This window comes from Tamandua tetradactyla, chromosome 19 (assembly GCF_023851605.1).
Source record: "Tamandua tetradactyla isolate mTamTet1 chromosome 19, mTamTet1.pri, whole genome shotgun sequence".
Classification (NCBI taxonomy): Eukaryota; Metazoa; Chordata; class Mammalia; order Pilosa; family Myrmecophagidae; genus Tamandua; species Tamandua tetradactyla.
This window is the reverse complement of record NC_135345.1, coordinates 32691631-32979988: the sequence shown is the minus strand read 5'-3', so window position 1 is coordinate 32979988 and position 288358 is coordinate 32691631. Positions and strand designations below refer to the sequence as shown.

Genomic DNA, 288358 nt, shown 5'->3' with positions numbered 1-288358 from the left:
GAAGAGAGGAGAGAAAGGAGGGTGGAGGGAGGGGAAGAGATTTTGTAGCTTAAAAGAATGTAAGCAAATGGTTCCAGTCTCTTCACTGTTCTCTTCCTCCAACAAATCTCATTATTTTTCTTACTTTTTCAAATGGGAAGGAAATTAGGAGATGGGGCACTGAAGGCTCAATTTTGGTGATCTGAAATAAGGAAGAAATCCTCTCTCTTCCTGGCCCTTCATTCTCTTTTCATAGCCACCAAGTCTCACCTGCTGTAAGATCGCATCCTGAAGATCATTTGTTAGGTTTACTTGGGGACTGCTTTGTCCATATGCAACATTGTTTTCACACAAGTCTTTTTTAAAAGAAAACAGCACAGGTTGTCTCTCCTGGGTGACGAAATGCAGTTTTTTTTTTTTATTTAACTTCTTTTAGTTTTTTTAAGAACAGAGTAGGTTTAACTAGACTGGGCATAATGTTTGCCTGACTTTCTTAAACGTATTGCAATTCTGCCACCCTGAATCTCACAGGCCTAATGTGAATATTAGAAAATATTACCTACCTGTTTCAGTTTCCTGGCTCATAAATCAAATCTCATGTAATAGGTTGGCTAAAACAATGAGAATTTATTGGCTGACGGTTATGAAGCTAGGAGAAGTCCAAAATCAACAAGGTAATCTTTTTCCTAAAAGACTACAGCCTTCTGGGGCAAGCATTAGCAATCTGTGATTGTTGTCTTTTCTGTCACATGGCAATACATATTGTGGCCTCTCCTGTTTCTCTCTTCTCTTCTGTGTTCCACCGACATTTGGCATCCTCTTGATGTTCCTCTTGATTTCTCTCTCTCTGACTTTCTCTTTAAAGCCTTCAATGATAGGATTAAGACACATTTTGATTGGGTTGGACCACACCTTAACTGAAGTAACCTCATCAAAAAGTCCTAGTTAAAATGGATTCCCAGGCACAAATTGGATTAAATTTAAGAATATGTTTTGTTTTGTTTTGTTTTTCTGGGATACATCACTCTAAGCCACCAGCCTACCTCAAAAGACCACAGGGAAAATTAACTGATATAGATAAACAAGGACACAATAGATACTTTATGTATACTAATTAGTCTCTGCTGATTGCCTCCTAGAGGATATTCTACCCACAATCAAAATTAAGGTGTATATTTCAGCCAATGTCTTTAGAATACTATTTCATATCATGAAAGAGGGACAGTAATAAGAAAAAAGATAAAATGGATGACAGCTAACCTTAATAGGCTTGCAATTCTCCTGTTTCTTTACAGCTACATCTTTCAAGCAGTTTTTCCTTTCTTTTTCTTTTAGATCTGCCTTAGCAGCTTAAATTTCCAAAACAATATAAGTTTTGGATGCACTCTTTTCATTCCTCCTAAAAGATAATATCTGAGGCTTTACCTCAAGAGAAAAAGTCAGGAGGTCAGATGTTTTTAGATATGCATTTATATGTAACTGGAGATTAACAGAAGGTAATTAGATATATAATTACCTAGAAGACAAGAGTGAATCCGAACACCAAGAGATATGATACCTTAAGCCAAATTTAGGAATTCTGATGGAGAAAGTTCCATCATGATGACTAATCAATAGAGAAATAACCCTGAGGTATATGTTACCCTTGCAACAAAAGATCCATCATATAAATGAAAAGGTGTTCAAATAATTCCTATGATTATCGTGACTTATAAGGAGACATAACAGTAACATACAGCACACAGAACAATTCAGTGAATTTCAGTGCAATGAATACTAACAAAAGTTATGCAGACATTCATCTTTGCAAGTGATCAACTGATAATTACTTAAGCTCACCAAATAAGCATCAGACTTAAGGTTAAAAGCAGATATCTTTACCCTTAGTACGTAATGGAAATATTTATTGATTTACTTGCTAGAGCTTATGGTGCATTGGCAAGTTGTTCACTGATTCCCAAAAAGGGTGGTGGAAAAAATCATGATCCTGGTTAGTGCTTATCACTGCTTATTTAACTCATGATCGTTTATTTAAACTTAAAATAAGTATTAATAGACTGAGAACTGATCAGAAAACAAAAGACTATTCCTTGAGTACTCTGGGCAAATGACTCATACTTCTGAAGACATGTCTTTATATTTAACTAAAGCCCATTTGCTAAAACTATGTAGCAGATTGAAAGGAAAAAGAAAAAAGATCTAGACATTTGTCACTAAGTTGCCTCAAAAGAAACCAAGCTCCTGGATTTTATCATTCTTGTTGGCCAACGATCCAAGCTATGCTTTTTTTATAAGAACAAATATATATATATATATTTATTTATTTATTTATTTAAAATTGTCACTTATTTAGAAAATGAACTTTATTTAGGAAAATTCCTTGATAACCACTATCCTTCACAAGTGAAATTTTAGTTTGCCATGCTTTTTGTTATTGTTTGCTTTCTTTTATGACTAACCCCATTGGATCAGTTAAGTGTATGTCACTTGCAAATCAAATCAAACAGAATAAACAAGAGAAAAGAGTTACATTACAGTCTTAAATTAGTATAGTTGAACTCAATTACTCAAAAATTACCATCACATTTTGATCTTTTGGCTCTTCTGTCCTTTGTGTTGGTTTTAGATGGCAGTATCCCATAGATTTAGGCTCCAAATTCACACTCAGGAGGAATGCCTGAATTCCAAGAATCCCAGCAAAATTCTTACTATGCATTCCTAACACTTTTTAGATCATATGTCTATCCTTGAAGCAATGACACTTGCCAGATTACTACAATACTAAGTGGTCAGATTTGAGTTATTCAATAAAGGGCAAAAGGTTGATGAATAGTCTACAAAAATGTTTATTGCAAATAAATTATAGCAATGAATAGTTGCATACCTATGATTTTTACATGTTAAATGAAAAAAACATATTAATAAAAATACAAATGGTTTGTATTTTTCTGATTAGGACAGACGCATGTAAAACTGTTCTGCCCCTAAATACGCATGTATTGTAACACTTGTTTCAAACACTGAGTTTTTTTTCACTATATATCAATAAAACTTTGATAAAAATTTGAGGGGTCTTTTTTACAGCCCAAATAAATTGTGGATGGAAGCAGTAACACAAAAAAAACCCTCAGAGACATTGGTAAACATGACAGTCCTATTGACAACTTATTTTACCCAAACATATTTGATAATGATCTTCTATTCAAAAATTACTAGAAGAAAATAAAATAACTTGAATATGCATGGAAATTTAGGGTTTATTTTCTACCAGAATGTGCATTTTACAAGTAGGGCTAATTTAGGCTTTAATTTTTTCAAATCTACTTGAATGTGAAGATAGATTTATGTTTCCAAATGTCTGGTTAATGATGACTTCTGAAAGATAACTAAAAAATCGTTCATGTATATCAGAATGCTTAAAATATTTTGTATGGGACCCATTCATAAAATATATTGAAATGTTATTTTGGAATATTATCTGTGTTAAGTAAGAATATGCATCTCATATGTAAAAAAATTGCCAGGTGTCTGTTCATTCCAGTTTTGCTCAGGTGTAGTTGTTTATTTTTTATGAGCCTACATTTGGCACACAAATACAAAGTTCCCCCTATATCTTTGTAATAGATTTTCCAGGATAGATTGTCAGATAGGCATAAAGTCAAAGTTTTAACAGAAACAAGAAAATAAAGATCAAACATTTTTTATAGATGAAAAGAAATATTGCAAAGTTTATATGGCTTTATAATTAAAACGTCATTACTTACTGAAAGGTTATGAAATAGAATATTCAAACAAGAAACAAAAAGAGTAAGATGGTTAAATAAATGAACAAATTAATAAACCTTACTTTAAGAATACATGAAATGCACTGATAAGAATGACATCATCTTCACATAGGGAGACTATTCAAGTAAATGACTACATATGGATTTGAGTAAGATTATGTATTTTCATTAGCTTAGTTATTGTGAAAATGATAAGGAGACATGACAGTAACACACAGCACACAGAACAATTCAGTGGATTTCAGTGCAATGAATACTAACAAAAGTTATGCAGACATTCATCTTTGCAAGTGATCAACTGATAATTACTTAAGCTCACCCAATAAGCATCAGACTTAAGGTTAAAAGCAGATGTCTTTACCTTTATAGTCCATAATGGAAATATTTATTTATCTCCTTGCTAAAGTTTATGGTGCATTGGCAAGTTGTTTACTGATTCCCAAACAGGGTGGTGGGAAAAATCATGATCTTGGTCAGTGTTTATCATTATTTATTTAATTCATGATAGTTTATTTAAACTTAAAATAAGTATTAACAATGGGAATAATGTTCTGTATCTTTCTTTCCACAAATGTCAGAATGCCTAAAATATATTTTCATAAAACAAAAGATAGGCCCGAGAGAAGATATTTTTTAAAAGTTGTATTTTTAAAATTTGGCAGTATATGCACAATAATTGCAAATTTTTTAAATCAAAAGAATGCTTCGTTTGTCAAACAAAATAAAGGACAGCTGATGCAATCAGCAGCTGTTAGCTGATCATCTGGAAGAATAAAAGAACATATTTATAGAAGAAAAAAATAGTGTTATTTTCCCAACCCATCACAGAGTCTCATTTTCTTGGAATTGATTTATTTAACCTGCTGAGCAATTTTGAAAATGGCTATGGTTGCAAATTAAATGACATTTAAAAATAGATTTATATGCACTTAATTGTTTTTCATGCATATGAGAGTAGTATGATGTCTTTAATATGGCTAGGATTATAACTATTAGGTCAATTAATCTTAAAAAACTAGTTGATATTTTAAAATTTTAATACCTCAAAACACGTTATTTGAATATTTATAACTAAAATACAAAATCTAATCTAAAGGTGTAGGTACCATGAATCATGTTTATATATTTTTCTAGCCCCATACCTCTACTCAATGAGCAAAAGTTAAACTAATCAATATAATCATACATGAGAAAAGAAGAAATAACCTTTGAATATAATATATATCTTAATAGGCATGTGTTTATAAAAATTAGTTTTATGTCATTGATTTTCAGAATGATGACACCTGAATCTTTTATTTCTTATAAAATATGTTGATTGAGATTAAAGTCATATTTCAGGGCCCAGATAATGAAATTCCTACAAAAACCAGTGAGAAGGATAAGAGGAAAAACTTAAAATTTATGGTAACATTGTCCCCAGAACTAAAATTGCATCATTTTTAAAATGTTTAGGAAAATGCCTCAACAAATACCCTGTGTTTCAGTTTCCTATAGTGCTTAAGCAAATACTATGAAATGGTCCACTTCAAACATGAGACTTTATTCACTCACAGTTTGGAGGCTTGGAAAATGTCCAAACCAAGGCATCATCAGGGTCATGCTTTCTCCCCAGACACCACATTTTGGGGCTAGCTGCTGGTGGTTTTTGACTCCTCTGTGCAGGGCACCACTCCTGGTCTCTCCCTTCTCTTCCAGGTTCCATTGATTTCAGTTTCTTATTTCCTGTGTCTCTTTGTCTGAATTTCATTCTCTTATAATGGATTCCAGTAATAGTATTAAGACCTATCCTGACTGAGTTGGGACACACCTTAAATAAGTAAACTAATCAAAAAGTCTTAATTGCAATAAGTTTACAACCAATGGAATGGATTAAACATAAGAACATGTTGTTCTGGAGTACATACAAGTTCAAACTGCCAATGCCTTGGGACCAAAAGAAGCTGGTTGGTTATAGCTAAAAGAAAAAAAAAAATAAATAGAAATTAAGGAACCATAAGCAATGATACAAATATACCTTACAATTATTATTTTAACTTTGCATAGTTAAATGTAATTATGTTCACTAAATTTATAGTATAAAGGTCAAAAATTTGTCTTTGAATATAGGCAATAACTTGAATTTATAACTGATCTGTAGACTCTTTTAAACCTTTTATCTTTCCTTTCCAATTGTACTCAGTTGTTTTTCCCAAACCTAACTCTAGAGTATTTTTAAGACATGTCTTTACCAAGTCTCTCCAAGTTTCTACATGATGGACATGAGTACCAGACATTAGCTCCAGTCAGATAGAATTACTTTCTCTACACAGCACACATCTTCACATCTAATATGCCAATCCTTTTTCCTAGACTTTCAAACAAACATCTGGGCCAGGTGTGGTCAGTAGTACCAATTTGCTGGCTTAATAAACATGACCTTTTATTTTCTTCAGTTACTGCCATGAACTATGTAAAATTACTCATTGCCACAGATAGAATCTTAGAAGGATTCCACTTTCACTGATTTGGTAACATATGGCATTTCCCATGATCATGAATTTTTAATTTAACTCTTTAATATCTAATTTTTAAATCATTGACTCCTTGTCATTTTAATTGGACTAAAGGGCTCATATCAACAAAAAGATAACTGTGTGTTATACCACTTACCAAACATTCACCAAATTCACCACATTTTTTTCAGTTTATTGACATTATGCAATTAGAAAACATTTTAAAATATATGAACATTTTAATTCATGTTTTCTTTTATATTTGCTATTTCCATATTTAAAATTGTTGTTCATTGAATAAATGTATAATAAATATACAACAAATAAACACTTTTACTCCTTTAATTCATTTTTCGTGGAATGAAAATGGAAGTCACACATTTATTCTTAGAAATGCAATAAAATAGAGTAGGGGCTTAAAATACTTTCTCTTCAGAATTTTTTTCACATGCACTGAAAACAAATTTACCCTTATTTAAAAATGTTGATCAGTAAATTTGAAAGAAAACAATGTGATAAAAGTTAGCCTTTGAAGTAAATGGGAATAAATGATTAAAATGAAACTCTCAATAACACAACCATGAGGTAAATAAAACCTATTGGTATGACTGCAAAGTTTAAGAAAGTAGAGAAAAAGAGGCAAAATAATAGCAGTCATGCAACAAAGTAGCTAAAAATGCAAGATGAACAAAAGGAAAAGAGAAATAGAGGTATTTCATAATCCTTTTATCAGATCAACCTATCCCTAAATAGCACTTTTTTTAATACATATTATTTAATGCCTATATTTGAGTTTGAAACCTATATACAGACTTTTTTCCCCAACATATAACCTATTACATTCTGTAAATGATTTTAAGAATATAAAACAAATAAAACTAAGTAGACTGGCTAAGTAAGTAAACTGGTAAAGTTTGGGTGGTTTTTATAGCAATGTCCTTTCTATGTTTTTCAAATATTCTAACTCAAATTTCTCTAAATACACACAAATGTTAATAAGTACGCATCTATTATTGGATACCTTTTTTATTATTTTATTTTAGAACCTTCATTTTGTTCTAAAAAATACCTATAAATATGTTTACATATTTGCATATTAAATATTACATATTTAAATAACATGTGAAATAAAATATGCAAATAATCACATGTTTAATATGCAAATTTATATGATGCTATGCATATTAGTAGGCTGGTTTATCTTCTTCTTGGCCACAGAAAAATCAAAATCACTACAAGTTTCAGATTCAGAGATCTGAACTGGAAGAAATATTCCAATCTGTACTGAGAATAAGCATAAAAAGAAAACAAAAATAAAAAAAAACAAGAAGCAAAATAATTTAAACACAAAATAAAATAGATTAGTTTTACAAACACCTCATATCTAGTATTTGATAATAAATTTAAAAAGAGCTTTAAAAGAAGACTAAGAGTATAACGAATCTCTTCAAATTCAACCATGTGTACAGGCCATCCAACCAAAGTACTTTCAGACCTACTAAATCTGTGATATATTATTGTTGTTATTATTAGTAGTAGTATTTAAAATTATTCTTGGGTGTGCCACAGTGTCTCAGTGCAGTTCTCGCGTGCCATGCCAGAGACACAGATTCACTTCTCGGTGCCTGCTCATGCAAATATATATATTTATATTTACACTCTTAAGACTATATATTCAAACTTATGTAAAGAAAACTACAATGCCTGAAAAAAAAAGAACAAGTCTTCTACTCCATTTATATGCACCTGAGAAAATTGGCACTCATGTTGTTACCTATATTAGTCAAAGAAAGATTAGAACATTTTTGAAGACTCCTGGTGATAAATGCATGTGCTTGATACTGTTTTTGCCATACAATGATTGTCAATATTGTCATGATGGTCCATTGATCTAGAGTCCATTTCACATCTCAGCTGGAGAAAATCAAAATTAAAGAGAATAAAACATTTTCTCATTTCTTGACAGAGGAAAACCTCTATTCCCAGAAGATAAAAAAAAGAAGCAACATATCACAATTTCCCATAATGTTTCTCTGTATTACTACATTTGAATTAAGATCAATGTATATTTCAATAATATTTTAGAGCACTAACATCAATGATAGTTCAATAAGGGCTATGATTCATTATATGTTATATGGATATTTCTATGGAGGATATAGAAATGGATATATAATATTTTAAGTGGAAATTAGAGTAAGCACTTCTAGAAATAATTCCTTTTGAGAAAGGACACAGTTCAAAATTCCTATATCACTTCCCTTTTGTTGCCAAATGAGTATAACACTGTTATTAATTTATATATGATAATAATAAACCTGAATACAGTAATACATAAATACAATCCAGTAAAATAAAATAATGGGGACCATAAATCAGGAAAAGTTTCAAGCAGGTTTTGAACTTATGGCAACATGGTGGTAAATATTTTCTAAAAGACTTCTGTCTTAGTTCATCTGAGCTGCCTTCACAAATATCATAAATTGGGCTGGCTTAAATAGAAATTTATTCTCTCATGGTTTGAGACTAGAAGAAGTCCAAAATAAAGATATGAATAAGACACTTTCCTCCTGAGGACAGCAGTGTTCTGGTGCTGGCTACTTGGGGCTTCTTGGCTTCTAGTTCTGCCTCTCATCACATGGCATCGTTGTGTCCTTCCTGGCTTCTTCCCTTCTGGGTTCTCTTATTACGGCCTCACCTTAAATTAAAATAACATGTTCAAAAGTCCTATTTACAATGAGTTCACACCCACACACACACAGGGACATGGATTAAGAGTAAAAGCACATGTTTATTGGTGTACATAATTCAACCTACCACTGACCACCCTCTGACCACATCATGACATGTTTTTCCCATGTGCAAAATATTATTCACCCATTCCAATATCCCAAAGGATATAATTCATTTTAGCAGCAATACTAAGTACAAAGTTTCATGAAGATAATCCGTTTGTATGGTCCATCCTGGGGCAAAATTCCTCCCCATCTGTGGATCAGTGAAACCTAGAAATTTATTTTTCTTCCAAAATAGGATGATGGTCCAGGGATAGGATAGATATTCCCATTTCAGAAAGAAGAAATTGTAAGGAAAATAGAGTCAAGAATCCCAAGTGAGTTTGAAACCCAGCAGGACATCTCCCCTAGATTTTTTTTTTATGGGGGAGTCTTAGTATCTTATTTTATTATCAATATATGCATTTGATGTCAAATAAATTAAGTTAATCTTCCAAACTCAAAACTTTTCCAGCTACCATAAATTTTAATTTTACGGTAAGGTTTATGTAATAATAGTTCAGCTATGTTTCTCTAAAAATACTCTAGCACTGCTCCTTTGGAAGAATTTTAGTCATCCCTAACATGTGACTTTACCAAAGAGCTTGAATCTAACAGCTGATAATGGGGGCTGTTAATTCTCAATAAGACATTTTGTTGAAATGTGTTTCCCAAGACAGCAGTTATTAAAAGTTAGAACCTTCTAAAAACAAAGGCAGGTCAAGAGTAGAATACAGAAGCTTCTGCAGCTTAAGCATTCCTTAGCCCTATGCCTCTGACAGAGCGAGGCAAAGCAAATTTCTTACAAATTAAATGGTCTCCTGTATTTCCATCTAGATGAACTTCATTATTACATATACACCATTTTGACTCTTGTTGCATTAATCATGTCTGAAGAGTTTAATACCTATACAAATCCGAATTGGAAGAATACATAAACTGGTTCAACAGAGACTGAATAGAACAGTCCTGCTAAAGAGAACAATGGAATAAGGGCAGTCAACTTAGGAAAAGAAAGACGTACTCTTCATCCCCACTTATTATTCCCCACCCTGACTTCTTAAAAAGTAAATAGCATTAACAGAATTTAATTGTTGTGTGTATTTTCTTTAAATAATGAACTAGTGCTTCTCTCTTCTTGCTTCTCATTTTGCTGTGTCTTTCCTAACTGCCTGTGGTGTCAAATTAGGAATGCCACCAATGATTGGATATGTTATCCCCAATGCTTCATTAGTCAATTCATTTGTAGGTGCTTCAGATCTGAGCAGCTTCTCAGAGATAGGGTACACCAGGAACTCAGCAGCCCTGGTTAAACGTGTCAGGTGGTTCCTCTCCTGTCCTGTTCCACTCCCCTCCTACGCCTGCAGCCACCTATGGGAGATTGTGGGAAGCGAGGTGAATTTGCCCCACAGCACTGAGGCTAGCCTGCAGCTCGTTCTGCTCAGCATAGTCCAGCAGTCAGTGACAGCACCCAGCCAGCCACAGCTGCCCTCTCTGCCCTCAGCCAGGCTGAGCCCTATAGGTCAGACCTCACCCTGCCTCCACTAGATCCTTAGCCTGAGAGTCATCTGTGGATTTACGCTTGGGTCTCCAGCCCTGGAACTGCAGCCCCATCCTTTCCAAATTCTGGGACATTGGCAAGGCTTTCTTCAAATGCTGGGGCCTTGGCCCTACCATCTCCAAGCACTGGAGGGTGGCCTTACTTTGCCCAAAACTGGGGTGTAGGCCCCACCCCAATGGAAACAATCAGACCAGAGCTTGGTTGAGCACCTGACACCATAACCTAGTCAGGCTGACAACTGAAATTAGCCATCATAACCTCCATTAGAAAATTCATCAAAGTATATTATCACATAGTACATTATAAATTAATATTTTCATTAGATTCAGAAAAAATAATGTTTAAATTTAACACTCAATATTTATAAAACTATTATTAACCCCAACTGGAAGGGAACATTTACCCAAATAAAGGAGATCTGTCTACAAAAAAAATTTTATGCAAAAATCGCAAATATCATACTGAAGGGCAGTGCATCAGTGGCTCAGTGGCAGAATTCTCACCTTCCATGCTGGAGTCCAGGGTTCCCCGGAGCTTGCCCATGTCAAAAAAAAAAAAAAAAAAAAAAACCACAGTAACACTGAGTTTAAAAATATTCTTTTTCAAATCTTGAAAAAGACAATCTACTTTTATTGAATATTTTGATAAAGTTTCTATTTAATGCAATAAAAAAAACAAAGAAAATAAAGGGGTAAAAGGCTTAAGGATTAGAAAGGAATATGCAAAACTGTGACAAGTTATATGAATATTTATATAATCTGATACCAAAATAATTACTAGATATTCTATTAGTATTAATACAAGTTTATTAGTGTGACTGGACACTATAGAAATGAAATAAATTGTACTGTATTTCTAGATAACAAATAGAGTTAAAATGTGAAACAAACAAAAATCTAATATCCTTAACTATGTGAAAAACAAACTATGTAAGATTTAATTTCACAAAAGATATATAAATCTTTCTATGTAGAAAATCATAAGTCTGTATTGAAATGCATTCACAATGCCCAAAATAAATTTAAAAATATACCATATACATAACTATAGGAAGATTCAAAACTATTAAGATGTAATTTCTCCTAAAATTGATCTACATTTTTAATACAACTCTACTCAACATCATAGTAGTGTTCTTCATGAAAACCAAAACAAGTATATATTTTATATAGAAGAGATTGTGATGAAAATATCCCCAATACTGCAGGAAAAAAGTGTATAAGTAAATTTTCCCTATGTAAAATCATAACATAAAAGAATTGTAGCAACTAAGAAAATGATAAGTATGTTTAGATAGAAAATACAAACCAAAGGCAACATAATTTTGTTTACATGGAAACTATATGTGATAAATTCACTGATGCAGATCAGTGCAAATAAAAAATTGACAAACAGGGAAATAATCAATTTTAGCTCAATTAAAGATTTTATTATGAAAGGCAAAATTTTAAAATAGTTAACTAGCTGTTGCGTATGATGATAAACTTGAACCCTTGGCAATTCTTGATGGAGTGTAAAAAAATGCAACAATGTCTGAAACATTTGGCATAAATCTCAGCAATTCTCATCCTTACTATAAGCTAGGAAAACTCTTGCCTCTATCCAAAGAATGAAGAAAATGCCAGGAAAAGATGCTAGAAAAATTACACTTTTTAATAAATTACTTTATATAAAACTTTGAAACTTATATTTCACTTATCATATTTAATCTTTGTCATAGTATATGTGGTAGGAATAATTCTTTATTTTACTATTCAGGTAATGGAGACATAGAGATTTTAATATTTATCTCAAATTCACATGGCTACTAACAATGTAGGAGTTTAGATTCTGCTTATCCTGAATCTGAAGCTCAGAATACATCTTCCAAAATTGATTGTTACCATGCACATTGACTGAACTTTATATTCTTAGATATCCTGTCCAGAGATCATGATCAATTAACAGTAGAATAAATGAACGGACATGAACCCTGTCCTTAGAAGGTTTATAGTCCAAGAAGAGAGATTATGCTTAAATGGCTATTTATCTGTTGCCTTAAATAACTGTGGGTCAAAATAAATGAGATACACCAGAGGTTTGTGAATTACAAAGCACTTTCTTCAAATAAGCCTTTAATATCACATAAAAGTGTAAGATTGGAGGTGGGAACCCAAATCCCTCACATTAAACAGGCTACCAACCTACATCCTGAAGATTTTCTAAGATCCCCTTTACAGAACCCTATGGCTCTACATTTGAGTATAAATTTATGAAGGCAAGGATAAGAGAATGGAAAAGAAAGAGAGAGAAGGAATGGGAAAGATATCCATAGAGAAGCGAGTCATTACTGGAGAGTCACAGTGTCATGGAAAATATGAGACTGGAGATGTGGCTTCGAAATTAAATAGACTCTAATACAAAAGAGAAAATTCTGGGAAAGAGAGCATGAAAAAAGTCACAGAGGCAAGTAGGATATAATCATACAACACACCAGAGAGAATAGATACTTAATTTGTGCTATTCAGAAAGTAATTTCCAGTTTTAAGCCATTTCTAAAAGTCTATGGCCAATAAGCAAGTAAATTTTAGCTTTATATTACCATGCATTCTAGATGCTATTGTTTTCCTAAAGTGATACTATTTCGAGTATGATAATGTTCGTTTGCTAGCTGCCAGAATGCAACACACCAGAGACGGATTGGCTTTTAATAAAAGGGGATTTTTTGTTAGTTTTTCAGAGGAAAGGCAGCTAACTTTCCACTGAGGTTCTTTCTTACGTGGGAAGGCACAGGATGGTCTCTGCTGGCCTTCTCTCCAAGCCTCTAAATTCCAACAACTTTCCCCAGGGTGACTTCTTTCTGCATCTCCAAAGGCCTGGACTGAGCTGCAAGTGCTGAGATGAGGAATGCTGAGCTGCTTGGGCTGTGCTACCTTGAGCTCTCTCATTTAAGCACCAGCCAATTAAGTCAAACATCACTCATTGCAGCAGACACGCCTCCTAGCTGACTGCAGATGCAATTAGCAACAGATGAGGTTCAGGTACCATTGGCGTATGTCCGCAGCAACTAAACTAGGTATACTCACCTGGCCAAGATGACAGCTGAATCTAACTAACACAGATAATATACATGATAATATTCAAATTTTGGTATGATTTAGAGCATAATAATAATAGCAGTTGTCAAGAATAAAGGCCTGGATTTAACATGTATTTTTTAACCTGAACACTTCATTATCAATGAAAGCTTGCTAAAGTGATTTTTTTTAATTTCTGCTAAAAATGTTAGTTCAGTAATTCTCCTGCATCAATCTTCTTACACATTTTAAGAGTTATTTTTTCATACCATTAATTTCTGTTGATGGGAATTGCTGTCCCATCCCCTTCCATCTGTTCCTAAATAGGTCATTTTTTCAAATAAATTAATATCATAGGACCATAAAAATCACCTCTTTAAAAAGTAAATTTTATATTTTCAGGTGATGTAATAAATCCAGATTAAATATGAATCGATCAGGGTAATTGATTATTTTTCTGACATACAGCATGGAGAACAATAACACCTGAAATAAACTCATCCAAAGCTTTTATTCAATCACATGCAAATTAAGACATAGTTACAAATAATGACCTTAATGCATGCTCCACAAATTACCCAGCTGTGTATATTTAGAATAAGCACATTGAAAATCTGGTTGGGTCTCATGCTTTGCACTTGCTGTGGTTTCCAACAAGGCCTCCCTTCATTCTTCAAGCTAATTTGGACATCTACATAGTGTGATAATATTTATTTTGAAAAAACTCTGTTCTGTTAAAAAAGAGCCATAGCACAATATTGCCCAATTCAAGGTTAAAGTAAAGAGAGACTCAAGGAATCATAATCACATTTTTATACGAGTAAATCCTAGGGGAGCTGATTATAACAGTAATTTGATGTCACATGTTGATCATAGACTACTCTAAAAGACCTCACTGAAGAATTCTACTTTCCTGCTCTGTTAAAAATGTTTCCCTTAATTGTTTATTGAGGTATTGAGAGAAAACTACCATTTTAGAAAGACATAGCCAGAGATTCAAATAGTTTTTTCTGCCAAGTAATATGAGAGTTATACTTCTACGTTTAGCCAAAATGACTGAGAGATATTTATGTATAATGGTCCACTTTGATTTGATTTGATGTTTCCTATCTTATTTCCTACTTTTCATCTCTAGCACTGCCTTGCTGAATTCACTACAGATCTTTATACAGAACCTGAGCATTCATTCATATTCCTCATCTTTACCTTTGTTCCATATTTTCATGATGAAATTCTACCTAAGCTTCCACTAGCAAGACATCAAGTACTCTATGAAGTTGTACTTCTCTCTTTCTTTATATATAATTGTGCTTCATCTATGTAAATTTTATAATGCAAATATTTCCCCTTTAACTTTGTCATGATGAATGCTTGCACTTGTATATCTTCTCCTATAAATTACGTGAAGGATATAATTCATTGGTTTCTTCTTTGGAAGAACAAATTGGCTTTCAAAATATTCTGGGTAGCACAACAGTGGCTCAGTGACAGAATTCTTGCCTACCATGCCAGAGACCTGGGTTTGATTCCCAGAGCCTGCAAATGCCAGGAAAAAATATATATTTTTCTCCCAGTAGGTCATTGCTTAATCGCTCAAATTAATATTATCAACATGTGTGAATGCTTAAGTGTTAATTTACATACCACATGTTTTAGTTTCCTAGCTGTTAAATCAAATACCATTGATCTGGCTCACTGAACCAGCAGCAGGACTCACCCTGAAAGAAGAAACAGGGGGAGTCTAGCCAAGGTCTGTCCCAAGCTTCCCCATGATTTGGCCTCTTGAGATTCCAAAGAGGCACTGAATGCCAGGATGATCGGTCTTTAATTATTTTACGGGGAAACATACTTACAGAAAGTTTAAGCTACATTTTTACAGACAGCAAGATGACAAGAAGTTCACTCAAGTATGTCAGTACCTAAGGCAACGGCCCTTTAGATTATATAAGGTGGAGGAACAAAGGTGACTGAATATCAGAAGCTTGCATATTGGATTTGGGAGTACATCTGGATCTATGCTCTTTACCCCAAAGAAAATGCACTCAGGACTGGCAGCATTCAAGCTTAAAGCAGCTAAAGGACAGTGTACAGCCATGCAGTTATGGGGAGCATTGCCTGAAGTGGGGAGCAGGGTGAGGTTAATCCAAGCTCAAGAAGGAGACGCTATGGGTGTCATAAAGCCATACAACTAGTTGACATAAACAATGGGAATTTATTGGCCAATGACTCTGAGGGTAGGAGAAGTCCAAAATCGAGGTATCAACAAGGCTAAGCTTTATCCCAGAAGACTGTGCCACTTTCTATCTAGCATCAGAACATAATTTTTCCAAGTTCGTTGCAACTTTATAACGAAGATCACTATCCTGGTTTGAAACTGTATATATTCTAGAAAAACATCTTCTTAAATTTAATCCATTTCTGTAGATGTGAACTCATTTTAAGTTGGATCTTTTGATGAGGCTACTTCAGTTAAGGTACAACCCACCTCAATCTGGATGGACCTTAATCCTATTGCTGGAGTCCTTTGTAAATGGAGTGAAATTCAGACAGGAGAGAAAGCCACAGGAAGTAAGAAACTGCAGGCAATGAAACTCAAAAGAGAAAGGAGAGACCAGGAGATGCCATCAAGTATCTTGCCACGTGACAAAGGTGCAAAGGATTGCTCATATCCAGCCCCAGAGCACCATAGGTTTGTGGATCTGTGAAACCTAGAGAGCAACCATCTTCTCGCAATTTCCAATAATTTCATCATTTCCTTTTAAGGCCTTGGCTTTGGTTTGCTAAAGCTGTTAAAACGCAATATACCAGAAGTAGGTTGGCTTTTACAATGGGGATGTATTAACTTACAATTTACAGTTCTTAGGTCATGAAAATATCAAACTCAAGGCATCAGTGGATAATACCTGGACTCTGAAGACAGGCTGCCAGCATCTGGGACTCCTCTGTCACATGGCAAAATACATAATGGTATCTGCTGGCCTGGCTCTACCCGGTTCCATTGCTTTCAGCTTCTGGCTGCTTTTCTCAGCTTCTCTGGTCCTCTTTTCTGTGAGCCTTTCTTAATTTTCTCTCTTAGCTTCTGTGTATTGTATCCTCTTCTAAAGAACTCCAGTATGAAGATTAAGACGATCCCTGAATGAGGAGAGTCACATCTCAGTTGAAATAACCTAAACAAAAGTTACCACCCACAGGAATGGACTAAAAGAACACGGCCTTTTCTTCAAACTACACAGGTCTCATTAGAATTATGATTAACATCCATATTTCTACCAACAGTTTCTTCAACACAATTGATGCTTTTTCTGTTTAATACCTCACCATTCTTCCAACGTCTACCAATTACCCCATCTTAAAGCCATTTTCACATTTTTAGGTGTTTGTAAGAGCACCACTTCATTGCTGGTACCAAAAATGTTTTAGTTTCCTAGCTGCTAAAACAAAAGTGCACAATTGGTTGGTGTAGCAGGAATTTATTGGCTCAGAGTTTCAGAAGCTAGAAATGTTGCTTTCTCCTGGGGTCATTATATTCTGGCTGGCTGACAATCTTTGGGGTTACTTGGTGTTTTACATTCCTGGGCTGCTCAAACAAATACCTTGAAATGGTTCAGCTGAAAACAATAGGAATTTATTTTATAGCAGTTTGAGGTGGAAGAAAGTTCAAATTAAGGCACCATCAAGGTCATGCTTTCTCCCCCAAAACTGTGGCATTTTGAGTGAGGCTAGTTGCCAATGAACCTGGCACCATGCCAAATGCAAGGCACATAGTATGTCCAATCTCTCCCTTCTCTTCCAGGTACAGTCTATTTCTTTCTGTGGCTCTGTGTCTGTCTGAATTTCATAGTCTTATAAAGGACTCTAGTAACAGGACTTAGACCAATCTTGATTGAAGTATTTCATACTTCACCTGAAGTTGCCTCATCAAAAAGTCCTATTTAGAATGACTTCACACCCACAAGAATGGATTAAATTTAAGAACAGGTTTTTTCCTGGTGTACATACAACTTCAAATACCATCCTCTACCCTCTTGGCCCCAAAAAGACATGTTCCTTCTTGTGCAAAATGCATATGGATCATTCCATTATAATATTCTAAAAGCCTTAAGTCATCTCAGAAATAACACTTAATTCAAAGTCCCATCAATATCAGTTATAGGTGTAGCCTATCCTGCAGCATAATTCTTCTTTGTCTGTGGACCTGTGAAACCTAGAGAAAAAATGATCTGATTTTGTTAAATAATGAAGTAACAGACATAGGATATGCATTTCTATTCCTGAAAGGAGAAACTGGAAGGAAAACAGGTCATGGGTCCCAAACAATTATGAAACCCTGCAGGGCATACTTCATTAGATTTCAAGGTTTAAGAATCATTTGTGGAATGATGTTTTGGAAGATGCAATAATGACAAATTCATGGTCTTTGAAGTTGAAATCCAGCTGCCCTGCATATGAAGTACATAATTTTGAGCAACTTACTAAAGCTTTCTGACTTTCAGATTCCTCACTAGGAAGCTGACAAATATTTCAAGAAGTTGTTTGAATATTAGTTTGAAAAAAAAATACATAACACATCACTGCCACATGTTATGTGTTTGACAACTAATAGGACATTTTCCCAATTTCCTCTTTCACCTTCATTTTATATAGCTGAAATATCCGTATACCTACCTAATTATATTATGCTTAAGGAGCACACTGTGGCTAATTTTCATTGGGAGAGAAGAAAACATTCCAAATATATGTGCTGTTCTATATAAATAAAAACTTCTGGCTTGATTAAATGTCAATAGATAGAAATGCATTTGCTTAGCTGAGTTCCCTGGTAATATATTCAGACATGTAAGATTCAAGGACATTCTTTGTATAGCTAATGAAATTTTTTAGCATTAGACAAGTCCCATAGCAACCTAATAGTTAATTTGCTAATTGCTTTACTCCCTATGAGCATTAGCTAGACATAATTCAGTTATTTTTGGAATACATATATATAGTCAATTAATATAGCCTATACCACTCATAACATATCCAATATTTATAGCATGCTATGTATATTTAAATATTGCATATAAAATATCACTATTTCAATTTAATTTAGCTATAATTCCATTTCAAAAAAATGCCTAAAACTACTCCATTTAAAAAAAATCTATAAAGTTTTATTTTTAATACAATTGAAATACAATTAGCTTATGCTATGGCAAATTGAATTATAAAATAGCACATCTTTAGCCTGTCTGAGCGGTTATATAATCTTTGGAAAAATGCAGAATTTTTCATACAGTTACTTATCCTTATCTGAACCCACTCAAAATGTACTGCATTTATTCTGGCTACCAACTTGTGAATCTATGAATGGCTCAGTCAGGATTCATCACAGCAAAATCAGGTTGAGCCAGCTATTAGAGCAAGAGAAACCTAAATATTGAAACAGACTGTTTAATGTAGGAACCCTGGCAAAGGTCTAGCATTTTAACTGCCACTATTATTGAGCAATGTTCAGATATTTTAAAGGTAAAAGTAATTGCAGTGGCAAATATACATCATACTTCTGTTTGAAGTGAAAGATGTACTTTCATAAAAAGGAAGAATGTTTATCCTATATGATCTCTTGTTAGATCATAGAAAGTTAACCACATCATTAAATAAATCACAACTATTTGAGACCACCCTAAAATTAAAAGTGGTGAGTGAAATCATCTTGACACCATCTATAGAATTAAAAAGAAAGAAAAAGAAAAATCAATATCCCTGTCTCAACTTCAAGGAGGTTATGCATATGCTGATATAAAGAAAATATTGTTATTCTTTATAAATACATATTTAATATGCTATAATGTTTCCTTATTTTATGATAAACCTATCTAGTCTCTTATGTATATGAGTTTGCATTTTTTTAAAAAAACATTGATTTATAGCCTTTTTGGATTGTGTCCAATGCAAATATCTTCTCCTAGCCTGTGTTTTGCCTGTTGACTTTTTAAATTGTCTTCTGATAGTTATATTTCTAAGATTAATGGAAACCAATTTACAATCCTTTAATTTGTGGTTCGTGCTTTATGTAGACTAAGAAACATTCTTAACCTCACATATTTTCATGGAGGTGTTCATTGTTTTACTTTACACTCTTCTGGAAGAAGTTTACTGTTTTACTTTATATATTTAGATCTAAAACCTGCCTGGAATTAACATTTTTCATATCATGTGCAATAGGAAATAAGATTTTAACTACATAATAAGATTCTAACTATATGTTAGAACATTGAGCATCATGTTGAATACAGTGGTAATAAAATACATCCTTGGTTAATTGATCATTCAGAGAAAAGCATTTAATATTGGATATAAAGTATGAATATTGAATATAAAGTACTAATGGTATAGATTTTTAAATATTCTTTTTCAGATTACTAAAGCTCTTTTCTCTCCCTAGTTTGCTTAGAGTGATTTAGCATAAATAGATGCTAGATTAACACATATATAAAACTGTTTCATCTTCCTGATGGATTGGTGAATTTTAAAATTATTCTAAAAGTTAATTCTTTGCTGCTAGTAGTGTTTTGACTTTAAAATCTATGTTGATAAAAATAAATTTACATCACCTTTCTTTTAGTGTTTACCTGGTGTTCCAGTTTGCAAGCTGCCAGAATGCAACACACCAGAGACAGATTGGCTTTTAAGAAAAGGGGATTTATTTCATTAGTTCTTCAGAGGAAAGGCAGCTAACTTTCAACTGAGGTTCTTTTTTATGTGGAAGACACAGGGTGATCTCTGCTGGCTGTCTCTCCAGGCCTCTGGGTTCCAACAACTTTCCCCAGGGTGATTTCCTTCTGCATCTCCAAAGGCCTGGGCTGAGCTGCAAGTGCTGAGAAGGCATGCTGAGCTATTTGGGCTGTGCTACGTTGAGCTCTCTCATTTAAGCACCAGCCAATTAAATCAAACATCATTCATTACAGCAGGCATACCTCTTAGCTGACTGCAGATGTAATCAGCAACAGATGAGCTTCAGGTACCATTGGCTCATGTCCACAGCAACAGAACTAGGTACCTTCACATGGCCAAGTTGACAACTGAATCTAACTACCACACCTGACATATGTTTTTTTCCCTTGGATAAATTTCAACTTTTCCATATTCTTATTTGGGTATATCTCTTCTTGGTAGCACATATTGTTTTTTCATTCCCTAGTCCCCAGCTCTGATTTTATTGTTCAATTTAAGACCTAAGTTCAATTTTTTCTCATGCAATTATTGTTATATGTGTGTTTTAATTTACTCTCAACTTTATACATACTAATTTTCAAGCTTGTTTTATTTCTCTGTTTAGCCTATTTCATGACTTCTTTTGGATTAAATTAAATAATTTATATTTAAAACTCCATTTTTAAACTGTATTAGTTTGCTAGATATGCCCATTTTAAATCATTCTACTTGTGGTTATCCTATAGCTTCCACCATACTCTCTTGATTAATTGAAGTGCAATTTTTATTCTTTTTAACAACTTCCAAGACAATGCAAGGAACATGGACCACTAAAACTCCATTGACTCTCTTCCTATCTTTTATGCTATTGTTCTCATCTCTTCAAATTATAAACTTTAAATTCTACCAATTATTATTATGTCAATATTCATTAAGATTTATGCACATATTGCATCTGGCACTGCTCTGCATTCTCCCCTGCATTTTCATATTTCCACCAAAATCCTTAAAACCTGTGTAAGACTTACTTTGTTATCATATTAAATATGCATTTGCTAATAATATTTCTTTACATGTTTGTTTCTATGAAAAAGTATTCATTTTCCTTCAATTTGGAGGGATAAATTTTCTGGCTATAGAATTCTAATTAGCAGATATTTTGCTTCCAGAACTGCAAAAAGTTCATTCCATTTGTCTTTTCTTTTCATCAATTCTGTCTGGAAAGTGAACCACCAGGCTTATGGTGTGTCCATTGAAGGGAGTGTGTCTTATTTTGTCTTCTGCTTTCTTTTAAAGAGTTATCTTTGCCTCTGTTTGTCATGGTTAGGGACAGGTGTCAACTTGACCAAGTTGTGGTACCTGTTCATCTGATTGGGCAAGTGTTGGCCTGTCTGTTGCAATGAGGACATTTCATAGGATTAGGTCATGATCACGTCAGCTACATCCACAGCTGATTCCATTTGTAATCAGCCAAAGGGGAGTGTCTTCTGCAATTAGTGATGCTAAATGCAATCATGGGAAGCCTTTTGAGGAGGACTCAGAGGAGACAGGTTCCATTCCTGCTTTGGCTGGTGAGCCTCTCCTGTGGAGTTCATCCAGGCCATCCATTGGAGTCATCGGCTTCGCAGCCTGCCCTGTGGATTTTGGACTCTGCGTTCCTACGGTCACGTGAGACACTTTCATAAATTTTATATTTGCAAGTGTTCCCTGTTGATTCTGTTTCTCTAGAGAACCCTAACTAATACATCTTGGTACCAGGAGTAGTTCTTAAGGAACAGAATCTTAAAAATGGGTTTTTATGAATGGTTTTCTACTCTGACTGGGCTCAGAGACACTAAGGACTCTGATTCCCATAATCAGAATGACACTCCCAATCCATGGACTGAGCTGGCAAAGGAGATAGTCAAAATATCATCATTCGATTCTCCTAATGCTTCACTTGTACAAAGCCAGACTCTGGGGGATAATGTTTTTGACACCTTTACAGAGCTTTGTAGAAATAAGAGTTATAGAGATGTTGGTTGGTTGTTGTTAGATACACTGCCTACATTAAAGGGTGAAAGGGATGGGTTTAAGGCTTCAAACAAGAAGCTTAAGTGCCGTCTGAAAGATATAGAGGTTTCTATGAGTATCCTGAAGGAAAATTTTATTTCCTGTAGCCATAGACTTGAGATCTCTGAAAATCAGACTCAGAATTTTATTGTTAGAGTAGCAACTTTACAGCGTAAACTGAAATCTCAGTCTTGCATGGTGTCTGCTGTTAAAGTGAGGAAAGGAGTGGGACCCTGAAAAATGGGATGGTGACATATGGATTGATAATGATGTTGGGGGTGAGGTTGAAACCCTAGACCATGCTGAGCCTTCTTTAGATAACCCTGTAATAGTCTTCCCTGAGGACATAGCCGCCCCACCTCCAGCCTGCCTTGAGGAATTGGCCACCCAACCTCCTCCTGAAGGGATTAGCCCTAGAGTGATTAATCCTGTTTCACCAGATGAAACTGCAAATGAAGGCCCTGAAGCAAGTGGCTTGGAAGATATTTCTAATTCTTTTCATGACCCACCCCCACCACTCCTCATTTCTTCTAGACCTATAACTAGACTAAAGTCCCAACAGGCCCCTAAAGGTGAGGTACAAAGTATCACACATGAGGAGGTACGTTATACTCCAAAAGAACTGTGTGAGTTTTCCAATTTATACAGACAGAAATCAGGGGAATATGTGTGGCAATGGATTTTAAGAGTGTGGGATAATGATGGGAGGAATATAAGGCTGGATCAGGCTGAATTTATTGATATGGGCCCACTAAGCAGAGATTCTGCATTCAATGTTATAGCTAGAGCAGTTAGAAAAGGTGTTAACACCTTGTTTGGGTGGTTGGTTGAAACATGGATCAAAAGGTGGCCAACATTACCTGAGGTTGAAATGCCAGAACTGCCCTGGTATAATGTAGATGAGGGGATCCAGAGGCTTAGAGAGATTGGGATGTTAGAGTGGATTTATCATGCAAAGCCTGCTCTTACACCCCAGGAATGTCCAGAGGATTCACCTTTTACCAGAACAGTGAGAAATAAGTTTGTGAGACTAGCACCATAATCCCTCAAGAGTTCTGTGGTTGCACTTCTCTGTAGGTCAGATATTACTGTAGGAACTGCTGTCACTGAGCTGGAATCCTTAAGCACAATGGGGATGACAGGATCCCGAGTTGGCAGAAGCCAGGTGGCAGCACTTAATCACCAAAGACAGGGTAGACGTGGGTATTATAATAGGCAACAAACTCAAAGGAGGCATCAAAATTATATGACATGCAGAGATTTGTGGCATTGGCTAGTAAATCATGGGGTGCCTAGAAATACAACAGAAGGGCAGTCTACTAAATTCTTGTTGGAGCTGTATAAACAAAGAGTTCTAGGTCAAGGGAACAGAAGTCTAACCTGAATTACAAAAACACAGAGTCATGGCCCCTTAATCAATTTCCAGACTTGAAACAGTTTACAGACCCTGAGCCCTTTGAATGAAGAGAAGGCCAGGTCCGTATGGGGGAGAAACCTGTTACACTGCCACAAATTTATACTGTTAACCTTCCTCTAAGCCTTCCCCAAGGAGACCGACGGCCTTTTACCAGGGTAACTGTGCATTGGGGAAAAGGAAATGATCAGATATTTCGGGGATTATTAGACACTGGTTCAGAAATGACATTAATTCCAGGGGACCCAAAACGTCACTCTGGACCACCAGTCAGAGTGGGGGCTTATGGAGGCCAGGTGATCAATGGAGTTTTAGCTCAGGTCCGTCTCACAGTGGGTCCAGTGGGCCCCCGGACCCATCCTGTAGTTATTTTCCAAGTTCCGGAATGTATAATTGGCATAGGCATACTCAGCAACTGGCAGAATCCCCACGTTGGTTCTCTAACTCGTGCAATGAGGGCTATTATGTTGGGAAAGGCCAAGTGGAAGCCACTAGAACTGCCCCTACCAAGCAAAATAGTACATCAAAAGCAATACCGTATTCCTGGAGGGATTGCAGAGATTACTGCCACTCTTAAGGACTTGAAAGATGCAGGGGTGGTGATTCCCACCACATCCCCGTTCAACTCTCCTATTTGGCCTGTGCAGAAAACAGATGGGTCTTGGAGAATGACAGTGGATTATCGTAAACTCAACCAGGTGGTAACTCCAATTGCAGCTGCTGTTCCAGATGTAGTATCATTGCTTGAGCAAATCAATACATCCCCTGGTACCTGGTATGCAGCTATTGATCTGGCAAATGCTTTTTTTCTCAATAGCTATTAGTAAGGACCACCAGAAACAGTTTGCTTTCAGCTGGCAAGGTCAGCAATATACTTTCACTGTCCTACCTCAGGGGTATATCAACTCTCCAGCCCTATGTCATAATCTTGTTCGCAGAGACCTTGATCGTTTCTCCCTCCCACAAGACATCACACTGGTCCACTATATTGATGATATCATGTTGATTGGACCTAGTGAGCAAGAAGTAGCAACTACTCTAGATTTACTGGTAAGGCATTTGCGTGTCAGAGGATGGGAGATAAATCCAACAAAAATACAGGGGCCTTCCACCTCAGTAAAATTTCTAGGTGTCCAGTGGTGTGGGGCATGTCGAGATATCCCTTCTAAGGTGAAGGATAAATTGCTGCATCTGGCCCCTCCCACAACCAAAAAAGAGGCACAACACCTAGTTGGTCTTTTTGGACTTTGGCGACAACATATTCCTCATTTGGGTGTACTACTCAGGCCCATTTATCGAGTGACCAGAAAAGCTGCTAATTTTGAGTGGGGACTTGAACAAGAGGAGGCTCTGCGACAGGTCCAGGCTGCTTGTGCAAGCTGCTCTGCCACTTGGGCCATATGATCCAGCAGATCCAATGGTTCTGGAAGTGTCAGTGGCAAATAGAGTTGCTGTCTGGAGCCTTTGGCAGGCCCCTGTAGGAGAATCACAGCGTAGACCCTTAGGATTTTGGAGCAAAGCCTTACCATCTGCTGCGGATAACTACTCTCCTTTTGAGAAACAGCTTTTGGCCTGCTACTGGGCCTTAGTAGAGACTGAACGCTTAACCATGGGCCACCAAGTTACCATGAGACCTGAGTTGCCTATCATGAGTTGGGTGTTGTCTGACCCACCAAGCCATAAAGTTGGGCGTGCACAGCAGCACTCTATTGTAAAGTGGAAATGGTATATATGAGATAGAGCCAGAGCAGGTCCTGAAGGCACAAGTAAGTTACATGAAGAAGTGGCACAAATGCCCATGGTTTCCACTCCTGCTGCCACATTACCTTCTCTTTCCCAGACCAGAGCTATGGCCTCTTGGGGAGTTCCTTACAGTGAATTGACTGAGGAAGAGAAAACTCGGGCCTGGTTTACAGATGGTTCAGCACGATATGCAGGTACCACCTGAAAGTGGACAGCTGCAGCATTACAACCCCATTCTGGGGTGTCCTTGAAGGACAGTGGTGAGGGGAAATCCTCCCAGTGGGCAGAACTTCAAGCAGTGCACCTGGTTGTTCATTTTGCTTGGAAGGAAAACTGGCCAGAGGTGCGTTTGTATACTGACTCATGGGCTGTTGTTAATGGTTTGGCTGGATGGTCAGGGACTTGGAAAGACCATAATTGGAAAATTGGTGACAAAGAGGTCTGGGGAAGAAGTATGTGGATAGACCTTTCTGAGTGGGCTAAAAATATGAAGATATTTGTGTCCCATGTGAATGCACACCAGAGGGTGACTTCAGCAGAGGAAGATTTTAATAATCAAGTGGATAAGATGACCCGTTCTATGGATACCAGTCAGCCTGTTTCCCCAGCAACTCCTGTTATTGCCCAATGGGGTCATGAAGAAAGTGGTCATGGTGGTAGGGATGGAGGTTATGCATGGGCTCAGCAACATGGACTTCCACTCACCAAGGCTGACCTGGCTACAGCCACTGCTGAGTGCCCAATCTGCCAGCAGCAGAGACCCACACTCAGCCCCCGATATGGCACCATTCCCCGAGGTGACCAGCCAGCTACATGGTGGCAGGTTGATTACATTGGACCACTCCCTTCATGGAAGGGGCAGCGATTTGTTCTAACTGGAATAGACACATACTCTGGTTTTGGGTTTGCTTTCCCTGCACGCAATGCTTCTGCCAAAACTACTATCCATGGGCTTACAGAATGCCTTATCCATCGTCATGGTATTCCACATAGCATTGCTTCGGATCAAGGAACACACTTCACAGCAAATGAAGTGCGGGAATGGGCACATGCTCATGGAATTCTCTGGTCTTACCATGTTCCCCATCATCCAGAAGCAGCTGGATTGATAGAACGGTGGAATGGCCTTTTGAAAACTGAATTACGGTGCCAACTAGGTGGCAAAAACTTGAAAGGCTGGGGTAATGTTCTCCAGGAAGCTGTGCATGCTCTGAATCAGCATCTGCTGTATGGTGCTGTTTCTCCCATAGCCAGGATCCATGGGTCCAGGAACCAAGGGGTGGAAATGGGTGTGGTGCCACTCACTATTACTCCAAGTGATCCACTAGGAAAATTTTTGCTTCCTGTCCCTGCTACCCTGAGTTCTGCTGGTCTACAGGTTTTAGTTCCAAAACGGGGTGTGCTTCCTCCAGGAGAAACAACAGTGATACCACTGAACTGGAAGTTAAGATTGCCACCTGGACACTTTGGGCTACTTATGCCTCTGGATCAACACACCAAGAAGGGGATTACATTATTGTCTGGGGTAATTGACCCTGACTATCAGAAGGAAGTAGGACTGTAACTACATAATGGAGGTAAAGAAGAGTTTTCTTGGAATATAGGAGATCCCCTGGGGCATCTATTAGTACTACCATGACCTGTGATTAAAATCAATGGAAAACTGCAACAACACAATCCAGGCAGGACTACTAATGGCTCTGAGACTTCAGGAATGAAGGTTTGGGTCACCCCACCAGGCAAAGAACCACGTCCAGCTGAAGTGCTTGCTGAGGGTAAAGGGAACATGGAATGGGTAGTGTAAGAAGGTAGTGATAAATATGAACTTCGACCATGTGGTCAGTTACAGAAACGAGGACTGTAATGCTGTTTTGTTTGTGTTATACTATATAAATTGCAAGATATCAAGTTTAAGAATGAATGTTGCCCAAGGATTTGCACCCTATTCTGGAGAGATTTAATGTGTTTCCAGTTATATGCAGGACAGTTGAGTATTGTCAGGTAAAAGAAAAAATGTGTGCTTATTTGTTTTCATTTGGAAATTAAGTATGGTCTAAGGTGATATATATATATATGTATATATATATATATGTATATATATATATATATGTATATATATACATATATATATATGTATATACACATATATATATATGTATATATATGTGCCAAGTTGACAAGGGGTGGACTGTCATGGTTAGGGACAGGTGTCAACTTGACCAAGTTGTGGTACCTGTTCATCTGATTGGGCAAGCGCTGGCCTGTCTGTTGCTATGAGGACATTTCATAGGATTAGGTCATGATCACGTCAGCTACATCCACAGCTGATTCCATTTGTAATCAGCCAAAGGGGAGTGTCTTCTGCAATTAGTGATGCTAAATGCAATCATGGGAAGCCTTTTGAGGAGGACTCAGAGGAGACAGGTTCCTCCTGCTTTGGCTGGTGAGCCTCTCCTGTGGAGTTCATCCAGGCCATCCATTTGGAGTCATCGGCTTCGCAGCCTGCCCTGTGGATTTTGGACTCTGTGTTCCTATGGTCACGTGAGACACTTTCACAAATTTTATATTTGCAAGTGTTCCCTGTTGATTCTGTTTCTCTAGAGAACCCTAACTAATACACTGTTCATCATCAGTATGACTAGGGTTTTATTGGAATGCATCTTGAATTTTCATTCTTGGGGTTTGTAGCATTTCCTTGATCCATAGCTTGATCTATGTGACCAATTTCAATATTCTCATCCATCTGCTTTTAAAATTTCTTCTGCTTAATTTTCTCTCTTCCTCTTTCTCTCTCTCCACCCCTACCCTCTCTCTCTGTCCCATATGTTATGTAGTATCCTAACTTATTTTCTCAACATGTTTCCATCTTCATGGCTTTTTTCACATTTTTTTAAAACTATCATCCAGTTTAATCATCATCTTTTCAGCAATTACTAAACTATTAAATCCATTTATTAAGTTCTCACTCTGTTAAGGTATTTTTTCATTACAATGATGATCATTTGTTTTCTTTGTTTATGTTCTAGCTTGCTAGCTGCTGGAATGCAATATACAGAAATGGAATGGCTTTTAAAAAAGGGGATTTAATAGGTTGCTAGTTTATAATTCTAAGGCTGAGAAAATGTCCCAATTAAAGCAAGTCTATAGAAATGTTCAATCAAAGGCATCCAGGGAAAGATACCTTGGTTCAAGAAGGCCAGTAAAGTTCAGGATTTCTCTCTCACGTGAGAAGGCACATGGTGAACACAGTCAGGGTTTCTCTCTCAGCTGGAAGGGCACATGGTGAACACAGCGTCATCTGCTAGCTTTCTCTCCTGGCTTCCGGTTTCATGAAGCTTCCCAGGAAGCATTTTCATTCTTCATCTCCAAAGCATTGGCTAATGTACTCTCTGCTTCTTGGTGCTGCAGTCTTCCCTGCTCTCTCTGAATCTCTTTCATTGTCCAAAATGTTTCCTTATTCATAGGAGTGCAGAAACTAATCAAGACCCACCCAAATGGGTGGAGGTGTGCCTCCACTTAACCCAGTTTAACAACCGCTCTTGATTAAATCACATCTCCAAGGAGATGATCTAATTACGGTTTCAAACATATAACGCCAAACAGGGATTAGAAGAAATGCTGCTTTTGCAAAATGGGATTAGGATTAAAACATGGCTTTTCTAGAGTACATACATCATTTCAAACCAACACAGTTTATAAAGTTTTTTCTCTTATACTCTATTTTTTATACCTATCAATTATGTGGCAAATTTCCAGCCACTACTGTTTGTCTTTATTGTGTTTTACTCTCTTGGTTTTCAATCATGAATTTATTTTTCCTTTACATGCTTCATCCTTTTAAAAATAAATGTCATATTACTAATGAAAATTTTAGAGAAGATTTAAAGATCTGGATGAAATTGTTCCTTCAGAGAGGATTTGCTTTTTCTTCAAATCAACATATATAGTAGAGGCTGATGACCTTAAACCAATTAGAAATTTATCTGATTCAAAGTTGAGCTTCAGTCTTTGCAAGCCTTTCCTTCCCAACACTATGATACTACAAACCTGCTGCTCAGCTTCTCAATCTCTCAGCCACTGAATAAAATTCAGTAAATGCCTTGAGGATAAAAGACTCATTTATGCTAGCTTTATCTTCTCTATACTTGCCTTTTGTTTGGTATTTTGGCCCTTTAAATCCTTGATTCCTTGATTTTCTCTATTTGTGGTCTCTTTTTTTTTTCTAACTTTTCCTCTAATTATGCCCCTGAATTCACTGAAACTTTGTTTTCCTTCCTTTTGAAAGTCTACTTATGACAATTCTTTTCATTGTTACATTTATATTATTATTTTAGACAGAAGTTTGAGTACCATGCTCAGTGGCAGAAAAAAAGTTCAAAACTACAATCAATGGGATTCACAGTGCACTTAAGTATGTCCACAGTTGACTATATGCTGTGTCTCAAACACGGCTATACCAATAATAGAGATGGCTATTTTGAGTACTTTAATAACCAATACCTATTGTTTCATGTAATATGTTCAATTGCACTTGTGCCATTGAAAGATAATGAACTTATAATCAAGAAATCTGAATTCTACTCTGTATACTGCCAAGTAAAGGGTTTATGGTTTGGGGCAAGTCAATTAACTTGCATGTTTCTTAGTTTTTTTTGTTTTGTTTTTTGCGAATCAAATGAGATACTGGGTTCTTTGTAACATCCATCCTTAACTTTTAGCTGGGCTTTTCTTTTGACAACCAAAAATATAATAATTAAGTATAATGAATAAAATGACATTTACAGGTATGGTCTATATAGATGACTTTATATATTCTATGTGTAAAGAAGACAATAGGAAGTATGAAGTTCAGGTAAAGTAACAAATGAAATGAAATAACTGAATTGTCAGAAATTATAATCCTTTCAATTTTACTAATAGTAGCAATGGTCTGAGTGCATAAGAATTTATTTGGATCATCTTCTAATAATCACATCACAAAATTAGAACTAATTACTTGAAAGCCTTACAACTGACTTATGTCAAAGCATCAATTTGCGAAAAAAAGTCATACATATTTTCTCTTAATTTAGAGTCTTTTTTCTTAGCTGGAGTCATAGGTTATTTTAAGTTCTTTGACTGTTAAATTTGTAAAACTACTTGATAAGATAAAAAATCATAAACCTAGAGATATACTATAGAAATAGACATGAACAAACAAGTGGATTCTGTAAACTTTTTAGAGGCATGAAGGCTTAAAATATATCCTTGGATTCTTATGTTCTTAAAGATTTGGCACATGGAAGGCATATGGATATTCAGAACTAATTAGTGGTTCTATTGAAACATAGGTCCCAAAGCCCTAAGAACTAACCACTTATTAACTCTGTGCCCAGAATACTGATTCATGAAAAATTGTAGCACCTCATGGGTCAAAAGACAACTCTAAGTGCACTCTTACAATAATAAAATCACCTCTGGAGGACTATTGCAACAGTTAAACAGATTTTGAACCAAAATATCTTGTGCACATAGCAACATATAAGCAATGACATTGCCAAGAAGCTGTCTGAGCCATGGACATTTTATGGAACTGTATTTTTTATTTTAAAAGAAATAAAAAGTAAAACTTTATAAATATTTCATTCTTTTTAGTGAAAAATAAACAATATCTGGTGTATTACAGAAACTACAGGCATGTTAGAAAAGAACTAAACATCATGATAATGCTGTAATTAAAAAAAAAAGTTATTTACCATAGAAAAGAAACCAGTTCTATTCTCTAAAATATGATTATTCCCCCAAAATAAATATTTTCTCATACATTTAAAGAGCAGTATTTAGCTGAAACCTTTGGAAATCACAAAAACTTTGAAAAATAGAGAAAAAATTTTATTGTTCATGTGTCCAAAATCATAATATATTCTCATACAAGGAGATAGCATCAGAATTATATAACTGGAAGTAATGGGTAATTATAGATTGAAAAAAATAATTAAATATTAAAATTTTCAAATGCAATGTCATTGCTTATATGTTTTATATATGTTCTAGTTGGGGAATCTTTGCTCTGATTAGAAAATATAAATTGCCCAGGTTCATGGGGCAAGAATGGAATCCAGGGCTTTATACACCTATTTTATGACTCTAGTACATGTCCCTCCCCATATCTAAAGCTAATCTTTAGACTTTGAGTTAAACAAAGTTTCTTATTGCTGCTCCAATTCTTATTAGAAGGATAAGCTTGAAGGAAATCCAATATCCCTTGACCTCACTATCAACGTTTCTTTAATGAGGATAATTCTACTGTCCAATACACAGGGTTTTTTTTTATTATACTAATTAATTTAACCAACATTAGCTTATACTATCATCATAGTTGGTGTCAAAACAATTTCATAGAGAGTATGTATGTATATATGTAATAATAACTAGCTTCAGTGTTAGAATGGTAAATTTTGAACAGCTGATACTCCAGGAGAAATAAAAATCCTTGATTTGCTCTTTCACATTGTGTAAAGACCTCCTTCCCCTAACTTATTTAAATCTACCAATGTGATATCACCAAATGTAGAGTTAGGAAGACATCTAAGTCATGTGGGTAAGCTGGTTTCAGCAGACTTCTGTCTGCAAAGTAAATGCCTGCATTAAGCAAAACTAAAGTAAATGTCTGCATATTACCATCTGCAAAGTAAATGTCTGCATTAAGCAAAGGAATTTTCTTAGTTGTAAAATTTTTGTTATAACTTACTTTCCTCCTCTCTTTGTTCTCTTATCCACAGAGGTGGTACCTTCTATTACCTAGTTATCTTTATAACTTAATCAATGTTTTTATTAAGTTCTTTTTGAATAATTGCTATAGATTCTGTCTCCTGAAGGAAACCTGACATATATTACACCCACTGATTGTAGCTTTGGTCCTGTGATTTTGCTGGTGGCAAACCTAAAACAAAGGTAGAATTGGGCTTTTATCTTGAGTCTCTGCCAATGCCTCCAAGAAGAGTGTCCTCCAGGTAGCTGATGTTTTAGCCTGGGCCTGAGAATGAGGATTCGTAGAACAGAGTCACCCCATTGATTCTGCAGCTCAAAAAATTACTGTCTTTAGTAGGTCAAACTAGACCCAGGAGAATAAATGACTGCTGTTTTAAATCACTGAGATTTGAGGTGGTTGTTAACATTATTAGGGACTGATCTACTGAGAAAATACATTCATACATGTTCTTCTCTGTTATTTCCACCTTGTAATTCTTCTCTGCCATAGCTGGTAAACTCACCTAACAAATAACAACTGAAGTTAAATTAGTGTCTCTGAAACTGTGATCTGTAGACCACAGAGGTACAGGTTATGAGTTAACAATTATTATTGTTATTTTATTATGATTAGTCACTATAGTACCTATTAGACATGCAGATTAGTGGGTTCCTTTTAAACTTTCAAAATCCCTGGGGTTGGGTGGCCCATGGTTGCTCAGTGGCAGAGTTCTCCTGGCCTGCCATGCAGGAGACCTGGTTTTGATTACTGGTGACTGTCCATGCAAAAAAACAAAAAAACAAAAAAATCCTGGGGTTGATACCCAGACGTTTGCTTTTAAACAAGTTTCATTGCTTCATAGTTGATTCCAAATGATCCTTATAACTGACCTCTCTCCATGAATAATTTCTGATTCTTACACACCATTTTGGCTAATTCCATTATTCCCTTTTATATTGTCCCAAAGCATTTAGTGCTTAAAAATTGACAATGGATTTTTCATTTTGAATAGTGACTATATATATTAGCCTCAGTTTTTCTAAGCAGGGGTTGTGTTTTATTCATCATTTTTATATGTAGACATAACTTCTAGTGAGTTTTCAATAAAAGTCTGAAGATAAACATGGATACAGAAAAAGGAGGAATAGAAATAGAAAAAAAAAGATTATTTGAACCTGTCTTGGGGACCAGGAAGAGGGGATATCCTGTCTGAGAAACTCGTAAAAGGTGAGAGTTAGAAAAGGATAAATCTAACTAACTTGGTGATTTTTTCTAAGACTACAGCTACCTAATTAGCCTTTATATCAAGACCTCTGACAAGCATGCCATGAGTTTGCACTGCTTATTCTTAAGAAATCTGAACTGAATTACCCAAGAGAACAACTGAAAATTTAGAAAAGGACCTTGAATGTAACATATCCATTGACATTATCAAACATTTTCTCTAGAAAGATTTTGGTTAAACTGTCTCATAGCTTCTCTAAAAGAAGTGGATAAATCCTTTAAGAATTCTGGATTACGACTCAATGTTAAAACAGATTTATATTTAGGGAGATATTATTTAGATATAAATATATAATTTTATATAATTTGAGCATATATGCTTTAAAAAGCTGAACAAAATGCATGCACAGTTTTTCCACTGAATTCCCAAAATGCTGCTAAATCTTTCTATCCTGCTCCAGGATTTGTACCTAGATTAATGATATTATATCTTTCAACATTTACACAATGTCTTACTGTGCTCTGCCCTCATATGGCAGCTGTGAAGCATTATTCAATGTGTAAAGATATTATTAAGTCACATTTCAGTTGTATGAAGGTGCAAGGTAGATGTGAAAGCAGAGAGCTTGACCTAAGACTTCAGTATACAGCCTTCCTTTTTGATAAATAAGCTTAAACCTAAAGAGATTAATTCAATCTATTCCACTGAGGCCTGCAGCCTTGGCAATATAAAGAGATGCCAAAAGCTTCACAATCAGATAAAAACATGCTCTTGTTATTTTCTATAGTGGAGCAATAGAGTGGGGATGCTCTGCTTGGAAGGAAATCCCTGACCTACTTGAATGCTTACCTTTTTATCCCACTGAGAGCATTATTCAACCTGGAGAAATGGATAAACAGAGGCCAGCAGTAAATTATGTGGTTTTACACTTTTATGTCATGTAACAGAATTTGAAGGCTTTACAAATCAGGGGAGCTTTGTTAGACTAGTATAATTAATTCCACAATAAAAGCACTAAGAAGAGAGAAAGGAAATGGGAGGATTTACAGCACCAAGAAAAAAGTATGCCAAGAATGTAGGATAATGAGGGAATTTCTTGGCTGAGAAATAAGGCTTGGAATTTCATTGACTGGACGAAATTCACAAAGTAGGAATTGAAGATGAGGAAGCTAAATATTTAAAGAGAAATGAATACATGATGTTGATGAAGAAAAGAGTTTAATTAAATTAACACAAAAGATACCCTGGGTATTTTAAATTGAAAGTTTAAGAGTCATTTTATATTGTAAATACCTATCAAATGTTTTGTTCTGAATTTAATCAAAATTACCATTTACAGTTGCTCTATGCTATAATTTCAGTATCAACAATCAGCTGTGATTATTTTTGGCCTTAAATTTTTATCAGAGTAGTTCATTTATTTTCAGTTCTTGTCGATTTTAGAGGTTTTCTTTTTGTATTGTTTCTCTTTTCTCCTCTTGTTCTCTCTCTTTTTTTTTTTTAATTAGAAAGTTGTTTTGACTGATGATATTTAAAATTGAATATCCTTACCACCTGACAAATAAAAGCTGCTACTTTCAAAACTAATAAGCTGAAATGACAGTATCCTTTAATATGTGTTTAAATATGTTACAATATACCATAGAAGCCAAAATATTTTCGAGCAGAATTTCAAAACTTACAAACCAACATGTCCATTTTATGTCCTATTCAAATAGGTATGTATGATAATACTTTTCCTGATTAACGTCAATCCCTTGATTTAGCCTCATCTATTATTGTGGCAATTACTAATTTTTCACCAGATAAGACCCTATGAAGCTTCACTAAACTCGGGCTGTTTCTACCTGTAAAAGAATTAATTGCTAATTTGATCTCTTCTAATGGTAATGAAGCATCCACACCCTACCAATCTTCTGAAGTAAACACGGGATGAATACCTTTTTTCAGAAATCAAGAGCGCATATCCTCCTCCCATATTTTTGATTAGGGATGTAAGATTCTATAATAAAATTGGAAAGCTTGGTTACTTGCTATTGCTTGCATAAGTGAGTGCCCTCAAATATCTGCTTAGTAGGACAAAGCTATTGCGGTACATTTACAAATAATGTTCAAGAGTTTGTGTGTGTTTCCTAATTTGCATTAATTATAATTATATTGATACAATACTAAGCGTAGTAAGTATTTATTAAGGAATTAACTGTGTGTTAGATTCTTCGTCTTTGTATTGCTACAGCACTCACCCAATTTTCTTTTCTTCAGGAAAGAAAGTGAAGCATTAGAAAGGTCACAGCTTGGGCAAAGTCCAGCAAGGACAAAACTAGACATGACACCATGCAGTCTACCTGAATCCTACCTTAAGCGCTTCAAATTGTTCTATGGTGAGTTCTGTATCCTACTCTAAAACAACAGTGACTCCTTTCATATTTCAGAGAACTGGAAATCTGCATTGTCACCCTCTTTTTTATTAAACACAAGTTGAGACAAGAATTTCTAACTACTTATTTCTTTCCTGCTTTTACAAGTCATTGTATTTTGTAGTCAATTGATTGTAAATAAATGACATGCTTGGGAGAATGTTGAATTAGAAGCATCATTTACTAAAACGAATAAATAAGACACCTTTGTTGTCAATGCAAATTGCTGAATTTCAATTAAACAAAGGTAAATACCCTCTTAGAAATACAAATAATCATGGACATTTATTGAGAGCTAAGCTTTTTGCTTTTCTCACTAAAGTCTCACTTAAACCTACAAAATATGGTGTTCACACTGGATGAAAAAAACATAAAACATGTTGACCTGAACTTATTCTAATAGCATTTTTCCACTATACAGAGCTTGTTCTTACTGGCATTTGCATTTACAGATACCGAGGGGTTATCTGAAAAGGAGGAAATAGGAAGAAATAAAACCAAGGCACAAACTGTACAACACAAAGCATGAACCCTAATGTAAATTATGGACTATCATTAATAATATTGCTTCATCAATTGTAAAAATTACCACACAAATGCTAAATGTTAATGATGGGAAAACTGTGCGGGGGGTATATGGGAATCTGTACTTTCTCCATGATTTTTCTATAAAATAAAAAATAATTTTAAAACTAAAAACATAAGCATTGGGTTTTATATTTTCTGTTCTCTATAAAGATGTTTGCAGTTTTTTAGATAATCAAAACTTTTTGTTGCACTAAAGTTCAAATTTTCCATTTAGTGTCTTGGTAAAATGCCAGCCTGAATATTTTTTTTAATTAATAAACAAACCCATAATGACATGTTCTAGGACATATGAAAACATGGAGGAGTAAAGAGCATGTTCTCTGCCCTCAGGAACATTTAGTCTAATCAAAGACATTTTCTGAATTATACACCAAAAAACAACACACTTACAACACACAAATATAGCGTTTGTGGTAAGTATGAAAGCCACAGTAAGAATAGTGTGGTGTGTAATGTATTTAACCAGCCAATGTCTGTTTTGATTCCTTTTACTCTGCCTCTTTCATGACAAATGTCCATAGGTTATCGCAGTCCCCATTGGCAGGCAAACAACTGAGGATGCTGGCCATTGACACGTGGCAAAAAGTTTGGAGGAAAATCTGCATACTGGGCTTTCATCTGCCAAGATGTGACACCATCACAAAGGCTTTCATCTCTCCACAAAATCATTGCTGCCCAGGGGTTGTGGGAATGGAGGGAGAAGGGATGCATTCAGGTTCTTGGAAGCCATTGTGGGCTAACTGTTGGAGAAATGGAGGCTGTCCCCCAGCAGTGCCCAGGGGTGACCTCCTGGGACTGCTGGAGAAATCAGAGTCTGGAATCCCAGCCTCCTAGAATCCCTTCTCCTGTGCTAGGATTTAACCCCCTAATTGCTGAATACTAAGGAGATTAAAAAGTTCCAGTAAAAGGCAAAGACCTTAGGCAGTAGCTATGAATAAATATTTAAACCTCTTAACAACTGACATGATTTTTAAGATGCTTTCCAGTTGATTATCAGCTAAGGGTAGAGAGGATCAATCTTGATTGAATTGGTAGGAAACAAACAAACAAACAAACAAAATGCCAGGAATGCAAAAAGGATTGGTTGAAGAGATAAGATTTGAGTAGAATCTGGAGATAATTAAAATAAGTGAGACTAGAGAATACAAAACTGTAAAGAAAAAGGATGATACATAATCCCTTGTGTTCAATTTATAGTAATAGACCAGACTGTAGTATTTATAGAATTCCTTTAGATGTTAGCAGGATATAAGCAATGAAGATGATCAGGAGATTAAACAAGGTAAAAGCCTCAAAAGTCAAATAAAAATGTGATTAAATTATTCTAGAAGCAATACATAGCCTTTGAAAAGCATTATAATTGAGACCTACTTCTTTAGAGGTTTATAGTTTATGGTGATAGTGAAAAACAGTCCTCAGATAATAATCAAAGTATCACAATATATTGATTTGAAATGTATGCTGCTATTGGTACCTGCTTGTCTTCCATAGGTGGTTATATAAAAACAGTGGATAACTTTTAATATTTTCCCAGATCATTGATATTTATTAATATTGATGAGATAAATGAGATAACACTGTCACCAGAAACAGTTCATGATATCAGTGGTGATGTTATTTTAAGTTTGTGCAACTTTGGGAAATATGAGGCCATAAGGTAAATGTGTCTCATCTACCCATGGCCATGATATGAACGGACTATTAGCTGAAATAAAATAATAATAACTAATAATAATTCAGTTGGCTATATAGTAAAGTTTTCCCTGTTGTTCTGGAGTTGAGACTAAGGCACAAAACTCAGGAAAAAAATGTTCCTCATGTACCTCAAATTTAGAAAGAACCTACCAGCACTAGAATCTGGACACATCTTAGGGATTTCCATGACGTGCTCCATGCAGCTCTAACAAAACTCTGCTTCCCCACCACCTTCTGTATTTAGTTTAGATAAAAGAAGAATTGAGAGAAGAGGTATCTTCAGATTTGGGGAAGAAGAGTTTTTGTGTAAGAAACTATTTTTTATTTTTCCAAAGATAAAAGGGAAGGATAGTAGGATCATTTCCCTAAAGCCCAATGGGAACAGATACTGAAAAGAAGGAATATTGGCTTGTTGTTCAGGAAATGGATGCACTGGATACACACCAGGAACAGATTTAAAGTTATCTCCTCCATATGGCTGACTTGGAAGTGCAGAATCGTGGGAAACGTCCAGGAAGAATTTTGTGGCTCCTAAGAATATACAATTAATATCTTTTTCAGGGAAGTTTTGGATAGCCTACCCTGTCCCATCAGGTTTAAGATAAATACATAAACAACACATCATAAAATGACTTTCATAAATGAGAAGTATATTAGGGACTACTATTATCTGTTTTTCCATTCTTATCCATCAATAAATTCCTTGGTATTTTAGCTTAACACATGCTGAACAAAAATGAAAAGTATGTTTCCCAACTCCTCTTAAATCTACCCATGGCCATGATATGAATGGAGTATTAGCTGAAATAAGATAATAATAACTAATAATAATTCAGTTGGCTATATAGTAAAGTTTTCCCTGTTGTTCTGGGAAATTGAGGCAAAGCAACTCAACTTGACCTAATTTGGCTAAATACTTGGCCAATGAAATACCAGCTAAGATCTTGTTTTTAATTTCCAGGAAGTACTGTTAAAGAAGAGAGAACATGCCATTTTTCTACTTCTCTTCTTATAGAATTTGGAAGTGATAACAGGAGCTTGAGCTTCTGTTATAGGGAGAAGGATCATATAATTAATCGTCTGAACTGGAACCTCATTAGAGGATGAAAGGAAGTGATTTCAATAATCAATCCAGAGCAACAGGTATAACATAAGAATATCCTAGGAAAATCAAAATATCTTGTTGTTATAAACTTGTCTCTGTAGGACAAATCTTAGTAATGAGGACAGAGAAGGCACAAAATACATAAAAAGCCAAAAAAAAACCTGATAACTTATGGGCTCAAAACTGCAACTTCCTTCTAGCCATCTCTAATCTGAAAGCATAATGCATTTCTGTCATTTTAGTACTATATATTTTTAAGTTTTAAAAGAAAAATAAGTAAGAAAAGAAAAAGGAAAATATAAGAGAAGAATAAAGACAGAACCTAATGTTAACCCAATGTCCAAAATGGGACATTCAGAAGGTATTGCTTTTACACTCAAGCTTTCATTGCATTGTGACTGGGAGGGTGGGGAGCATGTTTTAAGATAGATAGTAAGTAACAGACTTGAACTTTCATGCTTGTGGCCATGATAAGGAAAGAGAATAGGTTGTAGTTAAATTTATGCATGAAACTGATCAAAACCTGACAGACTAGAAGCCCATTAGACAAGGACCTCTGACTTCTTAGAGTTGTAACTTTCATGGGGGATAAACACAATAAACTATAAATACAAATACATCACATATTTTAGAAGGTGATAAGTGCTTTGGAAAAAAGTAGAAAATACAATCAATGAAAATGGACATTAGGGGCACTGGGAGGTAGTTTAACTTTTAAATGGAGTGAAAATATTAGACATCGATAGTAAGTGGACATTTGAGAAAAGGCTTAAAGGAGTTAGCCTTCTGGACATCAGAAAGAAGGGTGTCTTTGGCAACGTAAAGGAGCTAAAGTAAGGGGAGACACATCGTGTTCACGAAACATTACAAAAAGAAATAGAGTGTGACTGTAGCATTATGAGTAGCTTATGACATCTGAGAGCAAATAAAGGAGCACATCATCTAACAACATATTGGTCTTTGTAAAGACTTTAATTTTACCCTAAATGCAATGGGGAGTCAATGGAAGATTTTGAGCAGAGGAAGATATGATGTGATTTGTCTTTCAAAACAATCACTTCAGTTGTCATCCTGAGAGATTAGACTATATGTGATCAAAGTACCTTGTTATTACCCAAGGAGAGGAATGATGGGTTGGTAGCAGTGAAAGTAGGGAGAAACCATTAGATACTTAATAATTCTTATGGTATTGCAAAATTTCCCTGAAAGTTTTTTTTTTAGAAGAGTTGAGTACACTCCCAAGATTTCTGGCCTGAGTAACTCAAAGTTTGAATTATCATCCATTCCGATGAAGAGCTCATTAGGTAACCAGTTTGGCAATAAGGGTTAGGATGGCGAAGAAGGAAATTGGTATTCATATGGATTTGTTAGGTTCCCGAATGTCTAGGTGGACGTGTTCATTAGGCCAATGAACAATGCTCTAGGTGTAAGGAGAAAGGACAGACTGGTGATATAAATTTGGCATTATTAGTATAGGGACTTCATTAAGTCCTTGAAACTGAATGAGATCAAATAGGATAGAAAGGAGAGAGAGAGAGAGGGAAAAAAATGACTAAGCCCTGTTATGAGTTGAATTAAGTTCCCCAAGATGATACATTGTGAGGTTCTAATATCCATTGCCTCAAGATGTGTCTTTATTTGGAAATAGGTTTCTTACAGATTGAATTAGGCAAGTTAAAATGAGCTCACAGTGGCGTAGGATGGACACTCAAACCAATGTAACTGGTGTAAATTATAAGAAGGTAAGAGTAGACAGAGAAAGGAAACAAGATGATCATGTGACAATAAAGGAAGAGATTGAGTTATGTCACAACCAAAGGAACGCCAAAGATCGCTGGGCACCACCAGAAGCCAGGAAAGAGGCAATGGAAAAGACTGAAGATGTCAGAGGAAGCATGGCCCTTCTGACAATTTGATTTGGACTTCTAGTTTCCAGAACTGAAAGGCAATAACTTTCTCTTGTTTTAAACTACGTAGTTTGTGGTACTTTATTAGAACAGACCTAAAAATGCAAAGACAGTTGTGGATAATTAGAATATTAAAAAGTTAGGGAAGGGAGAAGAAACCAGAAATGGAGACTGAGAGGGAGTAACAAATGAAGTAGGAGGAAACCAGGAAAGTGTGTCCTGGATTTGAAGTAAAGAGAGTTTTGCCAAAGAGGAGTGAGTGATTAATTGTGTCACATGCTTTGGAAAGGTCAGATAGTTATTGAAAAAAGAATATCATTATCATGCTGATGGTAATGATCCATTCAGGAATAAATGCTGGGGATGTACAGAGGAGAAGGGGTAATTCCTGAAGCAAAAGTCTTGCATAGGTAAGATTGAGTGGGAGGGAATCTTCCTAGTGTTATCAGGATTGGGCTAGAAGAAACGAAAGAAACTGGGCTCCCCTTAGGGGGAAATGTCCTGGGAAAGGCCAGTTAAAGAATAAAATGTGGCTTAGAAAACTTCTCAGGCAATCCACAGGGTCTGGGTATGGGCAGATTATAGGACAGGGCCAGGAGTGAGGCTTCCTCTGTCCGTTGCAGTGCAGACTTTAGAAAGAAAAAGCAAACAACACTAGCAGCTTCTCCAAGAGAAAAGCCTGCTAAGTCAACTACACTGGACAGAAATATTAGGCTCAATTAAGACAAACAGAGTGGGGGTGGGGCAGGCTGACCTATTCTCACAAGTTTAGCTCACTTCAATCAGGATAGCTGGTACTTTTCCTTATCCTGCAAACCTCACTTCTGGCTTTCAGGGGAAGACATTCCCATTGAAATGTATTCAATTCCCTTGGGCCTAAAACAGAGGTGATTTCTTAGAATGTAAAAGACAATACCTTGTTTGGTACAAGAATTCTTAGCCCAGAATTCTGTGTTGTAAAAGATGGAATGTCTTAGAAGGTGTGTGTGGTAGTTAGAGTCAGTTGTCAACTTGGCCAAGTGAAGATGCCTAGTTAAATTGCTGTGGACATGAACCAATGGCATGTGAACCTCCTCTGTTGCTGATTACATCTGCAGTCAGCTAGGAGGTGTGCCTACTGCAATGAATGATGTTTGAGTTAATTGGCTGGTGCTAAATGAGAGAGCTCAACGTAGCACAGCTCAAGCAGCTCAGCATACCTCATCTCAGCACTCGCAGCTCAGCCCAGGCCTTTGAAGGTGCAGAAAGAAATCACCCTGGGGAAAGTTGCTGGAACCCAGAGACCTGCAGAGAAGGCCAGCAGAGACCACCTTGTGCCTTCACACGTAAGAAAGAACCTCAGTTGAAAGTTAATTGCTTTCCTCTGAAGAACCAATGAAATAAATCCCCTTTTATTAAAAGCCAATCTGTCTCTGGTGTGTTGCATTCTGGCAGCTTGCAAACTAGAACAGCGTGGATAGCCAGAGGAGAAAGAGGGAGTTTCTCATGAAGACAGGGAAGAGGACCTCTGACAAAGAGATAAAAAGAGGAACAGATTCAGCAGGAGCAAAGGTCTGGGCCCTCAGAGGGGAGGAAAAATAGAAAGTGTGCGGAAGTCTTAGAGAGCCAAAGAGAGAGAGACAAGGATTTGATTTGGCTCCCAGTGGACTCTTGCTCAATCAGGCCCCAATCAGACCCAAAAAGGAGGGATCACCCACCACCCTGAGCATCCTTGGATCTATACTCTTTCGAGATGGTACTCCTCCCACCTCTGAGGACAGAGATGAAGGCTCAAGGTGAACCAAGGCTATGTCCTGGAGCAGCTGCATCAGAGCCCCTGGATTAAGCCAAGTGAGTGGGGGAGTTTCAGAGAGCTGAGAAAAGAGCGAAATGAGAAGAAAATGTGGAAGCATGCAGCCAAGCTTCTCAGTACTCACCAGTTCAGATGGCTGGAGAAGAGAAGTGGTTTCTGGCTGCCTTGCCAAAATACATTGCCAGATTTTGGCTTCCAGGTTCTTGGCCATACCATGAAACAATTCAAGAGCACAGCATAGAGTAAGCAGGTAGAAAATTCATTAGATATACACATGGCATAAGAGGACGTGTTGGCAGTCTTGCAAAGATTTATAAGGAAGGTCCCTCATAGACAGTGGGACCACTTGTTTTAATAGATTATCTTTTTCATTCCCCTCCTCTTACTTGTTCAGGGCTCTCTCTTCTGCCCTTCCTTCTCTCTAGGGCAGTGCCTGGTGGTAGATAGTGCATTTGTATTGGTCAGTTGGTTCCACCCTTCTCCTTAGATGACCTTCTCAGGTGAGGATTGTTTGGCTCCAGATGCATTGGCTGCCGCCGGTGTTTCCTGTAAGTGGGTAGCTTCCATCCCCACCCCCATCATGGATAATCTTCATTTGTAACCTCTACTATGCATCCAGGGGAGCTGATTTCTGAGAATGGCATCAGCTGGGGGCCCATGTAGCTGACGTCAGATTGATGTTCAACCAATGGAAGCTCTGATAATATTTTGCGGGGAGTAGGAGCAGAAAGATTACATGATATTTCTTTCCAACCCTTCTCTGCCCAGGAAAGTATTCAGCAGTGGCTCTGTAATGGTTCTAGTTCTTAGTGGAGTATGGATGCTTTTTTAGCCTTTCTGCAGTGGCTAGCTTCTAGATGCCTCCACATCCTCTGTTGATACACTTAATCCTGCCCAGACCTCAGGAAATACTCCCTCTGTGAAAGATTCTTTATCATATAAATTGGAATCTGTTCCTCCAAGTACCATGACTTCTATTCCATGTGAGAATAACACAGAAAGGATCTCCAGTGCATATTCAAGAGATTATGACAAATGGCCATGGAGCCTATTAAATGCATATTTGGTGTATTTCTATAAATGACTACAGACTTTAAACTGAATGACATTTTTGAGGTAAGGTATTCATGCTCCATTATTTGGCACATGAAAACAATAAGGCCCATTCTGTTTTATTTCCTTGTTTTTGTTTTTGTTGTTGTTTTGATAAAGGTCTGAGACCATGTTAATGACAGAACTAAGGTTAGTATTAGTGTCTTCTGATCCTTAGAACAAGGTGTGTGTGTGTGTGTGTGTGTGTGTGTGTGTGTGTGTGCACGTGCGCGCATGTACCCAGCTTCCTCATCAAAGGACTCAGATATATTACATTAGCTTTATAGGTAGAATAATCAAATATCCATGTCAAGAAACCATCAGATAATAAAAATAACTTTAGAATTAATTCCATTTATTTTTGTCCCTTTTAAAATAGTAAATTCACTCTCAATATTTTCAGTTTTCCATGTGTTTTTTGGTTTTAGTCCTGTGCAAATAGGTCACTACCTATTCCCATGGTTGCTAAATTAATACCTCAGTCCTAGAGATAAGAAAATGAATGGCATGTAAGAAGTCAGAAGCTGATGAATCATTTCTGGTCTTGACTAACTACTCAAGACTGCCTCAAAAATGCAATTTGTCTTTCTCCATTTGTTCATCAAACATTGTCTTGCCTAGTATTATGAACCTAAGGACAACAACAGCAACAAAACAAATCTACAATATTTACCACAACCATAAAAACATATATTAAACAGGTTTACTATTTTATAGATGCAGGGCTTTTTACTTACAAACCTGAGACTGAACTATATTAAAGCTTATTTTCATGAATATTTATTTTTCTTTCTCTGCAGTTTCCAGCTGTTCAATTGCATCAACAGAGATAGGGAATTTTATATGCAGAGTATTACTTATCCCAGATAAAGGAAAGTGTTACAGCAGACAACAGGAATAAATATTACCTGGTGAAGTCTTAACTACTAATTACTTCTCATTAAGTGGTCATGCTATGTCCTACAAAAATAAAAATGTTTGTAAAGATTAATTCATATATTACTATATTGCTTCCATCCATTGCTGTTGAACTATGGAAAGAGCTGAATTGAAAGCACATTAGTGGAACACAAATGTAAATGAACCTAATTTGAAATCAGGAGAAACTAAACAGGAGAAATTAAATGTTTTGTTTTTGTGGGGTGCTTTCTTACTGGAAGGCACAAAATATCCCAGAACTTTTATATGCTTTGAATATCTATACACTGAAATTTTAATAGGAGTAGAGGAATTTAGAGTGCTACAAGAAATAAAAGAAAATAGAGTTATTTAGTCAAGAGATTTAAAATGGAGTTCAGAAGTCATTCTGGAGGTTACTTTTATGCAATTCTCAGTCAGGTATCACAAAGTGCCAAAATAAACATAACCACAAGCAATAATGTTCTTCAAAATCCTGAACTCCCCCCCCCCAACAACATAAACAAACCACAGGATAAAAAACTCAATACATTATGTAACTTGAAGGACATTTGGAGCACCCTGAATATCCACCAATCAAAACCCAACTTATGTAATCTTTTTATTTTTCTTTAAAATCCCTTGCCTGGAGACCCCAAGACAGGACATAGTTTGATTTGCCACATGGATCTGTGCAATTCTAAGATCCCATATAAAGAACTTCATCACCTTACAGTTTAGCTTGTTGACAGTGCTTTTAGGTAGAACTATGGCCTGTTCACTACCATGGACTCAGAATTTATTTATTGTCCTGGCGAATTTACCATAGTCCAAAGTTTTGGACTTCAACCTTTCAGTCACCATGTTGTATATTTCTTATTAATTTAGAGGTAGTGTTACCAGACAAAGGCAGTAGATTCTTTTGCTTGTGTGTTTAAATGACCAATTCCTGAGACAACAAGGTTTCAAAAAGAGAGAAAGTTTACTACTATGTGGGTAACTGGAAATCAGTTGGCCCATCAGTTCAAAAATCTGTCTCCTCTAATTGCAGTAATTCTGATGGTTTTATAGCAGCTAAAGATGGGCAGATTTTAGGATAAGAAGCACAATTGCCCCAGAGGACATAATTAGAGGTGATTTTATTATTGCACATGCACAGATTGATTACATGCTTAATTACAGACATATGTAAGAAAATGATGGATAGGTGTGATTTTTAACATTATAATGAGGTATAGATGACTTATTCGTTGAACTCTAAGCTACTGCACATGTTAGGCAGGCCCATTTTGTTTAGATCCAGTTCCCGTTATCAAGATAACTTTGGAAGTGGGGTTATTTAGTTCTGGGCTGACCCAGAAGCTTTCATTAATAAACATTAGGGGCTGTCTTTAGTGATCACAAGACTCTAAAGTGGAAAAACTGCATGAATTGTTAGTCACAAGGTCTTTATAATCATGGGGCACAAGGTAAAGATTATACAATCATTACAGTGATCAGGTAGCTGGATTGCAATTCAAAGATCGCAGATGTTTCCTGCTGTCTACTCTAATACACCAGAAAGTAAAAAACAATATCCATGTAATTATTCTGTAATCATAATCATTCCTTAAATCCTAACTTCTTGGTTACCTAAGACCTAAGGAAAATGAAATAAAAAGTGATCACTAAAAGAGTTGTAATTGACATTTTATAAATATATATTAATTAATACAAAATGAGATATCTATATAATTGTCCAGAACCTTGAATCATCTGTCATATTTTCCCTACAAAAGCATACTGGCACAAGACAGTAAGCATGACACAGGCTCTTAGTTTTATAGCTAAATTAAGACTTTCACACCACAATAGCCTAATTTGGGGTTCACAAATCCAGGTCCAGGAGATGAGGCAAGTCAGCAGTGAAATATTGCTTGATCCTTAGAGAAATGAAAATAGTTAGAAGAGTTAGAAGAGCTCTTCTCAATAAATGCACTAAAATTAAACTAAAGGAATAAGCTATCATCTTAGTATTTATTTCTGCTTTCTATTTAGTGTATTCGTTTCTGTGAGTATGAACATGGATGTGAAAAACAGGCTGTGGTGGATTTCCTAATACTTCTAATAGGCAAAATATAAGGTTGCAGCATCTATTGACTTCCTCATTTCTTAGTTTATGATTTTTATGAATCAGGAATTCCTTTGTATCATGCAACAGTATTTCCAAAGTGACAAAATCATAGTTTTAATTTTCTTATATAATAGATGCTGCAGGGAAAATTCAGTGGTTTATGCCTTTTCCATTTTCCAGTTATTTTATAATAAACATTTTAATTTATCCTCAAATGATCATAAAAGGATTCCTTTACTTTTTGTAGGCACAGATATCAGGGAATTTTAATAACAAAAGGCTTCTTAATGAGACACATTCATTTTTACAATGAAAGGCTCCCTTCCCAAGTAACTCTGTCTACATCTCCCTTGTCCTGAATTGTATCAGGTTACAGCTGGTTGCAAAATTTCCAGTCTTTTTAGAAGAAAGAAGTAAGAGGAAGATGGTTGTTGAGGGCCTTGCGTAGCCAGTGAACAGCCTGACTCAGCTAAATTCATGAAATAATCTGTCAAATTCTGTCTTAAAGCATCTAATCTACCCAGGAGAGATAATCATGCCTATGAGAACAGTTGAGATTTATCCCAGGGTAAACTCTCCCACTGACATTGTCTGTGCATGCAACTCACTTGACATCCAAAATTGTCTTTCTTCTATTCTTTTCATCTCTGATAAGCTTGCCCCCCTTCCCTTCAGATTTATATTTTCTGTCTTAAATATGCAAATGCATTTAATTTAGTTAAAGTCAAAAATTACTTTTTAAAATAAAGTAGGATTCCATTATCTCTGCAGCAATTCATTGTGCACTGAGTTCACTTACCTGTCATAAAAACCACTTATCAAAGAATTGGGAGAGTGCCTTATTGTTTTTATTTATATAGAGATTGTAATCCACATTTTCAGCAAGTCTATGGTTTGAGACACACATTCCTGTGAAAGTCCTGGGTTTTGGCACCAGAAATGAAAATTCTGGGCTAGGCGGAGGTCAGAGATGCAAAATAGAGACAGAGACATGACAGCAGCAGTGGGTGAGGGAGGGTTTAATAGCAGAGGAACAGCATGAAGAGTTGACTCAAGAAATCAACTCCCACCTGCCTTGAATTGGATAGGAGTTTTAAAGAGAGTTAGGAGTAAAGTTAAGTGGGTTTTTCACAGGTGGGTCCTTGGGAGTTTGGCAGCTTTCCATTGGTGAAAACACTGCTTTAGCTGTGCAAGGTTGTAACTGCCAGAGGGCAAATATCAAGTGAGGGAGTTTTATCCCAATAATGCAATTGTGAAGGTTGAATAAAGGGAGTTTATCACAAGAAGGCTGCTGTTGGAGGGTGGGAAATGTCAGTTTGGAGATTTCCCAGAGGAGTGCTGAAAAGTCCATCCTGCTTGTTCCTCTGGCTCAGCTCTGCAAGAAACTGAGTCTATCTGCAATGACTCTTCTGATTTCATCATTCATGGTGAAAATGCACCTGAGAAATCAAGATTTAAGGGATGATTTTGATGACTGAATTGTTATACAAATATTCCTTTTTCCTTTCTGGCTATTAGTGTATATAGGGAAATACCTAAAATCTCTGAATTGTAATCAGCTGCCTTGATTTTTGATAATGGTTGTATAGTTCTTATCCTCTGTCCCTATGATTGTAAAAACCTTATGACTAAACTTTGTCTGTACCTAGTTATCCAGTTTTTCAACTTTAGAATCTTATAATCACTAAAGATAACCTCTAATGGCTGTTAATGAAGGTTCTTGGGTCTACCCGGAACCAACTCACCTCAAGTTCAAATTACCTTAATGACCAAAACTGGATTTAACCTAAGTGGGCCCACATGATATGCACAGAAACTTAGACTTTAACCTACACATCACCTATGCCCTAATCTGCCATTTTCTTTCATACATTCCATGACTAAGCATGTCATCAAACTGTGCATGCTCGATAATTAGATCACCTATAATTATATCATCTGAGATGCTGCTGCTGATTATCCTAAATCCTGCCTGCCTTTCTCTAATAAAACTACCTGAAATTCTGCAGTTCAGGAAGACAGATTTTGGGCTGCTAGGTCATCTGCTCTCATACTATGCACGTAGTAATAAACTCTTTCTTTCATTGAAATCCCCATGTCTCAGGAATTAGTTACAGAGTGCTTTGGGCAGAAGAATTCACAGCCTTTTTCTGGCAACAATTATACATAGAAACTCTATGAAGAATAAGTGAAACTCTTAATGAAAAAAATAGCTCATATCTTTATTGAAAAAACTGCAGAGCACCAAAGAAATATAACTTTAAAAATCATACAGCACATTTTTTCATCAAATTGTTAAACCAATCTTCAAGGAAAAAAAGAGATATTTTTCTCTTAAACTCTACTTACTCTTCTCCACATCTATTATTAGGAAGGTCAGGCAGAATAGAAGGGAGAGAAAATGGAAAGAAAAGAAAAGAGAAAACATTTAAAATTATTAGAAATTGTTCAAACCTCATACATTCTGAATAGCTTTAGAAGTAGGGTTCTTAGTGAATGTAATATAATTTTAATATAATAGCTATTAAAAAAATAAGAGCAAGTTCAAATGGAATCAAATATCCCTTACTATGAGAATGCTAGCATTATTGTTCTGCAACAAGTAGGGTCAATAGAATACTGAGAGGTATTATTTTATTCATGAGAAACAACTTGTTTTCTTTGAAAGAAAGATTAATCTTCCCTAGCCAAAACACCTGTGCTTATTCTTAAGAAAATCTGTGCAGTAACAATACCATTATTGACTGAACTAGAATCTTCACATGCACTAATAGTCCAAAAGAGCCTCCCAATTCAAGGTACTAGAATCTAATCCATTTTCAGGCCCAATTAGGTAAGAAATACAAGCTGGGCTAATTAAACTACCCATTAATATAAGGACACGAAGTACAGTAGCTCTAAGAGATAAGAAATTTCAAAGGGTTAAATCATCTGTCTTTGTAGGGAAGTTTGGTAATCCCAAGAGAGTCAAACCTGTATCCTTCAAGGTCACTGAAGAGAGGTTTTGTGTGGAATCTTAAAAAGACAAAATTTTAAAGATTGATTAAAAAGAGAGATTATGCAATATGGCAATATATATCGGGGAAATGTGAAGCCTCATGCTGACTACCCAAGATCCTGAAGGCTCACCTTTGAGTTAGTGATACAAACTCACAAGCTGTGGACTAGTAGTCCTAATAGTGTTTTGGTCTGAATAGCCCAATATGGAAAAATCGGGGATTGTAATCACATTTTTGGGCTTTGTCTTAAGGATTGCAATCACATCATCAGATATTTTCCCTCTTACTGGGTGGAACCCTAAGTGGTTTGCAAAAAGCCCTGAAGTAAGTGAAGTTATGGGGTAAAATGTCAAGAACTGTGATGAATGTAAGATTTTACCTACTTTCAAGCTAACAAGTTAATCAGTCAGCCTATTTATTTATATTTTTTATTTAGAGAAGTTTGCAAATTTATAGAAAAATCATGTAAAAAAATAAGATATTCCCATATAACCCCTTATTATAAACACTTTGAATTAGAGTGGTATCATTGTTACAATTGATGAAAGAATACTATAATTGTGTTATTAACTGTAGCCCATAGTTTACATTCAGGTGTATTTTTCCCATATACTATCCTATTATTAGCACTTTGCATTTCTGTAGTACATTTGTTATAATTCATGAAAGAACATTTTTTGTAATTGTAATATTTAATCCATCATTTACAGTAGGGTTTACTTGGTTACACAGTCCTATGTTTCACCTTTTAATTTTTATCCTATTAACATGTATATCACCTAAAGTTTCCTCTTTTAACCACATTCACGTATATAATCCAGTGCTAAGTACACTCACAAACTGTGCTACCATCACCACCGTGAATTTCCAAAACTTAACAGGCAACCTAAATAGAAAATCTGCACAAATTAAGCATTAGCTCTCCATTCACTACCCCCACCCCAGCCCCTGGTAACCTATGTTCTAGATTCTAACTCTATGAGTTTAGCCTGGCCAAGTTTTAAAATTGCTGCAGAATGTAAAACTCCTGGATGAGAGACTGAGGACTTCATTACTCACAAGAAAATCAGTAGCGAGGGTATCAGCATTTTTTTCTCTTGCACTGGTTCCCCAATATGCCAGTTGCCATAGAGCAACACGAAGAGGGTCAGGACACCTGCACCATTAGCGGATTTTGTTTTAGGAGAACTGTGAACTTAGATGTCTGGAATCTTTAATAATGGACATAAGTATGTCTGCCCTTTGTTCCAGAGGGGGATGTAATCTCGGTCTTTTAATGTTACTTACTACACATATATGTGAAAAGACAGTACGAAAAAAGGGCAGTTAGTGTCTTCCTCGAAACATGCAGAAAGCCAAAGGACGTATGGATAAATATTTCCCAAAGTAAGAGACAATCCCCCTCTGAGCAAGACATCGTAAAAGGCTTGCTAAACTGTGTGAATCAGGGAAGAGAAGACACTTCTACAATGCAGGGGACCCAATTAAATTAAATACACCTTTTTCTAAAACTCATGAGTATGTGTTTAATCCCTTAAGAACAGAAAGAAAGTATGCTTCAGGAAAGAAAAGGGAAATGAAAAAATTACAAAATGTCTGAAGAGAACTCCCTATTTTCCAAAGCCGCTCTCCTTCCATACATTAAAAGAGTTCTTTAAGAGCAAGATTATCTCTGCCTTCTTTTGTTTTTCCACATAAATATTGTAACACATTTTATTTGCAAAATGCTATGGTCGATGGTAAATGATATGAAAATTAATCAGAAGTGGATAATGACTTAAAAAGTTAAAGTCCGGTAGCAGAGGTAAAACACTGTCTTGTAATTCATCTGTCACATTATTTGTTGGGAAGCAGTCTCAACCCCACCCATTGATAAATGTCCCCACCCCACATATAATTGTATAATGCATCTAATTCATGTTTTTCAGAAAATGTCGTGTATTGCCTAGAATTAAAGAGAAAACTCACATTTATGTTAGTATCAAAGTTTCCAACTACTTTCACCCCATCCCCATAACAAAAGGTTACCCTGGAGGTGAGACCACCCTGCAGACACTTAGGGTACAATGCTTAATCACTTGACAGCTTTCCCAGAATCCTCAGTTATGCCAGTAAATATACTGCTTTGTTTTGCTAAGAGGCATTTGCAAACTGAAAGATAGCATTGAATTATTTAGGGAGAAGCAATTTTAGATGCTATTTGTGGACAGTAGAAAGGGAAAGGGAAAGGTAGAAGGTAATGTAATGATGCAGCTTGTGGCCAGAAAAGATCTCTTGAGGAATGACAGGAGATTACATTTCTATCTCTATATCTATCTCAACATCTATCATCCATAATGCTCTGTCATATGGTGTCCGAGGTAAATAATTTTCCCTGTATTCCTTGACATTTCAATAGAATCTATAATTCTCGCTATGATTTCTAAAAAGAATGAGATGAAGTGTTAAGGGATTCCTTTCTCAAGGTCAGTGCAGAGTGAGTAAACCAAGTGCTCCCTTGGGAGCTCAGTTACATCTGAATTACAATTTTAATGTGCTTTTAAATTCGCATGCCCTCCTCTCTCTAAGCAAACCATGAACTGTTTTGAACTTCTATAGAATAATGTGTGCATGTTCTTCATATTCATATTTGGATGTCACCATGCATAGCAGCAGGCATATAACAAGCCCTCTGATTTTCTTTATAATTAAATATATAGGTGAGGAATCTATAGTCAACTTCCAACAGAAATATTGTGGCCATGAGCTAATTGAGAGATAAGGCTAGTAGTTAGTACATGGATTTTCTTGAATCTTTCTTAAATCTTGCTTATGGGTATTTAATTAATTTGAATGATTTAGTCATCTTATTTTATTAAGAATAACTGATTTCCCAGTGGACAAGACAAATCAAATGCCTGATATCTTGCCAGACCACGTAATGTCTTCTTTCCTTCTAAACAAGCATATGATTATGTGGGGAAAGTAAGATAATTAGTAGCATGATGAAGTCTGATTGGTATAAGCACTAAAATACATGAGAGTCTCTGAAAAGGTATTTGAGAAATCAAATCACCTGTAAGTGATTACATTGAATTAATTTTAAAATTTTGAGAACAATGCTAACATGAAATATTTTTTCAAAATATGGTAATAAGTTTAGAACTTTGCTTTGTATTTACAGCAAAAATAGAATCACACTCTCAAAATTTAGTTGAGGAGTATACACACTCTGAAAAAAGATAGATTATATTATGCTCACTGATGGGAATGCAAAATCTCAATTCTTTATTATAGTCATGACCCAAATCAACAGGATTTATTTTAATTAGGAATTTCTGAGTTAACATTTTATTAAAATATTAATATATTAGGCATTTTTAGTTTGACTGCAGTTTTAAAAAAGTATTTGAACATCACACAAACATTACATGTTTGAATTATATACTATATAATAAATTATGGAAAAGTATATGTTATGCAATAAATTATATATTAGATTGTACACTGTACTATAAATTATACATAACATTATACAAATATGAATTATATATGTATTTCTCCTTGTTAATGATGAATACCGATCACAGAAGAATGTCATTTCTATACTACATAAAACATAGACGAGATCTGCAACAGGATTTCAAGCAATAAGACATATACTCTACTTTTAGAAACAACATTTTAACACAATGATTTCATATAATATAAACATGTCACAATAAAGCAGACACAGAAACTGGAAAACAATATCTATAAAAGCAAAGCACATGCAGGATTATTAACCCTTGTATTGGTTACAATTCTTTGTTGCAAGTTACAAAAACCCACTAAAGCCATCTTGAATAAACATGGACATTTATGGAAAGGAGCTGGAATTTCTGACTCACCGAGTCAACTCAGGGGCACTAGACTTGGATTAGAAAAGCATCAGGGAACAGCAGCAGAAAGATACCTTTTCTGGTCCTCAAATTTCAAGCCTGGTGAGGGGTCCACAGAAAAAACAGCTGCAGAAGAAGCAACAAAGATAAATGATAAAAAAAGGTATTGAGATTATTCCACTTGGTACACCTTTTATTTTTTGTTTTTATTTTTAATATGTCTACTAATTTTGCTACCCATATACAAAACAAAAAAAAAAATTACAGATTTTTTTTTTTACTGCTGGAATAATAAGAAATGATAGAGGAAATGTAGTCAGTAAAGAGGAAAGTAAAATCTCTTTTGAGAACACAAAAGTGGGAGTTGAGTGTTCATAGCTAGTTATCTAAAATGCTTTGATAAATTTCAATAAGAACTACAATATCTTAGCCATGAAATTTTATGACAAAGATGGTTAAAATCTCTTTTCATTTAGCCAGTTTTCCTTTAGAAGTCATTCTACACAATTGTTATAATTTCAAGGCTCTTGAAAAGTAAAGTCAATTAGACAAATCCCCTAAGTGAATTTGTAAAGGGAAGAAGCTGAAACTTTAGAAATAATATGGTGTGATATGATCATCCAGCTATTTCATAAGAGAAAAAAATCAACAAAAGATATATGCCTTTGGAATATGTATATACACATACACATATAAATATCTCTATCAGTTTCCTTGACATTTCAATATCTATACATATAAATAATCTACACAGGAATAATAATTTGTTCAGATGTTCAATTTGATGAGTGTTTCGATATGTTTACCTTTTACTATCTCTCTTACATTTATTACATTATTTGTCGGTCTAGCTTACTCTATCTTTCTATCTATCACCTATTCACCTATCTACCTACCTATTAATCTATGCGTGCTGGTTTGAAAAGATGTATGTCCCCTAGAAAAGCCATGTTTTAATCAAAATCCCATTTCATAAAGGCAAAATAATCCCTATTCAATATTGTATGTTTGAAACTGTAATCAGATCATCTCCCTGGAGATGTGATTTAATCAAGAGTGGTTGTTAAACTGGATTAGCTGGAGGAGTGTCTCCACCCATTTCGGTGGGTCTTGATTAGTTTCTGAAATCCTATAAAAGAAGAAACATTTTGGAGAATGAGAGATTCTGAGAGAGCAGAACAATGCAGCCATGAGAAGCAGAGTCCACCAGCCAGAGACCTTTGGAGATGAAGAAGGAAATTTCCTCCCAAGGAGCTTCATGAAATAAGAAGCCAGGAGAAGAAGCTAATAGATGATGCCGTGTTCACCATGTGCCCTTCCAGATGAGAGAGAAACCATGACTGTGTTCGCCATATACCTTCTCACTTGACAGAGAAACCCTGAACTTCATTGGCCTTCTTGAACCAAGGTGTCTTTTTCTGGATGCCTTAGATTGAACATTTCTATAGACTTGGTTTAATGGGGACATTTTCTCAGCCTTAGAACTATCAACTAGCAACTTATTAAACTTGCTTTTTTAAAAGTCATTCCATTTCTAGTATATTGCATTTTGGTAGCTAGCAAACTAGAACATCTCTTCACCTTATTAGGCAAATAATAAGAGAAGAATGAAATAATACACATGAAAAATAGAAAATGTATAAAGGGTGTTCTAGTTTGCTAGCTGCCGGAATGCAACACACCAGAGACAGATTGGCTTTTAATAAAAGGGGATTTATTTTGTTGGTTCTTCAGAGGAAAGGCAGCTAACTTTCCACTGAGGTTCTTTCTTATGTGGAAAGCACAGGATGGTCTCTGCTGGTCTTTTCTCCAGGCCCCTGGGTTCCAACAACTTTCCCCGGGGTGACTTCTTTCTGCATCTCCAAAGGCCTGGGCTGAGCTGCAAGTGCTGAGATGAGGAATGCCGAGCTGCTTAGCTGTGCTACCTTGCGATCTCTCATTTAAGCACCAGCCAATTAAGTCAAACGTCACTCATTGCAGCAGACACGCCTCCTAGCTGACTGCAGATGTAATAGCAACAGATGAGGGTCACATACCATTGGCTTATGTCCCCAGTAACAAGACTAGGTATGCTCACCTGGCCAAGTTGACAACTGAATCTAACTAACACAAAGGGGAATACAAGAATTGAGTGACTGATTAATTTATCTCATTCAATTACTTTTGTTGTTGTCACTTTGTTTTGTACTTTAAAAAAGTATTATGAAATAATGTATAAAACATAAAATATCCCATTATAATCACTTTCATAAATACAATTCAGTGATATCATTTACATTCAAAATACTGATTATAGTTACCATCTCCATCCATTACCTAAAAGTTTCACACTCCCAAATATAAATTCTTTGCTCAGTACATAATAACTCTCCATTTTTCCCATCCCTTGGCCCTGGGTAACCTGTAATCTATTTTCTGTCTCTATGAATTTGCATATTCTAGGTATTTCATATAAGTGGAATCATACAATATTTATTCTTTTTTTGTCTGGCTTATTTCACTCAGCATAATGTTTCAAAGATCATCCATGCTGTAGCATGTATCACAACTTCGTTCCATTTTACAGCTGAATAATGTTCCATTATGTAAATATGCTGCATTTTGTTTATCCATTCATTCTTTTTTTTTTTTTTTTTTTTTTTAGAGAAAGGGAGGAAAGGAAGGAAAGACAGAGAAGGAAGGAAGGATGGAAGGAAGGGAAACATTTTTAAACATTTTCTTGTTTTATTATATTTTGTTTGTTTGTTTGTTTTTTACATGGGCTGGGGCCGGGAATCGAACCGGGGTCCTCCGGCACGGCAGGCAAGCACTCTTGCCCGCTGAGCCACCGCGGCCCGCCCTCCATTCATTCTTTGATAGACACTTAGGGTGCTTCATTTTCTGAAAATTGTGAATAATGCTTCTGTGAACATTGGTGCACAAATATCTGCTTGAGAACCTGTATTCAATTCTTTTGGCTATATACCTAGAATTGTATCTGCTGGGCCATATGGTAATTATATATTTATTTTTCTGGGGAACTTCCGAACTGTTTTCCAAAGTTGTTGCACTGTTTTATATTTCCGCCAATGATGTACAGGTGTTCCTATCTCTTCTCATCCTCACCAGTACTTGTTATTTTCTGTTTTTGTTGTTGTTGATGTTGGTAATAGTAGCCATCCTAGTGAGTGTAGAGTGGTATCTCAATTTGGTTTTGCTTTTCATTTTTCTAATGTCTAATAATGTGGATTATTTTTTCATTTGATTATTGGTTATTTGTATAACTTCAGTGGAAAAATATCTATTTAAGTCATTCTACCATTTTTAATTGGTTTGTCTTTCTGTTAAGTTATAGGAGTTCATTGTATATTCCATATATTAAGCAATATCATATATAAGATTCCCAACTATTTTTCCCATTCTGTCAGTTATCTATTCACTTTACTGAGTGTCCTTTACATACTTAAAAAAAAATTGAGGTACAATTTATAAGTTTTTTCTTTTGCTACATATACTTTTTGCTTTTAGTAACATCTAAGAATCCATTGACTAATAAAAACTCTTGAATATTTTCCCTATATTTTCTTCTCAAAGTGTTATGATTTTAGATCTTATATTCATATATTTGTTGATGAGACTGTCTTTTCTCCAATGAGTGGACTTGTCACCCTTTATAAAAGTCAACTGGCCATAGAACACGTGGACATTCAATTATATTTTTACTTGTAAGAACATAATTGGGGAAGGGCACTACAACTGGAGCTGTGGAGCCTGTGTTGCCCCTCCCAACATGGCTTCTGGAACTGCCCCTTCTGGACACCTGACTTCCGGAGCTGATGAACCTCCCCTTCCGGACACCTGACTTCTGGAGAACCGCCCCTTCCGGACGTCAGCTGACTCCTTGCTTAAAAACTGCCTATACCATCGCCCGGGCGCTGACTCATCTCCCTCCGTCTTGGATTTGGTGAGCTTAGCCCAGGAGCCCAGAAATACCCCACACACACACTTTCAATTTCCTTGTCTATGTTTTTTCTTTCTCACCCTTTCGCCTCCTAAACTTTTCAGATAATTTGTTTAAAATATCTTTATATGTATCCACATACTCATGTTTTATTAATATATGGATGTCTGTTGCATGTCTTTTTAAATATATTTTTTTCATTTTTTTGGCTTATCTCATTCCTACTTCACCAAAATCATCCTCATTCTCTAAGATTTTTTTTTTTTCTTTGTTTGCATGGACAAGCATCGGGAATCAAATCCAGGTCTCTGGCATGGCAGGCGAGAATTATGTCTGCTGAGTCACTGTGGCCCACTCTCTCTAAGATGACTTTTGATAACAGAGGTAAGTGTAGTCTAACAACAAACTTTGTATTCCTTATTTTTATCAATATTCATATTATTCTATGCAGATAAGCAGTTGTGGTCTGTATGTGTGTGTGTATATATATATATATATATATATATATATATAGCATATTCTTGGTTAAACATGTGTTTAATATGTGTAATTCTGTATAGAATTTATTGCCTTTTTTAGAATGTAATAGATACCATGAACTTTGCTATCAAAGCTAAGAACTCTGCCTACTCTTAGCTCTTGAAGATTTTCTCCTATGTTTTTCTCTAAAAGTTTTGTTGTCTTGCAAATTATATTTAGGTGATATGTACCATGCCAGGATCAACATACGGATTCTAAGTAACTGAGCATCTACATCCCATTCAGCAAAAGCATAAGAGGGAAAGTTTTGGAGGTGTTGTGGACAATGCTAGGAAGTAGCACACATCACTTTTACTCATATTTCATTTGCTAGAGTACCATCACATGGCCAGATTAACTGTAGGGGAGATTGGGAAATGTTGTCTACTGGTGTGTCTAAAAAAGAAGAGATTATTCTCTGAAATCTGTTCTACAACTAAATGCGGTCTGTGCCCTGAAACTTGTTATTTTTTGTATATGTTATTTTTCACAAAAAAGAAAAAAAATGTTGATTGTGATGTTAAAAATATATATATATATATATTTATTCCTTATAGCCTCCAATGTTCTGGAGCAGTTAGAAGGAAAAATCTGAGATGATGGTATGGTAGCCTGTGACAAACTCTGGGATCTGTCATAACTACTTGTTGAAGAGTGCTTTGAAAACTATTGCATTTTTCTTTCTTTGCTTTATATATATGTTACATTATACAATTTAAAATGTTAAAAAAACAAAAGAAGAGGTTATTTTCTTGCTTCCACAAGAAGTGCTGCTGTTGTATCTATGTGTGTTCAGAAAAATGCTAAGTTTTTTCATACTAGGTTTGCATTTTAAATATGGTTTCAAATTTGATACTTTTAGCTTTACCTAGTATCCCTGTTTATAATCCTTTACATTGTAATTGTTGGGTCTTAGAAAAATACTGCCATTTTTTCTTTTAAATTGCCATTTCCTGCTTTTAATTTCCCTTCAGTTTTAATTTTCCATTAAGAATTCTATCTGGTATTGCAAGTTTTTTTAATCCATTCTTCAGATTTTTTTTTTTTTTTCATGGGCAGGGTCCAGGAAATGAACCTGGGTCTCCAGCATGGCAGGCAAGAATTCTGCCACTGAATCACCATCACACCGCTCTTAATCCATTTTTTAAAAAATACTGATCAGCTCTGATTTTAAAGGATTGCATTCCATTTACTCAATTTTAGTATAATGAAATATATTTTATTTTTATTTTTCCATTATATTAAAAATGTATTAGTTATCTCTTTTTGTCTTACTTTTCTTTTTGAGTTGCTTGTCATTTTAGTTCAGACTTGTAGTTTGGAAATTCTACTGGAATTTCCTTTGTAGTAATGGATTTTTCTCCTTTTTCTAGTTTCATTATTTAAAGCAGATGACTTACGATTTAAAAATAATATATGAAATATTTTCCTCAATAAGATACACTATTTGTCTAAAAAAATCCTTTTCTTTCTCCCTACTACCACATCTAACATAAATAAAATGAGATCTTTAAAATACTTTTATTTTCATCCATGTTTTTCTATCCTTCTCTCTTTCTTGCCATTTAAATTTTGAGATGCTTTTCATTCATCATTCGTAACCTCCATTCTAGATTTTTTTGTCTAGAATGTAATTTCCTATATATCCTGGTTAGCATTAACATTACCCATTTCAAAGATTCCTCATCTTATTCACTTAGAAGTGGTAAGATAGCCATCATGCTTTATAACCTTAGCTATCAATACCTGTGGTCCAAGACCCTCCCCTTAAGAATTAATGGGACCTGTAATTTGCTTTTAACTAGTAGAATATGGACAAAATTAAGGACATTTCTTCCCCTGATTGTGTTATATGACAATTCTATATGTTCATATATAATCACCTAAGCAGTTAATTTAAAATTAATCAAAATGGAGATTATATCAGACAGATGTGATCTAATCAGACAAGTCCTTTAAAAGGGGGTCTAGAGGTAAAAAATTATCTTCTCTGCTGCTCTTGAAAAGACCTGATTCTATTAGTTTTACAGCTGCAAATAAATAAATTCTGCTGACAGATCTAAGACTTGCATAATGACATTGAGCCCCAGATGAAAATACAGATGAGATGCAGCCTTGTAATACCCTGAGCAGAGGATCCATCCAACCTATGCCTGGACTTCTTATTGTTTAGAAACTGAGATTTAAAAACAAAAGAAAGTGTGCTGTTTTAAGCCTTTATGCTTGTGGTAACTTGTAATGGAGCAACTGACAACTAGTACAACAGAGATTGAGTTATTATTCACTACTTTGTTTACATTTTTCTCTTAACCTGAATTCCCCTTGGCTTATTGTAACATTGCTTCATATATCTAAAGTGTTTTCCTGAGAGAGTTTAAATGGGAGATGAACTCTCTGCATAGATTGTTACATATCCTCAAGTCCCTTACTTTCACCCTGACAGGTGATAAATGTCTTGACTCGAAAATGGATTCTTAGGTTTAGGGTCATTTCTTTAAGAAATCTGACGTGCTTGGCCTATGCTTTCCAAAGTTTTAGAAGCATTCAATCATCTGGTTGCTTAACAAATATTTATAATGTTTACTATTTCCAAGGACATTTTTATTTTAATTATTTATTTAATTGGTACCTCTCTTCCATTAGCTGATTTCTATCTTTCTGGAATGCCTGTTATTTGCTTCAGCAGTTCAAGTAAGGATATTGTGTCCCACCCAAGTCGATTGTTCAGCCACTTTCCAAATAACACTCTCAATTTGAGAATAAGGAAATTCAGGCCAAGAGAATAAAGAATTAGAACAGAACTAAGAACAATATTTAGACATGTGTAAAAGATAGAAAATAATTTAGAACTATTCTCAGTTTTATTGGAATATGTATTTGCCAAATAAAGCATGAGTTTGGACTGAAAAAGTTTTTGAGTGTGACTCTGACTCATAAAAGTCATCAGACAACCAAGAAGTAGACTCTAAAACTTGGTCAGCCCCCAGAGAAGGCATATTCCCAAATATAATTTAAAGTCTCAATTTGAAATAAATAGGCAAAGAAGTATCTCTCATGGAGACTGGAGCCATGGAAGCAAGGGCAGTCCAGTTCCTTCCATCTGGTAGGCCCAGTAGCTAATAAAGACATTTTCAATAATCCCTACTGCTGTATGCTTCCATTTTAGTTTTTTATCTTTTATCTGAGTGGGAGTTATTATTTTTGATATAATGTCCCTGTTCTAACATTATATATTGTGTATCCGTGTATGTATGAAAACTAAGAATCAAAAATAATAGAAGTGGGCGGTGCAAAGGTGGCTCAGTGGCAGAATTCTCGCCTGCCATGCCAGAGACCCGGGTTCAATTCCCGGAAACTGCCCATGCCAAAAATTAAAAATAATAATAATAGTAATAATCAGAGCATAGATGCATTTGTTTTAGGGTGGCTAAAGGAGGAAAAGACTCATATGGCAATATAATGGAACAACGAAAGTATTTTGTTCGTTTTCTATGACCAGTGAAGAATCATGGAAGATTTTTGAGCAATACTGTGACATAATCAGAAACAACCTTTAGTAAGATTTACTTAGATGCTATATGCACTAAGTACATGAGCAGTGTGTAGGCTCAGAAGTAATTGATTTTCAAGGAAGAATGTCAGTTATGTATTTTAATTTCCAGCCTTGGTCTAGTAAATAGTTAACAATTAACTTAATATCTGCCTTCCATGAGACAGCTCTAAACAGTAATATGTATTTAAAGCTGTGTTGAAATCTCTTAGGAGCATCCAGTAGTTTTCCTATACAAAATTGACTGTGTCACTTTGTGTTTGACAGCTGAAGACTGTACTTTCTAAAATAGCTTCACACACATTGCCAGTGCCTGGCAGAGATGGCAGAAAAGCTGTGATCAGTTAGGTGACTCTCCTTCTTTGGTCTTAGAGTCTCTAGATGTTTCCCTAACAGGGTAATTGGAAATCTTACACAGCAGCTCAGATCTCCAAGAGCAAGTGTTCCAAGAGCAAGAAGTGGAAATCACTTCTATCTTAAGGTACAGACCCACAAACTGGCAAAGCATCATTTCTACTGATCAAGAAGTCACAGATTCAAGGAAAAGAAACATGAACCTCACTTCTCAAGAGGACCCATAGAACAATAATTTGTGGCATCTGTAAAGCACCAGTGTCAGAATTTAGTGTCAATTAGCATCTGCAATAGCTAAATAGTTTTTGATATTGAACATCCAATTTAATTTCTCTGATTTTTAGTTCCTTTGTCCATATAAAACAATAAAATTTACCCACTGTGTAGAGTTTTTGTGAGCGTGAATTAAAAATATTTCTATAAAACAAAGAACCTTACATTGCCCATTGTCAGTACTTGCCACATGTGGCTTTTGTTTCTATTTCTTAGGAAGAAATTTTGTTACCCTGATTCATTTTTTTGTCTTTTCTGTGCATCTAAAAGTACATAAAATATTCACATTATTAATAAAAATCCTTTCCCTTTGATTCCTATGTTAATGTACATTTATATCGTAAGCAAACATTTTCCTAGAGGTGATGGGAATATGAAAATCTGCTATGAAGAATATGACCTAAAATAAAATAAATTAAAATACAAATGCGATTCTCTATGCTGAGATTAAAAAGTAGCTGTAGTGCTTTAGGTTGTTCTCCGCTTACAGTAAACCTACTTACACAAAAGACAATTTCTTTAAGTAACGAGAAATTGAATTTTCTATTATGGCTTCTGGAATGCAAATATTAATGTCAATCAAACAGTTTCTGAGCACAACTTAATAAAAAAATTGTTTAGTGCAGTCAATTTAAATAGGTCTATGGCAGACATAAACCACACAAAAGTGTCTTAAATCAAAGCAAAATACGTAGCATGCATCTTCTTCTAAAATATGCCTTGAGTCTTCGTATGTATTAGTACTAGTTGACATAGGAATTGAAAGGTTCATGTAATACAATGACCTGAGATGAGAGCACTTATATTCCCTGGTATATTCTTCCTAACGAGCCTAGAGGAAATTAAATTTAGAAGACAAGCTTTCTGTCTGTGAGTTTATCATCCTGCTATACAATTAAGATTGCAGATAGCGTCTCTTTTCTTATTACATCCTGAAAATGTGCCCAGAGGCTACTGCAAAGGAAATGTCCACAAAATGAGATCAAGAAATACATAAATAAGAAGTACGAGTTTAGTATTCACTACTCATGATATCCAAAGTGTACATGGAGAATGAGCAGAGCATTTCTGTTTGTTGTTTTACTTATACTGTATACAAGTGTTTTACTGCAATATTGTGGTGTCATGAAATGTGATAAAACGTATTAGAGAAATCACTAACCTATGTCTTTCATTTTACAACAAAAAATGAAGAGAACTGAGGCCCAGAAAGAATAATAACTTTTCAAAAATTCACAGATCTAGTAAATGAGAAAGCTGAAACTTGAATCTGGGTATAGAGTGTAAACTACATTTAATCAATTCTGATGACATAGTTTATAATCTGACCAACTGTTTTGTCATCTGATCCAAAATGTCTATAAAGATTAAACATATTGAATACATATACACATGCAAATATTTTCTCTCCCAAGTAACAATGTAGGTCTTGCATTGCTCCATTAACAATTTTTCTTCAGGCCTTAAAGAACACAATTAAAATTGAACATTCAAATAATTTAATGCAAACAATAATCCCAAAATGTCCACAGTCGTGATGTGTAATCAGCAGGATGTTTTTAGAGAATTTTTTTTATAGAAGATTTTTACATGATATTTTAATATGTTGTGATTAAGCTGGGTTATGAATAAAAGAGAGTTGAATTGGAATTTAACTTCTCCCCTACAAACAATGTAAGAATGAACAGTTATCTGGCCTAGTTAAATCTCTCTTTCATCACCTGTGCTGATGTTTAGCCCTACCTCCATAAAATTATGGGTGTGTAGTGTGTGTGTGTATGTATGTGTGTGTGATGAGAGAGAGAGGGGAAGAGAGAGATTCATTGCTCAGTGATCACTGAGAAAGGTCCAAGATTGTTCTAAATACTCATTAGTTTTTGTTTTTTATTTAGGTGCATGGTCCGTGGATCAAACCCAGGTCTCCTGCATGGAAGGTGAACATTCTACCACTGAAACATCTGTGCATCCCTAGATACTCAGTAAGTTTTAAGCAGGTAGCTCAAACATGTCATAATAGTTTAGAGGTGGAAAACTTGTATTTGAATCTTTTCTTCATCACAATGAACTAAGATACAATCTTAAGGGAGAAAATAATTCCCTGAGTCTGTTTACTAGTGGGAAAAATAGAAATAATTGTAATACCTACCATATTAGTTTCTTAGGATATTCAAAGGGAATACCAAGAAATGAATCTGGTTAAACAATGGGAATTTATTCTCTCATGCTTTTGGGGCCTAGAAAATGTCCAAATCAAGACATCATCAAGTTGATGCTCTCTTCCTAAAGACTGGTGACAGGCAATCACTGGCTCCTCTGTCCCATGACAAGGCACACAGGGGTATCTCTAGGTCTCTTCTTTCTCTTATTAGTTTGCTGATTTTAGCTTCTTGCTTTCATGGCTTACTCTCTGTCTGAAATTCATTCTCTTATAAACGATTAAGACCAATCCTGGGCCATACCTTACTACTTACAATGGGTATACACCTACAGGAATGAATTAAATTTAAGGATATGTTTTCCTGGGGTATACACAACTTCAAACCACTATACCCCACCCTTTGGTCTTAAAAAAGACGTAATCTTTATATATGCAAAATACATTCATTCTAGCACAATATTTCTAAAGCCTTAAATCATTTCATGAATAATGCTTAGTATAAAGTCTTGTCAAAATCAGTTAAGGGTGGGGTCAATCCTGGAGCATAACTTCCCACTACTTGTGGAACTATGAAACCTAGAGAATAAGTTATCTTCTTCCAAAATATAATGGAGGGACAGGCATAGGATATAGTATATACACTTTCATTTCCATATGTACAAATTGGAAGGAAAACAGGGGCCATGGGTCCCACACAGTTCTGAAGCACAGCAGAGTATACTCCGTTAGATCACAGCCTCACACCTTACAAGCACTTTGCCAGTGACCTTGTTTGCCTCAAATCCTTAAGTGAAAGCTGCACACTCTCCAAACGTTTGGTGATGGCCAGGCTCTCTATGAATGCCAGGACATAGGCTCCACCCTCTCCTAGCATTGGGGTATCTACCATACTTCCCACAATCCCTGTGACTCAAGCTCCACCCTCTCACCACAGTGGAGGAGGGTGTTAGTTCTCTTACTGAACATTGGGTTTGAAGATTCTCCAAGGGCCAAGGCAGGCTTACTCTTCCCATGCACAGGCATAGGCTTGCTCTCTTGGCCAGAGAAGAAGTCTTTGCTCCAGATCTCAGTTCCCATGCTCTCACCTTAAGGTGATTTTTCCTTCAATCTGTTCTCTCCCTTTTGGTATAGGTTGGCAATGGTTCCATTCACCCAGAGCTTACACACACACACACACAAATTATTGGTTTTGCATATAGTACACGCTAGTTCTAACCATCAGACAAAAGAACTTTCGACAGAGCCTTCAATCCTCAGTTGTAAGGAAATTGCAGACTGGTTCCACATTCAGTTAAACTCTCAAATAGAAATCTGTTCTCCAGGGACTTATTTTCTGGAACCTCAGAATTTTCTAAATCACATGTTTCAGTTTGCTCAAGATGGTTGAATGCAGTATACCAGAAATGGGTTGGCTTTTACAGTGAGGATTTATTAGTTTACACATTTGCAATTCTGTGGCCATGAAAATGTTCCAATTAAGGCATCAACAGAAAGATTCTCTTTTAATCTGTAAGCTGCTAGAGTTCAGTATCCCAGAAACAAAACAGCTTTTAAAAAGACAGTTATTAAGTTGCAAGTTTACTGTTCTAAGGCCATGAAAATGTCCAAATTAAGGCTTCCAGTGAAAGATACCTTAACTCCAAAGAAAGGGCTAATGTGGGGTTTCTTTCTCAACAGGGAGGACAACATGGAAATGTCCACTAGCTTTCTCTCCTAATTCCCTAAGGCTTCCCTGGGGGCTTTATCCTTCTGTATTTCCAAAGTCCCTGGTTGTGTGGGCTCTGTTGGCACTGTGGACTCAAGTTTTTTCCAAAATGGTTCTCTCTTAAAGGGCTCCAGTAAGCAACCCCACCTTGAATGAGTGGAGATATATCTCCATGAATACCGGCTAAGCAAAAGGTAACACCCACAGTTGGGTGGGTCACATCTGCGTGGAAACAATAAGAAAATGCTACCCAGCAATATTGAATGAGGATTAAAGAGCACAGTTTTTCTGGAATACACAACAGTTTCAAAACAGCGGATATCTTCCCTGAAGAAAGACTGATGACACTTGTGGTTCCTCTGTCACATGAGAAGCTGCATGTCCAGCAAATGTTGTCCCTTGTCTCCTAGTTTCTGTTCTCTCTAAGCTCTTTCCAAAATGTCCCCAAAGGTTTCTCTCTCTCTGCTGTCATAAAGGGCTCCAGTACAGGATTAAGACCACCTCCAATGGGCTGGATCACATCTCAGTTGGACCAAAAGTCCCCACCCACAATCGGTCTGCTCCCACAGGGATGGATTAAAACAACATGGCCTTTTCCGGGGTATATAACTGCTCCAAACCAGGGCACGATGAGTTTCTGGTTTCTTTGTGTATAGGAATTCAGATCTCAGTTTATCGCTTTCCTCTTTCATTTCACAATAAATTACAAGGAGAAACTAGGCTGTGCTCACCACAAAGCTTAAAATCTGCTCAGCTAAATATCTAGATTTATGATTTTCAAGGTCTGCCTTACATTTTCAAGGTCTACCTTACATGGGATAGAAGAATTCAATTTTGACAAGTTCTCTGCCAATGTAAAACAAGGGTTGATTTTCTTCTGGTTTCTGATAACACAGTTATCGTTTATCTAAGGCCTCATCAGAAGTACCTTAGCATCCATATTTCTACCATCTGTCTATTCAAAGCAATCTAGGCCTTTGCTATCACACACAGCTCAAACTTCTTCCAGCTTCTACCCATTTCCCAATTCAAAAGCTCTTTCTATACTTTTGTTATTCACACTAGTAGCACCCAACTTTCCTGGTACCAGGATCTATTTTAAATTCTTAGGGTGCTCAAAGCAAATACCATGAAATGCGTTGGTGTAAACAGAAATTTCAGTCATTTTTTGTTTTTTGAGGATTAGAAAATGTCCAAATCACAGCATTATCATGGTGGTGCTTTCTTCCTGAAAACCAGCTCCCAGCAATCCTTGGCTCCTCTGCCACATGGAAAAGATTATTGGTCTTTCCCTTCTCTTCCAGGTTTCATTAATTTCAGCTTCATACTTCCATGGCTTTCTCCCTCTATGTATGGAATTTGTTTTCTTATAAAGGACTCCGGTAGCATTAAGAGCCTTCTGGGCCTAAACTGAAGTAATCTAATCAAAGTATCCTACTTACAATGGGTTCACATCCCCAAGAATGAGTTACATTTTAAAACATGTTTTTTCTGGGTACATACAGTTTCAAACCACCACAATCACAATAACCCTTTGAGTTTTCACCAGGATTAAGAACAAGCTTCTCAATAAGGATGGACTAAAATAATAATAATAATGGTAATAATTAATGTTTACAAGAATTATTCAGCAAACAGGGAACAACCCAGAAACAAAACTCTCAATATGATTATAGATATTCAGGATTTTGTTTAATTATTCTTGCTGAACAATACTACCTTTTCAATAAGGAACTAATCATTTGTCTTATCAAAAAAATATAACTTTCTCTGTTACTCCTTATAATTATTATCTGGATATACAAATGTGTAGAATTTGTAGCCATTTTCAAAAATAGTATTACATTTACATTCATTCTAAACAAGAAGATTAATGCTTTATCTTGTTCAAATACTATACTTGTACTTACTACTACTTATTATAATTAGTTTTTAGAAAGAACATTATGATGTTTATAATATTATTTTTTTTGCTTTATATACAGTAGCTACTGCAATTTATAGAAGGAAAGAAATAGGAACTTGGATATATCATGGAATTTTGAAGCAATACAAGAATTATAGGATATGGTATGTGAGTGAGTATTTAGTTCTATTTGCTTCCTGGAATTGTGATAAGCTCTGTTCACATGTAAGGAATGCATAAATATCCATTCACAAACAAGGATCAGTGTCTGTTTATCCAGGCAGTGTTTAATACAGAAAAGCAAGACATAATAAGGTGCAGCCTCTGTTATGAAATATCTGTCATATTTGTGAAGGAAACTGATATGGAGGCAGATGTAATGGGAGTAAGGATAAGGGACACATGTCATGTGAAAGGCTCTTCTGAGTCTGCTTTGCCAACTTTGTTTAAGGAAGTATGACGAAGATCTGATTTTACAAACTTAAGACACTTTACAATGTAGCAATTGGCAGTTAAATTTTCTCTTAGTGCATCATTTGAATGCAGAAAAATATGTTAATCATAGAAAAATGGGGCCAGGAAAGCTCTCCACCGATACAGTAAAGAGGGGTAATTCAATCTTTGCCATGGGCTCCCCTTGCCTCTCGTGGGAAAAGGTAGCTAAGAAGGTAACCAAGGGGCCCCCTTTGAGGATACCAGTAAGTATTCCAGTACTGATATATCACTACTTAATACTGGAAATTTATATGCTCTCTAAGTTAAAGATGAAGGGCACCACACCACTTCTCTGTGTGGTTATAGCAACAACTATAATTTATGTGTCAGTTTGTTTCAGTTATGGTGTTCAGTTGTTTTGTCAAACAATTATTTGGTTCTCACTATAGAAGTATTTAGTAGATGAGATTAGAGTCTATAATTGGTTGACTTTAAGTAAAGGAGATTACCCTCAATAATGTGGGTGGCTTCATCCAATCAATTGGAGGTCTTTAAAAGGAGAATTGAGAGTTCCAGAGATCAGGAGGAATTTTGCATCAAAACTAACTGATGCTATTTGCAACGACCAAATTTCCAGTTAAGGTTAAATTCACAGTTATTGGAGGTTAGGGCATCGATAGATCTTTTTGGGAAAAACATTTCAATCTGTAACAAAGGGCAAGAGATGAAACAAGAAGTCGGTTTGGAGTCCAATGCAAGAATCCAGGCAAGAAATGATGATGATATGAATCAAAATCTGTTTGCAATTTGAAATTAAAGCAAAACTAGTTTTGATGGATTAGATGGAGGAAGGGTTGTGAGAGAAAAACATGGAAGCTAGGACTGCCTTCATGTTTTGGGTCCTGATCTCTGTAAGAATGACATTGCTATTTACTAAGATAGAGGAACAATTTTGAAGACAAAGATGAGGATCTCAGCTTTAATTTATTTATTATTAAATTTGTTTAATATTTTAAATTATTTATTAATAAATTTGAGGTGATATTAGACACTTAAGTAAAATGTTAAATAAGGAGATTGTTGGGAATTGAGTCATGTTTCCCATAAAAGACATTTTGGAATGTTAATACATAATCCTGTAGGTGTGAAACCATTTGTACTGTCATGATGAGGTTCATGTGTCAACTTGGCTAGGTGGTGGTACCTGTTTGTCTGGTTGGAAAAGCGCTGGCCTGTCTGCTGCTATGAGGACATTTCATATAATTAAATCATGATCATATTGGCTGCATCCACATCTGATTCTATTTGTAATCACCCCAGGGGAGTGTCTTCTGCAAGGAGTGATGCTTAATCTAATCACTGGAAGCCATTTAAGGAGAATTCAGAAGAGACAGGCTCTCTTCCTGCTTCAGCCGGGGAGCCTTTCCTGTGGAGTTCATCCAGACCTCCATCAGAGTCATCAGCTTTACAGCCTGCTCTACAGATTTTGGACTGTACATTCCCATGGTTATGTGAGACACTTTTAAAATTTTGTATTTACGGATATTTCCTGTTAACTCTTTCTCTAGAGAGCCCTAACTAATACAACTTGGTACCAGTAGTGGTTCTTAAAAAATGGAATAATAAAAATGGGTTTTTATGATTGATTTTCTACTCTGACTAGACTTACAGGCACTAAGGACTCTGATTCCTGTAATCAGAATGATACTGTCAATCCATGGAGTGAGTTGGCAAAACAGATAGTAAAAATATCACCATTTGATTCTTCTAATACTTCACTGTATGAAACCAGGTTTTGGGGGATGTTTTTGACACTTTTATGGAGTTTTGTAGTAACAGGAGGTATAGAGACATTGTCTGGTTGTTGTTAAGATACACTGTATACATTAATGAGTGAGAGGGATGGGCTTAAGCCTTCAAATGAGAAGCTTATAATCTGACAGATGCAAACTTTTCCATGGGTGTACTGGAGGATAATCTTATTTCATGTAGCCATAGACTTGAGATCTTCAAAAATCAAACTCAGAAACTTATTGTTATAGTAGCAATTTTACAGTGTAAACTGAAACCTCAATCTTGCATGGTGCCTGCTGTTTAAGTGAGGGCATTGATTAGAAAGGAGTAGGACCCTGAAAAATGGGATGGTGACATATGGATCGATAATGATGTTGATGGAGAGGTTGAAACCTTAGATCGTGATGGATCTTCTCTAGATAACCCTGTAATAATCTGCCCTGAGGACATAGCTGCCACACTTCCAGCCTGCCTTGAGGAGTTGGCCACCCAAACTCTACTTGAAGGGATTAGCCCTAGAGTGATTAATCCTGTTTCACCAGATGAAACTAAAATTGAATGCGCTGAAGCAAATGGCTTGGAAGATACTTCTAATTCTTTTCATGACCCACCCCCACCAGCACTCATTTCTTGCAGACCTATAACTAAAGTACCAACAGGCCCTTAAAGGTGAGGTACAAAGTATCACACATGAGGAGGTACATTATACTCCAAAAGAACTCTGTGAGTTCTCCAATTTTTATAGAAAGAAATCAGGGGAATATGTGTGGCAATGGATTTTAAGAGTGCGGCATAATGGTAGGAGTAATATAAGGTTGGATCAGACTGAATTCATTGATATGGGTCCACAAAGCAGACATTCTGCATTCATTGATACAGCTCTAGGGATTAGAAAAGGCAGTAACAGTTTGTTTGGATGGTTGGCTGAAACATGGGCCAAATGGTGGTGGACATGGCCTGAGGTTGAAATGCCAGAACTGCCCTGGTATAATATAGATGAGCAGATCCAGAGGCTTAGAGTGATTGGAATGTTAGGGTAGATTTATCATGCAAAGCCTGCTCTTACATCCCAGGAGTGTCTGGAAGATGCACCTTTTACCAGAACTGTGAGAAATAAATTTGCAAGACTAGTGCTGTCATCTGTGAAGAGCTCTGTACTTGCACTTCTCTGTAGGTCAGATATTATTGTGGGAACTGCTGTCACTAAGCTGGAGTCCTTAAACATAATGGAAATGACTGGATCCTGAGTTGGCAGAAGCCAGGTGGCAGCACCTAATCGTCAAAGACAGGGTGGAGGTGCTATTATAATAGACAGCAAACCTAAGGCAGGAGTCAAAATAATCTGACTCGCAGAGATTTGTGGCATTGCTAGTAAATCAGGGGGTACCTAGAAGTACAATAGATGGGCATCTACTGAATTATTGTTTGAGCTGTATAAACAAAAGAGTTCCAGGTCAAGTGAACAGAAGTCTAATTTGAATTATAAAAATGCAGAGTCAGGGCCTCTTAATTTTCAGACTTGAGACAGTTTACAGACCCACAGTTCCTTGAATGAAGGGGAGACCAGGTCCATTTGAGGGAGAACCCTGTTCCACTGACTCAAATTCATATTGTTAATCTTCTTCCAAGTCTTCCCCAAGGAGACTGATGGCATTTTATAGGGTAACTGTTGCCTGGGGGGGGGGGGGGAATCAGATATTTATGAGATTATTAGACACTGGTTCAGAAGTGACATTAATTCCAGGGGACCCAAAACATCACTCTGGTCCACCAGTGAGAGTGGGGGCTTATGGAGGTCAGAAGATCGATGGAGTTTCAGCTCAGGTCCATCTCACAGAGAGGCCCCAGATCCATTATGTTGTTATTTCCCCAGTTCCAGAATGTATAATTGGCAAAGACATGCTGAGCAACTGGCAGAATCCCCACATTGGCTCTCTAACTCGTGGAGTGAGGGCTATTATGGTGGGGAAGGCTAAGAGAATGCCACTAGAAATGCCCTTAACTAGAAAAATAGTAAGTCAGAAGCAATACCTTAAATTACTGCCATTCTTAAGGACTTGAAGGATGCAGGGATGGCGATTCCCACCACATCCCCATTCAACTTTCCTAATGGCCTGTGCAGAAAACAGATGGGTCTTGGAGGATGACAGTGGATTATTGTAAGCTCAATCAGGTGGTAACTCCAATTGCAGCTGCTGTTCCAGATGTGGTATCATTGCTTGAGCAAATAAGTACATCCCCTGGTAATTGGTATGCAGCTTCAGATCTGGCAAATGCTTTTTTCTCAATAGCTCTTAGAAAGGACCACCAGAAACAGTTTCTTCCAGCTGGCAAGGTCAGCAATATACTTTCACTGTCCTACATCAGGGGTGTATCAGCTCTCCAGTCCTACATTATAATCTTGTCTACAGAGATCTTGATTGTTTCTCCCTCCCATAAGACATCACACTGGTCCATTATATTTGTAATATGTTGATTGGACCTAGTGAGCAAGAAGTAGCAACTACTCTAGACTTCTTGGTAAGGCATTTGCGTGTCAGAGGATGGGAGATAAATCCAACAAAAATACAGGGGCCTTCCACCTCAGTGGAATTCCAAGGTGTCCAGTGGTGTGGGGCATGTCGAGATATCCCTTCTAAGGTGAAGGATAAGTTGCTGCATCTGGCCCCTCCTACAACTAAAGAAGAGGCACAATATCTAGTTGGTCTGTTTGGATTTTGGCAACAACATATTCCTCATTTGGGTGTGCTACTCCAGCTCATTTATCGAGTGACCAGAAAAGCTGCCACTTTTGTGTGAGGACCTGAGCAAGAAGAGGCTCTGCGATAGGTCCAGGCTGCTCTACAAGCTGCTCTGCCACTTGGACCGTATGATCCAGCAGATAAAACAGTGCTGGAAGTGTCCGTGGCAAATAGAGATGCTGTTCGGAGCCTTTGGCAGGCCCCGATAGGAGAATTGCAAGGCAGACCCTTAGGATTTTGGAGCAAAGCCTTACCATCTGCTGCAGATAACTTCTCTCCTTTTGAGAAACAGCTATTGGCCTGCTACTGGGCTTTAGTTGAGACTCAACGTTTAACCTTGGGCCACCAAGGTACCATGAGACCTCTGAGTTGCCTATCATGAGCTTGGTGTTCTCTGACCCACCAAGCTATAAAGCTGGGCATATGCAGCAACACTTCCTCATAAAATGGAAATGCTATATATGAGATAGGGCCAGAACAGGTCTTGAAGGCACAAGTATATGAGGAAGTTACATGAGGAAGTGGTCCAAATGCCCATGGTCTCCACTCCTGTCACATTACCTTCTCTTTCCCAGACCAGAGCTATGGCCTCTTGGGGAGTTCCTTGCAGTAACTGACTGAGGAAGAGAAAACTCAGGCCTGGTTTACAGATAGTTCAGCATGATATGTAGGTACCACCTGAAAGCAGACAGCTGTAGCACTACAATCCCTTCCTGGGGTCTCCTTGAAGGAGAGTGGTGAGGGAAAATTCTTCCAATGGGCATAACTTTGAGCAGTGCACCTGGTTGTTCATTTTGCTTGGAAGGAGAACTAGCAAGATGTGCATTTGTATACTGACTCATGAGATGTTGCTAATGGTTTGGCTGGATGGTCAGGGACTTGGAAAGACCATAAATGGAAAATTGCAGACAAAGAGGTCTGAGGAAGAGGTATGTGGATAGACCTTTCTGAATGGGCTAAAAACATGAAGATATTTCTGTTCCTTGTGAATGTGCACCATAGAGTGACTCTAGCATAGGAATGTTTTAATAATCAAGTGGATAAGATGACCCATTCTGTGGATAACAGTCAGCCTCTTTCCCCAGCAACTCCTGTCATTACCAAATGAGCTCATGAACAAAGTGGTCATGGTGGTAGGGATGAAGGTTATGAATGGGATCAGCAACATGGACTTTCACTCACCAAGGCTAACCTGGCTACAGCCACTGCTAAGTGCTCAATCTGCCAGCAGCAGAGACCCACACTCAGCCCCCGATATGGCACCATTCCCTGAGGTGACCAGCTGGATAAATGGTGGCAGGTTGATTACATTGGACTACTGTCTTTATGGAAGGGGCAGAAATTTGTTCTAATTGTAATAGACACATACTCTGGATATGGGTTTGCTTTTCCTGCATGTAATACTTCTGCCAAACTACCATCTGTGGGCTTACAGAATGCTTTATTCATCATCATTGTATTCTACACAGAATTGCTTCTGATCACAGAATAGACTTCACAGCAAATAAAGTGTGGGGAATGGATCACGAAATAGACTTCACAGCAAATAAAGTGTGGGGAATGGGCACATGTTCATGGAATTCTCTGATCTTACCATGTTCCCCATCATCCAGAAGCAGCTGGATTGACAGAATGGTGGAACAGTCTTTTGAAAACTTAATTATGGTGCCAACAAGGTGATGACAATACCTTGAAAGGCTGGGGTAATGTTCTCCAGTAAGCTGTGTATGCTCTGAATCAGCATCCACTGTATGGTGCTATTTCTCCCAGAGCCAGGATCCATGGGTCCAAGAACCAAGGGATGGAAATAGGAGTGGCACCACTCAGTATTTCCCCTAGTGATCCACTAAGAAAACTTTTGCTTCCTGTCCCTGTGACCCTGAGCTTACTGATCTACAGGTTTTAGTTACAAAAGGGTGAGTGCTTCCACCAGGAGAAACAACAATGATTCCATTGAACTGGAACCTAAGGCTGCCACCTGGTCACTTTGGGCTACTCGTGCCCCTGGATCAACAAGCCAAGAAGGGGATTACATTACTGGCTGGGGTGATTGACCCTGACTAATAGGACTGCAACTACACAATGGAGATAAAGAAGAGTTTCCCTGGAATATAGGAGATCCCCTAGGGCATCATTTAGTACTACCATGCTCTGTGATTAAAATCGATGGAAACCTGCAACAACCCAATCCAGGCAGTACTACCAATGGCTCTCAAACTTCAGGAATGAGGGCTTGGGTCACCCCGCCAGGCAAAGAACCATGGCCAGTTGAAGTGCTTGCTGAAGGTAAAGGCAACACGGAATGGGTAGTGCAAGAAGGTAGTGATGAATATGAACTACAACCACATGATCAGTTACAGAAATGAGGATTGTAATTCTGTTTCGTTCATGTTGTACTATTTAAGTTGTAAGATATCAAGTTTAAGAATGCATATTACCCAAGGACTTGTACTCTATTCTGGGGAGATTTAATGTGTTTCCAGTTATATGCAGCACAGGTGAGTACAGTTAGGTGAGGGAAAAAATGCATCTTTTATTGTTTTCTATTTAGAAATTAGGTATGGTTTAAGGTGATAAGTATAGCTGCCAAGTTGACAAGGGATGGGCTGTCATGGTCAGGTTCATGTGTCAACTTGGCTAGTGGCGGTACCAGTTTGTCTGGTTGGGCAAGTGCTGGCCTGTCTGTTGCTCTGAGGACATTTCATAGAATTTGATCATGATCACGTTGGCTACGTCCACAGCTGATTCCATTTGTAATCAGCTAATAAAAGTGTCTTCTGCAATGAGTGATGCTTAATCTAATCACCGAAAGCCTTTTAAGGAGGATTTAGAAGAGACAGGCTCTGTTCCTGCTTCAGCTGGCGAGCCTCTCCTGTGGAGTTCATCCAGACCCTCCATCAGAGTCATCAGCTTCACAGCCTGCCCTACGGATTTGGAACTGTACATTCCCATGGTTATGTGAGACACTTTTATAAATTTTGTATTTACAGATATTTTCTGTTGACTCTGTTTCTCTAGAGAACCCTAACTAATACATGTACATAAGACCATTTGAAGATGCTACAATTAGTTAAGGTATGGTCAGTTTGAAACAGGGTAGGTTGTAGTCCATAATTGCTAGAGACCTTATGAAGAGAGGAAATTCAGATACACTAAGTCAGTGAAAGGCTAGAGTTAGAAGAAGCTGGGGAGGAAAGAGAAAGATTGTCATGTGACAAAGGACTGCCATCACCGGAACCCTACTGACTCTTGCATTCCCTTATCAACATCTTGATTTTGGACTTCTAGCTTCTAAACGATAAGCCAATAAATTCCTGTTTTTTAAGCCAACCCAATATGTGGTGTTTATCAGAGAAGCACTGGAAAATTAATATATACATTATTCTAAAAAAAGAAAATCAATGATATAGGATAAAGGTGGAGAGATTGAGAGAATAGTTGGGGCAATATCCTTGGAGAACTGAGAGATGATGGGCTTTAGTGTACAATTGGAGAATTTGACCTTGACTAGGTCTCCTCCATAAGAATAGAGAGGCACTATGAATGTACATGGATTCAGGGGCAGGTAAATTGAAGTTATTGTATATTTGGTTTAATATTTTCACTGGAATTGTATGCAGTTATCTGCTGAGAGTGAGGATGGAGTGTGAGATGTTGAGTGGTTGAAGAAAGTAGAGAAATTAAGAAATAGATGTATGTGTATCTTGGAGAGAAATTGCACTAGGACAAATAATATGTCTACTAGGCAATGGAATAGATTTTTTTTGAGATAAATGAGCATGGATAGAAAGTGACACAGTGAACATGGGTAGAAAGTGAAATCAATTGAATCAATGTGGACATGAAGGTCGGTGAAGAGTTAGAACAATAGACGTTGGGTCTAATGAGGACAGAAAGAACTAAGAGGGTGTTCTAGTTTGCTAGCTGCTAGAATGCTACATACCAGAGACGGACTGACTTTCAATAAAAGGGGCTTTATTTAGTTAAAAATGTATACTTCTTCAGAGGAAAGACAGTTAGCTTTCAACTGAGGTTCTTTCTTACACAGGAAGGCACAGGGCAATCTCTGCTGGCCTTCTTTCCAGGCCTCTGGGTCCCAACAACTTTCCCCAGGGTGATTCCTTTCTGCATTTCCAAAGGCCTGGGCTGAGCTGCAAGTGCTGAGATGAGGTATGCTGAGCTGCTTGGGCTCTGCTACATTGAGCTCTCTCATTTAAGCTTCCAGCCGATTAAATCAAAAATCATTCATTGCAGCAGGCATGCCGACTAGTTGACTGCAGATAGAATCAGCAACAGATGAGGTTCACATGCCATTGGCTCATGTCCACAGCATTAAAACCAGGCACCTTCAGCTGGCCAAGTTGACACCTGAACCTAACGACCACAAGGGGCCAAGGAATTAATTTCATATACAAAGAAGCAATTAAAATGACTGACTATGTATATTTTTGCCTGTTTTACAAACTTCAATCGTTAATCATATAATAACAATTAGAGACATCATCATATTTATACATGGACTATTTTTTCTTTTTTTCTGCAAAGATTTTTTTTATTGAAATATAATCATTTAAAGTGTACAATCAGTGGCTCACAATATCATCATAAAGCTGTGCATTCATCATTATAATCAATTTTTGAACAATTTATTTTCTCCAAAAACAATAAAAATAAGAATAAAAGTAAAAATAGGGATGTGAGCATAATCCAGTGGTAGAATTCTTGCCTGCCATTCAAGAGACCCAGGTTCATTCCCAGCCCATGCACTTCCCAAACAAACAAAACAAAGAAACCAACAAAAACAAACAAAATTCAACAAATGGTGCTGCAATAACAGGCTACTCACATGGAAAAGAATGAAAGGTGACCCTGTCATACAGCATACAAAATAAATAAATAAATAAATAAAATAAAAAGAACACCCAAAACATCCCATACCCCATTCCTCCCTATTAGCTTTTTATTTGGTGTGTGAAAGATTTCAAATAGAGTCCATTCCAGGGGTTATTCTTATGCTATGTATATCTCTTTTCAGTTTTTGGTGTATTGGAGTAGCTAGAGGGAAATACCTGTAACTGTTGAACTGAAAGCAGACAGCTGTAGCACTACAATCCCTTCCTGGGGTCTCCTTGAAGGAGAGTGGTGAGGGAAAATTCTTCCAATGGGCATAACTTTGAGCAGTGCACCTGGTTGTTCATTTTGCTTGGAAGGAGAACTAGCAAGATGTGCATTTGTATACTGACTCATGAGATGTTGCTAATGGTTTGGCTGGATGGTCAGGGACTTGGAAAGACCATAAATGGAAAATTGCAGACAAAGAGGTCTGAGGAAGAGGTATGTGGATAGACCTTTCTGAATGGGCTAAAAACATGAAGATATTTCTGTTCCTTGTGAATGTGCACCATAGAGTGACTCTAGCATAGGAATGTTTTAATAATCAAGTGGATAAGATGACCCATTCTGTGGATAACAGTCAGCCTCTTTCCCCAGCAACTCCTGTCATTACCAAATGAGCTCATGAACAAAGTGGTCATGGTGGTAGGGATGAAGGTTATGATACAGGCTGTATCATCAGGGAGCCTGGTTTATGCAAGTGTAGAATTCGTATGTGAGATAGTGCTTCTGTTCCAACAGCCTTGATTCTTGAAGGTGATTGAATAACTATAGAGCTTTTAAGATGTGAATGTGTGAGTGTGAAAACTCTGTGACTGTTGCTCCCTTTATCCAGTGGACAGATGAGTAAGAAAAAAAATGACTATGGAATTTACATGTAATTTTAATCACTTTTTCAATAAGGGATTCAATAATAGGGATTCCCTTTGATGTGCCCAGTATTGTTTTCTAGCAGAAACATAAAAATATGTTTCCAAATACTCATAGAAGATTAGGCCCATGATGGGGGAACTAATTTCTAATAGTCAAGCTAACATCTAATAGAATTTTGAGTGAAGAATGTAAGAGAAAATATATTAAATCTATTATATGATTGCAAATTAGATAAACACAATTCATAAAATACATTAGATAATTGCAATAAAAATTATTCTAGTACCCTAGAAATCAGATTGTTTTATAATGCTATGGAATTCTACATAGTTGTGTGATAGTCATTCATTTCATGTTTCCCACTTTGTCCTAGATAATTAGTAAGTATTCACAACTGCTGTAACAAATGTCACAAATTTAGTCACTTAAAAAATTTAAATTTATTGTCTAATAGTTCTGTAGGCCAGAAGTCCAACATGGATCTCAAGGAATCTGCAGGGCTACATTTCTTTTGGGAGGCTCTGGGAAGAATTCACACACACGTGCCCCACATTTCTTTCTCTTTTTTTGCACCTTACAAGTCAGCACCATGATACCTCTCTGACTTTTTTTTTGTAGTCACATCTCTTTTGCTTTGACCACAGCTTCTAAAGGTTCTCTGCTCTGAATAATTCAGGATTGGGCCCACTAGGATAATCCAGTAAAATTTAAGTCTCAATTTACATTTCAGTATCTTTAACTTTAACCCAATCTGTGTTGACCCTTTTTCCATGTAAGGTAGCACGTTGGCAAGTTTTGAGGAGTAGGAAATGCACATGATGGGGGTGTATTTTTCTATCTACTGAAGCAATAGAAATGCTCTGTCTTGATGGAGAATACATTTTAACAGAATACATGTCCACGTAGTGCACAATTTTCATTAATGTAGCTATGACCTAATCATGTGGCAAAAAATTTGTGCACTAATAACACTGTCTTAAAATTTTTAAATATGGTGAAAATCGCCTGTGGTGCTATACTAAATGAGCAGAAACCATGGCTTATTGTTATGTATTTGGGAAAAATTGTGGTATCTGGAACATTAGAAACTGTGTAAGGGGACAAAGTCATAATAGTCAAATTTACCAAGTCATACCTAATGAAGGCTGAGCCATTTCTCTCTGTAGACAGAACTTTCAGTTCCTACTGGAAGGAATTGAAAAATTCTTAAGCAGTCCAGCCAAAACCCAACATGCTGAGGAGTGTGATACTGAGGGAGCCGTGTCTTGGAGATGGGTTAATTAAAGTCAAGGGAAGGATGCCAGTACATGACAGTACAGGCTGTATCATCAGGGAGCCTGGTTTATGCAAGTGTAGAATTCGTATGTGAGACAGTGCTTCCTTAGGCAAACATGACAATTTATTCTGAAAAGATCCCCTCCTGCCAGGAGTTGAAAGGGAGGGTTAATTCATTATTTTAGTCTCTAATTCCACTTCCTTATCCGGGGTCCTCCCAAAGACCAAATAGTTTCTGGCCTGGAGGAGTTTAAATCTCATGGGAGAATAAGAGTTAAAGCATCAGAATAAATAATTTTATTTTACAGGCTTTAAATGAGTTAAAATTAGAGAGAAATTAAGAAAGGGAAATATGTAGACCAGGAATAAATAATTTTTGGAGGCTCAAGCCTGTGTTTATTTAAGTGGTTTTTCTTTATGGTCTGCTAAAAGAAAGGAAAGGATATAGAGCTTCAACAGATAGAAGAGATTCATTCTCATTATGTTGAAGGGTTTTCTATCTTGCCTAACCTTATGAAAGTTTTGTTTGTCTGCTATGAAACACCTCAGCACATTTGTAAAAGAGTTTTGGCAAGCACACTTGTCTTCATCAACAGAGGCAGCGACAGTCAAGCACTTTATCTCCAAACCTGTCATCGTTTTCTGCTTTTCCTGCACCATATCATATAGAGCTGCTGCTGAGGAACTTTCAGGCAGGCCCAGTGTTTCAGGCTGACTCAATCCAATTTGATATTGATAACTCTTAATAAGAGTAGCTGCCAAAGTGAGAATTTCATGTGTTAGTCACTTTCCCTAAAACTCATCATCAACTAAATTTTGCAACATATAAAGCATTTATTAAACAAATATTTTCCAGGAAGAATTTTATCACAGCTTGTCCAATTAAGATGATGAATTCCAATTTTCTGTTGACTCATATTCTCCCACCACAAACCATGAAACGTTAACTTATGTCAGAAACAATATTTAGAAAGCAGAGTTCAGTTACTGAATGAAACATCAGAATCCTATGAATCAATACGTGGACATAGAACCATTTGGAATCAATCCTTATGCACTATTCCCAGGAATCCAGACAATCTGGTTTGCCATAATGCAAGAGTAGGGAGCGACTCTGAAAAAATTTAGTCAATCCACAAATGCTGAACACTAATAATTTTACCAATAATATCTCATTTTTAAAATTTGTCCTGCTAACTAACAGACCGTTGTTATCACAAATCAAAATCTGTTTTCTGAAATGTACTGTAAAAATTAGCAAAGACTGCAATGTTGCTTGTAGAGATAGTCACAGTAATTACTAAATCAACTTCTGAAGGGTAGGCTTCTTGACTAAATGCCAGCTGACTCCCCAAAGTATAAATCTTAGGGCAAATGACAGTCTCTAGAGTACAGGTTGTCATTATATATAAGTATATATAAGTAATTGAAGTATATTAAAAAACAATCTAACATCCTAGTCATCCAATGTCCAATAATAAGAGAAGGAAAATATAAAAATACACATTGCAGATACAGAGCTAGTGAATTTTATGAAATCACAAATTCCATTGTTTAAATCAAATAAATTAAAAGCACTCATGGAGAATTTCCCCTTCTTGCTGCACAATTCACCTCTCCACCTATTTCCTTCCTTTCTCAAGATGTATTTAGTCCTTAATATGTACCTAGTATGGTAACTTTAACTTGGAATTTGAAGGTGAAAATGGCATTTTCTCTACCCTCAAGGAACTCAAGTTGAGGAAGTTGATGCAATTTTAATAACCATAAAAAATATCTCAATAGGAATACAGAGGATTGGGAGAGAACCTAACTTTGTGAATTTCAAGGAATTCTTCATAAGTTGGTTGATATTTCAAATAAATCTTTAAACAATGAGTAGGCAGAGAAAGTCAGTCTATATAATAGGAATTTCATGTGCAAAAGCATGTAAATTAGAAACAGCATAGTCCATTTAAGAAGCCACTTAACTGCACAATATTTGTTATATATATATATATAGTGTGAAGAATTTAATCTTCCAGAAACGTGAACCCGGGCCAGAAATAAAAAGACTGTGAAAGCCCAACTAAAGTTGGTATTTAACTTGAAAATAATGAGAGCCCATTGAAGGGGAGAACCATGAGTAGCTTTCAAAGAGGAGACAATGCAGAGGGCAGAAACCAGGAAGAGATTACAGGAGGGACAGCTGTAAATCATGATGTCCAATAATCCTGCCTTCAAGAGTTAGATATGAACAAAGATTTGAGTGACTTTAGATATGATAAACTTTTTAATTCATTTTCCTCATGCCAACTTATTTAATGCTGTGTACAGAAAATGTAGGGGGAAATATCGATTTAATGTAAGTAAGAACTAGTAACTTACCCTATTAATACAGTAATGTGATAAAGATAAAAGAGTGATTTTTCATAAGTTAGAAGCTTATAACCCATCAATTTTAACTGAGAAATTTAGAAGACAGAGTATAGGAAGATTCTCAGATTTCTGACTGGAATAGCTGGGGAGATATGGTGACATTCACTAAAATAGAAAATGCATGCTTTTGCAATAAAATAGTTTTCAACATTTGGGACATCTGTGTAGTTTCCAGAAAGATTGTGCTAGTCAGCAGTAGGTTTGTTTTTCAATCTGAAAGATATCTATGGAGTTCAAGGTGACCAGCCCTTTTCCATGAAACGTCATACTTGTTTCACCATAAAACTTCGGCTACTCTTTTCTAGTTCCTTTGCCGATTTCTCATTTCCCCAGTCTGTAAATATGGGCTCGGTTCTGGGTCCCTTCCTCCTCTCCATATGCTCTCACTCCCTGGGAAATTTGATCACACACCGCCCTCCGCCGATCATGAGTTAAAAATAACAAAAAACAAAACAAAAACATCCTCTATAGGCTGGTGATTCTCAAACATTGATTACTAGCCTGGCCTTCTGAATTTAAGACTCATATCCTCTGTCTCTCGATAGCTCTTTTGGATATCTAATAGGCTTCTCAAACTTGCAGTGTTCAAACCTGAGCTCTTCACATAGCATTTTCACACTCAGTAAATGATAACTTTGGCCATTTGAGTGCTGGGACTCAAAATTGAAGCTATCCCCGGCTCCCTCTATCTTTCACAATCCACATTAGATTAGTCAGCCAAAAACACTGTCAATTTTCTCTGCTGACTAGCCTCACAGCTTTTACCTAGAAGGGCACATAATAAATGCTCAGTAAATATGTTTTGCAAGAATGATTAAATGATTATCACATAGAATAAAAATTGAATTACCAATCTTTTTAAAGAAAATATGCATATTTTCAAACTGATGAAAGAATATTGAGACTACCATTAATAGTAAAGCTGGATAAACATGATTTTATTTTAAAAATGCAACACACATGCAGTGTCCTCCATTCAACATGTTAAACAAAAACATCTGGATGACTTACCTGTGAACAGCAGGTGCAACTTTCACCTGATTAACTCCTCAATATATAAAATAAGCTCAGATGAAATATATCAGCCAGATTGGTATTTTTTACATATTAAGAGATAGCCTTGCTCTTTAGAAGGTAAAAAAGAAGAGGGAGGGAAATATATCTATGCACCTTATAACAGAAGTGTAACCTTTTTTTCTTTCTCTGATTAAGTATATGCTTATTCATACCCAGCTTTCATCATGAAATCACCTCCCTTACAATTATTGCTTTTCTGGTTAATTATGAATATCTTTCCGTTATCTCATGAAACAGAAGATATTGCCTAAATTACACTATAAATCTATTATATTAGGGACCTTCCAGAAAGTCCAAACATTTTTTAGGATGAAAAAGCTCTTCACATTTGATTAGACCCTGGAAAAACCTCAAATTCCAACTTGGATATTGTCACTATTAAGAAGTAAGATTTAATTAACTTTATTGAATTCCTGGTGACAGATGTAAATGTCACCTTTGTAACAGTGAAAGTTCACAATATTTTCCCACAAATTTTTAGAAAAAAACCTTCTGGAATTCATAGTGCCAGATGTATTCGAAGAACTTTAAGTTGAATTATATGGTCATGTGTTATTTTTTACAGAAAGAAAAAAGGAATTTTCTAAGCAAATATTATTTTCTATTAAAATCGGTCAAAATAATTAAGGGATAATTATCATGGACTTATGGCAATCATAAATTTTAATACACTCCAAGATATTTCTCCCTCTTTCTTTTAAGGTATCATTAAGTTAAAGGAGTATGCTAACAACGCATTTTAATTCTGTACACTTTATTTCTTCATTGTTTCTATCTTTGATTTATTTTGCTCTTAGGGCATTTACTTTTAAATATCTCTTTTTTAGTGCAGCATTGTCTACCACCTTTAAAAAAAAATGGTGACAACTTTTGTGTTGCTGGAGTTTTCAAATTGTTGGTTAGATTTAGTATCAACTTGTAACATTTTAATTGGAAGCTAAGCTTATTTTATACTTGGGTGGTTTGTTTCAAGGGCATTTAAATATTGGTTATGCACTTGGAATTTCCATTTACAATACAACTGGATCTTCTCTGGAAGAAATCTTGATATTCAGAAATTCAGATTAACAAACAAAATGGAGGCAATTAAAGATAATTATTTGTACTAACGAGTATTCATGAGAGGATTGTATTGAATTGTACTCTTTTCTCATGCATTTAAAATGTCTGATTTTCAAATAGTTAATCTATATTTTTAGTAAAACATCTATTCCATAAAATGAAATTATCTTGCAGAATATTTTTACTTTTGATTGTTTTATTTTTACATCAAAATGTCCAAGTAATTTCTGGGATTTAGGGAAATATCCTTCCATCTTGTTAATAAATGGATATCAGAGTACAATACAAAGGAATCATGTATACATGCTTCATGCTTTAATAGCTTTTGAATTTAACCAGTGTTGAGTTTGTATCCTTAACTTGATTTAATTATTACTCAAAAGTTTCCATCTGGGACTAATCAAGTAAGTTATTTATTTTACCTTGCCAAAAATAAAAACAAAAATGTTACAAATCCATTACCTAGTCTCAGTTATAATATCTGGAAACAAATTTGGATGCTATCATAAAAATGATTGTATTTGTAGACACTATTTTTTACAACCTTGAGTTTTTCTCTGGTCTCTGGTATATTATCAAATATTTTTAATTATTTACATTCCTCGTGATGTTTTCTTCTGCCACTTTTCATTATAATTTCAAAGTAACACACTCTGCCAGAATTAGAGGGTGGAACAACATGGCCTGGAAGTTAAAGATGTGGTTTCTGGGATATCATACTCCTGCATAAAAGTGGTGGCTACTGGGTGGGCAATGGTGGCACAGTGGCAGAATTCTCACCTGCCATGCCAAAGACCTGGGTTCGATTCCTGTTGCCTGCCCATGCAAAAAAAAAAAGAAGTGGTGGCTACAACTATTTGCCAGAAGGATGGTGGTCATAGGTGAGTTTCTTAACATATATAAGACCTACCTACACTGTATTGGAAAATAGACATCATAAAAATATCTAACCTCAAAGGAACTTTATTATGATTAAATGCAATAGTGCATGCCAATATCTTTGTACAGGCTGAGAACAAAATAAATCTTTCTTAGTGCATTAGGGACCTCTTACAAATTCAGAACAAATGCAAGAAATCATCTAGGTAAAAGGTCTTAGTTGTGAGTCTTTTTTTTTCCTTAATGAATTATTTTTCACTTGATGCATTTAAAAAATAGACCAATCCTATCACTTTTTGCTAAAATCTGCTTCAAGGGAGAGAACACATTTGATAAGACCCTGCATTAGTAAACTATACAGTAAATCCAAGTTTATTTTGATCTTTCTGCAATTTGATATTTCTTATTTCTGAGCCTCTTCTGATATGACTTCTACCAATGCCCATTATTATTTTTATATTTTAGGGAATCAACTCTAAAAAAACTGAAACTTGCTATGTTATACATTTTTGGGAGGTTAAGGGGGGTGTTGTGCATGGGCCGGAAAAACATCCAGAAAAACATCTAGATGACTCACCTATCTCACCTATGAACAGCAGGTGCAACTTTCACCGTGGTTAACTTCTCAATATATAAAATAAGCTCAGAAAAAATATACCAGCCAGATTGGTATTTTTTACGTATTAAGAGAACCCAGGTCTCCCACATGGCAAGCAGGCATTGTATGACTGAACCACCCATACATTCTAAATTATACTTTTTTAAAGTGGCTATGAAAAGTGATGAGCTGATCAAGGAAAATAGCAATAACTGCACTTGAAAGCTAAACTATATTGTAGAAGGAAAAAAAATCTTAGGACTTTATTTAGTTTAAATTTGGACTGAATGATGCAACTTGAAATAAATCTTTGCCAAGTGTTTTTATTTCTTGGGAACCAATGTGTGTTAATAATCAGTCATAGGTCAAAAGACACTTCGTATTGGATTATAGCACAAAAGTGGGTTTCTGAAGGCTTATGTTAGGTAATTCAGAGTTATTTGAACAAATCCTTCTATGTGGCTGCACTTTTCGTGGATGAGTAAATTTTATGCTTATGAGTTATATTCTTGAGTGTAAAAGCCTGCTCTGGATATTTTTAAAGCGATGAAATTACTACTTTAGAAATTTCAGGAATGATAAAGAGTGAAACAAATTTCCTCAATAGTGTCAATAAATAGAGGTGGTGAACAGAGTTTGTAATTGGAAAGAATATATTGTGGTTTTGCTTTGGAGGTCATTGTTTTTGGTAAAGTAAAATGTCTGACCCATCAAGCTCAAAAGTTATTCCATCAAAGCCTTATATTTTGTGATGTGATTACATATTTATGATTAGAGATACTTGACAGAATCGAATTAGCTTATTGTGAATTCTTTCCCATAAAATATAAGAATTGTTATCACAACCAGTTTGGACTATATGAAGGAATATGGATCACAATTGTTGAAAAATGGGGTCTATTTTGTTTAATAAATGTGCTCCTGTTAGGGATTAAATTATGCCCTGCCCAATAAAAATTCATTTGAATGGGATCTGACTGTAAATAGGTATTTAAAGATGTTGTTAGTTGAGATGTGTTCACACTAAATTAAGATGAGTTACTGGTATGTATCAAAAACTGGACACACAGAGACATAGAGGAGAACACCATGTGACAATTAAAGCAGAGAACACGATGGATTGTCAGCAAACCATTGAAAAGAAGCCAGAAAAATAGAATGGAACAGATTATTTCCTAAAGACTTCAGAGGAAACATAGCCCTGTCGACATCTTGATATCAGACTTCTAGTCTCTAACACCGTGTGATGCTATTGTTTTAAGCCAATACTATTTTCATTTATGAACATAATTAAATGTTCAGAAAATAACTCCTGAGATACAACAGCATCCTGAGTGTAAAAAAGCATTATCACTTAAATGATAAAGGGACTAGTTTCAATGATATAACACTAGTTAAATAGACGTGAGTAAGGATGATATTATAAAGTCTGAATGAAGTATAAAATAATAGAGATGTGTTAATTCTCTAAGATGGATCTTGGACATTTCAACTAGAAGTTTCCTGAGTTTAAATTGGGCTAAATCTTACCTTTCTTATTTTCCATAACATCCTGTCTGTCTAACCATCTCTATCTATCTATCTATCTATCTATCTATCTATCTATCTATCTATCTATCTATCTATCTAAATCTTTCTATCGCATTAAATTCAACTTATCACTTTCTATGTTTGACATCTACTCCAGTCTATATACATACAACTTGAGAATGGGGCCCACATCTTATTTTTTATTATTTTTTTTGACATGGGCAGGCTCCGGGAATTGAACCTGGGTCTCTGGCATGACAGGTGAGAATTCTGCCACTGAGCACCATTGCCCACCCTCACGTCTTATATTTGATATTCCTCAATCAGGATATGGCACAAAAATGTATTCAATAAAAATGATTGAGTTGACTACTTATTCTTTCTCCCTATTTACTCAAGTTTGTTCAAATTCTTACCAAATTGCTGTGTATATTTATGTTGTATCCCAGACAAAGAAATAACTTGAAGAATCACAAAACAAATATTAACATAAAACACAAGGGAATAGATAATATGGAAGAAAAATCTAACAGTTAAGGAGTTCTTCTTAAGAAACAAAACAAACGGGGGCGGGCCGCGGTGGCTCAGCGGGCAAGAGTGCTTGCCTGCCATGCCGGAGGACCCCGGTTCGATTCCCGGCCCCAGCCCATGTAAAAAACAAACAAACAAACAAAATATAATAAAACAAGAAAATGTTTAAAGATGTTTCCCTTCCTTCCTTCCATCCTTCCTTCCTTCTCTGTCTTTCCTTCCTTTCCTCCCTCTCTCTTTAAAAAAAAAAAAAAAAAAAAAGAAACAAAACAAACGGACAAACAATAAAAGCAAGAAGCAAAAACCTAAAGGCAGGACTGGAGAGATAAGACAGTGACTGTGAGGATAAAGGACTGTGGCCAGGCACAGGATGGTAGAAAGACATCTCTATGGGGGCAGTCTATTGGTAAGAAGGCCATGCAAGGAGTCTAAAAATATCTTTTTAAATATTTGGATGACTTTTTAATTTGAAAGGATGGAGTCATTTTACAATGGAGGAGATTTCAAGAAGACCCCACTAAACCAAGAGATTAAAGTTAACATTACCAATACTAGGGGAAATCAAAACTGTAGGTACCTGCTGGGATGCAAAGAAAAACAAACTATTTTTTCTCTGAAGGTTTCGTTTGACTAAAGATGCATAACTTAATCATGCTAAAACACAAGGCAGACCCAACTAAGTGGCATTCTTCAAATAATTGGCCTGTATTATTCTAAATTGTCAACATCATAAAATTCAAGGAAGACTGAGGAACCCTCTCCATTGAAGACAAATAGTGATGTTCCAGTTAAATGCAAAATAGATGTTTGGCAGGGTACTTGGGATGGTTAATGTTATTTAGCAACTTGGTTGGTGCAATTACTGTCCTAGATGCTGCTGTGGAATTATTTTGTAGAGGTGATTAGCATCCAAATTAGTCGATTTTAAGTAAAAGATATTTACGCTTCATAATGTGAGTGGGCCTCATCTGACCAGTCGTAGTCTTAAGAGAAAAGAAAGAAAGAAAAAAAAAAAAAAAAAACTAAACTGAGCACTCCAAAATGGAAAAAAATTCAGCCCTAAGAATATATGACCTACTCCTCTTTGAGTTTCCTGCTTGATGACTTCCCCTATGGATTTTGGTTTCAAGTCTTCAACATCAATTCTTACTGGAATTTCCAGTCTTCCTGCCTACCCTGTACATTTTTGACTTTTGAGCTCCCACAATTATGTGAGCCAATCTCTTAAATTGAATCTCTTGGCAGGACATACATATTTCATGATGGTTGTTTCTCTGTAGAACACTGACTAATACAGTACTTTTTCTACAGAAGACATTAGGAAAGTTTAAATTTGAAAGGAGTCTGAAATTGTGATGGATGATTATAATATATCAGTGTTCATATCTTGATTTTGATGATTGAATTGAAGTTATGTAAGAACTTATAATAAATCATAATAATTATTCAGGATATAGGGATATCATAGCAGCTTATTCTGAACTGGTTCAGGGTAAAAACACCTTTGTATTGTTCTTTCAAGTTTTCTTTTAGTGTAAGATTGTTTCAAATTAAGAAGTTGTAAAAATTAGGTCTTACATAAATATTGATTATGGATATTCCGTATCTATGGGAGACCAATCTAAGAATTTAAGTTTCAAGTCATATTAACAGAAATTGCATTAGAACAAGTATGGAAGTTGAAAACATATTCTCAGCTTGGGGTGAATTGAAATTTCAATTTCAGTTAGTCTGTGTGAGCTATTGTTTCATGGCAAATAATTATTAAGTTATCCAATCATATGAGTTTATACAGCTTTACAGCTTTCATTTCTTTCTACCTCTAAAGATAAAGAAATGTTTAAAGCATTTCGAAAATGAGTGCACTGTAGGAAGTTTCTATACAGGCTAATGAGCATGTGGATTCTATAGAGACTCTTCAAAAATAAATACAATCATTTGTTTGTGACTCCTGGATGTATGTGTGTGTGGCCATGAATATATAACTGAAAGCTGGGGAGCAGTGGCACCTGACTAGCATTATACCACTATGAAAACAATCATGAAAAAATAACTGATATTGAATCTGGACTAAATAAAAAAACATTTTGGGCTAGAAACATTTTGTTGAGTGAAAAAGAAAGGAAGTGTTCCGGGACTGTGAGGATGTGTCCAAAGGTCACGGCATGAGTGAAAAGGATCCAATGGCAAATGCTGTATAATTTGAGCTTCCAAAGTAATAATGATGGCAATAACTATGTAGTAATTAAGTCCAGGTGTCAACTTGGCCAGATAATAGTGCCCAGTTTTCATGTTGTTAGGGACTTAATTATCAGCATGTGAAATTCATCCATGGCTGATTACATCTGAGGTTGGTTAAGGCGATGACTTTTGCAATGAGTGATGTTTTAATTTAATTAGCTGGAGGTTTAAAAGAGTGAGATCAGAAGAGAGTGAGCTCAGATCCAGAGGTTTGGAGATGAGGAAAGGAACGGCTCTGTGCAAAGCCATTTTAACCCAGAAGCTGGGAGAGTGTACCTTAACAAATTAGTAAATAGGAAATAAGTTCTAAATTAATGTATGGGAAAGTTTGAGGGAACAATGTATTTACATTGCTTTAAATTATCACCTCTTAGAATACTTATTATTTATGAAGGGAAAAAATGTTTATCTTAGAATGGAGAAATCTGGAAGCTGCTTCCTTGAGCAAGAGATAAACTTAGTATTGCCAATTCTAGAAAAAATTAACTTTCAATTCTCTGGGTGCTATGAAATGAGGAGCACACCAAATCAGATACAATATCACTTTTTTTATCAGTTATGCCATATATTATTATTATTATTGCTATTTTAGTTCTTTTTTCATTTATTTTATATCTGCCTTTATTTGACTTTTTCTTCTTTTTTTCTATACATACTCAAATTGTTAATCATTTTCATCTTCGGTACATATGCACAAGCCAATAACAATAAATTGATGACTATCCAAGATCCAGAGCAAAATTAAAAAAAAAAATAAGTGTAAGAATTCAGTGATAAAATGATAATAAGTGAAGACATTTCATTTTTCATTTCTCAAAAAAGCAAAATTGGTGTCATGGTTATAACATCCATTGTGGTCCAGTCACCTTTGCCATCACTTTGTTTTCTGGATTTTGTCCCATGTTTTGTAAAGGTAAATGATGATACCATATAACAATCAAGTGGGCATGTACTTTGAGTTATTTTATAGCTTTTAAGAGTGGACCCACACTGTTCCATACAGTCCTCATTCGGTTCCTTTTTGTAATAAACACTTTTATCCATATACCACACGATCTGTCCTAAGTGTACAGAGGCTCTTGATATAATCATACAGTTGTAGATTCAACACCACAATCAGTGAGAACATTCTCCTTTCTCAGAAAAATAACCATACTGCTTTTACATCCCCCATTATTAAGATTTAGCTTTGGTATAATACCTTTGTTACAATTGATGTAAGAATATTATAATGCTATTGTTAACTACAGTCTAAAGTTTGCATTAGCTGTTTTCTTCCCCATAAATCACCTTATTATCACCACCTGATAATAGTGGCATACATTTTGATTTAATTTATCAAAGAAAATTCTCATATTTGTACAATTAAATACAGTTACAATGTTATAGTCCAAAGCTTTATCCTCTAGCTTTCCTTCTAGTAACTCACACAACTCTGAACTTTCCCTTTCAAGCATAATCACACTCATACTTTACTTGCCCTTACAACAATGTGCTGCGATTATTTCTATCCATTTCCAAATACATAAGATCAACCTTATTAAAATTTTTTTGCAAATTAAACACATGTTTCCCATTCTTTGCCCTCTTTCTATTTCCTGGTAAGCTATACTCTAGATTTTAGCTACCTCGTCATGGAGTATAATTCTTTTAATGTGCTGCTGTTTTTTTTATATCTATATTCATTAAAGAAATTGGTCTGTAATTTTCTTTTCTTGTAGTATCTTAGTCTGGCTTTGGTATTAGGGTGATGTTAGCTTCTTAGAATGAGTTAGGTAGCTTTCCTTCCTCTTCAGTTTTTCTAAAGAAGTTGAGCAGTATTGGTACTAATTATGTCTTGAACATTTGCTAGAATTCACATGAGAAGCCATCTGATCATGGAGTTTTCTATTTTTGGAACTTCTTGAAGACTGAGTCACTCACCTTACTTTTTTTTTTTTTTTTTTTTTTTTTTTTTTTAAAGAAAGACAGACAGAGAAGGAAGGAAGGATGGAAGGAAGGAAGGGAGGAAGAAAGGGAAACATCTTTAAACATTTTCTTATTTTATTATATTTTGTTTGTTTGTTTTTTACATGGGCTGGGGCCGGGAATCGAACCGGGGTCCTCCGGCATGGCAGGCAAGCACTCTTGCCCGCTGAGCCACCGCGGCCCGCCCTCACCTTACTTTTGATTGGTTTGCTGAGAATGTCTATTTCTTTGCTAGTCAATGTTGATTGCTCATGCCTGTTTTAGTTTGCAAGTTGCAGAATGTGATATACCAGAAATGGAATGGCTTTAAAAAAGGGAAATTTATTAAGTTGCAAGTCTATAATTCTAAGGCCATGAAAATATCCAAATTTAAGAAAGGCTATAAAAATGCCCGTCTAAGACATCAAGGGATAGATACTTAGGTTCAAGAAGGCTGATGAGGTTCAGGTTTTCTCTCTCATGTGGAAAGGTGCATGACAACAAGATCAGCTAGCTTTCTCTTCATTGGCTTCTCCTGGGCTCTGTCCATTCTATTGGCTCTGTCAGTTCTGATGGCTCTTGTGTCTCTAACACTTTTTCCCAAATGGTTCCCTCTTAATGGGCTCCAGCAAACAACCCTACCTTGAATGGATGAAGACACATCTCCATAGGAATCATTTACTCAAAAGTTACCACCCACAATTGGGTGGGTCACATCTCCATGGAAACATTTTAAAAAGATACCACCCAACAATACTGAATGAAGTTTAAAGGGCATGGCTTTTCAAGGGGTACATAATAGATTCAAACTGGCACAATGCCTTTCTAGGAAGTTGCCCATTTCATCTAGGTTGTTAGTTTATTAGCACACAGTTGCTCATAGTATCCTCTTATTAACTCCTTTATTTCTGTGGGGTCAGTGGTTATGTCCCATCTTCCATTAATGATTTTATTTATTTGCATCCTCTCTCTCTCTCTCTCTCTTTTTTTGTCAGCCTAGCTAAAGGTCTACTGATTTTACTGATTTCCTCAAAGAACCAACTTCTGCTTTGTTGATTTTTTCTATTTTCATATTCTCAATTTCACTTATTTCTCCTCTAATCTTCATTATTTCTTTCTTTTGCTTGCTTTGGGGTGTGCTTGCTCTTGCTTCTCTAATTCTTCCAGGTGAACAGGTAATTCCTTGATTTTTGCCCTTTTTTTAATATAAATATTTAGGATAATAAATTTCTCTCTCAGCACTGCCTTTGCTGCATCCCATAAATTTTGATATATTGTGCTTTCATTTTCATTTGCCTGTTGATATTTATTGTTTTCTAACTTCTTCCTTGACTTGTTGGTTGTTTAAGAGTATATTGTTTAGTCTCCATATATTTGTGAATTTCTGGTCCTCTGTCTGTTGTTGATTTTAAACTTCATTCCATTATGAGCCAAGAAAGTGTTTTGTATTATTTTAATTTTTTAAAAATTTATTGAAATTTGCTTTGTGACCTATCCTATGGTCTATCCTTGAGAATGACCCATGAGCATTTGTGAAAAATGTGTATCCTGCTATTGTAGGGTGTAATGTTCTATCAATGCCTGTTAAGACTAGTTTATTTATCATATTATTCAAAATCTCTGTTTCCTTATTGATCTTCTGTCTAGATGTTCTGTCCATTCATAAGAGTGGGGAATTGAAATCTCCAACTATTATGGGTAGAAGTGTCTACTTCTCCCCTTGGTATTGTCAGTGTTCGCCTCATGTATTTTTGAGCACTCTGGCTTGGTGCATTAATATTTATGATTGCTATGTCTTCTAGTTGAATTGTTCCTTTTATTATTAAATAGTGTCATTCTTCATCTTTTAAAATTGTTTTCCATTTGAAGACTACTTTGTCAGCTATTAGTATAGATACCCCTGATCTTTTCTTGTTGTTGTTTACATGAAATATCTTTTTCCAATATTTCACTTCCATTCTCTTTTTGTCCTTAAGTCTAAAGCAAGTCTCTGGTAGGCAGCATACAGATGGGTCTGGTTTGTAAATCTAATCTGTCAATCTACGTATTTTGATTGAGGAGTTTAAGCCATTAAAATTTATTTTTATACTGTAAATGCAATCTTTTTTTCTACAATTTTGTCTTTTGGATTTTATAAGTCATAACTAATTTTTTTTCTGTTTTTACTTTTACAGATAGTCTTCATTTCTACACTCTTCTCCAGACCTCTCTGTCTTGTCTTTTCCTAACTGCCTGTAGTGCTCCTTTTAGTATTTCTTGTAGGTCACTTAGTCACAAATTTATCAGTGACTGTTTGTCTGAAAATATGTCTTTCTCGTATTTGAAAGACAATTTTGCTGAGTATAGAATTCTTGACTGGCAGTTTTTCTCTTTCAGAATCTTTAATATGTCATACCACTGTGTTCTCGCCTCCGTGGTTTCTGCTGAGAAATTCACATGTAGTCTTAATCGAGTCTCCCTTTCATGTGATGGATTGCTTTTCTCTTGTTGCTTTCAAAATTATCTCTTTATCTTTGATATTTGACAATCTGATTAGTAATTGTCATGGATTAGGTTTATTCAGATCTATTTTGTTTGGGGTATGCTGCACTTCTTAGATCTATAATCTTATGTCTTTCATAAGAGATTGGAAATTTTCAGTGATTATTTCCTCCCTTTGCCTTTAGGCTCCTTATGCCTTCTCTTCTCCTTCTGTGACACCCATAATATGTATATTCATATGCTTCATGTTTTCATTCAATTCACTGGACTTTGCTCATATTTTTCCATTTTTTTCCCTATATTTTATTTTTTGTGTCAGATTTCAGATGTTTTTATGCCTTCTCTTCTCCTTCTGTGACACCCATAATATGTATATTCATATGCTTCATGTTTTCATTCAATTCACTGGACTTTGCTCATATTTTTCCATTTTTTCCCTATATTTTATTTTTTTGTGTCAGATTTCAGATGTTTTGTCCTCTAGTTAACTAATTCTTTTGTCTGCTTCAAATCTATTGTCATACATCTCCATGTTTGTTTTTTTCATTTCTTCTATTATACCTTTCATTCCCATATGTGCTGCAATTTGGTTTTTCAAATGCTTGAGGTCTTTATGTTCACCCAGTGCCTTCTTAATATCGTCACTCAACTCATTGATTTTATTTTGATGAGGTATTTGCATTTATGTTCAAACATCCTGTATTAGTTGTTTCATCTCCTGTATCTCATTAAAACTGTTGATTTGTTCATGTGAGTGGGCCACATCTTTAATTTTCCTTGTATGACTTGCTATTTTGTGCTGGTGATTAAGCATTTGAGTTACTTAATTAGTTTATTATGAAGGTTGTTTTTTACTCTTTCACCAAGTGTTTTCTTGTTGGATGGATTTTTTCTCTATATGTTCTTTGGAATTCAGTTCAACTTATTCTAGATCTCTAGGATAGATTCTGTTTAACTGATCACAATTTTTCAGTTCTTGTTTTTCTCTTTCTTGCCTTGCCTATATGGGGCCTCCCCCCCCCCCCTTTTTTTTTTTTTGTTGAGGAGTGTCTCCTCAGATATTATCAACCCCAAATAGTTTTCCCAGACCCGATAGGCCCATGTCTCAGGAAGAGAGATTAGTCAGTGTCAATTTTTCTTTAGGGTGAGACCAAGCAAATTGTCACACTTTTCTACAAAGCTTCTAGACTCTGTGCTTTTCCTAACCTGCCAGCATGTGGTGCTGGTCTGCCCTCAGCTTCCTACCAATAGTGATGTAGTGCCTTTAATTTCAGGAACCTTTCCTGCCAGGGGCATAGTTGTGATCAAGGCTGAAGTCGTGGGGCTTTGATGCTTCTGTTTCCCAGCCCCTGAGGCCTGAATTCTCTGAAGGAGGGGCTTCACTTTAACTGGGACCCATTCCCCTTTTCTTGGAGAAGATACCTCCATTAAGGGCCAAACAAGAGCTGGAGTTGGTACATGGCTCTATGTGTTCCCAGGCTCTATGTGTCCTCTTTTCTGGGGTCCAGTCCTTTCCCAGTATTTTGTGCTATGCAACTCAAAAAAAAAAAAAACAAAAAAACAAAAAACCCTCTGTCTTTTTTTTTTTTCTATCAGCTCCATCCCCTCCCTACCAGAGTGAAAACTCCTGCTTCTTTTAGTGCCAATTCCTTGTTTATCTATACTTGGGACTGTTTTCAGTAGCCAGAATTAGTTAATTAATTCTTCAATTGCAACTTGGTTTAGCTAACTCCTTACTACTAATAAAGTCTGTTTCCTTTCTGCTAGGGGAACCAGCCTGCTGTGCCCATGGAGAGGGGCACTGGCCTCCATAGCTTGGGAGATTTATGGTTCTGTGTGGGATATCAGCCATCCACCCCTTCCAGATGGTGTATGCTGTGAGTCCATATCTAATATCCCCCCAGAAGTTCTATAGAGTTTCTGGCTATTTCTAGTTGCTCTGGAGGACAAATTAAATTCCACACCTCACTATGCTGCCATCTTGCCCCTTGTGCCATATATTTTTAACCTTTATCTATTTCATCATGCTAGTCAAGCATAGCCTAATTGATGGAAATTTTAGATACCAAGTAGTCTGACCTGGTTAGGTAGGTTATTTTCCTTTCTTTTAGTCTTTACCTACTGAAAAGTTTCAAATGTTTAAGGAAAAAAATAATAGGGAGAGGGAAGGCAGAGAGAAAAGAAAGGAAAAGGAGGGAGAAAAAAGTGGAAAAGGTAAAGCAAGGGGGAAATACATTAACAATTGTTGTGTCTTAGTTTAATAGTATACTGGTGTTAATTACTTAGTGGAGTGGTTTGAAGCTGTATATACCCCAAGAATAACATGTTCTTAGATTTAATCCATTCCTATATTGTGGATTCATGTAAGTAGGACCTTTTGATGAGGCTATTTCAGCTAACGGTGTGCCTCATTCAGGATGGATCTTATGTTTATTACTGAAGTTCTTTATAAGAGAATGGAATTTAAACAGAGAGAAAGCAGAGGAAGCAGGAAGCTAAAATCGATGTCAGGAAGAGAAGGGAGAGACCAGCAGATGCAACCAAGTGCCTTGTCATGTAACAGGGGATATAGGATTGTCAGCCTCAGAACAATCTTTGGAAAGAAAGTGTTGCCTTGATGATGGCTTAATTTTGACATTTTACAGGCCTTGAAACTCTGATGAAATAAATTCCCATTTGTGCCAGTTTGAATCTATGTTGGATCCCAGAAAAGCCATGTCCTTTAATCCTCATTTAATATTGTTGGCTGGGAGCTTTCTGATTGTTCCCATGGAGATGTGACCCACCTAATTATGGGTGGTAACTTGATTATATGGCTTCCATGGAGCTGTGGCTCCACCCATCCTAGGTAGGTCTTGATTAGTTTACTGGAGTCCTTTAAAAGAGGAAACATTTTGAAGAGAGTCCCTTTTCAGAGAATGATGAGAGCCGCAAGAACTACCAGAGCCCACACAGCCAGAGACCTTTGGAGATGAAGAAGGGAAACACCTTTGGGGGAGCTTCATGAAACAACAAGACAGGAGAAAAAGCTAGCAGACTGGCCATATTCACTATGTGCCTTTCCAGTTGAGAGAGAATCCCTGAACTTCACTGATCTTTCTTGAGTGAAGGTGACCTCTTGTTCATGCCTTAATTTGGATATTTTTAGAGACTTGCTATAATTGGGACATTTTCTCAGTCTTAGAACTGTAAACCTGCAGCTTATTAAATTCCCCTTTTTAGAAGCCATTCTGTTTCTAGTATATTGCATCCCAGCAGCTAGCAAACTAGAACACCATTGTTTAAGCCAAACCAGTTTATGATATTTGCTAAACAGCCTAGGAAAATGAAGACACCTCTTAGTTTGTTCTGCTAGTATGACAAATTCCACATAATGGGTTGGTTTAAATAATAGGAATTTATTGTCTCATGGCTTTAAAGGCTAGAAGACTTGATTTCTCCTGGGGTGGGTAGTATTCTGTGCTGCCTACAGTAATCTTGTTGTTCCTTGGATTGTATCTCCTGCTACCTGTCACATGGTGATAACCTTTTCTTCCTCTCCTAGTTATTGCTGATTTCCTGCTTCTTAGTCTTCCCCGTAGCTTTCTCCTATAAGGCCTCCAGTAATCTAGATTAAGACCCACCCCCATCCAGTTAAGAGCCACACATTAACTAAAAATAACACCTCAAGAGTTTATATACAATGAATTCACACCTGTAGAGATGCAGATTAAGAAAAGGGCAATTTATAATCCAATCTAACACACCTATACCTTCACATTCTCTGTAGGATTTGTATTTATCATAATAAAAATTTTGGAAAATATGTGAACATGCAAATCATGTATCCATATCAATTCAGAATGTAATAAATTCAGAATGCATTAGTTTTGTCCACTTCAAAAATATTTTAAAATTCATGTTCATATGCATCAATTAAAAATGTGTTTACTGTCTATACCAGGGATATTTATATATACTCATAATTTTTGTGAACAGGAATTTTTTATTGGTCTAGCACAGATCATTGTAATGTCATGTACATTTATGATGCTATTTAGAAAATAAAATAATGCTCAATTTGTTATTCATTTTACTGCATTCTACTAAAATAAGCACTTAAATTGATGTTTCACATTAATATTGAACTTGTATTTATTTATTGCTTTTGTCATACATTCATAAAAGATAAAATATTTTATTCCTTATTTCATGACATTTACTGTTATAATCTGAAAAAATCACTTCAATTAATCTATGAAATATTTACATCTGCTATATTGCGGTAAAATCTATACTTTAGAAGTATTTCACTATCATAAAATGTTCCTGTTAGAAAAATTGATAGGATTAATTTTGAGAGTCTCTTTATCTATAAATATAAACATTTCATGCAGTTCTCTGAAACTTTTTTCTGGAGTTTGACTTTAGAGAATATTCCTTTGCTGTTTTATGAAAGGAAATACCAGGGAGACTTAATCTTCTGTGGCAGATTGCAGAAATGGCTACAAGTCTTCACTCCCTTTTGTATCCACAGCCTTTGCATGTGACTGCTTTTATTCTTACCCGAAATTGTAAAACCAATTTCCCTATCATTAAATCTGGCCTGGCTTTGTGACATGCTTTGGCCAATAAAACATGGCAGATGAACCCGTGTGCTAGTTCAGAATCCAGGCCTTTAAGTTCCTTGTGTATTTCTTTGACTATCTAACATTGAGAGTTGTATCACTAGAGGAAATCAGAATGGCGTGAATGTTGCAATGTTTTCACAGAGTAACACTATAATGGTCAGCTATTAATATGCACAAGCTGTCATCAATTTTTTTACTTAATGGCATTTTTGTTCCTTTTATAGTTTTCAGTAGCATCTTTTTGCATCTAAATGTTATGATTTCTTTTTACACACTGCATAACAAATCATAGGTTCATTTTAGAAAAATCTAATTTAATGCTACTATCTTAAACTACTTAAATTCTGATTTTTTCTGTAATTCTCTATTACACATATGTATATATATGTGTGCTAAGATGAAGAATACATCTATATTTAACAAATTCAAATAAACAGACTAGTAAATTCAGAGCCACTAGGATAAGTGCATCATATTTCACTAATTGCATTTAGCTCTCTTAACAATAAAGCTCAAAACCCTAAAGGAATTTATTACCCTCACTTAAGAAGATAATGATGACTAAGAAATATGCTTTCCTGGTTAGCTAATACTGTATTATCATTTCCTGCCTCATTTTAGTGTTTCCCTTTACAACTCCCTTGTTCTTTTTAATTAAAGAGATAGAAGGAAAAAATGCTGAAGTAGATGTAAAAGTAGCAATAATCTCATTTACCAGGTTGAAATCTCTTCCACCTTGGCTCTAATATATTATAAAAGCCCACAACAGCCATGCCTCTTCATAAATTAATGTGGCCCCTTTGCAAAGTAGAAGAGAAATTCGGTCCAATAAAATCAAACCACTCAGCAAAAACAAGTAAAGAAATATTTACTTTTAAACATATCTATATAGAAGAAGGCAGACAACATAAGCCTTAAACCACAATTTATTTGAAAATTAAAAAAGATATAAATAAATTCAATATGTCATGGTAATTATAGTTAATTTGTGTTTGCTGAAAGGGTCTGAGAAGGGACATAGTTGAAGTTTCGCTATTTAAGACATTTAAAATAAGGCTTTGTTACATGTGTTGAGGGGGCTGATATAAAAAAGCAAAGCTAATGGTGCAGGAATTAATGAGAAATTATAGTTAGTTTTTCTCAGCTCCTTCCTCCCTTCTAGTTTGTAATTTTTAGATTGCTTGAAATTGCTTCTGATTAATGATGATTGGAATTAATGAAAGCAATTTAATGAAGCTTATTTATGAATGATTTTCACAAACTAATACTTTTATTGGGAAAATTTCTGCTTGACATTTTGTGTTTTCACTGGCATTTTCTAGTTGCCAGCTGTCATCAAAAGGACTGCAACACATGCCGTTAGCAGCATATGCCTTTTTGAGTGCTGAATAGCGTTTTCATACAAAAAAATCAAATGATCCATAACATATTATGCTGTCATTTGAAAATAGCATCAGAAATGAAACATTTTTCATGCCTGTAATATATTTTAGTCCTCAGGTCTCAATCTAGCATTTCCTTATTACTTGTGAAAATATAATATGGTAAATGTTTATTCTCTTAATTGACACCACTGTAGTTCTCAGAATATTAATGCATTTTCTGAAAGTAGATACTGTAAAAATACATGTGAAAGGTTTAGTACTTTCTATTTATTTTAGTATTGCCTACCTAGCCCTTTGTTCCTTAGAAATATCTTTTCAAATACTTATTACTCAGCAGTAACTAGGTGTACTTATCTCCATGGAAAATGACATCTACAGGATATTTATTAGCACTTTGGGTTGGAGCTTATTTATTTATTTATTTATTTTCTTTTTTTAGGAATAAGTAATAAAGTTTATTAACAAATGAAAGAGTACGTGTTAAAGAGTTTAATGTGGATGTGGTCAAGGCAGAGCCATTCTTCGAGTGGCAGTGGGTTAGTTTGTTATACAGGGACAATTTTTTCCTGATTTTCCTTCTCAACCTTTGAACACCAGTTGTCTTTTTTCAGGAAGAGATAGTTATTTGAGCTTATGACCTGTAAATATAGCCAAAATTTGTCTTTGGGTAGATGTTTAACAATCCTTATGACCCCATGTTTTCTGTCATTAAGAGTCTGCTTCAGGTTGATGATTTTACAAGCTTTTATGGTTTGGGGAAGTTTCAATGATTTAGGGTGGTGTTCTAGTTTACTAGTTGCTGGAATGCAACACACCAGAGAGGAATTGGCTTTTAATAAAAGGGGATTTATTTTGTTACTTCTTCAGAGGAAAGGCAGCTAATTTTCCTCTGAGGTTCTTTCTTACGTGGGAAGGCACAGGATGGTCTCTGCTGGCCTTCTCTCTAGGCCTCTGGGTTCCAACAACTTTCCCCGGGGTGATTCCTTTCCGCACATCCAAAGGCCTGGGTTGAGCTGCAAGTGCTGACATTAGGAATGCCAAGATGCTTAGGCTGTGCTACGCTGTGCTCTCTCATTTAAGCACCAGCCAATTAAGTCAAACATCATTCATTGCAGCAGGCCTGCCTTCTAGCTGACTGCAGATATAATTAGCAACAGATGAAGTTCATGTACCATTGGCTCAAGTCCACAGCAACAGAACTAGGGGCCTTCACCTGGCCAAGTTGACAACTGAATTTAACTACCACAGGTGCTTTCAGGGCTTAGGGGATATTTTTATCCCATGAAGTTTGCAGCTGTGCATTAACTCTTTTTATTATTATTAATTAATTAAAAAAATTAACAACATTTAGAAATCATTCCATTCTACATATACAATCAGTAATTCTTAATATCATCACATAGATGCATAGTCATCATTTCTTAGTACATTTGCATCGATTTAGAAAAAGAAATAGACAACAGAAAAAGAAATTAGACAATAATAGAGAGAAAAAAATTAAAAAAAAGAAAAAAAGAAAAAAAAACTCTATCTCAGATGCAGCTTCATTCAGTGTTTTAACATAATTACATTACAATTAGGTAGTATTGTGCTGTCCATTTCTGAGTTTTTGTATCCAGTCTTGTTGCACAGTCTGTATCCCTTCAGCTCCAATTACCCATTACCTTACCCTATTTCTATCTCCTGATGATCTCTGTTACCAATGACATATTCCAGGTTTATTCTCTAATGTTGGTTCACATCAGTGGGACCATACAGTATTTGTCCTTTAGTTTTTGGCTAGTCTAACTCAGCATAATGTTCCACTATGTCCATCCATGTTATTACATGCTTCATAAGTTTATTCTGTCTTAAAGCTGCATAATATTCCATTGTATGTATATACCACAGTTTGTTTAGCCACTTGTCTGTTGATGGACATTTTGGCTGTTTCCATCTCTTTGCAATTGTAAATAATGCTGCTATAAACATTGGTGTGCAAATGTATGTTTGTGTCTTTGCCCTTAAGTCCTTTGAGTAGATACCTAGCAATGGTATTGCTGTGTCTTATGGCAATTCTATATTCAGCTTTTTGAGGAACCGCCAAACTGCCTTCCACAGTGGTTGCACCATGTGACATTCCCACCAACAGTGAATGTGTGTGCCTCTTTCCCACATCCTCTCCAGCACTTGTCATTTTCTGTTTTGTTGATAATGACCATTCTGGTGAGTGTGAGATGATATCTCCTTGTGGTTTTGATTTGCATTTCTCTAATGGCCAGGGACATTGAGCATCTCTTCATGTGCCTTTTGGCCATTTGTATCTCTTCTTCTGAGAGGTGTCTGTTCAAGTCTTTTTCCCATTTTGCAATTGGGTTGGCTGTCTTTTTGTTGCTGAGTTGAACAATCTCTTTATAAATTCTGGATACTAGGCCTTTATCTGATATGTCCTTTCCAAATATTGTCTCCCATTGTGTAGGCTGTCTTTCTACTTTCCTGATGAAGTTCTTTGATGCACAAAAGTGTTTAATTTTGAGGAGCTCCCATTTATTTATTTATTTATTCAGTGCTCTTGCTTTAGGTGTAAGGTCCATAAAACCGCCTCCAATTGTAAGATTCATAAGATATCTCCCTACATTTTCCTCTAACTGTTTTATGGTCTTAGACCTAATGTTTAGATCTTTGATCCATTTTGAGTTAACTTTTGTATAGGGTGTGAGATACAGGTCCTCTTTCATTCTTTTGCATATGGATATCCAGTTCTCTAGGCACCATTTATTGAAGAGACTGTTCTGTCCCAGGTGAGTTGGCTTGATGGCCTTATCAAAGATCAAATGTCCATAGATGAGAGGGTCTATATCTGAGCACTCTATTCAATTTCATTGGTCTATATATCTATCTTTATGCCAGTACCATGCTGTTTTGACCACTGTGGCTTCATAATATGCCTTAAAGTCCGGCAGCGTGAGACCTCCAGCTTCGTTTTTTTTCCTCAAGATACTTTTAGCAATTCTGGGCACCCTGTCCTTCCAGATAAATTTGATTATTGGTTTTTCTATTTCTAAAAAATAAGTTGTTGGATTTTGATTGGTATTGCATTGAATCTGTAAATCAATTTAGGTAGAATTGACATCTTAACTATATTTAGTCTTCCAGTCCATGAACACAGTATGCCCTTCCATCTATTTAGGTCTTCTGTGATTTCTTTTAACAATTTTTTGCAGTTTTCTTTGTATAGGTCTTTTGTCTCTTTAGTGAAATTTATTCCTAAGTATTTTATTCTTTTAGTTGCAATTGTAAATGGAATTTGTTTCTTGATTTCCCCCTCAGGTTGTTCATTGCTAGTGTATAGAAACACTACAGATTTTTGAATGTTGATCTTGTAACCTGCTACTTTGCTGTACTCATTTATTAGCTCTAGTAGTTTTGCTGTGGATTTTTCAGGGTTTTCGACATATAGTATCATATCATCTGCAAACAGTGATAGTTTTACTTCTTCCTTTCCAATTTTGATGCCTTGTATTTCTTTTTCTTGTCTAATTGCTCTGGCTAGAACCTCCAACACGATGTTGAATAACAGTGGTGATCATGGACATCCTTGTCTTGTTCCTGATCTTAGGAAAAGTTTTCAATTTTTCCCCATTGAGGATGATATTAGCTGTGGGTTTTTCATATATTCCCTCTATCATTTTAAGGAGATTCCCTTGTATCCCTATTTTTTGAAGTGTTTTCAACAGGAAAGGGTGTTGAATCTTGTCAGATGCCTTCTCTGCATCAATTGAGATGATCATGTGATTTTTCTGCTTTGATTTGTTGATATGGTGTATTACATTAATTGATTTTCTTATGTTGAACCATCCTTGCATACCTGGGACGAATCCTACTTGGTCATGATGTATAATTCTTTTAATGTGTTGCTGGATTCGATTTGTTAGAATTTTGTTGAGGATTTTTGCATCTATATTCATTAGAGAGATTGATCTGTAGTTTTCTTTTTTTATAATATCTTTGCCTGGTTTTGGCATGAGGTGATGTTAGCTTCATAGAATGAATTAGGTAGCTTTCCCTCCACTTCAATTTTTTTGAATAGTTTGAGCAGGGTTGGTACTAATTCTTTCTGAAATGTTTGGTAGAATTCACATGTGAAACCGTCTGGTCCTGGACTTTTCTTTTTGGGAAGCTTTTGAATGGCTGATTCAATTTATTTACTTGTGATTGGTTTGTTGAGGTCATCTATTTCTTCTTGAGTCAAAGTTGGTTGTTCATGCCTTTCTAGGAACTTGTCCATTTCATCTGCATTTTTGTATTTATTAGTGTAAAGTTGTTCATAGTATCCTGTTATTACCTCCTTTATTTCTGTGAGGTCAGTGGTTATGTCTCCTCTACCATTTCTGATCTTATTTATTTGTGTCCTCTCTCTTCTTCTCTTTGTCAATCTTGCTAAGGGCCCATCAATCTTGTTGATTTTCTCATAGAACCAACTTCTGGTCTTATTGATTTTCTCTATTGTTTTCATGTTCTCAATTTCATTTATTTCTGCTCTAATCTCTGTTATTTCTTTCCTTTTGCTTGCTTTGGGGTTAGTTTGCTGTTCTTTCTCCAGTTCTTCCAAGTGGACAGTTAATTCCCAAGTTTTTGCCCTTTCTTCTTTTTTGATATAGGCTTTTAGGGCAATACATTTCCCTCTTAGCACTGCCTTTGCTGCGTCCCATAGGTTTTGATATGTTGTGTTTTCATTTTCATTCGCCTCGAGATATTTACTAATTTCTCTTGTAATTTCTTCCTTGACCCACTGGTTGTTTAAGAGTGTGTTGTTGAGCCTCCACGTATTTGTGAATTTTCTGGCACTCTGCCTATTATTGATTTCCAACTTCACTGCTTTATGATCTGAGAAAGTATTGTGTAGATTTCAATCTTTTAAAATTTGTTGAGACTTGCTTTGTGACTCAGTATATGGTCTATCTTTGAGAATGATCCATGAGCACTTGAGAAAAAGGTGTATCCTGCTGTTGTGGGATTTAATGTCCTATAAATGTCTGTTAAGTCTAGCTCATTTATCGTAATATTCAAATTCTCTGTTTCTTTATTGATCCTCTGTCTAGATGTTCTGTCCATTGATGAGAGTGGGGAATTGAAGTCTCCAACTATTATGGTATTTGTGTCTATTTCCCTTTTCAGTATTTGCAGTGTATTCCTCATGTATTTTGGGGCATTCTGATTCAGTGCGTAAATATTTATGATTGTTATGTTTTCTTGTTTAATTGTTTCTTTTATTAGTAGATAGTATCCTTATTTGTCTCTTTTAACTGTTTTACATTTGAAGTCTAATTTGTTGGATATTACTATAGCTACTCCTGCTCTTTTGTGGTTGTTATTTGCATGCAATATCTTTTCCCAACCTTTCACTTTCAACCTATGTTTATCTTTGTGTCTAAGATGTGTTTCCTGTAGACAGCATATAGAAGGATCCTGTTTTTTAATCCATTCTGCCAATCTATGTCTTTTGATTGGGGAATTCAGTTCATTAACATTTAGTGTTATTACTGTTTGGGTAATACTTTCCTCTACCATTTTGCCTTTTGTATTATATATATATATATATATATATATATATATATATATATATATATATATCATATCTAATTTTCCTTCTTTCTACACTCTTCTCCACACCTCTCTCTTCTGTCTTTTCGTATCTGACTCTAGTGCTCCCTTTAGTATTTCTTGCAGAGCTTGTATCTTGGTCACAAATTCTCTCAGTGACTTTTTGTCTGAAAATGTTTTAATTTCTCCCTCATTTTTGAAGGATAATTTTGCTGGATATAGAAGTCTTGGTTCGCAATTTTTCTCTTTTAGTAATTTAAATATATCATCCCACTTTCTTCTTACTTCCATGGTTTCTGCTGAGAAATCTACACATATTCTTATTGGGTTTCCCTTGTATGTGATGGATTGTTTTTCTCTTGCTGCTTTCAAGATCCTCTCTTTCTCTTTGACCTCTGACATTCTAACTAGTAAGTGTCTTGGAGAACACCTATTTCAATCTGTTCTCTTTGGGGTGCACTGTACTTCTTGGATCTGTAATTTTAGGTCTTTCATAAGAGTTGGAAAATTTTCAGTGATAATTTCTTCCATTAGTTTTTCCCCTCCTTTTCCCTTCTCTTCTCCTTCTGGGACACCCACAATACGTATATTTGTGTGCTTCATACTGTCATTCAATTCCCTGAGCCCCTGCTCAAATTTTTCCATTTTTTCCCTATAGTTTCTGTTTCTTTTTGGATTTCAGATGTTCCATCCTCCAGTTCACTAATTCTAACCTCTGTCTCTTGAAATCTACCATTGTAGATTTCCATTGTTATTTTCATCTCTTCTACTGTATCTTTCATTCCCATAAGTTCTGTGATTTGTTTTTTCAGACTTTCCATTTCTTCTTTTTGTTCATCCCTTGCCTTCTTCATGTCCTCCCTCAATTTATTGATTTGGTTTTTGAAGAGGTTTTCCATTTCTGTTCGTATATTCAGAATTAGTTGTCTCAGCTCCTGTATCTCATTTGAACTATTGGTTTGTTCCTTTGACTGGGCCATATCTTCAATTTTCCTGGTGTCATTTGTTATTTTTTGCTGGCGTCTGGACATTTAATCAGATTTCCCTGAGTGTGAGACCCAGCAGGTTGAAATATTTTCCTGTGAAGTCTCTGGGCTCTGTTTTTTTTATCCTGCCCAGTATGTGATGCTTGTCTGTCTGCAGGTCCCACCAGCAAAAGATGTTGTGGCTCCTTTATTAATGCCACTATTTGTGTTTGGTTAGACCCAGTCCCTGCCACTGTCGGAAACTCCCTCCTCTCTCTCCGGGCAGACACCTGTGGGGAAGTGGCGCTGGTTGCCGGCCGCCGCGGCCCAGGGAACTCACCGATCTGAGACCCGCCGCTGGACCGGGAAGCCGCCCACAGGGGAGGGGCGCTGGTTGCCGACCGCCACGGCTTGGGGAGCCCGCTGATCTGAGACTCGTAGCCAGTTCGGGTGGCCGCCTGCGAAAGAGGGGCTCCGGCTGCTGTGGCTTGGGAAACTTGCCTCTCCGAGACTCTCAGCCAGTCCAGGAAGGAGGGAGGGAGGGGCGCCGGCCGCCAACCACCGTGGCCGGGGAAGCGCGCGCCGCTCGGGGAGCTCACCACAGCAGAGTCTTGCAGATGGTCCAGCCAGTCCAGACTGTGGTACACTTTGTGTCCGGTCCCTGCCGTGGCCCCGGGAGCTGTTCTGCATTGTTTCTGGTCACCTAGTAGTTGCTCTGGAGGAGGAACTAAGAAGCACGCACCTTACTCAGCTGCCATCTTGGCCCCTGGAACTTATTTAATAGAATATATGCACATTAATGCAAAATATGTAGCAATTGATTACAGCTACATGGTTTAAATGTATTATTAATTTTACTTAACTTGTTTTAGGAATATTGTGAAATTTTTTTCTTAATGGTTTAAAGTTAGTAAAAGTCCTTTTGTACTTATATCAAATTGACTTCCAAACTTTGATGTTCACTTAAATGTGTCTTATTTTGATTTCCTCTTGCTCCTTTTCTTAATTGTGTCTCTAGAAAAGAATCATTCTTTTTTTTCCCAAAGAATAGAGTTTATACTTGTGTTCATCAAACAAAAATATAGATGGGCATAGGATTTATCTTTGTTCTATATTTCTAAGTTCTGAAATCAGAAAAAGGCATTAAGCTGTACAAAAATGTCAGTTTTGGGTGCTTTAATTTCTTTAGTTAAAACAGAGGATTTGACTCACAATTAATATCATACTAATCTCTTTGTTCTTCTCAATGCCTGCCCTGGGCCTTGGCACATATGTGCTGATTGTTGTTTTTGTATGCACATATGCACATGTGGCACATATGTGCTAATTGTTGTTGTAATATGTGTAAATAATAGCGTGAAAAATATATGAGTATGTTAGATAAATTTAACTTTAGAAAATTAAAAAGCTCATCTTTATTACCATGTGAAAATGACAAATGTAGAGACACCATTTTAAAGAAATAGCAATATGACAAGCTAACTAAGACCTCAGAGAATCCTATGGCTCCAACAGACTAGCCCAACAAACATGGCTTTAGAGTGAGGGCTTCAAACCCAATTAAATTAAGTTAGAGGTTGCTAGTTACCTAATTTGAATAGGTTTTGATTGAGCAGTTATGCTCCGTCAACATTGGAGTCTTTGAGATTTTTACATCCTCAATAGGTCAACAGCAGTTTTATAAGGTTGGTCTCAAATGTGACATTAAGCTAACATATAACAAACTCCCTGTTTTAAACCTTGAGAACAAACATGTTTAAAGCTGGCAGATCTACTACTGAAAATAGCTTTTAACATGTGCAGACAGATTAGCTAGAAGTGTCTCATGAATTAGTATCCATCCAGATATGGCCAAGACTTGTGGTTCTCACTCACTTAAGAGATCTGCAGTGAGGAAATGGCTCAGAAGAAATACATTTAGTAAGTCTTAAACTTAATGTATGGTTGAGCAAACATTTGCTTAAAGATCAAAATTGCTTATATTTCATGAGAAGAATTGTGTTTCCCTTAAAGCAAAGCTGATTTATGCCCACATATTTCATTCAAAGCACACTAATCCAAACCATTTTGGATCATGGCCCCCCAGAGGTTTTGACAAATAACCCAAGAGGAGAACAATGATAAGATTATATCGATAAAATGGCAAAAGTGCTTTTGAGTGAAATAGACAATGTCAGACAGAAGCACTTTTAGAGATTAATAATCTTCAAGATTTAAATTTGGTGCATATGGAATTATGCCATTAATACTCTATGCTGGAAAATGCAACCTAGAACCACTGAAAAAATAGATAATGTTAGAAATTAAACTCTGTGTTTAGTTAAGGCATATTTTGAATATACAAATTAATTGAAACTAAAAAAATTAGATTAAATTAAAATGTATTAGACTAGAAGGGATTTTTAATATAATTATTCAAAAGCCATTGCCTCTGTGCACATGGTATATATCATTGAATATAAAGAAACGATTCTCCTTCCTGTTCTTGAGGATGTGTATTAAAACAAAGGAGGAAAAGAAATGTCAAATGAATTAAGGTTATCATCTACCACTATATTTGGAAAGGAAAGATGCCATATATCTTTCAAATCATGACATTCATCAACCTGCATCTCGTTATGTGCCAGAGAACATGTGTCCCCTAAGGATTAAAGGAGAAGATCATTTTTTGGCTAAACATATTTCAAAGAGAATTTGGCATAGGTAATATGGTTAAAGTTGATGAAAGTATCAAAATTTTAGTGAGAAAATGAAGCAAAAACCCATAAAAGCATTTGACTTAATTGGGAAAAGAAAATGTCAAGTATAGTTTGCTCATTTACTTTTTTCTTAAGCTTTCAGTTAATTTTTCCACAATAACAGCTTTGGAGAAGTAATGTGAATTTAGTGGCAAAAGCAAAAGAAAACCAATAATGAAAGTATTTGACAGTGTAGTGCTATGAGTAAATTGTCCAGAATGAGATATAATGGAAACAAAAAAAACAAAAAAAAGAAAAGTAAATGGATATTTAAACTGAAGGAGTCTTTTTAACCCTTATCTGAAGTTCTAATGAAAAACATTTAAGCTAAGGAGAGGTATCCAACAGAATCTAAAATAAAAGTAAAATCCTTATCTACGTATTTCATTAGTAACATTTCCCTATGAGAGACTGAATATAAAAATGGACAACAGCCAGACCACATATTACAGTAGAACACTGACTCACAATATCCATAGCAACCAGCCTGGGAAGCCAAACTACAACTTTTAAAACAATTTGCAGTCACAAAACAATCAGGACTTGGTTAATAACTGCCAGCTTCCCTAATTTTTGTCTGCACTTTCAACTCAGAACCAGCCAGAGAAAGCCAAATATGTTCCCCAATTCAATCACAATGTCTGCTAGTTAGCTTCCAGCTTCCCCATGCCAACTACATCTAATCAGTGGATATCTGAAGCTTTCCCTTTCTGTGCTATAAAGATTTCCCATCCTCCTCCTTGCTTTTGAGTCGCTGACCCAAAGTGGCTGACTCCTTTGCACTAGCAAGTTCCAGATAAGTGACCTATGCTTGTTCTCATTTGGGTGGTCTTCATCTTTTCCACAAGAGAAACCTACAAGAAATTTGTATTCATTTTTACTAGATAACACATCCACAGAACAATTCCAACATCTTTAACATCTACATATCTTCATTTTGTACTCGGTGATAGAGTCCTAAAATAATTAAAATTAATTCACTTTTAGGTGGAGATCTGTATTAGTCAGGATTCTTCAGAGAAACAGGACAGACACGATATATATTAGGGACATGTTACATATATTATAGGAATAGACTCACATGATCATGGAGATTGTAGAGTCTAAATTCCACAGAACAGGCTATAAGCTGGAAACTTCAAAAAAGGGTGATTCTGAAATCTGGTATGTCCAAACTCTGCAGGGCAATCCACAAGCTGGATGCATTGATTAAGCTATATTCTCCACTAGATGGCTGAAAAGATTCAGAAAATCTTCTTTGCTGGCTGTCAAAATCCTCTATTATGCTTTAAGACTTATAAGTGACTGGTTGAGGGTAATAATCTCTGTTGATTGTAAATGCAATCAGCCATAGATGCAATTAAACAAAGACAGAAACAAGTCCATTTACAAAATACCCTGGCAGTAACAATCAGGTCATTGCTTCCCTGACCAAACCACTGGACACCATAACCTAGCCAAGTTGACACTTGAAATTAATCATCATAAGACCCATAATTACAGGTGATGATTACATTGAGTCTCAAGAGTGACTTATGAGAAGTAGTCACTCTATTTGAATTTAAATCTTGTCTTAACCACAACCTAGGTCTTTTATAATTTGTATTATTTTATCCTTATGGGACTCACCTAAAAAAATAAAGACAATGACCTATATATGTCAGAATATTTTTTTACAACTCAGAAGTTACATTCCAGCCAAAAAAAAAATTATCTTTCATTTTAATATTCAAATAAATACCCTAAATTTCTAAGAAAAAAAATAATTTTCGAGTGAAACTGTCCCATTTCTCAGATAACTCAAAATCTCTAACATAAGGAAATTTCCAAATGATCACTTTCTATTAAATTTTACTCCAATTTGTCCTGGCAAAGAATCATTCCTCCAATTAACCATACTTTCCTTAACAGTATCGTCTTCATATACAGGTATCATTTAAAATTTCACCTATTCTAAAACCTTTATGAAATACTTTTTTGAAGGATAGTTTTAAAACTCTATTTCTATTTTATAACAATTTAGCAATTGTTTTTAAATATTTACCTTGAAAACCAGGTTAGAAAGTTCTTGAGGGCAGGAGTCACAAAACGCTCATCTTTGCATTCCAAAGACATAGCTCAGAATCAAAAATTAACTACAGACTCAAGAATTGTTGAAGGAATGAAAAAGCAGAAGTTAGATATATTTGAGTTCTAACAAGATTTGGGCAATCTCTGCAATGAGTAACATTGACTTAGATTTCTCTTACTAATGGTCCACTTATGTGTGAGGTTATTGGCCCATTAGGAAACTTCCAAATAACTCTTCAAGATCAAGAGACAGGCTGAAAATCAACACTCAATTGCTATTTTAATATTCAAAGGACACTGAATGTTCTTGTCTTTGTTAGTTCACTTCATAATGTTAAAAATCCCCTGAAATAAGCAAATCAAGCTAGTACTTACATTTTGAAGTGTCATTGCAAACATTCTCCCCAAAACATTTTTTATTTGTTTAATTCAGTGGTTTTTAACAAGAACTATTTTAGATAAAACATACAAGTTATTATTTGCCTAATTACTCATGATATTGATATAACCAAACATCTAGCTAAGTAATGTCATGGGAATAGAGAGATATTTTTAGTTTGAGTTTCTCCCACAATATATTTACAAAATTTTAGGTGAGAAAATTAAAGCAGCTAGCCGTGAAAGTGTTTTTGAGAAAATCCATAAAGTAATATAAAATAAGTTATGAGTACCTACAAATAAGACAACACACATATAAATAATAATTCTAATATTTCAGTATTCTAAATCAAATGAAAATATAATGGATCCTAAATTATTCACATGTTTAAATAACATTGAATATTTGCAACGGCAGATGACATGTAATGATTGGCTATTTTCTTAAACATAGCTGATCACCTGAAGTTCTTTATTATAACAATAGATATTTGGGTAGACTGTGTGAAAATGGCCAAGTAGAAAAATATACTAATCAGTCTCTCCACCAGAGCAACTATTAGACAGGAAGTGTCTGCATCGACTATTTTGAAATTACAGAAGCTAGTAGAACACTGCAACATCCAGGGAAGAGCAAGAGGAAGAGGCTAGTAAATTGCAGTAAATACCAGTGAACTGCACTCTCTACACAGCAGGTAGTACCACCAATCCCAAAACCTTGCATCAGGCAGCAGTGAGATCCTCAACTCTGGTCACTGGCATAGCTTGCTGGTGCCAGAATAGCATACAATGAACTGGTCCTCCAAGATCCAGGAATGTCTGGTTAGATTGCTGATTATTACTTTTGATTAGCTATTTCAGATCACTAGGAACAAGGCTCTGAGGGCAGCTATTATTCCAATCTGCTCTGGGTAAAAGTGGTAGAGGGGACTTAAAGACAACATGCTTCCTCAAAACTGTGGAAAAAATTAAAGGGCTGCATTTACTGAACAAATCAAGAAAATGTATCTTCAAAGAGACATAGGAGAGCACCTTGTACTTTTCCTGGCCCCTCTCTTATCCCCTCCCCAAGGCAGTGTGGAGCTAGCTAGTTCTGATGAGAAATTGCCACCTCAGTGCTCTGAATACTGGATGTCCTAATGCAAAAGAATGAAAGTGGACCCCTCCCTCACAGCATATGAAAAATCAATTCAAAAGGAATCAAAGATCTAAATAGAAGAACCAGGACTATAAAATTCCTAGAAAAAAATATAGGGAAGCATGTTCAAGGCATTTTACTAGACCATGGTTTCTTAGACTTTACACCTAAAGTACAAGCAACAAAAGCCAAAATAGAGAAATGTGGCTACATCAAAATTAAAATCCTTTGGCATCAAAGGACTTCATCATGAAAATAAAATGACAACCTTCATAATGGGAAAAAAAATATTTAGAAACTACATGCCTAATAAGGGTTTAATATCTAGATTTAAGAAAGAAGTGTTATTACTCAACCACACAAAGACAAACAACCCAATTAAAACATGGGCAAAAGACTTGAACAGATATTTCTCCAAATAAGATATGCAAATGGTCAAAAATCAAATTAAAAAAGTTCAAGATCTTTAGCCATTAGGGAAATGCAAGTCAAATCCAAGAGATACATTTCACTCCCCTAGAAAAGCTACTATTTAAAGAAAAAAAAAAAAAAACAGAAAATTACAAGTGTTGGAGAGTATGTGGAGAAATGGGACACTCATTTGTTTTTTGTGGGAATGTCAAATGGACATGACACTGCAATCTCACTGCTGGATATGTACCTGCAAGGAATTGAAAGCAGAGGCTTGAACCAATATTTGCATCCTGATATTCATAGTGGTTTTATTTACATTTCTGAAAGATGGAAGCAACCCAAGTGTTCATTAACTGATGAATGAATAAACAAAATATGGATATACACACAATGGAACGTTATTTAGCCATAAAAACAAGTGAAGCCCTGGCATATGCAACAACATAAATGAACCTTGAAGACATCATATTGACTGACATAATTCAGACACAACGTATATTGTATGATCTCATTAATATGAAATAATTAGAAAAACAAATTAATATAGAGGTTACCAGGGGCTAGAGAGGAGATAAAGAATGAGAAGTTAATGCTTAAATAGTAGATTTTCTATTTGGGGTGATGGAAACTTTTTGGTAATGGATAATGGTGATGGGGTTGCTTCATTGTGAACATAAATAACAGCACTGGAATACATATTTGAATGCCATCAGAGGGAAATTCTGGGTTGTACATATGTTACTAGAATAGATTTAAGAAAAAAAAATCATAAGACTGTACAACACAAACAGTAAACCCTAAGGTGAACCATGGGCTATAATTAAAAGTACAATTATATATATATATATGTTCTTTTATTAGTTTTAATAAATGTACCATACTGATTTTAAGATTTTAATAATAAGCTGGTATATGGACACTGCATCTTATGTGTGAGTCTTCTGTAAACCAACAACTTCTCTAATATAAAATATTCACTTGTCTGAAATGGTTGAAGTACTGTTTTTTTTAATTAACTAAAAGAAGGATTAAATATTATTTTTCATTGATATTGATGTGACTTTTTTCAATTTTTGTGAGTTTATGACCTCTTACAGTAATACAATTAAGCAGAAACCATGTGCAGGTAATAGGTAGAAATTAAGTTCTTGTGCAAGAAAAATTTCTTATATGAATCTCCCAGTATGTACTACTGATATGCTATCAAGGGTAAAAGGGAAAAAAAAAAGAAAATAAATGAAGAAAGCGATGATTAGTGGAAGAGAGAAGTAAGGTGTTGCTTCTCTTCTGACATGTCTTTTTATCTCAGTTTAACTCAGTTTCTGCATTCATAAAATGAGAGTTTGGGAGCTAAACATATGAAAAGATACTAATATTAAAAGGTTCAAAATAAATTTGTCTTACCTTTTCTTGCTTTAGAAGGTATCCCAAAACCTTGTTAGTTTTCTTGTGTTAAGTTTTCATTCTTTAATTCTGACAATATGACATTTCTTCAATGTCTGATATTTGTGTGTGTGAGTGTGTGTGTGAGAGAGAGGGGTGAGGAAATAAACTATAAGATACAGAAATGAAAGTCATTCAGTGAACTATTTGTTTCACCAGAGACATACCATCAGTCAGTGTACCTGGCTATGTACACATGACCATAAATTAAAACACTTTTTTGTGCTGAGTATTTTCTATCTTTTGGCACGCCAGCATCAACAGGTGTCACTAAACGTACAGAGACATGTTCAGTGAGCATGGCAAGGTTGTCAGAAAAGATAGACTTCCCTGCAATCCTCCAACAAATGTCATAAGGAAAATTCTGCAATGTAGCTTTCTTAAACTCAGTATTACTTGGCACTTCAGGCTGCTGCCAAGGGTCTTATCCACACTTGAGTAGGCAGTATGCTGTTGCAACAGATGGACACAAATATGAGACACCACAATATAATTCCAAAAATGCAAATATATGTTTCTAAGGATTGGCGTCTGAGATGGGAACATTAAAATGACTGCTACAGTATGGCCTAAATATCTATAGCAGTGGCAGAAGCAGGTTACCTTTAAAAGGATAAAGAGTTCAGAGAAGAAAATTTGAGTTATAGAGCCATTATCTGTATGATACAAACTGATAGCTATTAGTTTATTCAGTTTTTCTCAGTGTACTGACAGCATCCATCCTTCTTCCACATTTCTACCTGATTTTTTTTTTTTTTTTGCTGAGGAACTCCCAGTTGCTAATTAAATAGTGCCTTAGCATTGCCTCTTTCTTCCATCCTTCTTCACACATATAACTTGTACTGTTGCCCAATTTGACTTCACAAATCACAATCACAGCAATGTCAATGTCAATGTCAATGATTTTTCTATATCGTCTGTAGTCTCTAAGATAAATCCAAAATGATAATACTATCCAGCTCCAACAAGTGGCACAGCACCATAGGTATTACCTACCAAGCTCTTGATACAATCTGTTTTTTTTTGCTCATTGCACCCCTAGGAATCTTCTTTTTAATCATTTCTTGTGGATATTGCTCTTGAAGTCTTTTCCATTCTTTAGGTCTAACTCAGGGGCTATTTTTTTGTTTTTTTTGGCCAAAATAATCCATCCCTTTTTTCTATTTCTATCATATTTTTGTTACTCTGTCAAAGATAGTTCTTATTTCATTTTAGCTGATATCGTAAGCACTTATCTGGTACATATCTTTATTTGAAGGCAAAGTGCAATCATTCCCAAGTAAGGGCATTGTTTGCTTCAATTACAAATTCCTAAAGTTAGAAGGCAGATTATTGGTATATAGTCGAAGCTTAATGAATATTTTCTTATTTGACGTGGATTGTTTGTTGGTTGATTTCTTTGTTTATTTTCTTTAGGGAGAAGCGCATGGGCGGGAATAGAACCTGGGTCTCCCACATCGCAGCTAAGAATTCTACCAATCGCACCCCCAGCCATGATTTGAATAAATTATGCTTATTGGACTTCAGTATTTTCATTACTCCATGAGGGAAATCTTATAAGATTTTCAAATATTGAATTTGATATTTGATGATTTTAAAAATTTCTCTGAAGATTTTCCAAGCATGCCCATATTTTTTTGTCACTTTTTAGCATTCAAATTAACTGAGGATGGCGTGGGCCACGGTGGCTCAGCAGGCAGACTTCTTGCCTGCCATGCGGGAGACCCAGGTTCGAGACCCGGGTTCAACTGAGGAATAAAATTCAACAAAATGCATCGATTAAGATAATGCAGTTTATCTTGACCAGTAAATATCTGCTTGATTATAGCATGGAATAGAAAACATCCAATTGTGCAAGAAAAAATATCTATGAAATAAAAAGTAAATAACAACACTTCCTGTAGAGCATAGCAATTCAGTTAAAAGGGAAAGATAGGGAGTGCCAGGGTAGTTCAGGAAGTAGAATTTTCACCTGCCACAAGGGAGACCCAGATTGGATTCAATTTCTGACCCACGCACTTCCCCAAAATAACAAACAAGCAAATAAAAACAGCCAAAAATTTCAACAAATGGTGCTGCAATAACGGGGTACTCATGTGGGAAAAGAATGAAATGTGACTCCTGCATGCAGCATACAAAAAAAAAAAAGAGTAGGTAGTTTATCAGATAAAAGTAATTCATGAAGTCAATAAAATTTTAAGCCAATGATATATTTGGCAGCTGAAATTTTTCAATATTAAACAAAATGTGTTATATTTATTGTTTTTATGCATATTTTCTATATTTTCTCTCAAGAATTTTGACAATAAATGAAAAGGCAGGCATTGTTATCTCCTTACTATAGAGGAGGAGATAGAATCAGAAACAAAGACAAGTTTGACAAATTTATTCTCAAGTATATCTGTATTAGGGTTCTCCAGAGAAATAGAACCAAAAGTTCATACATGATATATACACACATAGACACATGCACACTTATTTAAAGGATTTATTATAGGGAATTTGCTCACATGACTGTGGAAGCTGACAAGTACAGGCTGGAAACTAGAAAATCTGATAAAAATGATATTGAAGACCTAAGTCCAAATTCCCAGGGAAATTTTGTTAAGAGCCGGGTGATGTAGTTGAGTCCAAATAACCCTTCAGACAGTTGAACTCCTCAGTTTTGGCTTTTAAGGCCTCCATTTGATTGGACCAGGAAACTCCTCAGATTAGTGAAGCAATCTACTTTGTTGATCATAGCTATAATCAACTGTGTATAGATGTGAATCCATCTTGAAATACACCTTACATTGGTGTGGTACATTTGTTAAAATTGGTGAAAACACATTTTTATAATTGTATTATTAACTACAGTCCATGGTTTAATTTAGGACGCACTGCCTGTATAGTGCAGCTTCATGGATTAAACAAAAAATTATCCTATTATCATATATACAATATAGCATTTCCTTTTTAACCATATTCAGATATATATTTCAGTGCTATAAATTATGTTTACAGTGTAGTGCTACCATCACCACTGTTCTAGTTTGCTAGCTGCCAGAATGCAATATACCAGAAATGGAATGGCTTTTAAAAAGGGGAATTTAATAAGTTGCTAGTTTACAATTCTAAAGCCGAGAAATGTCCCAATTACAACAAGTCTATAGAAATGTCCAATCAAAGGCATCCAGGGAAAGATACCTGGTCCAAGAAGGCTGATGGAATTCAGGGTTTCTCTCTCAAGTGAGAAGGCACATGGTGAACACAGTCAGGGCTTCTCTCTCGGCTGGAAGGGCACGTGGCGAACAGGGCGTCATCTGCTATGAATTCCAGTTTCATAAAGCTCCCCAGGAGGTGTTTTCCTTCTTTATCTCCAAAGGTGGCTGGCTCCTGGACTCTTTACTTCGTGGTGCTGCAGCATTCTCTGCTCTCTCTGAATTCTCCAAAATGTTTCCTCTTTTATAGGACTCCAATAAACCAATCAAGACCCACCCAAATGGGTGGAGACATGTTGTCACCTAATCCAGTTTAACAACCACTCTTGATTAAATCACATCATCCAAGGAGATGATCGGATTAGTTTCAAACATACAGTATTGAATAGGGATTATTCTACATTTATGAAATGGGATTTTGATTAAAACATGGCTTTTCTAGTGGGCATGCTTCCTTTCAAACCAGCACAACCACCATCCATTACTAAAACAATTCCATCTCTCTACATATATTTTTTAAGAAAATAAAATTAAATTAAAATGAACACCACAAGTGAACCCACTGCTCTCTCTCCTTTGTGAGACATGACACACCAGGGTTTAAATCTCCCTGGCAACATGGGGCATGACTCCCAGGGATGAATCTGGCCCTGGCAACATGAGAGTGAGAAAGTCTTTTAGACCAAAAATGGGAAAAGGAGTGAAATAAAGTTTCAGTGGCTGAGAGATCATGTGGTTTTGTCCTTTTTTTAAATATGGTACATAATATGATTTTCTTATGTTGAATAATCCTTGTGTACATGGGATAAATATCACTTTATTATAGTGTAAAGTTGTTTTAATGTGCTGTTTGATTTAATTTGCTAGTATTTTGTTAAGAATTTTTGCATCTGTATTCATAAGAGAAATTAGTCTTTAATTTTCTTTGCTTATAGTTCTATATTCTTTGCTTGTAGTTCTCTGTTGGCTTTATACAATGAGTTAGGTAGTGTTCCTTCTGTTGAAGTTTTTGAAAAATCTTTTTCAGGATTTGTAATAATTCCTGGAACGTCTGGTAGAATTCACCTCTAAAATCATCAAGTCCTGACTTTTATTTGTTGGGAGATTTTTGATGACTGAGTCAGTCTTTTTACTTGTAATTGGTCTGTTGCTATCTTCTATGTCTTCTAGAGTCAATGTAGGCTGTTTTTGTGTTTCTAGGAATTTGTACATTTCATGTAAGTTCTCTGATTTGTTGACATCCACTTGTTCATAGTACAGTCTTATGATCTGTTTTATTTCTGTGGGATCAGTAGTAATGTCCCTCTTCTCATTTCTGATTTTATTTCCATCTCCTTTCCTTTTCTCTTCGTCAGTTTAGCTAAATGTTTGCCAATTTTATTAATCTTTATAAAGAATCAAATTTTGGTTTTTTGATTCTCTATTGATTGCTTTTTTTTTTTTTTTTTTTTTTTTTTTTTTGCCTGGGCAGGCTCCAGGAACCCAGGTCTCTGGCACAGCAGGTGGAAACTCTGCCTGCTGAGCCACCATGGCCCTCTATTGATTTTTTTTTTTATTCTCACTTTCACTTATTTATGCTCTAATCTTTCTTATTTCTTTCCTTCTTCTTGCTGTGGAATTAGTTTGCTGTTCTTATTCTTGCTCCTCCAAGAGCGCAGTTAGGCCTTTGATATTAATTAGCTCTTTCTTCTTTTATAATGTGAACTTTCCTAGCTATAAATTTACTTCTCAGCACTGCCTTCATTGAATTCCATAAGTTTTGCTAGATTGTGTTCTAATACTCATTCATTTAAAAATATCTACTGATTTCCCTTGTCATTTCTCCATTAGCCCACTGATTGTTTAAGAGGGTTGCTTCAGTTTGCTTAAGTGGCGCAAAAGGCAATAGAACAGAAACAGTTTGGCTTTTGCAATAGGTGTTTATTAACTTACGATTTATAGATCTTAGGCTGTGAAAATGTCCCAATTAATGTATCTACAGGATGATACCTGCATTTTGAAGACAGGTAGCCAAGACATCTCTGTCATATGGGAAGGCGCATGACCAGCATCTTCTGGTCCTCTCTCAGGTTTCATTGCTTTCAGCTTCTGGCTTCAGTGGCTTCTTCAGCTTCTTTGGGTCCTTGCTTGCTTCTCCAGGCCTTTTCTCTCAGCTCTCTGGGCTTTTCTGTGTTTTATTCTCTCATAAAGGACTCCAGTAAAAGGATTAAGACCCGCCTTAAATAGGCTGGGTCACATTTCAATTGAAATGACCTAGTCAAAAGTTCCTACCCACAATAAACCTGCACCCACAGGAATGCATTAAAAGATTTTCTGGGAGTACACAGAAGTTTCAAACCAGCAAAGTGTGTTATTTAAGTTCCATGTATTTGTAGATTTTCCTGTTCTTGGCTTTTATTTATTTCCAGGTTCATTCCATTGTGTTCAGAGTAGATGCTTTGTATAATTTCAGTCTTTTAAAATGTACTTAAATTTGTTTTGTTAGCCAATATATGGTGCATCCTGAAGAATGATTCATTTCTACTTGCAAAGAATACTTATCCTGCTTTTTGTCGGTACAATATTCTGTATATATCTCTTAGGTCTAGTTCATTTATCATATTATTCAAGTTTTTTGTTTCCTTATTGATCTTCTGTCTAGATGTTCTATGTATTGATGAGAGTGATGTACTGAAATCAACTATTGTAGAGTTATTTATTTCTCACTTCTGTTTGGCAGTGTTTGCCTAATGTATTTTGGGGCACCATTGTAACATGATTACATATTTATAATTGTTATTTTTTCTTCGTGGATTGACCAGTAATTAATATGTATTGTCCTTCTTTGTCTCTTTTAACAGCTTTTGACTTAATGGCTATTTTATCCAATATTAGTATTGTTACCCAAGATCGTTTTCTGTTACTATTTATATGGATTATCTTTCTTTATCTTTTCACTTTCAATTTATTTCTATCTTAGTGTTTAAGGTGAGTTTCTCATAAACAACCTATAGTTAGGTCACACTTCTGTCTATTCTGCCAGTTTGTGCCTTCTGATCTGTGACTTTAACCCCTAATATAAGTGTCATTATCGTAAGGACAGTACTTACTGTAACAATTATGTCCTTTGGTTTTTACATGTGTATTTGCTGTCTCTCGTCTTCTCTTGCAGCTGGGTTTTCTATATAGTTGATCTTTTGTGACATATGTGACCGATTCCTCTCTCATTTCTATTTCTGTATGTTTTTAAAATAATTTTTTTGTGGTTACCCTGGGGTTTGACCATTGTAAAAACTATGTCTATAACCTACCACTCTGAAAAGATGCGAATTTAACATCAATAGCATACATGTTCTCCGCTCACATACCTCTCCATTATGCCTCTTTATGTTATTTTGGTCACATATTACTTCCTTAAATTTTGTATGTTAATTATCAGAAATATGTCTTTTTCTTGTTCACTTGTATTCTGACTTTTATAGGAATTAAAGAATAGAGTTGTATATTAAGAATTCACTACTTTTGGGGTTTTCATGTATCCTCTTAGTTAAATTACTTCTTCACACTACTTCAAGCCAGTCTCTCTGGTCCTTTCTTTTCAACCTGAAGGATTCCCTTTCATAATTTTTGAAGGGCAGGTCTTTCATTGATAAACTCTCTCAGGTTCTGATTTCTGGCGAATATTTTTTTTTTCTTTGTGTGCTGTATGGCGGGGGTCACATTTCATACTTTTTCATGTGAGTATCCCCTTATTTACAGCACTATTTGCTGAATTTTTGTTTTGATTTGGTTTTTCATGTTTGTTTCTTTTGGGAAAGTGCATGGGTGATTTTTGGTGAATATTTTAACTCTCCCTCATTTTTTAAAAAATAGTCTTGCTAGATAAAAAATTCTTGGCTGGCAGTTTTTCCTTTCAGTACTTTAAATACGTCATACTGCTGTCATCTCACTTCCATTGCTTCTGAGGAGAAACTGGCACTTCGACTTACTGAGAATCCCTTATATATGGTGAATCACTTTTCTCTTCCTGATTTCAGAATCCTCTCTTCATCTGATTTTTTTACATTCTGATTAGCGTTTATCTTGGAGTAGGTCCATTAGGGTTCTTTCTGTTTGAAATATGTTGTACTTCTTGGACATGCATATTCATGTCCTTCACTGCCCCGACCAACGCGGTTCAGTGTCAGGACTGAAGAGAGGGAATGGGGAATTAAGAAAGAAAGAGAAGAGACAAAGATACAGTTAAAGCTGGGACCAGGTGGGACTCTTGAGCTCTGATGGAAACTCAAAGATCCCAAGAGATTCAGCACTGTTTATTTTATAGGGCTGTGAGGTAAAGAAAGTAACAAAAGTGAACTAAAGAATGGGAGAAAATTCAGGCTGAACCATCTGCTTCCTTGTGCCTAGATGAGTCAAAAGTTACACGTTTCCCAAGGCCTCCTTCCCCCCAGACTCAAGCAGCTATGCAACAATTCAGTCTTTTCAGGACATCAGGTGTCTTTTCCCACAGAGACAGCTTTGCTTTGTCTCTGCAGTAAGCATGTGACCGCTGTCTCGTCCACACCCAACACTTCACTAGAGTTGGGAAATTTTTGGCCATTATTTCCTCAAATATTATTTCTGCCCATTTCCTTTTATCCTCCTTCTGGGACACCCATGATGTGCATGTTTGTATGCTTCATACTGTCACCCAGATCTCTAAGACACTACTATATTTTTCTATTTTCTCTCTCTTCTGATTGTATGATATTGATTTTTGTGTCTTCTAACTCATTAATTCTTTCCTCTGCTTATTCAAATCTGTTTCCATATATGTTTTTCTAGTATATGTTTTTAATCTCCATTATTGTGCCTTCCATCACAATAATTTGTTTTGTTAAACTTTCAAATACTTTTTTATACATATGCAAGCCTTTTAATATCTTTTAGCTTTATATCCACCATTATTTTATTTCTATCTATATTTTCCTTAATCTTTTTCATTTGGTTGAGGTATGTTTGAACTTAGAACATGAGTTTTGCAAATTCAATCTTCTCTCAAATTTTAATTTGTTTTTCTTGACTGAGCCAAAACTTCTTGTTACTTAGTACGGGTTACAATTTTTTGCTGATGTCTGTGCATTTGGTTACTTTGATGTATTAACTTTGAAGGTCAATTTCTCTCTTGGTCTAGTCTTTTATTGTTCATTGGCTGTCATTTATTGTTAAGGCTCTATGATGCTTGGTCCAATTTATTGTGGACCTTTAGAGTAGCCTGTGTTTACCTGTTCACATTTTCTCAGCTGGTCTCCATCTGATTCTTGCCCTGGATATGCAGTGTAATTTTTTAAGATTTTCCTTTTTTTGCAGGAAATTATTTCTCCTCTAAGAGATAGCTACCTTTCCTCTGATCCTTTTATGGATTTTTTTTATTTATTTCTATTTGTCTTGTGCCAGATTTTATCTCTAGCTCCAATGATTTGCTTAAATTCTCTCCCTCGCCTACTGTTTCTTTTTCATTATGCTTTTCAGTTCTGTGACTCATCCTGTCTTATATTCAGTAATCTCCTTTTTCAAGAGGATTTTCTGTCTCCAGTTTCATACCTGTTAGATTATCTTGCCCTGGGGAGCCAATGAACTTAATCCAGAGAGGTTCATTTTGCATTTAGTTGGTCCAAAAAACAAAGACTGGATCAAGTACGTTTACCTTTTGCAGTCTCCTTTTTACCTGGGGGTGCTTTCATATATGGAAAAAATATTTTTCAATATTGTAATTTCAGACTGAATGATCAAAACATACATTCTAGAATCCACATCTCTGCTGGCATGAAAAAATGACTTTTACATTAAAACAGTGCCTATTATTTAAAAACAGAAGTATGAAGGTTGCTGTTTGCCCTAGTGTATGGTTAAATGAAGTGATACAACCTCAAAGAGTGAGCTGAGGGAAAACGAAGTATTAGAATAAGACATTAAAAAAGTTAAGTTCTATGGTGGAGGCAACATTATAATACACAAAAGAATAACATTAGTTATTTTCTGACTGGCAGACAATGAAAGCCAGTTTAAACACTACTATAAAAAATCACTGTGAAAACGTGCATTATTTTTCTTTTCAAGTTGTGAGTTTATAAATAAATAAGAAAGGAAGGCAACATCCTCTAAGTTTAAAACAGCAGTGTCTTACATAGTGGATAAACAAGCAAAACAATGAATGAAAATAAGTACTAGTATTTCCCATTTATTGACTTCTTATTAAGTGGAAGACACATATTAAGGACATAAATTTCTTTCAGCCATCTAACGCTCATAATTGGCCTAAAATAGTGTCACATACATACTCCCTCACAAACATTTTACGTAGAAAGATACATACTCAAAGATGAACTTACTGTAATTATTTCCCCAAGAAACTATGACTAGTAAGCTGGAGAATCAAAATTTAATGCAAATTATTGATTCCAAGCCTTTCCATCATAAACCTTAAAGGTATATTCTAAGAATTACATTTTTATGTGGATAATTTTTCATTTTCATGGGTGGAATTGGAGGAGTAACACATTGGCAAGGATTTGAAGATGCTGTTTAGGTAGAGAGAATCAAATGGATGGAGCTAGCTATGTGTTAACTATGTTTAATTTGTTTTTCTTTTACTGAAACTCAGAATCATAAATGATAATAGTAATTGCAATTGCCAGACTAACCATTTCTAATCTTAAAAATAAATACCATAAGCCACCACAGACAACAACTCATCAAACCTATATAAAGAGATAAAAGACAATGTTAACAAGGTATATACTTAAGTCAAAACAAGTTGAAGATTTCCAGTTCTAAATCTTAAATCCCATTGTAAAGTCCCAGAGAAGACAGAACTCAGTCTTCGATATCTGTTGATTAAAAATAATGGAAAAAAATAAAGGGATAATCATCTTGTCTGGCATCTAGGAAGACTATATTATTTTGTATTCAATAAATGTATATGTTAAAGGATACATTAAAATTTACATATTTCATTTCTCTCATAGATTTAGAAAGTTGTAATTAAGAGTGAAACTTCTTGCAGCAGCATAATGGAGTGTAAGTATTATTTTGTGACTTATATATGTGCCCCAGTCTCTTTATCTAAAAAAATATTATAAAACAGTTAATCTTAATTATATAATTATTTTTATGAAATTCAAGTGAAAATATAATAAATCTATATACAACAGTGCTTGAAAAAGAGTGAGAATTCAAAAAAATAATTTTTATTGATACATTGGAAAACACTTGAAGTTGAAAGATTAAAAGAAAGAAAATTTGATCAGGTCATACAGTTTTAAAATGATGGACAGGGTGCTGTGACAGTGGTTCAGTGGCAGAATTCTCGCCTGCCATGCTGCAGACCTGGGTTTGATTCCTGGTGCCTGCCCATGGCATTCATTTAAGTTGGGTAGATGACCAAAATGAAGCAAATAATGGCCAATATATTGGGATGTATTTAAACACAAATTATCATTTTAAAGTGATACTGAGCTATAAAATATGTTAGTGTGACCTATATTTAGCTCCAAAAAAGAGACTGATGATGGGAGGAAATCAGTGGTTAGCCTTAATTTCATTGGGCAGGCAAAGTCAGTCACTTGGCTAAAGTCTTACGTTTCTTTAAGTTTGACGGTGGTTGCTTAAACCTGCAATTTGGAGGAATATACCTCTACTAAATCTATGCATTGGAGGAATATACCTCTACTAAATCTATTCAGTAATTGATTTTTAAAAGTTTTATGGATAGAATCTCATGAAGATTAAGATTTTTCATTCTTATCTATGTATAAAATGATTAAGTATTTCTACTAGAAAAGTCAGTTAACCTCTTTATTTACCAAAACATTGTTGTAAACATTACATTTTATTATAATCTGTAGTATGGTCTTTCTCTAGAACATGAGTGTTTCTGTTCTTCCATGACTCTAAAACCAAGTATGGACACAAAGAATCAAAGTTAGAAACAGGGCTGTTAGAATTGCTTTGAAGAAGGTGAAAAGATCAATGTTTGCTACCATAGCAGTGAAGTAAAATAAGAGGTTATCCACTATGGGAGTAGGGAGGTTTTAAAGTGAAACATTGAAAAAGATCTTTTTCAATACATTCATTGTACTTTTGATCCTTTCTGGGGAATACAAAAGCATAGGAAAACAAATATTGTGCTATACTGAATACAGCAAGATTTCTAGAAATAACTGGAATTGCATTCCATTAAATATATTGCATTAAAACATGTAAATAATGCGCAACTAATGGTTTGGCAGCAGTTGACTGGGTAGTCAAGTGTAAAACATGCTTTGCTATTTTTTTGGACAATTTCTAAGACAAGCTGTGTGCGTCATTCAGTGTATCAGTTGTATTGTAAACCGATATTTGTGAATTCATTTTACATGTGAAATAACCTTAACGTAAGATATACTCTGGTAGCCGTCCTCTGATTTGTCATGCCTTCTATATGGCATTCAAATGGCAGTTATTATTTTTTTCACTGTTGCTATTATATTTTCTATAGTTGTAGCAATGTAGCATATCTGATATACTCTTGTTGGTACTGAAAATAAAAATACATGATCAGACCACCATAGTTCAATTTTATTTTCAATCTGTAAGCAAAGGAAACAGATTTACTTCACTTTTAGCAAATCTGAGCTATGGTGTTTCTCTCCCTCGCTGTCTCTGTCTGTCTATCTGTCTCTCTCTTCTCAATCTCTCTCAAACATGCAATGAGAGAATACTGTTTCACAGGATAACTGGGGTTCCCTTTTCACTTGAAAACCATGAAAGTTATAGGCTTCTAAATTTCTATCCAACTGAATAGGCTATTTCAATAAAAAAAAATCCATTTGTAAAGAGAACTGTTTCAGGCCTTGCTATAAGGTGTCATGAGTATCTAGGAAGATTAGTCTCATCAGCTCTCACAGGAATTACCCTTCTACAAGAATCAGCTCTTTTCCATATTCCAAAATTGTTCTTTTCCTTCTATATGAAAAGGAAAAAAATTGTAATAGATGTATAGATCATGAAAAACATTTTCTTAGACACTGACTGACAGACCTGTTGATGAGTCCTATAAAAAGATAAGAGGAAAATACATTGACAGGAAAAGGGGAGAAACTGTATTGGTTATATCTAGTCAGGAACATCACTGATTGAGATAAAACCATTGTAGGAAACACCCTACGTTGACACCAGTATTTTCTAGCCCAAACCTTGCAGTGAGGCCAAGGGTATCCCTAAACTGGGAAAAAAACAGCGAGAGTTTCACATTACCATCAATTTGCCATCTGAAGCAAAATAGCTATGATAGAGTGTGCTTATAAGATAGAATGTGTGTGCAGCTTATTCAAATTTAAATCGGACACCAAGCCATTATGGAATAAACCTTTTTATAACCTTTTCAGATGGCTTTCAGTATATGAGAATATAGGGTGCCTCTTATTCACAGCTATTCTAGCAAACAGTTCTCAACAGATTTTGTCCAGCTGCATGTAGTTGAGACCTGACTTTGACTCTTTTCAGGTCTGTACCCACTACTGTCACTGGACTTCTCAGCTGTTGTTGTCTGAAATATTTGCAGGCACCATCAGGCCCAGCAGTGACAATATCTAAGGGACCACGCTTGACTATTAGGGAATGAAGTCGATGGATAAATTACTTTTCCTATCATTCCTTGGTAAATAGCTTCAAAATACCTTCTGAAGACCTTTCTGTGAAATTGAGCATTGGGCACCTGCAGTGAAGGCTGGTTCAGTAACATCTTGACTACCATATTTTATTTCATTCATAGACTTTGATTTAGGATCTGCTTTCAGGGGACCCCAGCAAAGTTAATGTATGTATTTAAAAGTACTTGGGATTGCTTATCTATAGGTAATTCCTTTTTCTTAACACTCTATCTGGAGTACTTTCCATATCTGAAAACCTTTGGGTAGCAATACTTTTTTTGTATTTTAATTCATTACTAAATGTTAAGTTACCTTCAGCTGACCATGCTCGAAATAGGTCTATGAGTCTATACCTTGCCATCTTCTATGGAATAAAGTTCAAGATCTTTAACATGACTTACAAGCCAATCAGGCTCTGTCTCCAGAATATCTTTCCAGTAGTATTTCCTGCCACCAATAATCACCACTTCAACACACGCAGCATAGAAACACACACTCACAGAGACACAGAATGTACACAGACTTTTATCAACTCATGCAAAGCCTACACTTTACCAAAACAATACCAAAATTAATCAGAGTTCTCAGAGACTCATATGAATTATCATGCTTCTTGGCCATTGTACATCCTCTTTCTTCTCTACAGAGAACCTTTCTCCATTTGCCCATCAGATATACCTAACATTTCCTTGTAATAGCCTTCATTGAACTTTTTCACCTAAGTTAACTAGACAAATTTGTATGACTCCAGATGGGCTTATATATAATTTTTCATGTGTCAACTATATGATGCATTATTTAAATGTGCTTACTTTCATTAGTTCCATATTAAACTGAGAACAGGGACTTTGTTCTGTTTATAGTTCTACCTCCAGAACCTCAGAATAGATATACGATATTTGAGAATAAATCAATAATTGAATTGTCAGGATTTAACCTTCTCTTAAATATCTAATCCCTCTGCCATATTTCTTACACTGGGAATATTTTCTGAACTCTTCTTAAAAACAATCACATGGCATATGTCTATATTGTTGCCCAGGTAAAGAAATTTATTTTACACTCTACAGCATCAACCCATTTAGATTATTTCCCCACAGTCATAAACTCACTGGAGTCATATTGATTTGTGTGCCTGCTATGGGTCACACACTATGAAAAGCACTTGGCAACAATTATATAGATGCAATGTTTTCATTCTTGAAGCTCAGATTCCAATCCAATGGGGAAACCAGGAACTAGCATCTGAATAACTAAATGCAATTTATACAATTAAAAGTTGAGATATATTATATAAAGGTAGTGAAGAGCTCATAAAGAGAAAGACCTGTTTTAAAGAGTCCAAGAAATGGTGATTTTTAAGCTATATGAGGAGTAAGGGGAAGAGAATTCAAGGTAAAGGATAATGCATAAAGAAATAAATCTGACATGGAAAGGAACTGGCTGTCCTCAAAGAACTAAAGAAGACCTGTACAGATAAACATGTTGAAGGAGAGGGGATGAAAACTTATGAATTCAGAGAGAAAAGCAAAAGCTACAACATGATCATATAGGCCACCTTCAAAGCTGAGTTTTATTTGGCCTGCACTGAGAAGTTACTGCAGGCTTTCAAGTAGAGGAGCTATAAGATTTGATTAATATTTTATAAATAATCAAACATGTTTTGTGGTTAGTTGTTGTTTTGTGGGAAAGGTTAGGTGTGGAATGAAGAGGGCAGGTAGATACCTGCTTAACAGAGAAGTTGCACATGGGATATGAGTATGAGTCAATAGTTAAATCATATTCAAAACAAAGGAAACAGATTAGATCACTGAAGGAGAGAATGAGTGAAAGAAGAGAAGTGAAAACTCTCCTGACTGGAATGAGGAAATTCCGGGTTGTCAAAGAAAAGTTCTAGAACATGTGTTATCCCTGTAAACACAAAAGATTGAGGTGCATTAACTTTGTTATATGCTTCTGAGAATTATCGAAAGATTGTTATCTAAGTATATTATTTGAAATCGGCAAATTGTAGGTCTTTGTCAGCCTTAGAAGAAAAATATTTTACTGACTTGGTAGGGCAGATAAGAATGACAAGATAGATCAGAATGAGATATGAATGGGTGGAATATATTGTAATATGAGTGAATAATTATATATACATATTTTTGTTGTAAGTTTGTTGGATGATTGCCTATGGATAGGCAAACACTTGGTGCTTGAGCAGAACTGAAGCAAGGATGTGAAGATCAAAGAGAGGAAGTCAAAGAGACAGAGATGGCTTTTTTGAAAAGCTGAGTGTTTAGCTAAGCCTGGAGGAATGAATGGAAGTTAGTGAACCACTCCTGAGAGATGAAACAACAGTGGAACAAGGTAGAAACAAGAGGAAAAATCATATTTTATTGGGGAATTTTCACACAAACGTCATCCATCAAGGTATTAAAATGGAGAGCTCACCACTTCCTCAGAGCAGCATCCGTATTTTAAAATTCAGTAAGTCTGATGTAACTCCACATTCTTCTTCATATACTGTCCTTATAATACATGGAGTATTAGAGAGAAATTGAATCTCTGCAGGAGTAGTAGACCACAAGGCTAATTTGCAAATTAAATTTCATTCAATATCCTTGTTGCAAGTATTTTAACTATGGTTAAGCTGCAACTTTTTGCACTTTCTTTGTGATTTGTAAAAGTACTTGTTTTCCAACTTTAAATAAAAACACCTATTTTTTTTGCATGTTATAATTTGACAGCTTAGTTCAATTTTCAGTCTAACTATGCATATTTAAAATATGCAATCATTTTAACTCCATAACCCAAATCTCCTATTAATTTCCTCTTTAACTTTTTAGTCCTTAATTTTATAAAGACATTCTTACTCTATGGACAGGTTGTTTCTATTACTGGTTCTTAAAGGATGAGTGAAAAGATGCTCAGACACTGAAGAATGAATGATGCACTGAATGTTTTGAAGAGAATATAGCTTAAGTGTGGTGTCTAAGGAAAAACGATACTTTGGGGAAAAGGTTTTATTGGGTATCCTGTTGAAAATTTTACAGTTGTCTTCAGTAAGAGAAAATATTTTCTAAGAAACTAAGAAAATATTTTCTTGATTATAAATTCCAGATACAAAAGGATTATTTTATTGTCCTGATTCGGAACGCTTTGAACTGAAAAGAGAATGAATCATTTTCATGTCAGTATTCCGAAGAATAAGGTACTTGCACAGAAATTTCACATAGCGCTGTGGCCTTAAGTTAGGAAAGTAATATTAATAAGGAATCTTGCCAGCAATCATATGAATTGGGATACAGCATCTCTCTAGTCTTTGACATAATACTGAAATGCACCTTATTAAATTAATTGTTGTTAATGAAATAGCCTATGGAGAATCATTACTAACATTATCTTAATTAATTGCTTCTCTGTCTTTGTAAAGAATGTTTAATAGGACACAAGGAAAAAAAAAACACACTCAAAAAGAAAAATCCTTACCTTAATCACTGTAGAGAGATTTGTATTTGAGTCACGTCAAACAGATTTCCTCCATTTTGCAAAAGCAGGGATTCTTACCCAGATAGTTTACACATACTATATCATAATAACTAATAATTAAAAATACACAACAAACTATGGCCTTATAACGTTTCTTTTTCACTTTTAGAAATGCTATCTATTTAGTTTATATAGTTATTTAATGCAGTTATATTAAAAGGCAATAAACTAATTTTAGAAGCAGGTGCTTGTTTTAACGACCTAGGGCAAAAGCCATTACTTTTAACTGATAGATATAAAACTTGGGTAAAATATATTTTGCGTAGGTAAAGTATACATACAATTTTAAAACACAAACTGAATATACTTGAAGCTAGCTGTGGAGTCACATAAAGTGAGTAATCTGAAGAGTCAAGGAGCCATTTGTAAGTTCCTACCTATTTCTCCAAGGAGTAAAATAACTGAATTTTTAAGTTTTTCTTTTTTCACCATATTCCAGATAAGTGCCTACAGCAGTGCTGTCTTCATTGTCCAACGAGGACACGTTAAATGGACACACTGTAGGCCTAAAAAGCAAACTGATCATTATATTCGCCTGCTACTTCAACACCTTTAACTTATCTTGGCTTCAGTCTTTTTTTTTTTTTTTTGGAGGAGGGGGGATGTGATATTAAAAGAGCTTTTATTAGAATGCTGCAATCAGTAGGTTTAAAGCGCACCCTATAATAAACATTTTAAATTCAGCCTCTAATTGCAGTCAGGAGGAAGCCAGGGGACATACTTGGGGCTAGACGCCGGGGTGGGGCTAGACGCCAGGGGTGGGGCCAGAGGTCAGGGGTGGGGCCAGACGCCGGAAGTGGAGCTAGATTCCGGGGGTGGGGCTAGATGCCGGGGGTGGGGCTAGATGCCAGGGGTGGGGCTAGATGCCGGGGGTGGGGCTAGATGCCAGGGTGGGGCCAGACATCGGGGGTGGGGCCAGATGCCAGGGGTGGGGCCAGATGCCGGGGGTGGGGCCAGATGCCGGGGGTGGGGCTAGACGCCAGGGGTGGGGCTAGCCTGTGCAAGGCAGCTGTAGTGCAGGGCAACACCTGGGCATGCAGTACCAACCAAATGGTTTCTATCGCTTCCTCGGGGAACCAATGTTTAGAGAGAGGAAAAGAAAAACAAAACAAACAAAAATAAACCAGCAGACCTGACGTTTTAAAAAAACATTTCTGGAAATTCTAAGCGGTTAAAAAAAAAAATCTGAGAACGAACCATGACAGCACTCCCCAGTTGTAGGGAAAAGGTTTCTAAACTAGACCCTAACTGAATATGGAAGTCTCGGAGGTCATTGGATCCTCAGAAGTGCCCTGCATCCTGATGGTTTACAGAGTCTTCAAACTAAAAATATTATAATTCTTCCTTTCATACAGAGTGGTAATTGATGTTACTTAAATCTAGATTGAAATGGTGTTTAGGGCTCTATTTCCCTTCCAAATTTATTTTAAATGAATATATATATTATATATACATATAAATATTATATATTATATAGTAATTGTTGGAAGAAAAAATTAGAAAACACATTTATGTCAATATGCCTCTGTTAACACTTGCATATCTAGGCTCCCATATCAGATAAGGAAATACATCCAGACCTTAGTTTTAATGAATTACAAATTTTAAACCAGTTGTAGCTATAAATTGTTCCTCCTTCATCTTTCTAAGTGTCTCAATGATTTAGTCGATGTGATATAGATGTATAGGTCATGTTTTAAAATTTATATATGGAATATTTTGTACATGGTTAGGTATTTCAGTATTACTGCCTAAAAGAATATTCAGGATAATAGGGGAAGATATAAAAAAAAAATGATTATGATCAGAGAGCCATGAAATATGTCAGTGTTTAAAAGTCCCAATAAATTTTTTTATTAATAAAAAAAAAATAACTAACACAACATTTAGAAATCATTCTATTCTACATATACAATCAGTAATTCTTAATATCATCAAATAGATGTATGATCATCATTTCTTAGTACATTTGCATTGATTTGGAAAAAGAAATAGCAAGACAACAGAAAAAGAAGTAAAATGATAATAGAGAGAAAAAAATGAAAATAATAAATAAAAAATATAAAAAAACAAAAAAAAACTATAGCTCAGATGCAGCTTCATTCAATGTTTTAACATAACTACATTACAATTAGGTAGTATTGTGCTGTCCATTTTTGAGTTTTTGTATCCAGTACTGTTGCACAGTCTCTATCCCTTCAGCTCCAATTACCTATTATCTTACCCTATTTCTAACTCCTGATGGTCCCTGTTACCAATGACATATTCCAAGTTTATTCTCTAATGTCAGTTCACATCCGTGGGACCATACAGTATTTGTCCTTTAGTTTTTGGCTAGTCTCACTCAGCATAATGTTCTCTAGGTCCATCCATGTTATTACATGCTTCATAAATTTATTCTGTCTTAAAGCTGCATAATATTCCATCGTATGTATATACCACAGTTTGTTTAGCCACTCATCTGTTGATGGATATTTTGGCTGTTTCCATCTCTTTGCAATTGTAAATAACGCTGCTATAAACATTGGTGTGCAAATGTCCGTTTGTATCTTTGCCCTTAAGTCCTTTGAGTAGATACCTAGCAATGGTATTGCTGGGTCATATGGCAATTCTATATTCAGCTTTTTGAGGAACCGCCAAACTGCCTTCCACAGTGGTTGCACCATTTGACATTCCCACCAACAGTGGATAAGTGTGCCTCTTTCTCTGCATCCTCTGCAGCACTTGTCATTTTCTGTTTTGTTGATAATGGCCATTCTGGTGGGTGTGAGATGATATCTCATTGTGGTTTTGATTTGCATTTCTCTAATGGCTAGGGACATTGAGCATCTCTTCATGTGCCTCTTGGCCATCTGTATTTCCTCTTCTGGTAGGTGTCTGTTCAAGTCTTTTTCCCATTTTGTAATTGGGTTGGCTGTCTTTTTGTTGTTGAGTTGAACAATCTCTTTATAAATTCTGGATACTGGACCTTTATCTGATATGTCATTTCCAAATATTGTCTCCCATTGTGTAGGTTGTTTTTTTTTTTACTTTCTTGATGAAGTTCTTTGATGCACAAAAGTGTTTAATTTTAAAAATCGAAGCAGAGGGAAAACTACCTAATTCATTCTATGACGCCAACATCACCCTCATACCAAAACTGGGCAAAGATATTACAAAAAAAGAAAATTACAGACCAATCTCTCTAATGAATATACATGCAAAAGTCCTCAATAAAATTCTAGCAAATCGTATCCAACAACACATTAAAAGAATTATACATCATGACCAAGTAGGATTCATCCCAGGTATGCAAGAATGGTTCAACATAAGAAAATCAATTAATGTAATACACCATATCAACAAATCAAAGCAGAAAAATCACATGATCATCTCAATTGATGCAGAGAAGGCATTTGACAAGATTCAACATCCTTTCCTGTTGAAAACACTTCAAAGGATAGGAATACAAGGGAATTTCCTTAAAATGATAGAGGGAATATATGAAAAACCCACAGCTAATATCATCCTCAATGGGGAAAAATTGAAAACTTTCCCCCTAAGATCAGGAACAAGACAAGGATGTCCACTATCACCACTATTATTCAACATTGTGTTGGAGGTTCTAGCCAGAGCAATTAGACAAGAAAAAGATATACAAGGCACCAAAATTGGAAAGGAAGAAGTAAAACTATCACTGTTTGCAGACGATATGATACTATACATCGAAAACCCGAAAATTCCACAACAAAACTACTAGAGCTAATAAATGAGTATAGCAAAGTAGCAGGTTACAAGATCAGCATTCAAAATCTGTAGTGTTTCTATACACTAGCAATGAACAAGCTGAGGGGGAAATCAAGAAACGAATCCCATTTACAATTGCAACTAAAAGAATAAAATACCTAGGAATAAATTTAACTAAAGAGACAAAAAACCTATATAAAGAAAACTACAAAAAACTGCTAAAATAAATCACAGAAGACCTAAATAGATGGAAGGGTATACCGTGTTCATGGATTGGAAGACCAAATATAGTTAAGATGTCAATCCTACCTAAATTGATTTATATATTCAATGCAATACCAATCAAAATCCCAACAACTTATTTTTCAGAAATAGAAAAACCAATAATCAAATTTATCTGAAAGAGCAGGGTGCCCCGAATTGCTAAAAACATCTTGAGGAAAAAAAACGAAGCTGGAGGTCTTGCACTGCCTGACTTTAAGGCATATTATGAAGCCACAGTGGTCAAAACAACATGGTATTGGCATAAAGATAGATATATCGACCAATGGAATCGAATAGAGTGCTCAGATATAGACCCTCTCATCTGTGGACATTTGATCTTTGATAAGGCAGTCAAGCCAACTCACCTGGGACAGAACAGTCTCTTCAATAAATGGTGCCTAGAGAACTGGATATCCATATGCAAAAGAATGAAAGAAGACCCATATCTCACTTTTGTGCATCAAAGAACTTCATCAAGAAAGTAAAAAAAAAAACAACCTACACAATGGGAGACAATATTTGGAAATGACATATCAGATAAAGGTCCAGTATCCAGAATTTATAAAGAGATTGTTCAACTCAACAACAAAAAGACAGCCAACCCAATTACAAAATGGGAAAAAGACTTGAACAGACACCTACCAGAAGAGGAAATACAGATGGCCAAGAGGCACATGAAGAGATGCTCAATGTCCCTAGCCATTAGAGAAATGCAAATCAAAACCACAATGAGATATCATCTCACACCCACCAGAATGGCCATTATCAACAAAACAGAAAATGACAAGTGCTGGAGAGGATGCGGAGAAAGAGGCACACTTATCCACTGTTGGTGGGAATGTCAAATGGTGCAACCACTGTGGAAGGCAGTTTGGCGGTTCCTCAAAAAGCTGAATATAGAATTGCCATACGACCCAGCAATACCATTGCTGGGAATCTACTCAAAGGAATTAAGGGCAAAAACTCAAACGGACATTTGCACACCAATGTTTATAGCAGCGTTATTTACAATTGCAAAGAGATGGAAACAGCCAAAATGTCCATCAACAGACAAGTGGCTAAACAAACTGTTGTATATACATACAATGGAATATTATGCAGCTTTAAGGCAGGATAAACTTATGAAGCATGTAATAACATGGATGGACCTAGAGAACATTATGCTGAGTGAGTCTAGCCAAAAACTAAAGACAAATACTGTATGGTCCCAATGATGTGAATCGACACTCGAGAATAAACTTGGAATATGTCATTGGTAACAGAGTTCAACAGGAGTTAGAAACAGGGTAAGATAATGGGTAATTGGAGCTGAAGGGATACAGACTGTGCAATAGGACTAGATACAAAAACTCAAAAATGGACAGCACAATAATACCTAATTGTAAAGTAATCATGTTAAAACACTGAATGAAGCTGCATCTGAGCTACAGGTTTTTGTTTTGTTTTGTTTTGTTCTGTTTTGTTCTTACTATTATTACTTTTATTTTTTTCCCTATAATAACATTCTATATCTTTTTCGATTGTATTGCTAGTTCTTCTAAACTGATGCAAATGTACTAAGAAACGATGATCATGCATCTATGTGATGATGTTAAGAATTACTGATTGCATATGTAGAATGATATGATTTCTAAAAAAAAAAAACAAAAACAAAAATGGACAGCACAATACTACCTAATTGTAATGTAATTATGTTAAAACACTGAATGAAGCTGCATCTGAGCTATAGTTTTTTTTTTATTTTTTTCTTATATATTTTTGTATTTTTTATTTTTATTTTTTCTCTATATTATCATTTTATTTCTTTTTCTGTTGTCTTGCTATTTCTTTTTCTAAATCGATGCATATGTACTAAGAAATGATGATCATACATCTATGTGATGATATTAAGAATTACTGATTGCATATGTAGAATGGAATGATTTCTAAATGTTGTGTTAGCTAATTTTTTTTAATTAATAAAAAAATGTAAAAAAAAAGTATTTAATTTTGAGGAGCTCCTATTTATTTATTTATTTCTTCAGTGCTCTTGCTTTAGGTGTAAGGTCCATAAAATCGCCTCCAATTGTAAGTTTCATAAGATATCTCCCTACATTTTCCTCTAACTGTTTTATGGTCTTAGACCTAATGTTTAGATCTTTGATCCATTTTGAGTTAACTTTTGTATAGGCTGTGAGATACGGGTCCTCTTTCATTCTTTTGCATATGGATATCCAGTTCTCTAGGCACCATTTTTTGAAGAGACTGTTCTGTCCCAGGTGAGTTGGCTTGACTGCCTTATCAAAGATCAAATGTCCATAGATGAGAGGGTCTATATCTGAACACTCTATTTGATTCCATTGGTCGATATATCTATCTTTATGCCAGTACCATGCTGTTTTGACCACTGTGGCTTCATAATATGCCTTAAAGTCAGGCAGCATGAGACCTCCAGCTTCATTTTTTTTCCTCAAGATGTTTTTAGCAATTCGGGGCACCCTGCCTTTCCAGATAAATTTGATTATTGGTTTTTCTATTTCTGAAAAATAAGTTGTTAGGATTTTGATTGGTACTGCATTGAATCCAGAAATCAATTTAGGTAGAATTGACATCTTAACTATATTTAGTCTTCCAATCCATGAACACGGTATGCCCTTCCATCTATTTAGGTCTTCTGTGATTTCTTTTAACAGTTTTTTACAGTTTTCTTTGTATAGGTCTTTTGTCTCTTTAGTTAAATTTATTCCTAAGTATTTTATTCTTTTAGTTGTAATTGTAAATGGAATTTGTTTCTTGATTTCCCCCTCAGCTTGTTCATTGCTAGTGTATAGAAACACTACAGATTTTGAATGTTGATCTTGTAACCTGCTACTTTGCTATACTCATTTATTAGCTCTAGTAGTTTTGTTGTGGATTTTTCCGGGTTTTCAACGTATAGTATTATATCATCTGCAAACAGTGATAGTTTTACTTCTTCCTTTCCAATTTTGATGCCTTGTATTTCTTTTTCTTGTCTAATTGCTCTGGCTAGAACCTCCAACATGATGTTGAATAATAGTGGTGATAATGGACATCCTTGTCTTGTTCCTGATCTTAGGGGGAAAGTTTTCAATTTTTCCCCATTGGGGATGATATTAGCTGTGGGTTTTTCATATATTCCCTCTATCATTTTAAGGAGGTTCCCTTGTATTCCTATCCTTTGAAGTGTTTTCAACAAAAAGGATGTTTAATCTTGTCAAATGCCTTCTCTGCATCAATTGAGATGATCATGTGATTTTTCTACTTTGATTTGTTGATATGGTGTATTACATTAATTGATTTTCTTATGTTGAACCATCCTTGCATACCTGGGATGAATCCTACTTGGTCATGATGTATAATTCTTTTAATGTGTTACTGGATTGGATTTGCTAGAATTTTGTTGAGGATTTTTGCATCTGTATTCATTAGAGAGATTGGTCTGTAGTTTTCTTTGTTTGTAATATCTTTGCCTGGTTTTGGTATGAGGGTGATGTTGGCTTCATAGAATGAATTAGGTAGCTTTCCCTCCACTTCAATTTTTTTGAAGAATTTGAGCAAAGTTGGTACTAATTCTTTCTGGAATGTTTGGTAGAATTCACATGTGAAGCCATCTGGTCCTGGACTTTTCTTTTTGGGAAGCTTTTGAATGACTGATTCAATTTCTTTACTTGTGACTGATTTGTTGTGGTCATCTATTTCTTCTTGAGTCAAAGTTGGTTGGCCATGCCTTTCTAAGAATTTGTCCATTTCATCTACATTGTTGTATTTATTAGCATAAAGTTGTTCATAGTATCCTGTTATTACCTCCTTTATTTCTGTGAGGTCAGTGGTTATGTCTCCTCTTCCATTTCTGATCCTATTTATTTGCGTCCTCTCTCTTCTTCTTTTTGTCAATCTTGCTAAGGGCCCATCAATCTTGTTGATTTTCTCATAGAACCAACTTCTGGTCTCATTGATTTTCTCTATTGTTTTCATGTTCTCAATTTCATTTATTTCTGCTCTGATCTCTGTTATTTCTTTCCTTTTGCTTGCTTTGGGGTTAGTTTGCTGTTCTTTCTCCAGTTCTTCCAAGTGAACAGCTAATTCCCGAATTTTTGCCATTTCTTCTTTTCTGATATAGGCATTTAGGGCAATAAATTTCTCTCTTAGCATTGCCTTTGCTGCATCCCATAGGTTTTGATATGTTGTGTTTTTACTTTCATTTCCCTTGAGATATTTACTAATTTCTCTTGTAATTTCTTCCTTGACCCACTGGTTGTTTAAGAGTGTGTTGTTGAGCCTGCGCGTATTTGTGAATTTTCTGGAACTCTGCCTATTATTGATTTCCAACTTAATTCCTTTATGATCTGAGTAAGTGTTGTGTATGATTTCAATCTTTTTAAATTTTTTGAGACTTGCTTTGTGACCCAGCTTATGGTCTAACTTTGAGAATGATCCATGAGCACTTGAGAAAAAGGTGTATGCTGCTGTTGTGGGATGTAATGTCCTATAAATGTATGTTAAGTCTAGCTCATTTATTGTGATATTCAAATCTCTGTTTCTTTATTGATCCTCTGTCTAGTTCTGTCCATTGATGAGAGTGGAGAATTGAAGTCTCCAACTATTATGGTAGATGTGTCTATTTCCCTTTTCATTAATTGCAGTGTATTCCTCATGTATTTTGGGGCATTCTGATTCGGTGCGTAAATATTTATGATTGTTATGTCTTCTTGTTTGATTGTTCCTTTTATTAGTAGATAGTATCCTTCTTTGTCTCTTTTAACTGTTTTACTTTTGTTGGATGTTATTATAGCTACTCCTGCTCTTTTCTGGTTGTTATTTGCATGCAATATCTTTTCCCAACCTTTCACTTTCAACCTATGTTTATCTTTGGGTCTAAGATGTGTTTCCTGTAGACAGCATATAGAAGGATCCTGTTTTTTAATCCATTCTGCCAATCTATGTCTTTTGATTGGGGAATTCAGTCCATTAACATTTAGTGTTATTACTGTTTGGGTAATACTTTCCTCTACCATTTTGCCCATTGTATTATATATATCATATCTGATTTTCCTTCTTTCTACACTCTTCTCCATACCTCTGTCTTCTGTCTTTTCGTATCTGACTCTAGTGCTCCCTTTAGTATTTTTTGCAGAGCTGGTCTCTTGGTCACAAATTCTCTCAGTGACTTTTTGTCTGAAAATGTTTTAATTTCTCCCTCATTTTTGAAGGATAATTTTGCTGGATATAGAAGTCTTGGTTGGCAGTTTTTCTCTTTTAGTAATTTAAATATATCATGCCACTGTCTTCTAGCTTCCATGGTTTCTGCTGAGAAATCTACACATAGTCTTATTGGGTTTCCCTTGTATGTGATGGATTGTTTTTCTCTTGCTGCTTTCAAGATCTTCTCTTTCTCTTTGACCTCTGACATTCTAACTAGTAAGTGTCTTGGAGAATGCCTATTTAGATCTATTCTCTTTGGTGTGCGCTGCACTTCTTCGTTCTGTAATTTTAGGTCTTTCATAAGAGTTGGGAAATTTTCAGTGATAATTTCTTCCATTAGTTTTTCTGCTCCTTTTCTCTTCTCTTCTCCTTCTGGGACACCCACAACATGTATATTTGTGCGTTTCATATTATCATTCAATTCCCTAAGCCCCTGCTCAAATCTTTCCATTCTTTTCCCTATAGTTTCTGTTTCTTTTTGGATTTCAGATGTTCCATCCTCCAGTTCACTAATTCTAACCTCTGTCTTTTGAAATCTACCATTGTAGGTTTCAATTGTTTTTTTCATCTCTTCTACTGTATCTTTCATTCCTATATGTTCTGTGATTTGTTTTTTCAGACTTTCCATTTCTTCTTTTTGTTCATCCCTTGACTTCTTCATGTCCTCCCTCAATTTATTGATTTGGTTTTTGAAGAGATTTTCCATTTCTGTTCATATATTCAGAATTATTTGTCTCAGTTCCTGTTATCTCATTTGAGCTATTGGTTTGTTTCTTTGACTGGACCATATCTTCAATTTTCCTGCTGTGATTTGTTATTTTTTGCTGGTGTCTGGGCATTTAATCAGATTTCCCTGAGTGTGGGACCCAACAGGTTGAAAGACTTTCCTGTGAAGTCTCTGGGTTCTGTTTTTCTTATCCTGCCCAGTATGTGGTGCTTGTCTGTCTGCGGGTCCTGCCAGGAAAAGATGTTGTGGCTCTTAACTTTGGAAGACTCTCGCTGCTTGGTGCGTGGTGGAAACAGAGGAAAGGTTGTAGGCTGGTTTTAATGGCTTCAAATTGTCAAGTCCTGGGATCTGAATTCCTTGAGAGACGGATTCCACCGGAGTTGCATTTCACCCCTCCCGCGGGGAAGGTTCAGGTGGTAGAGAGCCCTGAAAGCAGCCTGTTTCTGCATTCGGTGCAGTTGCCACCTGTGTAATCCCAGCGCTGAGCCCAGAGGCAACCAAGCCTCCGTAGGAACAGCCGCAGAAGGCTCTGTTTTGCCCCCTTTCCTCTTTTTCAGTTAGCCCAATAGGCAACTTCCTCCTTGATCAGTTTCTCCTGAGCTGAGGGCCTATTTTTAGTAGTCAGAAGTTGTTCATTAATGCCACTATTGGTGTTAGGTTGGACTCTGTCTCTACTACTGTTGGAGACTCTTTCCTTTCCCTCCGGGAAGTCGCCTGTGGGGGAGGGTCACCGGCCGCCATGGCTTGGGGAACTGCTGATTCGAGGTTCCCAGCCAGCCCAGGAGGCCGCGTGTGTGGGAGGGGCGCCGGTTGCTGGCCGCCGCGGCTTGGGGAACCGCCGATCCGAGGCTCCCAGCCGGCCTGGGAGGCTGCGTGTGTGGGAGGGGCACTGGTCGCCGGCCGCCACGGCTTGGGGAACCGCTGATCTGAAGCCCCCAGCCGGCCCGGGAAGCCACCCGTGAGGAAGGGTCGCTGGCCGCCAGCTGCCGTGGCTTGGGGAACTCGCGTCTCCGAGTCTCTCAGTCAGACCGGGAAGGAGGGGGCGGGCACTGGCTGCTAGCCACCTCGGCCCGGGGAAGCACGCACCACTCAGGGACCTCACCGCAGAGGAGTCTTGCAGCTGGTCCAGACTGGGGTACACTGTGTGTCTGGTCTCTGTCGTGGCTCTGGGAGCTGTTCTGTGCTGTTTCTAGTTATTTAGTAGTTGTTCTGGAGGAGGAACTAAGACATGTGCTCCTTACTAAGCCCCCATCTTTTCCAGAAGTCCCAATAAATTTTGAGAGCAAGGGAATTTGAGGAATTCTTTATGAAGACGTGTCAGACAGATTCAACTCCAGTCAGCTATTTGGAAACAAGGAGCACTTACTGTGATCTCTTGGCAAAGGAAGAGGTTTACTTTTCTGCCTGGGCAACTCTGACTGTGGCACAAAGAGAGGGAACCCAAGGAGGGTAATACTGTTTTGCTCAGCTGTGGAGACTGAGATGGAATTCAAGGCTACTAATTTGCAGGGCAGAGTAATGAAGAGAAAGAAGCTATGCAAAATTACTAGACTTGCAAAGAAGCAGGAAATGTGACTCAATCAGGAGAAAAATCAGTCAATATAAAAGGAGCATTTAATGACAGATAATGAAATCAACAAAGATGTTTAAAACAGCAATTATAAATATATTCAAGTAGTTTTGAATATATTTTGAACTGAAAGATATATAATGAAATATAAAACACTGCCATTTGGAATAACTAGTACTGAAAGATACTATCTGGGGAGTGAAATAAAATTACACAATGAGCCTAAAAGCAGTCCTGAAGAAGGTATCAAATATACATAAAATGAAGCTCAGAAATATTAAAAGAGAGAAAAACTGAGTGTAATGTGGCTATTATTAACCATTTAATGTAAGTGTAGATGAGTGATTCAAAGAAAGGACAGGGAAATTGGAGTAGAAAAATACTTAACAATAGTTGCTTAATTTTCCTAATTTTTTATGAAGATGTTAAACCAAGAATTATTAAAGGTATATTAATCAAGAAAACATACCTTCAACATACAGATAACCAGCAATTTCAGTGGAAATCAATTAATAGTCCAGAATGAAACCATTCTCTTATCATCAATAGATTTTCCATCAAATTGTCAAAGAGATAAAGTTGATAAAATAGGCTTTCTAAAAATTAAAAACATTCTATTTATCAAAAGACTCCAATAAAAAACATAATAGGCAAGCCAAAAATTGGGATAAAGTTTTTGCAAATTCAGATCAGAGAGAAGACATATCCAAAATATATAAATCACATTCACAAGCCAATGTTAGCACAACAAACATGTTTGTGAGTATGAAAAGCAATCAGAATCCCCATAGATTGCCTGTGGGAGTATAAAATGGCACAATCTCTTTAGAAAACAGTTTGGCAATTTTTCATAAAGTTAAACCTATGCTTACTTCTATGACCCTAGTATGTGGTACTAGGACCTTATTCAAAAGGAATGAACACATATCTACTTCAACGTGATGTTGTCAATCTTTTTATAATTTTAGACATTGTAGTGGGTATGCAATGGTATTTCACTGTGGTTTTAATATATATTTCCTCGATAACACATGATGTAAAAGACTTTTTGAAAAATTACTTATACAAGGATGAATGTCCCACTTTTACCAAAAAGATCAGAAACTGAAAACAATTCAAATGTTGATCAAAATGAGAAAGGATAAACAAATTCTCAAATATATGTACAGTGAAAAACTACTAATAAAAAGGATTAAATTATTAATACACACAATGGCACCATGAAACTCAAAAACATTAGGCTGGGTGAAATTATCCAGACCAGAAAAAAATAGAGCATACTGCATGATTTCATTTATTTGAGGTTCTAGAACAGAAAAAAAAATGAATCCATGGTTAAAGCAATAAGAACAATCGTGACTTCTGTGGTAGAATGGCAGAATTTTCTGGAAAGGGTCTTGAGTTGTATTTTTGAGATGACAGTTTGTTCTATATCTTTTCTGAAGTGTGGATTCATGGGTGTATACAATTGACAAAACTCATAGAGCAATACTGTACATTTCATCTAGGTAAATTATTCGTCAGTTAATAACAACAACATAATTTGAGTCACCATTATAATTCCTATTCAATGTGCTTCTACCCTTTATATAAATTAGCATATTAAAATGTCAGTGCATTCCAAGTATGTAAGGAATTATCAGTTACAATATTAGAAAGTTCTTGATATAGATTGATGATAGATAGATGGATAAGTAGATATGAGAGAGAGAGAATGAGAGAGTGAGAAGTAGATTGAAGACAAATGGTTTAATAAGCAAATATTTATTCTCTGTCTTAGATCACTAGAGTTGTGATAAGCAGTGCTACAGACTGGCTGATTTAAACATTTCATTGTCTCCCACTTTTGGAGGCTAGAAATCCAAAGTCAAGATGTCAGCAGACCCTGCTTTCTCCAAAGTCTTTAGTGTTCAAGTGATGGCTTGATGGCAGTTCACAACTCTGTCCTACCTCTGTCACCTGGCCATTTGTGTCCTTTCTCCAACTATTCCTACTGACTCCTATTCTGTGTGCAAATTTCCTCTGCTCACAAGGACTCCAGTCTTACTGGATTAAGATTCACCCTCATTCAATTTGGTCTCATCTTAAAAGGACCTTCAAAGATCCTATGGACAAATGTTCACATGGATGGGAGCAGAGGCTGGAACTTTGTGGGATACCTGATTCAATCCAGAGCACTGGTATATCATTTTATACAGTCTATTTAAAGCTATTTTATAATTATCTTTTTCTATACTGTGCATATACTTTTATCAGTGGTTCTATTAAAGTTAATAGATGGTTCTGTAGGTTTCTGAACAAATCTGTGACCCCATACATGAAAAATATGCCGAAGGAAATTCTTCCTGAACACATATAGGAAGTATGCAAAATTATATTTCCATGAACAGGAATTTTCATTCTGTGATTTGCTCTTTGTGGTTTCAAAGATATCTCTGAAGAATTAAAAAGTAAACGACACACACTGATATTCTTTCCTGAAGCAAGATCCCATAGGCATAAGTTTACCCAAAGGAATAAGAAAACTTGTGCATATTAAACCATAAGGGAGAAAATAATTCTGCAAAAGTATGTTCAGTAAGAAATATGAAATAAAAATAAGTTAACACACCCAGGAAACATAATCTACTGCAAAATTTGAACTACATTTTTCAAGCTCCATGAAAAAATTAGAATTAATCTAAAAATATTTTCCAAAGGAAAATGACTCACAATATTTAGTTGATTTAATACATGAGCATTTGAGATCATAAAAAAGTCGTATTTCATCTTTTCTAGGCATTATTAAATTTCTGATTTCTAATAATAGATTCATCATCTGCTTCCCTCCATAAGTATGATGGCTTATTTATATAGTAAGTTTGGCTACATATCTATATGATACTGTGTTCAGATAATCAGTCATTGCCCATGAACTCTGTTAAGCTAATTCATTATAGTCTATAGAAGTTGCTGAAAAATAAACTGTATTAAAGAAAATCAAAGGGGTGCAAGGGCAGTTCAATGGTAGAATTCTCACCTACCATGCAGGAGACCCACATTCGATTCCCAGCCAATGCACTTCCGCCAAAAACAAGCAAGTAAACAAACAAACTAAAAAGCAACCAACCAAACAAAAAAACTAACAAACGGTGCTTCGATAACGGAATACTCACGTGGAAAAAGAATGAAATGTGAGCCCAGCCATACAGCATACAAAAAAAAAAAAAATCAACACAAGTAAAATACATTTAAGTAATTGATAACATAGTTAACTCACATCATCATGCGTTTATTTTGTTAAAAAGTAATTCTGTTGCTAATCACTGTGTGCCTGGCTGAATATAAAATATGCATGCTGTTGTGTTATATAATCATTTTCTTTAACATTTAGGCTTCATTCAAAGTATCCACTGTCTTTCAAATTATCATTTTCTATTTTTGTCCCTATACTATTAAATTGGACAAAACCAAAAATTTAGTAATCTATTATTAATAGAATCAAAATTTAAATGGTAATATTTTATGACTAAAATTATGATGACATTTAGTAAAGTTGTAATGATCATCACAAGAACTGTCTTGCCAAAATTATTCCAGAAAACATTGTTCCACATCATTTCCCTCTATTAAATTGAAATACTTATTTAATGATACATGTATTGGTAAAGACTGGATGTTTTATTTTAAAACTAATACTAATACTAAAATATCCTAATATGTAATATATGTACATGTGCATATATAGGTATATATACATAAACATATACATTTACTAATAAATATAATGTTTCTTTACATTTTTATCAAATTAAATAATAAGTTTTAGGTACAAGAACATCTGCTATTACTTATTTATCATAATCTGAGTCCTTAGGCCCTGTAACAATAATCAGAAATAATAGTCTCTCAAAAAACTATGACTCATATATCTAGTACAAACAATCAAACAAATAAAACTAAACCAAACAAAACACAGGGTTGCTAGGGACCATATTTTTCACAGATGCATGATATTTAATTGTTTTTTCCTAAGGTCCTTAGTAGTAGTTCCTTTTCCTGTTATTTCATTCCTCTCTCCTCAGTGACCAAAAGAAGATATGGATAATGGAGATCAGAAACAGGCAACAACAGAAATGTCATGCAGATACAGAAGTTTTAGGAATTAGTTCTAATTCTGATGCTTTCCCTCACCTCTAATTCTTCCATATGATTTTAATGCCGAAATGTTCTGAAATGAGATATCTTCAAAAGCAAACCCAGTTGAATTATGAATTAACTTAAGGGTCTTAACTTGAAAGTATCTAAATAAACCCTTTTCAACATAAGTATGAATATGTGATATATAGTTTATTCTACTAGCTCTTGTAATTCATCAGTATATATTCACATAGCATTATACTAGCAAATAGTAAAGAAAAAAGAAAAAAATGCTAAATGCCTTCCAGAATAAATAAAATAGCTTCAGTGCACCACAACTTTTTAATATTACTCTAGAAAATTACCTCTAAATTCTTGTTATTCTCCTGTTTTTCCTTCTCCTCCCCTGATCTTGTCTGGGAGATGGTGACTGCCTGCTCATTTCAGAGTTTGATGGGTTGTGAAGAGAAGTTACCATTTCTGTCATCACAATCACAATCCCAGTTGGAACTAAAAAATTATCTGGCTACTGTCTCTTTATCAACAACAAAAAATCATTTTTAAAAAGTCATCTTTCAGTGGCTAGGGGGAAGTGCCTGAAACAGTAGAGCTGTGTTCCAGTAGCCATGTATCTTGACGGTGATTGTATAATGATATAGCTTTTAGAATGTGACTGTGTGATTGTGAAAACCTTATTTCTGATGCTCCTTTTATCTATGGCATGACAGATGAGTAAAAAATTTGGATAAGAAATAAACAAATAATGGGGGAACAAAGGTTAAGATAAATTGAGTAGGTTGAAATACAAGTGATTAGTGCAAGGCAGTGTAAAGGATATGGCATATATGAGTTTTTTCTTTTTTCTTTCTTTGGCTGCAGAGATGCAAATTTTCAATAAAATGATCATGTTGATGAATACACAACTATGTGATGATATTGTGAGCCATTGATTGTAACCATTTCAAGAATGTTTGTATGTCAAAACTGTTTGTATTTTAAGAATGTTTGTATGTTTGTTTGTTGTTTATAATAAAAATATTTTAATAAGTCATCTTTCCTTCTGACAGTAGCTATTTTAATTTACTAAGTGGCAAAATTAAAGTATCCCTTAAAGTAACTTGGTAGCAGAAACAACAGCATATAAACAAGGAATGAAGGGAATGGAAAGATGAGCAGTACAGTCTGAGTTGGTGAGGACAATAGTACAATACCAAAAAATCAAACAGAATGTACAGAATTTTATGCTTTCAGAGATTAAATAGAAAGGCAGAAATCTGAAGTGATGAGGGAAGGCTGGTTCAAAATTGTCTTGTTGGTGTAAAAATAGGAAGCATTTATAACTAAGTAGTTATGTACTGCCAAAAATATTACTCAAAAATGACTGTATTGTTAGGCCCACAATCAAATAGATTTCAGAAAGAGTGATTCAAATATGATTAAGTGATTGACTGCAATTATCTGTGGAAATTTCCCTAATTGCAAGCTATATAAAAGTCAATTTCATAATCGATAAATAAAACTTCTTGCTTAGAATTTCCTTTCAGTGCCTTACATTTTAAATACCTATTACTTTTCAAGTAATATAAAGATAGAGAATAATTGAGAGAGTACAAGTCTGTCTAAAATATACATCATTTTTCCTTCTGCTATTAAATCTCTATTAAATCCTCAAAGTAATCAACAGTGCAATGATTTGTTTTAGTTTGCTGAAACTGACCAAATGTAATATACCAGAAATGGGTTGGCTTTTACAATGGGAATTCATTTACTTAGAAGCTTACATTTCTGAGACTGTGAAAATGTACAATCAAGGCATCAACAGGCAGATGCCTTTTCCCGGAAATGATCTTCAATTCTCTGTCACATGGCATGGCACCTGGCACATCTGCTGGTCTCTCCCTTATCTCAGGGTTTCATTGCTTCCTCTTCTGGTTTCAGCAGTTTCCTCTATGTGATTCTTTATGTTTCCTTTTCTCTCGCCTTCTGTGGATTCTCTCTCTGAACTTCTATAAGGTTTTTTTCTGCATCTTCTCTCTGTCTTCTGTCTTATCTTCTTATAAAGGATCCCCGTAAAAGTGGATTAAGACCCTTAATGAGGTAGGTCACATCTCAATTTAAGATCCTACTCACTAAAATATCCTACTTACAATGAGTCCACACCCACAAGTATGGATCAGTTTTAAGAACATGATCTTTTCTGGGGTACATAAAGCTTCAAATCATCACACTTGTTATATTTTTAAAATTCCCCTCTAAAAGTCCATGGTTAATTTGACTTTATTTTAAATTTCCTGTACAAAATTTAAATACTGATTATTGAAAAAAAAATTGATAGATTTCACTTGGACGTCAAGCTTGTTAGCCCTTTATTCCATTTTAAAAAAGTATGCATACATTTGAAGAATGTACGGTGCCTGCAAACAGTTGCTATATATACATATTACTGTTTATTTCCACGTTTTTTAAAGCATGTCTTATTTTTCAATATGAACACAAATGAGTTCTTTATATCAGTGATATTTGCTTGCTTTCATATAACCACTACAGACCCTGATAGTAAAAGAGTTACTTGCTGTGAAATAGAGACATAAAAATACGTTAACTGGGAGTTATTATAAAGCCATTTTTTTCTAAGCAATATTTTCATGGTATAATTACCTTTGCTGCACAACTAGGCAAACTTAGAACTTCAATCTTTTTTGGAAAAAATAAAACATTAATCCTTGTGAACTAGAAAGGATAATAGAAACAATTTTATTCTTATAAAAAATATACAATCTAATTTTCTCCTGTAGGTAGATATGCCTAGGATGAAGACACTGAAGATGAATATTATTAAACTAAAACCAGACATGGAAGATGTGAAAATAAGTTATTGTATTTAATTATGTAGAAATATAATCAGTATTAAAAATAATCTCCCGTCAAACAAAGATGAAAATGTTGAGTTAGCGCAGTTATTACTTTTCCTCCAAAAAGTCTCTGAAGCTGAAAATCAAATGAGAAATAAAATGCAAACTAAGTACACAACAAACGAATGGTTCTATACATCTTATAACATGAATAACAGAACTAATTTGAACAGGAAATTGAAACTTTAGATTTCAGCTATTTGATGGACTTGCTATTATGATTAAAAACTTTCCTCCAAAGTGCACCTGAATATTCTGACTAGATTACAATAAACATTTCAAATGCATAGCTAAACAGTCAAAAATAATAGCAGGAGAGGAATGATCCCTGCAGGCAAAAAAAGTAACAAGTGCCTGAAACAACGGTGTGTTTGGAAACCCAAGGAACATTTACCAATGTCAGAAATTTTGAGATTGGGGTTTCAGTTGCAGATACTGGGCAGAGAAGAAATGCATGGTTTACGTTCCTCTTGCTGTGGGGACTGTGGTACTGCATAGACTGAATAGAATGCAGTCTAGAAGAAAGTTGCATAGTGACAAGAGAAGACAACATGGGACATTGTCAGTCCCTGCCAACAATGTCTTTGGTCCTCTGATGTGTGCTCTGGGCCAGTGCTTTCTAGGGCCTTGTCATGGGGCAAGGAGCTCACATGGCCAAAGGAAGCAAACCCCCCAGAATCCATGCCACTCACTTCTAGTTCACATTCTGGATATCAGGATTCTAAAGTTCCCTGTTCGAACAACCTTGAGATAGCCATTAGTTATTTTATTTACATTCCCATTTTCCTTCCTTTCAGGGAAACAAAATCATCAACGTATGCCATTACACCTGAAGTTTGAATGAGGGGTGGCTGATTGTTTGCCGGGCTTGTGGGTGGTGTGGAGTGCATAGAGTGCAAAGGGTCTCTGTTTGTGCTTTTACCCAGCCACATAAATACCACACATGAGCCTGGTCTCGGGATCTATTACAGTTTGCAAAATAAATAGCTCCCAAAATGAGACAAAATAAAGTGTCAGTGGCCTGAGAGATTTCAAACAGAGTTGAGAAGTCACCCTGGAGATTATTCTTATGCATTTTATAGGTATCCCCTTTTTAATGTAAGGTGTATTACAGAGGCTAGAGGGAAGTGTCTGAAACTGTAGAGCTGTGTCCAGTAGCTATGTTTCTTGAAGATGAATGTACAATGATAACAGCTCTCACAATGTGATTATGTGAGTGTGAAAACCTTGTGTCTGATGCTCCTTTTATGTTTGATATTGGCAAATGTGTAAAGAAATATGGACAAAAATAAATACTAGGGGGAACAAATGTTAAAATAAATTGAGTAGATTAAAATACTAGTGAACAATGAAAGGGAGTGTTAAGGGGTATAGAAAAAAATAGAGGAAACAAAGATGAAAACATACTGAGTAGATGGAAATACTAGTGGTCAATGAGAGGTAGTGGTAAGGGGTATGGTATACATGAGTCTTTTTTCTTTTTACCTCTTTTTCTGGAGTGAAGCAAATGTTCTAAAAAAATAATCATGGTGATGAATATACTACTGTGATAATATTGTGAGCCATAAATTGTACACGATGAATGGAACGTTTGTATGTTAAGAATGTTCATGTTTTTATATTGTTTTGGTTTGATAATAAAAAATAAATTTAAAAAATAGTAATAGAATGACAAATCTCTGGTGATGTTGATTAGAAAGAGAGAAAGTGAGAGAGCATAACAATAATCAGAATTGGAGGGTGCAAGGGTGGTTCATAGGTAAAATTTTCATTTGCCATGAGGGAAACCTAGGTTCAATTCCTGGTCCATACAGTTCCCAAATAAACAAAAAAAATGATAAAAACAAAGAAACAACAACAAAAAAATTTCACAAATGGTGCTGTGATAACGGGATATTCACATGGAAAGAGAATAAAATGTGACCCTGCCATACAGCATACAAGTAAAACAAAAAAAATCAGAAATTGAAACAGGAACATTACTAAATAGCAGAAATTAGAAATATAATAGAATACTCTTCAGAACTTTATGCCAGTATATTTGAAAATTTAGGCAAAAAAGACAAGCTTCTATAACGTGCCAAAATTAAGTCAAGCAGAATAGTCATTAATTATATGAGCAGATCAAAATATACACCCCCCAACAAAATAACTGGCACAAATGGTTTTACAGGAAAATTATACAAATTTTAAGAGCTTATTCCAATGATATACCAATTTCATATCATATCAATATTCTATTGTCTTGCAGAGACTAAAAAACAGGGAATGCCCCTTCTGCAGCTATTTTCTGAGGACCATTTGCCTTTGATATCCAAACTGTACAGGGATAGTACAAGAAAGTAAAACTATAAGTCAGTCTCACTTATGAACATATATGTAAAAATTCTAAAAACTTTTAAATTAAACCTAATGATGTGTAAAAAGATACAGTGGATTAAAGATGACCTCAAATTCTTTCACACTCTTCCCATTAAAATTTGGGGACTATATCCCTTCTTCCTAGAATCTGGGCAGGCTCTGTGACTATAGAATAAGGAGAAAATAAGTATCCCTGTGCCATTTTCAGTCTGAGGTCTTAAGATACTGGCACCTTCCATTTGAGTAGTTTGTGTGTAGGAACAGAGAAGCAGAACAAGGGGTAATGCCTCAGAACTAAGTTGGATTTATTCCAGAACTGCAAGGATGGAGTCACATGAAACAATCTATAAATTAGTTGACTGAATTAACAGATTAAAAGAAAAAAGATTATTTTATCAGATAGGTACTGTTTTTCATTTTAAATGCTAGAAAAATGAAAGAAATTTCATAACTTAATTAAGAGTAGCTACCAAAAACCTGTAGCAAACCTCATTCTTAATAGTGAAGTGTTAGAAACAAACATTTTAAAGTCAGAAACAAGGCAGTGATGCCTGTTATCACTCACTTCTATTCAATATTGTACTGAAGGTCCAAACTAGTGTGGTACACAAGAAAGATAAATAAAACTAATAAAAAATTAAAAGGAAGAAACAACGCTGTAATTATTTACAGAAGAAGCAATTGTCTACATAAAATAGAAAATAATTTATAGACAAGTTATATTTAATAAGAGATTAGCATTGTGGTAAGCAAAGAAGCAGCTACATTTCAGCACTTCAGCAAAAAGTAAATTAAAAAGTAATTTGAAAAGATACCATTTACAATAAGAGCCTGAAATAAGGGATCTCAAGGTTTCTTTTTAGGGTGATAGAAATGTCCTAAAATTACACTGTGGTAACGGTTGTACAATTCTGCAAGTACACTGAAATGTACTGAATCTTACATTTATTCATCAAGTGATTTTTATGGTATGTAAATTATATATCAATAAAGTGGTTAAAAAATAAGATACCTGTTAATAAATCTAACAGCAAATGCTAGAAAAACAGTACCTGTCTGATAAAATAATCTTTTTTCTTTTAATCTGTTAATTCAGTCAACTAATTTATAGATTGTTTCATGTGACTCCATCCTTGCAGTTCTGGAATAAATCCAACTTAGTTATGAGTTGTGCTGTTGTGCTGGTTTGAAAGGAAGCATGCCCCCTAAGAAAAGCCATGTTTTAATATAAATCCAATTTCATAAAGGTAGAATAATCTCTATTCAATACTGTATGTTTGAAACTGTAATGAGATCATCTCCCTGGATGATGTGATTTAGTCAAGAAAGGTTGTTAAACTGGATTAGGGGACGACATGTCTCCACCCATTTGGGTGGGTCTTGATTGGTTTATTGGAGTCCTATAAAATGGGAAATATTTTGGAGACTGAGAGATTCCGAGAGAGCAGAGAATGCTGCAGTACCACAAAGCAGAGAGTCCACCAGCCAGTGACCTTTGGAGATGAAGAAGGAAAATGCCTCCCGGGGAGCTTCATGAAACCGGAAGCCAGGAGAGAAAGCTAGCAGATGACACCGTATTTGCCATGTGCCCTTCCAGCTGAGAGAGAAGCCCTGACTGTGTTCGCCATGTGCCTTCTCACTTGAGAGAGAGACCCTGAACTTCATCGGCCTTCTTGAACCATGGTATCTTTCCCTGGATGCCTTTGATTGGACATTTCTATAGACTTGTTTTAATTGGGACATTTTCTTGGCCTTAGAACTGTAAACTAGCAACTTATTTAAATTCCCCTTGTTAAAAGCCATTTTCTGGTATATTGCATTCCAGCAGCTAGCAAACTAGAACACCTGTATAGAGCAAATAATAAAACTTCCTGACAGATTTTAAAGAATATCTGCTAAAACGGAGAGATAGAACATGTTCATGGACAGGAAGAATGAAGTCTCCCAAATTAAACTATAGATTCAGATCAATCCTAATAAAAATTCCAAGCCAACTTTCCTAGGGACTTGACAAGACGATTTTAAGATAAATACATAAAATATCAAAGACCCTAGAATAGACAAAATTCTCTTAAAGAAGAATAAAATGGAGGGCCTGCCCCACCGGATTATAAGACATATTACAGTGGAGATAAACAAGTTAACCACACAGGTTAGAAAGGCCAAAACAAAGCACACATTTTAAAATTGTGATATATACTGGATGTAGCATTGCAAATCACTCAGGAAAAGCAAGTTATTCAATAAATGATGCTAGGACAATAGGTTATTTATATGGAAAAAGAAAAAGGAAAGGAATCCTTACTTCATACCATGCACAAAATAAATAAATAAGTAAATAAATAAATAGCTCCCTTAGGAATTCATAATCAGAAGCGTATACTTTCACAGCTACAACTTAGTCTAAGAGGCACCAAGTTGAGTAATAAACTCCAAGTGATTTCATATTTATAGTGCTTGAAAATTACTGGATTAAACAAAAAAAAAAAATTGAAAAAATGCAACCACCCTTCCCCAAACATAAAAAAAATCTGCAACCTCTCTCCTCCGATAATTAACAAAGTCCCTCTCTCTAATAAACAAAAGAGTTCTTCAACTTAGGTCTTAAAAGTAAAAACAAACATTCACAAAAAAAATCTTAAAAAAAACACCCTTAATGCTTCACTCTCCAATTATCATACAACCCATTATTTATCTAAATCAGATTTTGGAAAATTATGATTCTCAAGTCAAATCCAATCAGTCACCTGTTCTATGACTTGGAAGCTAAGAATTATTTTTCCAAGTTTTACATTTTGAACTGGTTGAAAATAATAAAAATAAGAAATATATTTTATAAATTGTGGAATTTATATGAAATTCAAATTTCAATACCCGTACACATAGCTTTCATTTATGACTGCTTTTACACTACCATGCTAGAGTTATGAGACCCTCCACCTTGGGACAATGAAAATGAGAATAAAATCTCATTGTCTGCATTAACATAATTTGCTATTCCACGTTCTTAATTAGCAATACTCTGCTTTGATATGACTCTCCTTCCAAGACAAATAGATTGAGTGCTCATTACTGAAACTGAAAGATCCATCAACTCTACAATGAAAGACCGTAACAGACAGTTTGTGCCCTAAGAGTCTTTGAGTCACTCATCTCAAAACCCCAACCCTGCTGTTTCCACCAGTCAAGGACTGTTGTATTATGACCTTTACCCAATCTCCGACAAGTCTTCACTTTCAAAGACTTGCCATAATATAATCTCCAATTCTCAGTAAAATCTGACCCTGCCTTCCCCAGTCTGAGACATTGTCAAAGCTTTCCAAAGATGGAATTCACCCTCACTGTGGTAAGCAATAAACTCAGCTTTGACTTTCAACAGATTGTGTTTGTGATATTTTGGGAGCGAGTGTTCAACAATTTAGTAGTTGCCAATAGACCATATGGCCTGCAAAACTTAAAACAGTCACTTTCTGGCCCTTTACAGGAAAAGCTTGTCAACCTCTCTTCTACATATCATTAGTCCCATCATTATCAAAATGACCAATTGAATCACTTTTCAAAGGTATATTATTGGTTTGCCTACTTCTGAGTATATAGTCCATCTTCACTATTCCAAAACAATTTCTGGAAAGGTGGTAGAAGGTTGGGATGTAGGGTGGATCTTGGATTATATTCATGTATAAAAGAGAATCTCTGAATCTAAGGTGTTAAAAACTGAGGTGAAGTACCCACCTGATTTTTAGTTGGTAAATGTTTCTCTCATTTCTTCCCATATGCAGATTTTTTAAATGACGGAATTCATATTTCCAAAAATGCCAAAAGTGTGATATAATGCACACCAAACTTTTCTGTAGTCTCAGCAGAGTTTGAATCAACAGAGATAGAAAGTGGAGGGGGTTACAGGACAAGAATGAAGCAGAGTACGCACATAGTCAAGGCTCTCGATGTTTTACATTCATTTCTTCCTGAGGAAATAAACAAAGACTACTCAAATGAGAACAGGCCTTTTATTCAAAGCTTACTTTAACAAGAAGCTTTTACCATCCATTGTGTTTATTAAAGACAAAAGACTACCAAGGTAGTAGAAAAACTTGAGGATTGAAAAAATGGAAGGCGCCAAGTATGCTCTGATTGGCACAGGGAAGCTGGTGGCAGGCTAACTAGAAAAAACTGCATCTCAAGTATTTGGTTAGTGGAATACAGCTTTCTTTCTCTGGATAGGTCCTTATTTGGAAGCAAGGATTGTTCTGGGCCAACTGCTGCAAAGGTTGCGATTTAGCTTCCTGGGCTAGTTGCTGCAGAGGTTGTGGGTGGGAGGTTTTTTTTTTTTTTTGTCAAATATGTTCTGGACATTGTCTGTGTGTATATTCAACCTCTTAGTCCTCTTTTTCTCTCTACATTGACAGGAAATTCCACAGCAAATTTAGCACTGAGTTGCTTCCATTTTAGTAATGGTTTCATCATTTCAGGAGTGATCAAAGGCTGCACTTGCCTGTTGTTACCTATGTCCTCTGAAAAAAATGCATTTTTCATTTTTTCTGCTACATTATTTACGTCTGCTGACTAGACAGATTTTCTGTAGGTGTTAATCAATAGAAGGGGTGGGTGGGTAGGAACCAATCCCTACTTAGATTTTGTTAAACCATTGTGGCCTCTGAGCTATGAAATAAACTGTTACACTAGATTTGACCAGATATTTTGATGGTGAAAATGCTTTGTTTGATGGCACCCAGGACCATTATGCCTTGAATCATCTAAAGAAAACCTGAAAGAAAATAAAAACAGAAACAAAAACATACCTTCCAACTGTGGTAAGATGAGGTTTAAAAGATTCAACAATTCTTAAATGCCTCCATTAAATAAACCCAGAAGAGGAAGAAAAATCATGTTAAGTATCAAGAGAGGGGAATATGAATACCTGGAAATATGTCTTCTCAAATAACTTCAAAAAGGCAAAGAAAGGGATTTGCAGGCTGTGGTAATTTCGTTAGATCACATTTGGGAAATTGTGACTATTAAGGAAAAGGAGGATGCAGAGGTGGAGAAAAGTTGTCTATTAGAACACTGATAACAGCAATGTACCACAGTACATTTAACTTTTTTTTTACATGGGCAGGCACCGGGAATCGAACCCGGGTCCTTGGGCACGGCAGGCAAGAACCCTTATCTGCTGAGCCACTGTGTCCCACCCCCACAGTACATTTAAGATTCTGCATCTATTCTTAAAGACAACTTCAAAAATATCACCCACTGTAAGTGTTCACATATCCTTTCTCCTAGGATGCAAGGAAATTATCTATCAGATTACCCTAATTAAACTCTGAAAGTATTCCTCCTAAAGGCTCTGAACCTTTAAGGGAGGTTGTTGCAGAAATACAGTCATTGATTCCTGTCCACCTTCATTAAATGGAAAAATGACCTGTCGCAGGAAACATTACTGATTTTAACCCATTAATGACTGTATACTGTGATTGTGAATAGATGGTGGCAACTGTTTTCCTCAGATTAACTTAAATTGGTAGAAATATTAACTGTCATAATGTACTTCAAATACATATAACTGTAAGAAGCTTGGCTTAAATTTAAGCTCTGTTTAATGGAAAAAAACATGATGTTAAAAAGTGAGAGTATAACAAACATTTTAATTTGCTGAAATAAAACTTTTATTTATTTAGGTATCTCAAGTTGCTAACAAATGTAAATTAGAAAGGGATCCTTCCAAGTAAATAAATATGATAAAACTACTAAATATAATGATTTTATATTTGGATATTTTGTCTAAAGTTATTTTTTTATATCTTGTTAAAAACGAAAGAGTGATATTTAATGCCTGCATATGAGATAAAATTGGAAATTATACAAATTCAACTATATTGAGCCATTTTCTAGTTTTAAAGCAGTGTTTTAAGCTGATAAGGAGAGCTTGGGGGGTAAGAAAAAGCCATTGGCCAGGAGATTTAAAAACCATGGGCCTGAGATAAATTTGCAGGGTCTAATTATATATTGAAAAGGCAGTAACAAAAAAAAAAAATCTGTCCATTGTAATGCAAACTTGCAATTTAGAATGTAGCATTATTGTATTTCATTAAAGAATGCAGACTAACTTACTAAAACTAAAAAGTTATATACATGTATAAACCGTAAATTGCATATATAAAAAATTATCTTATATGAAATGCTTCTAGTAGGACAAAGATTATATAAAATTGTATGAATCTGTTAAACAGTTTGCGTTTGAAATTTTTAAGCCTGGTTCAAACATGTAATATCTGTCACATGTTCCTCCATTTTTAAAAACATGATTGAAAAAAGAAACATGACTGATAGTAATTCATTCTTACATCTGGCTACGTTTTTAAAAATTCTCAATTCTTTTGGGAAATGTGATTTTCTGTAGCATTAATGTACACATATTTACAATAATTTATGGGCTTTTGAACAATTGAATATCTATACTATGTTTAACTATAGATAACATAATGACATTAATATAATACACACTGTGTGTGTGTGTGTGTGCATGTGCACGTGCATGAGAAGTTTGGATTTTTATCAAGGAGTCAAAAGAGGATTTCTGGCAATACCTCACGTATCTATGAATCAGTATCTAATTCTTTGTTTATCATACAGAATTCCAGGATACTTCATATTTCCTTTATTCCCCTGTGAGATATTTTTAAAGTTTTACTGGAATTAGGTCAAACTAAACCAGTACCATTTGGGTTTATATTCTTCAAGCCTTGAATACATTAGCTAATATATTAAGTTGGAAATGTCATATATTAAAAAATAAAGAAGAACTTGCAGCTTCAAAATAGAAACAACATGTAGTACAAACCTTAGAAGAGCCAGACAGGCTTTAGCACAGAAAATATCAAACAAAGTAATTATTTATGTCACACATGAATTTTAGCAGTACTAGAATAAATTAATAGGCACAAAAACTGTTTATTCAGCCAGAAAACATCTTTTTTTATATATTAAGTCATCATATATCAACTAGGTGTTAATAAGCTAAACACTTTAAATATTTTTCAAAATTGAGTTGTTTCTATTAATTCAAGGCAGAAAAACTTTTCTCTGTTCTGGTGTATGATATTTTCCTTAAAAAACAAACTAAAGGGGTCAGGTCTCTAGTTTTGAAGACATTTAGAAGTACAAACATTTAGAATGTAAAGATCCTCAAATTGAATGCAAATTGAGTTAATTGATTTCCCACTAGTTAAAATGAGACATATCCACACAGAAGATTGAGAAAAAATAATCAGAGCACCAATATTATTCAAATGCAGTTAAAATCAAAAGAAAATAGAACAAATTTGAAATTTATTCAGTAATTAGATTGTTTAATATTTTTTCTTTGAATATTTTTCTTTGTTTGAATATTCTTTTAATTTAATAATAATTATTAATTATTTAATAATAATTTAATAATCTTAATTTAATAATTATTAAATTATTGTAAGCAAAGTAATAATTATATTAACTTTATTAAGAATGTGTATGATTTGGTATAAAAAAATTTATGCATGAGAATTTATAAACACATACTGTTAAAACTGGATTAGAAATATCAGTATGAATGCTTATACTAAAATATGTCAACTGATATTATATATTTTCTATCTCTAGCCACAGAAATTTCTGGCAGTAAAAACACTCATGCAATGTACCCTAGTAAATTGATTCAAGTCTCTAATATTATTCTTTTCCCACTAGCAGGAATAAGAGCTCTTTGAAAAAATGGTTAATTCAGTGCCTTAGTCTGAAAGGTACAAAGTAAGCATATAACATTTCATTGTGCTAGAAAGCTGTAAAAATTTCAAAGATTAATGGGGTCATGTTGAAAGGGCATAGAAGTTGATAAAAAATGGGCTCCACCTAGCCAAGTTGAGACAATTTGAGCACCCAAAAAAGGCTACTGGAGGAAGATGATTGACATATAATAAATCTGAAAAATCGTTAGTACATAAAACACAAACATAGAAAAAATTAATGATATATTCTAAAAGCAGGGAATCACCTTGAATGCATTTCTTTTGAATTATTCAGTACAGCTAGTATCCTTGGCTCATTTATTGTACAAATGAAGAGAAGATAAATTAAAAGTAATTATATCAGACATTTTTAATGAATCAAGAAATTATTTATAGAATGACCCCATATGTGGTGATCTCAAGACAAAGTATCTAAAATTCAATTGGATATATTTTTAACTTTTTTAAGAGTTGTGTGATCAAGATAATAGTAATGATAATGTTTTTATCATTATTTTTCTTAATATAACATCATGCTTTCAGATTTATAGTTAGGAGGAAGACTTTCACATATCTTCAGAACTAACCAACCTGGATGGGAGAATAACATTTTGTTAGATACTAAAATTATTAGGTAATGTAATGTTTATAGCTTAAATATGGAGGAATGGGTTAAAAGTGCTATCATTCTCCTGTTGTGATAGGGAGTCAACAAATAACAAAATACAAGTTTTAATGGAGCCCAAGTTCCTCTTGAAATGGGATATGAACAGCTTTCCTATTAGTAGTAGGTAAAGACAAAAGCAAGCAAACAAACAACAAAATAAAACAGGCCCCACATAGACCCTCAGGCCTCTCAAATTATCATGATAAAGGTTGGCTGCAGATACAAAGGTGTGGAAGAGGGTCAAGCCCTTTTGAGGCCATCACCACCCAATACCCAAGATAATAGTTACTATCTCTGATAAATACTCGGTTTAGTGTGGGTTGCCAGGATGCCAATGCTGTGGGAAATAAATTTATCTAAAGGAATTACAGATAAAAACCTACCAGGAACAATGACAACAATGTTGCCATTGAAACACAATGAGCTTGCTTCTTCTGAAAACAGTGAAAGGCACGTTAATCTCTGAAATCCAGAAAGAAGCTGTATTTTTCACTGCCCTCTGGTAGCTAACCTGTAAAGTAAAAGAAGCTCCAGCATCTGCAACTGACTGAATGAAATCACAAAGAAGCCTCAAAAAAAAAAAACTAAATGGAGATTTGAGCTCAAATCTTCAAGATTAGTAGTTCCAAACTGACAAATCACTGGGCAAATAGCGAGTGCAAAAGGCATTTGCCATTATCTTGCTCAGAAATTTAGTTTGCTGGTACCAGGCAGAAAATCACTCTTTTCCCTTCTGATCATCTTTTTCACCTCCTTCAGATGTCTTTTGATGTGAGGGTGAGCAATCACAGTATTTGGAGAGATATTATCATGTCCTAATAAATGTGTAGTTGTTAATGTGTGAATTTGTACATACAAATATTGGGGGGATGATGAGGAAATTCAGTGCCCACATAAGTAAAAGCTGTTTTCGTGTATTCAAAAAGCTCAACTGAAAAAGAAAGCAAGATAAAGCAAAACAAATCAAGCAAAAAACAATACTTAATGCTGTAGTATTCTATCAGTGTCATACTCCCATCACTTTTCTGAAATAATAGTATAGCTTTTTCTTTGTAAAATTTATCTGAATTTATTTTTAAATGTACAAGTTACCTATTTTTGCCTCTGCACTATTGATTTCAAAATATACATCATTTGATTGCTTTCCAAATAAAGTTTTTTGCTTGATTAGTTGTGAATCTGAGAATCTCTCTTTAAATCTCCATATGATTTCTAGAAAGATGAAATGGAAAGATGAAACTCTATATTTGCTTATGAAATAAAAAAACCCATAAAATGAGTGTTAAAAACTGAGGCGAAGAAGAGATCTGGCTTCTCCCTGTCTGATTCTCCCCTCATTTCAATACAGACACAAGAATAACGTTCTACTAGTAGTTGCAGGTAAAGGCAGAGTTGAAGACTGGCAAAACGGGCTCAGAATTAAAAAACAGATAATAGACAATATTTTGCTTTGCTAAAGCTGATGAAATGCAATATACCAGAAATGGACTAGCCTTTAACAACGGGAATTGTTTAACTTTTTTTTTATTGTATAACATAACATATATTCAAAGCAAAGAAAGAAAAAAGCAATAGTTTTCAAAACATTCTTCAACAAGCAGTCATAGGACAGATGCCAGAGTTTGTCATGGGCTGCTATACCATCATCTCAGATTTCTCCTCTAGTGGCTCCAGAATATAGGAGGCTAGAAGGAATAAATATATTTTTTTTAATCATCACAAGCAACTTTTTTTTCTTTTTTTTGTGAAAAATAGCATATATACAAAAAAGTAAAACATAAATTTCTAAGCACAGCACAGCAATTAGTTGTAGAACAGATTTCAGAGCTTGGCATGGGTTATAATTCCACAATATTAGGTATTTACTTTTAGCTATTCTAAGATACTGGAGACAAAAAGAAATATCAGTTTAAGGACTGAGCAATCAAATTCGTTTGTTAAACCTTACTGTCTGTGTATCTCGAATGTCACCTTTGATCATTCTATCCCACATCTTAGGAATATTTGGGCTATTGCCATTCTAACTTTTTCATGTTGGAAGGGTTGTCAATAATATGGGGTAGGGAGATGGAACTAGCTGATGCTTTGGAGACATTGGGCCCTCGAGGTTTCAGGACTTACCTGGTTGAGGGACTCATTGGGAGGTTGTAGGTTTCTGGAAAGTTAGCCTAGTGCATGGAACCTTTGTAGAATCTTATATATTGCCCTAGGTATTCTTTAGGATTGGCTGGGATGGTTTTGATTGGGGTTTGGCAAGTTATGAGAGGTAGCAATGCCTAATTGAAGCCTGTGAAAGAAGGACCTCCAGAGTAGCCTCTTGACTCTATTTGAACTCACTCAGCCACTGATACTTTATTAGTTACACTTCTTTTCCCCCTTATGATCAGCATGGAATTGTTGGTCCCACAGTGCCAGGGCCAGACTCATCCCTGGGAGTCTTCTCCCATGCCACTAGGGGGACTTTTACCCCTGGATGTCATATCCCACATAGTGGGGAGGGCAATGACCCCACTTACAGAGTTGGATTTACAGAGTGAGACCACATCAGAGCAACCAAAGAGTTCCTCCAGAAATATGCCTACTCTTAGGCATATTTATAGGTGGGCTAAGCGTCTCTGCTACTTACATAAGCTTCACAAGAGTAAGCCTGAAGATCAAGAGCATGCTTATTGTTTGGGTCTCCCTAATGTTTGACACAGTATCAGGAGAATCTCTGATGATAAAGTTTAATAGTTCCATATTTTTTCTCCCATCCCTCAAGGGACTTTGCCAATACTTTTTTTATTTAATCTAGGATGTATCCAAGGCACTACATTAAGCTATACAGGATTAAAGGCACTCAATCATATTCTGGGCTCCTTGTGTTTCATTTGATCAAATGAGCTATTCAGATGGTTAAGTTAGATTATGTGCTACAGAATATTTAAGTTCTTGACAAAAATAAAACTTTCTTTCTTTGGTCTCAAAGAGTAAGTGTGGTTCTAAAATATAGACAGTGTCTTCCTTATCCCTGTGTTCTAAATTACCTTATTCAGCACCTGATCGCTTGGTTCTTATCTTTCTAATTACCAAGGATACATATATAAAAGAGCCTCTCAAAATCCAGAAATAATAATTGCCACTTCAGAAAAAATGTGTCTGCTATAAGAGCTTATAATCTATATCCCTGTTTTCTTATAAGCATGTTCAAAGGAGTAATTGTTCTTTCGTATCTGGCTTATTTTGCCTCACCAGATATCCCACAGGTTCATTCACATCATTGCATGCTTCATGACTTCATTCCTTTTTGTAGAAACGCAATATTTGATCATATGTATACACCATCATTCGCCAATCTACTTCTCAGTAAGCACCTCCTTCAGCCACCTGCATTCATTAGGTATCATATATAATACCCAAAGTCAACGGTCCATCAACACTCCCAATTTGAGATAATTTAGTTGTTCCTAAGAGAAAGATAATCAATAAACACACCCTCACCAAACAGAAAATCTAAGCCTTCCCTTAACTCTTGTCCCTTCTCCCATTATTTACCCCTGCTGTTGCTGTGGTATTGCTGATGTTTTCCTTTTAAACATAGCCCATAGCATGCAATAGCAGTTTTCCCCCTGCACCTTGGACTTAAACACCCTTTGTACACGAATCATACCTTTGAAGTAGTTCTTGCAAGAACTTCTTCGTATTTCTGGTGTTAATCAGTGGAACACATAGGTCTATATAACTCCTTTCAATCTTGTTCACCTTCAATATGGTAATATTACTTATAGACCTGGTAAAAGAACTGCCTTCATTTCTATCTATTCCCTTACATTTGAGTTCAACCTCATTAGCTAACCATTTACCCATCTCTAGCATCAATGTATCTCTAAATCCCCTATATCCTGTATTATAAGCCTCTGATTTTACCTTTACCATGGTCATAAAAGTGAACTTATACAGTATCTATCCTTTTGTGTCTGGCTTGTTTCACTCAGCATTGTGTCCTCAAGACTCATCCATCTTCTCATGGGTTTCAGGAGACTTCATCTTACTGCTACATAATATTCAATCATATGTATTTACTGCATCTTGTTAATCCACTCATCTGTTGATGAGCATTTGGATTGTTTCCATCTTTTGGCAACTGTGAATAATACTGTTATGAACATTGATATACAAATGTCTGTGCACTGCTTTCAGCTCTTCTGGGTATATACCAAGTAGTCCTATTGCTGGGTCATAGGGCAACTCAATATTTAGTTTCCTAAGGAACCACCAAACTGTCTTCCATAGCGACTGTAAAATTATCCATTCCCCCCAGCAGTGGATAAGTGTTTCAATTTCTCCACATCCTCTCCAACATTTGTAGTTTCCTGTTCATTTAATAGCAGCCATTCTTATAGGTGTGAGGTGGTATCCCTTTGTAGTCTTGATCTACATTTCCCTCATAGCTAATGAAAATGAGCATCTCTTCATGTGCTTTTGAGCCATCTGTATTTGCTATTCAGAAAAAATGCCTACTCATATCTTTAGCCCATTTTGAAATTGGGTTGTTTGTTCTTTTGTTGTTGAGTTGTATAACTTCTTTGTGTATAAAGGATATAAAACTTTTGTCCAATGGGTGATTTCCAAATATTTTCTCCCATTGAGCTGGCCTCTTCAACCTTTTTTTTTTTTATATGGGCAGGCACCAGGAATCGAACCCGGGTGCTCGGGCATGGCAGGTAAGCATTCTTACCTGCTGAGCCACCGTGGCCGCCCACCTCTTCAACTTTTTGACAAGGTCTTTTGAGGTGCAGAAGCATTGATTTGAAGCATTCCCATTTATTCATTATTTGTTTTGTTGCTTGTGTTGTGGGTGTAAAGTTTAGGAAGCTACCTCCTATTATGTCTTGAAGATGTTTTCTTCTAGAAGCTTTATGATTCTAGTTCTTATATTTAGGTGTTTGATACACTTTCAGTTAATTTTTGTAAAGGGTGTGAGGTAAAGGTCCTCTTTCATTCTTTTGGCTATTGATATTCAGTTCTCTCATGCCCATTTACTGAAAAGACTGCTTTGTCCCAGTTCAGTGGTTTTGGGAGCCTTGTTAAAAATCAGTTGACCAGAGATTTGGCAGTCTGTTTCTGCACTCTCAGTTTGATTCCATTGGTCAATACTTCTATCAAGTACCGTGCTGTTTTCACCACTGTGGCTTTATGATGTTTCAAAGTTAGGAAGTGTTAATCTTCCCCTTTCTGCTTCTTTTTTTTTTTTATTCCTAAATATTTTATTCTTTTGGTTGCCCTTGTAAATGGATTTCTTTTTCATGATTTCCCCCTCAGATTGTTCATTACTAGTGCATAGAAACACTACAGATTTTTGAGTGTTGATCTTGTAACCTGCCATTTGCTATACTCATTTATTAGCTCTAATAGTGTTTTGCTGTGGATTTTGGGGAGTTTTCAACATGTAGTATCATAGCATCTGCAAACAGTGAGAGTTTTACTTCTTCCTTTCCAATTTTGATGCCTTGTATTTCTTTTTCTTGTCTAATTGCCCTGGCTAGAACTTCCAACACAATGTTGAATAACAGTGGTGATAGTGGACATCCTTGTCTTGTTCCTTATCTTAGGGGGAAAGTTTTCAGCTTTTCCCCATACAGGATGATGTTAGCTGTGGGTTTTTCATATATTCCCTTTATCATGTTGAGGAAGTTCCCTTCTATTCCTATTCTTTGAAGTGTTTTTGACAGGAAAGGATGTTGAATTTTGTCAAATACCTTTTCTGCATCAATCGAAATGATAATGTGTTTTTTCTGCTTTGATTTGTTGATATGGTGTGTTACATTAATTGATTTTCTAATGTTGAACCATCCTTGCATACCTGGGATGAATCCTACTTGGTCATGGTGTGTAATTCTTTTAATATGCTGCTGGCTTCGATTTGCAAGGATTTTGCTGAGGATTTTTGCATCTATAATTCATAAGAGAGATTGGTCTGCAGTTTTCTTCTTTTGTAATATCTTTGTCTGATTTTGATATGAGGGTGATGTTGGCTTTGTGGAATGAGTTAGTTAGCTTTAGCTCCTCTTCAATTTTTTTCAAGGGTTTGAGCAGGATCGGTACTAATTCTTTCGGGAATGTTTGGGAGAATTCACATGTGAAACCATCCAGTCCTGAACTTTTCTTTTTGGGAAGCTTCTTAGTGACTGATTCAGTTTCTTTACTTGTGATCGGTTTGTTGAGGTCATCTATTTTTTCTCGAGTCAATGTTGTTTGTTCTTCTTTTTTTAGGTCGTGCTTCTTTTTTTAGGATGTTTTTAGCTATTTGTGGTCTCTCTCCCTCCAGATGAATTTAGTACCTAGCTTTTCCCATTCTTCAAAGTAGGCTGTTGGAATTTTGATTGGTACTGCATTGAATTTGTAGATCAATTTAGGTAGAATTGACATCTTAACTATATTTACTTCTCCTATCCATGAGCAGGGAATGTCTTTCCACTTATCTAGATCTTCTTGGATTTCTTTTCTCAATGTTATGCAGTTTTCTGTGTACAAGTCCTTTATATACCTAGTTAAGTTCATTCCTAAGTACTTTGATTCTTTTAGTTGATATTTTTAATGGAATTTTTTTTTCCTTAACTGACTCCCCATTTAGGTTATTGCCAGTGTATAGAAATGTTTCTGATTTCAGCACATTCATTTTATATCCCACCACCTTGCTGAATTTGTTTATTAGCTCAAGCAACTTTGTTGTAGATTTCTCAGGATTTTCCAGGTGTAGTATCACATTATCTGCAAATAATGAAAGTTTTACTTCTTCCTTTCCAATTTGGATGCCTTTTATTTCTTCATCCTACCTGATTGCTTTAGCTAGAATTCCTAGTACAATGTTGAATAATAGTGGTAATATGGGCATCCTTTTCTTGTTTCCAATCTTAGGGGGATAGCTTTTCAGTCTCTCTCCACTGAGTATGATGTTGGCTATGGACATTTCATATATGCCCTTTATCATATTGAAGAAGTTATCTTTGATTACTATATTTTAAAGTGTATTTAATGAGAAAAGAATGTTGAACTTTGTTGAATGCTTTTTTTAGCATCAATTAAGATGTCTATGTGATTTTTCCCTTTCAATTGTTAATGTGCTATATTACTTTAATTGATATTTTTGTGTTGAACCATCCTTGCATTCCTGGCATAAACCCCACTTGGTCATGGTGTGCAATTCTTTTAATGATTTGTTGGATTCAATTTGCTACTATTTTCTTAAGAATTTTTCTATCTAGATTCATTAGGGATATTGGCCTTTCTTATAGCGTCTTTACCCAGTTTTGGAATTAAAATGATATTAGCTTTATAAAATGAGTTATATAGTGTTTCTTTTTCCTCAATTTTTTTGGAAAAGCTTGAGCAGGATTGGTGTTAGTTCTTCTTGGAATATTTGATAAAATTCCCCTGTGAAGCCATCTGGACTTGGGATTTTATTTGTAGGAAAATCTGTGATGACTGATTGAATCTCTTTACTTGATTTGTTGAGATCTTCCATTTCTTCCTGAATCGGTGTAGCTTGTTTGTGTGTTTCCAGGAATTTATCAATTTCATCTACATTGTCTAGTTTACTGTCTTATAGTTGTTCATAATATCCTCTTATTATTTCTTTTATTTATTCAGGATCTGCAGGAATGCACTCCTTCTTATTTCTGATTTTGTTTATTTGCATCCTCTCTCTTTTTTCTTTGTCAGTTTTGCTAGTGGTCCATCAATTTTATTGATTTTTTTTGAAGAGCCAACTTTTGGTTTTATTGATTCTTTCTGTTGTTCTTTTGTTTTCCCATTCATTTAACTCTGCTTTAATCATTGTTATCTCTCTTCTTCTATTTGCTTTGGGGTTAGTTTGCTGTTCTTTCTCAAGTTCCTCGAGGTGAGCAGTTAAGTCCTCAATTTTTGTGCTTTATTAATTTTTAATATAGGCATTTAGTACAATAAATTTCCTGCTCAGCACAGCCTTTCCCACATCCCATAAGTTCTGACATGTTGTATTCTCATTTTCACTCATGTTCAGATAGCTACTGATTACTCTAGCAATTTCTTCTTTGCCACTGGTTGTTTAAGAGTGTGCTATTTAATTGCCATGTATTTGTGAAATTTCTCATTCTTTGGTGATTATTGATATCCAGCTTCATTGCATTGTGATCAGAGAAGGTAATTTGAATAAATTCAATGCTTTTAAATTTATAAAGACCTGTCTTTTTCCCCAGATCTATCTGGAGAAAATTCCATGAACACTAGAGAAAAATGCATACCTTGGTGTTGGGGTTGTGATGACCTATATATGTCTGTTAGGTCTAAATCATTTATCAAGTTGTTTAACTTCTCTATTTCCTTATTGATCTTCTGTCTAGTTGTATTGTCTATAGAGGAGAGTGTTGTATTGAAATCTCCTACTATTATTATTTAAGCATCTATCACTCGCTTCAGTTTTGCCAATGTTTGTCTCGTGTACTCTGGAGTTCCTTGATTAAGTACATAAACATTTATGATTGTTATTTCTTCTTGATATATTGTCCCTTTAATTAATATCTAGTGTCCTTTGTCTCTTATGATGCCTTTGCATTTAATGTCTATATTGTCTGATATTAGTATAGCTTCTCCTGCTTGCTTTTGGTTACAATTTGCATAGAATATCTTTTCCATCCTTTCAGTTTTAATCTATTTGTATCCTCGTGTCTAAGATGAGTCTCTTTTAAGCAGTATATAATTGGATTATATTTTTAAATCTATTCTGCCCATCTGAGTCTTTTTTTTTTTTGGCATGGGCAGGCTCCAGGAATCAAACCTAGGTGTCCTGCATGGCAGGCAAGAACTCTGCCACTGAGCTACTATTGCCCACCCAAAGTTATTTTTATTTTTTTTCATGGGCAGGCACCAGGAATCAAACCCAGGTCTTTGGCATGGCCGGTGAGAATTCTGCCACTGAGCCACCATTGCCTACCCTTCTTCTGTGTCTTTTAATTGGTAAATTTAGTCTGTTAGCATTCAAAGTTATTAATGAAAAGACATTTCTTGAAACCACCATCTTATATTTTAGATTTTATTTGTCAGATCTATATATCCTTTTCCCTCTTTGTCTTTTCATCCTTTAAGTTACCTTTACTAGTACTCTTCATTTCTGTGCCCTCCTCAAGTCCTCCATCTCCTTCTTTATCTTCCAACTGGCAGAACTCCTTTTAATATTTCTTGTAGGACTGATCTCTTGTTGACAAATTATTTCAGGATTTGCTTGTGAAAATTTTAATCTCTCCCTCAGTTTTGAAGGACAATTTGGCCAGGTACAGGATTCTTGGCTGGAAGTCTTTCTGTTCCAGGATCCTAAATACATTATACCACTGCCTTCTTGCCTCCATGGTGCCAATTGAGTAGTCTAAATTCAGTCTTATGTGGTTTCCCTTATATGTAGTAGATTGTTTTTCTCTTGTTGATTTCAGAATTGTCTGCTTCTCATCAGTGTTTGACAGACTTATTAGTATGTGTCTTGGGAAAGACCTATTTGGATTTATTCTATTTCGAGTTCATTGAGCTTCTTTGACTTGTATATTTATGTCCTTTATAAGGATTGGGAGGTTTTCTCCTGATATACACTCAACTAATCTTCTTAGCCCTTTACTCTTCTCTTCTCCTTCTGGGACACCATTCTTTTATTTTCATGCTTTGTTTTGCCCATCAAATTCAAATTTTCCCATCAGTTTTGCCATTTACAGTTTTGAGTCTTCAAAATCAGTCGTTCTACCCTCTAGTTCATTTATTCTTTCTTCTGCCTCTTCAAATCTGCTGTTTTGTATCTCTAGTATGTTTTTTATTTGGTCTATACCATCTTTAATCTCTGTGATATGTGCTATTTTCTATTTATTCTTTAAAATTCCTCTTTATACTCTTCTAATGTCTTCTCGATCTTCTTTATGTCATTAGCCATCCAATTTATTTTATTTAGAAGAGATATATGAATATCTTTGATTGGTTGTTCCAACATCTGTGTCTCCTCTGTTGTTTTAATTTGATCACTAAGCTTGACTATATCTGCCTGCACTATTATAGGTTTAGTGATCTTCTGTTGTCTTCACAACATACAAATATCTTGATTGGCTTAATTTGGAAGCGGATTTCCTTCAGTAGTCCAAAGCCTTGTATTTGTAGAATGGATGTGGAGCAGGATGTGGGGTGCAAGATGGGGCACAAGAATGTGGTGCTACATTGCAGCACAGGTATAGGCTGAGGTTGGGGATGCTACACTGGTGCCTGTGAGCATGTGCACCCAGTGTTGGGGAAGATGTGGCTGTTTGGGTGCATGGGTCTTGGTAGACAGGGCCCTTTTTGTGCATATGCTCAGCTCAGGGCAGCAAGTTGACTTTGAGCCTTTGTTGGCTGGGGGTGGATGTGGCCCAGCTGTACAGGTCAGCTCATGCCAAAATCTGGGAGGTATGACTATGAGCCATGCACATGTGCAGATCTGTAAAGTGAGGTACATGTACACAGAACTCCATGGGGTGGGCAGTTGATGGGGTAATGTTGAGGTAAGTGCCTTCAGCCTTTATGCAATGGCAACCTCCTGCAAGGTGCAAGGAGGGGATGGTAGGGCTTGGATGGTGTGGTGTGAAACTACCTTTTGCAGGAGAGGTGGGTCAGGCTGGAGCAGGCATGTGCACTTTGGGTGGGGTTGTGGGGCAGGTATTTTCATGGGACTTGGTGGGGCAGTGCACTTGGAGCGCAGGGAGGATGTGCAGGTGATATGCGGGTGATGTGTGGGTTCAGGTATGTGCAGTGTGGGGTGAGTTGTGGATCACGGGGCTGCACTGGTGAGGGTAACCAATTCAAGAACACAGCTTGGCTTACTTGTAGTCCCTGTTTCCCCATCCATGCACTCCTGAAGGCAGCTGGTCAGTCTCTGGTTCTCTGCTTCTCAGTTCCTCAACTTTTGCAACCAGGACCTCCTTATGTGGTGCAGAAAACCCTCCCAGATCACTTATCTCCTGGAATTGCTATCTCACTTGCCCGCCAGTCCCTTCTCAAGCTGTTCCTTGGAGCAGGGGTGAACTCAGCCTATCCTACTCCACAATCTTCTCATAACACTAACAATGTGAACTTATCAGCTTGCAATTTATAATTCTGAGGTCATGAAAACAGCCAAAACAAGGCAACAATAGGATGATACCTTTGACCCAAAGACCAGCTACCAGCAAGCTTGGGCTCCTCTGTTAGATAGCAAGGCATATGGTGGTATTGACTAGTCCTTCTCTCCCCAGTTTCATTGCTTTCAGCTTCTAGCTTTAATTGGTTCCTCTCTCAGGTTCTCTGGGGATTTTTTCTGTGTTTTACCTTTTATAAAGGACTCCAGTATAAAAAAACTTTTAAATAATATCACCCTGATGCACTCCTCAACTGAAATAACGTAATCATAGGGTCCCACTCACAATAGGTCTATATGCACAATTGATTAATTGAATATGATCTTTCAATTGATTAAAAGAATATGATCTTTTCTGGGGCACTTACAGCTTCAAACCAACGCAGACAAGAAGTCATCATTTGCATAAGTTGGCAGGAAGAAATAGACTCCCAAGAACGTCAGTTATTAGAATTAGAATGGTTTAAGTGGGAGATTAGATGCATAAGGAGAGAGAATAATTGAAGTGGAGTGAAGAACTAAAGTAGATACTTGTGTTTAATTAGGACTCAGTATAAATTTGTGTCTCCTTGGATTATTGATCTTTACTCACATGCATAGAGAGAGGAGAGAAATTGATTTACACAATTGAAATATATATATGAAAAATATGTATTTTACCTCCTTTACCTATATTATATTCTAAAGCATGCTTATCTATTTATTTCATTTTAATAAAATAAAAATAAAGTTGTAGCTTAGAAAAAATATTTCACAAGCCAATTTACTAAACCCATTAAGTTTCACTGCATCTTGTGAAACTCTTGTGAATGTGTGCAGAGATCATTCTTTTCCAATATTTGTATCTCCTTACTTGATTTTTATTCAAATCTTAGGTTTGACCTGTGATGATCAAAATCACAAAAATTAATTTCCAGACTCCCTTGAAGCTATGTTTGAGCATTTGACTAAGATCTGCCCATTGGCATGTAAACACATATAATGTGTGCCAATTTTGTATTGTATCATCAGAAGACATTAGAGGCTGGCTAACAGGTGAACCTCTTCAACTGTGGGGATAAGGTCTACTCGCCTGGATGTCAGAACAAGAGGAAAGTGGTAACCAAGACAATAGATAACTTTATGAACCACATATCTGAATTTCCACACAAGAGAAAAATAAACTCCTATTTGATGAAAGCCATTATATTTCTGTTTTATTGGTACAGCTGCCTAAACTTTATTCTCACTATTAAATATAACACGACCTCTGAAAATATCTTTGTTTGCGGCAAATAGCATAATTAAAATATTGAGGTTTAAAGTTAGGTATACCTTATTTAAACAATTAACAAGGCTAAATCTCAGATTTCTGATCTGGAAAGAAAGGAATAAGAGTAAGACATACTTTGTAGGATTACTACAAAGATTATTATAAATATTAATGACCTAATCAATGAAGCATTATTAATGAAATTACTTGTTCACATTAAACTCACAAAATTTATATAAAAACAAACAATACTTAAACTGTCTTTATAAACAGTGAAATTTAAATAGCCTATATGCTATATTAAATAATGTTAAATCTGATTTCAAAAATAATAAAACCATATTCTTGAAACATTTGATTTGCACAAAGCTACTCACAGAACATTTTAGTAAATAAACTTTCAAATAATACTTAGAAATAAACACCATCTTATTAGCCCTTTTAAAATGTTCTTATGTGAATATATAAATTTTACTAACAATTCTGGATTATAACATAATACAGTTTATAAATTGTGTTCCTTTTTCATATATCTTGAGTGTTTTCACAGTCAATATTCTAAAAGTTAATTTTAATATCTACAGAATATATTTTCTAGATATTTTAATATTTACAGAATATCTTCTTACTATCTGTACTTTGCTTGTCCAGTAGCCAATTATTAGTTACTTGGACTATCAATTTGTTTCAGTATTGTAAACTATGCTTTAGTATGCCATTTTTATGTAAATGTGTACTCATTTCTGATTATTTGCTGAGGAAAAATTCCTAATAAAGGAAGCACTGCTCCAAAGGATATAGATAATTACAAAGATTTTGATACATATTTTCAAATATCATTGTCAAATTTAGAACAAATATGTGCCCTACCAAGAGTGTATGAATATTTTTATTTACTGCATCCTTGTCAAACTGAGAGTTGATGCTGAATGACACCTATTAATATTAATTAAATTCTTCTGGCATTAATCCTACTAGTCTTCAAATTCATCATTATCAATATCAAGAAAGTTTTATAAACTAATCAAGAAAGGGTTTATCTTTCAATGTGTGATTATTTTTGTTAAAAAATTCAATATGTTATCTATCTTTTTTATATCATTTTGACTTCCATCCTTAAAATTGACATAATAGGGCTTCAAAAGTATTCCTTGAGATATAGGAATAAAACATGTTTTAAAAAGCTGTTTCCATTTTCCCTCTCACAAAATACAATGAGAACCTGATAGGGATTCTAAGTTTCGTGGAAACATCTTTGCTTATATTATTAAATCTTAGGACTTTGTTAATAGAATAACAACGACCAAGGAAGTATACCAATTTTCTTTACATATTTCAGTAAGGACCAAAAGAGGGAACCTCAAATGTAGATATAGTCTCACCCAGGAAGAAAGTTAGTCCAGCAATATGTTAAAATAGAAATAAAATATTTCAATATAGACCCATTTTCATAAATTGTATTGTTTATACAGCAAAGTTTTTTACTATGTCATGTAAAGGGTGTTCATGTATGTGGTGCAGTTTTATCATGTACACTTTAAGATTACTAAGGCTTCTTCACAGAGTCATAGATGAAGTAAAAAGGGAAGAATAGAGTTGTTTAAACAATTTGAGGTTAGTTGATTCAAAACAAATTCACCATAATCAATGAAAACGAATGATGACTTTATAATTTTCTAGTGACATTCGAGTAACTTATCATGAATTTCTTCTCTTTTTTTATTAATTAAAAAATTAACTAACACAACATTTAGAAATCATTCCATTCTACATATACAATCAGTAATTCCCAATATCATCACATAGATGCATATTCATCATTTCTTAGTACATTTGCATCAATTTAGAAAAAGAAATAAAAAGACAACAGAAAAAGAAATAAAATGATAATAGAGAGAAAGAAATAAAAATAAAAAAAATAAAAATAAAAAAAACTATACCTCAGATGCAGCTGCATTCAGTGTTTTAACATAATTACATTACAATTAGGTAGTATTGTGCTGTCCATTTCTTAGTTTTTGTATCCAGTCCTGTTGCACAGTCTGTATCCCTTCAGCTCCAATTACCCATTATCTTACCCTATTTCAATCTCCTGATGATCTCTGTTACCAATGACACATTCCAAGTTTATTCTCTAATATCGGTTCACATCAGTGGGACCATAAAATATTTGTCCTTTAGGTTTTGGCTAGTCTCACTCAGCATAATGTTCTCTAGGGTCCATCCATGTTATTACATGCTTCATTTTTTAATGACATCAATGATTTGGCATAATTTCTCCCAGAGTTAAAGGTCAAAACTGATAGTTTATCAATGACCAATGGTGTTGAGTTCAGTTTACCCTCACATTTAATGCTTAATTAAGTAGAATAGGTGTATGAATCCTTCTCCTACAAATATATTTGAATTTGCGGAAATACCAGATTCCCTAGCAACATGGTTTTAGCTATAAGTATAGATTTAAGAGAAAACAAATGAAATGATATTCTACTTTCCATAGAAATAGTATGGTTGAAGTGTAAAATAGGTAAATTGTACCCTGCAAACTGTTATGGTCAAGCCTGAAACTCTGGTACCTGTGAATATGACCTTATTCAGAAATTGTGTCATTACAGATGTAATTAAGTAAAGATGAAGTTACATTAGATTAAGGTGGGTCTTAAATTTAATCACTGATGTCTATTTGAAAAAAAGGAGAATGAAATTTGGAGGCAGATACATTTAAAAGAAAGAAGGCAGAGATTGTTGTGAGACCGAAATAAGCTCAAAAAACGTTAAGGACCAGAAGTCAGGAAGTGATAAGGAAGGGTTTTTCCCTAGAGCCTTTGAAAGAGCACTGCCCTGCTGACGTTTTTTTTTTTTTTTTCTTTTACAGGGGCAGGCACCAGAAATCACTTGGGTCTCCGCGTGGCAGCCTGAAAACTCTGCCCCTCCCACCCTCTGCTGACATTTGGATTTCAGAATTCTAGCCTTCAGAACTGTGAGAATAAATTTGTGGTGTTTTGTGTCACCGTTTGTGGCTCTTTGTTATGGGAGCCCTAGGAAACTAATACAAGGTGGAAAGCGGACACGATAAAGACTAGTGTCTTACATTGGTCCTCTCCAGCAGCAGAGCCAGAAGTAAAAATTCCAGGGCAAGTAATTTATTTGGGGTCATTGAGGGGGGCAGGAGGATGTTGAAGGGAAAACTAAAAGGGACTGAGGAAATGAAGGTCAGCAAATGAAAGGTGTATTTTCGAAGTAGATGCCTTTGTGTGTGATAGGAGCTTGATCCAGCAGAGCAACCTCATCTAGAAGCCAGTGTGAAATGTTAACCGCAGATTTGTTACAACTGAGAACAAAAGAACTGGATTATTAATTCACTTATTCCCATCAATAACTTGTAGAAATCTGCTCCCATAAAGATTAATTTTTGAACACTATCAGTCTACCAGACCAGGTGGCTGTAGTGAGATAATTTGTATTTCTGAAAAGAGTATAAAAGAAGAAGTCTAGGAATAAAGTAGGAAGTCAGTCTATATTATTCTTATTTCCAAAGTGTCTTGAAACTTCCTTAATGCTTCATTCTCACCTTTAAAGCTCATATATAAATGCCTATAATCCATCATGGCATGGACTTTGTTTAAGAAATATTGATAGTATGTGAGCTGACTTTTTGGATAATAGGATAATTAATATGACACTTTTCTCTAGAGAGGTAGACTGAAGCTCTGGACTCTAGGATCAGAGAATATATCTGTGCTGGTTTGAAAGGATATATGCCCCCTAAGAAAAGCCATGTTTTAATATAAATCCCATTTCTTAAAGGTAGAATAATCCCTATTCAATACTGTATATTTGAAACTGTAATGAGATCATCTCCCTGGTTGATGTGATTTAGTCAAGAATGGTTGTTTAACTGGATTAGGGGATGACATGTCTCCACCCATTTGAGTGGGTCTTGATTGGTTTATTGGAGTCCTATAAAAGAGGAAACATTTTGGAGAGAGAGACTCAGAGAGAGCAGAGAATGCTGCAGCACCACGAAGCAAAGAGTCCACCAGCCAGCGACCTTTGGAGATGAAGAAGGAAAACGCCTCCCGGGGAGCTTCATGAAACAGGAAGCCAGGAGAGAAAGCTAGCAGATGATGTTGTATTTGCCATGTGCCCTTCCAGCTGAGAGAGGAGCCCTGACCGTGTTCACCATGTGCCTTTCCAGATGAGAGAGAAACCCTGAACTTCATCGGCCTTCTTGAACCAAGGTATCTTTCCCTGGATGCCTTTGATTGGACATTACTATAGACTTGTTGTAATGGGGACATTTTCTCGGCCTTAGAACTGTAAGCTAGAAACTCATTAAATTTCCCTTTTAAAAAGCCATTCCGTTTCTGGTATATTGCATTCCAGCAGCTAGCAAACTAGAACAATATCCAATAAAAATGGGAGATGAACTGATTACAAGTCTGCACAAAAAGCCAAAAGAAACATGTCTTAAGCTCCTTCCCCAATTCTGTACCAAGAATATAGAACAGAATTTAAGGCAAGGATCAAAAAGATATGTAGAAATTAACTGTTAAGAATTTCTTTATAAATCAGCCCAGCTGTTGCACTAGAATAGCATCCCAGTCCACAAGCCATTCACGGTGATTTGACTGGACTTTCAGTGTCTTATTTGTAAGTATAAGTGGACAAGCGAAAATCATCAAAAATGTGAATAAATCTAATAATGTTAAAGAAAAAATGTTCTTAAATGTGAAAGAAGGATAAAAGGAATCCCCAGGGAATGTTGAAAATAGATGAACAGAAGCACATTTGCCTTGTTATTTTAATTAGAAAGGCCTGAGAGAAATGTTTCAAGGGCCAAAAATTAAAAGAAAGCACAAACAAGTACACAGCACAAAAACAACATCAGCAAAAAAACTGTTAGATAATTTTCTCTTTTCTTTATTTGTTTGAGCAAGATACAGATGCTTTATTCTGAAGAATTTTTTTTTTATTAATTTCAAACAGCCTTGAATGACAGAGACAGCATCTTCTTCTGGAGGAAAGAGATGGCACATTTACTTCCTATTATATAAAATGCATATTCTTAAAGCCCTGGTACCTATGGTGGTTTGAAGCTGTTATATACCCCAGAAAAGGTCATGTGCTTTTAAACCATTCCTGTGATTGTATACTTATTGTGAATAAGACCCTCTGGTTAGGTTATTTCAAAAGAGATGTGACCCATCCTATTCAAGGTGGGGCATAATCCTCTGACTGGCGTCCTTTATTAAAGGACAAAACACATAAGAAGCTAAGAGCTGAAATTGAGAAGCTAATAGAGAAAAGCCCCAGAGAAGCTAGGAGAGGAGCCACAGAAGGTAAGAGAGGAAACCACTGGAACCAGAAACTAAAAACAACAAAACCTACCAATGAAAAATCATCAGATGCTGTCCAGATTCTTTGTCATGTGACAGAAGTGTCCAGGATTCCCAACCTATCTTCAGAGTCCTGGTATCATCTTGCTGATGCCTTGATTTGGACATTTTCATGTCCTAAGAACTATGAATTGAAAGTTAATAAATCCCCATTATAAAAGCCAACCCATTTCTGGTATATTGCATTCTGGCAGGTTTATCAAACCGAAAGACTACCAATCCTATAACACAACCCATTGCATGTGCAAGTATCTTCTGGGTCCTCTTCACATCATTTGCAGGAATTGGATTTCAATGACCCATGCAAAAATGCTGACTTTTTGGGTATAGCTATTGTTGTAAGTAGTAAACTATTCTTCTCGTCTGACTCTAGAAGTCTGTGTCTTATAGCGACAATGGGGAAACTGTGTCTTGCTAGCTTGTTAAATTGCAAGTTGATTAAATTATCAGATTTTTCACAGTTTTTGAGAGAAATATGATGGATTTTGCTATGGGTTTGAATGTATTGGGATTTTGGAATTTGGCAAGGAGTTTGGGAATGAATTGGTGACATTTATAAGGAAATCTAAGCAAAAAAATTGGAAAATCCAGATATTTTAGCTACAAAGGAAAAATAATTACTATAAAACAACTTATATGCAATATTATCTTAACAGGTCTATTCTTTAGAGTTTTTATGTAGTTCTTATTATTCAATCACCGGTTAATGATATAAGTAAATATGTATAAAAAATCTATTCTATAGAAAAAAATGAAAGGAGAAGTGTGTGTGTTATGTATGTAAGCATACGTGTGTGTGTGAGGTGTGGGGTTTAAGAGAACTACATGCTCATCTTTCACAAAAGAAAAACAATAAATATTTACAGAAACTAAGCAAGGAGGGAACAGATAATTAAATTACATATATAAAAGTAAAAATATATAATTTTGGAAAATTAGAAGTATGTACTAGAAAACAATACCACAATAAATAAAAAATGTTACTTCTGGGAAATAGTATAGATTGAAGAAGAGGACAGATAATTTTTTTTTTTATCAACCTGGTAAAATTATTTGAAGCTTTAAGTTAGAAAATATATAACTTTGATTTAAAAAGTAATTATGCATATGGCTGAGCCATGATGGCTCAACATGCAGAGTTCTCATCTGCCGTGCCAGAGACCTGAGTTCAATTCCAGGTTTCTGCCCATGCAAAAAATTAATTAATTAATTAAAAATAAAAATAAAATAAAATAAAAAATAATTGTGTATAGGTAACTTACAAAAATCTGCTGCAACTTTCTCAAACCCCAGAAAGCATGAGATCTCCTTCTGGGGAACGTTATTGACAATAAATAGAATCATGAGTGAAAATATAATCATAGTATCTGGACATGAATATCTTATAGATTTTTGTTGCTATTGTTTTTATTTGGTTATAGTTCGTTTCATTGTTTTTACTTCTAACAAACTGACTATCAGATTGGATACCTGGTTGATCAGAATTAAAGGTTTAAACATGAAAGGATAAATCATTAAAAGTGGTCCAGTATTGTTAAACAAGACCTTCTTATTTATTTCTATTAAATATTATATTCTATATGAATATGTGTATACAAATGGTATTATTTTCAAAATTACAAAGTAGAACCTTAAAATTCATCTAGGGGTGTAATGGTAGCTCACTAGTAGAATTCTCACCTACCATACAGGAAACCCAGATTCGATTCCAGGCCCATGCCCTTCCCCCCCACTCATAAAAAAAAAATAATAAAAAATAAAAGAATTCAACAAAGGTTCTGCAATTATAGGATAGTCAAATGGAAAAAGAATGAAATGGACCCCCACCACACAGAATACAAAAAAAAAAAAAAAAAGGATGTTTAAGAATGTGTTGTTTAGCCTCCATATATATCCGGCCCTCTGCCCATTATTGATTTCCAACTTCATTCTGTTATTATCCAAGAATGTGTTTTCTATGATGTCAACCTTTTACAATTTATTGATACTTGCTTTGTATAGACAGCATTTGGTCTATCCTTTAGAATGATCCATGAGCATTTGTGAAAAATGTGTATCTTGTGGTTGGGTGTAATTTTCTGTAAATATCTAAGTTTAGTTCACTTATTACATTATTATTGTTATTGTAAAATCTCTGTTTCCTTATTCATCCTCTGTCTAGGTGTTCTATTCATTGATGAGAGTGGGGAATTGTAGGCTCCAATTGTTATGGTAGAGGTATCTACTTCTCCCTTCAGTGTTGTCAGTGTTTGTCTCATGCATTTTGGAGCACTCTGGCTCAGTGCATAAATACTTATGATTGTTATACCTTCTTGTTGAATAATTCAACAAGAATTATTGCATAGCATCCTTCTTTGTGTCTTTTAATTGTTTTACATTTGAAGTTTAATTTGTCAGGTTTTAGTATAGCTACTTCTGCTCTTTTCTGATTGTTGTTTGCATGAAATATCTTTTTTCAGCCTTTCACTTTCAACCTATTTTTGCCCTTAGAACTAAAGTGAATCTCCTGTACATAACGTATAGATAGGTCCTGTTTTTTAATACATTCTGTCAGTCTATAACTTTTAATTGGGGAGTTTAATCCATTAACGTTTATTGTTATTACAGTAAAAGCAGTACCCTGTTCTTTCATTTTGTCTTTTGGTTTTATATATCATATCTATTTTTTTTCTCTTTTTACCTTCATGGATAGTCTTCATTTCTACATTCTTCTCCAGACCTCTCTATCCTGTCTTTCCCTATCTGCTGATAGTGCTCCATTTAGTATTTCTTGTAGAGCTGGTCTATTAGTCACAAATTCTTTCAGTGACTTTTTGCTTGAAAATATTTTAAACTCCCCCTTAATTTTGAAGGGCTGTTTGGATGGGTAAAGAATTCTTGGTTGGCAGTTTTTCTCTTTCAGAATCTTAAATGTGCCATAACATTGCCTTCTTGCTTCCATGGTTTCTGCTGAGAAATCTATGCATATTCTTATCCAGCTTCCCTTATATGTGATGGATTTCTTTTCTCTTGCTGCTTTCATGATTCTCTCTTTGTCTTTGATGTTTGACAATCTGATAAGTAAGTGTGTTGGAATAAGTCTGTTTGGATCTATTCTGTTTGGCGTACACTGCACTTCATGGGTCTGTAATTTTATGTCTCTCATAAGAGATGGAAATTTTTTAGTGATTATCTCATATATTAGCTTTCTTCTCCTTTTCCCTTCTCTTCTCCCTCTGTGACAACCATAACATGTATATTTGTGTACTTCATGTTCTCATTCAATTCCCTGACACCTGCCTGTATTTTTCATTCTTTTTCCTATATTTTCTTTTGTGTCAGATTTCAGATGTCCTATCCTCTAGTTCATTAATCCTTTCTCCTGCCTCTTCAAATCTATTGTTGTAGGTCTCCATTGTTTTTTAATCTCTTCTATTGTAATTTCATTCCCATAAGTTCTACAATTTGTTTTTCCAAACTTTTGAGTTCTTTATGTTCACCCAATGTTTTCTTTATCTCCTCCCTCTACTCACTGATTTAATTTTTTATGAGATTTTGCATGTCTGTTCAAGCATCCTGAATTAGTTCAGGATACAGGATCCTGTATCTCATTTGCAATGTTGGTTTGTTCCTTTGACTGGGCCATATCTTTGATTTTCCTAGTATGACTTGTTATTTTTTGCTGATGTCTAAGCATCTGATTTCCTTAATTAGTTTATTCTGGAGGTTGTTTTACTCTTTTATCTAGAGTTTTCTGGTTGGATTTCTTTGTTCTCCATCTGTTATTTGGCATTCAGTTCAACTTATTACTTATTCTAGATTTCTTAACCTTCTGTTTAGCTGATCAAATTTTTGAGTTCTTGTTTTTCTGTTTCATGCTATACCTATATGAATCCATTTTTTTAAGAGAATCTTCTCAGATATTATCAAATGCAGTCAGATTTTCCTAGACAAGACAGGCCCCTGTCTCAGGAGGAGAGAGTAGCCAGTTTCAAGTTTCCTTGAGGGTGAGATCCAACAGGTTTTCAGGCATTCCTATGAAGTATCTAGACTCTGTGCATTTCATATACTGCCCAAAAGGTGGTGTTTGACTGCCCACAGTTTCCCACCAGTGTAAAGTGATATGGTGCCTGTAATTTCAACAGCCCCTCCCAAGGGTGTGGTTGTGATCAAGACTGATTTAGTACAGAGACTTTGATTGCTTCTTTTTTATAGCCCCTGGGGCCTGAATTCCCTGCAGGAGGGCTTCCACTTGATTTGGGCCCTGCCCCTTTCTTCTTGGGAAAGATATAACCTTTAGGGAATTGTCCCCATCCACCTGACTTTGTCTTTCAGACATGACTTAATTACACCCTTACCTGGGGCAGTGCTGTAGCCTGGGAATGCTCACAGTGCTATCTATGAGCAGTTAAGAATAAAAAAAAAAAAAAAAAAAAAGAGCCAGACCCTCATTCCCCAGTTTTGCCAAAGAAGGGCTGGATTTATGTACACAGCTCTGTTTTCCTAGGCTCTATCATGCCTATTTTTCTTGGGGTCCAGCCCCTTCCCGTATTTTGTGCTATCCAACTCAAATACACACACACACACACACACACACACACACACACATACATATATATATATATTTTTTTTTTCCATCAACCCCATTCCATCTCTGCCAGAATAAAAACTCCTGATTCCTTTAATGCTTACTCCAAGCTTAGCTGTGCTTGGGATCTGAAACTTAGCTCCTGTTTCTAGTCTTCCAACTCTTTGCTGACACCCTCTTCTGCTTGTCAATGAGGTAAACTCAGCCTTTGGTCCCCAGTGCTCCCAGATAAATGTTTACTATCCAGAATATATAAAGAGAACTTACAACTCAACAACAAAAAGACAAATGACCCAATTTAAAATGGGCAGAAGACATGGACAGACATTTTTCTGAAGAGGAAATACGAATGGCTCAAAAGTATATGAAAAGATGCTCAACTTCACTTGCAATTAGGGAAATGAAAATCAAAACCACAATGAGATATCATATCACATCTACTAGAATGGCCATTATCAATGCAGCAGAAAATTATAAGTGCTGGAGAGGATGTGGAGAAATAAATACACTCATTCACTGTTGGTGGGAATGGAGAGTCATGCAACTGCTCTGGAAGGCAGTTTGTTGGTTCCTTGGGAAGCTAAATATAGAATCCCATATGATCCAGAAATCCAATTACTAGGTATATATTTGAAGGAACTGAAATCAGTAACATGAATGGCCATTTGTGCTAGAAACATGTGATTTCCAAGAGATGGAAACAGCTCACATGTCCATCAGTATATTAATGGATAAGCAAACTGTGGTATATACATACATTGGAATATTACCCAGCAATAAGACAGAATAAACTCATGATGCATGCAACAACATGGATACACCTTGAGAACATTATGCAGAGTAAAATAGGCCAAAATCAGGACAGTTGTGTATGGTCTCATTAATATGAACCAACTATATACAACAGATTCTGAGGATTAAAGTTGAGAACACAGGTTATAAGGAGCTAGAAAGAGGATAGAATTTGGGCACTTGGCGCTGAAGGAGTTCAAAATGTTCAACGGGGATAATTGTAAAGATACAGAAATTGTTAGCACAATACTATGTAATGGTTGTACAAAACTGTAAGTATACTGATCATTAGCTGAAGATGACTATGGTTAAAAGAAGAAGGTTGGGTGCATGTATAGCACCAGAAGAAAAGAGAGAATAAAAACTAGGATTCTATAACATAGTGAAATCTAGATTGAACAATGATGATGATTAAATGTACAAGTATGAGAAAGGTTTTACATGGGGAGAACAATTGAAGATCACCATTATAAGCTATTAAAAGACGATATTATATGGAAAAATAAAACCTTGTCTTGTTTTTAAAGGGAAGAGAGAAAAAATGGTATTTGGGAATATCTGAGTTGTATTGAGTTGCATGCACAGCATTAGTTTCCATTAATGATTATACAATTTTACCATTATTATAATTAAATTGGGTGATACTTTTTGGGGGTGGAGTATGGAATTTACTTAAGAATAGATTGAATTCATGCTGTGATAACTGAATTTGGAAAAATAACTTTCTAATGGAATTCAGTTGTAGTTGAACTATATAATGTGTATTCATCTATTTTAAGGTTTTCAGTAAAATTCTGAAATAGAGCTCATTTAGAAGTATGACTTGGAATTAAAATGAAAGTCCAAAAGCAGTTATAAATTATGAAATAATTCCATGAGGATGGTAGTCGTCAATTATTCTCTTCCTCCTCCTCCTCTTCTTCCTCATTCTTCTTCTCCTCTTTCTTATTTTATCTCATAGATCTTGGTATGCTATTGTGTACAAAATAAGTTTTCTATATGAACTCACTGAGTGAGTCATTGTAAGTCATGAATGTTAACTAAATTATGCATGAAATGCTTGAATGTCAGATTCAACACACGATTATTGTTGGTTATTAGTTAACAATTTTAATGATGTTATACACACTCTCAGTTTCAATCTTCACATTTATACTGACTTATGAGTAACTTATTTCATTAATTCAAGTAAAGTTATATATTTTAAAATTATTGGTTCAGTTTTAGTGCTATAATTTCTCTTCAGCCTGCATTTTAAAACTGTATCTTGCACTAGGATAGCCTGAGCAACAAATAGTACAAGGAAAGAACATGCATAAAGCCCTTAGGCTAAAATTTATGTAATAGCATTTCAATTTATACATTATCTAAAGAATGTGTTCTGATAGCAGGGTCTTGATAATCATTAAAATCCTGGCAAATTCATTGTTAGAATTTCTTGAATCTATCCTAATCTTTGAATTACATAAACTAATGTGAAAATATCTCAGAAATACATTTTTACAGTTCTACAAAAGTTGCTATTCCAAAAATGAAAGCTGAGATTAAACAGATACATATGAAAAATGTCATCATAAAAGTATAAGTGATAGTTTTATTTTTTTCAATTCCTGTTGGCTAATACTGAATTGACAGAAATCCTTTTTAATGTTAGTATTATGGATGTGAATTCTTCTTCAAAAAAATTATTCACATTTGCAGGATCTTTGAGGATTACAGACATAATTTTTTTATTTATGGTTCAAACTTTTGTCTATAAACATACTTTTCACTCTCAATGTATTGAACATATAACATGCTACTGTGATTTCAATTGTTATTTGATTACAGTCAGTAACTACACTGCTTAAATTTCAGTAATTGTTTTAAAGCATAAATTATAATAATCATTGATTACAATTTGCTGTAGCTACTGTTTTACACTTTCCTGAATGATGTTATATTACAATTTATAATTTAGCTCATCTTCCTATGTTACTGGCTTATGTTACTCCCTAAGTTACCACTCACATACTTGACTGTTATGGCTCATGGTGAAAGAATAATTCTGAATAATCCTATTTCTCAAGGATATTTATATTAATGTTGGTGCAATTTATTTTTTTATTTCTTGTAAAGATTCCTTGCTTTCAAAGAAATTCTTTAGTAATATAATGTCAAATGAACTTATTCTTGCCAAAAGTACAAAGTATTGAAAAGCAGAATTTAACCAGGCTATAATTTTAACTGACGTTATATTTCAGTGGGAAAAAAATCATAAATCTTGAGCTATATAGATGATTAAGATGAAGTGACTAAAAATAATCAGGGATGATTCATTTTAAATTTATTCCCAAAGTTTATCGATACAGTAATTTTATTCCCGCTTTTGCAGCTAATTGAGATTTTGGCAAATAATAACCAAATATAAAATTTAAGCTTATTTAATAATTTCTTTTTAAATTAATATACTTTTATTTTAGAAAGTATTTAAAGTATACAGAAAATTTGAGCAGAAAGTTCATGGTCTCCTGAAACACACTTCCCCCCTCCTTGGTTCTTGCTATTACTAACATCTTGCATTCATGTAAAAAAATTTTCACCATTGATGAACCTACATTCATACATTATTATTAACTAAACTTCATAGTTTACAGTATAGTCCACTCATTGTGTTGTACAGTTCTATGGGTTTTGTCTATCGCATAACGCCATTTATCTACCATCAGAGCATCATGCAATATAGTTTCACTGCCTAAATATTCCCTGTGCTCCACCTATTCATCCATCCTTCCCTCCCCCTGAACACTGGAAGCCACTGATCTTTTTACTGTCTCTATAATTATTTTTCCAGAATGTCATATAGTTGTAATTCTATAGTATATAGCATTTTCAGAATGGTTTCCATCACTTAGCAATATACATTTAAGTTTCTCTCATATAATTTAGCTAATTTATTTTTACCACTGATTAATATTCTATTGTAGGCATGTAACACAGTTAATCCATTCACTTATTGAAGGATGACATATTTGCTTCTAATTTGGGGCAATTATGAATAAAGTCTCTATAAATACTCATGTGCAATTTTTTGCATAGACAAAAATTTTCAAATCGTTTGGGTAAACACCAACAAGTGAGATTGCTGAATGGTGTGTAAGACTATGCTTTGATTTGTGAGAAACTGCCAAGCTGTCATCCAAAGTGACTGTACCACTGTATTAGCCAGGGTTCTCTAGGGAAACAGGATGATAGGAGATATCTATAAATATGAGATTTTATAAAAGTGTCTCACATAACTGTGGGAATGCATGAGTCCAAATTCCATAAGCAGGATGATGCTGGCAACAATGATGAAATGGTTCAATGAATTCCACAGGAGAGAGTGACTGGCTGAAGTACAGATGAAAATTCTCTTGTCTGACTGCTTAAATCATAACCTCTCCTTTAAAAGTTTTGTACACGTGGATTAAATGCAACAGATTGGATTCTTTCATTGTGAGAGACACTCCTCCATAGGTGTAATCAGCCATAGAGTCAGTGGACTGATGATTTAATAAAATAGCCTTCTGGTTTGTTAACCAGCCATGAAATGGCCTTGCAGTTAACAATTAGGCAAGTGCTTTCTTGACCAGATAATTGGGCACCATCAACTAGCCAAGTTGACTCATGTATCTAACCATCACAGTCTACCCCTTGTCAACTTGGCAGCTATGCATATCACTTTAAACCATACTTTAATCTCTAAATAGATGATAATAACAAACATATGCTTTGCCAAACAATATGCAACTCTCCTGCATACAACCAGAAATGAAAAAAATCTCTCCAGAATAGGGTGCAGGACCTTAGGTAACATTGACTCTTAAACTTGACATTATAGAACTGAAATACCATGACATAAAAAGTACAACTTATGTCAGATAAGGGGATAAGATAGAGAAGACAAAGATACTTGCTTTATGTACAAATATAAACATATTTATAAAAAACAAGGAAGACATATTCATATCATAATAGTCCATATTTCTGTAACTGGTCATATGGTCATAGTTCACTACCTTCTTCCATTAACCATTACATGTTCCCTTCACCCTCAGCAAACATCTCAGCTGACCATGGTTCTTTGCCTGGTGGGGTCACTCAAACCTTTATTCCTGAAGATTCTGTGCCATTGGAAGTCCTGCCTAGATTGGATTGTTGCAGTATTTCATTGACTTTAATCACAGGGCATGTAGTAAAATGAAATGCTCTATTAGATCTCTTGTATTCCAGGAAAAGTCTTCTTTACCTTCATTATGTAGTTGAAGTCATATTTCCTCTTCATAGTCAGGATCAATCACACCAGCTGGTACAGTAATCTCCTTCTTTGCCTGTTGATTCAATGGTATCAGAAGCCCAAGTGGCCAGGTTGTAGCCTTAACTTCCAGGTCAATGAAATCATTGCTGTGTCTTCTGGTGGGAACACTCTTCCTTTGGAAGTGACACTATAGAATAGCAGAACTTAAGGTTACAGGGACAAAAGTAAAAAAATTTCCTAGTGGATCACTAAGGTTGATAGTGAATGTAACACTGCCATTTCTACACCTTGTTTCCTGGACCTTTGAATCCCAGCTATGGGAGAAACACCACAATACAATGAATACTGATTCAGCACACACATAGTATCCTGGAGAACACTGTCCCAGCCCTGCAAGGTATTGCCACCCAGTTAGTGTTACAATTGAATCTTCAAAAGGCTATCCCGTTGTTCTATCAACCTTGCTCCTTCTGGATGATGGCATCATGATAAGAGCAGTGAATTCCACGAGTATGTGCCCATTCCCACACTTCATTTTCTGTGAACTGGGTTCCTTGGTCAGGAGTGATGCTGTGTAGAGTACCATGATGGTGGATAAGGCATTCCATAAATCCACAGATGGTAATTTTTGCAGAAGCATTGCAAGACAGGGAATGCAAACCCATATCTGGACTATGTGCCTATTACAGTCAGAACAAATCACTACCTCTTTCATGATGGAAGTGGTCCAATGGAATCAACCTGCTACTAGGTAGCAGGCTGATCACCTCAGAGAATGTTGCTATATCAGGGATTCAGTGTGGCTCCCTGCTACTGGAAAATTGAACAATCAGCAGTGGCTGTAGCCAGTTAAACCTTGGTGAATGAAAGTCCATGTTTCAAAAACCATGCATAACTTCTATCCCTACCACCATGACGACTTTGTAAATGAGCCCATTAGACAATCACAGGTGTGACTGGGGAAAGAGGCTGATTGGTAACCACAGAATGAGTTATCTTATTAAAACCTTCATTTGCAGAATTCACCCTTTGGTACACATTCATATGGGATGGAAATATCTTCACACTTTTTGCCTACTCAGAAAGGTCTATTACTTACTTCTTTCCCAGACATGCTTGTCACAGATCTTCCAATCATGCTCCTTAGAATTCCCTTACCATCCAGCCAAACCATTAACAATGACCCATGAGTCAGTAACAAATACACTTCTGGCCAGTTCTCCTTCCAAGCAAAATGAACAACCAGATGCATTGTTCAAAGTTCTTCCTACCAGGAAGACTTCCCCTGACCAATGTCCTGCATGGACATCCCAGAAAGGGCTATAGTGCTGCAGCTGTCCACTTTTAGGTGGTATCTGCATATCATGCAGAACCTTCTGTAACCCAGGCCCAAGTTTTCTCTTCCTCAGTCAACTGATTATACAGAACTCCCCAAAAGGCCATAACTCTGGGCTGGAAAACAGAAGGTAATATGGCAAGAATGGGGTCCACTGGCATTTGGGCCACATCTTCACATAACTTACTTGTTACTTTAGGATGCACTTGAGCCCTATCTTTTACACATCATTTTCATTTTATGATGGAGTTCTGCTGTGTACACCTAACTTTGTGGGTTAGCATGTCAGCTCATGTTAGGTAACTCAGGTCAAATGGTAACTTGCTGGCCCATGGTTAAGCATTCAGTCTCTAATAAGGCCCAGTAGCAGGTCAGTAGCGATTTCTCAAAAGCAGAGTAGTTATCTACAAAAGATGATAAGGCTTTACTCCAAAATCCTCAGGGACTGCATTGTGATTCCCCTATAGGGGCCTGCCAAAGGTTCTAGACAACATCACTATTTGTCACTGACACTTCCAGCACAAGCAAATCTGCTGAATCTTATGGCCCAAGTGACAGAGAAGCTTGCACAGCAGTCTGAACCTGTCACAGCCTCCTCTTGTTCAGGTCTCCACTCAAAACTAGCTGTTTCTCTGATTACTCAGTAAATGACTGGAGTGGCACACCTGATGAAGAATATGTTGTCTCCACAATCCAAAGGGACCAACCAAGATATGTACCTCTTTTCTGGTCTTAGGAGGGACCATTTGCAACAGCTAATCCTTCACTTTAGAAGGATTGTCTTGCCATAACATGCCCATCACCACTGGATACACTGAAATTTCACTGAGGTGAAGTGCCCCTTTATTTTTTTGGATTTATCTCCCATCTTCTGACATCCAAATACCTTATCAATAAGTCTAGAGTGATTTCTAGGTCCAATCAATATGATATCATCACTATAAAGAACCAATATGATGTCTTGTGAGAGGAAGAAGCAATCAAGATCCTTGTGGACAAGATTGTGACACAAGGCTGGAAAGTTGTACTAGTTTGAAACTATCATGCATCCCAGAAAAGACAGGTTCTTTTAATCTTAATCCAATTTTGTGGGCTTACCTACTCTTTAGTGTGGGACCTTTGATTAGATTGTTTCCATGCAGGTATGGCACACCCTTTTGATTAGATTATTTCCATGGAGATATGGTCCTGCCCATTTAAGGTATGTCTTAATTATTTTACTGGAGTCCTTTAAAAAATTAACACAGAGAAATATTTTTGTAGAAAGTGCAGATTCAGATATTTGGAGGTGCTTGGAGTGCTGACAGAGATACTTAGAGAAGTTTTATGAAGCCAGGACACAGATGCTTGAAGAGAAGAAATCTCCAATCCCAGGAGATGGTAATTTCAGAGATGAAACAAACTCAGAGATTTGCCCTGTAGAAGTTAAGTGAGGGCCCATAAACTCTTGGAGAGAAAGTCACTGGAATCAGAAGCTGGAAACAATGAACTGGAGCAAGAACCTCAGGCACTAGTAACATGTCTTCCCATGTGACAGACTTCAGCTTTTCTTTGGAGTCAAGGTATATTTATCTTGATGCTTTAGTTTGGACATTTTTAAGGCCTTAGAACTCAAAACTTGTAACTTAATAAATCTTCTTTACAAAGGCCGATCCTATTTTGGTGTGTTGCATTCTGGCAGCTTTAGCAAACAGAAACTCTGAGGTAGGACTGTGAAGGCATTGCCAGCTGAAAGCAAACTGTGTATGGTGGTCCTTACTCACAGCTATTGAGAAAAAATATATATATTTGCCAGATCAATAGCTGAATACCAGGTACCAGGGGATGTGTTGATTTGCTCAAGCAATGAACAGCAACTGCAATTGGAGTCACCATCTGGTTAAATTTATGATAATCCACTGTCATCCTCAAAGACTCAAATGTTTTCTACACAGACCGAACAGGAAAGTTGAGTGGGAATGTGGCAGGAATCACCATCCCTGCATCCTTCAAGACCTTAAGAGTGGTACTAATCTCTGCAGCCCTGCCAGGAATCAACTACTGCTTCTGATTTATTTTGCCAGGTAAGGGATTTCCCACTAGCAATGAAAGAGCGTCCCAGTTGCTACACATCCTTTCCAGTATTTGGTGTGGTCAGAGTTTTGGAATTTAGCTAATCTGATAGGTGTATGGTGGTATCTCAATGCTGTTTCTAAATGGCATATAATGCTGAGAATCTTTTTATGTACTTATTTTCCATCTGTGTATCTTCTTTGGTGAAGATTCTGCTCAATTTTTTTCCAGTTTTTTATTCGGTAATAATTCTTATTGTTCAATTTTGAATGTGCTTTATATAATATTTTTGAAGACAAGTTATTTATCAGTGTGCTGGTTTGAAACTCTTATATACCACAGGAATGTCATGCTCTTCTAATCCGATCTGTGGAAGCACATCTCTTGTTGGGTGGGACTTTTGGAGTAGGTTACTTCCATGGCGATGTGACCCATCCAATTGTGTGTCTCCTGATTAGATGATGTGACCCCATCCATTCAAGGTGTGTCTTAATCCCTTTACTGGAGCCCTGTTTGAAGAGAAAAAAAGGTAGAAAACATAGTGAGAGCTCAAAGCCGGCACAGAGGGCAGAGAGATGAAACCAAAAGACACAGATATTTGGAGATGCTGAAGGAGGGCACCCTGGAAGATGCAAGAAGCTGAGAGAGTTATTTGAAACCAGGAGCAAGGAGAAAAGGACAGCAGAAGTTGCCATATGCCTTCCCATGTGACAGAGAAACACTGGACACAATCGGCCTTTCTTGAGTGAAGGTATCCTTTTCTTAATACTTTAATTTGAACATTTTCAAGGTCTTAGAACTGTAAATTTGCAACCTAACACATCCCTTTTTTAAAAGCCAACCCATTATAGTTTTTATTGGTCTGCAAGGCTGCTGTGACAAATTCCACACAACAGGAATTTACCGGCTTATGATTTTGAGGCTACATGAACTACAAAATCAAGATAATGCCAAAGTATGCTTTCTCCCAAAAATCTGCAGTCTTTTCTTTCTGTCTATGACAATCCTTGGGGTTTTTGTTTTTCTGTGACATGATGATGTCCTCTCCTTTACTTGCGAGGTCCCTGCTTTTGTCTATTCTTTATGCTTTCTCTTTCTACTGGATTTCTTCGGTTTATAAAACACTCCAGTAATCTAGGTTAAGGCCCAACTTCATTCAGTTAAGGCCACACCTAAACTAAAAATATCATCTTCAAGAGATTCTATTTACAATGAGTTCATACCCACAGGTATTAAAGATCCAGTCCAAGAATATATCTAAATTAGGGTATATAATTCAATATACCACACAACTTAACTGTAGTTCCAATCAGTACGGCTTCAACCAGTGGTTTTCTGCACCTGATTTTCTGCTTCTGAAAGGCTGTGGTTCTCAGTATATACCTCTCTCCAGTTTTCAGGGCAGTGGTTTGTCTGTGACCCCAATACCTTGATGGATGCAGGAGGGGTTGTTGATTTCTGTTTGTTCAGCTTTTCATCTTATGAGGATTGAAGTGATGAGCCTTAAGATTTTTACATGTCAAACAGGAAACTGCCAATCTTTCTTTGGTCTTTCATTCTGTTACTTTCTTTCCTTTTATTTAATATTATCAAACATTCCGCACTACGTATAAGTCTATTCCTTTATCTCCATCAACTTTTTATATCTTTTCTGTATTATTTTTTATATATTTTATGTATTATTTTACATAGTTTTCTATTCAATTTTTAATGTCATTAATATATATATTTGCATATTGATATGGGGTAAGAAAGTTTATGAGCAGCACATCTTAATCCCATCACCCACATTGTGGAGACATTTCTGATTAGATTAAATGTTGAACTATTGGAATGAATCTATTACATAATGGAATGACTGTCGAGTAAAATTAAACATTAAGTATGAACATGCTTATGTAAATTAAATTCTTTGTATTTTTAAAATATTAAAGAATTTTTAAAAATCATAATCAAGCTAAACTCAGCAATGGAACCGCACAAATATAAGTATATTAAATTAGGCAATGGATGGACCATGAGAAAATAGCTCTCCTAAAATTCTGTAAAGATGAAGAGAAAGACACTAAATTATCTCCTGAGAATATAGTGTGGTCTTCCTGGGACTGACTTTGTCCCAATAAAAGAAGCTTTCTGTTTGTACTCAAATATTACCTGTATAAGTGCAAAGATTGTTCATGTTTTTCTGAGTTTTGATGAATACATCAAGTACAAAATGATGTGGTCCAGAAAGGAAATAAGCTTCTCAATCTGGTAAAATCCTCCCTGCACAGCTCAACAATGAATTAGAGACTCCTGAGACATATGAAAAAATTTAAATCCAGGAACACTACATATGAATAAATACATAAACAAAAGTATGCCAATATTCATAACCACTGTGATAAATGATATATGCAAGAAAATTAAAATTATTCTATTTGGGTGTCATTTTCAGGAAACTACATTATCTATTTATTTAGCTAAAGCAATCTTTCCAACATTGTTCACTTAGAATTTTGTTCAGCTTCAAGGGAAAACAAAGAATCATATGAAAACTTCAGTTTCCTTGTATAGTTATTGTATCTATTATTTCTCACCAGCATGTCACTGAAATTTCTACTCTCAACTATTTTTTATTCCCTCAACTACTCATTCATGAATATAAATTGAGTCTCTCTTACATATAGACAACAATGTTCCTTAGTTACAAGTGATGGAATGTTTTCTGTAAGTTCCCCATGATGTCATCATTTATATTTAAGTAACATTTCCGTGGAGGTGATTATCTTCCTGCTCTGCTCTGGCCACATGCCACAGTTTCTATGGCATCTGGATCTTACCCTTGCAATCACCTTTTCCATATGACTGACAGATTTCCTCTGACTGATGCTGCTGTATCCGTACCATTGCCACATCTGTTTACATCTCTTTTCATTGCATCAATGGCATGGAGCAGGTCCTGACCATATGTCTCTATTGCAGAGTTGAGAATAGGTAGCAGCTTTTAGCAAGATTCTGATGAATATTCATGGATAACAGATGGACATTATAACTCAACTATTAGAATGACTACTTGGTCAGAGCATAAAGGCTCAGTGTGCTTGAGCCCAGCTCCTGGTGAATGTCTTCCTGGCAGAACCAAGCTCATGCCCTCCACAGGAAATTTTCTACTCCTAGCATTGTCTTGGTTTCAGTACCAAGGGTTTCTAGGTTAGAGTCTCACTTCCTGTACTCTAAGACATATTTACTAACCTCCTTTTTGGTTCCATATTAGGCCTGTTCTCAGGAACTTCTGTTTCTTTTAATCACCACTCTCAAGGATGTCATAGTTCCTATGGGTTAAACAAAACAATTGTCACAATACAAGAAACGATCATCATTGTTTTATGGAATATTTGGTAAAAATAGAATCACATGTAATATTTTTAAAGCAAGATCCAGTTCATTAATATTGCTCCTTCTTCTTGAAGTAAAAAAAATAAAATCACTTCATATTCTTCCTGTAATCATTTTAAGCTCATATTCTATCCTGACATGGTCAAATAAATGTAGAAACAATAGCATAAAAAAGCTAATGGGTTTAGGCAGACTGAAACCCAAATTCACATAAAATATAAAAAAGCATTCCTTCCTCTATTCCTAATGTCTTTCTTCCTCAAAAATAGCTTAAAACTACTAGATAGTAATGCACAACAGCATATCATAATTTACAGTACAAAATAGAATTTTTAGTTACTCAGCCATCTTTGAGACTACTTCAGTCTTTCTCAGGACATACATATGCAGGAAAACTACCTAAGCTTAATCCCCTAGAATAAAAGAAAAATAAATAAATGCGTATGAGGCTCTTAATTTTGTATGGCCAAAGATGATTTATTTTAAATACTAGCTTCTGAGTCTCTAGTTTAAAATATTCCAGTGATAATTGTTAGTCAAAATGTCTCATTTTATTTATTCTTAATTTGTCAGGGACCCAAATTATTAAGGCATGAATGCTTCCAGCATCTCACCTCCCTCCCTTCAAAGGTAGATTTTATTTTGGAGTGCTTAATTCTGTTCTCTATGGGCTTCTCTCTCTCTGAGAAATTTCTTACTGCAAAGTTTAGGCATAAAACCAGAAGTAAGGAGAGACTAGAGAAGAAGAAATAATAACGGAAGGTATACAGCAGTGGATGATATGACAAGATGGGGGAATAGGAAGATGTATCTGTTATGTAAACAAAGAGGAAAGAAAAGGAAACTAAAACAAGATATAACATTCTGGTGTATACAAAGCCCCCTCATGAGACGAAATGTACACAGAGAAATTATTTTTTTTAAAAATAACTTCTGCTTTCCATATTGTGTTTGAAGCTGAGACAAAGCTCCTGAACTAGATCTCATGGGTCAACTATACATAGCATATAAACATAAATCCAAGAACACTTTTCAATTAGATGACTTACAAAAGATTTTATGTTTAGGAACATAATTTCATTTTTGGTTTTGTTTTCAAGACAGGGACTAAATCTTCATCACATAGGGAAGAACAAGACTTGGCAGTTTTCAATACATTAGACTTGTTCACACTTCTAATGTAATGAATCTTCTAGAATTTATGGTCCTGTCTTTCTCTAGATTCAGCTTGGGGCTTTCTAGAATAGCAGTCTAATATAATAGCTTATTCGTATATTCTTCTTTCAATAAATTAGTAATAATAATAATATAATGCATATATATATATTTAAATATATATATGCATTATGTGTGTGTGTATATATATATATATATATATATATATATACACACACACAAACGTACATACATACACTTCATCAACCAGATAGGAATCCAAAAGATTCAGACTGATTGTTTTATTTGAATTTATGAGTTTCAACAACACCTCTTCTGAAAATTTTCTCAGATTCTTTGCTTTGACTGGAAAATTTTTAATTTTTTGTATTAAAGCATTGGTAGATGAACAGACGAATCATGTAGAAAGTACGGAGTTCCCATAAAACCCCCTCTCATACACATGGTTTTCCTTATCACTGTCAGTGTACATTAATATAGTGACATTGTTATAATTTATTAAACAATATTATGATAATTATAATGTTAATTATAGGCCATAGATTACATTTGAGTTCACTATATTGCACAATTCTATGTTGGTTTTATTTTTTATATTTTTTTATTCTGATAAAAAATATACAACCAAAAACTTCCCATTTTAAATACTTTAAAATATGCAATCAGGGAATAAATTAAATACGATACTGTGCTATTACCACCGCTATCCATTACCAAAACTTTTCCATCTCCTCAAATAGGAAGTCTGTACCAACTAAGCATTATTCTTCATTCCCTACCACTAACCCTGGCCCCTGGTAATCTATATTATCTTATATGACATAAAATCATGCATTATTCATCCTGTTGTATATGCTTTATTTCATTCAACATGATGTCTTTAAGGTTCATCCTTGCTGCAGCCGTATCTGGACGTCATTCCTTTTCTGTTTTATATATTTTTTAATATAGACATTCGATGGGGTGTAAAATGGTTTTTCATTGTGGATTTGATTTGTATTTCCTTAATGAATAGTTATGAGCATCTTTACTGGTCTTATTGACCATTTGTATACCTTCTTTGGAGAAATATCTATTCAGGACATTTGCCCATTGTTTAAATAGGTCTTTGTCTTTTGGTTGTTGAGTTAATTTTTGTGAATGGTGTGAGGAGCCATCCACCTTCATTCTTTTGCATATGAATATTCAGTTGTCCCAGCACCATTAGATGAAGCGACTTTCCTTTCTCAATGAGTGCACTTTACATTCTTGTCAGAATTCAATTAGCCATAGATGTGAGGGTCTATTTCTGAACTCTCAATTCAATTTCACTGGTATATATGTCTACGCTTGTGACAATATGTTCTTTTTGATTACTATAGCTTTTTAATAAGTTTTAAATAGGAAGTTTGAGTACTTGAATATGTCTTTGGCTAGTAGAAGTTCCTTAGGTTTCCATGTAAATTTGATGATTGACTTTTCAATTTCAGTAGAAAAAGGATGTTGGAATTTTGAGTGGGATTGTGTTGCATCTACAACTCATTGTTTTGTAGATTTGACATGGTAATATTTAGTTTTTCAATCCATTAACATGGAACATATTTCCATTTATTTAGATCTTTAATTTCTTTCAGCAATATGCTATAGTTCTCTGTGTATGTCCTTTAGATTCTTGGTTAAAATTATTCCTAGATGTTTGCATTTTTTAGTTGCTATTGTAAATGGAACTTTGTTTTTTATTTTCTCTTCATATTTTTCATTGCCAGTTTATAGAACCACCACTGTTTTTGCATATTCATCCTTTAACACCACTACATTGCTGTATTTATTTATTAGCTTTAGTAAGTAGCATTGCTGTGGAATTTTCAGGATTTTTTATATATAGGATCATGTCATCTGCAAAGAGGGAAAATATATTTCTTCCTTTCCTATTTGGATGACTTTTATTTTTTTTTTTTGTTCTGGCCTAATTGATCTAACTCGAACTTCTAGTACAATTTTGGTTAACATTTTTGGCATTGACATCCTTCTCTTATTCTGATATAGGGGGAAAGCTTTCACTCTTTCACCATTGAGTCTGATGTTAGGTGTTTTTTTTTTTTTCATACATGCCCTTAATCCAGTTAAGGAAGTTTCCTTCTATCCCTATTTTTCTAAGGTTTTTATCAAGAAGCATGCTGGATTTTGTTAAATGTGTTTTCTGCATCAATTAAGATGATCACGTGCTTGATTTTCCTTTAATGTCAGATTTTACATTAATTGATTTTCTTATATTGAATCACGCTTACATATCTGGGATAAATCACACTTTTGTATATTATATACTTCATTTAATGTGGTATTTGATTGTTTACTGATACTTTGTTGAGAATTTTTTCATCTATATTCATAAGTGATGTTTTTTGTAATTTTCTTTTCTTGTTACATCATTATCTGGCATTGAGGTTAATGTGATATTAACCTCATTGAGTTAATTAAGAATTCTTCATTCTGCTTCATTTTTTAGGGGAGAGTTTGAGCAGCATTGATTTTAATTCTTGGCAGATTTGATAACATTCAGTTCTGAGCTATTCTTTGATGTGTGGATTTGGCTACTGATTCAATCTCTACTTTTTATTGGTCTATTGATATTCTATATGTCTACTTGAGTCAGTGTAGATTGTATTTTCTATGAATCTATTACATTCTTAATAAGTTATTTATTAGAAGACACTTATTCATAATATACCCTTTTAATTCCTTTTATTTCTGTGGGACTGATAGTTACAGATCCCCTTAACTTCTGATTTGAGTTACTTGAGGCTTCTCCCTTTTTTTCATTAACAATCTTGCAAAAGTTTGTTGATTTCATTGATCTTTTCAAAGAACACACTTTTGGTTTTGGCTATTCTTTCTGTTGGATTTTAATTATCATTTCATTTATCTTTGCTCAAATCTTCATTATTTCTTTCCTTCTACTTACTCTGAGTTTATATTGTTATTCTTTTTTGAGGTCTTCCAGTTATGAGGTTATGTCACTGATTTGAGATCTTTCTTCTTTTTTCATGTAAGCATTTAGAGCTATGAGTTTCATCTTACAGTTGCCTTTGCTGCATACCATAAATTTTGGCATATTGTGTTTCCATTTTCTCTTGCCTCAAAATATTTACTAATTTTCTATTGATTTCTTCTTTGAATCATGTGTTGTTTAAGAAAGTGCTTAATTTCCATTTTTTTGTGATTTTTTAGTTCTGCCTTTGTTATTGATTTCTAGCTTTATTCCATTATGGTTGGAGGCAAGATCCCTATATTCTTAAATTTATTGAGGCTTGTTTTGTGACTTTGCACATGGTCTATCTTGGGAAATGACATATGCATATTAGAGAGAAATGTGTGTGTATTCTGTTGTTTTTGGTTGCAGTGTTTATATATGCCTGTTAGGTCTAGTAAAATTTTATTATCATTTCAAGTCCCCTATTTTTATATTGATCTGCTGCCTAAGTGTTCTACTATTATTGTAATTGTTGTATTGAAGTGTATTGCTATTAATATAAAATAATCTAGTTCTTCATTCAAGTCTGTCAATATTTTCTCCATATATTTTGTGGCTTTGCTTTTGGGTCCTTATATATTTATTATCACTATGTTTTCTTATTGAATTGGTTCCTTAACAGTATATAGTAACCTTCTTTTCCCTTAAAACTTTTTTTTTTATTTAAAGACTATGTTACATATTTAAATAGCCACCCAGTACTCTTTTACTGTTGCTTGGTATATTTTTCCATCCTTTCACTTTCAGTCTACTTGTGTCTTTTAATTTTAATGTGAGTCTCATAAACGGTATGTATATAAGTAGGTCATCCTTTTTATCCATTCTGCCAAGCTCTGGATTTTGACTGGGGTGTTTCATATACCATATTTAAGGTAACATTTAATCAATTTACATTGATAATCTAGGACCTTTTTCTTACATTTTACTTTTTATTCTTTCTAACTCATACTTTATTGACGATCACTTCTTCCAGTGTTATGTATTTTCATGTTTCTTTGTTTTTTTGCGGTGTACTATTTTGAGTCGCTTCTCATTTTCTTCTGTATACATTTTTCAGATATCTTCTGTATGCCTCCCACGGGACTTAAATTAAACATCATAAATCTATAATTATCATCTTGATTTGATACCTTTTTGTTATGCTTTTTATAAATTAAACCCTTATATATTTCATGTCCAAAACCATTTGTGTTTGCATTCAAACCATTTTCTTGATTTAGAATTGTTCATTCAGATACTACACATCTTTAACTGTTTTTTTGAGTTCTAAGGAAGATGGCTCTAGCAATTTTTTCTATTTGTTAAAAGATTCTATGCGAGAAAAGACTTGTCATGTCTCATGTTGCCATCTTGATCACTTGAGTGGACTTTTTTCTTGAACAACTAATCCCATTTATGACGGGAGAGCTAGCGTCATACATTTCACCTACTTTGTCAGAACACAGTAACCACATTGATGAAACCACACCTTAATGATAATACAGTACTGAAAGGAAATGTAGAGATATGCTTTGCTCTTTTGACGTCAGTTAGGCTTATTCTCACTAAGTATTAGTGCTGTAGACTCCACACAGCTCATTTTATAGGCCATCCTCTAGGTTCTGTGAGCTTAGAATGAAAACACTCATAGATACTATCTTCTCTGGAGAACTGCCCTTGCTGAATGGGAGCTGCCTCACAGGTACAGAAACACTTCCTTATGGGCAAAAATACTATACCAACCCTTTCCTAAGATCATAAACAATGAAATTAGTGGAGTATAGAATGCTGAACCCCATATTTGAAGATGAGAAGAAGGCTGTGGTGCAATTTGTGTGCTATATGGCTTTCCCAGGAAAAAGTCCTTGAAACTAGTCCTCATCAGAGAAGGTACACCTCTTCAAATAATCAGTACTCTTTATATCAAGCTCTGCTTCTAGGGAAACTGTAGGAAGATCATATTCTTTCCAATAGCTTTACACGTGGAGATACATATTTTATTCTGTCTTGTAAAAGAGTCACAATAAAAATTATCCTTTCAAGTTATATGATTTATTAATATTATTATCAGAAAACATTATCAATTCTTTTTTTTTTTTTTCTTTTGCTTGGGCAGGCACTAGGAATCAAATCCAGGTCTCTAGCATGGCAGGTGAGAATTCTGCCACTGAGCCATTGTTGCGCCGCCCATCAGTTCATTTTTAAATGGTAAATATAATGTTGGGTTACTTCTGTGTAACTATGTATGTGTGAAGGACAGTATTTCCTACTGGTTTATTCTAGGTTATCCTAATATTTCATCCAAAAATAATGTTCTAACTTATTATTTACTCTTTTATAACTACTTTTTTGTGGCAGGAAAGACATTGGATTGAAGGTGGTGTTCTTTGACTTCTCTCAGTTATCTCACAATGTTGAGATCAGAATCCAGATCTCTAAAACCTGTCTTATCACTGTACTTTTCAACACATTCAACTACTGTACTAGTTAGGATTCTCAAGAGGAACAGAATCAACAGGAAATATTTGTAAATATAAAATTTATAAAAGTGCCTCATGTAACTGTGGGAATGTAGAGTCCAAAATCCACAGGGCAGTCTGTGAAATTGATGACTCTGTTGGAGGGTCTGGATGAACTCTACAGAAGAAACTCACCGGCCAAAGCAGGAAGAGAGCCTGTCTCTTCTGAAACTTCCTTTAAAGGCTTCCAGTGATTAGATTAACATCACTCATTAAAGAAAGTACTCCCCTTGGCTAATTACAAATGGGATCAGCTGTGGATGTAGATAATATGATCATGATTTAATTCTATTAAATGTCCTCATAGCAACAAATAGGCCAGCACTTGACCAGCCAGACAAACAAGTACCACCACCTGACCAAGTTGACACATGAACCTGACCATGACAGTCCACCCTTTGTCAACTTGACAGCTATACTCATCACCTTAAACCATGCCTAATTTCTAAGTAGAAGACAATAAAAGACACATTTTTTCCTCACCTGACAATACTCAACTGTCCTGCATATAACTGGAAACATGTTAAATCTCTCCAGAATAGGGTGCAAGTCCTTGGGTAATATTCATTCTTAAATTTGTTATCTTACAACTTAAATAGTATAACATGAGCAAAACAGCATTACAGTCCTTGCTTCTGTAATTGATCACGTGGTTGTAATTCATATTTATCACTATCTTCTTCCACTACCCATTCTATGTTCCCTTTACCCTCAGCAAGCACTTCAGCTGGACATGTTTCTTTGCCTGGTGGGGTGACCAAAACATTCATTCCTGAAGTTTCATAGCTGTTGGTAGTCAGCTTAGATTGGGTTGTTGCAGTTTTCCATTGATATCAACCACAGTGCATGGTAGTACTAAAAGACGCCCTAGGGAATCTCCTATATTCCAGGAAAACTCTTCTTTACCTCCATTAGGTAGTTGTAGTCCTATTTCCCCCGATAGACAGGGTCAATCACCCCAGCCAGTAATGTAATCCCTGTCTTGGCTTGTTGATCCGGGGGCATGAGTAACCCAAAGTGACCAGGTGGCAGTCTTAGATTCCAGTTCAATTGAGTCATTGTTGTTTCTCCTAATGGAAGCACTCCCCGTTTTGGAACTAAAACCTGTAGACCAGCAGAGATCAGGGTCACAGGGACAGGAAGCAAAAATTTTCCTAGTGGATCAATAGGGGTAATAGTGAGTGGTACCACTCCCATTTCAACCCCTTGGTTACTGGACTTATGGATTTTGGTTATGGGAGAAAAGTACCATACAGTGGATGCTGATTCAGAGCATACACAACTTCCTGGAGAACATTACCCCAGTCCTTCAAGGTATTGCCTCCGAGTTGGCACCATAATTGAGTTTTCAAAAGGCCATTCCACCGTTCTATCAATCCAGCTGCTTCTGGATGATGGGGAACATGATAAGACCAGAGAATTATAGGAGCATCTCCCCATTCCCACACTTCATTTGCTGTGAAGTCTGTTCCTTGATCAGAAGCAAGTCTGTGTGGAATACCATGATGATGGATATGGTATTCTGTAAGCCCATGGATGGTAGTTTTGGCAGCAATATTATGTGCAGGGAAAGCAAACCCATATCCTCAGTATGTGTCTATTCCAGTTAGAACAAATTGTTTCCCCTTCCATGAAGGAAGTGTTTCAGTGTAATCAACCTACTGCCATGTAGCTGTCTGGTCACCTCTGTGAATGGTGCCATATCAGGGGGTTGAGTGTGGATCTCTGCTGCTAGCAGACTGGGCACACAGCAGTGGTTGTAGCCAGGTCAGCCTTGGTGAGTGGAAGTCCATGTTGCTGATCCCATGCATAACCTACATCCTTACCACCATGACCATTTTGTTCATGAGCCCATTGGGCAATGAATGACAGGAGTTGCTGGGGAAAGAGACTGACTGGTATCCACAGAATGGGTTTCTTATGAACTTGATTATTAAAACATTCATATGCTAGAGTCATCCTATGGTGCACATTCACATGGGACACAAATATCTTCAGGTTTTAAGTCCACTCAGAAAGGTCTATCCACGTACCTCTTCCTCAGACCTCTTTGTTATCAGTTTTCCAATTATGATCTTTCCAAGTCTTTGACCACCCAGCTAAATCATTAGCAACATCCCATGAGTAAGTATACAAATGCGCCTCTGGCCAGTTCTCCTTCTGAGCAACATGAACAACCAGGTGCACTGCTTGAAGTTCTGCCCACTGGGAGGTTTGGCCCTCACCACTGTCCTTCAAGGACACCCCAAGAAGGGGTTGTAGTGCTGCAGCTGTCCACTTTTGGGTGATACCTGCATATTGCACTGAAGCATCTGTAAACCAGGCCCAAGTTTTCTCTTCCTCAGACAATTCTCTGTAAGGAACCCCCCAAGAAGCCATAGCTCTGATCTGGGTAAGAGAAGGTAATGTGGCAGGAGTGGAGACCATGAGCATTTGGGCCACTTCCTCATGTAACTTACTTGTGCCTTCAGGACCTGCTCTGGCCCTATACCATTTCCATTTTATGATGGAGTACTGCTGCACATGCCCAACTTTATAGATTGTCAGATAACAGTCAACTCATGATAGGCAACTCAGGGCTCATGGTAACTTGGTGGGCCAAGGTTAAGCGATTGTTCTCTACTAAGTCCCAGTAGCAGGCCAAAAGCTGTTTCTCAAAACAGAGTAGTTATTTGCAGCAGATGGTAAAGCATTGCTCCAAAACCCTAAGGGTGTGTGCTGTGATTCTACCATAGGGGCCTGCCAAAGGCCCTAAACAACATCTCTATTTGCCAATGGGACTTCCAGCACCATTGGATCTGCTGGATCATATGGCCCAAGTGGCAGAGCAGCTTGTACAGCAGCCTGGACCTGTCGCAGAACCTCCTCTTGTTCAGATTCCCACCCAAAATTAGCAGCTTTTCTGGTCACTCAATAAATGTGCTGGAGTAGCACACCCAAATGAGGAATATATTGTCACCAAAATCTAAAGAGACCAACTAGATGTTGTGCCTCTTTGTTGCTCGTAGGAGGTCCAGATGCAGTAACTTATCCTTCACCTTAGAAGGGATATCTCAACATGCCCAATACCACTAAACACCTAAAAATTTCACTGAGGTGGAAGGCCCCTGTATTTTGTTGGATTTGTCTCCCATCCTCTGACACGCAAATGCCTTACCAGTAAGTCTAGAATGGTTGCTAATTCTTGCTCAGTAAGTCCAATCAACATGATATCATCAATATAATGCACCAGTGTGATGTCTTGTTGGAGAGAGAAGTGATCAAGTTCCCTGCAGACAAAGTTATGATATAGGGCTGGAGAGTTTATGTACCCCTGAGGTAAGATAGTGAAAGTATATTGCTGACCTTGACAGCTGAAAGCAAACGGTTTCTGGTGGTCCTTACTAACAGCTATTGAGAAAAAAGCATTTGCCAGATCAATAGCTGCATACCAAGTACCAGGGGATGTCTTGACTTGCTCAAGCTATGATACCATATCCGGAACAGCAGCTGTAATTGGAGTTACCACCTGGCTGAGCTCACAATAATCCACTGTCATCCTCCAAGACCCATCTGTTTTCTGCAAAAGCCAAAAAGGAGAGTGAATAGGGATGTGGTGGGAATCACCACCCCTGCATCCTTCATGTCCTTAAAAGTGGCAGTAACCTCTGCAATCCCTCCAGGAATCTGGTATTACTTCTGATTTACTATTCTGCTAGGTAGGTGCAGTTCTAGTGGCTTCCACTTAGCCTTTCCCACCATAATAGCCCTCACTGCATGAGTTAGAGAGCCAATGTGGGGATTCAGCCAGTTGCTCGGTATGTCTACTCCAATTATGCCTTCTGGAACTGGGGAAATAACAACAGAATGGGTCCGGGGGCCCACTGGACCCATTGTGAGATGGACCTGAGCTAAAATTCCATCGATCACCTGACCTCCATAAACCTTCACTCTCACTGGTAGACCAGAGTGATGATGTTTTGGGTCCCCTGGAATTAATGTCACTTCTGAACCAGTGTCTAATAATCCAAGAAATATCTTATCATTTCCTTTTCCCCAATGCACAGTTGCCCTAGTAAATGTCCAATGGTCTCCTTCAGGAAGGCTTGGAGGAAGATTAACAGTATAAATTTGTGGCAGTGTAACAGGGTTCTCCCCTAAAGGGAATTGGCCTCCCCTTCATTCAAGGGGCTCTGGGTCTATAAAATGTTTCAAGTCTGGAAATTGATTAAGGGGCTGTGATTCTGTGTTTTTGTTAGACTTCTGTTCACTTGATGTAGAACTCTTTTGTTTATACAGCTCAAACAAGAATTTAGTAGAGTGCCCATTATTGTATTTCTAGGTACCCCATGATTTATTAGCCAGTGCCACAAATCTCTGCAAGTCAGGTTGTTTTGACTCTTGGTTTTTCTTTGCTGTCTATTATAATAGCCATGTCCACCCATCTTTGGAGATTAAGTTCTGCCACCTGGCTTCTGTAAACTAGAGACCCAGTCATCTCCATTGTGTTTAAGTATTCCAGCTCAGTGACAGCAGTTCCCACAGTAATATCTGACCTACAGAAAATTGTAACCACAGAGCTGTTCAGGGATGATAACACTAGTCTCACAAATTTATTTCTCACAGTTCTGGTAAAAGATGCATCCTCCATACATTCCTGGGGTGTAAGAGCAGCCTTTGCATGATAAATTCACTCTAACATTCCAATCTCCCTAAGCCTCTGCATCTCCTCTTCTATATTATACCAGGGCAGTTCTGGCATTTCAACCTCAGGTAACGTCCACCACCTTTTGATCCATGTTTCAGCCAACCATTCAAACAAACTGTTGGTGCCTTTCCTCACTCCTCAAACTGTAACATTGAATGCAGAATCCCTGCTTAGTGGGCCCATATGAATAAATCTAGCCTGATTCAGTCTCATATTCCTCCCACCATTATCCCACACCCTTAAAATCCATTGCCACACATATTCCCCTGATTTCTGTCTATATAATTTTGAAAACTCAGTTCTTTTGGAGTATAACATACCTCCTCATGTGTGATACTTTGTACCTCACCTTTAGGGGCCTGTTGGGACTTTAGTTATAGGCTTGGAAGAAATGAGGGTGGTGGGGGTGGGTCATGAAAAGACTTAGAAGTATCTTCTAAGCCATTTGCTTCAGTATATTCATTTGTAGTTTCATCTGGTGAAACAGGATTAATCACTCTAGGGCTAATCCCTTCAGTAGGAGGTTGGGTAGCAAACTCCTCAAGACAGGCTGGAGATGGGGCAGCTATGTCCTCAGGGCAGACTATTACAGGGTTATCTACATTAGACTCAGCATGACCTAGGTTTTCAACCTCACCACCAACATTATTATCAATCTGTATGTCACAATCCCATTTGTCAGGGTCCCACTCCTTTCCAATCAATGCCCTCACTTTAATGGCAGGCACAATGCAAGATTGAGATTTCAGTTTACATTGTAAAGTTACTACTCTAACAATAAAATTCTGAGTCTGGTTTTCAGAGATCTCAAGTCTATGGCTACACAAAATAAGATTTTCCTTTGGGACACTCACAAAAACATTTACATCTGTTAGGTGACACTTAAGCTTCTCATTTGAAGACTTAAGCACATCCCTTTCACTCATTAATGTATACACTGCATCCAACAACAACCAGCCAACATCTCTATGCCTCCTACTTCCACAAAGCTCAGTAAATGTGTCAAAAACAGTATCCCCCAGAGCCTGGCTTTGTACAAGTGAAGCATTAGAAGAATTGAATGGTGAAATTTGACTATCTCTTTTGCCACCCCACCCCATGACTGACTATCATTCTGATTATGGGAATCAGCGTCCTTAGTGCCTTTGAGTCCAGTCAGAATAGGAAAGCTTTCATAAAAACCCATTTTTAAGATTCTGTTTCTTAAGAACCACTCTTGGTGCCAAGTTGTATTAGTTAGGGTTCTCTAGAGAAACAGAATCAACAGGAAATATAAATATAAAATTTATAAAGGTATGTCTTGTAACCATGGGACCATAGAGTCTAAAATCTGTATGGCAGACTGTGAAGCTGTTGATTCCGATGGAAGGTCTGGACAAATTCCACAAGAGAAGCTCACCGGCCAAAGCAGGAAGAGAGCCTGTCTCTTCTGAAACTTCCTTTAAAGGCTTCCGGTGATTAGATTAATATCACTCATTAAAGAAAGCACTCCCCTTGGTTAATTAAAAATGGAATCAGCTGTGGATGCAGCTAACATGATCATGATTTAATTCTATGAAATGTCCTCATAGAAACAGAGAGGCCAGTACTTGCCCAACCAGACAAACAGGTACCATCACCTGGCCAAGTTAACACATGAACCTGACCATGACAACTGCTTTTAACTGCATCACCCTTACATTTTTCTTAAGTATTAAAATTTGGCAAATGTTTACTGAATGATGGGCTAAGTGATCAGTACATGGTAAATGGTCATTAGGTGTTTTTTGAATGAGTTTTACATGCCCAGTCAATAGGTGTAATAATTTGTAAGCTGCTGGAATGTAATGTACCAGAAACAGAATGACCTTTAAAAGGGAATTTAATAAGTTAACGTTTAATTTAATTTAAATAGTTAACATATCTAACCCTATAAAAATGTCCAAACTAAGGCATCTAGTAAAACATACCTTGTTTCAAGGAAGCCAATGGATCAGAAACACCTCTGTCAGCTGGAAAGCTGGAAAGTCACATGGATGTCATGTGCTAGTCCCTTGCTCCTGGTCTCCATTGATTTCAGCCTCTGCTCCTCTGGTGTTCTTCTGGATTTGCTTCTCCATGGTTGGCCTTCATCTCTTGGCTTCCCTTGGCTCTTTTCAGGTTTTGGCTTGCTTGACATCTAAGGGGAAGGAACATAGCAAAGTCTACTATGCTCCAAACATCTATAAACTTCCATATCTCTGTACTTTCTGTCAGCCTTAACTCCAAAACGTTTCCTCATTTAAAGAATTCAGTAAATTAATCAAGATCCACCTAGAATGGGTGGAGTCAAATCTCCATCTAATCAAAAGGTCAGAACTACAGTTGAGTCTGTCACATTTTTGTGGAGATAATCTAGTAAAAAGTGCATCTCCTGCAATATCGAATCAGGTTGAAAAGAAGTGGCTTCCCCCACAAGACTGAATCAGGATTAAAACCTGGCTTTTCTGGGGAACATAATACTTTCAAACTGGCACAATAGGTATGTTGGTTATGGTGCTGTCCAGCTTTCATGAAAGCAAATAAAAGTGCCCCATTAGACATTTGATCTGGGTGTTAAAGAAGAAGTAAGAATTTGACCCGAAGAGAATAGAGAAGAGTATACCGCCTAAAAGCAAAAGTATTGAGGAACTTCTGGGAAAGAAAGCGGAGTTGGGAGTTACAGGACACACTATTCCTCCAAAAAGGCTAGTAGACAGGCTGAAAGTGTCTGAACAGCAACTCTGGGGCTCTGCAGGCCAGAAGAGGACTATAGAACATCCAGGAAAGATCAGGCTAGGAAGACTGAGAAACTGCAGAAAATAAATTGTGGTTCACTCACACAGCAATGGCTAGTACCCATCCACCACCCTCAAGGAAATCTGCTTAGGTGTTACCTATGGCTGATTGCTGCAGACAGAGTGCCCAGGGCTCTTCTTCAGCAGAAAAATGTGGGGCATATGCATAGCTAAAAGTTGAGTATGATTTCTGATCAGCACATTTGAAATGTTGGGTCCCAGCTGTGAATCACCATTCTAGCCAGACCTGACAACATTCCTCACCAACATTGTTTCAACACCATCCCTGCCAGGGGTGGAGCCTGTGGAGGTTGACAGAACACCCTCCTTAGGGCTGCAAACACATAGCAGGACAAGAAGTAAAACTTTCCCTATTTGTAGATGACATGATTCTTTATAAGGAAATATCTGAGAAATCGACAATTAAGTTATTAGAGCTAATAATCAAGTTCTGCAAAATGGTGGGATAAAAGATCGATGCACAAAAATCAACAAGATTTCTAGACATTATTAATGAGAAATATGGGAAGAAATGAAGTAAAAAAAATCCATTTTCAATCACAATTAAAAGAATCAAATATCTGAGAATAAATTTAACCAAGGATATAAAGGATCTCTACATGGAAAACAGCAAATATTGTTTAAAGAAATAAAATGAGACCTAAATAAATGGAAGGGCATTCCATATTCATGGCTTGGAAGACTAAATATTTAGTCTACAGATTCATTGGTATCCCAATCAAATTTGCAACAGCCTATTTTGTATAATTGGAAAATCCAATTATCAAATTTATTTGGGGAAGGTTAAGTGGTCCAAAACAGCTACAACAACTTCAAAAAGAAGAATGAGGTTGGAGGACTAACACTTCTTAACTTTAAAAGGTGTTTCAAAGCTACAGTGGTCAAAACAGCATGGTTTTGGAATAAAGATATATTGACCAATGGAATTGAATAGAGAATGAAGAAATAGATGTGCATATCTATGGTAAACTGATATTTGACAAAGTTTCCTCCAAGTCTACCAAATGGGATGAACTGTCTCTTCAAAAAATGGTGCTGGGAGAACTGGATATCCATACCTAAAAGAATGAAAAGGAATCCCTACCTTACATCTTATGCAACAATTCATCAAAGACCTAAATACAAGAATCAAGACAATAACACTTGTGCCAGGATGCCACTGTTGTACAATCCAGAAAAGCCATATTCTTTAATACTGATTCAATATTGTTGGGTGGAATATTTTTGATTAAGTTGTTTCCATAGAGATATGACCCACTCAGTTGTGGGTAAGACCTTTCAAATAGGTGGTTTCCTTGGAGATGTCTCCACCCATTCAAGGTAGGTCATTTACTGGAGTCGTCAAAAGGGAACTATTTTGGAAAAAGCTTGAGAGCTGACACAGACAGAGACCTTTGGAGATGGAGAAAGAAAATGCAGCTGGGGAAGCCATTTGAAACCAGAAGCCAAAGGACCAGCAGACACAAGCCACATGACTTCACAGCTGAGTAGAAGTGTTCTGGACCCATTGGCCTTTCTTGAGTCAAGGTATCTTTCTTGAGATGCCTTAATTTTGACATTTTTATGGCCTTAGAAATGTAAATTTGTAATTTAATGAATTATCTTTATAAAATCCAACCCATTTCTAGTATACTGCATTTCTGGCAGATACATAAATTAAAACAAACTCCTAGAACAAAAGGTAGGGAAGCATCTTCAATATATTTTGGTAGACAAAGGTTTTTCTATGCTTTATACACAAAGTCAAAGCAATGAAAGAAAAAGTAAAGTGACTTTCTCAAAATTAAAAACTTCTGTGTTTCAAATTACTTTGTTTCAAAACAGGAAATACAAATTGCTAAAAAAGCACAAAAAAAAGGCTCAATACCACTAGCCGGTAGGGAAATACAAATCAAAACCATGAGAAATCATTTTACACCTACTAGAATGGTCACTATTAAAAAGAAAGAAGCTACACATGTTGGAGAGGCTGTGGAGAGAGAGGAACATTCATTCAGTGCTGACGGGAACGTAGAATGGTGCAGCTGTTGTGAAAGATGATTTGGTGTTTCCTCAGAAAGCTAAGTATAGAATTGACATTTGATCTGGCAATCCCTGTACTAGGTATATACCCAGCAGGACTGAATGCGGGACACAAACAGACATTTGCATATTGATTTGCCATAGTAGCACAATTGCCAAAAGATAGAAACAATCTATGTGTCCATTAATCAATGACTGGATAAGAAAAATGTGGCATATGCACATGTGGAATATTGTTCAGCAGTGAGAAGGAAAGAAGTCCTTATGCATGTGAAAACATGGATGAACCTGGAGAACATTATGTTGAGTAAAATAAGCCAGACAGAAAAGGACACATATTTTTTTCGCCTTACTGACATTAACTAATTATAATAAGTAAACTCAGAGAGTTAGAATCTAGAATATATGTTAACCAGGAGATAGAATGGCAATAGAGAATGCAAAGCTGAATTTGTGTGGAATTTCTATTTAAGTTGTTTGTAAATGTTTAGAAGTGAATAGAGGTGATTGGTAGCTCATTAAAGTGAGTACAATTAACAACATTGAATTGTGGGTGTGTATAAATGTGAAAGAAGGGGCTAAGGTCATGTATATTACTAGAAAGAAATTTACAAGATATAAAATGGAACTGTATAACCCAGTGACCTTTGTGGTGGACAATGCCTGTGGATTTATAAGAATGTTCCTTCATCATCTATAACTAATATATGCCACAATTACAAGGTGCTAATAATAAGGAATTTTATGGGAGAAATATACCTAATGCCAACTATGGACTCTAATTAAAAAATAGTATTTTAATAACCTTAGAATATAAATTTATCTGTTAGAGAAATAATTGATCAGAGGATATCTAGGGCTAGGGAAAGATAGCGGGATTGAGAGGTGACTGCTAAGGGGTATGAGGTTTTTTATTTTTGGAATAATGAAAATATTTTAAAATTGATTGTAGTAATGAATGTACAACCTTATGATTATACAAAAACCATTGATTGTACACTGTGGATGGATTGTATGGTATGTAAATGTCTCTATAAAACAGCTTAAATAAAAAAAAAAAGAAAAAATTCCCCATTAATCTTGCTTTGCTTCTCAAGAATTGCATCAGGATTAAAATTCCTCTACCCTCTATCTGCATTGCTTTAATTAACTCAATTACAATGCAAACAACTCTTTCTCTCTGCTTCTGCTCACCTTTTCCTTGAAGTAATTCCTTCACGCAGGTATTCATTCTTCAGTATTAAATATTAGTCTTTATGTGCCCCTGATTCTTCTAGGCATTGACAACACAGTGGTGAATGAGGCACACTCTCAAATAGCATTTCAAAAGTATAATCCATAACGCTATGGTCAGAGTCTTTTAGGAAAGAGATGTACACATAGGAATGTCTCCTTTCCTGTCTCTGTACATGAGACTCAAGAAAATTATTAGTTCTGATGACTTAAAAAAAAAAAAGAAATATGTGACAAACCATCTCCCACAGTGTCATCTTTTCAAATGAATTTCCATCTCCAAGGCAACCAGGTAATTTTCCAGACCTTAAAGAACTCTATCAGTTTATGTTCATAATATCCCCGTCAAACTACTTTGAGTTGAAATTAATCCCCATTGTGAGCTGTTACATTATTTCTTATACAATACATATTTTCATTCAGTATGGTAATTTAATAGTATTTGAATATTGGTTATAAGCTGTTCAATTAATTTACCTTTTCTTTATTGATCTTTCATGTACTCTCCACATGGCTTTCCTTCAGCAAAGGAAGATATTAGAGCCTTTTGTAATTCTATTTCTTTCAGATAATACAATCCTTTGATGTCTTTCAATGAGCCCTAAATGACTGGTATCTAAAATTTTTTGAGAAATAGTTGCTTCTGAAAAGTTGTAACACTCCTTTCTAAAGTTTCTGATACAAGATGTAACATGAACAGATTATTCCTTCAAATAAGAAACATCCCTAGGATTATTATGCTCTTACCCTGCTAGACATTCTCCAACAGACTCTGTTTCAATATTTCCTAAGTTTCTGTTCTCTGTGTGATGACACTGGGCATAAATATAACATTGATTATCAAATACATCTACATAATTCCTAAACATTTTCATTAAGTGTGGTAGAAAACTATTTTCTCTTTATTGAATTCAAACTACAGTCATACTGTACCAAGTTTTTAAAAAATGACACACTGGTTTAATTCATCATGCATAATAAAACTTATGGCCAGAACTGAAAACTGTAAAATAAAATCAGTTTTCATCACAGATTGCCCAGTGATGATAGTTTTCAGCTGTTCCTATTTTGGCTGACAAAATAATTTTTAATAATTTTTATAAATCTATTTTAATTCTGAAGGTATTTTAGATCCTCATTATAATCTGCATTGACTATGGTTTAAATTCATCTATTCATAGTTGCTTTCATTTCAAATGTTTAGAATGGATTTTAAATATATTTCCACATCAGTAAACACCAAAAAATGCCATGACATATGTTACTTTTATTAAAGGATGGTTATGCATTCAGATGGTGGCAGATAAAGATGTAGCGCATAATATAAGTCCCTTGCCCTTTCAAAATCCAAGGAAATTTGAGAAAAAATAAACATTCTGAAAAGATTAAGAGACTCAGTGCTGTTCTCAATATCTATAAGAATTTGCCATTGGTAATGAGGTGTACATGTGGGGTAGGAGTTTGCTTAAGTTTCTTCAAGACATCTAATTCAAAGTTCCTTCTATTCAATTTGTTCAGCTATGTATTAGTTTCCCTCCCTATGTTTGCTGTCCTATTTTCCTGCAGCATTCATATTACATATTACCTTTATTTTTTTCATTTCCACCAAAATCACCAACACAAGTGTATGGAGGCTATAAAAATAAAATATGGAGAAACTTCCTCCAAATATAAATTTTGATACTAAACATACTTTTTTTTCAGCTACATTGTCACTAGGTCTTTTTCATCAGTCACTTTTATTACAAGGTTTCAGTCTTCTTTTATTATCCTTCTTGGTTTTTCCATCCATATTGCTGTTTTTCATTCCCAAATCCCTGCTAAGGTTTTATGTGTAAAAGTGGAGTTGTCTCATTTTTGCTCCGTCTTCAACATTTACAGTTCTTGGCTTACCTGAAAACTTTGCTTCTTGTTAATACCTTCAGATTTCCCACTCTGCTTTTTATGTAGTTAGAGATGATTCCCTTTCACTAAGGATTCTGATGGGTCTAAACTTGTCTTTATGTATTACAAGACAGGCAGCAGATGAGCATGTGGGCTTTTGGGGATGAGGGTGAACATGCATGTTTGCAAGGCATAATGAATGACATATTAAGCAGAAGTGGAAAGATATTTTTGTATGGAAGTTTAAATATGGTTAGAAATCGTGCCCAGATTTTTTGTTTGTTTGTTTGTTTTTCTGTATGCTGTATGGCGGGGTTACATTTCGTTCTTTTTCCATGTGAGTATCCTGTTACTGCAGCATCACTTGGTTTGTTTGTTTTGCTTGTTTGTGTGTGTGCGTGTATGTATGTGTGTGGGGAGGCAGGGTATAAGGAGTGGAACTCAAACCTGGGGCTCCCGCATGGCAGGCTAGAATTCTACCACTGAGATACCCTTGCACCCCCAGTGCCTGGATTTTGATGAAGCAAAGGGCACACTTTTAGTGTATTATATCATTTCAGTTGTTTCTCAGACCAGTGCTTGTCGTTCATATTCTTCTCTCTACTACCATGATGGCTGGAATTCACAAATTATATTTCCTTGGCTCTCTTAAAAACTGGTTTTCTGTCAGAATTCTGTCAGTAAAACTTGGAGCTCTCAGAAGCTGGTGAGAATATGGACAGTAAGAGAATTGGATAGTCAACATTTCTCTTAAGTTCTCATGTTGCTTTTGGCAGTAATGGCAGCAGTAGTTGTAGCAGGAGTGGGAAACAGTGGGAGCAATCTCTTGTTTACTCCTCAAGGAGCCTCATTTCAAAAGCAGCAACAAAGGGAACACAGTAGCCTCAGCATTACAACAAACCTGGATTCTCTATAACACTGTTTTCCCATATATATTTTTTTTGCCCTAAGTGTAGTACAGTCTTTCTATAACTTTTAATCTACAGATAAGATAAAGAAAATATCTTCTGTTTCCCTTCTCATAATTTCAAGATACCTATGTTCAATTTCCTCTGTTTGAAATACAGTAATATTGTTTTCTTTAAAACCAAATATATGTATGCTGGCATTGTTTTTTGTTTTTTGTTTTTTGCATATAACCTTTAGATATTCACTTACTGGTAGCATTCCCATAATCTTAGAATACTGGTTTTTTTGCTATAAGTTCTATGGTGATTTTTTTAAATCTACTATTTTTTAAATAAGGTTCAGTCTGCAAAACCTCTTTAATTGACAGGAATTAGAGTGTATTGAATGTACCCGGTTTTATTCAAAATTTATTTGGGGGCTGGTAAAACTCTCATACCTGATCTATTGTTAGAGACCTCTGTATCTCTGTGTGTGTGTGTGTGTGTGTGTGTGTGTATGCATGTGTTTCATGTGTGTATGTATTGTTCACATGTGCATGAGAAAGACTCAATAAGGGCTTGCTCAATTAAATTGCTTTCCTTAATTGCACTTGCTCAATTAGGCTGTGATCCTCCCCTCTCTTTTTTTATTTGGGGGGGGGGGGGTTCTGTTTCATTTTTATGTATCATTGCTTGTGTTTGAACCAGAACAGCTGTATCAAATAATTTTAAAACATCTTATCTGGAAATCATTTAGTTTCAGTTTCAAGCTTGAGTCATGATTTTCTAAGGAAAAACCATTAGGAAGAAACTAAATCCCTGAGTTATGGTTATGGTCAGCAACAAACTGTAGGAGATGAGTCAGAAGCCAAACTGGCACTTGAAATATAGACGTATTTAGGCCATAGCAGGACAGGCAGGGCTGAGACAGCATTTGGGGCCATATGCTGTGTGGTCAAGAGAGAACTACCTCTACAACCACTGCAGCTAATGAGAGCAGTCTAATATTAATCTCAAAGCTAATTAAGGCTACTCTATAGAAATATGAGCAAAAATATCTACGTATACATCAACAACACAGCTGCCTAGTTAATTGTTTTTCTTCAATCATGAAATGTGAGCACATTTTGATGCCTTTGATGCATGAGGCATTGCAATGCTTAGGTAGAGCAGGATAACAGCAGTAGTTTTTGCCTGAAGGCTGAATCACTGAATGCTGTTATTATTGTAGTATCATTGTGGTTTATTCAGAATGGATTTATCCATGTGGTGTCCTATTTAAAGCAAGTTATTCCAAGTAAATATCCCTAAATTTTCCATGATTTGAATATATTCCCTAGAGCAGAAATCTCAAAATCTTCTCTAGTGTTGGTGATTTGCCACTCTTTTTTTTTTCTTTATTAAATGAAAACTGCCAGAATGTGATAAACCATTACTCATAAACTAAACCAGCAAAAATCAAGAAAAAAAAAATCAAGATTGATTCAGAGAAAGGCACTCAATATCTTCTGTCCAAATGCTTTTATAAGCAACATATTTTAAACAACATTGTATTAATATTTCTTTGGACTTCAGTTTCATGTTTGAGTTAATAAATGCAGAATAAAACACTTCAAGAGTAAACTTAGGAGTTATAGACATCCTTTGACTAACAAAGACATCTTTTTTATATTACATTTCTTCATTTTGTAAATTTTAGAAATCCATCTAGCTTCCTTCTGGTGCTATCATCATCCATTGTAAATTATCTGAACAGTAAAAACTAGAAAAGATTCACAAACATTGTAAATTCTTAAGGAGTCACAACCTCCAATTTTTGTGTATTTGTAGGAATTAACTCAACAGATATATTCTCTATAAGCTTAAATTTATGTATGATTTGTTCAGCTACAATGTATAACATATTTATTCAAAACTATATTTTTTATCTCCAGATTAGAGCATTTTTACTGCAACGAACATCCCTTCAAACTTGAAAAAAGATATAACCACATCAGTGAAAGTAGGTGGGCGCATGAATGCTTCTAAATCACTTTTCTGTTGTCATTTTTTTTCTTTTGCTAAATATGAGGTGACCAAGGCTTTGTGAAAGACTAAACAAATCACATGTTTTCAGAAGCCAAGTATTTCATACAATAAAACGTGATAGAACCTTTTGCAAATTGGTAGGTACCACATAAGCTAAAGGAATTAAAATAGTTTTAAAGAATATATACAAGGTATTTGCAGGCATTACTTGCTCCATAGGCTGCTGATTGAATGGCAAATTTCATCCAACAACTTTTTGAAAAAAAAAACTTTTTATTTTGAAATAATTTAAAACTTACAGGTCTGTTACAAAAATAAAACAAACTGCATATAGATAGCTCCAACGTATGTTGGAGTTTTCTTCCAACCTATACCTATCTTCCTGTATCCACCAATAGAAACATTTTGTCACAATTGCCATATCATTCTCTCTCTCCCTCTCTTTCTCTCTCATATATCTGCTGTCTTTGTTTATTAATCCAATTTCTATACACTTGAGTATAGGTTGTATACATGATATTCCTCAAACATTTAATTCTACCATGTATATTTCCTAAGAACCAGGAAATTTACTTGCTAACCACCTTAAGTACATTATCAAGGTCAGTGAATTTAACATTGATATAAAGCTTACAGCCTATATTCCAATTTTTTTCATATGTCCCAAAAAATATCCTTTAAACCTTTTCTCCTTCCTTATTAGATTTGGCACAGGATCACATATTGCATGTAATTGTTATTGTCTCTTTAGTTGCTTTTTCTTTTTTTGGGGGGAGGAGACATATATAGAAAATAAAAGTTTCAATCAGCCACTCCTAAGCATATCATTCTCTGAGATTAATCACATCCACAATACTGCAGTAGCCTCACTTCATTCCATTAAAAATTCTCCGATATCTCCAAAGAGAAACCCTGTACAAATTATGCATCAAATTCCCATTCTCCCTGCTTCCTACCCCTGGAAGTCTGTACTCTACCTTCTGTCTGTGAGCCTGCATATTCTAATATTTTCTTTATATTTACCATGGGACTTAAATTTAATATCCTAAATCTATAGCAATCTCATTTACTTTCTTATTAGCTTAACATCTATAGCATTTACAAACTATGACACTATAACATTTCCTACCCCCAGGTATATTTTTCTTGTCACAAATTACATGTTCATATGTTATGACTGCAAAATCACTGATTTAAAATTATATTTTATGCATCTGCCTTTTAGATCCTGTGAGAAGTAAAAAGTGAGTTATTAACTTAAAATGCAATAGCACTGGCATTTAAGGCAACTAAAATCACCTGTGGTGATTTGAAACCATGTGTGCCCCAGAAAAGCATGCTTTAAATTCAAACCACTCTTATGGGTGTGAATCCATTGTAGGTAGGACTGTTTCATGAGGTTACTTCAGTTAAGAAGGTGTGGTCCACCTCAATCAGGGCAGTCTTAATCATTACTGGAATCCTTTATAAGCAGAGTGAAATTCAGACAGACAGAAAGCCACAGTATGCAGGAGAGTGGACATCAGTGGAAGCAGAAGAGAAAGAAGAGACAAGGAGATGCCGCTATGTGCCTTGCCATGTGACAAAGGAACCAAGGATTGCTGGTGCCCAGCTCCAGCATGCCACTGTCTTTGGGGAGAAAGCTTGGTCTTGATGATGCCTTGATTTGGACTTTCTTCAAAACTTTAAGCTAAAAAATTCTCAATCTTTAAGCCAAGCCATCTCCTTGTACTTGCTTGGGCAGCCTAAGAATCTAAAACATTACCATTTCTGGAGATCTTTGGTCCTACAGCTTCAATCTTTTGTTTGTTTTCTTTTCCTTCCAACCCACAGAACTCTCTTTAGCATCTTATTTTGGGCTGATGATGAGTTCTCTCAGCTTTGTTCATCTGGCAGTGTCTTGGTATTTTCCCAATTTTTGCAAGACAGTATCATCAGATATAGTTTCATTTGTTTGCAAATTTGCTTTCAGCTCTTCAACTATGTTATCCATCTGGCTTCTTGCCTTCATGGTTTCTGATGAGAAATCAGCAGTTGATCTTTGAGGCCCCTTTTAACATGACATGTTGCTTCTCCCTTGCAGCTTTTAAAAATCTCTGTCTTTGGTAGTTTGATTATAATACGGCTTGGTGTGGATCTCTTTAGGTTTATCTTGTTTAGAGTTTATTGAGCATCTTGGATGTGTATATCCATGTCTTTCATTAATTTGGGAAGTTTTCAGCTATTATTTTTCTGAACATTTTCTCTGCCCCTTTCTTTCTTCTCTTTCTGAGACTCCCACAATGTGTATATTGGTATATTTGATAGTGTCCTGCAGGGTCTGTTCACTTTTCTTCATTCCTTCCTCATTTCTGCTTCTCGGACAGGATGATTTCAATTGCCTTATCTTTCAAGTCAACATTCTTTCTTCTTGCAGCCCCATTCTGCTGATTAATTGCTCTGTGAAGTTTTAAATTTCTTTAACTGTCATCTGAAGCTCTGTTTGGTTCCTTTTCATAATATTCTTCTCCATATTGATATACTCTTTGTGTCTATCTATCATTTTTATGATTTCCTGTAGTTTTATTCATAATTTCCTTTAGTTATTTAAGCATACTTAAGGAAATTTTTGAAAGTACTTGTTTCATATGTCTCAGATTTGATCCTCCCCATTTGTGGTTTCTAAGGCTTCATTTTTCTCCATTGCCACTCCTGGTTTCTTTGTATGTTTGTCATCTTTTGTTGAAACTTGTACATTTTGATATTTCAATGTGTTCTCCTGTGAATTTAGACTGTGAAGTGTCTGTACATTAAGTCTGTACCCAGCTAGAATTATAACAAAGATTTCCTTGAATGAGGGAGCTAATTTTAAGATAAAACGGAAAAAAAAGAAAGTTCTTTTCCTAGTCTTTGCAGATTAAAACATATTAGTGCTCTCATTTGGGCTATTGCATAAAGTGCGTTTAGAGGTAAGCTTGTGGCCAATGCATAAGGGACCATTCTGATCTTTTATGTGCAGGTATCTTTTCTTGGGCACACACATGCATCCCTAGAAATCCCCCTGATGAAACAGATATGAATGCCCTCTCTTCTCTAGGAAACAGTTTTCTCATAGTCCTGGGTACTGCACTGTATTTCCTACAGCAAGCAATTCCTTTCTTCAGGCATTCAAGACATGATTGCTATTATAAGCTTGAGAGGAGAGTTAGACAGACTGGCCCAGGCATACATGACTCTGCTGCCTCCAGAACCTGGACCAGGTGCTTAACTGGGAGCATTGGCCAGCTCTCCACAGAGCCAGTGAGGGGATATAGGAGGAGGAGCTAACCAGGATACCATGTAATCTACCACTTATAATTTACCCTTTTCTTGAGTAAGCACTTGTTCCATTACTGCTATTCTTTAACTGTTTTCTTAGGCATTAAGAAAGATGTTTACACTTGTTCATGCTAGTTGCTCAAAGCTTTATTGCACTATCCTGACCAGATATATTTAACAACTTTTACTTTGGATTGTTCTTTCATATTTTCTCCCTTTGAAAATTGATAAAGAATTTAAAAAGTAAGAATGGACCCCAGTTATCTGTTTTAAGTATCTGAGAGTGTGGCTGAGCCATTTACTGTGATAAAGAAGACAGTGGGGCAGAAGGCATCTTTCAAAGGAAAGGGTCTCCTCTTTTTAGGAAACATTTGTCTTTCTCATCATTATTTCTCAGTGCAGAGCCTGGCATTTGGTAGATTCCCAATAAATTAATTGATTAAATGCTGTTATGCACATAATTTTTTTTTTACCCTTAACAATGTACCGTTGGATCATTCCATAGCAGTGCACAAAGCAATCTTCATTTGCCACTCAGATTTCTGTTCAAGAAAGAATCTTCTGGAAGGTGTATTGTTACCCAAGAGGATCAAGCTGCAGCATTCATGCCACGGCCATGCATGTGTGAAATCTCACAATGACTGAGCAGGTGGGGTGCCAGATTCCAGGCCATTTCCACTCTAGGAGGAAAAGGGCTCTTCTAAAGGACAATCTTTGCTCTGGGGCCCCAAGTTGGCCCAGCTGAGAATTTCTGATAGCTGCACTGAGTTTGATTTTTCTCCTACCAAATCCTCTTTCTTTCTACCTCTCTGTTTCGTAATTTGCATACCTGCATCACACACTGAAATGTTTCTCTGTCTATTTCTACTCGCTTTCTCCTCTACCTTTCTCAAGGGTTGGCCCCAAACCTCCTAAATATTCTAAATGCTTCCCAGAGAATCCAAACTGTCAGAATAGCTATATGCAATTTAACTACAGCTAACTTTCACTATGTATCAAGTTCTACATCTAATCAATTTCCTCCCTTACTCTATAGTCTGCTAAAATAGAAAAGTTAACTCACAAGTGCCAGCTGTAGGTATTTGATGGTATTGAATAATTTCATTTATTAACATCAACTATGGTTCCAGAAATATTGGTGAGATTTCACAATAAATTGATATTTATATATTTTGGCTGATGCTAAGTCAGTAAGCACATCATAATCAAAAGTGAGAAAGTTGAGCATTTCAGGTGAGGCTTCCATGAGTGGGTTCTTAATGCATTCATGGATTGCATTTGATTCAGGAAAGTATTTCTTCTTGCCCTACAGAAGAATTTAGTCATAAATTCATAGGTTTTAAACATGCCTTATAATGTCCCACTGGTTTCTTTGTCTAGAAAATAAAGAAAATCATCAGGTTGGGAAAGCGCCAAAATCCAAATAATCATGCTTACATGGTATAAGAAGCTGCTCCTTAATTAGGAAATCTTGTTCTGAACATTAAAATTCATGATATCCTGACTCTGAAATAATAGAGTCAGGTGCTTTTAGAAAATGATTATGTCACTCACAAGTGCCACTTCAGCTAGTTATTTAAAATAATGTTCAAAAAGTCTTTGCTTATACTATTGATATCCTAAAGAAATATTTAATCTCACCTTTCATGTCAAACTTGGGAACAACTTTACTCTTTGCAGACACCTTAACTCAGTATGCTTATGTGTTATAGGAAGCTGCTCCTTAATTAGGAAATCTTATTCTGAACATTAAAATTCATGATATCTTGACTCTGAAATAATAGAGTCAGGTGCTTTTAGAAAATGATTATGTCACTCACAAGTGCCACTTTAGCTAGTTATTAAAATAATTTTTAAAAAGTCTTTGCTTGTACTATTGGTATCCAAAAGAAATATTATAATCTCATCTTTCAAGTCAAACTTGGGAACAACTTTACTCTTTGCAGACACCTTAACTCAGTATATTTCCTTTAATTGAAGATTCTTTTAAGTGCACCTTAAATTTTCCATAACCCTACATCTTGTGTAATTATACCCAAATTCACTGTCATTTTCTGTTTCAGTTTGCTAAAACTGCCAGAATACAATATACCAGAAATGGATTGGCTTTTACTAAAGAGATTTATTAGGTGACAAATTTACAGGTCTAAGGCCAAGAAAATGTCCAAATTAAGGCATAAATAAGATGATACCTGGACACTGAAGAAAAGCCACTAGCATCTTGAATACCTCAGTCAGCTGGAAAGGCATGTAGCTGGCATCTGCTGGTCCTTGCTCCTGATTCGTTTTCAGCTTCTGATTCCAGGGAATTCTCTTAGCTTTCCCGGGGCAAACTGTGGATTTCATCTCTTAGCTTGGTATCTCCTGGGCATTTTCTTTTCTGTTTCCAAGGGTCTGTCCTTTCTCCAAAATGTCTCCCTCTTAGAGGACTCATGTAAGCAGATTAAGACCCACCTTTAATTTGCAGGGTCAAATCTCCATGGAAACAACATAATCAAAAGGTTCCACTCAACAATAGGACTGCCCCCACAAGACTGGATTAAAATAACATGAGTTTTCTGGGGGTATATAACAGTTTCAAACTAGCACACTCTCCAACAAATTCAGAGAGAGCACAAATAATCTCTGACCAGACTTTTCTCAAGGACTATATATATTTACATTTTCTATATATTTACATTTTCACTACATTATTCACAATTTATGGGTTCTCTAAATACTGAAATCAGCAAATGTTTTCTGATGTTGGATATATGAGGAAAAAATATTTCTCTATTAGTTCTGTAATAATGGAGACAATCCATTCCTTAGAATTTTAAACATAATGAAAATGTGTTCTTTTTTAGATGAATGCTGTTTCTAAATATGACTAAACTATCAGCTGCATACTTTAATATATTCAGACTAACAGAAACACTTGAAAGTTTGTTATTTATCTTTTCTATAATGTTTGCATTATTTTTCCAAAGAGATAACATTTTATTTTATGCAGTTGCTTTGATTGCTATGATGGAAAACAATCACAATTCTAGCATATAGTAGTGTTTCATGTCTCAGGGATCCTGCTAATTTTGAAGTGTTAAACATTTGTCAATGTAATGTAATTTTAAGTGAGTTGAAGTACCTTGAAAGTACCTTTATTGTGAAGATTATTTACATGTAAAATATGGGTGCCCCCCCATAATGTTGTGACTCCAAAGTTTAAATGTAAAGTTTCTTAATAATAATGAAAGTGTGAAGTATTCTTCCTTCAGCAGAGACAGTATTTCTCAACAACTTCATAAATAGTGCCTTTAGTTCTGCAAAATGCTTCATTAAAGTCCTTTACAATTTAATGAATAAATGTGTAAATATCGTAGCATTGTGAGTGTTTTGCTTATTAAAGAGATTTGATTATTATATTATATATATACATATACACTCTTGTGAATGGTGCTTGTAAACTAAAATGGTATACAAAATAATGTGTCATTTCAATTATTTGGTTCATCATATTTGATAAAGATGTTATTGAGATTTACTATTTATCTAGCCTTAGGCTAGGCACAGAAGATAAAAAGCAGAATATGGCTTATTCACAGACGTCAAGGTATTTGTTAAAAAATTACAGGGCAAAATGCCAAGTGGAAAAGAGAGAAAAAATTAAAAATTGTTAAGGAATAATAGGAAAGAGAAGCATTTATTTTTCCTCCTTCCTTCTTCCTCCCATCCTTTTCTCTTTTTCATTCTCTTTCTAGTCCTCTCTCTCTTTCCATTTCTTTCCTCATTATCAAAATCCATTTAATATTAGATTTTTTAAAAAACATATTGGTACTTCACTTTTACTTCCACTCTCCTAGTTAATGGAGAAAGTAAGATTCTAACTCGTTAGAGCCTGACATTTAGTGAAAATATAAAAATTAAGAGTGAAGAAAATCTATAAATTCCTTACTTATATTTCTCAGTATTACTTATGAGTGTAAAATAATATTTTATTGAGTAATCTTTTAGCAGTGCACATCTTCCATTATTGGATTATTAAAAGAATCTCCATCATCAATGTGAACATAATTCCTATTACTTACTATGAATAAGGCCTTATTATTTTATTTTGGACCTTGCAATGCTTGTGCAGTCATTTTTGGCAAATGTCGCAGAGGAATTTGTTGCTCCAGGTTTTGTCTAAATACTAATGTGATAAGGTTAAATATTTGCTCAAAAATTTTCTTGACAATTTAAGAAAATAAACCCCATTTGGAGTGGATAATCCCATCTCTAAGAATGGCTCAGATTAAGGCCACTTGAATAGAAAATTCCCTTAAGATAGAGGATATATCTTCAGTATTTAGTTTATAGTCTCTCACATAATGGATGCTAAGTGTTTGCCGAATGCTTGAATAAATATGTTAGTGAATAAGTTGTTGAACTTCAGAGAGTTGACCTCCTGCTTTTAGTAGTAGGATGATTTAATAAAATAAAATAATATTAATAAAAAGTATAATTTTGCATCATAGTTCTTATTTTGATAACTGGGACTTCTAATAATGTTAAATTAATAAAATGATATCATGTGGCTTCAACAGAAAATCTGACTGTTTTCTATTTTTCATTTAGCATGTAGCCTGAATTATGTTATGGAAACCTCTATTAATACACATAATCAATTTCCTTCATGAGGAAAATAATATAAACACAATGATCTCATTTATACATTATAAATAGGAATAAAGATAAAGCAAAACAATGATAAATCTCATGAGAAGCATGAAGACATGGTATAATTAAAAATAAGGCTCTGATTTTAAGAATTATAATAAAATTTCCTCATCTGTTAATTATGTAAGAATTGGGAAATTTAATCTATAAATGAAGACAATCTATTAGATTAAAAAATAGCACATGGAGGAGCAAATAATATTTCAAATATTTAAAATGATCATAGCAAATGTGAAAATAAAATGAAAACCTGCAAGGAATATAGTCATTACATAAAAATACCTAAATAGTCTTTACCAACTCACCATGTAAAGAAGTTTTCAAGGAAGACTTCCAGAGCTTAGAATAAGAAGGCACAAATCTAAATGATAAAGGAAGAAAGGAAGAAGGATGGAAGGGAGGGAGGGTGGGAGAAAAGAGAGAGAAAGAAAACCACAAATTTCACATCCAGAAGATAAAACACATTCATAATTAAATAATTAGAAAGGTCTTTGGAGACAGATTCTTCAAATGTTAATCAATAACTTGAATTTAAAATAATTGCCAAATTACTACCAGAACCAAAATAAATAAATCAAGATATGCTTGTATCCCAACCAAACTAGAAAATGTAAATAAAAATTAGCAGCATTAGAACCCACATTTCCTAGCAATGATAACATAAAATATAAAGCAAAACTTTCATGAAAAGAATCTATATACTGGAAATGTTTAAAACCATTCTTCTAATTCTATCTATGGATAAAAAGTAAATGAGATGATATGACTACTGAATCAGTACAGTGATATTTCTTTTAGCTTCCAGTGTTTTGGTGCAACTAGAAGAAAAATCCTGAAAATGTGAAATGGTAACTCATACCAAACTTTGAAATCCGTTCTGTAAGTACTTGTGAAAATGTACTTTGAAAATTATTGTTCTTTTGCATATATGTTTTATTTCACAATAAAAACATTTAAAAAGTGTATATTTAACTAAAAATAATAGTAATGATAAATAATGATAATATGATGCTTGAAAAATTGCAATTAGAGGAAAACACATAGCTTACTTTTTTTTTTTTGCATGGGCAGGCACCAGGAATTGAACCTGGGTCTTGGGCATAGCAGGCCAGAATTCTGCCTGCTGAGCCACTGTGGCCCACCTAGCTTAAATATTTTAATAGACTTTATTTTAAAGAACAGTTTTAGGTATGCAGAAAAATTGAACAGAGAGGATAGAGTTCCCATATATTTATTCTTTCTTCACCAGGGACAAAATATCTCATTATTAACACCTTGCTTTAATGCAGTGAATTTGTTAAATTGATGAACCAATATTGATAAATTGTTATTAATAAAGCCCGCGGTTTATGTTAGAATTCAGTCTTTGTGTTTTACAGGTCTATGGGTTTATTAATGCATGATGTCATGTATCCACCTTTAAAGTATCATACTGAATAATTGCATTGCCCTGAAAAATGCTCTGTGCTTCACTTATTCATCTCGCCCTCCCACTGAATCCCTGGCAGCCACTTATCCTTTTTAAAGCCTCTATAATTTTCCAGAATGTCATTCAATTGGAATCAAATAGGATTCTCAGACTGAATTTTTTCACTTCTCAATATGAATTTAAGTTTCTTCATCTCTTGTAGCTGAAGAACTCATTCCTTATATCACTCTGTATCATTGCATTGTATAGATGTGTACAACCTTCTGTTTCTCAGTTCACCTAATGAAGGACATCCTTGTTGCATTTAAGTTTGAGCATAATAAATAAAGCTGCTACGAACACTTGTATGCAGATTCTTGCGTGGACATCAGTTTTTAGTGTCAACATGGGTTTTCAAATAACTTGGTTTATTACCTAGGTGTGTAATTGCTGGATTCTATATCAAACCTATGTTTAACCTTGTAAAATACTACTAGACTTTTGTATTCTCTTCAGCAGTGAATGTCAGATTTTTTGGAATTTAGCCATTCTAATAGGTGTGTAGTTAGGTCTCATGGTTCTTTAACATCCAATCTCTGCAAAATGTATGATATTGAGCATCTTTTCATATATTTATATACCATCTGTCTATCTTCTTCGGTGACGTTTCTGTTCAGATAAGTTGCACATATTTTAATTGGTTGTTTCTTTTATTATTGGTGAGTTTTAAGGGTTCTTTGTATATATTATTATACGTTCTATACAATATTTGTTTGAAGTAGTGTCTCCCAATCTCTGGCTTGACTTTCCTTTCTCTAAATAATCTCTTTCACAAAGCAGAAATTTTAAATTTTAATACAGTTCAACTTATATATATATATTTTCTTTCATGGATAATACTTTTGATGTCCTATCTGAAGATTGAGCAGAAGATGAAAAGTTAGTTTTTCTCCTTTATTTTCTTCTAGAAGCTTTATAATTATGAATTTTACATTTATATCTATAATTTTGGGAGTGAACTTTTGCGAAAATTGTTAGGTCTGTGTCTAAATTCAGTTTTTGATATATAGATGTCTCATTTTTCCATTACCATTTGTTGAAGATTCACGAGTTTCTATGTCTGGGCTTTATTATGTTCTGTTGAACTATGTATCTGTTATTTTACTAATGGTTAAATCATTCTCATTACTGTACCTTTATACTAAATCTTAAATTTAGGCAGTTGGAGACTCCAGTTATATTCTTCTTCTGTATTTTTGGCTATTGTAGGCTTTCTGTCTTTAAATATAAAATTTAGAATCAGTTTGTCCATACCCACAAAATAACTGGCTAGGATTTTGGTCTGGATTGTATTGAATTTGCAGTTCAAATTGGAAAATATCAGCAACCTAACAATACTGAACAATACTGAACTTTCCAATCTGTGATTATGGAAGAATTTTCCATTGATTTATACCTTCTTTGATTTCTATATTCATAATTTTATAGTTTTCTACTTGCAGATTGTGAAATGGTTTGGTGCATTAATAGCTAATCATTTTATATTTTTCAGCTGTAAATAATATTATTTTATTTCAAATTCTAATTGTTCATTGATGGTATTGAGGAGAGCAATTGAATTTGGAATAATTTTGTATCCTGCAATCTTGCTATACTTGCTTAATAGTTTCGGAGGTTTTGTTGTTGTTGTTGATTCTTTGAGATTTTCTAAATAGACAATCATTTTATCTGCAAAGGCAGATTTTCCAATATGTGCACCTTTTATTTCCTTTTCTTGTTTTGATGTGCTAGCTAGGGGTTCCAGCATGATACTGAATAGGAGTGGGAAGAAAGGACACATTTGCCTTGTTCCCATTCTTAGCGGAAAGCAAATCCATTTCCTCACATTAAGTATTATGTAAGCCGTACATTTTTATATGTTTTTTTATCAAGATCAAGAAGTTTTACTCTAATCGTAGTTCTCCATGAATCTTATCATGAATGGCTGCTACATTTTGTGAAATGCTTTTTTGTCCCATCAATTGATATGGTCATGGAACTTTTAACACCTAAAAATTTTGAGTATATATTCATAACAGATGGTGACTGTAAAAAGTATATGATTTACACAGAACTTAATCTTGTCAAAGTGAATGGATTTTCAACAAGGCTTAAATGTAAAAACAAACACTAAATCTATTCCTTGCTTTGTCATTCTGAGTCCAGCTGTTTCTATAAACTACTTCACGGATTACTTGATTACTCTTTTCCTTTATTTTCTTAAAATATATTCCCTTCCTGATCTTATATCATGAATAAATCCACATCTTTCTACAGAAATGTTACAAAAACTCTCATACCCTTAAAGAGCATGATTTCCTTACATTCAGACTAACAATGAATATTTTCCACAAGTATTTTTAAACTTGATATGTGAAAAGAGACCTTTAAATCTATATTGTGCTGATCAGCAATGAGGCTAACTAAAACTTCTTCTCACCTACAATGTTTGATATAGGTTCTTCTAAATGTATCTTTTTTTTATTAATTAAAGAAAACAAAAGAAATTAACACAACATTTAGAAATCAAATGTACTAAGAAATGATGATCATGCATCTATGTGATGATGTTAAGAATTACTGATTGCATATGTAGAATGGAATAATTTCTAAATGTATCTTTTATGGTTTTGTCTTCATATTTATCTTTAAGATAGCGAATATTGAAGATATTAACATTGTGACTCTAATATATAAAATTATAAAAATGCCCTGACTTTTATTTTTGTCGCCTTAAAATATCTATTGCCATGATTTAGTTATTTGTATACTGCTGGTTTTATTTCATTATTTATTTATTTATTTGGTAAGAGGTAGGAACCTACTTTCTACTTTTTCAAAGTTTCACTTAACAATATTTGCAAAACTATTTCCTTCTCCACAGAATTCAAATATTATGTAAATTTATTTTCTTTTTCTTCTTAATTGGGACTTTGCCCATTTGCCTCTACTATTCCCCTGGCTTATCTCTTTTCATCCATTTAATAAATGTATTTAATTGATGTCCATAATTCTTGTTCTATTAATGCAGACAACCTCACATTGCTCATCAATAAGTAGATTTTGCACATTTATGTTCATATAAATATCTGGAATGCTCACCATCAGATGTCACTAGGGAGTTGCAAATTTCAATAAGAATGAGATATTACTTCAAAACTGTTAGAATGGCTATAATAAAAACTGACAACACTAAATGCTGAAGAAGATGTACAGCAACAGAAACTCTCACTCATTGCTAGTGAGAATGAAAAATGGTACAGTAACTCTGCAAGACAATCTAGCGGTTTTTTTACATAGGATTATCATATATTTCATTTCCCCAGCTGCTAAAACAAATACCATGTAATGGGTAGATTTAACTAATGGGAATTGGTTGTCTCATAGTTTGGGGACTAAGCAATTCTAAACTTGAAGTATCAGCAAGGTAATGCTTTCTTCCTGAAGACTATGACATCCTAGGGCTGATTATCTAAAGTACTTGGCCCTTGGCTTTTCTGGCACATGGCAATACAGTTGGTGGTATCTTCTTCTTTTTTTTTTTTTTTTTTTTTTCTGGCTTCTGTTGAACTTTCAGTTTCTCCTTTTCTGTCCAATTTCCTTTGTTTATAAGGAGTGTTGTATTAAGGCCCACCCCATTCAGTTTGGACGTACCTTAACTGAAAACATCTTCAAAAGTCCAAATAAAAAAGAACAGGGGCCAGAATGTAAATATGCCTTTGGTGGAGGACCATGATTCAATCTTCAACAGTCTGGTTTTTGGACTCCCAAAAGATATGTTCTTCTCACATCCAAAATACATTCACTGCATCACAACATCGTAAAAGCCTTAAGGCATTTCAGTGACAATGCTAAATACAAAGTCTCATCAAATTCGATGAGATTCTCAGCTTATCCCTTTCCTTTCACATTTTACTTTAAACTATAAGAAAGTTTAGGTTGCATCTCTGCACTTAGCTTGGAAATCTCCTCTGCTAAATATCCAATCATGTTCATTGCTTACAAGTCCTACTTTCAGCCCAACATCAGAATATGATTTTTCGAAGTTCTCTGCTGCTTTTTAACAAAGACTGATAAGACATTCATCATTTCCTTCTATGGCCTCATTGGAATTAACTTTCACATCTATACATTTACCAATAGTATTTTCAAACCTAAATCTAGAGATTTCTACCAGGTATATCACTATCCTGGAAATCTCTACCCATTACACAATTTCAAATCCATTTCCACATTTCCAGTATTTGTCATAGTAGCGCTCTACTTTGGAGTACCAAAATCTGTTTGTTTCCTTACTTCTAAATACCATAAAATTGGTTATTGAACAGTGAGAATTTATTGGCTGATGGTTTTGAGGCAAGGAGAAGCCAGATGTGCTGGTTTGAAAGAATATGTGTACCCTAGAAAAGTCATGCTTTAATCCTAGTCCATTTTGTAAAGGCAGCCATTTCTTCTAATCTCTATTCATTACTGTATGTTTGAAACTGTAATTAGATCATCTCCTCGGAGATGTGATTTAATCAAGAGTGGTTGTTAAGTTGGATTAAGTGGAGGCATGTCTCCAGCCTTTTGGGTGGGTCTTGATTAGTTTACTGGAGTACTAGAAAAGAGGAAACATTTTGGAGAATGGAGGAAATTTCAGAGAGAGCAGAACAGAATGACACAGCCATGAGAAGCAGAGTCCACCAGCCAACGACCTTTGGAGATGAAGAAGAAAAAATGCCTCCCAGGTTGCTCCATGAAAAAGGAAACCAGGAGAGAAAACTAGCAGATGACGCTGTGTTCACCATGTGCCTTTCCAGATGAGAGAGAAACCCTGACTGTGTTTGCACCGTGTGCCTTCTCACCTGAGAGAGAAACTCTGAACTTCATTGGCCTTCTTGAACCAAGGTATCTTTCCCTGGAAGCCTTAGATCAAATATTTCAATAGACTTGTTTTAATTGGGACATTTTCTTGTCCTTATAACTGTAAACTAGAAACTTGATAAATTCCTTTTTTTTAAAATCCATTCTGTTTCTGGTATATTCCATTCTGGCACCTAGCAAACTAGAACAGATTTTGATACCAGGAGTGGGGTGCTGTTGGCAAATACCAAACATGTTGGAACGGCTTTTTAAATAGATAAGGGGAAGATTTTGGAGGAGTTGTGAGGTGCTTGATAGAGAAGGCCTAGAATGTTTTGAAGAAACTGTTGGTAGAAATGTGAACTCTATAGACACTTCTGATAAAGTCTTAGACAGAAATGAGGTATGTGTTTTTATAGACTGGAAGGAAAGCTAGCCTTGTTTTAAAATTGCAGAAAATCTGGCAAAGTCATCTAGTGGCTTTGGCTGGAAGACAGATTTTAAAAGCCATGAACTTAGATATTTAGCAGAAGAGATCTCCAAATTAAATGTGGAAAGTGCAGCCTGGTTTCTCCTCACAGCTTATAGTGAAATGCAACAAGAAAGAGATAAGCTGAGAAATGAACTCTTGGGTATAGAGAAACCAGAAATTGATGTTCTGGTAAATTCTGGGCTTCCAGGATGGGACACCCCAGAGAGTGGTGCCCGACAGGAGGATTTAACCAAAAGTGGAAACAGTCAGCCATTGCAGAGAAAGCCAGGATTGGACATGGAGTTATCCAGGAAGGATTTGTGGAAACTCCTTATGTCTGATGGGCATGATCCGAGGCTACTGCATAGAAAGCCAACAAGAGTGTTGTGGGCTCTGTATAAAGAGAACCACTGCTGGTCAGGACTAAGAGGGAGAGAGGAGGGACACATTGAAGGGAAAGTAACTTCAAAGGCAAAGCCATGGAGGCTGGGGTCTGAAGTCAAGTAGCCTCAAGCCAAAGAGTAGACCCACTCAAGCACGAGAAGAAGGTGAGTTTTCCCCAAAGGCAGAGAATGGGCCTTCCATCTCCTTGCAGTGGAAGAGTCATGCCACCTCAGGCCTTGGAGAGAGTGGAACACACTTCTTGGGTTTGAGGAGAGCCTGGCTGCCACCACATGGGGGGATTGAGCATGTGCCCCAGAGATGATATATAGCTCAGGTGCAGTCCTGATCCTTGGAGAGGGTGGAGCCAAGAAAAAGGTGGTCTCCCCAATGTCAACCAAGGTTGCATTCAGAAAGAGGCAGGCCTCTATGTAAGCCCTTGGTAAGGGTGGGACTGCTGCTTTCTAAGTCCCCACAGATAAATGACTCAGACTTTGAAATCTTATGAACTATGCCCTACAGATTTTCAGAACTGTATAGGTCCAGTGAACCTTGTGTTCCTTCCTCCCTATGGAAATGGGTATATATATCCTATGAATGTTCCTCCTTTGTATGTTGGCAGCAAACAACCTGTTTTGAGTTTTTATATGTCCAGAGCCAGAGGAGAACTTTGCCTTAGAAGAGACAAAGTTATGTTTCCCTGTAACTAATTTTGATAGGAGCTTATACTGTATGATTCCAACAATATGACATTTTGACAAAGGCAAAGCTATAGTGACAGTAAAAGGGTCAGTGTCAGTTTCCAGCAGGAGGTAAAAGTGGCATAGGTGAAACACAGAACATTATTTAAGGCAGTGAAAATATTTTGTGTGATACTGTACAGATGGAGATATGACATTATGCATTTGTCAAAATCCATAGAACTTTATAGCAGAGAATGAACCTTAATGTATATAAATTTTAAAATATCATTTAGGAGGTGGGGGATAGTAAAAAAATGCAGATTATAACAAGAGCATCTTTCTTCATCACAAATGTTTATTTTAATAGTAATATAGGTAGTTACATATAGATCTATTTATAGATATGTGTATAGAGATAAGTTAGAATATACACACATATATTCTTAGTTCTGCCAACTGAGAAGCCCTGAAATCAATGACACCCCATAGCAGTGTACCCACATAACGCCTACCTATTGGTTTCCAATAGTATTCTCTGATAAAAGGAATAAGAGTTCTCCATAGAAATGGTTGATTCAAGGACTGGAGCAGGAAATACACAAGATGAGTCTGGAGTCTGGAGCATCTTTTAGTGCTAGAAAGTAAGACAATGACCCCCCCCCACACACACACACCCAAAATAAAAGAAACAAAGAAGAAGAAAGAAAGAGAATGAGAGAAAGAAAAGAAAGAAAGAAAGAATGAATGAATTATAAAAGAAAGAAAGAACGATAAAAGAAAGAGAGAAAGGTGAAACACATACCCAGTAATTATGAGGTATTTCAAAGGGATATCCTTTGCCAAAAGAGCACCAGGAGCCAACTGAAAAAGCCCCCAATGCTTTTTTACGCAACAAAATAAATAAGGTAGTATTGCATTATAAGCCAAAATATAGAATAAATATTCCTTAGTCCATACTAATATAAACGAATGATTGAGTAAATAAATAATAGGGGGTAATAGAAAAACCTGTGCAGAATAATTCAAATCAATTCATATAGATTCTCTGCCTTCCAGAAGATATAGTATCACTCCCCACTCTTAAGTGTGCACTGCAAATAGTGATTTCCTTCCAAAGAGCATAGGAGGGGAAAGGAAAAAAAAATGTAACTTTACATTAGAGGAAACTGACAAACATTACATTAGTCAGATCTACATCAAACGTTACAAATCATGTTGACACTGTTTATACTTTATATGATGTGATAAAGTGGCACTATCCTCAGTGGTCATTGTCCCACAGAAAAACATAACTCCTCTAGTTCAATCCTGAAAAAAAAATCAGGGAAATTTCTTTAGAGGGCTGTCCTAAAAAATAACTGTCCAGTAATCCTCAGAACAGTCAAGGTCATCAAAGACAAAGAAAGTCTAAGAAATTATCATAGCCAAGAAGAGCCTAGAGAGACGTAACAACTAAATATAATGTGGTATTCTGGAATAACTAAAGGAAATTAGGTAGAAACAAAGGGAATATGTATAAAATATGGATGTTAATTAATAATAGTTTATCAATATTTGCTCATATACTGTAAAAAATATACCATACTAAGATAACATTAATAATCAGGGAAACTGGGCATAGGATATACAGGAACTCTCTACCAGTGTCTCAATTATTTGTTAACCTGAAGCTATTCTAAAAAATAAAGTTTACTTTAAAAATTAACTTTAAACAAGTAGGAAAACCAAACAAAGCAAAACATACAGACAAGTCTAATATCAAAGCTTCACTTGCCAAACCAATCTAAAGTTTCTCCCCGTCCCCAACTTTGATTTCCCTCTCGTCTGATATAAAATTGGAGACAAGGACGGCTTCTCTGCCACTTCCCTCTTGTTTTCTATACCTTCACGGACACTCAATTTGCTGCCTTTGCATTCTCTGAGGTCAGAATGAAAAAGGAATGATAAAGATCTAAGAGTGATAAAATTCTGACAGTTTTTAGAGGATTATGAAAGAGGGAAGAACTCAGGGTGTCAGAAAGTTTTTTTGCAGTGGAAAAATCTGACATTATATATGTGGCCAGTATATAAGTAATGGGCATAAGAGAAGGCATTTAGCTGAGGGTCAACTAGTAAATTGAATTTGGCCTCATTGAGACTTCCGTTATATGGCTGATGTCCCGTCCTCCCCTAACTCCCAGCCTCCACACACCAGCAAATGTTAGTGTTGTCTGCAAACAGCTCACAGTTTGACTTTTCAGAAATTATCCTCATCCCTCAGTTACTATTTTGCCCAAAGTTGCCTGGGAGGTTATGCCACTCCCCTAGCAAGGTACCCCAAGTCAGTGACTGTTTAACATTGGCTTGTAAAAGCTCCCTTGCCTCAGGGTGGGACAACTTATCAGTGTTTCAGCTCTCCCTGGGATCGGAAGGATACCAGATTTCCACCTACTCCATAGTTTTGCTCATGTTCATCCCTTGGGCTACCTTTTCCCTCACGTTTACAAATCTCAGCTGAGAACTCTACCTCAGTAATAAAGAAAAAGAGCCCCTTGGACTTTGCACTTGCCTCTCCATCATTGCTGTGGCTTCGTCAAATGTAAATCAAATACATTTTTATATTGAAAGCCAACATGTCTTTTCAAACTGAGTTTTTCATAAGCTTCAATAAGAACAATTCTTTGAGGTACTCCTCTACTTTCAGTCAGGATGAAATTAAAAAGGAGTCATATACGTAACCTTATTATCTTACTGGAAAATGATACAAACATATTTGTTTGGATATATAAATCTATAATTATATATTTATATTTACTATAGATAGTTTCAGTATGAGATGTAAAATATATGACAAACTATCATACTTGTATACACGAATATATATATTAATAGAGCATTAAAATTATACTAACAAAATTTGAGTATAATTTATATTCAATACACTATAGAGGAAATTGTATTCATTATTTCTAGGTCATCACTAATAAATTTGTATAGTATATTTAAACACAGCATTATAACAAGTAAAAATAAAGGATGTCTACAAAGTTTAGAGAAAATAATTTCCAAAAATGTATTATTCTCTTCAGTTTTCATCAGAAGACTAATATATATATATATATATATTTAGATATTGACGCTTTTCAGCCCAATAATGAATTGCAACAGCATGAGATAAATGCCTCCAATATGGTAATATATTCATCTTGAAGTCTTTTTTGTTGCGGACAGAACATAGCTTAAATCCTGAGTGCACAAAAGACAGCAGTTGGCATATGCTCTTCAGTCTGACAACCCAACTTTGGTTTTATAGAGCTCAGTACATCTTTATTACTACATCAACCACTGTTATTGCTCAGAACAGAAGGAGCTGTGCTTAAGAACTCGTGAGAGCTGGAGTGCTTAAGGAGAAAGATTCTGCAAAATGTAGACTGTTAAAGATTTTGCGATTTACTTCTATTTTTTCTCCAGCAAGAATGATAATTTTGAAATTAACCTGTTTAAAAGTTTACATTAATATAAATATTAAAAATATACTCCCATATACTAAATATACTCAGTATACTATGAGAGGTTCTAGGATTGTAGAAAATCATATGACATTCTTTTTCATTAAAGATGTTTCCTTGAAAAATCCTCCTAGTTTATGTCTTTCTGAAGCTAATAGTTTTTTTTTTTTTCTCTCTCTTTCTGTGAAGGCTTCTGTTCTGCTGTTAAGAAATCATATTGCTCACTATGCAACTTAAGATATATTGATGCTTTAATCCAAATATTAGTGTCAAAATCATTAATATCAAATCTATTCTTTCTGACAGTTTTGGACCCAACCTTGTAGTACATCCACACACAGAATCTTCTGAAATGAAAACCACTATACATTCACTGTTTTGCCACAGGACTATTTGAAATACCATATTGCCATAATTGTAAGGAAGCAGGACTTGGCCTTGGTATAGTAAGGCAACTTAGTACAGTACATTGATGATATGAAAATTGCCTCCTTAGAGGAAGAAACTCAGGAAAAGTTAAGTACCACAGTCACACATATGACAAACAGAGGTCTACTAAAAAATCTATGTAAATTCAATGCCCCATCAATCTGTGAAACCTCTGGGGATTGCTTAGTCTTATGCAGAGACAGTTTTCAAGTGCTCAGGTAGAACTTTCTATCTTTCATTGATATTGTCAATAGGCAAGAAGCACAGAGACGAGCAGATTTATTTGGTTTGGGAAAAATCACTCCTCAAGTATGAATCCTGTTAGTCACCATTTACAGAATAGCCAGAAAGAACTCTGCATACATGGCAGACAGAAGAAAGCATTAATTAATTGACAGAGATGATGGTCCAGGCTGTCCACTTGGATCTTGTGATCCAGCAGCAAAGATAGTATTGGAAATATCTGCAACCAGAACATATGCCAGCGGGACTTTGACAGAAATAGCACTACTCTATTAGGCTTTGAAACTGGAAGCTTCCATTTGAAATAAAATTAATTTCTAGCTTGGTACTGGGCATTGGTCAAAACTATTGCCATCCATAAAGGACATCAGATAATTGTGGGGAAAGGATGCCAAGCATACCTTGAGTGATGTCAGGAAGACATTCAAACAAGCAGCAAGCAGCACAAGAAAAGCTACACACAGAGTATAAATGGTATATTCAAGATCATAATAAAGGGTCGATTTCAGGAGTTCTCTGCATCCATAGAATGTTACAGTACTGCACATAAAGTGAACCACAGAGCCCTCCAAGAACCTCCTCAGTGCCATTGCTGTGTAGTCTGAATTCCATGTCTCTCTCCTATTCAAGCAAAATCAGCTGCCTGGTTCACAGGTAGGAGTTTCCAGATCGAGGATGAAATTATTCTTTTGAAATCAGCAATATTAAACCTTGTGTGCCTTAACACTTGATCAAAGGCCAAAATTTGACTCCCATTTTCAATGCAGCATTCAGATTTTTATAGTTCTCTTGAGCTGTAGTCAATGGACCTTGATGATTGGACAAAATGAATCCCTGTATAAAGTATTCACTAGGGAACTGTCTATGGACATTTAGAAGAAGAAATAAAGTGGCTTATGGAGATAACCATCAAAAAATAAAAACAGCTATAATCCACTTTCCAGCTCAGATAGAGATTACAAAGCCAAGGCAGATGTCTAAATTAGATTTCAAAACCAGGCTACATGGGTTCATGAAGTAAGTTGCCATGCTGTGCTTAGACCCTGCACCTGTGGTCACAGAAATGACTGAATTCCCTTGTATTTATTGGAATTACTAATGTAAATAATGTACCCAATGTCAGCAGGATAGCAATCATTTGAAAATGGAGGATAATTCATCAAACCAGAACACTTCTGGCAAATGTATTACATCAGTCCACTGCTGGTAGTCCTATAGGGCTATAAGCAGTTGTTATCTGAGATTGGCCCAATTATACTCTATTCTTCCCTTATTCTGCAATGAAAACAACCTTGGAAAATAGATACAAATATTTATGACAGAGAATTTTCAATTCAGGGCCCCTCCCAGATAAATATTTTCTGATCAGAGATCACATTTCACTGTTACCAATGCGTAGAAACGGGCCAGAAAACGTTAAATGGAGAGACATTAATCTCTATCCACCACAGAGCAAATGAAATACTTGCTATCAAAATAGATGACACAAAAGGCTCAGCCCATTAAAGTAACTATCCTAAATTGAATCTGAGAGGAAGCATATATAGTATGGGAGTACTTCCCTGGAAATGTTTCTTGGATCGGGGGTATGAATAAAGGGATAGGGGAGAATGCAATTATGCAATTGCATATCTTTCCCATGTTAAACCATTTAATTTTTTTTTTTTCCTTTCATCTGCTCAAGTAGCCAAGGGCCAAGTTTAAAGAAAAAGTTATATCAATGTAGAAGACACCACATCACTGAACTTAACCATGTGTAGTATTAAAGACTTTTTATGGGTCATGATTTCACTCATGTAGCCAAGTTAGGATTAATGGTGAATGCAGGTCCATTATCAACAGTCAGAAACAGTGAAACTCTGACATCTGCTTGGATATAGGTTTTGACAGAAGAATTAAGCAGTTTGTTATGATTATCAGCTCCGTGAGTAAATAGTAAACCTGATGAAGCAGACAGCCCAAACTTGGTGGGAAATAGGAAGGGACAAACAGCTAAAAACTGGAAATGGGGAAATTATAGCAGATGGGAGAAATGCTCATAAATAGGTTTTAATTCCCAAGGGAGATGCCATCACCAAAATTCCATAGAATGACCTTAGAGCAAGAGAATATTACTCTTAGCTAACTAAAGTCCAATATTAACTAATGATGGGTATTGGTACAAATCTCCATATTCATTTGTCTGGAGAAAGAAGAGTGGACTCGTCAGTTTGTAAATACTTTCTAAATACACCACCTGTGCTGTATAGAGAAAATAAGTGAAATGGTCTTGGTGGCTCAGTGTATGGGGAAGAGATCACAACTATTAATATATTCATGGCTTGTGGGTTATATTTCCATTCTGTTAATTTTTCATCTGACCTGGAAGCAATATCACCAATGAATCATGTAGGGGGGAAGATGCTAAACCTAGAATTTCTGTTTCCTGGGTGGTCACAAATTAAGCAGCTATCCAGTGATGCATATTTAGGAGAAATTCTTGGGGAAAAAAAAGAAGGCAGGTTACTCAGTGTAATTTCTCTGTAAACTTGCTGAAATCTCACCTCTTGGTAAATGGACTAATGGTATCTGTTAGAAGTGATTCCATACCTAAGAAATGCTTCTATTAGGACATTCCTGGTTAGCACTTCTATAGAAAAAAATCCTGACTACCTGAGAAACATCATAAAAATCTATCTGAGTATAAAGTAAAAATATTTTGTAATTAGAGTTGGTCAACCGTATTTTCACGCTTGGGAAATTGAAGTCAAAGAGCACACAAAGAAGTTGATAATTAGATATAACTTTTGTGATTCCATGAGTTAAAATTGTTACTTGTTCACAAACCCATTTTTGACCATCCCAGTATTCTCTAGCTTTTCTGTAGTGCTTATTGCTTCCTAACATAGTAGATAATTCACTGTTCATTTCTTATTGTTAACTATCTCTTACTTGGAAAAAAAAGCTCTGTGAGACTGGAAATTTATGTTTATGTCACTGATGTGTCTTAAAAGTCTTCCTCTGGGTTCCCATCTCCTTTTATATGTCCTTTTATGTTATTTTCTTCTTTCTCCTTCATTCTGTTTCTCTCTAGGCAAAGAATCCCCATAGTTCCATTTTGTACATGGTTCATGGTAGCTCCAGAACTGCAACTTAATGGTTCATTGTGAACACTCATTAATTCATTAAACAAATACTTTTCTGCAACTATCATTTGCTAGCTGTGACATGCTAGGGTTTGCTGCTGGTGATCTTTGGTTCTCCTGAAAGCAGCAAGGCACATGAAATATGTTCTGGTCTCTTTTTTCTCTTCCAGGTTTCATTACAGCTTCTGGTTTCCATGGTTTTCTCTCCTTGTTTTAAGTTAATTCTCTTACAAAGGACTCCAGTAAGAGAGTAGACCCATCCTGATTGAGATAGGTAACATCCAAACTGATTTAACATCATCAAAAGGTCCTACTTACAATGGGTCTGCACCTGAAATGGGTTATAATTAGGGATATATTTTTCTGGGGCACATACAGCTTCTTACCACCATAATGGCTGTTTTGATTCTTGGCTGTTTATTTTTTTCTGGATACCTAAGAAATCCTGTAGGAGACTTCTCTATGTTAGTATACTAGGCCCCATCTTTTCCCAGACATTTATAAAGGAAATTTCCAATTCCTAACAACAAAAAGGCATGACAAACAAGAATAAGTCTCATGAAATCTATTATAAAATATTTTCTTTAGTTCAATAATAATAACATGGAAAATTAATAGAGTAAAATTATTTTGATATAAAGCAAAGGTTTTTCTTTTATCTCTTAAAATGAATATTACCCGTTTACATTTGAATTTTTTTAGTTTATTTTGGGGGAAATATTCATTTTTCTCATTTCCAATCAAAATTACTAAAATGAAATTGGAGGTGTTAGGTTTTATTTAGTAAAACATTTTCACTGGTCTACCATTAACCATAATTAGAGTTGATTGAGCTCTCATTTTGACCTTTGTAAAAACAATAAATGTTAATGAAGCACTCATTTTGTTCCTGAACGTATTCACATCTAAAAACACTTAAGCAGTCACCTACTGACATGTGTAGGGCTCATAGACTTTCGGCAACAGTTGAGTACTTAATTATTTATGATGTTAAAAAAAAATCACATCCTGATAAAATATAAACTTACAGTTCCAAAACCTCATTTTTTTTTGCAAAAGCAATGAAAAGAATCTGAAGCAGATATAGAAATTTTCACAAGTCATCTGGTTAATGTGAGGATTCTGTGAAAGTAACTGAAGTATAAGACACAGTAAATGGTGAAGGACCTTGATTGAATATCAGAATTGAAATATATTTTCTTTTTCACGACTCAATAATTACACCTTACAGTATTTTATTCTTAACTTGTTTTTAACATTAAGAGAATGGCTTTATAATGGTTTTTCTTAGAAAAATATGGAAGATGTACTAAAATAGACAAAAAGGTCATGTAGACCAATACAGAGTTAAGATGAGCAGCAGTGGAAGTCCCAGTGGCATGGGACTGAAGACAAAAAGTGTATTAATGAATAAGCCGCCACGAGGGAAATGAAACATTCATACTGTGAATGGCTCCTCTTCTATCCATGTGTGGTAGGAAGCATAATGGACCCACCAAGATATTCATGTCCCACTCTCCAATCGTTGTAAACATGATATTATGGGAAATGGGGAATTTAAGTAATAAATGAAATTTAAATTGCTAACCATCTGACACTAAAATAAGGCAATCATCCTGGATTATCCAAATGGGTTCAATGAAATCTCAAAGGTATTTTAAAGTGGAAGAGGTAGGCAGAAGAGGAAGTCAGAGTGAGGAGGTATGGGAGAAGAGGACCAGAGGCTAAGGAATGCGGGCAGTCTCTAGAAGCTGGAATATTTAGTTAACCTTATTTTTTTTTTCTTTTTATTCAGATCCAGTAAATTATCAAAAGGTTGAAATTCTTTAAATCATTTTACTACATTTCTGAAGTAAGTATTCTTAATTCAGGGCTTCATTACTTCATTTTTTCTAAAATGTTTCTAATTATTACCTTATTAATCAGTAAATCTGAACTAAATGTCTCAGGTATATTGCCCTCCCAAATATGTCTTCAAGACATTGCTAGAGTACTCTCTCTTTAACTGTTTTATTCTATTACTGTCTAATTATAAAAGATAAATTGATTTTTATTAGCTACACATTTAATTTTTAAATAGCCCAGCATTCTAAAAGCGCTATACTAAGTAGAATTCTAACAGGCACCCAAAGATTCCTGGCCCTGATTTACACATACTGTATAATCATTTCCCCTTTAGTGTAAATAGTGTGGCATTACTGCCCACTGAGTGCAAGACTGACTTGTGTGTATGATGGGATATCTGTCCCATAATTATGTCATTTTATATGGCAGAGAGATTTTGCAGATCTAATTAAAGCTCCTAGTCAGTTGACTTTGAATTACTCAAAATGGACATTATCCTGGGTGAACCCTTAGAAGATGGCAGAAAGATTGGAAGCAAGAGAAATTCTGCTGGGCTTGAAGAGGGAAACTTCCATATTATATGGAGAGAACCACATGGCAGGGAATGGTGAGAGGTCTCTAGGAGTTGAGAATGACCCCTTCAGCTGACAGCTGGCAAGAATGGGAAACATACAATAAAAAAAAGCTAAATTCAGCCAACAAGTGAGCACTGAAGATGACCCAATATGACTCCTGCTACATGGAATGTTGAGATAATAAATGTGTTTTAAGTTGCTAAATTGGTTTTTGTTTTTGTTTGCTAAAGATGATGAAATAAATATAACAGAAATGGACTGTTTTTTTAAAAAATGGGGATTTATTAGCTTATAAATTTGTAGTTCTTTATGCATCAACAAGGCAATGCTTTCTCTGAAGACCTGCTACCAGTGAGCTTGGGCTTCTCAGTCAGATAGCAGGGTGCATGGCTGCATCTGGGGTCCTTCTCTCCTGGGTTTCATTGCTTCTAGATTCTGACTTCAATGGCTTCCTCTCAAGTTTCTGCATGTTTCGCCTTTTTAGCTACTGTCTCTCTTAGCTTCTCTGGGTTTGTCTTTTTCTGCCTTTTATCCATTTATAAAAGACTCAAGGAAGAGGGTTAAGATTCCCCTGAATGAGATGGTTCACATCTCAATGGAAATAACCTAATCAAAAGAGCTTACCTGTAACAGGTCTACATGCGCAGGAATGGACTAAACAAACGTGATCTTTTGTGGGGCACATCATGATTCAAATCATCACAGTTATATTTTTGGTATATAGCAATAGAAAACAATTATCTATTCATAGTATATTTTCAACGTATCTATCCTACTTCCTTTCTCTCATTTCCTTAGCACAACTATCCGCGTTTGCCAATTTTATCTACTCATCGTCCTTTATCACATATAATGCAAATGAGTCTAGATTCTAGTGATAAGTTTAATGAAATGCAAATATTTCATTGAAAACATTATAGGCATTGAGGGTGAATTAGTCCATGCACATGGCATGGTATACAACAAAATAATAAAAAGAAATTCTGTAAATATCTCCTTGTGTAGTCCTAAACAATTCTAGAAAATTCTTCCTCCCCTTAACAGATTGAAATTTGCATTTAAAAGAGATTTTCTCTATCCTTAGCTTGCACACATGGTGGTTAGTGAGCCAACAGTGACCATGTAATAATTGTCAAATATACCCCTTGACAATTTCAATTCATCCTTTCTCACTTATTGTTCAAACTACTGCCATTTTCCCTAATTTGTGGCATTCTTGACCTAGAGCCTAGTTCTTCCTTCCACTTATCTTTTTATTACCCTTTCCAGAGAGAACAAAAATGTGGTGTGGTATATTGCTCCTCCCCTTCCTCCTTGAAACAGCACTGTCAAACTTTTTGGACATAGGACACTCTACACTTTTAAAACTTTTTGAGGTTTCTAAAGAGTTTTTGTTTATGTGGGTTATACATGTCAACTTTTACCATACTAGAATTTACAACCGATGGTGTCGTCTGAATTATGTACCCCATATTAGACATGTTCTTAATATGCTTACCTGTGGGTATAACATCATTATAAATAGAATCTGTTGAAGATGTTATTTTTAGTGAAGATACTGCTCAACTGAATGAAGTTGGTTCTTAATCTGGATTACTGGAGTCCTTTATAAACAGAAGAAATTCAGACATTTTGAGAGAAAGTCACAGGGAGAATCCAGATTCTGGAAGCTAATGGAAGCTGGAAGAGAAAGGAGAGACTATCATCTCTTTAAAGGAAAGCCAAGGAAATAAGGACTGTTGCAACCAACCTCTGAAGGAAAAAAGCCTGTTAGTCTCTGAAACTGAGTCAAACTCCTGCTGTGACACTGACCCAATGTGTGGCATTCGTCTTATCAGCCTGGCAGACTGAGATAACTGAGGAATTTTATTAATTTTTATGGAAAACAACTCCTTTGATTTAGTAAGTTCACCCTGCTTATTTAGATAATAACTCCTAAATATCCAAGTCTGAATAACCGTATTTTGTTGATTATCTTTTTTTTTTAAGCAAACATTATTTCTATGAAAAAGTGACTAGCACAGCTGGTAGGTTAAATATACAAGTGCTTTTCCTCAAGGCAACATAGTACATCCATTTTTAGCAGTAGCATTTTATGCATAGTAACATGTTGTCACATAGAATTTTAAAACATGCATACATGTGCCTACATTTAATAAACTAATGAAAAAATATACTTCAGCAAAGATATTCTTAGATGAACTTGGTTCACAGCAGTGTAAAATACAGTGACTACTAATAAAGTTTGATGCCAATTCATGCTAATGTCCTACGTATTTTGCACCTTAAGTACAAATGTCACCTAATGAATCAAAAAATAATATTTAGTATAATTATGAAATTGGTTTGACATCATGGGTCCTCTCATTTGGTTCCAAGAAGTCCAAGAGGTGCACAAACAATACTTTGAAAATGCCTGTTCTAGCAAGTTATCATTAGTTTATTTCCAAAATGTATTTATCATCATGTTTACAGACAATTTAGATTAGGATCACCTGCATATTTTTCCTCCAGAGAAGTAAATCACAGCTATTCAGCTCATTTTTTTCCCAATTAGTAATTCGCTAATTAGCAATTCAGAAGAACATTGAAAAGTCAACAAATCCAGTGTTTAATGTGCATATTATCACACAATTTGTTTTACCCTTCCTTGATTTGTCTTTAATTTGTAAAGGGAGATTAGTATTTTCAAAGTTTTAGATTGTTTAAGGTTAGACTTTTTTTTACGCTTTGATTTTGATTGTACATTCTATTTTTAAATATTTTATCAATTTTCCAAATTTAAGTATAAGCATTAAACAGAACATTTTTATGCAATTTTATCAGCATATTAAAATATTCAGAAAAAAATAAATTATAATTATGAAACAAATTGAGATTCTACATTTTATTTTAAAGCTAATCCACTAGGTCTGTATAGTTCTTTTAATGTTACCTTAATTCATTAGCAATAAGTAGCTGGTTAGTAAAATAATTCCAGTAATAATCAGAGGTTATGATTTAAACAAATGTGACTCCTTAAAAGATGAAAGAAATAAAAAGAAAGGAAGGGAGAAGAAGGAAGGGGAGGGGAGGGGAGGACAGGAGAAGAGAAGAGAAAGAAGGAAAATGAGTTAATCAATAAAATTTATTTGGGGATAAGGGTAACAAATCAACAGACCAAGCAACTATTACTAAGAATCACTCTTTATATTTGAAATAAAGCTCTTTGTATTTTCTAACAGATTTAGACAATTTCTACCTATAATATAAAGAGGAAATGATTATATTTATAGAGCTAATAGGATGTAATGGCTGGATAATGCTTTTCTTTACCAAGCACTTGTAACAACCATCTCTGGTTCTTTCAAGGTCATTCAATAAACTTTAACTAAGGCTTTTAACTTTGGCTTCAGGTATTTTTTATTTTTAGCAAAATTTAAAGTGGATAACGTTTGACAGGTAACGTGCTTTTCCTAGACTAAAGCAAATGCTATTTCATAATAGTTTTAACATAATTTGTTAGTGGAATAAAAATACTTCTAATTTTCACAATATTATTATCCCAATATAGATAATTTATGAGTCTTTACTAGTATTTGCAACACATTTTAGAGCATCATTTTGACTGAATATTTCTCATTATTATTTAAAATCCTATTTTAATGATTTATGCTGCAATAACTCAAAAGTCTAAATCTCAGATCAAATTACTTCAATATTTGGTTTAATGACTAAAAGTGATGTAAAGCATAATTCACAAATATATATAGCTATAAATAAAAATAATTCATTTGTTGGTGCTTATTAGATCGTGATGCTTTGTTTTATCTGATCCACGTAACTTTGTTAATTATGTCTTTAGTTGGTTACTTATTTTCCATAATCCCTGATTTTAATAAGGTATACATTTAATTTTGTGTTTTGAAACATTTATATTTTTATAAGCATCCAGTTAGGAAGGAGACATGTAATTTTTGGCAACAAAATCCCAGAATGAAAGAGCTTTTTAAAACATCCATTTCCAATACATTTTACGTTACTATTAAATCTTTATATTTATCTAAATAAGCAGATTAAAATATGCTTTTTTTCAAAACTATGCTGTATTACACATTATGTTTTATCTCCAAGGTAATCCTCCCTTTGTTTTCCCTTTATACAGTGACAATTTGTTTCAAGAGTGGCTGGGGAGTCCTTGATTTCAGAATGAGGAGACACCTACCCCAGGCCAGTGTTCTAAAAAGTATGGCAATCTCATTTCTTTGTTTTGTTTTGATCTGTTGTATATTAGATATGTGAGCAATTCTAGCTAGTGAGATATAAGAATAAACCTTCTTTCCTTTTGCTCCAAAAATAATAAATAGACAAAACAATCAATAAATTAAAGTTTCCTGAAAAAAGGAATTTTTGCCTTTTTTTTTTTTTTCATCCCTTATGCCCAGAAGCAAATGTGAACGACAAAAGACACAGCATATATCTTATGGTCATGATGCTATAGCAAGAGGATGAGGACAGAACTCTGCGTATGAATAACAGAAGCAACAAAAGTAAAAGTGTTACAGATACCTCATTGAGATAAACCATGGTGAGCAAATACATTCCATCAATAAGCCCTATTTTATTCACATTACTTTAGTCTGAGTTCTCTGACTTATCGGAACAAGAATTTCTAATTAATGTTACTGAGAAAAGACTACTGATGGCCCCTTCATCACAGAGAAGATTGGCACTTTGTACACTTTGTACACTTGTCTTTTTAGAAAACAAACATGTAATGATTCATCTATCTTTGACAACTTTAAAAAGGAGGTTGTAAAATTTATCAGAGAATTTTGGGGAGATATGAACTTAAATATTGTCATGGTCAGTCTCAATCTCAAGAAAATTACAATTTGGTAATATTTTGCCATCTATAATAATATAAACTGTCACTGATATAACAAGCATGAGTAAACATAGATTTATTACAATCTCTTGGAAAAATGAAGAAATAGGCTTTATTCTCAGGTGCTTTGTACTTGGTACTCACGATTTCCCTCCAGATGATTCATGTACTATATGTACTGTATCACAGCCTGGCATTCAGACCAAATGAGGGTCCCTGTTTTAACCTGTATATTAATTAATTATAAGATTTTATTTCTTTTATTTCTTTGGCACTTTCAAATCATAAAGTAAAAATTTTTAGGTTAAAGGTAGTGTACTGAACAAAAGCTTATCTTTATGAAATTATTAAATGCCACTATCTTATTTTCCCAGTTACTAAAACCAATACCATAAAATGGGTTAGCTTAACAACAGGTATTTACTGGATCATGATTTCAGAGACTAGAAGGCTTGCTTCCTCCTGAGGTCAGTATCTTCTGGCTGGACAGCAAGCTTTGGGGTTTCTGGCTTTTCTGTCACATGGTGATGCATATGGAGATGTCTTTTATCTGCTCTAGGTTCCATTGGCTTCCCTCTTCTTCCAGTGATGTCCTCTGCTGTGCCCAATTTCATTTCCTGATAAGGACTTCTGCCATATTTGGTTAATTCAACATTAGGGACACCACTTAACTAATAAGATCTTCAGAGATCCTATTTATAAATCATTTCATATTCAAAGGACCAGAGTTTGGAACCTGAATATGTCTTTGAGTGGGCATGATTAAAATCTAAACTAACAGGTATACTTTTAAAGGAATACATTCCAAAAGATAAATAAACCAGTGGAGAAGATAAAATAATAATAATACTGAATGATGGAAGGAAGTGGAAGTTATTTCTGATTAAGCAATCCCAGGAAAGTTAAATTCAAATCAAGGAATGGTAAAAATAAAATAAAATACTAAAAATTAAAAAGAAGAAATGGTGAAAACTGAGAAAGAATCTAATATGCACCCCAGAATTCCCATAAAGCTTAGAGTATGGTGGTAAACTGGATTCTGTTGAAGCAAAAATGAAGCTAATTGATAAAATAAAATAATAAAAGAACATTCATTGCAAAACTGAACTATGCGGGTTTAAAAATCCAAGTATCATCACTCTGTTTCTTCCACATATAAACAGAAAATGGGCATGTTTATCTTTTTCAGAGTGTAAAAATAAATAAGTAACTAAGAATTCTTCATTAAAACAGCATATAATTTCAAAGACAAACAATTGGAAAATATTTCTGTAATGAATTTGATCTGTTCATGAAAAAAATCACAAAGATACCTGACAACAAAAATGTCCCACTGGCATCACCAGCATGATAATCCTTTGCTGAAGCACACTGTACACAGGCCTCATCCATAAGCTCAAAGATTCCAATCACTCCTTCAATATTTCACTTTAAAAAATAAGCAAAAGGCCAAATTTCACTGTGTAACTAAGGAAAACTCAAACATGGCAAAGAAACAGCTAGAGAACATGTGCATTAGAGGCCCCAAAAGACATACTCAGACTAAACTATTCACTAGAAGGATGCAAAGAAGTCATGAAAGCTGTTATACATATACCCATGGTTACAGTTTATTACAATGACGGAATACATACTAAAAATCAGCAAAGATAAAACACACTTAGGGTGGAGTCCAGAAGAGACCAGGCACAAGCTTCCAGTTGTTTTTTCCCCATCAGAGCTGTAGAGACAGCATTTAATTCACACAGCAATGATTTATGATAACACGTGAAGATTCATTAATATTTCAGGTAGGAAAACTGAAACAGGTCACTTCTGTAGGAAAGAATGAATGATTCTGCTTCCTCTGTAAAGAAGCTAGGGGACAGAGCATCAGGTAATTAAAATCAAGGAAATTTCTACATAGCAATCTCACCAGTCACTCTGTCAATGAAATGTAAACATATACTAAAAACATTTCCATGTATATGAAGTCAAAATACAACAACAAAAACACAGTTATACACATTTATATTTTCTGGGAGGCTAGTGATAGATGCATTCTACCAAAAGGAGAGAATAAATAAAGAGGAAAACAAGAGTTGGAACAAAAGGGAACTAACTTAAAGGATGGAAAATAAATTATGACCAATTTCTTACTGATAAAGATTTAAGTAGAAGTGATTTGTGAAACTTGTGAAAAGTGCCATTAAGAGAAGGGAAAGGATGGGCCACGATGGCTCAGCAGGCAAAGTTCTCTCCTGCCATGCCAGAGACCCGGGTTTGATTCCTGGTGCCTGCCCATGAAAAATTTAAAAAGAAGAGGGGAAGGGGAAGCTTTTATCTTCCCCTTATTATGATTGGAATAGATATATGAGGTCCGGAAATAGAGCAGACATCTGGAACCTGAAATGACTTTAGAAATGTAGGAATCACATATCACCACAGAGTAATATGACTGAAAATTGCTCCATGCCACCTTACCTGCCAGACAATTGCTGATCTGCTTTCTGTCACTCTATCTTAGTTCACATTTGTCTAGATATTTAAATAAATGAAGTTACATTATATACTCGTGTTATTTTAGATTCTTTCACTCAATAATTAATCTGAGATTCATCCTTTGTGTTGCTGTTATGTAGCATTCCAGAACTTTCTGGCTGTACAGCTTTCTCCTTTCTGGTACTTTTTCCTGAAAACTCTTTCTTTTTTGGTTTGCCTAGTTTTGGTCTCCCTGGACTTCCGTTTCTACCTGGTTCCTGTTTCTACATTCTACATCATAGGACTCACTTCATTTCTTTCTCTTTTCTTAGGTAGTCCTAACATTTTTGCCTAATGTATTGAAAACTTGTTTCATATATTTCTCCTGTTTTCTCTTTCTCTCTCATTTATTTTCTATCTCATTCTCTCTTTTCCTCCTTCCATCCTTCTTTCCTTCCTTTCTTCCTCCTCCTCCTCTCTCTCTCTCCCCACCACCTTTCTCTTTTTCTCTCTCTTTCTTTTTCTCTCTTCCTTTCTCTTTCCTTTGAGACATTTTTTTCAAGTGGGAAGATAAATTTTTATATTCTATCTGAGATCTGAGCAGGAGGCAGAAGTCTTGAGAAAAGATCATTTTAATTCTAGGGATAACAAATATTTGAACTTGAAAAATAAAGATTAATCCTCAGTTATTAAATAAATTGGATGTGAAAAGTTTATGTTGTCATAGTGTGCTGGTTTGAAACTGTTATGCACCCCAGAAAAATCATGCTCTTCTAATCCAATCTTATGGGTATAGACTTCTTGTGGGTAGGATCTTTTGCTTAGACTGTTTCTATGGAAATGTGATTCACCCAATGGTGGGTGGGACCTTCTGATTGGATTATTTCCAAGGAGATGTGGCCACCAGCCATTCAAGCTGGGTCTTAATTAGTTTACTGGAGTCCTTAAAAGAGCCAACACAGAGAGCAGATTGATGAAACCAGACGCAGATTTTGGAGATGCTTAGAGATAGACAGAAGCTCAGAGAGGAGGCCTCCAGAACCAGAAGTTGAAAGCAATGAGACCCGGGAGCAAAGGGCCAGTTAATGTCACCATGTGCCTTCTCACGTGACTGAGAAACCCTGAACATGATCTGCCTTTATTAAGTGAAGATATTATCCTCTTGTTGATGCCTTAATTTGGACCTCTTCATGGCCTCAGAACTGTAACTTATAACTCAATAAATCCCCTTTATAAAAGTCGGCCCATTCCTGGTATATTGCATTCTGGCAGCATTAGCAATCAAGACATATAGTAATGTAAAAAATGAGGATTTATTTATTAAAAATATGCACTTGACTTCCGGAGAAGATGGCGGCTTAGTAAGATGCGCAGATCTTAGTTTCTTCCCCAGGACAGCTACTAGGGGAGTAGAAACGATACAGAACAGCTCCCAAAGCCACAACAGAGAAAAAAAAGACAGCGTACCCCATCCTGGAACGGCTGGCTGGCTGAGAGAAGCAGCTCGGGTGAGATCACCGAGGCACGCGGGCCTCACCGGGTGGGGCGGCAAGCGGCCGGAGGCACTCCCTTCCCTCTTCCCGGGCCGGCTGGGAGAATTGGAGAGGTGGTCCCCTGAAACAAAGACGGCTGGCGCCCACACCACGCACGGCCCCCCGGACCAACTGAGAGAATTGGAGCGGAAATCCCCAGGTCGCGGAGAAAGGTGACGGGTGGGGGAGGCCCCTTCCAAACCTGTGACTCCCCGGGAACGTGCACTCTCCCGGGCGGGCCGCTGCCGCTGGCGCCCTCCCGCCACGCTTGTTGCCCAGGGCCGACTAGGAAATTCGGACGGGCTCTTTCCCCGCTGCGGCGGCCAGCAACCCTCCCTGCGTTCGGACCCCGGGCCCGCGCAAGCCGCTTCGGCTAGCGAACCTCCCGGACGGCGAGAGTTTTCCAAAGTTAAAGGTCCCACAGAACCTTTTACTGGTGGGACCCGCAGACAAACGTGTGCCACGAGCACCACCTACTGGGCAGGATAAGAAAAACAGAACCCAGAGATTTCACAGAAAAATCTTCCAAACTTTTGGATCCAATACCCAGGGAAATCTGTCTAAATGCGCAGACGCCAACAGAAGATAACAGATCACGCTCAAATAATTGAAAATATGGCCCAGTCAAAGGAACAAACCAATAGTTCAAATGAGATACAGGAGCTGAGACAACTAATGCTGAATATACGAACAGAAATGGAAAACCTCTTCAAAAACGAAATCGATAAATTGAGGGAGGACATGAAGAAGACATGGGCTGAACATAAAGAAGAAATAGAAAAACTGAAAAATATGCACTTATTGGTAGGATGGGAGAATGGATTTTATGCCTGTGTGTGGAGTAGAAGCAGGGTGAGAGTTGTTTAAAGGAAATTGTGCTTGTTTACTATTGTACTAGTTTTCTATATTGCTGCCATATACTTTATCACAAATTTAGTTGTTTAAAACACTTATTTCTTATCTCACAGTCTTGGAAGTCACAAGCCTGGCCAGTATGTCAGGGTCTCAGCAGAATAAAATTTAAAAATTGGCTGGTGCCATAGTTCTCATCTGAGTCTCATAGTTCTCTTCCAAGCTCACTGGTTGTTGGAAGAATTAATTCCCTTCTTATATTTCCCACCTGGTCTTCTCCATCTTTAAGCCAACAACAGCAGGTGAGTTATTTTCATGTTTCAGATCTGTCTCACTTTCCCTTCTGGTGTAATGCTTAGATGTCCTGTTCTACTCTCAGCCAGAAGAAATCTCCCTGTGGGAAGACTTATTTGATTGGGTTGGGCTCACCGTGATAATTCAGGATAATTTCCCTATTTTTAGTAACATGGTAACATTGATTACACCTAGAAAGTCCTTTTTTTCCCTGCAATTAATATTTGCATTAAGCATGACTGTAGAGGTGAAGGTTAGCGGGGCTAAAATACTGCCTACTACAGAGAGGTAAATCTTCGTCTTCCATAATGTTAAATCAAGCTATACTGACATGTTCTAAAAAATCAAGAGGTAATAGTAAAGAAAAAAAAAACTATCAAAACCAAAATAATTGAAAGTAAAAAGAGATAAAGGAGGGAGACTCAGTTTGGGGATTCCTGATTATATTACTGTGTCATGGTTGAACTAAAACTGAAAGAAATATATATTAAAAAATATAAATGTGGACTCTAGTTTTTATAACTTCAGTACATATTTTTAACACTTCTTTACTTGCCACTCCTCGCTTACTAGAACCTTGATGTAGGTATTTAATCCGTATGGCTTTATTTTTCAAAATAATATTATTGACAAAGATTTATTGTGGTCTGAAGAAAATATAAAAACTTAGATGCAAATGTGTTGTTCTGTTTGTATACTTACAAAATTCAATACATAATGATATATACTATAATCAGTTAATACTGATTGAACTTTTCTGTGCAAAAACACTGTGCTAAGCATTTTATTTTTATATGTGTATGTGTGTGTGTATATATGAATAGATATCGATTTATAAATGATATAGAGAAAGATTTGGATGGAGATAGAGATAGAGTTAGAACTAGCCTTTTCCCTGTATAAATAAAGAATTAATGGTTCAATGCTTATAATGTGCTAGGCAATCTTTTTTTTTTTTTTGCATGGGCAGGCACCAGGAATAGAACCCAGGTCTCCGGCATGGCAGGTGAAAACTCTACCTGCTGAACCACCATGGCCCATCCGTTAGGCAGAGTTTTTGTCACATAAAACATACTTTAAAAATATTGGTTATTATTACATCTACTTTAAAAAAGAGGGAAACAAAGTCTAGGAGAGTGAGGTAACACTTCCCTAATTCACAAATCTGAGTAACTGCTGAATCAGGGAAGCTAACACAGGTCAAAGTTAATTGTTAGTAAATGCCTTATAAGTATATATAAAAATTAGAGTGAAATGTGATAAATGTTTTAAAATACTCCTACTAGAAATATCTTAGTTTCAAATTATTTTCTAGATTTTAGATATTAGGTACATGTTGAGAAAATCCAGAGCTCTGATGATTAACATCATTTTTTTCACTACAATGTATGCATATCATGGGAAGACAAGTCTATATTTGTTTGTACTGTCATAGACAAGAATGACACCTAGCTTATGGAACACTCTGCCCCTGAGTTAGACAAACTCAATATTTATTTTTCAATGAATAAATGCATCTATATTTTTGTGCTTTTCTTAGCATGAACTTTTAGGTAAATATGTCCACAACAATTGTTTCCTAGTGATGGTTAGCTTTCAAGTGAGCTCTTCATTCCTTAGCATTATTTCCATTTTAAACTTAAAATACACATCCAGCAAAATTTGTTGCAATATTTACACTTAAAATATGCAGATAGCTATAATTTTCTATGTAATCGATTCCCAATGGTTAGAATATTTTGAATGCCCAGGTTTAACAATTTTTAAATGAAATTCATTTTAAAATGCTTTATGGTTTCATTCATTTAATATTTCTGAAACCTCTTGTTATAGTTAACTCTACATTACTACAGGAGATCAAGTAAAAATATTCCATGCTTACATGGCAGAAACTTTTTTCTTCCTCCCCCTCTTCCTCCTCTTCCTTCTTCTTCTTTGAATTAAGGGACCAATACAGCATGCTAATCTAAAACCTATATATTTGTAATAATCATTCTTGTTGTACCCCACTACTTCAAACAATACAAATGGGACATAAAAACTTAAAAGTAAGAACCTTCATTACACTGGAGCTTCTGGAGAAAAAAAGAACAATAAAAGCTTCATATGCAACTCTTTTCTTTTGAATCCAAGTAAAGTTGTAAGAACGAATATGTTATAGAAAAAATAAGTATTTTGCTTTATTCAAAGTAACATGGAAGCTATTGGTCAAAATTGGATATTATAGGCTAAAATTCCACAGTAAAATCTGAATAAAAGAAAAGAATATGTTGAGAAGGAAGACTAAAGAACTCTAGGCTCCATGCTTGAGTATAATAGAGTTCCACAAAAGGGTATCTATTATACTACAAAATGCAAAGGCAAAGGTTCAAGTGAGGTTTCATAGAGCAAAGAAGTAGATAAATTCTGAGCTGGAATAGTTCATGAAGGAATTGGGAAAGAAAAATGAGTCTTATTTTTTAAGCTAAAACACTAGAATAAACATTACTTCAAACAGATTCAGGAACATGGTGCATAAGCTTTAAAAAATCACTGAAAAGAAAACTGAGAAATACAGTGCTATAAAAATGAATGTAAAGAACATGATTGCTAGGAAAGATAGATGATAAGAATTCAATATAAAGCTAGTAGGAGCTCTCAAAGAAGAAAGAAAAAAAACAGAAAATGTTTCCAGATATAAATTTATAAATCTATTGAAAACACATTATTTATGAAAAGATAAGATGATATCATTAATAATGAGATCTATCTTAATGAAATCACCAAACTTTAAGTATATGGCTAGTCATTTCAGGAAAGCAAACATGGGTTTCATGTTTCTTTAATACAATACACAATATCAAAAAAATTGAGCAATTTCCACAAAATTCTATTTTGTGTGTGTGCAGAGATATGAATAGCTGCCTTTCACTGTTCTCAGATAGAAAATAATTAGAAAACTGAACTTATGGGCCATACTTGAGGTTAAAAGTATTTTATGAAAACACACAGACAACCAAATGATGTACCAAACAAAGGCCTAGCAGTTTAATACGGCAGAATGACAAGAGTAAAAATATAAAAGCTTTCATTCATTCATCAATATATGTATTCATTTATCAAATAGTACAACAATTATTAAGTAATATTGTCAGTCATTGTGCTAGACTATAGAACCAAAAACATGAATCATCTTTGTCCCCAGGGAGATGATAAACTATTTTCATTTTAACCTGCTGTTTCTGTTTCCTAGCCTATTCAGACAAATATGATGAAATGGGTTGGGTGTAACAACAGGAATTTATTTGGTCATGCTTTTGAGGCTAAAGGAAAGTTCAAATCAAGACATCATCAAGGCAATACTTTCTTCCCCAAATCCAGCATTCTTGGACTTGCTCCTGGAAATTCTTGGTTCCTCAGTTACATGGCAAAGTTCATGGCAGTGTCTCCTGGTCTCTCCCTTCATTTCCAGCCCCACTGAATTACAGCGTCTTGCTCCCTGTGGCTTTCTCTTTCTCTCTTTGTATTTAATTCCACTTATAAATGATTCCAGCAATAGGATTAAGTTCCATCTTGACTAGCTTGAGCCACACCTTACCCAAACAACCTCACCAAAAGGTCTTACTTATAATGGATTCATACTCACAGGAATGGATTAAATTTAAGAACATGCTTTTGTGAGCCATATACAGTTTCAAACCACCACACCTCCATTACAGGAATAAGACAAATGAAAGGGTTTTGAAAATTCAGACAACTGAATTGAGAAGTATGGGGGCATGAGACATTATATTGGAAATTGAATAGAGGGTAACATTTATAGCCAACTTAATACTATATTATCAACAATGTAATATGACTTCTAGTTTTCTCAACTATCTAATTCTGTTGGCAATACTGTTTATAACAAGAATTTGCCTTATTTTCACATCACACCATTAATTGTTACTGACTACATTCCACAGACCAGTGAGCTAGATGCTATGGATACAAATATGAAGAAGGCGCATTATTTGTCCATTAGGAATTCACTGTCTATGATGGAAGAGAGGAGATAAATTAAACAAAATATAAAATCTGGCATGATTAAGATATCCTATTATATGCTAGCTTTCAGTCCAGCATTGTATAGATTATCTTTAATTCATTCAAAACCTCCTAAAACTAAATATTATTATTTACATTAAATAGATGAGATACCATGAGCTTAAGTGATACTATTTGTAGGTCTTCAAGGGTAAAAGTGGTTTTCTTAAGCCAATAATGACTGATAGTTATTAAAACCAAGGAGATCGCATATGTGAGGGAAAGAAGACCAGAACAAGTGTGGAGTAGGCTAAGAAATGTGATAAATTCACTTTAGTTGAAGGTTAGACTTTGTAGGGAGCAATTACAACAGGTGAGGCTGATGCCAAATTGGAAACTGCCATGTACAGAGTGTCTTAGAAGTTGAACTTTGTCTTTTATGAAAGGGTAATGCGTAGAAAAATTTGAAACAGGGAAATGTCTTAATCCCATGAATGCTTTAGAAATGTAAGAAAAATGAATGAAGTCTACAAAAGAGAGACATGTCCCCAAAATCTTAGGTATGAAAATGTGAAATTAACTAGAGGAAGGTAGATCTTTAAAATTAAAGACGAGATCGTTTAGCAGAACTATTTTACTAGGAATATCTGAACAAGCTGGATCAAGAAAAATAAATCAGTGGAAAGCCTCAGAGGGATGCCAGGGCAGAAAGAATTATGAATCCATAATCTGAGGGAGAAGAGAACTGAACAACGATGAGTCCAACATTTGGGAATACTTCACTTTCAGAGGAACATGTGTTGCTCAGCTGACAGGCTGAGAAGCTGAATAGCACTTTTCATAAAAATTAGTCTCAGTGATCCAGTAATAATTCTCTGAAGAAATGGATTATCTAAACGAGACACTTTAGGATACAATCAAATAAGACATTTGGATAAAAGATATAAACTGGAATTTTATCAGGCTTAAGCAAGATTTTTCTAGTGGACAGCAGTTAGAATTGCTTGATCAGAAAGTATGCACATACTGCAAAACAATTTCCAGAAAATTGATAATCTTACAGCTTTTCCAGCAATGTGTGAGAGAATTCCTGGTTCTCCACTCTCTTGAGAGTTGCTGTTTTATTCATTCTGATAGTTTTCAGTTGGCTTGGCCAAAAAAATATCTTTTCCCAATTTATATTTTTGATTAGTAGAAACCGAGTATGTATTTATGTCTATTGATGGTTATTAAATTACATAAATGCATACAATGCATATTTGAATTTGTTTTTGTAAATACAATACTGGAATTAGATTCATGTGAACTTTAATAAGTTTTCTTAAAAATATTTAGGAAAGTCCACTTATCTAATTTTCCCTTCATTATTTTTCTATATTGCAATATTTCGCATATTTTCTATATTCCATGTTGCAATATTTCTATATTTACAATATTTGAAGACTTTTTGGATTACATTATTATTTTCATTTTCATAAAATTATGTTAATCATAGTAAATTCTTCTCCATATCATATGCATCAAGGATCTAATTCATAGATTATATTTTGTTCCTATCTATACTTTTTGCCATTATGAGTTGTCTTTTTTGGTCATCACTTTTACCAAGTCCAGTGCTTCCAGATAAAATATTCAAGATTCAAATATTACCAGGAATATTTTTTTTTAATATTTAGACAATAGAAAAGTGTTTCTATACTAATCATTCCTTTAATGTTGCTAGAAAGTTGCCCTTAGATTTTTTGACTATTACTATTACTGCCCTTTGTAAATTTTCCTTTTCTGTTAAATATTATCCATGGTAAATTCATTATAAATGGAGCTCCAGGAAGATGGCTGAATAGGGTAGATGGAGTTCAGCCCTGCTCCAAAGAAAAGTTAGAGAAGGGATGGGAGGGCAACTGAGATGGTGATTCAAGAGTGTAACTGACCTGGGAGAGCCTTGTGCACCACATAGGGCAGTCCTAGTTGCAAAAGCTGAAGAATTAAGAAGCAGAAAACTGGAGCCTAACTCAAAAGCATGGAGCCCATAGAAGCCCTCAAATGGGGAGATATAGACTAGGAAGTAAGCCAAGCCATGTTCCTTGAATGCACTACCCTCACCAGCTCAGCCCTGCAACCAGCGACTCACCCTACACCTCACCCACCTGAACCCTGTCACCCGTCCCCACTCTACTGTGTTCGAAGTCCTAAGACCCACCACCCCCAATACATGCACTCACCCCTTACCCATACCCCAAGTGTAGGCCATTCCACATTTCCTATACCCCTCCTGAGCACTACCTGCCCCTTCCTGCTTCCTGCAGGCTGTTGCCAGCCCAAAAAGGCTGCAGGCTCAAGATCCATACCCAGACTACACCTGCCCCATCCATATCACACAACCTCACCCCACCCCCATGAGCTCTGCACATTAGTTTACAGCTCTCCTAGTTTCGCACATGTGCACAGCCCGCAATCACGTCCTTCAACTCTGGGAACATCAATTTATGGCACTCTTAGACCCACGCATGTGCACGGCACTCAGTCATGCTTCCCAGCTCTGAGAAAGCCCTGAGCTGTGCAGCCGGCTGGGTCACAACTGTCCCCAGCCCATGAAGGCATAGCACCAATCCACTGCCATAGCTCTGCACCTGTGCACAAAGGTTCCTGCACCCTAGACAAGTGCACGCCAGGGTTACGTGTCCCAGACCTTTGTGCCTTTCCTCCCTGGTTTCTGGGTGCTCACTTTCACAAGCACCAGCATAACATCCCAACCTGCACCTATGCCTGTGCCACAATGCATCACTGCCCTGTTGTGCCCCACCCCGCACCCTGCATCCTGCTACACATTCACCCTGCAAACACAAGGCTTTGAACTCCTGAAGGAAATTAACTCCCAAAGTAAATTAATCAAGATATATAGATGTGTCAAAAACAACAAAAGATCACTATGCATATCACAATGCAGACAGATATAGCCCAGCCTAATGACCAAATTAAAACACCAGAGGAGACACAGATGTTGGAACAACTCATAAAAGAGATTCATGTAACTCTATTTAATAAAATAAGTGGGGTGGCTAATGACATAAAGATGATCAACAAGACAGTAGAAGAGCAAAAAGAGAAATGTGAAAGAATAGAGAAATGGCAGATAGCACAGAGATTAAAGACTGTTTACCAAATAAAAAACATATTAGAGGCACACAACAGCAGATTTGAAGAGACAGAAGAAAGAATAAGCAATATAGAAGATGGGATAACTGATTTTAAACAGTCAAAACAGAAAATGGCAAAAAAGATGCAAAAATTTAAATTGTATCTCAGGGAAATAATGAACAAAACAAAGTAAACAAATATAAGAATCATTGGTGTCCCAGAAGGAGAAGAGAGGAGTAAAGGACTAGGAACAGTAGTTGAAGATATGATGGGGAAAAACTTCCCAAATCTTATAAAGGACATAAATAAACAAGTCAAAGAATCCCAGTGAACTCCAAACAGAATAATTCCAAATAGGCCTTCCCCAAGACAAGTATTAATCAATCTGTCAGATGTTGAAGAGAAGCAGAAAATTCTGAAAGTGGCAAGATCTACTACATACCAAGGAAACCACATAAGACTGAGTTCACACTATTTAACTGGCACCGTGGAGGTGAGGAGGCAGTGGTATAATACATGTAGGATCCCCAAAGAGAAAGACTTCCAGCCAAGAATGCTATACCAAGCCAAACGGTCCTTCAAAAACTGAGGGAGAGATTAAAATTTTCACAGAGAAATAAATCCTGAAATTATTTGTCAACAAGAGACTGGCCCTACAAGAAATACTAATGGGGGTTCTGCCAGTTAAAAAAAGAAAGGAGAAGGACATCTGGAGAAGGACACAGAATTGAAGAGTACCAGTAAGGGGTAACTTAAAAGATAAAAAAAAAAGAAAGAGGGAAAAATATATAGATCTGACAAATAAAATTTAAAAAAGATAAGATAGTGGACTCAAGAAATGTCTTTTCAGTAATAACTTTGAATGTTAATGGAACTAAACTTACAATCAAAAGATATAGACTGGCAGAATGGATAAAAAAATATAATCCAGCTATACGCTGCTTACAAGAGAGTCATCTTAGACACAAGGATACAGATAGATTGAAAGTAAAAAGATGAAAAAAGATTTTCCATGCAAGTTGAAACCAAAAGAAAGCAGGAGTAGCTATACTAATATCAGACAAAATAGATTTTAAATGTAAAGACATCATAAGAGATATAGAAGGGCACTATATATTAATTAAAGGGACAATTCACCAAGAAGATATAATAATCATAAACATATGGGCTCCCAATCAAGAAGCTCCAAAGTACATGAGACAGACATTAGCAAAACTGAAGGGAGGGAAATATAGATATTTCAACCATAATAGTAGGAGTTTTTAATACATCATTCTCTTCTATAGATAAAACATCCAGACAGAAGATTAACAAGGAAACAGAGAAGTTAAGCAACTTGGTAAATAAATTAGACCTAACAGACATATATAGGTCATTGCATCCCAAAACACAAGTATATACATTCTTCTCTAGTGCTCATGGAACATTCTCCAGGATAGATCATATGCTGGGCACATATGCTAGATATTTATAAATTTAAAAACATTGAAATTATTCAAAACACTTTCTCTGATTATAATGGAATGAAGCTGGATCCCAATAACCACCAAAGAGCAAGAACATTCACAAATATATGGACATTAAATAACACAATCTTAAACAACCAGTGGGTCAAAGAAGAAATTGCTAGAGAATTCAGTAGCTATGTGGAGATGAATGAAAATGAGAATTCAACTTATCAGAACTTATGGGATGTGGGAAAGGCTGTGCTGAGAGGGAAATTTATTTCCCTAAATGCCTATATTGAAAAACAAGAAAGACCAGAAATTGAGGACTTAACTTTTCACTTGGAGGAACTTGAGAAAGAACAGCAAACTAACTCCAAAGCAAATAGAAGAAGAGAAATAACAAAGATTAAACCAGAGTTAAATGAAGGGGAGAACAAAAGAAAAATAGAAAGAATCAATAAAACCAAAGTTGGTTCTTTGAGAAAATCAATAAAATTGATGGGCCACTAGCAAGACTGACAAATAAAAAATGAGAGAGGATAAAAATAAACAAAATCAGAAATGAGAAGGGATGCAGAGACCCTGAAAAAATAAAAGAAATCATAAGAGGATACTATGAGCAACTATATGCCAACAAACTAGACAACATAGATGAAATGGACAAATTCCTGGAAACACAGAAACAAGCTACGCTGACTCAGGAAATATAAAAGCTCTCAAAAAATCAATTACAAGTAAAGAGATTCAATCAGTCATCAAAAATTTTCCAACAACAACAAAAAAGCAGAGGACAGGTGGCTTCACTGGAGAATTTTATCAAATATTCCACAAAAAGCTAAAACCAGTCCTGCTCAAACTTTTCCAAAAATTTGACGAGAAAGGAACACTACCTAATTCATTTTATGAAGCTAATATCATTTTAATGCCAAAACTGGGTAAAAATGCTATAAGAAAGGAAAACTACAGGCCAATCTCCTTAACGAACATAGATGCAAAAATTCTCAACAAAATATTAGCAAATTGAATCCAACAACACATTAAAAGAATTGTACACCACAGCCAAGTGGTGTTTATACCAGGAATGAAAGAATGATTCAACATAAGAAAATTCATTAATGTGATTTTTTTATAATGCCACTAAGTACAGAGTTGTTTGTTATGATTAAATAGGTCCCTGGAAAAAAATAGTCCAAATGAATGAGAGACATGAACTAATTTGAATAAACCATGGAAGAATTCATGGAGGGACTCATTTGTAGGAACTGTTGAGGAATTTTCAGTAATGAAAATGGGAATTTGTTAACAAATTGAAAGAGAAAAATCACATGATCATCTCAATTGATGCTTTAAAAGCATTTGACGAAATTCAACATCCTTTTCTGATAAAAACACTCCAGAAGATAGGAGTCAAAGGTAACTACCTCAATATGATAAAGGGAATATATGAACAATGGATAGCCAGCGTCGTACTCAATGGAGAGAGACTGAAAGCCTTCCCCCTAAGATCAGGAATGAGACAAAAATGCCCACACTCACCACTATTATTCAACATTGTGCTAGAAGTTCTAGCTAGAGCAATCAAGGAAGACAAAGAAATAAAAGGCATCCACATTGGAAAAGAAGAAGTAAAACTTTCATTATTTGCAGATGACATGAAATGAAATTTCATAATTTTCATTATCATGCAGATGACATGATACTGTACATGGAAAACCCCAAGAAATCTAGAACAAAGTTACACTGCATACCATATTATATCCAAAATTATAAACTATTGAACTCCTCCATAACTTCATACCAAATTATCATTCTGACCAGAATTTTCACTGGTTTCTGCATGTGCCCTACCTTGTAGCCAGATTTAGGTTGTTGTTGTTTGGCTAAACATGTCCTGTGTTAATGTATTTATCAATTCCCATTTTCATTACTGAAAATTCCCCAACAGTTCCTACAAATGAGCAAATGAGCCCCTTCATGAATTCTTCCACAGTTTATTCAAATCAGTTCCTATCTCTCATTCATTTGGACTGTTTTTTTTTTCCAGGGACCTATTTAATTTTCCAGGGGCCTAATTAATTAATAAACAACCCTGTACTTAGTGGCGTAAAAGAAAAAAATATCTAAACTAAATAATCACTTTAGTATGTCTATGGATATTTTGAGGTCAAGAATTGGTGCAGTAGTTGCTCAGTGTGCCGGCCATCATTTTTCAAGTAGGCACCGGTTCTTGCAAGATCGTGAATAAATATTTTTGTTCTCCACAAAAAAAAAAAAAAAAAAATCCGTGCAGGGCATGGTGGACATGGCTTATCTCTGTTCCTCAATATTAAGGTTTCGTGAATGGACAGAAATGATTCAAAGTTTCCGGGACTGGAATTATTTAGACATAAAAGTCTATAGCCTGGGCTTAAAGGGCTCAAAATTTGGGCTCAGCTGGGACTGCTGACAAATATCAACAATAGGAGCCATCCATGCTGCTGAGGCTTCTTCAAATATAGTATCCTTATGGTAATAAAACTTCTTATAAGGCGACTCACGTCTTCAAAAGTGACTGTGCCAGAAATGAAGTGGAAGTTATATGTTAAGTTATTGCTAGTTTCAGAAGTCATGCACTGTTTTAGTTTCTTAGATGGTTAAAGCAAATACTAGGAAATGATTCAGAAACAATGCTTAGTACAAGTCTCATCATAATTCATTATAGGTGTGGTCTGTCCTGGCACATTAATTTCCGGTCTGTGGACCTGTGAAACCTAGAGAACAAGTTATTTGCCTTGATATTCAATGGAGGAACAGGCATAAGATAAACATTCCTATTTCCATAGGGATAAATTTGAAGGAAAACAAGGGTCATGAGTCCTGAACAACTCCCAAACCCAGTAGGCAGACACCATTAGATATCAAGTCTGAGAGTCATCTACAGAACAATGTTTTGTCCTTCAGTCCTGTTGGTACAACAGCTCGACCCCGTCCAAGCATTTGTACTGCAGCCTTGCTGTCCCCAAACACTGTGGTGAGGTCTCCACACTCTCCAAGCATTGGGTGATAGTCAGATGCTTCTTAATCCCTAGAAAACAGGCTACAAGTTCTGAGAACAGTCAGATGGTAGTGTTTTTCTTAAATAGTGCAAGAGAAGGCCCACCCCCTCCAGGCATCAGGGTAGACTCATCCTTCCCACATGTGGGTGGGCCCACTCTATTGGCAAGAGAGACTGTCTTTGGTCTAGATTTCAGCTTCCATGGTGGTCACACCCTTTTCTGTCCTTTTAGTCCAAGCTGGGAGTGGTTCCTTTCATACAGATCTCCAAAACCTTTTCAGCTTTAAATTGTTACACAGGGGCCCAAACCATCAGACAAAAGAATTTTCCATAGATCCTTCCTGGAAAACTACATTTCCAAGCCTGACTTACATTGAAATGGATGACTTTATCCATGTTTGGTTAAACCCTCACATGAAACACTATTCTCTTAGGATTCATTTTCTAGAAGCCCAGAAATGCCCAAGTCATCAATGTCTAGTTTCATTTATCATAAACTACAAGGAGAAATCAGGCTGCACTTTATCCATACTTAGTTTGGAATTCTCCTCAGCGAAATATCCAAACTCATCACTTTCAAATCTTGCTTTCCATCCGGCATCAGAATGTGATGTTCTCTGCATCTGTAAAACAAGGATCACCTTTCTTCCACTTTCCAGTAACACATCCATCATTTCTGTCTAAGGTCTCATTAGAAATGCCTTTAGCATCCACATTTCTATCAACAGTTTTTTCAAAGCAATTTAGGCCTATTCTATAGAATGCATCACAAATTTTCCAGTTTCTACCCATTTACAGTTCTTTTGGTATTTGCAACAGCAACACTCATTCTCCTGGTAACAAAATTTATTTTAATTTCCTAGGCTGTTTAAGCATTTAGCATGAAATGGTTCATTTTTAAAAAAGGGGAATTTACTTGCTCAGGGTTAGAATCCAGGATAATGTCCAAATCAAGGTATTATCAAGGTGATCCTTTCTTCCTAAACACCTGCTGTCTAAGATCCTTGGTTCCTCTTCCACATGGCAAGGCACATGGCTGTGTCTGCTGGTCTCTCCTTTCTTTTCCACATATCTTTGCATTCACCTTCTTGCTTCAGTGGCTTTCTTCCTTTGTGTGGATTTCATTTTCTTATAAGAGACTTTAGTAGTAGGATTAAGACCCATTCTTAATGAGGTGGTGGTCACACCGTAACTGAAATGTCCTCATCGAAAGCTCTTACTTACGAGGGGTTCAAAACCACAAGAAAGGATATTCTTTAAGAACATGTTTTTTTCTGGGGTACATACAACTTCAAACCACCCAATGCAGTGTCACTTTACTACACGTGAGTCACCTAAGACTAGCCCGGATTCCAGATGTAGATGATTAGATCAGATCCTACCACCATATGGGAAGAGAGTCAAATAACTTGAGGTTACTTTTAAAATCATAACAAATCCCAATATCATTCTAAGAACATAATTATATTTTCTGAGAAATTTATTCTTAGTCTTTTTGTTGTTTTCCCTACTCTCTCCACTTGGAGTAATACACTTTAACACACAAGCTATTTTACTTCTTCCAACTTTTGAGTGCCAATTTCAGCAGTATACAAGCATATAATCATTGACTACATCAAATTAAATTGCAATTATTTTTAACTTTTGGGTTTGGCATAATGTTTGAAAAGACAACTAAAAAGTTTAGTTTAGCATATTTAATTAATATAAGCCCAAATGCATATACGTACATGTCCATGATTTTATAGTACATTAACAGTTTAACATACTTTGATATATTCATTCACTCAAAAATGGTCATTGAACACCCATTATGAGGCAAGAACAGTGTTTGTTTGTCGTTGAATATAATGTGGTATTTATCAGTGATTTGTTTTCTGGCTCATTGGTCTCATAGATTAGTGATAAAGTAAGCATGGTTATAGAATTATGGAAAATAATTGAGTTCACAAAGAATAAATATTTTACAACACTTTAGTTAGGGCCATTTGTTTTGCAATGAGCTTTTAAAGAAATGCCCATTATACAGCATTAACATATATATCATGTATACATATAAATAAATCATATATATATATATATATATATATATATATATATGCCACTCATTACAAGAAAAGAACCTGAACAATTATTTTAAATTCTGAATTAACTTTTGGCTAACTACATTAATTTAGGTGTTGAAAATTGTTTTCATAAGCTCTTTTCTACCTAATTATAAAAGAAATTTTCAAATTATGTGGCTTTTAAAATTATGTTATAAAATGCAGTATGTGCCTTGAAATCATAGCCTTTCTTTCTTAATTAAATAGAATCATTAGATATCCAATCAACTCACTGCTTTTTACTTTAAAGTCATGGCTTTGTTGTTCTTGGTTTTTCAGATATGATATTCTCCTTTGGTAATCTAGAGCATTATCCTGTTTTGGTTTTCCAGGAGTGTTATAACAAATACCCAGACTGGCTGGCTTAAATAACAGGAATTTATTGTCTCACAGATCAGGAGGCTAGAAATCCACAATCAAGGTATTGGTAGATCATGCTTTCTCTTTAGTCTGTAGTGTTCCAGAGGTGTCTTGCTGACAATCAATGTCTTCCTCTGTCACATGACTATCTGTCTTCTTTAGTTTCATCCTGTGACTTCTCTCTTCTATGTTCAAATTTCCTTTACTTTATAAAAACTCCAGTCCTATTGCATTAAGGCCCACTGTGATTCAATTTGGCCTCATATTTATAGAATCTTTGAAGATCCTATTTACAAATGAGGACTTGAACATGTCTTGTGAGAGACATTATTAAATCCTCAAAACTGACTATATGCAATGTATGAATCATTGAATAGGGCACAAGGAATTCCTTTTATTTTTGAATGGCACATCCTTGATTTTTTTGGTAGGTAGCTTCATTGTGCCATGATATTTATTTTAAATTTGGACCAACATTATCGACACAAATAGATGATAATTTTCTCATATATCAATGCATAGACTGTGCTCTAAATGAATCTATTTCATTTTGTTAGTATAGAAACAAGTCCTAATGATAATACTCAGTGTTGCTCTAAACAAAATCTGAATTAGCTTTTAATGCTCTGTTATAATTTCCCTGAGTTATTGCAAAGGTCATTCTATCTCAAAATACCTTTCCTGAGTCCTATAAATTAATTTATAATAGCCATTATAATAAATTTTCACTGGATAGATTAAAAGTGAACTATGATAATGTAAATCACAAATCAAAATGTTGTGTAGGTATTAAATAAAATTGAATCTGGATCCTGGCATTTGGATATTTTAATTGCCAAAAAGATTCAATGACCATGGCTTTTGATCTAATGCTACAGCACATCAAGCAAGAAAGTGATGATAAACAGAGCTGATAAATGAAACATCAAATGGCTCATTGTTTATCTCCTTTGCTGACTGAAGAGTTACAAACACTCTTTGACAGGCCATTTGCAGTGATCTGGATGAGAAGCCTATTGAAGAATTCAACTAACTGTTCTTTGTTAACCTGAGAAAAAGATATGAAAACATATGAGTAAATAATAAGGTAAGTAAAAAACTGTGATTCAAGAAACAGTTTCATTGTTCTCAAAGCTGACCCAGTTTAATTTAGTTTATAGTTTGTCTTTAGTTTTAAAGTATTTTATTTTGTCCCATTTGAAAATAATTATTTTGTGCCCAGAGAGTATAAATTCCTATTGAGAGGAATACGTAGAATAAATGAATAAAAGTACTGCACTTAGTTGCTTGTGTATACTCTGTGCTTCATATAAATATAAAAGTAAATTTTTTAGCTTTATCCTTTTGAACTTAGGAAATTTGAAGCTTTTCTATTGCATTTGGAATGTAACATAATCTATCTCATAATTATAAAAAATATATGACACTTTTGAAACTTTGTGTATTTCAATGTTATCAGTGGGGAAAGTTTAAACAGAGAATCCCCTTAAGCTGATGATTGGGAAAATGAGCCTTAGGCCTGTCTTTGGGGAGACTCAATGGCAGAAGTCCAGATGACACGTGACTGGAGTGCAACATTTTATCTATTTGACTATTAAGACAAAAAATGGATGCCTCCTGAGGAAGATATGGTGGTTTATACTTTATGTTTGTGGTGCTGCACTGTGTTACAAAGAATTCCTTGAATGGCATCGATCACAAAATAAGTGACCTGGAACAAAGATGGTCTACAAAAGGCAGTCAACTGGGAAAATTCTCTCCACCATAGCACTGCCCTTCAGCAGAAGTTTTCTAAGCGATACTGCATGGTGTCAGTTATGATTCAAGCAGAATAGTAAAGAAAAGAGTGGGAGACAGTACAAAAACATATGTTCTCCTCTAATGCCCTGAATTGAATTCATGATGTTTCTAAAGTGAGTGTATTCAAATCTTTGAATATGAGGGACAAAATTAAGCAAGCAAAGAAAATGCTGCCATTACCTTTAATAAAAAAACAATGCATACATTGTTCACATTATTTAAAAATTCACTTGAAAGATAAAAGAAAATTCAATATGATTACTAAATTATTAAATAATATTACAAATATATGATTTCAAATGGGCAATAAGAAATAATATACAATGCATTGAAGCTATAATAGAGGTGAAATAAATAAAAATTAAAGCATATATTTATAGTAATGTTTCATGTGTGTGTGTGTGTGTGTTTGCATGTGGATACATGTGAATGCAAGATAGGGCAGTTTTTTCTTTTGGCTAGAGCTGGGATTCAAAATTATCCAGGTTATATTGATTGCTTTTTCCTCTTCACTTTTTTTTTTTTTTTTTTTGGCATGGGCAGCCTCTGGGAATCAAATCCTCTTCACTTTTACAGTATAGATTTGTACTAATTTATAATATAGTGGTAGATGGTGCGATGGTGGCTCAGTGGCAGAATTTTCGCCTGCCATACTGGAGACCTGGGCTGGATTCCCAGTGCCTGCCCTGCAAAATAAAAACAAAAGAAAAGAAAAATAAAACATAGTGGCAAAAAAACTTCAATGAAAAATAACTTGAATCAATTTGAATCAGTTCCACAAGTGGTATTCAGGTATATAGAAGGCATATAGAGCCATGTGTAATGGGCTGTGGGGGTTGAAGGATTAGATAATCGAGGCTAAATTATGGAGATAGACTAAGGACTCCTGAACTATAATTTCTCTAAAGAGCAAAAATACTTTTTCTGTTTCTTGAAAGTACTCTCAAAAGTAAGGTTAAGGACTTAGAAGAGCTAATTTTAGAAAGGCAAAATCAGAAGGTATGGTAGAACCTTGATTCAACAAATTATTGGTAATTGTGATGGTGCCTCAGTTTACCAAAGCCTAAAAATAGAAGTAACTTGAAGGTCAATTTAAACTGATTAAAGACTGCATATATATACTACTACCTCATTGACACATTTTTAACTAAACGAAAATCTTCTTTAGGTTTGTTAAGACTTTTAAAATGCAATATAACAGAAATGGATTGGTTTTTATAAAAAGGATTTATTATAAGGTCCAAGTTATAATTCTGAGGCTGTGAAACTGCCCAAATGTAAGGCACCAACAAAAGAATACCTTCCTGGAGGAAAGGCAGCATCCGGTTTTCTCTGTCACATGAAATGGATATCCAAATAATTGCTGGCCCTTCAGTGTTGGTTTCAAATGGCTGGTTCAGCTTCTTTGGGTCTTTCCAGCTTCTGCTGGGGCACTTTCCTTCTGCCTCTCCAAAATGTCTGTTTGCTCTCTTAAGCATTCTAGGAAACTAATTAAGACCCACTTTGAATGAGCAGGGGCACATCTACAAGGGAATAATCTAATCAAAAGGTCCCATCCAGTCTTGGGTGGGTCACATTCCCATGGAACAATCTAATTAAAAGTTCCCACCAACAGTAAGCCTGCACCCACAAGATTATATTAAATGAGCACGACTTTTCTGTGGTACATAACAGTCTCAGACCAACACGTGAAACCAGCAAAGAGGCTCCAAGCCTCCAGGAACGTTACACAGAAACAGAATGAACTCAAATCGAAACCCCAAAGTTCCTGGAAGTAGGTTTTGTTAGTCAATGGCCATAGGGCTCAGCTGAGTAGCCTCTGAAAGCCTGAGCCCTGATCAGGGGCTGATACAAGGTATTTATAGACAGAATGGCTGGTAGCATCTTCCTAATATGGCAACTGGTTACACTTGAGGAAGGTGAGTGACTACTCACTGGTGGCCAGAATTAGGAAGGGTTGTGAAAGCTGAGTTACTGGGGAGTGGGGGAGGGGCTTGTTGCTGCATTCCTCACCTTGATGCTTGCTCATGTTAGTGAACAATTGCATTGCTTATATCTCATTTTCCTGTTGTGATAGGTATCAGTATTTCCACACTTCCAGGACCTGGACCATTGTTTTCTTTTCTACCAGAGCCTCTATGGAGTGCTGCAGACCACCTGTCAGGAGTGGTAAGAGGCATGGCACAAGGAGGCACATGCCTAGAAGGCCTAGGACACTGGTGATCAGGGTTTTGAATTCCTTAAAGGTAGAAAACCACCCTCTGAATAGATCACCTGAGCTCCAACCATTCCATGTCTGTACAAGGCACATGGGCTAGTTCACTCATCTGATAGGCTAGTTCCCTGATAACTTTCCCTTGTTCATCTATTTGGAGACAATAAGTCCAATTAAACTTTCCACAAACCCCTCCTCATCTGCTAGGAGATACTCTAGACTCAGTCTATTCTAATAGATTGTGGCTCAAATTTTGTCCTGATTATCAGCCAGGGAGTTCCGGGTCATTGCAGTCCTGTGGGTTATTAACTTCAATACAACTTGAAAATGGATGATGCGGTTGAGCATGTAAATGGGAGTTTTATAGCCCCAGGAATCATCTTCGGCCCAGGTTGCAGGTCCATAATACTGGATTATTCATTCTGGGGCTACTCATTATCCTTCCAATACCCAATGGTTATTCCTGCATTTACTCCTCTCTTCTGTCTGGGGCTCACTCTCATAGGGTATCCTAGCTGTCCTCCCCATGCCAGATGGGCTAGGAAAAAGGCTGGTCTGATGGTTCCTATTGTGCATGACCCAGTCTACCTAGCGGGTAACTGCCTATAGGCTGTCTGCCCACATATCCAGTAGAGCCCTGCAGGGGCCGGCCAAGGGCCGAGGATGCTCGCATCCTCCCAATATGTAGTCAGATTAAGCACAGGGAAAGGGGATGATTGGCTGTCATGTTCATTCCCTTTCCAAGCAGTTCTCCTGGTATTTTTGTTGTACACCTGCTGTCTTAGACATAGGAGCCCACCAACTGGTGTGAATAATGAGCCCCATCATGCCACACAATGTTTCCCTACCATAGCAGTAGCTAGATTCCACTGGCTGCCCTGAGGCTTGGGGAATTCAGAGAGAGTCATGCTTAGGTTTGTGGGCACTCATTCCTGGGCTTCCCATGGCCACTGATTTCCTATTCTTGTGCCTCCACAGACATAACATGAGATGATATTGAGAGAGGAAGCTATCTGCTCAGCCAGCTATACAAACAGGTTCTGGATGGGTCTGGGAAGGTCTGACTCTTGTCTGAAGTAAGTGGAGTAAAGGGTCCTTTTTAGAACTGGTTGACGGGCCCACGTTCCCCAGTGTAGCAGGATGGGACCCTATGCCATTCGTCAGCATGTTGGCCCCGACTCCCAGTTAGGGAATCCCCAGGACTGTGTACACCTGTCTACCAGGAGGACTGGGCATGCTGAGCTCCTTAAGTTGGTGGGGTTAAAACTGTACAGAACCTGGGTGCAAGGAATAAATGTCCTAAATGTCCCTGAAACCTGTGCTGGCGGCTGGAGTTGACTGCTGAGCTCCCTACCATGATCTTGCAAGCTTACAATCAGGTGTGTAAAGTCCAGCATCGTATATGTGTTGAAGGTTAGACATACTATGGGGCTTCCTTCAGGGGCAGTAGCAACAGTTTTTCCTTGATAGAACAGTAAGTATAGCATTACTTGACCTGGTGAGGTGGGATTATAGCATACAGGGGGACCTTCCTTTAAGGTGCACATAGAGTGCTGGGTTTCATTAAGAATGCAGGTCTGAGAACTGCCCTGGCATGAATACTGGCTATAGACAACTATGGTAGTTTCCACATTTTGTCCAACTTAGGTGGTCACGAGGCATGCCTGACAGGCATCATTCCCCTTGGAAGGGCTTATGACCATGTTGAGCAGAAAAAGAGGAGTGAGGTGCATGGTGTTGGCTATAGGGGTTGCACCGCATGAAGATACAATTAACCTCAGGGGAGGAATGGAGACGCACACTCTGGGCAGTGGCTAGGAAATGCAGGAGGATCAGGAACCCGATTAGCAAGAACAGGGGGCCACAGTAGCACTTACAGGGAAGGGGAAGGGGACACTTAAGCTGGTGCACAGCTCCTCAAGCTTTGGCCATGCGTAGATCAGTCAGCTTCCGGGGGTGACTGAAGTCGGGCTTGAAGGTCTCCTTAGGCTTCAGCCATGCGCTGACTAGCTGCTTCCGGTGAGCTAGAGCAGGGCAATGATGACCACTCAGACTTCAGCCATAGACTGGCCAGTTTACTTTGGCTGTGATGGAGAAGGGCATGATGGCTTCTGGAGAAGGATGCACATCAGATGTTCAGGATCAGGGCTACACTCCCAGGGGTCGTCTGTGGTGGCCCTCTTGACCAACAGTGGTGAATCACGGGATGATCCCTGCAACTCTGACTGCTGTTGGGGTTGCTAAAACAACATGGTAAGGGCCTCTCCACTGAGGCTGGTGGGAGCCTTTTCCAATCTTTTACCTATACCAAATTCCCTGGCTCAAATCCATCTATGGGGGGATAGATGCTAAAAGGCCTGGGAACTGCTTCTAATGCTTTCCTTTTAGGTCACCTAAAGCTTTTCCTGCTGAACCAAATGCTAGATTAGACTTAAGTTTCCAATTTCCCTGAGATTTCCCTGCAAGATTATGGAGAGGGGGTGGTGGCTTTCCATACACTAGTTCAAAAGAGGAGAAGCCCGTTTTCTTTGTAGGGGCAGATCTAATTCTAAACAGAGCTACAGGGAGTGCCTGTACCTGTCAGTTTTGTTTCCTGGCAATTTGTTTTTTCAATTGCCCCTTCAGAGTCCAGTTCATTTGTTCCACCTTTCCACTGCATTGTGGCCAGTAAGCAGTGTGGAGTTTCCAAGTTATCTATAAGGCCTTCCAGATTTGGAGGGCCTCAGCTCCAAAGGTAGGGCCATTGTCTGAGCCAGTAGTGAGTGTCATTCCATACCAAGGAATGATGTCCTGTAAGAGGGCCTGTGCCACCTCCTGAGTAGTTTCCAAGTGAGTGGGGTATGCCTCCACCCATCCTGAGAAAATCAGACAAATACCAGGAGGTGGTGACCCCCTTATGCCCGTGGCAATTTAGTGAAGTCAACCTGTAGGTGCTCAAATGGGTTTAGACCTACTAACTGGTTGTTTAGTCCTCACATCCTGGTGCTAGGCATTAAGATCTCGATGGCTGTCCCTTCCCACTCATGTGCAGACAGGGTGAAGGGTTTCTACAAGTCTGAGAGGCCTAGACTCGGGGCCTGTGTGACTGCCATCTCTGGATGCTGGAAAGCATGCCCTTGCTCGGTTCCCCACTGGAATGGGTCTTTGTCGCACTCCTTTGTGACTTTGTAGAAGGGTCTCGCTAAAAGCACATAGTTCAGGATCCAGACTTTTAAAGAACCCAGTTGCCCCTCAAAATTCTTCGACTAGTTTTCTGGAAGTTGGCATGGGGATGGCAGACTACCCACTTACACTCCAGCCCTAGGCTTCTTGTCCTTTGCTGTAGAGGCTCAAATATTTGACATGCTGCTGCAGATTTGGGCTTTCTCCTGGACACAAGGTAGCCTGCCTGGTTCAAGTGGTGAAGAAGGTGCTCTGACCCTAGCTTACTGTCACTGAGGAATTCGGTGGCAAGCAGGAGGTTATTTACATATTGTAGGGCAATGCAGTTGTAATCTTTGGCTGGGAATGATTGTAGGTCCTTCCCTACTGCTTGCCCAGAAATGATGGGGGAGTTTTTGATCTCCTAAGGCAACCAAGTCCAAGTATACTGTCTTCTGGTTTCCACGGAGGGTTTTTCCCATTCAAAGATGAATATTTCCTGGCTGACTAGGGCTACCCAGATGCAGAAGAAGGCATCCTTCAAGTCCAAGCATGAGAACCATCTGACTTTCCCTGGGACCAGGCTGAGGAGGATATATGGGTTAGGAACCACAGGGTGAATGGTTTCCATGGCTGCATTGACTGCTCACAAGTCCTGGACTAGGTGGAATTCTCCTGTTTGGAATTTCTTCATGGATGGCAGGGCAGATAATCTGGTGGGAATCCAGCCATGCCAAATGGCCTTGGATATCCTTGAGGGCCTTCTGAGGGATCAGGTATTGTCTCACTGCCACAGGGTGTGCCATAGGCTTCCGGGAAATTACCTGTGGGGGTCAGTGTTTGGCTAAGCCTGGTGGGTTGTGCTCAGTCCAGACACTTGGAATATCCAGAAATGGCAGGCTAGGACAGACCTCCCCTCCCACCTTGGGCTCCTCATACAGCTGCCATTCTTTGCCCACTGGTGCAATTAGAAGTAAGATCTTCTGGGGCCATCAATCCCCAAGGAGGCTTTTCCTCCAGGTCTAAAATTAATCTGGGCATACAGTTTCCTGAGGAGGCCTCTCCCTAGTAGGGGCATTAGGCATTCCGGCATGTACAGGAAATGGTATGACACTGCGTAGCCCCCAATACTGTATGGTCTTGAGGAATGTTTTTTTCCCATACCTCAACAGTGGCACTGACTATGTGTACCATTCAGCCTAAAAATGGCTGAGGTCCCCAGGGGCTGGGTTAGTACAGAGTGTTCAGCCCTAATATCTATCATAAAGTCCAGTGCTTGGCTCCCCAATTTTACCTCTACCATGGGTTCCTGGGGGCTAGAAAAATGGAACCTGATCTGTCCTAGTCGGAAAGCTCATCACTGGCCAGAGCAGTGGTGGCAGGATCAGGGTGAGGCCTGGAGTTGGCATCCTGCCTTCTCTTGTTTCCAGTGGGGCAGATTTGTTGGGACTCCTCTTCCAGTGCCCTTCCTCCTTGCAGTAGGCACACTGGTTCTCTCCCAGGGGTACTCAGGTTTTCCGGTCTTGCCCCTTGGTTTCTTGAGTGGCTCGTCTGCCATTTGAATGAGGAATCCTTTATCCACCCTGGCTTCTTCTTTGTGACTTCCAACCAGTGGCAATGTAGGGAAACTGATCTGGGTGTCAAGGCATCCCTGACACTACACTATAAACTACCTTCACCTTTTCTAACTCAAAAGTTCCCTCGGATGGCCAATCCATCCCAAAGGTGGTCCATTCTAATTCACACAAGCTCCTAAGTCAGCCAGAGGTCAGCTTGACTCCCTAGTCATCAGTAAAAGCTTTCTCAGAGTTGGACATCATGCTCTGCTGACCTCCCTTCCCATGTCCAGAGCCAGCAGACACAGAGGGGTTTACTAATCGTACATCAGAGGGTTTCAGACAAATCTTCGCTTTGTTTAGTCTGGCCACCCCCAACGGGGATGCAAGAATCCCAGGGTCTGATCTAAGTCGCAGCCTGGCACATGGCTCCTATGGCCAAGGACTTCCTTTCACTCACACAGACACACACATGCTGCCCTTCCCAGAACTGATATGCTGCCCTTCCCAGAACCGGACCTGAAGACTTCCGTTTCCCCTGGTCATCCAGATGTACTTAGATAGTCTTGGGAAGTGATCAGGCTCCCCTTCCACTCAGACTCCCCTAAACTTTACAAGTGGACTTGATATCAAATGCACCTGGGTGCTTACCAGTCAGATGGCCGGTGCTGCCTGGTACCTGGTTCCAGAAACTGTCCCAGATCCATCGCTGCCCCGGCGGTGACAAACAACCCGGCCAGGAAGTTCAAGAATCCGAAAGACAGGGAAAAGTCCCGTTGCTGGCACTGAATTCCACTGAATGTTTGGTCTAGGCAACATCGCTGCTGTGTGGGATGGTGGTGAGAATATCACCAGCCTCTCAATCCCAGACAAGCCCCCAGAAATGTAGCATGAAACCCTGATCAAGGCTCTAAAGTTACTGGAAGTAGATTTCATTAGTCCATGGCCATAGGGCTCAGCCCAGTAGCCTTTGATCAGGGGCTGAATCAAGGTATTTATAGACAGAGTAAGTGGTAGCATCTTCCTAATATGGCAATTGGTTATACTCAGGGGAGGTGATTAGCTGCTGGCAGTGCCTTCCTAATATGGCAATTGTTTACACTTGAGGGAGGTGATTGGCTGCTCACTGGTGGCCAGACCTAGGAAGGGTTGTGAAAGCTGAGTTACTGGGGGGAGGGGTCTGCTTACTGTCAGGAGCTTGCTTGCTGCACTAATATTACTACACTGTTGTTTGCAAGACTCCAGATGTTCTGGGGCAGTTGGAACACCAGTAATTATATATAGCAAGTGTATGGGTTGGTTTGATCAGAGCAAGGTGAAAATATCTTTAAAATCATGGTGTAGGAAATAATTGTCTTTAGACCATCTTGACAGCTTTAAATGATCTGAGCCTCAATAACTATTTTACCGAAATTGTGAATTTCTTAAGAATATCTTATTTCCTCTGAATTAAATCTTTCCTTCTTTCCCCAATCTTCCTGTAACATTGATGTCTTATGATGAGAAAGTTTGGAGCTAACTAAGCAATTTTTAGCAACTGTTTTGACTATAATATATGTAGTGATACCCAACAGTTCATATTTAAGCACAGAGTGCCAACCACAGTATTCTCAAATGACTCCTCTAGCTTTGTTTTGAATATGTGGTTTTATCTATTTATGGTGAAATGAAACAATGCATAATATCTTTCTTTCTGAAACTTATTTTTTTACATTAAAAAAATACCAAATGCAGTGAGTATAAATCTTATTTCAAAACTTATTTTGAATCATCGCTTCGCTGCCACAGTGGAAACATTATCTTATTTTGGAGACACCTCTTTCTCCTGGTCTTAGTTCTAGGTGCATAAACTATATAAACTGTATTATAGGATCAACAAGGAGAAAGAATAGCCAATCTTATTCTGTAAGTAAAATATCCACTCTGTAATATTTCCACCAAGATATATAACCTCTAATCATTGGTACACACACACACATAAACACACACACACACAATATCACAGAGCTATGCTCTATTCCATGATTTTAGCTTTCAGTTTTTCCAAATAACCTGTCACAACTGGCTGTATTTGTATCATTTTGCCTCCCTATGCTGAGAAAAAGAAAACAGTAGCGAAGGTGAGATCTGCTGACACAGACGGTGTAGCCTTTCTACCCTCCAGTGTTGCCACTCTCCTTATACAGTACATCTCAGAGAATTGGATATATTTTTCTTCATCTCTAAAATTTCTCAATCTTATGGTGGAGGATTGTGAAAAAATAGTTTCAGATTCCTTTCCCTGGAACACAATTTCTTCGTGTTCTTGTATTGAATTTTTTCCTCTCCCAAAACAAGGGTAGTCTTTTCTCATCTTGGAGGGAAGTGGAGAAGAAAATATTGCTTTCATTCACTATGTAGTCTCAGAAATATTTGATCTCTGCCATGACTCCTTTAGATTCCTTTAGGTGACTAGGTTTTTGAATATTAAAATCCAGGAATAGACTCCCATTTTCTATCCTGTCTTCAATTGCATCTTTTACCTGAGGCAATGAGCACAGAATGGCTTAGATAATTTAATGGAATAAGGGCAGTGAGGATAAAAGGAAATAATATTTCAAAAACATAATCTTGTAATATATGTAATACATAAGGATGTTAAAGCAAAATGGGTAATGAGGATAGAAGAGGTTAATAATTCTTAGAATAAGTGTAGAAAAATAAATGGCAGAGAATCCTTATGCAAACGTCAGAACCTTGGAGAAAAGTGGCACAGAACAGAACTAGAAAGAGTGGATAGGGTTGAGCACAGGGTGGAAAATAGCCACCCAAAAAAGAAATGAGCTAATTTAATGAAGATATTTATTGACTAAATATTTTGTCACTGTTCCCACTTGCCATGATACAGACAAGGGAATGAAAGCATTAGAAAATCACAATGTATTTCCCCAAAGAGTTCTAAGACTAAATCATAAAAACAAGGAAGTAAAATAACAAATAAAATACATCATATGTTCAAAGTACAAGCTTCATTAGAAGGATTTCTTAGAGAATTAATGTAGCGTGATGGTAATGGTGTATATATGTGCACGTGTGCTCTTGTGATGCACCTGTGTGTGTGTTTGAAGGATTTGGAGTGGAATGGCATTTGTGGTGAGTCTTAAAAGGGGATGAAAAGCATGTAAACAATAGAGAATATGGCACACTTACAAAACACAAGGCATTCACATATAAACAATAATAAGTCATCTTTGGAAAAAACAGTCTGACTATGAAATTGTCTCCCTCTGTTCTTTCTCTCTATATAAAGGAAATTAATGTTATTATTTATAGAATTCCATTCATAATTATTGTTTCTTTCTTTAAATTAATTATTAACAAATCAGACAGCTGTAATAATTATCAGCTCAGAATCAAGTTGTGATTGAAACCTGATGACAATTGAGACTTTGTCAATTTCAACTGAAAATGTGTTAAGAATAAGACATACTGGAATGTTTTGGGAGTGAGAGGATTTACTTTCCTTCTTGCATTTATTTAGCATTCTTAGTGCGTAGCACATGCAAAGATACTTAGAAAGATGGACAATTTATGGTTCTTGCCCTTAGAGCACTCATGCTCATGATGTAATGTGGGCATAGAAAGAGCTGAATTGATAATTATACAATAATATAAAATTCATAGCTTTTGAACAAAATACAAGGAAAAGCTAAGGAAAAGCAACTACTTTACTGGAATAGTTATTTCCTTTTTTACCCAGGATTTTATAATTGAAGGCAAGGTCTTTAGCTTTGTGTTAAGGAGATAAGAGATAGTCAAGAAGAGAGATCTCACGGATATGAAATAATTAAAATAAACAAATATTTAGAGTTAGAAAATAGAATATATGTTTCCAGGGGTGGGGGTGGGGAGGGAATGGGGAATGAATGTTTACATTGTGCAAAGTTTCTATTTGAGATGATGGGAAGCTTTTGAAAATGGATGGTGGTGATAGTAACATAATTTTTTGAATGTAATTAATAGTGCAGGATTGTATATCTGAATGTAGTTAAAAGGGGAATTTTAGGTTATATATATATATTAAGAGAAGAAAAATTTTGAAAACAACATCATAGTGTTGTACAACACAAGCAGGGAGCCCTAGAATAAAACACAGGCCTTAATTAATAGTGTCATTATAATAATATTCTTTCATCAATTATAACAAATGTACCACACTATCAAAGGGTGTTAATAACAGAGAATATTTCAGAACTCTATATTTTCTGCATGATTTTTTTAAATAAACCTATAGTTTCTCTAATAAAAAAAGATTAACTTGGGATAATATTTTTTAAAAGCTAATGCACTCAGACTTACTAGTCTTTAAAAAATCACAGATGTTCTCACTAAGGGAGATGTGGTCAGGATTATTAAGAGAGAGAGGTAGAGGAGAGGGAATAAAGGCATTCCTGGAAAAGGAGAAAACATGAAATGCGGAATTTCTGCTTCCAGCTATGATGGACTAATTAGTCTAGCCCTTTCACTCTGGACAATGACATAACTTGGTAAACTTTATGAAATGACAGATTACACTTTTTAGAAAATTGGCAGCACAAAATTATGATCTATGAGTAAAGAGAAACAAACAAGGTCAAGCACATGACAATCCTGGCTTTCTTCATGGAATTATTAGTGTAGAAATGTGGAAGCAAAGCAGAGGACAGTATTTTCTCTGAGCTGAAAGAAAGAGAAATCCCTGTTGGAATGTGTGGGGTGAGTACTGGTGCAGAAAGAGCTGCACAAATAAGCAAGTCCAGAAATAGGTCATGGTCTTTTGGAATCTTTGGCCAAATACTAAACTATTCCCATGCAGGGCCTTCTAAAGCTGGAAAAAGAAAAATCTCAAAGAAATGTGAACTGAATGATGATTCTAGAACTTGAATATGGTTTGGAGAACTTTGAATTCTGATCGCACAGAATGAAGAAACCTTATGAATAACCTGTCCTTTAGAGTACAGAAAGGACACACGTGTGGTTCTATGGAGAAGATGTCTATGGATTCACTCAAAGATTAACAAGTTTCAAAAGTTTCAAGCAGGTATGAAAGTAGATTAACTAGCTGCCAGAAAAAAACTTGACACTTTATATTAAGACAGCAAAATCCAGACTGTCAATAAAATAGCATTTAGAGCATATAAAATAAAATGACTAGAAATGAAAGGAAGCATGAAAATTTAAGCATAATCAGGAGATAAATCAATCTGTGGAAAAATGATAGAGCTGGGGGAACTAGGAAATAAGCACTTCAGAACTGTTATGGTAAAAAAGCTTAAGGATTTAAAGAAGCCACAAACAAAATGAGGCAACAAATGAGGATAATTCACAGACAGAGTACTTTTTAATGTACTAATTCTTAGAGGAAAAAATACAAAAGCAAAAATGAAAAATACACTGGCTATATTTAATATTATGATATATATAGTCAAAAGATGATTAATAAGCTTAACTATAGGCCAAAGGAATTGAAGGAAACAACACAGAGTGAAATAAAAATTTACTCAAACAAAGAGAACAGTTTTCAGTGACCTATGGAATGTGTGGGATAAGTTGAACTTATTTAATACACGTGTATTTGGTGTCCCAAAAACTGATAAGGCATACATTTGGCAGGAAAATTAACATTTGAAGATATATGCTTTAACAAAGGCCAAGCATTATAGTCTTAACAAAAATATACCTAGAAACATAAAAGTAAACTTTGAACATCTGGAAAAGCTACAGAGAAAATGAAACAGTGAGAAAAAATATATATAATATATTTGCTTTGGGTAAAAATTCTGCAAGTAAATTGTGTTTTTGGAAATTTTTTCAGTAATTATGTTTAAGTGCCTGCAAATAGCAGGCACTATTAAAACCACTGAATATTTAGCAATAAACAAATACTCTCTGTTCAGATGAACTATAGCAAATGATGGTGATTTTATTCAAATATTAATTAATGCTATCAGAATACATTTTTAAAAGATTCTTTGATAAACAACAAATCACTCTAAAGAACCTATTTTATATCAAGTAATTAGGAAAGCCTTTTTGAATGTGTAATGTCTGAGATAAAACCTAAGAACAACAACAACAAAAGAACAAATGCTGCCTAGAGATTTTGAGAATCTCAGTAGACTGGGGTGGCAAAATTGGTATTTATAACTACTAAGCATATCTTAGAATAAAGGTAATCATGCAGCAAAATTGAACCTTATGTTTTGTGTGCAATTTATTCTCAGGCAATCTATTGAATTCTAAGTTGTACAAATTATGTCAGGCCCCATAGAAACCTAATAGAAAGTATAGACTAACCAGCTAGATGATATTAAAAAGAGGTAATTTGACATTTTCACATTGCTGAGAAGATAAAATTTGGAATGGAAGGTCTACCAGAGAAGAGAAACCCTGCTAAACACCTCAGATTTTCATTGCCATCTTAGAGGAGTTCCTTTCAAAGACTAAGGAAAAGTAAATTAGCAGTCTTATCTCTTTCAAAATGATTTTCCTTTAAACTCTTTGAAGACTGGAAGAAATTATACTACCTTAAAAAATAGAAGGACAAAATAATGCAATGTCTCTGTAAATGCTCATACACCACAATGACTTACATTGAATATAACATTATAGTCATATTAAGAAATGATGAAATTAAGGAAAAGTAAGAGAAAAATGTCACAAAAAAGAAACTTTAAAACATGATGTAGGATGTGATTATCAGACCCAGAGTTTAAAATAATTACAATTAATATTTATGTTCAATAAAACAGAAGGAAAAGAGTACATTTCACTGGAGAAAGAATAAATGGAAATCATAGAAAGATAAAATATAATAACTGATATTGACGACAATGTAGATGAATTAAACTGAAATGAATCACAGCAAAATATAGCATTGGTGAAATGGGAGACCCGTTACTGGAAATAATAAAGATTAAAGCAAAGCAAAGAAAATAGAAATCAAAAAAGACCATTAAAGGGATAGGGAATATGAGGGTGGGGAGGGTGGTGGTGTTAACATATGTGCAATTAAAAGCCAAGAAAGAAAGGAGCATGTGAATGAAGAAGAATCACATTGAAAAGATATTGGATGCAAATGTTTAATAGGAAGAATGACATCAATACATAGTTTCAAAAATACTACATCCAAGTATGTCAGAATTAAACCGTTTAATCAAAAGACAGTTAAAAATCATAAATGTAGGCTGAGAAAAAGTGATATTGTTTTCAAGGGAGCAGCATTAAGACTGACAGCTTATGCTTAACAAAAGAAAGCCAAGCAATGGGGAAGAATGTCAAACTGCATTTCTGTAACAAATAAACCTATGTTTAAAAAATAAATGTAAAAAAAAATGTTTCCAATAAATTTTAAAACACAAGAATTTTTCATCAGTAGACTCATTCTAGAAGTAATTTTTAAAGGGAAACTGTAATGCTGAAGAAAAATAGTCTCATGGAAGCATGCATACAGGAAGGAATGACGTATCTAAATATAAGAACAATATGTTGAGACATTTATCTGCATGTGACTAGTACTTTTCAAAATTATCTAGGTCCTAAAATACAAAGTCAAGTTGAAGAGACTAAACAGACATGACAACAAATTTCAAAGCTTGACTATGCATTGTCACCTAATGGCTATATTGGACAATTTGCAGATTCTAACAGCATTTCCTTTCCTGATTTTCACAGCTATACTATGACTGTGGAAATCAGTGCCCTTGTTTTTATGAAGTGCACAAGTATTTAGGGATAAAGGTGTATGACATCTCCAACTCACAAAAGTTTGTGGACAATAAGACATAAATAACTATATATTAAAGGGTGAACAAATGAGAAACAATTTGGGCAAAGTATAAATAACAGGAATCTAGGATAAGGGTATATACAGTTTTATACTATTCATGCCGCTTTTAGTAACTTTGAAATTATTTCAAAATAAAGTTTAAAATGTCACCCCTCCTCCCAAAACTGAATTTCTCCCATAAACAAAAAGAAAATGAGCAAAAGTCTGGACCAGGCATTTCACCAAAGGGTATATATCCAACGGCCAAAACATATATGAAAAGTATCTCAACATGATTAGCCTTTGGGGAACTGAGTGATATGCCCCTATAGAAACACCATAATGGAAGACAGAAAGAAACCATTAGACAACAGAACCCTGGCAATCTAAGTTTTTGATGAAGTGGAGTAACTGGAAATGCACAGATTGCGGGTGAGAACGTAAGTTGTTACAAAAACGTTGGAGGGACCTTTTTGTAAGGTCTCTTATGCAAACCTTATGCCTCAGCAGTTTTATTTCTAATTGTCTTTCCAGCAGAAATGAGCCACAAAAGACATATATGTTCATAGCAGTTTTGCTTTGTAATTGCCAGAAAATGGAATCAATATTTCATAAAATTGAATGCTTCACGCAATGAGAAAGAATAAACTAACATGGTATGTGCAACATCAGAGTTGAAAATGACAGAAGAAAATCTGGCCATAGGAAGCCAGAAACAAGGAGTGCACATGTATGACTCTCTTTATATAAAGATCACAAGGGAGGCATGAATAACAGAGTGGACACTTGCTTTATGATGTTTATAAATGGGAGGAGGCTTGAAGTGGCTTTTGGGTTGCTGGTAATATTCTATATCCTGATATGCTTGATGGTTATATGGGTGAGTTTATTAATAAAATTTGAGCTCTACATATAATATTAATGCATGTTTCTCAATGTGTACTTCAAATATCTATAAAAATTTAACATGAAGAAACCAAAACAGTGCTATAACACCGAAAATCAGCCTAAAATGCTAATGTTGGGCTTGCGTTAGTACTAACTAAGTTTGTATTATTTCTTAGTTTTAGTTTTACACTGGAAAATTGCCTTCGTTTTCATAGTTTTGTAAGTGTATGTTTTTGATATTTGATTACTCTCTGGTCCACCCATTTGATGTTCTCGTTTTGACCATGGTTCTTTCCTTAGTAAAGTTAAAATTGCATTCACGCCCCTGATTTGCTTTTTGTTTTGATGTTATTTTAGTTCTCCATGACAATTTTTTCCTTTAGAAATAAAGAGAGAGTACCTTATAATTGCAGCCTCACAAAAGCAAGTTATTATGTATATTACAACTAAAGCTTATTCCAGCATTTTTTTTATGAAAAGTGATCTCTCTTTCTCCCTTCAGTTTTTATCATTACTGACGAGCCAGGAGATTAAGTAGATAAATGTTCAAGTAACTACATTTAATATTTGTTTCATAGTTATTCCAGAGCAAACATAGGGTCAAGTATTTTATCTGATTTATGAGTCTCTGTGGTCAAGGCTTGTATTTTATGTGGATGTAACCATGGGGCCACGGCTGGGGATGAAATTGAGATGAAGGGAGATAGAAGAAATGGACAAACTGATGCTAAGATATACTCAAGTATATAAAAATCATTTATCAAAATGGCAAGGATTCCTGCATTTTCAAGACATCTTTAAAGGAGAATGTACAATGGAAAACTAATATCATATATTCATATAGTCTTTAAAAACTGGAGCAAATACTTAGGATTATTTTTCTGGCTTATAAAGTAACAGCTAACAACCTGCAGGGATGTCCAGTAGATCCCCTAAGTCACAGTACCTCTTAGACAGTGGCAGAAAGTTCATTAACTGTGATACAAGTAATATCAGTGATATGAAATTTAAGTACAAGAGTTCAAAATTATAGTTTAAAGTGACCCAGCCCTCCTGTGAGCTTCAGAAGGAAGAACATTTAGAGTATGTGAAAAAGATGTAGCCTTTTTTAGCCTTAGCTGCCCGTTGGTAAACTTGAATATTTTTTATATTACAAAATGGATCCCAAATGTCTGATATTAAATCCCTAGCAGGGTTCCAAAATGTCAGTTGGATCTTAAAACTAAGCCATGTTCCCTTGTGAGCCCCATAAAGGGATTGCTATACCTGTGTATTGATTAGTCACCTGTGGGAGACTGCAGTCTACAAGAAAGATAAATATCTTCTTGCAGCCTAATTCTTTGAAAGAAGGCACTTGTTTAACTGAGAAAATCTAAAACTATTTTTACTTTGTTTTTATAAGCACCCAACTCTTGACATTTTTTTCTAAAGCATTTAATAACTATTTTGTATGATTAACCAAAGGAAAACATATTCTGGCTCACAGTCTCCCTCATTTTTACAATTCCATATATCATTAAATATGAAAATATACAAGAAATCATTTTAACCTCACAAATAATTAACCTCTTCCACCCTGATTATCTTTTTCTCATCTTTCTTTGAGACTCAAATCCCCAGGGCCATAGTGTCATATGCAATATGTTCTAGTCTACAAAAGCTGCCAGAATGCAACACACCAGAGGTGGACTGGCTTTGAATAAAAGAGGATTTATTTAGTTAAAAATGTATAGTTCTTCATAGAAAATGCAACTAACTTTCAACTGAGGATTTTTCTTACGTGGGAAGGCACAGGGTGATCTTTGCTGGCCTTCTCTCCAGGCCTGTGGGTTCCAACAACTTTCCCTAGGGTGATTTCTTTCTGCATCTCCAAAGCCCTGGGCTGAGCTGTGAGTGCTGAGATTTAGTATGCTGAGCTGCTTGGGTTGTGTGTCATTGAGCTCTCTCATTTAAGCACCAGCCAATTAAATCAAACATCATTCATTGCAGCAGGCACTCCCCCTAGCCAACTGCAGACATAATCAGTGACAGATGAGTTTCACATGCCATTGGCTCATGGCCACAGCAACAGAATTAGGGGCCTTCACCTGGCCAACTGACACCTGAACCTAGCTAACGTACATATATACTCATAAATTCAAATTTGTGGTCATCATCTAAGGTTCTTTTGGCTTTTAATCAGATATGTTTTGCTTTCACTATAATTTTATTTGATTTTTCATTAATTCATTAATTCAGTTTGAAGTAGTCAGATTCTACATATGATTAGCACTCTTCACCCAAGTTGGGAATTGAAAATATAAGTATATTGGCCAAACCACATATCCTTAATGAGTTTTAGGTAATGTGTGTATTTTTCCAGTAATCAAATGGTATGAGTATTAAGAGTGATAAAATCATTTATTTGCTGTGAGCTTTGCAAGCAGGAAGGAAGGAACAGAAAATTCTGCCTGGAGGGCTTGAGGATCATTCAGAATAATCTGAGTTCTGAACTTGACCTGATGCAGGCAAGAGAAGCCATGAGGAACAACAACAGAGTAACAGCGGAGAGAACTGAGCTGATATTTGATTTTGGGGTTCTACTGCACTGTATCTGAAGACATAAAAGATGAGGCTGGAAATGTCGCTGTATTTAGATCATAAAGGGCCATGTGTGCCATGTGAAAGATTTGGAACTGCATAGCACAGGGCAATCTTTAAAATTCTTCTTTAATTATGTTTAATCAGATGTGTTGCTAAATTTAGGAATGAGATGCAACTCTACATTTCTCACTGTCCTTCATCTAACCTCATCCAACCTTCAAATTTTATTTCAGAAGTGTGAACCATAATACCTGTGAGTGATGGAATAAAGTTTCAAGTTAGACAACATAATTATCATGTTGTTAAAACCCATTAATCAAAAATGAGTCTACACCCACCCTCTTGATCATTAAACAAAAGAAATATTGAAAGACTGGCCTCCCATTGAAATGAAAAGAAAAATGATGGCTTCTCCCAAGAAATCATATACTGGTATTCCTTGTCAGTTAGGACCAAGCTGAAAATAGATATTGTAAGAAAATACTGCTGTCAGAAATTTCATTTAAAATTATTAGTGCAATTTATCTGAGAGCATGTGTGGGTGTTATAAACACATTAATTTATCCTTTTGATCTCTCTCCATAAATATATGTACATATTTGTGAGGGGTGCATGTAGTGTAGGGGTGTGTGTGTGTGTGTGTGCAGGCTATATATATATATATATATATATATATATATTTATATATATATACATACATACATATAAATATATGTAGAAAATTTTAAATATAAATTTGTCCCCATTAAGAATGAATCAGTTGGATTA

General features: G+C 35.7%; 2 long non-coding RNA genes across 4 annotated transcripts; both read left to right on the top strand.

The window, feature by feature from the left end:
- Nucleotides 1–57865: 57865 nt before the first annotated feature.
- On the top strand, nt 57866–177603 carry LOC143663553 (uncharacterized). Of its 3 annotated transcripts, none has more exons than XR_013166029.1 (4): nt 57866–57918; nt 58201–58299; nt 64504–64590; nt 176833–177603. It is a non-coding gene; the product is annotated as an uncharacterized LOC143663553 (long non-coding RNA). The 3 variants fall into 3 exon arrangements; XR_013166030.1 differs by lacking the exon at nt 176833–177603 and adding an exon at nt 68460–68553; XR_013166031.1 differs by lacking the exon at nt 176833–177603 and adding an exon at nt 66601–67175.
- A 63680-nt stretch (nt 177604–241283) lies between these two features.
- On the top strand, nt 241284–272758 carry LOC143663120 (uncharacterized). The gene is made up of 8 exons (XR_013165820.1): nt 241284–241380; nt 242902–242958; nt 247671–247751; nt 247951–248093; nt 267594–267682; nt 268607–268708; nt 271499–271590; nt 272615–272758. It is a non-coding gene; the product is annotated as an uncharacterized LOC143663120 (long non-coding RNA).
- Nucleotides 272759–288358: the final 15600 nt, after the last annotated feature.